General features: G+C 40.8%; 14 protein-coding genes and 1 long non-coding RNA gene across 23 annotated transcripts in view; 8 read left to right on the top strand and 7 right to left on the bottom strand.

Moving 5' to 3' along the window:
- LOC116805623 overlaps positions 1–29,277 on the bottom strand; it is a 37,054-nt gene extending 7,777 nt beyond the window's left edge. Inside the window, exons 1-2 of the long non-coding RNA XR_004365296.2 lie at positions 28,648–29,277; positions 5,633–5,654 (exon numbers count right to left, since the gene is read on the bottom strand). This is a non-coding gene — a long non-coding RNA (uncharacterized LOC116805623). The remainder of the gene's footprint in view (positions 1–5,632; positions 5,655–28,647) is intronic.
- Positions 29,278–53,413: 24,136 nt separating this feature from the next.
- LOC6565910 (homeobox protein vnd) lies at positions 53,414–76,083 on the bottom strand. The gene is given in 5 exon segments (XM_043216058.1): positions 53,414–53,981; positions 54,225–54,761; positions 60,811–60,874; positions 60,876–61,626; positions 75,241–76,083. Coding segments are annotated over 5 exon segments (2,520 nt in total). The 5' UTR covers positions 75,911–76,083; the 3' UTR covers positions 53,414–53,483.
- Positions 76,084–127,541: 51,458 nt separating this feature from the next.
- On the top strand, positions 127,542–174,000 carry LOC6565908 (myb-like protein Q). The gene is made up of 7 exons (XM_001992701.2): positions 127,542–127,826; positions 128,088–128,436; positions 136,478–136,525; positions 146,152–146,384; positions 170,970–171,144; positions 172,803–173,487; positions 173,608–174,000. Exons 1-7 carry the CDS (start codon positions 127,731–127,733, stop codon positions 173,888–173,890), a joined length of 1,869 nt encoding a protein of 622 aa, XP_001992737.2. The 5' UTR covers positions 127,542–127,730; the 3' UTR covers positions 173,891–174,000.
- A 1,243-nt stretch (positions 174,001–175,243) lies between these two features.
- LOC6565924 (N-chimaerin) lies at positions 175,244–178,086 on the bottom strand. 3 transcript variants are annotated; one of them, XM_032738671.1, is made up of 5 exons: positions 178,051–178,086; positions 177,637–177,742; positions 176,402–177,553; positions 176,234–176,339; positions 175,244–175,412 (listed from the first exon to the last, which is right to left on the bottom strand). In XM_032738671.1, exons 1-5 carry the CDS (start codon positions 178,069–178,071, stop codon positions 175,331–175,333), a joined length of 1,467 nt encoding a protein of 488 aa, XP_032594562.1. In that variant the 5' UTR covers positions 178,072–178,086; the 3' UTR covers positions 175,244–175,330. The 3 variants fall into 3 exon arrangements, with proteins under 3 accessions (XP_032594562.1, XP_001992736.2, XP_032594561.1); XM_001992700.2 differs by lacking the exon at positions 175,244–175,412 and adding an exon at positions 175,466–175,906; XM_032738670.1 differs by lacking the exon at positions 175,244–175,412 and adding an exon at positions 175,466–175,906 and having other exon boundaries at positions 176,405–177,553.
- A 444-nt stretch (positions 178,087–178,530) lies between these two features.
- On the bottom strand, positions 178,531–181,171 carry LOC6565923 (myosin-2 essential light chain). Its single transcript, XM_001992699.3, has 3 exons — positions 181,056–181,171; positions 180,930–180,957; positions 178,531–179,378 (listed from the first exon to the last, which is right to left on the bottom strand). Exons 1-3 carry the CDS (start codon positions 181,056–181,058, stop codon positions 178,966–178,968), a joined length of 444 nt encoding a protein of 147 aa, XP_001992735.2. The 5' UTR covers positions 181,059–181,171; the 3' UTR covers positions 178,531–178,965.
- Positions 181,172–181,381: 210 nt separating this feature from the next.
- Positions 181,382–183,846, bottom strand: LOC6565922 (protein will die slowly). The gene is made up of 4 exons (XM_001992698.2): positions 183,689–183,846; positions 183,034–183,337; positions 182,343–182,968; positions 181,382–182,280 (listed from the first exon to the last, which is right to left on the bottom strand). Exons 2-4 carry the CDS (start codon positions 183,290–183,292, stop codon positions 182,092–182,094), a joined length of 1,074 nt encoding a protein of 357 aa, XP_001992734.1. The 5' UTR covers positions 183,293–183,337; positions 183,689–183,846; the 3' UTR covers positions 181,382–182,091.
- A 3,540-nt stretch (positions 183,847–187,386) lies between these two features.
- Positions 187,387–190,349, top strand: LOC6565921 (alpha-tocopherol transfer protein-like). The gene is made up of 5 exons (XM_001992697.3): positions 187,387–187,633; positions 188,726–188,885; positions 189,434–189,515; positions 189,612–190,039; positions 190,110–190,349. Exons 1-5 carry the CDS (start codon positions 187,537–187,539, stop codon positions 190,228–190,230), a joined length of 888 nt encoding a protein of 295 aa, XP_001992733.1. The 5' UTR covers positions 187,387–187,536; the 3' UTR covers positions 190,231–190,349.
- A 4,049-nt stretch (positions 190,350–194,398) lies between these two features.
- Positions 194,399–220,063, top strand: LOC6565919 (mucin-5AC). Of its 2 annotated transcripts, XM_032738969.1 has the most exons (8): positions 194,399–194,527; positions 202,401–202,692; positions 208,565–209,077; positions 210,393–210,569; positions 214,575–217,185; positions 217,604–219,029; positions 219,090–219,153; positions 219,682–220,063. In XM_032738969.1, the coding sequence occupies exons 2-8, from the start codon at positions 202,516–202,518 to the stop codon at positions 219,748–219,750; spliced, it is 5,037 nt and encodes a 1,678-aa protein (XP_032594860.1). In that variant the 5' UTR covers positions 194,399–194,527; positions 202,401–202,515; the 3' UTR covers positions 219,751–220,063. The 2 variants fall into 2 exon arrangements, with proteins under 2 accessions (XP_032594860.1, XP_032594861.1); XM_032738970.1 differs by lacking the exons at positions 194,399–194,527; positions 202,401–202,692 and adding an exon at positions 204,324–204,479 and having other exon boundaries at positions 219,682–220,062.
- A 3,687-nt stretch (positions 220,064–223,750) lies between these two features.
- LOC6565918 lies at positions 223,751–224,633 on the top strand. The gene has a single exon (XM_032738833.2). It carries the CDS (start codon positions 224,059–224,061, stop codon positions 224,629–224,631), a length of 573 nt encoding a protein of 190 aa, XP_032594724.1. The 5' UTR covers positions 223,751–224,058; the 3' UTR covers positions 224,632–224,633.
- A 2,822-nt stretch (positions 224,634–227,455) lies between these two features.
- On the top strand, positions 227,456–236,645 carry LOC6565916 (retinol dehydrogenase 12). Of its 3 annotated transcripts, none has more exons than XM_032738825.1 (2): positions 227,456–227,514; positions 235,252–236,645. In XM_032738825.1, exon 2 carries the CDS (start codon positions 235,396–235,398, stop codon positions 236,554–236,556), a length of 1,161 nt encoding a protein of 386 aa, XP_032594716.1. In that variant the 5' UTR covers positions 227,456–227,514; positions 235,252–235,395; the 3' UTR covers positions 236,557–236,645. The 3 variants fall into 3 exon arrangements, with proteins under 3 accessions (XP_032594716.1, XP_001992728.1, XP_032594715.1); XM_001992692.2 differs by lacking the exon at positions 227,456–227,514 and adding an exon at positions 234,366–234,421; XM_032738824.1 differs by lacking the exon at positions 227,456–227,514 and adding an exon at positions 234,704–234,784.
- Positions 236,646–240,803: 4,158 nt separating this feature from the next.
- On the top strand, positions 240,804–242,618 carry LOC6565966 (zinc finger protein with KRAB and SCAN domains 7). The gene has a single exon (XM_001992691.2). It carries the CDS (start codon positions 241,223–241,225, stop codon positions 242,387–242,389), a length of 1,167 nt encoding a protein of 388 aa, XP_001992727.1. The 5' UTR covers positions 240,804–241,222; the 3' UTR covers positions 242,390–242,618.
- Positions 242,619–243,413: 795 nt separating this feature from the next.
- Positions 243,414–244,398, bottom strand: LOC6565965 (NADH dehydrogenase [ubiquinone] 1 alpha subcomplex subunit 13). The gene is made up of 4 exons (XM_001992690.3): positions 244,307–244,398; positions 244,125–244,238; positions 243,823–244,043; positions 243,414–243,761 (listed from the first exon to the last, which is right to left on the bottom strand). The coding sequence occupies exons 2-4, from the start codon at positions 244,228–244,230 to the stop codon at positions 243,624–243,626; spliced, it is 465 nt and encodes a 154-aa protein (XP_001992726.1). The 5' UTR covers positions 244,231–244,238; positions 244,307–244,398; the 3' UTR covers positions 243,414–243,623.
- An 870-nt stretch (positions 244,399–245,268) lies between these two features.
- LOC6565964 (probable citrate synthase, mitochondrial) lies at positions 245,269–255,199 on the top strand. Its single transcript, XM_001992689.2, has 3 exons — positions 245,269–245,526; positions 252,856–253,833; positions 253,907–255,199. The coding sequence occupies exons 1-3, from the start codon at positions 245,482–245,484 to the stop codon at positions 254,276–254,278; spliced, it is 1,395 nt and encodes a 464-aa protein (XP_001992725.1). The 5' UTR covers positions 245,269–245,481; the 3' UTR covers positions 254,279–255,199.
- A 340-nt stretch (positions 255,200–255,539) lies between these two features.
- LOC6565963 (transmembrane GTPase Marf) lies at positions 255,540–260,496 on the top strand. Of its 4 annotated transcripts, none has more exons than XM_032738710.1 (9): positions 255,550–255,816; positions 256,132–256,796; positions 256,878–257,167; positions 257,318–257,656; positions 257,815–257,826; positions 258,202–259,128; positions 259,211–259,381; positions 259,478–259,674; positions 259,758–260,496. In XM_032738710.1, exons 2-9 carry the CDS (start codon positions 256,505–256,507, stop codon positions 259,957–259,959), a joined length of 2,430 nt encoding a protein of 809 aa, XP_032594601.1. In that variant the 5' UTR covers positions 255,550–255,816; positions 256,132–256,504; the 3' UTR covers positions 259,960–260,496. The 4 variants fall into 4 exon arrangements, with proteins under 4 accessions (XP_032594603.1, XP_032594601.1, XP_001992724.1 ...); XM_032738711.2 differs by having other exon boundaries at positions 255,600–255,816; positions 256,084–256,796; XM_032738712.1 differs by lacking the exon at positions 257,815–257,826 and having other exon boundaries at positions 255,540–255,816; positions 256,084–256,796.
- Positions 260,191–263,156, bottom strand: LOC6565962 (serine/threonine-protein phosphatase 6 catalytic subunit). The gene is made up of 4 exons (XM_001992687.3): positions 262,897–263,156; positions 262,480–262,767; positions 262,228–262,382; positions 260,191–262,166 (listed from the first exon to the last, which is right to left on the bottom strand). The coding sequence occupies exons 1-4, from the start codon at positions 263,059–263,061 to the stop codon at positions 261,863–261,865; spliced, it is 912 nt and encodes a 303-aa protein (XP_001992723.1). The 5' UTR covers positions 263,062–263,156; the 3' UTR covers positions 260,191–261,862.
- Positions 263,157–288,358: the final 25,202 nt, after the last annotated feature.

Here is a 288,358-nt window from a genome sequence, read left to right as displayed (position 1 = left end):
TGCTGTCATGTCAAAAACCAAAAAAAAAAAAACAAAAAAAAAAACAAAAATATAAAAATAAATGAATAAAAAAAGAAAAGGCATACAAAATTCTTATCTTCAGCAAAAAAAATGTAGTTATTCTCATTAATGTTTTTGTGGTTTTTGCCAGCTGAGAAAATCTAATTAATTTCGAGTCTTAATACATGTGTGACATCAAAGCGATTTATGTTGATTATAGCCGCCGTCACTGACATTATCAGTGTGCGGAGCCTATTAGCTTGGCCTGCACTGTTCGCCTTTTAATTTATTGATATTTATGAGTGTGCTGTTTGTGTGTATGTTGCTTTAACTATTTTGGAGGAATTTTATCAAGCAATTGCTTGAGCTCTTTTTTACTATGTGGCCTTTTGGGATTTTGTGTAAAGACATTTAATACACTTTTCACACCTCGTTTTGTTATTTGGAATTTGAACGTTTTAGATACATTTGTATCTATGTATCTGTGGCTCTCGTTTGGGGGCTGTCATTGCCATGCGACAGCTGTCAGCAGCAGCATCATCAACAGCAACAGCATCATCATTATGAACTATATCATAATGAGCATCCGTTGCTGCTGCTAATGTTGCTGCTGATTTTGCTGCTGATGTTGATGATGAACGGAGGCCGTCGACATGATTTTTATGAAGGAATTCGCATTAAAATTGTTTATTGTGTTTATTTATTGCAAACGAGCATCAAGAAACGGCCAAAATGGAAAGAGCAACACACACACACACACACACACACACACACACACACACACACATCTAAATATATATATATATATATATACATAATTAATCTTATGGAAATGCTGTCCGACTGCGACGCTTTGTAAGCGCCTCCAGCTCGGTGGTTTTCTGTGGGTCCAGCAGCAACAGAGTTGGCTGTTCAGCTGCCACTTGCCCATTGCCAGCTGCCAGTTGTAAAATACAATATTGGAAATGTTCTAGGAAATGTTATGTTCAACTCTGGCATTCAACATGCACAAGCGAATCGTGCATCTCGTGGCAAAGCGGCCTTTGCTAAATAAACAGCACATTGGCCAAATAATGTTGTTTACACAGCGCACGCGTTCGCAGCCCAGAAAAGAGAGAGAGAGAGAAAGATGAAAGAGTCAGAGAGAGATGGAGAGAGAGAGAGAGAGGGAAAAAGAGATTATCCAGTGGCATTCTATAGAATTGCGCTGCGAAGATAAAGCGACTACATAATATTTGAATTTTGTATAGCAGGAAAACTCATTCATTAATATCAAATACAAATTCCAAGTAGTTGAGATTTTCTTGATCATGGCAAGAGGAAGCTTTGGCTATACTTGGAATACCCACATACCTACATACCTACATACATCTGCACCAATACAGTTTACTTGCAACAGAGCATTGAGTTCAATGAGGAGGTGACAGCAACTGAGTTGCCATGCTAGGAAAGTAAATTCAACTAAAGATTCTTATTATAATCTTGATCATGTGTACGATTGGTTAACCTATTTTCACATTTGACCAACAACCAGGCAGACCAGGCTCATCGTCATTCTAATCCACTCGAAGTGGCAAGCTGGCAACTGGGAGTGTTCACACATCAACCAACCGTCGTCTCTTGAGAGTAGAAACAAAATTTTGAAAATTTATGCGAATGGGCGCGCCAAAAAAGAAAAGCTGAAAAGCAGAAAGCAAAAAGATAAAGAATGAAGAATAATGGGGATGGAAAGCAGAACTGTGAAAATATCAATTAGTGTGTGTGCCCCAAATGTGTCCCGAATGTCGCTAGGCGGCAAGCTGAGAGCAGGAGCAGAAGGTGTGCGAGTGTGACAGCTGTGTGTGTGTGTGTGTGTTAACTGCAGTTAGGCACGCCTACACTTTACAGTGTGTGTTATAGCCTCCACACACACACACACACACACACACACACACACACACACACACACACACACACACACGCATGCGTGCACAGTCATATATAGCGAAATGTGAACCGACTTGTCGCTCTGTTACCGCATGTCCTTGACACATATCCCAGTCAGTTTGCTTGGCACGCATAACACAACAGCTCATCTATGTGTGTGTGTGTGTGTGTGTGTGTATGTGTTAGCCAACGCCTTGTCAGGCTTCCGCTTGCAGCTTGGCCCTAATCCATTTGAACTTTTTACGCTTGTGCTCTGTATGTGTGTCCTCGCTGCCAACTCTCTGCCAAGGATAATAAAAGAAAATTCTCCTTGTTTATGGGACAGCGCAACTTTTGTGGCTTCCCATTTAACATTGTGCTTGTGTATGTGTGTGTGTGTGTGTGTGTGTGTGTGTGTGACTGGTAATATAATCCTAATGGAATTTACACTGGAAATGTTACAATGTTATGCCAACAATAGTGAGGAAGCATGTAACGTGGCCTTTTGTCATGCGAGGCTATTTTCTAGAAAAATTTGTAGTCATTGAATCAAATGTTGCAAATTTATATTGCTTAAAGTTTTTTGTTAAAAAAACAAAACAAAAAATAAAGAAAACAAAAACGAAGACATGCAACTTGAGCTGCAATATGAATTGTTGAAATGATGGCTCAAAGAACATTGTATTGAATGAGTAATTTGACTAAAATAAATACACAATGTCGACCTGAAAACGAATATTAATGGAAATTGATGTTGAGGGTGCAAGTTAAACAAAGGCTAGCTTCAATATTGTATAAATATTCAAATGCTAAAAATGTATTCAATTCTAGTTTTGATAGTGTGTGACACAGTTTGTCGGGAAAATGAAATACATATACAAATATATATTAATTAACAAGAGAGTTGACTTGCAAATAAGGTAGTAAATGGAAATTGAAATTCATAATGTGATTTGTTTAAATACACGCTGAGATAATTAATTAAAATGATTATTGCAATTTAGAGAATTTGTTTGCCCGGAAGCCTGCTGTTGCTGTTGCTGTTGCTGTTGCTGATTCGCTTGGACTGCGATGGATGCAAAAGTCAGCAATGGAATATGTCTCTCCATATGAATATAGAACTTAAGAGAACAAACGCAAACGCAGAAGCAGAAACAGAAGCAGAAACAGATTTTATATGATTTTTGTTGCTGTTGCTGTTCGTTTTTGGCTGAAGGTCAAGTGCATTAAGGCGAAACGGAAATCAAAATGTTAAATAGATATAAAAATAGTCGAAAAACGAAACGAAACGAAACGAAACGAAAAACCCAAAAACCAAAATGAAAATGAAAATGAAAATGAATACGAGCGCCACAGCGACGACGCCAGCGTTGAACATTTCAATATATTTCAACAAATTTGCTGGCAAGAGTTGGCGATGTCAGGGATTGGATAAGGCGTAAGGGGTTGGAGTGGAGATATGTATATATATGTATATATATGTATACATATATATATATATATATATATAAAACATGAAGCGTGCGAGAGCGTAGTAAATTTTATTTTATTTGATTTGATTTTGAAAAAGAAAAGCTGCAGTCGTCGCCTGAAGCGCGTTTATCCGTGTATCGTTATCCTTGAGTCGAACAAAAAGTGTGTGAGAGAGACAGAGAGACAGAGAGTGAGTGAGAGAGTGAGGGAGAGAGAGGCAGAGTGAGGACAAGTGAGAGTGAGAGTGAGAGCGAGCACTTAATTGTGCGTGTCAGGCAGCCACAACATGGACATGGACTTAGACATGGATAGCACCCACACACGAACCCAAACGACGACAAACGCTGGATACGCTGGGTACGCTGGGTGTGTGCTTCAGCCAGAGATGTATAGGCGTTGCTTGGGGATGTCTGTGTGTGTGTGTGTGTGGCAGAGGCAGGGGCAGTGGGGGTTGGCAGTGGGGCTGAGCCAAAGAAGTAGACGACGTAGCGTCGTTAATAAAAGCGGAAATGCTGGCGCCGACATTATCATCTCAGCCCCAAGTTTGCCTGTCTCTATGTATGTGTGTGTGTGTGTGTCTGTGTGTGTGTGTGTGTGCGTGTGTACTCGTGTGTGTGGGCGCAATTATGATAATTGAGCTAGCGAGCGATAGAGAGAACTGCAAATTGGCAGACAGGTTAAATTGCGCGTAACTCGCAAGCGCAGCCAGCAAGCAAAATTTGTGCGCTGAGCGCGTTTTTTGATTGATTTGACGCCATTTGGGGCAAATGCCACACACACACACACACACACACAGAGAGGCACAAACAGCAGCTGACACAGCAGCTGGCAGCAGCAGGAGTCGCCCGTACAAGGATACTCAACTGGCGCCTCAGTGTCTGCTGGACCCCTCCCAGTTTGTTTGCATTGCAGTCACAACATTTTGTTTCCGATGCGTGCGTGCCTGCCACACCTTGGGGCTGACGTGCATTGTGGCAGCTGCCCCATATTGATTGCGTGCAGCACCAAATTAGCTGCCTTTGATTGATTTCGAGGCACAACGCTTCAATGTATACGCGATTTTATTTTGCGGGTTTCTCCAGGAAGCTGTGACTTAGCTGCAATTGGCAGGATGGAGGGAGGGGGGATGGGGTGTGGTGTGGTGAATCACTAAATTTAGCAAAAATCATTTGGCAGCATGTTTACATTGAACAGATAGATAGATATATGCATGGATAAAATGGACAACCGGGCAAAACGGGCAATGGCCTAACATGTAAACAGCGGGCAGCGTCATCAATAAATAATATTAGACATGCAATTGAAATGGAAATTAATGCATTGAACTCAAATTCAAATTCACACTTGTTAAATGCATTTGATTTGGCTAATTGAATACAAAATGGCTAATTGAATTCAATTGTGCAGCAACTAAATGCCAAACATTTTATATTATTTGTCAAATCGGTATTCGAATCGGAATAGGAACCCCATGTTTACACATTGATCGCAATTCGAAACTAATTCACTTCTTTTTCAAACTCACAAATCCTAACTGATATTATCCCTTAAAGGCAACAATTATATATGAATATGTTTCAGTTTACGTGAAATTATATTCCAAATTCGATTGGCTAAACAGACGCACATATCTAGGTCGACTCGGATGTTGACCCTGATAAAAAAAAACCCTTTTTTTACCCATTTTTATTGGGATTAGTGTATAACATGAAGGAATTGCCGTTTCGGTTAGGTCGAAGATAACATACCCTTGCAGACATCACACCTCAAATTTCATTATAAATTGAAAGAAACGACTGAGAATATTTCGCAGTCAGTTGCACTTATTTTGTATCAAAATCTAGTTACCAATAAATAAACGAATACCATAGAAAAGTTGGATAAAATATCGAAATTTGTGTACTTCACGTACCAGAATCGGCACCTAAATTTGTTTCGATTTGACACCCTGTTTATATGTATTACATTATGTGTGATCATCTTTTTATAAGACATCATTACACAGTTTTCAGTTCAATATTACTTGAAGTTATGTTTTTAATCAAATTTATCTTTTATATATTTCTATTTTTATTTCTTACAAACAAAAAACAGATCTCTGCCAACACCTCAAACAGTTAACATCAATCAAATTATACACACTTAGCTCCATAATTAATGGGTGTCTGATGAGTCGCTTTTTATCACGCATACACCTGATAAAATTTCATATTCTGTTTTTTGTTTTAAGATCTTTGCTGGAACTCTTACTTACCATAAAAGGCACAAGCGATTGGCTGCAATGAGAAGAGGCAACAAGTGGAAACGGTTAGTGCTGATTGTGATAGTGTAACAACAAGTTAATAGCTAAACAGGCATGGTACACGGTACATGGTACATGGTACATGGTACATGGTACATGGTACATGGTACACTCACATTCGAGTGTTGAGTGTATTCACAAAATGTGCTCAACCAACTAACAGCATTTGTTGTAATCAAATAAAGCGAGGCTGTGTGCTTACGCCCATCAATAATTGCAGCTTATGGTCATCCATTATGTGGCAACCCCCCCCCCCCCCTCCCACCGATACCATTTTTTGAATAGCAACTACAACTACACACACACACACACACACACATACACACACCACATAGCTTATTCCCCACGCTTCCATTGAATATTTTGGTTATTTGCTGTGTGTAAGACGATTGATGATTATTGATTAAGCGCCTGTCCTCACGCTCCGCTCACTCCCCCCTCCGAGCCGACCACTCAGACATCGTTCCATAGCGCGCTATTAGCTTAAATTGGCGGACGACCGGCGAATGAATCATCGCGAAAACAGAAGACAAAAAAGTAAGAAAACCAAAATGAAGACAAACATAAAAAATAGCCGAAGACAAGACGTGAAAAATATACAAACAAAAAAAAAACACAAAGACGCTAAAAACAAACGCGCGTAGGTAGCGCCAATTTTTTAGGCAAACTCACAACAAATTTTTTTGTTTTTTTTTGGGGGAAGCGTGAAAGAGTGACAAGAGGCTGGGGGTGGCGAGGGAAGGGGTGCCATTGCTAGTCCGCCGACTGCTCCCCCTCTCTTTAGCCTGTCCATTAATTTGGCTTTAATCTTGAAAGCAAACGACGACAAAGACCAAAACGAAAGACGTTTTGTTTATTTGGTTTTTCGTGTGTGTATTTTGCAGCCGCTGACTGTATTTCAGTGCTCAGTGCTCAGTGTTCAGAATTCGATATTTGCTATTCGTAACCTCACAGAGAGTTGTTTAACTAAATAATTGAAAGAGCTACCTAATTTGCAACATTTGTGAGGAGGATTACGGCCTTTCAAATTGCATTGCTGTTTGCCATCTTTAATGGCATTAATTTGTTTGAAATGCCAAAAACCGTTGAGCGTAAAGCCAGCAGCAGTTAACTACAAAAAAAAACACAAAAATTACTCACAAAAAAACACAAAAAATACAGCAAAGGAAAAAACATAAATAAATAATGCGCAAACAAATGTTGGACGTTTGGTTATTTTGTGCGAATTTTCACAAAATTTTGCATTGAAATGTGCAAAAGCTCAATTAGCTGCAATTAACAGCAAATTTAGTGTGCCTATTTAGAGAGCTACTAAAAAGAGGAGCTCGTAAAGCTCGTAAAGCCAAGCAGCTGACTTGAAATGCAAGTTAAAACCTGAACAGAGACTTGCATTTGGCGCACATCGAAATGGTAAAACAAGTAAAAATGCTGTATTCACAATCCCCAAACTGAGCAGAGGAACTGGAAAAAATCGTATTTTTAGTCCTTAGTTAAGACTGTAGAAATAACAATGTAGCTTTTATAGAAAAGTCGTTCTATGGTGGGTCTTGATATCAAACAAAAGTATCAACTAATAATACATTGGCACAAAGTTGCAATAAGCTTTGTTTAAAGATTAAAATGCTTAAGCCGTAAAAAATAAATATTTGATTTTGAATAGGAATGTATAGTTTCTAATCGAATTGAAATCGTTTTCCAAGCTCATTAAAAAAGCTGATGTGTTGCACACAATTCCAGCTGAAGTTTAAAAATTGATTTGGGATTTAATGAGAATCGGAATTGAAGTCGAATTACATTGAATAAAAGTTGTTGTGTAATTAATGAAATGCAAAATGCTTTACAGCTCATCGTCATCGCCATCGCTTAAAACTCATGGATTTTTTATACAGCCAGCTTTTGCCAATAAAAAAATAAGCATTTGTACAACGTGTTGCTAATAACTTTTTTACTATATGTATATTCATATGATACGAATGCACAGAAAGACATCAAATGAAGTCTAGAATGAATGTGACTGTGTTTAACGAGTCTCATTAGCAGTCATAAGATTTATAATACTGTCATCGTAAGTGCCGCGTGTCTGTGTACGCTTCTTTTGTTAGATCGCTTGTTTGTCTGTCTGTTTGTCTGTGTGTTTGTCTGTGTGTTTGTTTGTTTGTTTGTTTGTTTGTTAACCCATTGACATAAGATAGCAATTTGTATTTTCAGCCTCAGCCTTGGCACGTAACATGAACAAATATGTTGATCTATGGCAGGGCTTGCTAGCTCTTGATCGGTCGAGTGATAGACGGCAATATAAGCAATTAAATATCTGGTGTTAGGGCTGCTTTACTCTTCGATCACTTGATCGATTCGTTGTACATGTTGATTGACATCTAAACAGCTTCCTTGTGGGATCAGTGCAATCAATTATTAAGCTTGTATTGGGACAATTGGGCATTGTCCTGCTATTCAATTGATCATTGATCAGTAATCGTTTTGTATTAACTGATATCAAACAATCTTTGATGCTCTCACTCCCTTGTCACATATACTTGTGATCAGTTAATTTGTAAGGTCGTTTGTGAGCCCATATATCACCGTTCTTTGGCAAGATTGATAGCACGGTTTTTTTTGGCGATTCACACACCAAAAATGTTGTTGACGCTTCTCAATTTATTCGTTTTGCAATTCAAGTGAGCGAGTAGCAAAACTCCAATTGAGGCAAAGATCAGTCGATCAGTTGATCAGCTGTGTGGTTTGCTGATCAATTAGCGCATATCGCATGGCCTTCATCTCGAGCAAGAGTCGAGTGAGTCTACAGTTCCAGAATGCGAATTGCCATGCCACTTGGCATGGAGAACGGCAACACACAGAAGCCCGACTAAGAGATGTGAAACGAGAATAGATGCCAATTTGAATAATGAAGATGAAGCAAGCTCTAAACGGCCATTCTTTGCAATTAACGAACGACAGCTGCTTCAGCTGCAGCTAGCAGCCGTAAAAAGCAAAAAAATAAAAACAAAACGAAAACGAAAAATTCGAACAAAAAATACCTAAGAACCAACAACAACAAGAACAACAAGAACAACAACAACAACAAGGGCAACAAAGGCAACAATTAAACGCACAATGAAACACATTAAAAATTATTTAATTAAGTGATTTTAATTTTCGTTCTACTATTTCTTTTTTATTCGACTCTTGCTGTTGATTGTCTAATTTCATTAACCGACGCATCGAGCAGGCCGAGCGGGGGGGTTGTGGAAGTTGCACATATGTATATGGGGAGGCTAAGAGGTTGACCAATCAAGAGCTTGACATAAATTGATTGGCACTGCGCGCCAGGGGAAATGGGTCCAATGTGAAACATTTGGATCGTAATATCGTTAGATAGTAAGTTCGTCAGGGGCAGCGCGGTGTTTTTTTCTTCTCTTTTTTTTCTTCAATTTTTTCAATTAGAATAGATAATTTGACAATTCAGTTCGACTGCATAGTGAAAAACCCGAAGGCAAAGCCGAAAGACGAGCTCGGGGCCCGAACACGAAACGAAGGCGCCAACGATTACGATCAAGATTCGTGTGTGATCGTGGATCATTGCGTGGGCGTTGCACAAACAGACACACATAAATCACACTTAGAGGGCAAAGTTGTTTGGCATGGTATGAGTGGAATGAGTGGAATGAATGAAAAGCCCGTAATTGAATAATAATCGTTTAATTAGAGCATAAAGCGGGCCAAAGACTAATTGGCAGCGAGTCTGCGCGCCGCTCTACCTTTGAACAGAACAGAACAGCAACAGCAACAGCAACAAAAAAAACCGACGAAAGTGCCACAAGCAGCAGAAGAAACACAAACTCAAAAATTGGCAGCAGCTGTGTGCCAGATCATACATCCCCGTCCACATCCACATTCACATTCACATCCACGCAGCTGAAACCTTATAAAGCGAGTTAGTTGGTGGGGGCCAGTCAATGGGTTATTTAATGGACGCTTTTCGGAACATTTCCATACGAAATGAGACGTCCAAAAGCAAAAGGCGAAATGCTAATGCCCAAATACAAAAATCCAAAAAAAAAATAAATATAATAATGCGACTTGCGAGAACTACGCATCTGCTCTTTTTTTTAATTTATGGCCAGCAATAATTTCTGTTCGTTTCTGACGTATAATTTTAAAACAATAAACATAACAAAAGCCGGGGCGTGACAACTGGAATGGAAACTCAAAAATCTAAACAGATACCAGAAAATTGTAGATACGAGCACGAGAGAATTAGACAAGCCCGTACAACTGGCTGGCCCTCAGTTACAACTTGGCCAACTCGGTCATCTAATGCTTCCGGTTTAATTAGGCTTAGCCCGCTTTCGGTTCGCTTTGCTGTGGTCCACGCACTCCTCAGTTGAAGGTCTGGCCACGTCTCGTAAGATCATTGTATATTATTATATTTCATATCTATATATATATATATATATATATATTTTATTAGCGTATATACAATTGTATGTGTCGGCGTGTATTGATTGCCTGGCCAAAGTACAGCGCCCATTAAAAAGCCATTACAAAAAACATAAAAAAAAAACAAAAAACAAGTTAAGTACATGGCAACTTGTAGTTGGGTAAACGCCGATCAAAACTAAAAAAAAAAAAAAAAAAAAGCTAATAAGAATGGTCTAGCCAAGAATGCTTAACTGGAAGATACCCTATCAAAAAGCTGCACTGTAATTATCGCAAGCTGCTCAAAGTTGATAAATAACTTTTGTATTTACTCTGAGAGCAATGTGAAAATTTCAGAATATTGAAAATTTGAGCTTACTGAATTTGATAAGATATCTTTATTTGAAAGGGAGCGGCCATATTACAGGGTATACAGGGTATAGAAGCGAAAGCACTCGTCTGGCAGCGAACGGGAAGTTCATGCCCAAAAAGTTGTTAAGCTAAGTTTGTTGCTGTCCCGTTTTGGATTTCCGCTGCATGTCGACGACATGTGCCACACACAAGTGCCCGCTTCATTCCCCTCCCCTCTACCCACATTAACCACGTTTCAACGCCAACCGCGAGCTGATCACTTAAAGGGTTTTGGGATTGAGCTGTATTTGCCCATTGATAATGAACACCAATTATCGTATTGGACCTTTGCTGGTGCTGGTGCTTGTGCTTGGCATGCAAACGGCGCCCCAATGCCTAGCCAGACATACAGTTGGACGCACTCACACACACACACACACACACACACACACATACACAGAGCGAGAGGCAAGGAGAGACCCAAATGCGAAGCTTGTGACCAAAAGCCAAGTGGAGACTATTTGACCGTGACTCAGTTTTGTGAGTAATTGTTAAATATTTGTTGATCCGATGCATTTATTTGGTCTTGTCTTGGCCAAGTTTGCGTTTCCCTGTACAGCTTTGACTAATGCAGTGAAATGAATGTCTTCCAAAAACACCCAGTGAGTAATCGACTTATCGATGTGAAACTCACAGCGAAACTCTAGCAATGAGATGAGTGAGCAGCTACTACTACTACTACTACAAGAACTACTACTACTTCGATCAATTTATCGAGTAAATTGTAAATAAAACACCTAAACTCTGGACTTGAATGGATTTGTACTTGTAAATCAGTCGCTTATCAGTGGACAATTTAGTCTAACCAACTAACTAGTCTAATGGCAAGCAAATACGTAGGAAGAAATGTTTGCCTCAGTGAAATATGTGTGCCATAAATTGGGAAGCAACACAAATTATATTCGCCATATTATATATATTGTGCCACCTGCCAGCAGGAACTGCTCATTAAGTGAGCAGTGAGAGAACCAAAAATCGAGTCCAATCAAATGCTATGCGAAATATGTAAATGCATAACAATAAATTTGGTTAAGTGCGTGTTTTACATTTTCCAACCCCCTCCAACAACAAAGAAACAAAAAAAAACTTAGAAATAAAAAAATAATCAAATCAAATCAAATAGAAATATAAAAGCGAGAAATGAAGATGAATACGAGGCGGGATTCAAGATCTTCTGGCACACTTTGCGCATAAATTTTGGACTCGTTGGGTGTTCGTATATCTAAATGTATATTTTGAGGTACGTTCAGGTTAAAATGTGTGGGCGTGTTTGACCAACAACAATGGCAAGGCCAACCGAAGGCGGAGGGGGGGGGTTGCTTTATTTTGGGGGTAGGTGCGGGTACAATGGGTGTTCTCAGTTTTTTTGTGGGGGTGTTCTATTTTGTCGGCATTCGCTTTGTTGCACAAAATCACACAAATCAGCTCGTCATTATTACTGTAATTGATTGATTGATTAACTCGCACCGCTGTAATTGAAAATTGACCGACGGGCACATGCCCAGCAATCGATACACAGTGTAAACTGTGAATGCGAATATGCCGGTGGACTGGGGGGTGGCGGGGGGGACAAGAGGGCGTATCGCTCGCCATGCACTATGATCACTGAGCGTTGTCGTTGCTCAATGTCGACGCTTTTCAGTTGCAAATGAATGCTGACAATGCAACAACACCCACAGACAAACACAGACACACACAGACACACACATACCTCCATAACGACGAGATCTATAGCGATCTATTTGTAATACTAATAATACCCGCCTGTGGGGGGGGGGGGGGGTAAACAGCTGAAGAGGGGTGGTGGACACTAACAAATGCAAGTAATCAAATAAAAAAAAAAAACGACAAACAAAAGACAATAATTTGCAAATGCAAAGCAAACATTTAACAAATAAATTCCCAGTAAGAGTGGGGGGTGGGGAGCCGCAACGGGGTAAAAACCGAAATAAAACAATGTGTGCCTTGTCGTAAAAGTACAACAACAACAACAACAACAAATATAATAAAAATGTGGTAAAAAGCAAATGAAAAGCACTTGACACTGCGAACAATAACAAATAGCAATCATAAAGCAACAAGAACAACAATAACAATAACAATAACAATAACAATAACAACAACAACTTAGAGCAACAAAATATGGAATACGATTGTCAAATGGTTTTGGTATTGCATACATGTTCGTATATTTGTGCAGTAGTATGGAATATGGCAAGAATGTATGTGTGTGTGTGTGTGTGTGTGTGTGTGTGTGTGTGTGTAGGAGCTCTCATATAATCATATAACGTGAGTGGAAGCACAAGTAAAACGAACCATCCCTTGTAGGCACATGAACTGCATAATCAAATTCTCAAAGATCAAATGATATGCTGTGAATTGAATCGTTTCAATTAAGCTTAACTTTAACAAATTCCAAATGAGTCAAACTCGAATTTGGTAAGCTTGAAGCTTGTATATACATATATATATATATATATAGAAGTTGCAAATAAATTAAGTTAAATTTAATGAAATATATATTGGATAGTCGACATACTCAGACTCCACTTTACATGTATCGTATTAGTATAGCAAAGAACAGTCGATGGCATATTTGGCAACAGTACAAAATGTGATTCTACAATATCCAAAAACCTTCGGAATAGCTCGACGAGAGTTTGGCGCCCCTCTTTCAAAATTGGTATGCATATGGCAGACTGGCCATATTGATGCCAACAAATGTGTGTATTATGATATTTTAATTAATTTCGAGTTTATTTTCAATAAATTGCTTATTGTTTTAAATGAGTTTAGTCTTTTAATTAGCATGCAGAAATATATGAATTTATTGTTTAAATTAAGAAAAAAATTTCAAAATTTATGAGATACGGAAAAGCAAACGAAGTAAAAAACAAAAAACCAACAAAATTCTAAACAGCAAAGAAAGAAAAGACAAAAATATATATTTTTATGTTTAGCTGAGGAGAAACTAGTTTTAAACTAATGAATGGCCAACTGGCACGACAGTGTGCGTGAATGGGAAGTTGCAGATACAAAAAGTATCTAAACATAAACGCACAAACACACACACACACACACACACACACACACACACACAGATATATATGTATATGTTTTAGAATATGGCAAATGAAATGCCAATGAACCACGGAGGCCAAAACGCTCAGCGCTGGATTTTTTATTTGTTTTGAATAATTTATGAATGTTTGCCAAATGGCCAAGAGAACAAGCGGGCCCAAACAGCTTTGACCACAGCCACAGCAACAGCCACAGCAACAGCAACAGCAACAGTCACAGCCAGAGAAATGAGTCGACTGTGCGCCAATCAATGGGCCATTTGAAAGTCAACCAAAAAGCTAACAAATCTGCAAATGGGCATGGCCGCCATGAAGAACCACAGCCAAATGCACTCCCACTCTACAAGCCAAACAAACCACCAAACCACTAAACCATCAAACCACCCCCCCCCCAAACCCTTGGCTAGCACACCTTTATGCCAATTCGGTCAATGGGCCAGGCGACAAAGACGTCAGAGACGTTTTGGCTCGACAGTTGCGTCGTAAATGTGACAAATAGCTGAAGTTTTAGCGCATTATTCTTAGTCAGGCACACAGCAAGTAAGATATTAGCTCCCACACACACACACACACACACGCACACAGAAGCACACACGCACACAGATACATACAAGCGCCCACTGACAACAACAACAACAACAACAACAAGAACGTAAAAGTAACAAAGTGTAACGAAGTTATAAATCCAAAAGTTTGACGCCCACGTCAAGGCCACAGCTAATTTGCATATCTCAACTCAAACTCTGAAACATTCAAACTCTGCACTCAAATTCGTGTATTCGTTTACAACAAAAGGGCTAGGGTTGCCAACAACCCAAAATGTTGATGTGATTTACGTGCGTATGTTTTAATACATATTGATTCACCAAATTGAAGATATTCGGAATGCTTTTGAGGCCGAATCAGAGAAACAGAATTCTATCAAAAAATACTCGTATATCAAAAAATATATCTGTAGACTTCCATGAATAATCCTCTTGCTGCTACAGATATTTGATTCAGTTAAATCAGTCGCTTTACTCTCGACTTTTAGTGCTAGATTTTGAAGTACATATTTTAGCGAACTTTAGCTAATTTGGTAATTTTCGAGAGTTCTTTATAACACCCAGTTGATGATTACGTTTTTCAATTATGGATAATAGAAACGTTAGCAAAGGTTTAATAACGAACAAGATCAGCTTTAATTGGTTAACTTTATAGCCACACTTTATCTAATTGCGAAAGCAATTATTTTGATATGCGCTAACGAGAACTGGTTCCCGAGAACAATCCTTCAATAACAAGTGTTATGACCCAGTGTGAACCAAGCATACAGCATAAGTCATGTACCTTTTTTTTTAGCTTCATACATAAAATATATTCATACGAAAATATTTCTCAGAATTGCTCACTTAGCAACTGGAACTGGTTCAGCATAGCACTTAGTGGTTCATTTGGCTTAAGTATTTTTTTTTTGGTTCTGTTTTTTTTTTGTTCTGTTTTTTTTTTGTGCTGTTCTTTTTTTTTTGTGATAGTGCCAGGGTTCAGGTGCGAAGTACAAGTCTGCTGGATACAGTACATGAAGCTTGCACATACATACCATGAATAGATACATACAATTTATATATATATATATATATGCAGGCATACATAGATGTATGTATATGTAGTATATAACGATGTGCGTGTGTAACTAAATACAATGCAAATTTCATTCGTGGCCACGTTTGTTGTTGTTGTTGTTGTTATTTAGTCGAAAATAAAAGACAGCAACAACGAGAAGCATATATTGAAATATATTATCCCACACACGCACACACACACACACACACACACACATACAGATACAGATACATATATATATATATATATATCTGTATGTGTACGCATGCAAATAATACACCCCCGTGACACTGCTGCAGCGGCATAATTAATTAGTTGCCATCGGTGCGGTGCGGTTGTGGAATCACCCGGTATTCTCGTCTTCCCCTCCCTCCGCCCCCCCCTCCCTACGCACCCCACCCGCCCCTGCCCACACTCCTCTCTCAGTTTGGGGAGCTGCGTCGCTTGTGCTAATGAGCCCATATTGTGCGAAATAAAAAATAAACTGAAACTAAAAACAAACACAACAGAGTTCAAAACACAACAAAAAAAAAACATTATAAAAACAAAAAAAATGCTGTTAACAGCACTGGTCAAAACCAGAAAGACAAAGTGAGGTGGGAAGCGGGACGTGGGGTGGAGGGGGCTGACTGACTGGCGGGAGCAGCAGAGGAAGCAGCAAACGTTGAACACTATTAAAATGGATTCCCGCCGGACTTCCTGGGCATATTATATTACCAGCTGTTGGGCTGTTGATGGACATGACCCAAAAAACCAGCGACAGCAACAGCAGCAGCAACAGCAGCAGCAGCTGAAATATAAGCAGAGCGGGAGAGAGAGCGGGCCAGAGAATGAGGGAGGGAGAAAAGTGACCCATAAAAGACAATGTGCAGCGACAGCGGCGAAAGTAATGGCACAGGAGACAGGCGAAAGACAGCGAAAGCAAACGAAGCAAAACCGCTGCGAGCTGCTCTGCCTCCTCTTGCTCTGTGTGGAAGCCAAACCTTGGGCCGCGCCCTTACAAGCTACACACACGCACTGGGGCACACACACACACACACACACACACACACACACACACACACACACGCACACACACACACACAGAGACACCTACACAGTGGGAGAGTGGTGCATTAATATGATTAGCAGCCAGGACGCAGGAAGCGAGCGAGTGCGAGTGCGAGAGCGAAAGCTAATGCCATTTCCTGGACACGGACTGCGACGTCGACTGTGACGGCGACTGCGACTGCGACGCGGACACGGGAAGGTCATTGGGCGCTGGCCGATCGCCTGCAAGCAGGCCATATGGCACCACCAGCACCGCCAGCACCACCAGCAATGCTACAATGCTGCAGCCCACGTGCATGTGCAGGCAGCGACCGAAATACAAGATACAATATACAATATACCAGATACCAGATACCATATACCATATACCAGATACCAGATACCAGATACAAGATACTTAACTAACCAAGTGGCATGTGAATTTTGTGCAGCCGCGTTGGCGTCGCTGCGGAAGTGCAGCTAAAGTAGACGCCAACGCGCAACGGCCAAAATAAAAATAAAAACCACATTTAAAAAAACGAAATGAGGAAAGCTTGAATCACTGATTTCAACATTGATGGCAAGAGTAATTATGCAAATATGGTGAGTCTTTAACAAGCTAACGTTTTAGTTGCAACAATTTTTTGGTAATTAAAGTGACATTAAATAATCGAATTGCTTACTTTGGCTGCCCCTCAAATATGAATCGCATGTGGCATGTGGCAACACTCTAGTAAAACCCATAGATAAAAATTGATTGTTTGCCAGATTTTTGGTAGATCTAATCAATCCAAATGCTGCACTAATCAAGCCCATGTTGAAGTTAAATTATTGTGGCATAGTCTCTCTGACAGCCCAATCAATTTGGCAATCAATCTAGTTAAGTGAATTCCTTACAGCCGTTATTCAATTGCGTTAAGACACAAGTCGGAGCGGAGCACCTGTTATGCTGGTTGCAGCCAAAAGTATTTTTGGGCTTGTCTTGAAAACCTGAACCGTATGCGCTCTCAGGAGGCAACATTTCTGAATAGATCTGAATAGATATGTTACTATATCGTTTATGCTATATAGCTGCAGACACAGCTACATGTGGTGTGCCTAAGCATTTACACAACATTCAATTTCCCTATGCAAATCACCCGAGCACAAAATAACAACAAATCTTTTTTCTTATTTTATTTTTTGTATTTTATTTTTTTTTTTGGCTGGCATTTGCTGCCGTTGCTCTTAGACCTTGAACAAGGTGAAGTTGATTGTTGAGTTGTTGTTGATATTGTTGTTGCTTTTATATTTTTTTGAAGTTCAAAGTTAATTTGCGCCAAAGCAACCAAGGAAACCAAACGAAACGAACAACAACAAAAAAAACGGAGGGGGGTGTGGGGGGGGGGGGTGTGGGGGGGGGGGGCAAGAAAAACGAAACGAAATCGTCGACGCCGCATAAACAATGCAAAGATAAAGATACAAAATCCAATTGCTGAAAAATTCACACCTCCGAGCAACTAGCGACGAAGAAGAAGCACAACAATACCAGCAACAACAATAACAACAACAACAGCTGAATAACAAGAGACTCATGACTTGCGCACAACGTGGCGTATGCTTAATGAAAATCAGTTTTGAGCATTCTTTTGCAACGGAGCGTAGCGCGTGGAGCATGGAGCGTGGAGCGTGGAGCGTGGAGCGTCGAGGGGCAGCAGGACGGTTTGGAGCGATCAATCACAGAGGGCATCACATGAGAACAACACAAAGAACAAACTTATTTGGAAGTCTTGAGTTTGAATCGGAGTTCGATTTCGAGTGCCAGCATTGCCGGTTTTCACACCCCACAGCTACAGATACAGATACAGATACAAAGATACACACACATAGGCAAATATGTTTGTACAAAAAAAAAAAAAAACACTTCCGCACAGTGGGCCACGCAGCAGCACAAACAGAAATATTTGAATGCCAACAAATTTAAATTTTCATTTGTTATTTGATGGAATGTGTGAAAAGTGTGCAACAGGAGCAGAACTGCTGTTTGCCACTCGGCTCAAATGCAATTCTTAACACAAACAGAATTTGTCAAGCGGTTGCCACGTGTAACTTTAGTTCTGTTCCCCGTTTCGGTGGCGCCCCCTTGTTGCATGCAAACAATTTAGCAGCAAACCCCGCCCAATCGTTGGTCGAAAGTGCGCTGCAATGCAGTGTGGCACGAGTTGAGCCCCTGCCCCTGGCACGCGCTTAACTTGCGGTCAGACGGACAGGCGGACGCCAGAATAAAGTTGGTAAAACAGGCGACGAAAACGTTTACAGGGAAAGAGTATTATTAGCAATAAATGTTAACAAAATTGCGATTATTTATCCGCTCACATTTGGATAAGTAGCTTCTAAAGAGCATTTGTATATTAAGAATCCATAAACATAGATTCATCTACACAACCTATTAAATATTTAAGAGGAACTCAAAAGTCGATTGCTCTCTCTCTCTCTCTGTCTCTCTCTGCCTCTCTCTCTCTCTCTTATGGCTAATTGATCAGCTCCACTTAATATTTAGCCTGTCTCGCCTATCCACTTATCCAGTCGGATTCGATTTGATTTTGCATTGCACACTGCACACTCCTCCGCCCAATCTTTAACGTTGCTACAGACGATCAGACGATAATGGACAGTTGGAAGAGATTCTGCCAGCTGCGTGTTGCCTGACCACCCTTGACTTATTTCAAACATTTTACGTATTGCGCAATGAGTGTATCTGAATGTGATTGTGACTGTGACGCGACGCAGATACATTTTGTATGTTTTTGTTTTGGTTTTGCTTCTTTTTTTTTTTTTGCTGCTGCTGTTTTTTTGTGTGTACTCGCACTGTGCCAGAGTTGACAAATTGCCGCTGATGTTAACAACAGCAACAACAGCAACAGCAACAAGGCAATCATTTGACCTTGTCGCTGCATTCTCTCCATGCTAACCGAATGCCCGTAACGATCATCATTTTCCAGCGTACAATTTATTGTTGCGGATTTTTTTTTCTGTTTTTTTGACAAATTTTCTTTGTTTTTAATAAATGACATATAATGAGACCTTACTATTTATTGTTGGTTTAATTTAGCCCCCGTACTAACAACAAAATAGAAACCATAAGGAAAAATACTAAAACAAAAATCACAGTTTTCCCATATTTAAAGCAACCTTCAGTTTGTGTTATTTTTTTCCGATTTAGGAAGCCCTGTGTGCTGTCGTTTTTTTTTGTGTCCCTCTCTGTTCCCCTCTCTAGTTCTGTCTTTCCATTGTTTAATTGTTATATAATTAAGATGCGCGCTATTATTATACATACTTAACTATTTTGGAGCGAACGAGAGCTGTTGTTATTTTTATACTGTTTTTTTGTTTTTGATTCTTTTTTCATTTACTGTCTGATTTTATGGCGCAAAAAGCGTAACACCGACAAACACAAACCTAAATCTGAAATCCGACAAAATACAAATATATAAAACCAAAGCTGCCGACGGGAGTCGGGCCCTGCCCACCGCAGCGGAAAGTCATTTTTTACTCACACAAAGAAAAAACAAAAAAACAACAACAACAAAAACAAAACAAAAATTAACGACAGCAACACGCACAACAAAAATTTTGGATATCATTACGTTTGGGCATTTGTTATTCGGGTTTTCTAATTGCCGGGCACAGCTGTGTGCTGTAAATTGTGAACTGTGGAGAGCTCCAAGCGCCGAGCTCCAAGCTCCAAGCTCCGAGTTCCGAACTCTGCGAATATTCGTCTCTACCTGGTAGCTGACGCTTTTGGCTTAGGCTTCGGCATCGGCGCGACGAGTGCTCGTCTCTTGCTGGAGAACTTGACTTTATTTTTACAGTCCCGGACGAGGCTCGTTAAATCACAACACTTGCGTGCGTGTGTGTGTGTGTGTGTGTGTGTGTGTGTGTGTGTGTGTGTGTGTGTTTGAGTATGCGTATGTTTGTGTGTGTGTGTGTGAAAAAAAAGCGACTGAGTTGTGGGTAGTTGAAGATGTCTACGCTGATAGCGCAGCTGTCAAATGACTGGCTTAAACTGACATTTCTCTGACTGGGCTGCAATCCAAGCAAACCAAATCAAAGTTCGAGAACAATATGAAAGAGCTCTTTGGTAACCCGAATCGCCAAGCAACACACTTTACTTTCCTCAAGCTCGTCCAGCAGTGAAAGACTCTCGGCTTGCAACAGTCCTCTTCAGATTCTTCAGGTTTTAATACTCAGTACCCGCAAGTAGTGTGACAGAGCATATTGGTTGAGTTCGTTTCGTTCGTATTATAATATTGTAAGCATATGTAAATGATAATCATTAAACTTAATGCATATGCTTGACATTTGCAGGTAAATTACATACACGATCTGACAGAATTCGTATTACTTCGTGTAAATCAAATATGTTGCTTGATTCCACAGTAAACATTTCTTACATTCTCGAATGCCCAAAAGGACAACAAAAATCGCAAATTATTATTATTCGATTTGAATATATATTTCTTATTCTTATTTATAAATATATATAGTGTTTTTTTAATGGAATCGCAACATGCAAATAATATTGGCAACAGTGGTATCTGGTTAATAGAAAAGATCACTCGAAAATTGAGTATTTGGCTCTCGGATAGAAAAATCGTACTTTGCAAATATAGCTATGTAAATATGTATTCGGGAAAGTTTGTATTTATTTATCTTTCGAGATAGCTGTTCTCTTTCGTTATGGCTGTGCCTTATTTTTGGGCGTCCAGCAGTGCCACGCCCACACTATATTATAAAAGCGCAGGCAACATGCGGCTTTTAATGACCCACGTTTTTTTTTGTTTTCTGTGTTTTTTTTTTGTCGGGTTTCGGGTTTTTTCGGTTTTCAGTTTTCGTTGCTGGTCAAATTCGAAGAAGGCGTGAGAAGCGACTAAGCCTCGACAACAAATTCAAGTTCAATTTCAATGGTTGCTTTTGTTGTTGTCGTTGCTGTTGTTGTTGTCGTTGCTGTTGTTGTTGTCGTTGTTGTTGTTGTTGGTACGTGCAATGAAAGCAAAAGTTGCGTTTGGGCAATCAAAGCGCAGCGGCGCGTGACGCTAGCGCCAACGTCGACGTCGCCTGCAATTCAAATGACCAAACAATGAGGGTTGAAGGGGTTTTTGGGGGGTGGTTGGCATTGCGACATGTCAAAAGAGCGTAATTTATTGAACGGCAGAAAAAAAAATAAAACTACGCATAAATAAATAAATAAAACGACAGACAGACAACAGCAGCAACAACTTTTGCGAGCTTCCTTTACGTTTTTATTATTTGCCCGCCTCATTATTATATTCTTCTTATTTCTCTTTTATATTCATACATATATATATATATATATATATATATATATATATATATATTTTTTTTTTTTTTTTGGCAAAATAAATTAGAATTATAGACAGCAACAGCGAAGAAATGCGTAGATACAGATACAGATAGTACTGTGGATAGAGACACAGATAGAGATACATTCACAACGCCAACACATTTCCAGTTTAGCGCCAAGAAAAGCGCAATAGAAAAAAAGGGACAGACACATAGAGAGAAAAAGAGAAAGACAGACAGAGAGAGAGAGGGAGAGAGGGCGACAAACGACACACATATGGCTGCAATTAAGCAATTTTTGGAGGCAACAACAACAACTAAAACAACAAAAGATGATATATGCGACTCGCTAGACTCACAAATTGGAATCAAGACACGACGTCAAGAACCAAAAAAAATAAAAAATAAAAAAACCAAATGAAATGAAAAATCAACGAAAATTCGGCAATTATAAAAATGAAATACAAGTAAGAATACATTAATCTAGCCAATGAGATGCCCTATATGCATCCATCAGTCACACATGGACTATATCAGCCTTAACTGAGCATCATACATATAGCATACTTAAAAAGAGTTGTAAATCGATTCGAGTCATGTTTGATTTACACTTGCTTATGATTTTCCTCTTTACTCGTCTTTATGTTACAGGGTATAAGAGTCTAAAAAATAAAAAAAAATAATAGAAAACACACCAACGAAAATTCGACAATTAAAAAATAAAAGCCGACCCCAAATGAATGATTTTTTTGTTTTTGTTAATGCATATAGACCAATGTACATACATATGTACATATAGATGTACATATAGATGTCCCCTCGTAGATACTACATTTATATGTATGTATTACACAGATACATATTTAGAATCTGTCTTCTTTTGGCTGCTGCTGTTGTTGCTATTATTATTATTATTATTATTATTATTGTTGTTGTTGCTGTGTTTATTTTCCAACAGCAAACACCAAAAACAACAAGAACAACAACAGCACAACAAATTTAATGTGCTTCAAGGTTAGACGCAACGTTTGAGGCAAAGCAACAAGAACAACAACAAAGTTAATATAAAATAAAAATTTACAACAAGAACATACAACTAAATTAAAATCGTGATGAATTTTAAACAATAAAAAAATAAGGTAAACAACAAACACTTAAAAAATAGAGGAATGAGAGCGAAAGAGACAGAGCGTGTGACACGCAGCAACAATAAAAGGAAATACGAGTTAAGAAGAAAGAAACACAATAAAAAAAGGCCAAAATACAAAAAAAAAAAAATACTACAACAATACAAGCCAAAAATCAATACGAACCTTTTCATTTCATTTTTGGCAATACCCTGTACCGATTCCAAATTTATGAGTATAATATAATGTTTGTGCAACAAACAGAAATAGATAATTACTAGCATATTATGCATTATTCGTCTATTTTTATAATCCCATCGATCGCAGAGTCCATTAAGACTGAAACAAGACAACTTTACAAGAAATTTAACTAACATTAATTAAAAACTAGTTTCAATCAGATGAGATTTTGTTACAGTTTTTTTTTTTTTTACATATGTACAGGGTATATGTATAGCCTTGTCGACACGCTGGGATGCATCTCAAAATCTTACTTATTCATTTCGAAGATTGCGTTGGACAAATAAGAGAAATAATCTTAGCAGTTTTTCTAATTGTATTCATTTCAGATGCATATGCATCATATTATTTAAATATTTATACAATTTATAAAAAAAAAAAAACAAAAACCGAATAACCGAATTACTGTCATATGGCTAGAGTATTAGAAGTTCGTATAGACTGCCTTGAATAAAGATAGGTGTAGGCAAGGGGGTAACTTTTATTGTTATTTTATGGGGCTTTTTGGCTTGCTGGAGCTGACTTGCTTTGCTTTGCTCCGCTTGGCTTTGACAAACGGCGAACCGGTTTTTGGCTTTTGGCCCAGCTCCGTTTCTGTTTCTGTTTCTGTTTCTGTTTCAGCTTCAAATTCTGTTTCTTTTGCTGTTGCTGTTGCCCGGTTTTTAGCATTTTTGGCAAATACTTTTAATGGCTTAAGTAAATCAACTGCACACACACACACACACACACACACAGAGGAAGAGGGCGAGAAAGAGAATTTTATTTGAGCATTCGATTTGCAGGTTTTTGGTGCCATCCGCTTCTGGGCCAAAGAAAGCGCAAGTGGGTCCAACACAGAACCCAAAAGAATAGGACAATTGATAATAAATAGGGTTGGGATTCACGTTCACGTTCGATTTTTAGTTTTAGTTTCAGTTTCAGTTGTTGTGTGTGTATTATAAATAATATGTATGCATGTGTGTGTGTGTGTGTGTGTGTGTATGAGAAATGTGTCTGGTTGGGTTAATTGCCTAATGAATGGAGCTACAATCGATTGTTTGTCTTGATTATGCGGGCTTTTCAATAAGGGAAGGGAGCAAAAGAGGGTTAAAGGCAAGCAATGTGACAGCAATCACATGAAAAAAAAATACAACACAAAAATACCGGCTTTAATTCGTAGGCGATTTCAGCCTTATGAGCTCAAAAAATTATAAATAGCGATAATTACGATCAGCCTCTTTTTAATTTGTATGTTGATAAATTGTACTTAAAAACTAACTGCAAAACAGTTTCAATCTTTAATTTGTTTGCCAAATTATATTCCATATTTTTCATGCAATAATTTCCGACTAATAATGAGTTAAATAAATATGTGTGTCATAAATTGTTTGTGTTTCTCGCTTGTCCGATCAAAATAATATTTAAGAAAAATCATAAATGAAGATTATTTTAAGGAATTCTATCATATTTGCAGAGTAAAACTATTCCCTATGTGAGTAAAAATCAAAGGCAAAAACAATAAGTAGCCATAGCTGCACGATCTTGCATAATAATATTATTTAATATTGCGAAGACTGTACAGTGTACACACAAATTAATCACTCAGCCCAATAATTATTCGTATATTCTTGTCGTAAAAAAGAACCAAAAGATATTATTAAAAAAAAATTAAACTAAAAATTATCAAAATAAATAATTTAATATAAAATGTTGGCATAGGAAAATTATTAATTTAAACCAAAAATATTTCAAAACTTTTTCAAAATACGAAAGAAAAAAAAAAGGTGAAAATGGTTCTTAATATCGATTGATCTATATAATAGCTATATTAATAATGGCTTGCAAACTTTGACACAAAGTGATGACCAAGTTACTGATGGTATTAGCAGTAATATTAGCCTATTCAGCTAACAAGGCAATTTTTATCGATTAATTTGCATGCATATTGTGACAAATTAACTGCAAAAATCCCATATAACAGCTGCTAAAGTATAAGATGCTGAGTACGAATACTTATTAGACGGACTGTACATGCATCAACAGATGTTCGTATTTCATATAGATAAAGTAGCTGTTGGTTTTGCCAGTCTCGTTGTTAGTTTTTGTTTTTCTCTTTACATTTAGCATCTGCATTGCTCATCTACACGTAGTGACATATCCATTTATTCATTTATTAGTTTATTTACTTGGCAGCTCGGTGACAATTTCATTGCGCTACAAATATTTCAAGCCAAAAAAAAAACAACAACAATAACAAACAAAATAAGAAGAAACACAACAAGAGAAGCGTCGAAAAGATATTCCAAAATGTGCCTTCATAAAGTTTGACAGTTTTGTGTCGTACGAAATGTTTGACAGGCCCCAGAACAAAAATATGGATGAATGCTGAAATGGATGTGAATATGTGTGAATCAGTATGTATATTTGAAAGCGAATGGATAACTTGAATTGAGCTGGAATACGTGGCAAACGTCTGTAGCCGAAATGTTCTTTAGATGCCTTCCAGAGCACTTAACTTCACGCGTAATTTATTGTGAATGGAATAGAAAGGACTCATTAACACGCAGTAAACACTCACTCACACACACACACACACACATACATACATACGTGTACATATATTTGAAGACCATCTTTTTAGCATATTTATATTTGCGTAATTCGATCTACACGCCTAAAATTGAGATGCTTGCTTCAAGTTCGCGATTAATCGTAATATATTCAATTCTTAATGTTCTATGCAAAAAAAGTTGAAGATGTTTTGATTTAAATACGCTTTCATATGCTAAAAGTTGTTGTTCCCAAATGACCATATATTCATATGTATATATATATATATATATATATATATATACATGTATCTACGATGTATGTGTGTGACTGTGTTTGATATAAAAAATAAAATGTACTCGAATAGAAATAAAACACATGTCGTTCACATTCAAAGTTGGAGAAACTTTAAAGATATTGGAAATCATACTGAAAATGAGCATGGAAAAGGGAAGGGAATAGGGGCATGGGGAATGTTATTGCGACTGGAGCAAATTGGGAAAGGGCTGGCAGGTCGCCGATTCTGGTTCGGGTTCGAGCTCGAGCTGGGTGTCTGGGCTCTGCAATGTGTGGCCTCAGTTTTCGGAACATATATATATGTGTATATATATATATATATATATATATATATATATATATATATATATATATATATATATATATATATATATATATATATATATATATATATAAATTTATATATATATATATACATGTACACACGCACACACAAGCAATGAGTGTGTTTGGTAGTAACAGTAACTACTGCGTCTTGGGCTTGACTCCAACTGCCAACAATGGAAATCATTCATGGCACACACATACACAACACACACACACACACACACACACACACATAGAGGGCATAATTTTATGAAAAGAGTTTTGTGGCTCGCCCCTTTACATGTATGTGTGTGTGTGTGTGTGTGTGTGTGTGTGTGTGTGTGTGAATATGAGTACGAGTAACGGGTAGTGGATATGAGTACATATAAGCACTTTAGTACTCTATACATGTGTGTGTGTGTGTGTGTGTGTGTGTGTGTTGTTACCCCTGACACCCTGCGTCCCTGTCACGCATGTTGACAACAATAACAATAACAACAACAATAACAACAAGAACACCAACGGCAGCAGCAAGAAAAAGAAGAAGCAGACGAAGAAGGAAACAACAATAAACATGGCGGGGTTGAGTTTAGTTTTAGGGTTTTTTTGAGTAGTGGGAAGGGGGGTGTGTGGGGCATAGTGGATGGGGTCATTTTCTATGGCATTTTCCGCATTCGCTCGCATAAATCTTAAGCTATAAAATGCGCAGCACTGAGCACTGAGCACTGAGCTCTTTTCTTTTTTCCTTTTTGAAAACTGCAAGTTAAGTATGTATATAGATTTGTATGTAATGGGAATAGTAATAGTAACAGTAATAGTAAAAGGAATAGTAAAAGTGAGAGACAGGCTGCAGCTTATCATCTACTTGCTGCAGAGGGTGGCTAGCAACCCCACAAAAGCAGGGGGTGGTTGCTTACTTTGACAATGCCACGAAATTTGCGCATTGTTGAAAATGCTCAATAAATTAATGAATTTCAGCAAGAAGGAAAATACACAAAATGAAGGAGGAGCAGCAGCAAGGGGGAGTCCGCAACTTGAAATAAGGGAAGGGAAGAAGAGTGCGCGGGTGGGGGGGGGGGGGGGTGTATACTAGGACTAGGCGTTGAAAAGCAGCCAAAGCAAAAGCAAGAAGTGCGCACAGAGGCAAAACACCTGTTAACCTGTGTATATCTGTATGTGTATCTGTATCTGTATCTGTATCTGTATCTGTATCTGTATCTGTATCTGTATCTGTATCTGTATCTGTATCTGTATCTGTATCTGTATCTGTATCTGTATCTGTATCTGTATCTGTATCTGTATCTGTATCTGTATCTGTATCTGTATCTGTGTGTGTGATGATGAGCTGGCAAGCAGCGAATCCGTCTAGCTGCATGTGTGTGTGTGTGTGTCTATGTGTGTGTGAGTGCCCCTTAGCAATGGCACGAGCCGCAGACAGTTGCCCGCTAGTAATTGCCACAGGCGCCCCCTTTCCATGCTCCTCGTGCGCCCCTCTTGCTGCATCCAAGAAGATGGAGCACAAGAAATTGGCAAAAAGAAACAACAACAACAAAACAAAACACAAGAGAAAAAGTACCGCGTGGCCCATATGCAAAAGGAAAGGAATTTGAAGAATGGATTTTTTCTATATTTGTGCATTGTATATGGAGCATAGCAGCTAAATGGGAATAGGGGGGTATAAGGGAGTTGTCTGACGTTGGGTTGAGGAAAAAGAGGCAGCAGAAGCAGTCGACAAGATAAACCAGTTATCCCAATTATCGAACATAATTCCAAGACAATTGCGGACTTGCAGAAAGATAAAGATGTGAAAGAAATGTGTGTGAAAAACATAAAAGGAATGATGACTAAGGCAAGCCTCAAATAACATTGACCAGCCGATCGAGAACTAATCAATTCGAATATATATGATACTAGAGTCAGTAAGTGTTCTAATATTGAATTTAAAGATACAGCCAAATACGGAATATCCTATTTCTGATAATGATGCAGATTCAGGTATCCAAAGTGAGGCTTAGATTGTGCCGATTCTGGATGGAATTTAGCTCAAGACTGGAGTTGAGAAAATGAGAATCAAAATCAAGGAGATCTAATAGGGTTCTGAATGGAATGGAATCACAAAAAATGATGATGGATAGACGATGATGATTAATATATAGACTGATAGATTGGAATTATTCGTCAAATCAAGATTCCGCTGAGTCCATGCATATATACAGATGTAAAAGAGGCAAATTATTAAAGAGCTAGTAGAATCGATTTTCTATTGGGGCTGTCTTAGCTGAATGCCCCGCACTGTAAACGCGGTGCTAATGAAATCAACCATTGCCACTCAATAGGGTCCGTTTTGCAAGTGTATGCAATTTGCATGTTGCACCGTACTCGAACCAATACATATAGTCGGGGCTTTCCTCAACCACATAGCTTTAGATATCACATAAGCGTTCCATAATCAGCGGATGAGAGGGTGGGGAGCCTAGGGGTCGCTATTTAACCCAGAGGTTGGGGACAGCAATGCGATAAATGCGACAGCATGTGTGTAGAGTCACGTAGTCGTAGGAGCGGGGCCCTATGCGGTACGGCTGCTCACCTGTTGTGCGATGACGATCCGGAAGAGGCACTTGTAGAAGAAGAAGATGATGACTTGTAGGCAGGGAGATAGAGAGAGAGAGAGAGAGAGCAATTGAATGCGTGTGTTGGTTAAACTGTTGACTGTCTGTTGAGACTGAGTTGGGCTGTTAACCAACACTGCTCGAGGGTCCCAGGGGACTCGTTTGATTTGTGGTAAGTAGCACTTGTGGACACTAAAGCGTGACGCTGTTATAAGGCATTTTGGTAGCACTTGAGGGAGTATGTAACACTTCAAAAAAAATAGTACGATCTTTGCGATCCAGGCAGATTTATAGGTATATCTGTATATGTATAATGATACAGTTGCTATATCGCTATATCTGTTGGAAGCTGCGCCGCGCGCGTACCACAATAAATGTATATTTATGTATTTATATATATATATGTTGGAATATATTGAAACACAAACGGAACATACGATATATGTACGACGAGGGTTACTATAACAAATATGATTACGATTACGGTTACGGTTACGGATACGGATACGAGTAGGTGTTGGTATTGTTGTCTGGGTGTTAACGGGCGTAGAAAAACTCAATTCAGCATTTTTCGGGGGCGCTTTTTGTAAGTGTTTTATTTATTTATTTTGTATTTTTTATTTATTTTTTTCTTATTTTCAGTTTCAGAGTTGCTCACGCGACGAAACCAACACGTTGAATAAAAGTTCGGGCGAATTTCAAATTCGCTTAAAGCCAATAAGTCAGTCGACGTCGACCGAACAGCGGTGGCGACGCCAGCAGCGGCAGCGCGTTCTAACGCGAGAGCCAAAAGAACAAAACGAAACGGAACGACAGACGAGAGACGACAGACGACGACGACGACGGCGACGACGAAACGAGCTAAAGCCAAATGTAAAGGCGCGGCCCGCCCGTTTGTTGTTGTTATTGTTATTGTTATAGTTGGTGCTGCTGCTGTTTGCTGCTGGCGTTCTAAGCTCGGGGCAACAACAATAACCGCCACTATAAAAAATCTAATAAGAACCTCGTCGGCTGTCGACCGCTCGCGCTCGCTCGCTCTCACTCACTTAGTTGCTCGCACGTTAGCATGTTCGTTCGTTCGTTCGTTCGTTCGTTCGTTCGTCGTTCGTCGTTCCTCGCTCGGGTTTCTTGTGCTTGGCTTTGGTGGTGGGCGACGCACTGAGAAGGCAGCGGGCGGCGTTGCGTTCAAGTCTGGTACAGGCAAAGCACTAAAATTCGACGAGGCGACAGACCGACCGACTGGCCGACTGCTGAAGCGGAACGCTGAAAAACGGAACAGCCACCGCACGGCAAACAAATAAACAAACGCAGCCGCAAACATCGACCCAGTGACGGCGACCACGGCCAGCAATAGTCACGAGGGCTCCTCTGTCCCCACAGCGACCCACAGCGAAAGCAGCGTCGACGCCACTGGACAAACATCAAAAGTAAGCAGAGGAATGCCACGGAATTGAAATGTATCAAGAAAAAAAAAAAACCAACTAGAAATAAAACAATAAAAAGCTTAAAATGTTGCCGTTTGTTTGGTTTGCATTGGATCAAAAGCTAGCGGACTTTGCATATGTACAAATATACATTTGACATACAAACATATCCAAGCACACACATACATACATAACGAAATACATAAGTTCAAGTTCATATGTGAAGAGATAAGGCATTAATTATTAATGCATACTAAAATTAATTCCCCAAAACACATCCTTCAATACCTTCAATAGTAATTCAATTATTTCTTCATTTATTTCAAATTCCAACGAATGAATATTTTAGAGTATTCACATTCAATTAATCTAAATTTTAGATTCTCAAACTTTTTTAATGCACAACAAAAAAAAAACATATTTCACTTAATAGCATTTAAGTCTATATAATAAAATACAAACGACATTCAATAATTAATTTTTAATATTATGGGAAAGCTATAGTTGCCGAAAATGTACTCGGAAGCGAGTCTTTCTCAAACTGCTCTTCACAAAACAAAAAAGAAACACAAAAATGGAAATGAGTTGCGTGTCAGTGTAAATTTGAGGGTGAAACGATTTGGCAGTGAAACAAGCATTTCAAATGCAGCGACAGTGGCGCCATGACCTTAAAGCTGACTTTAATTTGTAATCATCAAACGGGGCAGGCAAACAATTATTGCAGAACCAAATAAGTGTTGCTAAACTAAATGTTGCACATTCACATACATACAAACATATGTACATACTTAATAACATACGGATACATGCTTGCAATTGCAAAAACGATAAGGCAATTGAAACATACTGAATTATTGCATAAACAGCAACAGCAGCAACAACAACAACAACAAAAGGTAGCACCAGCAGCACCAGCACCAGCAGCAGCAGCAAAAACAGGGGAAGGAAGGCAACAAGCGATTTGAATTTGTCGCCAACCTCTGATAAGAGGTAAACACGCTTATCAGCGTGACAGCAAAACAAGGCAGACGAAGGGACGGCGGTGTCGTTAACGGGCCCATGGGCGACGTGCCAATGCTGAAAAGAGTGAGCAAATACACACTCGCATACATACACACACACAGATACACACACACACAGGCACACACGCACACATGCGTATTTTAAATGTTGTGGGCAGTCGACAATCAATCAAATGCTCTGATTTATTTCTCAAAGCGCAGCAAAGAACTAAATTTGTGAGTTAATAACAAATAAAAAACACACACGCACATAAGCATGCACATGTATGTGTGTGTGTGTATGCATGTATGTATGCTAAGTGGATGTGGACTTTCAGGGGAGGCAGCCGGCGAAGAGCCGGCAACGGCAACAAACACAAAACAGAAGAACAGCATAACAACAACAAAACTGGTGAAAAAAAAAACAAATTAAATAATAACAAAGAGCGCTGCTCGTGACTGGAGAGCAAAAGCAAAAGCAAGAGCAGCAACAACAGCAACAGCAGCAACAACAACAACACCTAATGACAACCGGCTGTGTTTCGGTTTCGGTTTCGCTGAAATTTCAGTTCCACTGTTCCTACGCTTGTTTGTCCCACTCACGCGACGACGGGCAGTCGTCATGCGGCCCATTTGAGAGTATCCTAAATTTAGTCACAACGTTTGTAACACCAAGCAGCAGCAGGCTGCTAGCCAACTGCATTTTAAATTCCCAACAGTGCAATATAACTCCACAGAGATCTAATTACCACTGTAGATCTACATATTTATTATTTACTCCATTTTCATTTTTAACTATGCAATAGTTTTTTTTTATTTGCAGCGCATGCTGTATTCGGTGTGCGTAAAGTGCAAAAACTACATTAACATCGCTGTTGCAGTAGCTGCGTCGGCCTCCTCTGTGAATGGATATTAGCAAATTGTGATTAACAGTTTGTTTATTAGAAGTATCTCTTAGTGACACTTTTAATTATTGTACACATATAAAAATAAATAAAATTTTCTTCTATATTCATTATTCATTAGCTTGAAAACTTTAATCACATTCTTACTACATGCACTGCTGTTAATATTCAGATAACATAAGCAAAAAAAAAGAAGAGAATCAAAAAATATATCAAATCAAAACGCTATTGATAATTATGTTTTCGTTTTCATTGATGCTGCTGCTGCTGCTACTGCGCTTTTACTCTGCCTCAGTTGCACACGTTAAGTGGGAAAGAAATATAGAGAAATTGACGCTGCAGCGAACAGACACCGGCGGCAGAGCAACACATTTTGTTTCGCTCACATTTCGTTTCCAGTGTTCCAAGGCCGTCGTTTGACGCGACGACGGGTTCGGCTATCGGTTCGGGTTCGCCAAGTGAATGTTCAGAATCTATTTTTAGGCAACACATCACGTCATGCCGTTTTGCCATACGCTGGCGATGTCGTGATCGCACCGCTGATTGGCCAGACGCAACGGACGGGCAATAGCAACAATCGGCTAGCGACGACAACAACAAGGCAGCGAAAAGCACAAAGCACACACAACAAAAACATAACACAAAAAAGTTCTATGTCGCCGGCGTCGTTGTCGCTTTCGGCTGCTAATAGCGAATTTATAAAGGAATAAAATGAACATTATAAAAGGCAGCGACAGCGGCAGTGGCAGCGAGAACAGCAGTAATAACAACTGAATAGTAAAAGCAGAAATATGGAAATTGTGCAGCGACGTCAACGTCAACGCCAACTTCGACGCCGACGCACAAAGCGTGCCAAAACGTAAACAGCTCACAAATTGCAAAGGAGGACGCGACGACCAACAGCGGCTGCTGTTCGCCTGCTAATGCGTTCCCAGTACAAATCATACACGCACACAAACAGGTGGCAATTTTGTAGCTAGTCAGTCAGCCAGCAAGTCAGTCTTTTGTTTGTTTGTTTGTTTGTTTGCTTGTTTGTTGTTGGCGTCGCAATCCCTGCCCAAAACGCATTCATAACTGAAAATGTTTCTGTTAATGAAATGCAAAAACGTGTTATGTAAAGAATAACAACAGCAACAAACGACAAGTAATTTTAATAGCAATTGCTTTGCACTTATGCATATCTATGAATATGCATTCATATGTATGAATGTATGTGCATATGTATGTGTGTGTACGTGTGCGTGTGTGTGTGTGTATAATATGCACATGCAAATAAAAATTTATCGTTGTGAACTAACAAAAACCATAAAAAAATATGAACAACATGCAAGGGATTTGTATCTATTAAACGAATCATAAATACGCTTAAAAAATACTTTTTTGGAACGTTTAATAATATTTTTATTTATATATATTTTAAATACTCGTATATATATTTTACTACTATGTATTTTACTACTCATAAACAAAGTGAAATATTAAGCATTTCACTCAAGTTGATATCTTCCTGAATTTAAATATTGCAATTCATCAACCATTTCTATATTAAAATTAAAGATAAACTTGAGTTATGTGAAAAAGCAATTCTTCATCTTGACCAAAGAATTACTTTATTCGGTTCTCCTGACTCCGTTCTTATTGCAATGGTTAACTTATTATTATTATTTATATATTTTTTATTATTTTTTTTTATTTTTTTGACACATCAACCTAGCTTTGAACTAACTTGGACTAGCACCTATTACTACTACACTTTGTTATTTTTTTTATACATTTTTTATTTGTTTTTGTTCTATTGAAAGAAATGACAAAACGTATCTTGAAATCGTTAAATCAACATCACATATGATTGGTAAATTGACTAAAGTCATCGCATTAGTTTGTTTTTCGCAAATGCTTAATGCATCGGGCAGTGGACATTCCTCACTGGGAGGGTATTAAAGCGTTTGTGGGTCGCCTTTGATGCGCCTAACAGTAGGCAGCACTGACAGCTGCCCCTCGCAGCTTGCACCCCGTGCAGTCCCATCGAATTGTCGCTAAATAGGCGACTATAAATTTTAATGGCTTTTGTTTGTTACTCATAAGCCCGGCACCCTGCATGTCCCCCCACCACCTCCCCCAACCACTCGACTCGTCTCTTGCTCGATCAGTTTGGTTCGGAACGATTCGTTTCGCGTCGTTTCGTTTCAGTTGCACGGCATTGCAATAAATTGTCAGCTATATGCATCTATCTGTACATGTACTTATATAATATTACTATATATATATATATATATGTATACATATATATATATGTGTATATATGTATACATATATATATATGTGTATATATGTATTGGGCATGCGTAGTAAAATGACTTTGTGGACAATAATTAGTTATAAATTGAAATAGTATCACATAAAATGCAAGCTGAAATTCAAATAATAATAATAATAATAAATTAGCAATTATTTTAGATAAGTGCCACATTTGCATATATTGATCTGTTCGATCCCATCCGCGGATCAAGTTGTGTTCAGATGAAAATGGCTCATCTACACACAGTTTGCCATATTGTTAGATGATTGCAACCGGATTCCGGATTCCGGAAATACCAAATAAACCTATTTAATGCATTGTGAATTCCTCTTGGGGATCTCTCCACAATTAATGCACAAAATCGACTAAAACATTATATGAAGGAACCATGAAATTTCAAGAGTAAGATCTGGCTTAGATCATTGGCTTGGATCTAAATAAATATTTGTGTCTTAAGATGCCAGGCAGGGATATGAATTTGTATATATACTTAGATCATTTTATTAATTTTAGCCTGCCCAAACAAGCATAAATCGATATATATATATATAGATATATATATGTATCTATTGGAATGCTAGAATTGTCTAGCCAACTGACAATGGCTGTGACCCAGCCCAGTCCAGTTCCAAGTCGAATCTAACAACAGTGGAGCCCAGCTGGAGAGAACACACACGATGTCGACGTGTTGACAAACAATTTTGTGATGTCAGCTTGGTGGGGGTGTTGGGACGGAGGACGGAGGACGGTGGACGGAGGACGGAGTGCGGAAGACGGAGGGATCAGGTAAGCGCAGTGTGGACAGTGTCAAGCTGCCGAAATTTTTGACAGATCACCGTGTCAACGGTTGTCGTTGTTGTTGCTGTTGCTGCTGTTGTTGTTTGTTATTGTGTGTGTGTGTTTGTTGTTGCCATTTGTCATTTGTTGTTGTCGTTTGTCGTTGAACTGAGCTTGTTGTTTACATTGGAAGCGAATTTGTTGCTTGTTGTTGCTCATGGAACAAAGACAAACAGCGATCAGAGTGATCTGCGCTATCAGAGCTACCAAATTGCGCCGTCCTTTAGCCAAAACAAAACTGTCCAGTTACAGGTTGTTGTTGTTGTTGTTGTTGTTGAAGTTTAAGTTTAAGTTTGGGGCATGCCAAAAGCGATCATAAATAATCCGAGATTCTTTTCATACTTGTTGGTGAATTTCAACTAACGCTAAAGTGATATTTTCACGGCTGTCTGCTTCGGGCCGTTGACCACCTGCTTTAGGGTCTGCCTTCTTTTTTTTTTTTTTTGGATACCCTATACCCATTCCAAATGGCAAATTAACTGATTGATTCATCTAGGTTACAATAAGATCTGGAGGGAGGCTGGCCGACGCTAAATATTGGTAGCCGATCGAATCTCGGATTTATGTGACTTAACTTCAGATGGGTTTTCGATAAACCTTCGTAAACTTCCAATTAATTATTAAAAAACACGGGTAAACCCTTGAGAGCTGGAATAAGCAAAGTTTTTATCTTAAGTTTTCCATTGTCACATTTATTTAGCCTAGTCAATGGCAAATAATGCAAAACGCTGCCTATTGCAGTTAGTCAGATTCAATTTAATATGTAAATTCTTGAGATGAAATTCATGTAGTTTATCGATAACAAGAAAACTACGGGTACAGGGTATTTTTTAGTTGAGCTCTTGCCACTGTTCTTACTTAATTTCGTTAAGTGGGTTTTCGTTTTCCGCATGCCAATCGCTAACAGGTAGCTGAAAGAGGGGCGGAGGGGCAGAAGAGGGGGAGGGGGGGGGTGGTTTGTGGGTATCACGGAGTCAGGGGCAGCATAAGCGATAGAAATTGAAAAGCAATGTTCCACAGATTAACACATTGTCGAGCGATAAGGCGACAATTGGACAAAACGACAAATCGACAAAGCGACAAAGCGGCAAAGCGACAAAGCGACAAACGAGCCATGGCTTTGGGCCATTGTTTGTCAATAGAGTCGCTGCGGGTTGACTCGGGTTAAATGACACAACCGATGGCCAACCTGTCCAAGCCAAGTATTATATTATTGATTATTATATTAGATCTCGATGAATGTGAATGCCGATGCGAGAATAGTTAAATCGAAATCTAAGGTGGGAAACGCATTAATCACAGCGATTAGCTTGTCAGCAAACGAATCTAGTCGCATCCAATTCAAAGTTGGAATTTGTTATGCTAATGTGATCTTATATTAAGTATATGCGAGACTAGTTTACAGCACTGATCGGCTTACAAATCAAACGCCAAATGAAGACATCGAGCCATCAAACCATCAAACCATCGTGCGACTCGTCAAGGGTTCATGATTGGATGATGATGTACCATGTTAAAATTGGCACAATGTGCCACATTGTATGCCACAACGTGTATATGGATTCGTTCCTCTTTTCCCCGACACCGTGTTCCCCTTCCCCTACCCCTACCCCTTCCACTTCCCCTTCACCTCATCTCCATCTCCATGGAAAGATGCACGCGACGTTTTTATGGCACATGCAAAGCCATAAAATGCGAATTGAGTGAAAGAGGGTGAAAGCTATGCGATGACTACGCCAAACTATGTATAGAATATCTATTACGAATAGCCAGGAAATTACATAGACCACTCAACAACATTGTTGGATTATAGTGCTTAAAGCGCCACCTGCCGCCGCTTGCATGCAGCTGTCAACTGCAGTTTGGCCGTTCAGCTTATACAAATCGCCTGACTTTCTACTCAGATAGTGCATACGAAATGCTGACCTATACACAACTATTTTTATTGCTTAGCTTGCCTATTCCGCGAACTTTCAGATACATGTGTACACACACACACATATATATATGCAAGAACGGCATGATGCACATTTCCATTATAATTGTGACTAAGTTGGACGCAGTTCAACTCTTAACGGTTTTCCTTATACGCTATTTCAACTACACACAAAAATCATAGATATATATAGCTATTCTAAATGTACCTATTCGATCCACAAGCCAATTATATTTCACAAAGTCTTTCATATCACTAATCTTTATAATTATTAGCTTCGTTTAATATAGATTTCTGTGATTGTAAACTGCTTAAATAGTCAATTTACTCTCAGATTTAACTTAATTCTCCTCACTCGTTACTTGTACTCGGTTATTTATTTATCAACGCTCTCAGGAAGTAGAATCGGAACCGCATCTTCATCGATTATAATTCAGAATCGAATTGAAGTCTCTTATAGTCTCTGAGATCAGTTCATTCATATACTCAGTTGTTGATGATCAAGGATATATATGCCTTATCGAATCGTAGGTGCTTCCATCTGCCTGTTATATACTTTTCCACAAATTCATTGTACCCCTGTTTTTACCAATATTTTGGCTATTTTCGGCACTACGAGCATAATAGGCAAATGCAGACCTAAGTCCATCTGCTGATACTTGAATTTAAGAAACTCAGAAGGATATATTTCACGCATATCTAGTTTTTAATAAATTTGTTTGGATCAGATGTTATCAGAGTATTCCGAAGTCAGTTATGCTCGAGTGAAACTTGCTCAATCATAAAAAAGATGGGAAAAATATAGGAATCTTTACGCACTAGGATCGGAATCAGGACCTGTGAAATCCTTCCGGTTTCACATCCTGTTCCTGAGACAAATGAATGAATGACAAATCATGGATGCCTATGCTGAAGAGCTAGACTTGTTTTTGGGTTCTACTAGATATAGACACTTTCACTGTCACACGATAACATTGTGTATCGGATACATAATTACCTCAGCCTCTTGTTCGTTTACCTTCTCGCCACGTGTTACTCAAATGCACTCGTTACTTCTTCTTGTTAGTCGCTTGTATTTTTCGGAGGGGGGTCGCTCGCTGATCTTCACTCCCCTCCACTCGCTTTGCCGGACTTGTCTGCCATTAAAAACTCATTTGGGGGCATGCAACCTTCCCACTTAATAATGGCTAACTTGCTGTTGTTCTGTTTTCTGTTTTTCTACAAACTAGCGTCCCACACACAACCACTGCGATAAGAGCCACTTGCGCCGTTTCATGTGGTTGATGGTTGGTGGTTGGTGGTGGAGCGTGCGGGGCTGAGGGTGGCCAGGTGCTTATAGTATCAGCGCCGCAAATTAAATCACTGAACATTCCCATTCATAATGCCATCCGTTGAGTTTCCATATCGCAATTCAGTGTTGCGCTGCGTTGCCCCTTGTTGTGGTTTTTATGATTATGATTACGCGGAAATTTCTAGGAAAAGCGGACACGGAAAGCTCAATCCAACTGACCAAGTGCAATAAATGCGACAACAGCAATAACAACTCATCTCAATAGCAATGCAAACATTATTGTCTGTGGGCAGCAGCAGCAGCAGCAACACTCCACTAAAACGCATCCGCCTTGCCCCCAGCTCAAGCTGCATGCCCCACTCGAAAAGAAACAACGGCAGGGCTGCTCTTGGATTACAGTACGTTTTTATACCGCTGTTTGGTTTTCATGGAAAAAAAATGGCGCTGCTTCAACTGGATCGATAACACGAGAAACAAACGCCAGCTCCTCATCGAGGGAGCCGCCAGAGGAGCCGCCAAGGGCGCATGTCAGACAGTCAGACAGTCTGAGAGTCAGTCAGCCAGTTAGTCACTCAGTCAATCAGTCACTCAGTCAGTTAGTCGCCAGTTTCGTCGCCCTTTATAAACTTCAATTACAGCTTTAGCGCCACGAAAGCCAACAGACAGGCAACAGCAACAGCAACAACAACTTCAACTAGAACAAACAACAACACAACGATTTGGGCAAACAGCGCGAACAACTGCAACTGGTGACCCAGTTCCCTTCGTTTTCCTAGATATATATATATATATATATATATATATATATATTTTCTTTTTTTTTGGCAAAGTTTTTCTCCAATTTTTTTGGTAACAAACTAGATGCGAAGCACTTAAGTGATGGCTTGGATATGAACTTAGCCAAAGATTAACCCCATCTCAAGCCATAGACAAACTATAATAATACAGTTCATTGCCCAAGCAGCAAGCGAGTGAAGCTGACTGCTCCTCAAAGAAATCAACAGGCTTCAAAATAACATTCGCATGACGAGATAGATCGGCTTTCTACGAGTCTTGGTACTGACTCTATCGACTCGGCTAGTAACACTGATCTGGGTAGATCTGTGTATGCGATGGGTGTCATCTCTTTCGCTCTCCTGCTGCGTACCATCTGCTATTTGTTGGCTAGAAAAACCTCATCAAATTGTATCTTTAGTTTGTATATTGTATAATTTGTTCATCCCTTACGACTGTTTTGTATAATATTTTATATACTTAATGAATCTTAACGCCTTGAGTCGTTCAATCTGCCGCTAACTAATGTGTGACCAGCTTTTGCTTGCCACAACTGTCTGTCTTACTCTAGGGAGTTTAGACGGGGCGAGGGTGGTGAAGGGGGGGGGGGGGGAATTACTAGTACTACCCCCAAAAGCGTCGAGGTCGGTTTGCAAAGAGCAGACGACTGCGGTTCTACGGTTCTACGGTTCTGCACGCAACACGAAAACTTTCTTCAACATTTTTCGTCGCCCGCTTTTACGATACGAAATTACGATTGTATAATAAAGCGGAAGGCGGGCAAACAGGCGGGCAGGCAACCCGGAGGGGATGTGCGGGGTGTGGGGGTGGTCGGGTGGATGAAGCAGGAGCTGTCGCTATATCCCCAAGCAAAGTGGGCCGCCATTTTGTGTGCAGACTGCTGGCGCCAGTTTTATGTACTCGAAAAGCAACACGCGTTTCAACTCCGAGGACGACGACGACGACGACGACGACGACGAGGACTGTCGACTGCGGATGTGCCGGCGACGCCAGCGCTGGACTAGGACATAAACTCATTTATTGTGTGGGGCGTAGGTAGTTGGACTGGACAGAGGCGTACGACTGCGCTGGCTATGGTGTGGACGAGTGGAGGAGTGGCGGAGTGGGGAGGCGGGGTGCCGTTGGTCGCCAGCCGGGCGTGTGCTACGCAATTAATTCAAACACTCGAAGGACCGACTCAGGGCATTTCCATTTCCATTTCCATTACTATTCGCTGCCCTCCGGGGGTCGCCTTTTCATTAAAGGTAGCAGCAACAGCTACAACAACAGCAGCAACAGCAAACAGCAACAAAAAACAAACGAAAATAAACCAAATTTTTTTTTGCTTTTCCATTTTATTGTTTGCCGATTTGCGAGACGTCCAACACCCACCATCACAAACAATTTGCCCCATCGCCTCAGCCATCCCCTCCCCAGCAACACTGGTGCCGCGGAGGGTGGGAGATTTGTGGCGCATATTTGCGTATGTGATTTGGACCTCCTCGGCATGTGGCTAATGGCGTCAAGAAATGCGTGGGATGCCACTTAAAAGCCAAGCAGTCCTAGTCCCAACCCCACCCCGCTGCTCGCCTCCCCCCATCCCCTAGCCCCTAGCCCCTGGCCCCTTCACCCAATTTCCCCTCTCGCGGACCGGCCGCGTACAAAACGGGGTCTCAAGTCCAAGCAGATCGGCCCGTTTGATATTCGCCGAGACACAGACAACGCATAAGACACACATCTCAACAAATGTATGTTCATATATATATATATATATATATATATATTTTATTTTTTTATATACATATATTTATGTACATTCGTGTGAGCATGTTTGCCATATAGAGAGAAGCTCTCAACATTTTATACGTACGCGTTCAAATGTAGCTGGGAATTGTACTTGCTGCTTGAAGCAGCTGATAAGGTTGAAATACTTTACGGTCTGCTTACAGTGGTGTAGCAAAGAGGGAGGAGGGGAGGCGGGGAGGGTTTGTGCCACAGTTAAGGACCTGCCCACAAATCTGGGTGCTCTCGGTAACTAGTAGTCGACTAGTAGTCGCATTACTTCGACAAGTTTCAGTCGAGTTGCAAGCCCCCTTTTTGGGGGCGACCATGTTCGCATGCGTTGTTTTTGTAACAAGTCTGGAATGTTCTCAATTAAAATGAATCATATCCTCAACCTATAACTGAACTTTAAATTAAATAAAGATTACATTTGTGCACAGGCAGCAACAGCTGGGTCGACAACGACAACAGCGATGGTGACTTAAGATGACTGGATTGTAATTAAACTAAGACAAAGTCTGACATATATTAGCCGAGTGTCAATTGTAAGCCAACCACAAAAAGAAGATAATATTTCGTTTTAGGATTTGTGCATTTTGAGGTAAATTTCATTTACTTACTGCATACCTGATACTAAAAGATACATGGGATAACACTGAAGTGCTGAAGATTTTGCTGAGAATAGATTCATCTAATAGATGTTTCTCTTACTGCAAAATATACTCAAGTGAACAAGGTAACTGAAAGTATCTTTGGTCAACGGAAAAGTTGTGCAAAATTACGTTAAAGATACTTGTGTCCCTAGCTGAAAGATAATAGTGCCTAGATAGACGAAAATTGTTTAACTGGAAGATACTTGAGATAACCGAAAGAATGAAAGATGCTAGGGTTGAATGAGAGATACTAAACTATCTTGAAGTAACTTAGCTGACTGGCAGATACTTATCAGCTTAGGTATGGATAATTTTCTTAAATTACCAGCAAATCTGTCCAGAATGCCTTTCAGCAGCTTCTGCCACAACTAGTTGCGACTTAACTGTGCCCAGTCAGCTCTTTGAGCAACCCATTTCCACATTCCACTATTGACTAAGACACTATGTAAATGACGGCTGACTGAGAAAAACCTTACAACTCTGACAGGTTGCTAGAAGCGGAAGTGATAAGTCAGAGGTTGGCCACAGCAAACACAGTCAAGGCGAAACCCATATAAATTACACAAGATTAACTACGAGATTGGAAACATGGATTGCATGCTGAGCGATAATAGATCCGTGAGTCAGTTCTGTGCCAATCTAGTCGAAAGCGAAAAGCGACAAATCTATGCGATGACTTTGAAAAGAAATGACCTATATAAGAACGATCTGGCTAATCATTTATTTGGTATGCAACAAATTACACACGATCCCGACAGACTTTGTTCAAATGTATGCATCTGTGAACGATGTTATTATATCTCTGGACAGTTGGAATTGGAATCAGTGGTCTCTGAAGGGAGTGACTGTGACTCAGATATCCATCAGAGGATCATTCTTGAAAATAAGACTGTGAAAATAAACTAATTAAGTGTAAACAAGAAGCCATCAATTTATGCATGAGTCAGTAATCTCAAAACTATACTACATCTGCGCCAATATATATATATATATATATATATACATGATATATGCATAGGACCTAATAATACAATATAGTTGGAATAGAGTTATGATAGACTGACTCACCGGCCAGTTGGCTCCACCCATCGCAAAACGTATTGGCCAATGGGATTGACAGCGATCTCTCACGCGTCGCGATCAGCCGACGATGACCGACTATTGACGAGCGTCTGTCGTCCGTCGTCTGTCGTCTGTCGATTGTCGTGTGTCGCTCGGCTAACGATGTGAAGTCATTTGTTGAAAATAGCAATAATTACTTAATTCAATTAACTAATAAATTCAAGATACTTGCTCGCGATCACCGCAACAACAATAACTACTTGCAGCAATAAATTATAAGCGTCCCATTTAGATAGCATAACCAAAACAAATGCTCAGTTGTAATTGCTAATTATAACTGAGCATTGGGCCCACAAGTGAGTCGTGACCATAGATCCCACAATTACCTCCCCATCCCCTCCCATGGCCCTTGTAGCCGTCGGATCTATGGATTCCAGTATTGGTTGTGATACGGATTGGAGCACACGACACTTATCGCTGACCAATGGCAGCGACGTTGATATTTGCGATTCACTCGCCAACTGTCCCCCCCCCCCCCCCCCCCCAAACTGTCTGGAAGGGGCTGCCTGGGGCAGCGGGGTGATCGCTTTGATTGTTCGGGGCAACCTGAGGCTACATACAAAGTCCATGTCGATTAGATTGCTGGGTATTAAATCATAATTGTATTTTCTAATAGTTGACTTCGGCATTTTCCATGCTGTGTCATTCTACCGAAATGCCATTCTCGTCAGACACGCCGTATACTTAATTTTGAGCACACTCAACATGTAGAATCATAATAATAATAATTAGCAGAAGAAGAAGAAGCAGACGTAGCCTAACCATAACTTAACTTTTTTCATTTTATCCGAATTGTTTTAAAACCAAAAAAATATATGTTCAGAACTTTGAACGGGATTTCCGAACAATCAGCTTACAGCTAAGCCTACATTTTAGGATTAGGAATTATGGTGTTCCTTTGGAAGTACAGGTTCCCTTCTAAACAATGCATTGTAAATTGAACTTGAACAAAAACCTGCAACAAGTAATTCAGATGCGCAAACAATCTACAGAAAAACCATTAACCAAAATTCACAGCGATGGTCGAGCCGAGTTCGAGTTCAAGGATTGAATGACATTGTGCATCGCAGATCCCATTGAGTATTACTATTCTTTATCAGCATCATTTGTTGAGTCATCCGAGTGTCTGCTTTTATGCAGCAAGTAATAGTTTTAGATCTGTCTTGATAAGACTTGGAATATATTCGTAATATTTGCTCAGGCAGTATATGTGTCGAAGCTGAACAGATCGAATCACAATACTATAATATCACTATATATATAACATCATTATATATAATATCACTATATATATCAGCCACGAGAAAGATAAGTTCTTGCCCTATGTGGGATGTGGTGAAAACTTTCCATAATTTTGTCAAAACTGAACCGATTCTTGACCTCTACATGAATACAGAACTTTATATCAAAGTCATGATCAATTTTAGCTTGTCTAAAACTGAATGAGGATTTATTTTGTGTGCAGATAGTTTGCGGCCTGCGAGTGTATTTAATCGTCGTCGAGTGCCTAACACAGCTTTCTTGTGCAAATTGGTATGGTTTGGCACTCGTTGCCAAAAGTAGTTCGGTATATATTAGTAGACTAAAGCAAAATCTAGAAACTTTCTCGACAGCTAATGGGTTTCATGTATGTGCTCGGTGCAAACACGTTTTGGTTTTGGTAAGCGAAATTTACGTATTGTATAAATTTGTTGCGATATTTCGAGCTTCTAAAACGCCCACGCAACAAGATCTGCCTTTAAGGCGATGCAAATGAGTTTTGAGCTTTGTTTTAACGATTTCAAATCGCAAATATGAGGAGAAACAACAATCAACAATTTTGGAGGTGTTTAAAAAAATCAATTTAACAAAAATACATTAAAAAAAAAAGATCTAAGCTGATTATTTGTTGTTCGTTTTTTTTTTTTTTTTTTGTAATTTTTCGGGCTTTTATCTTTGCTGTGCACATAGAAATTGTTGAGAAGGGAAAAAAATCAGCAAGAAAAGACAAATGATAATTTATATGCAAATTCAAATATTTTGTGATTAAACTGTTTTGATTTTTTCATTAGCACCACGCCCCCCTCTCCACACCGAATGAGTCTTTGGCCGTTGTCAACGGCATCAACGGCAACAGTGCCCAGCGGCTGGCATGGTCTTGGCCAAAAGCCGTTCAACAGTTGGCAGCTCTGTTTTTAATTAAGCTCATTTGCATGTGAATGGTCCCTGCTTGGAGGCAGCCCCGATCCCCCGAGCCCCGTTCCCTCACTCCCCCCCTCTTGCCACACAGCGCAGTACAGTCTCAGTCTCAGGCAATACGGACGCTGGTTTTATGTTACTCTAAGCTAAAAGGGGAGCAGTGGCAAAGGACGGTGAGGGGTCTGAGGGGTGGGATGGTGGGGGACTAAGGTGTGCCGTAGGGGTTGCGGTGAGTCGAAGCAGGGGGAGGCAGCAGGCACAGGGGGGGTGTTGTGTTGTGTGCGTTAAAAAACGAACAGCTTTGAATTGCTAATAAGCCAAGTTATTTGCGCATGAGTCAACGGAGCGTCGTCAATAATATCCATGACACCCGCTTAGTTTGACAAATATTTATAGAAGCATTCGCATATCTGTGCTAGCCAGTGTGTGTGTGTGTGTGTGTGTGTGTGTGTGTACACTTGTTTGATCTTTCAGTTAGTGCGATAGCCAATTGCCAATTCAATTACAATTAAAAAACAAAACAAAAAAAAACAAACAAACAAACAAATTCGCTCGGCTACAAGTGTATGCATCAAATATATATCTATCGTGTGGTTATCGATGTCTCAACACTCCCTTGGGGCCGACAATCAGCAACTAGCACCTGCCCCTGCCACTGCCCCTGGCACTGCCACTGCCCCACCATCGTACAGCAGCTCTATTCATTTACTCATCAGTCTAGGCTGGCAGCTATTAATAGCTGCGACAACTGACAACTTTCCAGCCAATCAGTCTGCGCTGCCAGCAGCCTCGTCGCTAGCTTGGTTCGAGCCACTCTGTTGACTCTTTAACTACTGACTGATGCTGACGCATGCAGCGCAGTGACTGCGCAGTCACAGCAAGATACAACAACATTGCTCACAATATGCTAAGAATCTCTGCTCAGTCGAAGGTTATCACAGCGAGTGCCTAACCTATCTGACTTTATTAGATGTGGGCGGCTCTGTAATAAGATTTAACTTAACTAACAGGTGTCTCTTGATCACCTACTTCTACCGACTTCTACCGACTGCAACACAATCTAATTGATCATAAGTTGTGTAAGGCTCATTAGAGTCTTACCTCTGTCCCATGCAGCGATGTTGCATGCTTGTTGACGTCCATATGCTGATCTCTGAAGCAGCAAGCTGTCTCTCCTGTTTGATGACCTTGTATGTGCTTTAATCGATTTGCAATTTTCGATTATTATCGATTTCCTTGCCTCCTAGTGAAAGTATCACAATTGAATTTGTCGTAAATCTCTAGCTTTTGACTTGCATGGGAGAAAACCAATATACTCTAATACCTTCAGCATTAGAGTATACAAATTTAATGCGAATTTCGTAAAAAATACCAAAATAAAACAACAACAAAATAAGCGAAATGCCATAGAATACTTTTTGCAAATTATGCACTATTCTTTAGCCGCCACACACTCTTCATCTATTTATCTAGCTATCTTTCTCTCTCTCTCTCTCTCTACTTGCCTTCCTCTCTCTGTCTCTCTCTCTCTCTCTCTGTCTGTATCTCTTGCTGTCCATTTTTGGCACATTTGCGGCTCCAGCGAGTCGCGCATTGTGCAGGAATTAGTCAGGAAATTAATTAATCAAAACTTTAGCGAAAGCAACAACAAAACAACAACAACAACAACAATAACAATGAGTGCCAGCATCGCTGGCAACAATAATAAAAAACATGTTGAAGCACACAAATATATTTGGGGCATGATCGACTTGCAAGTACCCTATCTATCTAGGAAGCTATAATTTTGTGGAATGCAATAATGTCAAGAATATAAGGTTGAATATTCTAAGCCAAAGCGTACAATTAAATGAAAAGAAAAACAATGTAAAACATTATTAAAGCTCACAGTATAATAGCATCATAAGCGAAAGAAAATCATTTTACTATCAAAAATATAATAAATTCTTGCGGCAAGCACAAAACTTGTCTACAGGGTATGAAGAGAGCAGCATCGAGTGCAAAAATAAATGACGATGCTCTACAATTTGTTGCCTGTCATTTGTTTGTTTTGTATGTGTGCCGCACTCCGCAGCTCTCCTCCCATCCCACCCCTCCCATCGAAGTGTAGACCATGCCCTGACCCAGGCAGCTTTTTATTATTGTTTAATTTGTTGCGCTTGTTCTTGTTGTTGTCGGAATAGTTCTGGCCTTAGACAAACATACGAACATATATTGTATGTAGCGTATTTGTGTGTCCGCATAGCGGAGAGAACCCTCCCTCTCCCTCCCCTTAGGCGCCTCAAGCGCACGCCCAGCGTATTAATGCCAGCCCCCTTTTGGCCCCGGGGCTTGACTCGTCAACCTTGAGAGGCGCTTAAAATGTTTTGATTATTATATTAATATTGTTTTTATTTATTTATTTTTGGCAAAATGCGAAGAGGCAGACAGATGGAAACAGCGAGAGAGCGAGAGAGAGAGAGAGAGAGAGAGGGAGAGGGAGATGGGGATAGGGCATAAATACATTAAACCTCTAATTATAGCGAAACTAGCATGAAATGCGCATAAAATTTAGGAAGAACACAAAAAGACTTTGTCTAAAACCAAATGTCCCGCCAAAAAAGATGAAGAAGAAGAGGATTGACAAGCTTGGCTTATTGAGAGCTGAACTTGCGAACAAATTGGGTACAGTTGCATTAGCGGTTTGAGTGGCAGGTCCATCATTTAAGGACGCAGCGTTGCCACTCGATGCGAATTGGCAGCTGTCAGATGCGCCATATGGAATTTCTTGGCAATGCTGCCAACTTGATAATCGAGCCCATTTAAATGCATTAAACGACTCCTTTGTTGCACTCTCTTGTTGTTGTTGTGCGTCTACACATGCGTGTGTGTATGTGTGTGTGTGTGTGGGTGTGTGGGTGTGTGGGTGTGTGTGTGCGTGTGTGTTCAGTGGAGCGGCAAAGTCGAAGAAATTGCCAAGGCAAACACAAAGGCACCTACAACCCACAAAGGGGAGAGTGGTAGAAGAAAAGCATTTCACTTTTGACTCACTTGCCGAACTGGAGGAACTGCTGCTTAAGCAGGCGGCCAAGTAGTAGTAGGGGAGTGGAGGAGCCGAGTGGGGTGGGGTAATGGGGCACTGTTTGTGATTTTGCATTGGACATATGGCAACAGCAGGCAGCAAATTTCTTGTACAAACACAAATTGCAATTTGTAAGAAAACGAAATCGAAAACGAAAATGAAAACGAATTCTTCCCAAAAAACCAGAGAGAAAAAATCATATTTTGTTTGACGAATCTTGCATACCCTATACGATATAAGTACTATATAAAATGTACTATATCTCCGACTACTCCGATCTTATACCAAGAATATAAATATAAAAACTCTTTTTGATCCAACTATGTTCCATTGATTGTCAGACGCATAGACATCTGTGTAGAAATACCTCTTCTTCTTCTGAGACCTCAAAATGTATCTTAAGCCATGAATATATTCGTCGTTTTGTTCTAAAATGACAAACCTTGAATCAATTGTATTTATTAATTTGAGTTTTAAGAAAGCATTTGGTTTATCTACCCAAATTATTTTCCCAGTAAGTAAAGAACGAAAAGAGTGTACAAATGTTGGCATGTTTACAGGTACAAAGACGCAGAAGTACAGTAAGTATATATATATATATATATATATATATGCATATTTATATTCTTTTGTGTGTGTGTTTCTGTGGCCAATTTATCGTTGCATTTGCCAACTGGCGGTGAAATTTGTAGCTCGCTTTGATCTTGACGCATTTTTGACACTTTGCGGGGCATTTTGTCGATTTTGCTCGGTTTTGGTTTTTTCGGTTTTTGGTTTTTTGATTTATAATTTTTAGTTTTTATTTTATGGGTGAGTTTCGTGTTGTGCTGTGCTGTGAATAAGCGGCATATGCCGAGCATTTTTCATTTGTTTGTTTTCTTTTTACTTGAAGAAAAGCGTTTTTCCTTACGTTTCGACGCATTAGTCAGCATGCAACAGCCGCAGCCGCAACCGCAACCGCAGCCGCAGCCGCATCCACACGCTGCAAGTGTCGGGCGTTGATGGCTCAAAATCGCATTTTATTTTTAGGCAACAGGCATTTGAATAGCGAACAGCAATTCTGTTGAACATATGTTCGACACTCGCGTCTTTTCACACCCTGACATCAATCGCTTAGTCGCTCAAATAGAGAGAGAGACAAGTTGTATCACATTTCATTTAATTTCCATGCAAAACTTGTTCGTTAAGCCCCTGAAACTTTAAGCGTCTTAGCATTTTTAAGTGGTTGCGGATCCCATTTGACTTAAAGTGTAGATCATTTAAATTAGTTGCTTGTTAGTTTAGTTTAGTTAGTTAATCACATCAGTGTCTCACATATATATATTATTGACAGTTTTTACTCCACATCAAATCGTTTATTACACACATCGACATATCTCTGAAAGTCGCTAATGTTTTATATGCACAAGCCTCGTCTCGTTTGCTAAGCTTAAAGCTTCTCTCAATTTACGCTGAAGTTTGAACTTGAAAGCTTCCAGCTTTGACGGTTCGTAACTTGGCTAAGTGATACAAACAATTTACTTAATATTCAGATGGTGTTTTAAGAAGTTACAATTTTAAATGTTTCTATTTCTTTGGGGCTAAATATGTAATTTATGTATGAAATCAAGTCTATATATATATTCTAGCGTTATTATTATTATTATTATTATTATTATTGTACATGTGTTGTGCCCTTGAATCAAAGTTTTCAGTTTGCGCTAAGAGCACATTTGAATTATGGCACGCAACCAGATCGGTTCAATTTATAATGCTACAGATTAGCGACACACGGCCGCATCCGACATGCGACTCCCCCCAACCCCCAACACATCTCTTCTGTCCAACCCAGCCGTACACCCTGGCAGCTGGCCAAAGAGGTCCAGGCCCACGCAATTGGCTTGGCGCACGCACACATCTGTGTCACAGGAGAGCCAAAGAGGCATGTGCATATGTCTGTATATATATACATATATATATAAATATATATATGTATTTATTTGAGTTAATATAGTGCGTCACCAGCGCGGAAGTCTTCAATGTCCCTTGGGAGGAGGGGGTGGGGGTGGTTGCTATCGCGGCATCGCATTGTTTTGATTTATGCGCTATTTTGCCAAAGTCAACAAATGAAAATGACACTCAGCATTTGAAGTCTTAATTTGTTATTTACTTATTTTGATTTTTTCTCTTGTGTTTTTTTTTTTTTGTTCTCGGTTAGTGTTTTCAAGGCTGCCAAAAATTAAAAATCATGACAAACGCATAGTAAAATTAGCCAAAAAGATATATAAATAAGTGAGAATGTCTCAGTCGGGCGTAACCGACCGCGGAATACTTTGACAGCTGGTTGCAAATAGCCTTCTTGCGGCGCTGCGGGCTTGGCGGCAGTTTCTTTTCATGTCTCAACAATAATTATTAATGACTCTATTCAATATGGTAACTCTAGTTCAAAAACTGCAGTGCATAGCGGTGTGGGCTGAACGTCCTTCCAAGACAATATTAGAAGGACATTCGCAGAGATACCATTCAGTAATATATCCTTTATATTTGGTGATAGTTAAAATGTGTGAAATATCTCATTTTAGCAATTAACGGCGTATATATAAAAGTAAATCGGCCTAGATTTTTTTTTGTTTTTGCAATCAATCTTTAGTTACAATCTGTGGAAGATATAGGCATTATTTTAGGTGAGCTGATTTGTAATTATTGATTAAATCGATTTCCTAGCACCCCAAATGCATCAAGTATTAAAAAAATAAACAAATCTTAGCAACAAACCAAAAAGTAAAATTTGTTTCTCGTTTCATTTGGCACCGAGAGTCTAGAATTTGAAATTCAACGACTTTTCTCGGCTTCCTGCGGAGAATTTTATTTTAATATCCCCTAGGCAATGTATATTTTCATACACTGGCACGCTCATTTTGCAATATTATGAACAAACGGCGCGTGGCGATAGGGGTTTGTTTTTCCGATGATGGTTAGATGTGTGTGTGTGGGCGAGGTGTAGTAGGAGAGAGGCATTTGTGGGTACGGTGTGGTGGTGGGGTAGGGTAAAAACATCAACACAACTGTTGTGTTGTCTAGGAGGCGCATACATATAGAAGAGGAATAAATTCTCACATGTAATTATTAACTTAAACTTCATTTCAAATTGCCATGTTGCTCTGTCAACCGAAACTCAATGAACGTATTTGAACCCGTGTCTGTACTTTTGCTTAGACACCACACCACTTAACGCTCTACGCCAACGGGTCCCCAATTACTCTCATAAGAACACTCTAGCACATTTAGACAGGCCGCACAGCTTTGCAGAACGCGGTTCAATCCCGGTAAATGCGATCGCCTTTTAATTTTAATTTTTTTATTTTTCTATTATTACATTTTCTATAGATTTTTTAATAAATAGTTCTGCAAAACAAATAATGGATCTTAAACAAATTTTTTTATTTAGCACATAAATAATTGACGCTAACGCCACCTATGTATTATTTTGGGCAAACAGCAAATACGCATTGCATTGTCAGCGCCATCTACTGTACTAGCACTGTAAAGTATAGCCTGTGATGCCAGAGTTTTGAAATAATAATGACCCAAAGAGGGCGCAGTTCAACTGTTATACAAATACAAACGGTTAAATTCAAAGTCAATATTTAAATTTTTTTGCTCATTCGTAAAAATCGAAATGTTTAAAGCAAATTATAAAATGCACAGACGATTCGGATGTTCTTGACCAGTTGGTAGCCGCCTAAAAAAAAAATCATCAGGACAAGAGATTTGTTTGGTCCAAGACAAAGATCCGCTCGATTTTTCATTTTTCTTAATTTTTCGTGCAATTCTTGGAAATGTTTCAATGCAAATCGTTGGAACTTTTTATGTGGTCCCCAAAATATAAGTCCTTCAATTCGCAAGGAGCAACTCTATGAAACAGCCCCAGTCACCCAAATCAGAGACAATAATATTTGTAATTAAGTTGTATTTATATCGTATTTTTGCGATTTTATTTTATCTAACTTTCATATATATTTATGTTTATTTGTGTTTTGTATATTTGCATTTTGTTCATGTGGTTGCTGTTTATTACTTGCTATTACACAATTTGTGTGTTTTGTATTGTTTTTCTTTAATGTTTCCCCAATTTGATTCGAGTCATAGTTTCGAATAAGCTTACAAAGAAGTCATGAGAGAAATAAATGTGTGTGTGTGTGTGTGTGTGTGTGTGTGTGTGTGTATCTGTGTGTGCATCATATATAAAGTCTACAATTGATTTCTCTTTGTTTTTGAATCAGATACAGATGTTGTCTTTCATTTTGTATTGCATTACTTGCGTGTGTGTGTGTGTGTGTGTGTGAGTTTGCCCTTGCAGAGGATATTTATAGATTGAACATGACTAGCGTCTTAGCATCTGAACTTTTGTGCATTTGATATCTGTTTGAAAATAATTGAATCGTTGCTCGCAAAAGTATTTTTTTGTACAAATAAATTAATGTTTAGACACAATTTTCAAATGATTAAACGCAATTTGTAAATTCGATTTTATGGGAATCGTCAGAAATGATTCAAAATGAGAGAAAAAATTATTTAAATTATTTATTGTGAAACTAAACGAGAAACTGGATACGGCGGCTTAGTGCTAGCAACTTAACTAGTAGGAATCACTGGGCTAGATAGATCAGATCATATGAGATAATCGCAATGGGTGTCTGCAAGGGTATTTTAAGTTCGGCATGGCCGAAGCTGCACTACTTTTTGCTTAAGAATTGTGTTTGGAATTGAAATTGCGCTGCGAAAAGAGTGCAGTATATATATATATATATATATATATATATATATATATATGTGTATATTTATATACATGATCTATACAGAACTGTGGATGACAATGCATAAGATCAAAAATCGATAATTGCTAATTATGTGAATTATGAGTACATTTTGGGTACAACAGTAAAATTAAAAAAAAAAAGATTTTAAAAATACACAAAAAAATTGTTATCTTAAAACAATAAAAAGCCTTTTGTTTTACTTCCTTTTTGTTTTGTTCTGGTGCTTTTGCAATAGAATTAAAAACTAAATTAAATCACATATAGCATATTTTGTGTTTTTTCTTCTTATTTTTTTTTCTCCTTTAGCAGCTTACAATTAAAGTTTGATCTTTTGTTTAATAATTTAATATATACATTATACCAAAAAAAAAAAAAAAAAAAATTTAATTATTGTGTATATTGAATGCGTGTTGTGTTTGTGTGTGTGTGTGTTTTTTTTATTATATTTGTTTTAGTTGTTTTTTGTGTTTTTTTTTGGGTGCCTTAAGTATATGAAAAAAATTGTTGTCGAGTTAAATATTTAATTAATTTATTAGAATTATGCTTAGAAATGTATCATTGCCGAGTTGTGGACAGCCCACTCGCCCCCCTTCCCCCACCCCTCCCCCTCGTTGCCTGCGACCATGCTCAATATCTATATATATATATATATATCTATATATATATAGTTTTCTGTGTGTGAGTGTGTGTGTGTGTGCGTGTGTATCTCCGCATCCCAGACTCGTTTAGAACAACACATCGATGTACATGTTTCATCTGGTGGTGGTGGTGGTGCTGCTGCTGCCATCAGCAGCGCCTGCGTTCGCCTGCTCCTGCTTCACCTTGAGCAAGAGCTGCTGGTGCGTCAGGGCCTGCGCCTGCGCTGCCTCCTCCTCGTCGTCGTCGTCGCAAATATCTATTTCGCCATCCCCGTCGGCATCGGCATCGTCGTCTGCGGTGTCTGCTTCGACATCTGCATGGATGAGATCGGCATCCGGATCGGCATCGACGTCACCATCGACATCCGCATCGCAATCCTTGTCCATGTCCTCGTCCTCGTCATTCTCCTCGTCCGGCTCGGAATCGATTACGGCGACGGCAGCAACAGCGGCCGCTGCGGCAGCATTGCGTGCGTTCGCAGCGGCTGCAACAGCTGCGGCGGCAGCGGCAGCGGCTACAGCTGCCTCGGCATAGCCAGCGGTGGTGCCATGGTGGTGCAAGTGCATCGCATGCTGCACCGCCGCCGCCTGCTGCTGCTGCTGCTGCTGACGTCGCTCGGCTGCTGCCTGCTGCTCAGCCAACTGTTGCTGCTGCTGTTGTTGCTGTTGCTGTTGCTGCTGTTGTTGTTGCTGCTGCTGCTGCTGCTGCTGTAGCTGCTGCAGGTGATGCAGATGCTGCTGCTGGTTGTACGGGTGGTGCTGGTGGTGGTGTGCCTGCTGCTGCTGCTGTCCGCCTGTCGCCGCTCCCCCCTGCTGATGATGATGGTGATGGTGATGATGATGCTGCATGCCCGCATGCATTGCCGCAGCAGCGGCAGCGGCTGCCGCGGCATCCCCATGATGATGATGCGCTGCAGCAGCGGCAGCGGCTGCTGCGTTCGCCGCTGCAATGTGCGCATGGGCATGGGCTTGGGCGTGGGCATGGGCGTGGGCATGGGCGGCAGCGTGGGCAGCGTGCTTGCTCTGCTTGCCGCTGCCAGCTGACGGCGGCGGAGGGGCATCGAAGAGGAGACGCGAGATCGAGAAGCTCGAGATGGGCGAGTTGTGTGTGCTGCCCGCCGAGTAGGAGGTGTTTGTGTCATCCGAGGTGGGCGTCTCTCTGTCGCTCTCGTCGCTCTTCAGCAGCTCGGCGGCCTCCAGCGACTTCTTGTGCATGCCAAGCAGCCATGGCGCCACAGACTCATCCTCCTTGGCCGACTTGATGATTGTCTCCGGCAACGGCAGCGAGTGCCGCACCATTGCCCCATATAATCCGTACTCGGCCATCTTCGTGCTGTGGCCCCAGCACTTTTCCGTCTTGCGCCACTTGGCCCGGCGATTCTGGTACCACACCTGGAATGGATCACAGTGCAAATGCCACGATTAATACTCTGACAATATTATTATTTTATAGTATTGTACAGCTGTTCTCAATTATTACTTCACATTTACTATTTAAATGAAATATCTTATCCCATCTAGCCTTGGAGTGCTTTGCATATTTGACTGCTGTTCGCATTATGTCATCTTTTTATGTTTATTTACGCCGATCTCTCTAAGCAAACATCTTGTTACGATCTTATTATTATATCGCATCATTTAATGCATTCGGTTATTTGAGTTCATCATTGTTCCAAGAGCATAGTTAACTATGCCATGGTAAAGTAGAGTAAACACAGAAATATAGGTTGAGAGCCAGTATCGAGGATATGGTAAAGAAGCCGTTGGACACACACCATCGTCAGGCTGTCTCAAGAAGTGGCAAGTGTGGCAAGCGTGGCAAGCACCCAGCGCATTACACGCTAAACAAACAGCAACAATTTCATTAGTGCAAATGCGATAATTACGCATAAATAGCATGAAAAGAAGAAAAAAAAATGGGCTAAAGCGAAATTGGCAGATAAGGATAAGGGTCCAAGGATATGTGTGTGGGCGTATGGAGCACAGCAAAGCGGACAAAACTAATTAAATTAAATGCCACAAACAACAAGAACAACAACAACAACAACAACAACAGAAGCGTAGCAGGAGAAGGAGTCGTTTGCTTTTGGGAACTGCTCTCGTTGCCGTCTGAGCTGATTTAGCCGATTTAGCCGATTTAGCTGGAACGGCACTTGTCACGCGACCCGCGCAGACAGTCGCTGTTTGAGCAATGCCAAGCCCCGCCTCTACCCCCTCCCTCCCATCTTCCCCTGGCTTTCTAAGTCCACACAAGTTATCAGGTTGTGAGTGGCGAGTGCCACGCGCTGATTTTCGAGTACTTATTAGTGGCACAAAATGTTGCAAGCAGCTTTTCTTTCTTGTCGTACATTAAACGGTCAATTTTCAATTTCACAGACAACTTGCAAAGTGGGTGCGCTTCCCCCGAGGGGTGGGGCGGGGTCCTGTCCCAGGAGACAACTTAATCTGCTGTTGTGAAAAGTTCAGGCTTTCCCAGGGTTGTTGATGCTTCGCACTGAGATTCGGTGGCTCTTGGCTTGCGGAGCATGCAGCATGTGCCGCAATTCTCTGCGGACCATAAAAATACAAGTCGGCGGCGGTCGCATTAAATTCTTGCTTGCCACGCGGCCAGCAGAGGGTGTGGGGTGTGGGGTGTTGTTGGTTGTTGCTTGTTGGTGTGATGTCAACATTTGCATTTACAGTTGTTTAGCTGTGTTGTTGTTTGCCATGTTGCACTTGAGATCGCAAAAATAGAGGCAAACACAGAGCGAGACAGAAGACGGAAAGAGGGTGCGGGGGGTGGCGCGGGGTGCGGGGTGCGGAGTGCGGGGACCAGCAGCAGAAAACATGGCAAATTAAATCTACTTGAGTTGACAACACTTAACATCAGACAAACACCCCCCACCCCAGGTACAAGCAGCAGCAAGGCGACGAGGCAACGAGGCAACGAGGCAACAAGGCGACGAGGCAACAAGGCGACGTGTGGGCGGGGTTGAACTCAATCAGTGTTGCTAATGCGTTGATAAATGACTTTTTAAAGTGCGCCTAGTTCTCAGTGGTGCTCAGTGTTGTTAGGCATGTTTTGCCTGGTAGTTTGTTGTTGTTGTTGTTGTTGTTGTTGTCGTTGTTGTTGCATGTTGGCTCATGGGCGATGGTGGGGGGTCAACGCTTGAATGCGGCATGGTTTCACAAATGCTAGCAAGTGCGGCACGCGCAACATTTTTATTCATCATTTGCCAACCAGTTTCATGCCTGATACCCTATCAAAAGAGAAAAAAGACTGAACAAAAAACATTTATTCTTCAATCTTCAATCAATCCCATAAAGAAACAATTCGAATCGAATCAGAATTGCTTTTGGGTGTCGCATCTTGGGTCTGGCCATCGATATGGCAATCTACCTATTGTTCATTATAGCAAGTGCAGAGTATCTGCTGGTCGTATACTGCTTTTGTTGAGAGCACTTCTAGTTATTATTTCACTTGTTTTTTTTTTGTTTTTGTTGTATGTGTGTGTGTTTCTCAATGATGTGCAAAGCGCACTAAATATGCAAATAGCAATTTGTGTAATGCTTTTGTTTCATAGCCATAACCTCTTTTGTTTAAATGTTAATTACATAATTATGCATTATCATTTTTAACAGTATTATATATATGTATGTGTGTGTGTGTGTGTGTGTGTGAGTGAGTGTGTATTAACAGCTCATTAAAAACGCAGCAACTGCTTCGCGAAAAGCAGAAATAAGGGAATTGTTGCTGCTGCTGTTGCTGCTGCTGTTGCTGCTGCTGTTGCTGCTGTTGTTGCTGTTGGGGAGGGGTGTGCAGTGTAAAGTGTATAATTAATGTGCAAGCGCCGCTGAGCAGTAACAATTATGCAAAAAAAAAAAACAAAAATGGAGAGAAAAAAGCGAAGAATAATGCAAAGCATTTGTTACACTTTTGCCAGTTGGATGGGAAGGGAATGGAGCGTAAATATTTGCAGAGCGGTTCATATTCATATCGAGCCTTTTTTCAGTTTCAGTTTCAGTGAATTGTTATCGATTATCAGGTGCAAGAGACCGACCAAATATTCAGTATATATAATACATATATATATAGATGATGATATTTGAAAGACCTGCATGTTGCCGCGTCTTTTGCTGTAGATCCTCGATTCATCAACGAAAAGTTGCTTGCGTCCTTTGACGTCACTAAACATTTAATAGAATATTCAAATGACTAATTTGCTTAAGCTTTCAGTCTTGGCTTAGAAATGCATTCTAATTGATTATAAAAAGCCATTTGTTTTTTTTGTTGTTCGTTTCTTTCTTTTTTTTGGCTCTTGGCAATTGACGGCTTTTGAAAAAGTATTAAAGTATTGGTGCTTGAGCCGAAATAATGCGATTTCCTTTGAGAATTTCCTATTGTAACTCGATGGGGCAATTGGGCAATTGCAACAGGCGGTGGAGTGCATAACGAAATGCGTTTTTAATGCATTTTTTCCATTCTTTTGTATTTCAAAGTATTTTTTTGTTGTTTTTTTTTTTTTTTCTTGAATGTTGTGCTTTTTGTGTAGTGTACTCAAAAATGTGGACAAGAGCATGTTTAAATTAGCAGACAAGCAACAATGAGGCACCGCCGGAGCAGAACTAAGTCAAAGCCTGAGAGCCAATTCCTGTGTGAGCCAAACAATGCCTGCTGTCCAGCTGTCTGGCTGTGTGACTGGCTGGGTGTCCTGCATCTGTCATCCTTGTTACGCAAGCAAACACACAAAATGTTGCACAGGCGACAAACAAGGTGCAGCTCAGCTCATTAGCAAGCGTTAGCCAAAGCGATGTCGACGCTTTTGTCGCCTATCAAATTCGTTGACTTTTGACAGCAGCTAAAAATTGGTCGATTCGGAGCAATTTTTGGCTGATTGTTCTGAAACACTCTGCCGGCCATTGCAAGGCGAGCGCTAGACAGGGAGCGCAAGAGAGTGAGACAGGGAGAGAGAGAGAGAGAATAAACTGTCAGTATGCATACGTGTGAGTACGAGAGAGAGAGGGAGCGAGAGAGAGAGAGAGCAGAAAACATGTTTCGGCCCGGCCATATTTCTTTGTTCTTTGTAGCTACGTGCAAAAACGAGCTGACAGCATCGCAGAAAAACAACGAAAACAACAAGGGCAACAGGGGCGAGAATGCACACACACACGCACACACACACACGCACACACACACTGGCACAGGCACAACACACACAAAATGGAATGCAATTAAAAACGGCAGGCAAAAAAACAAAAAACAACAACAAAAACAAAAACAATCAACGAGAGCGAACGCAGAGAGCGAAGCAAACTTTTAATGGTGGCTTCGATTTGCTGGTGTTGTTGTTGTTATTGTTGTTGTTGTTGCCACTGCTGGTGCTGCACCAGTTGTCTGCATGTATTTGCATGGCTGCCATTGTCGTTGTTATTGCTGCTGCTGCTGTTGTTGCTGCTGCTGCTGCCCCCTTGTGCGTCTGCCCCTTCAAATTGCACTCATCGTCAGTCGCATTTCGCATTCGCATTCGCATCCTTGCTCTTGCCGTTGTTGTCGTGCTGTTGCTAATGATTGCCTCAGCCTTACCCACCTCCCCTACCCGCCCCGCCCCACCCCACCCCCTGCTCGTGCCCCTAGCAGCAGCAGCAGCAGCAGCAGCAGTCACTCAACAACAACTCCCATTGCCATTGCCGAACGGCTTTTTCAAGCTGTGCGCAGACTGCGCCATATTTGCACTTAATTGAAATGCGTGTGTGTATGTCAGTGTGTGTGTGTGAGTGTGTGCAACTGTGTATATGTGTGTGTGTGTGTGTGTGTGTGACATTCTCTCATGCTCGTGTTACTTGAGCGTATTACGTTTTTTTTAAGCCAATTGTGCTTGTTAATTTGATTTGCGCACAAACACACTTACATATTCACACACACACACGCACACACACTCACACACACACTCACAGTTACGCACACACTCATTCTCATGCATTCACTTGCACTCATATATTCCTCACGCTCTGGCTAAAAAAGTGAACGTCAGCCATTTGGCCACTGACTTGTTGTGCTTTCATTTGATGCTGTCTGAGTTTGTTCCCTTTCCCTTTCTCCTCCCCCTCCCCCTCCCACTCCAACTCGCCCGTCCCCCTTCCCACATACCCCCCTCATCACTTCATTGCAGTAACACTCTGAAATTCCTTTTATCATTGCCCTGCTCTATGGCCAACCCAGCAGCCCCTTAAGTGGGCGTCACAAGTCGCAGCAAAAGCTAAATTCATTACCCCCACACCCTACCCCCCTAATACCCCTCCTTCCTCATCCACTTACCCCACACAACCCTCCACGCTGCTTGGCAAATGTTGTGGGCGCCATCTTGCCACTTCTCAAGTAGCCAAAATGAATATGACGAGTTGCAAAGAATTGGCTTTGATATTATCCAATTCGAATGGATTCATTGCCATTGATAAGATTGATGATATTGCAAAACTATTATTGTTGTCTTCTAAACGGATTGTGGCTTTAATTTTGCGATTTCTACTTTTAAATTGCTGATCAGTTCTATGAGCTACTTAATAAATACTGAAATCTACCAGAATTATTTCCTTTTTGTTTTTATCATTATTTTAATTTTCAAACAACTTTAATTGTCTTCCAAATCGATGTTTGTCAAACGAAAAATGAGTTTAACTAACTAGCGATCTTATATATGTATATATATATATATATATATATGTATGTTGCATGTGTATGTTGTATGTGCTGTGCCCCCATTTCTTTGACAGAACACATACATGTATATGCAACATTTTGCCAGTTGTTGTTATGGGCGCATGGGGGGATAAAGGATAAACCCTTATGGGTTTTTTTTGTGAATATGCCAGTTGAGGTTTTGTTTTGAAAAGGGGCGGCAAACCCTTTGAAAAGCTGGCATTGACCCAGCTGCAGCTGATTGCATGTGCTGCAAGTGTTGCAAGTCAATGGCTGCCCTGGGCCAAGGATAGAAATTTGGATTGGGATTGGTATTGACATTGAGATGATACAATCCCTGACGTGCCGATCGTTGTTGCCGCTGTTGCAATTTGCGAATTTTTTGGAGTGTCGGCGAGTGCCGCTTGCCACGTTTTCTAACTTCATTTGGAGTTGAGTTGTTGTTGGCCGTGTTGTCGCCCAGAGTGTGTGGCACTCGTAATTATGTAATCAGTGTGCCACCTCATTGTGTGTGTGTGGTGTGTGTGTGTGTGTGTGTGCTCGTCGTGTGTGGCAACACTTGCCGAGTGAAGCAACTCAACCAGCAGCAAGCAATCAGAAACATCGAAATCGAAGCTGCCACCGCTTTTGATTTCCCTTTGGCGTCGCCCCATAAAAAACGGTCGCCAACTTAACGAGCGCCCATAAAAAATGGACACGTGCGCATTGGCTGCAGTGCGACGTGTTGAAAGTGTTGGCGTGTTGAAAGTGCCGCAAATCTCTCACCTGAATGCGATCCTCGGCTAGACCCGTTTTCATCGACAACAGTTCGCGGGCGCTGACATCCGGAGTGGGCCTCCTTGAAGGCCTTCTCCAGCTCCTCCAGCTGGCTGCTGGTGAATATGGTGCGTCCATGTCTGCGCTTGTTCTTCTTCTTGCCACCGGGACCAGTGCCACCGGGACCGACTAAAACATCACCGCCATGGCCGGTTAGCAGGCCATTCGGATTGGCTGCGGCGCCAGCGCCGGCGCCAAGAAATGCCGCCTCATGCGCATGATGCACATGTCCGTGGACATGGGCGTGCGCATGGTGCGCCGCGTGGGCGTGGTGTGCATGATGAACAGCTGCGGCGGCAGCGGCATGATGATGTGCCGCCGCAGCCGCTGCCGCCGCATGCTGATGGGCGGCGAGTGCGGCATGATGATGAGCCGTCGGCTGACCAACGCTCTGCTGCTGCTGCTGCTGCTGTGCTGTGTGCTGCACGTGAGCCAGGGCTGCGGCAGATGCAGAGGACGAGCTGGCCGTTGGGGAGCACCGACTAGCTGCTGTACCTCCACCAGCACCTGCACCTACACCAGCACCCGCACCGCTACCGGAACCAGAGCCAGCGCTATTGTTATTGTTGCTGTGATTGTTGTTGCTGCCGCCATTGCTGGCGGCATTCGTTGCAGCAGCCGCCTGTCCGTTGCTGCCAGCTGTTGGCGAGCTGAGCAGTGCGCCGGCGTCTGCAGCAGCGCCTGCTCCCTTGCTGGGCGACTGCTCATCACCACTGGCATTGGCCAAACTGCTCGCATAGTCCTGACCACGTGCGGCCGCTTGCTCTGAAAGCGAGAGAGAGAGACAGAGAGAGAGAGAGAGAGAAGGGTTTGTTTTGATTAGATCGATAAAAGTATATTCAACTTAAGTGTGGTGCAGAAACTGAGCGATCAGAGCTAAGGAAATTCCCTTATACGTCTGAATATCAACTTTGCTTTAGTCATTCCGATTTTCCGTCGAGTCGCGTTGAGAGTTAGCAGAAGAGCCTAGCATCAATCATTAAGACTATTGCCGAAAAATATGAGTAACAAATGTAGAACATTTTTGTATTTTTTTTTCTTCTTATTGGTTGTGAAGTGCGGTGCTTAGTTACACGCATGTTGCATGCCTCTTGAGGCATTTGTTTAACACGCTTGTTTAACACATGTTCTAAGCGCTCGCACATGAAAGAAATCGACACATCTCGAAGCGATTCGACCCGATCCCAATCACACTCACACTCACAATCCAAATCCAAATCCAAATCGCATTTCCCTTAAATGGCTGACAATAGAGCACGTCAGACAGACGAGCTCATCCTGGCTCGCTTCAAAGGAAACTCTGAGCTGTATGCTTGGCGAAAACCTGGCGCCCCTCACTCCACCATCAGGGTACCCCTGCTACCCCTGTGCACCTAGATTTTTCGCACACGATTACCGACAGCTGAGCATTTTTCCATGCTCGCCTGCCTTTCATTCAACAGCGCGCAGATTTTGACAAGTTGCCAGGACTTATTCAAATGTCAGCGAAGGGTTAAGCGCACGTTATTCTTCTTCGTCCTTTTGCCGGTGCCGTTCTAGTTCCAGTTCCACTTTGGGCATGTCTTGCCTTCTCAGAAAATTGCCACAAAATATTTTCTTTAGCCACTTTTGTTTGGCTTTTCTTCAGAGACCCGAGCTCGCCAAGGAATTCGCGGCGAACTGCAACCGGGTCTAGGAAATCAGCAAGATGATTTTGCTTTTCGTGAGTCTGTGTGTGTTTGTATATATATATATATATATAGTGTGTGTTATGTTTCGTGTGCGCTTTGTTTTGACAATTAGGGTGTTAGGGTGTTAAGTGGTTTAGCCCTTTTTTTGGTTCTTTCGTTCTCTTTCGGTTTAGGTCTCAAATTAAACGGGAATCGGCTTAGGCGTGTCGCACGGGGCGTTCTATTGTGATTATATAGTACAAATATATACATATATATATATATATATAGGTGTGTGTGTGAGTGTGCACAAGCTGATGATGATAACAATGATGGTCTCACTTTTCACCATAAGTGAAATTAGTTTCCGGGCCACTCAGTCAATCAGCTGCGGACTGTGACTTGTCCACATTGTGGCTTTGTGAGGGGGTTAATGTTACCAAAGCTATATTGAATTCTAGGAGCTCTCGCTATGAGGTTGTAAGAAAAGAATAAACTTCAATAGAGCTTAGATAAATTTAGACTAACGATAAACTGAGCTACTCATCACACTCAGTTTAGGTTCAGAGTCTGGGGAGAGTGGAGTGGCAACTTGATAACAAGGCAAAGAAGAATAGAATCGGTATGTTCATATCTAATAGCTCCAGTTGTCATAACCAACTTCAATTTAATCAAAGTGTTGCTTTTAAAGTAAACAGATTAAATGGCAAAAGCACAGCTTGAAGACTGAAGTCGAAAGAGGGGAGGAGCAAATAAACTATTTGTGTAAAAAATCAACTTTCTATCGTTTAATATGTACGCTCAACGAGCAGAGCACAGCACAGCATCTCAAGATCTTCCCCAATGTGTAGAAAGTTACATTAAAAATCGATTGATCGGAACCAGACACTGAGTACAAATCGATAAGCAAACAGCAAAGCTACAAAATGAAAAACTAGTATTCAAATCAAAAATAGATAAACTAAACTGTGCACTTGTTGCCACAAAATATATATATATATATATAAAAAACCATAATAACCCTCAACTGGGCCTCGGGGCCAGTCACGATGCGAGAACTTTGCTCAGTTTACGCTGCTGCTGATTCTGTTTGTTGTTGTTGCTGGCGTTGTTGCTGTTGCTCTTGTCATGTGGCTGTGATTGTTTTTATTGCCTGGCTACTTTGGCGGGCATAATTAGACACACATCAATTAACAATTAGCTAACGACAGCTGTCCAATGTCCAGCTTGCCTCGCACACTTATAAATAGAAATAATAGCAATACCTCCGCCCACTTGTTGAGGCGGGGAGGGGAAGGTGAGGGGCAGCCAGCACGCACGGTTAGCCACTTTGGTCGAGCTATCGATGTCGATGTTGATTTTAACGTCGGCTGCTGGTGTCTCCCTCTCCCTCCCTCTCTCTCTCTCACTCTCTCTCTCTCTTTCTAACTCTCGTTGTTGGTCTTGCTTTTTGTCCGGTCTGCTCTGGTCTGGACCTTGTTTCTCTGTCTCTCTCTTCCTCGCTCTCTCTCTCTCTCTCTCTGTCTGTGTCTGTCTCTGTCTCGCTTGCAGCTCCGACAGTCGTTTTGGCTACTAATTTCATTTGCTGTGCTCGGACGGAGTTGAACCGGGTCGAGCTGGTTGCCGCCTGGTCAATGAGTCGGGGCCATGAGTTGCTTGATTTTCTGTCATGCGATATTTTGTGGTTTGCCTATGGAACGCCACTTCCACTTCCACCTCCACTGCCACTGCCACTTCCACTGTCGCCGACGATGCCCCACCGTCTCGCTGCCCCTTCTGGCCTTTACTTTGCCCTTGTGCATTGATTTCATTTCGTTTTATGTCCAGCTTCAATTCACTCATTTCCCGTTTTTTCCAGGTTCATTTTCCGCCTAAATGAATTTGATATTGGAGTCGGCATCTTTTCTGCTTTTACGACTGTAATCTATACCCTGCTGCAATCGCACTCCCTCCTCGTCCTTGGTCCTTGGCCCATGGCCCATGGCCCTTGGTGCTGCTGACCACTTCAGTGGCTCTTTTGTGCGTTTATTAATTGTTCAATTAAGCAATTTTCCTGCCGTAACTGGCTTTGTCTGATTCGGTTATCGATATCTTTGTGCTGCCTAATGAGTTTACATTAAATGGCTAAAAGTGATGGGTGGTGGGGGTGGGGGGAGTGAAAACAAAGGCGGAGAGGGCCTTGTGGATTGGCAGTCTCTAATGGGATAATTTGCCAATTTGTTGGGCGACAGTTGGAGATGCTAGATAAATGCAATTGGTAGCTGCTTCGATAAGTGTATCGATAGTTTTCCTCTTTTTTTTTTATCAAATGTCCGATTAGTGCAATAAAAAAGTTGCTCCAATGCTAAATACCGTCACAACTTTTCAGTAATTTCAACAATTGCATTAAATTATGTTCGAAATCATCGCAATCGAGAAGTCTTTGGTGTCGATTCAATCGATAACAATTCCGTACAGCACTTGTTGTACAAGTTTATCGCCTTAATTCGCTATTACATTTAAGAGTAGCATTACTGATGCCTTGCATGATGCCTAACTTGCATTTGTTAGTCTGAAGTGCTGCAATAAATGCCAGCCAGCCGTGGCAACAAATAGCTCCCGTTACTTGCTAACCAACCTCCCCAACCTGCCCATCCTTCAGTCCCCAATCCCTGGGCATCCGTCTCTAGCTCCAGCTTTTCCCGTTTTCCCTTCCAAGAATGCGACAAAGCTGCGCCTAGTTGCGAGACATTTGAAGAGACGAAATTTAAAATTACCAATAAAGTCAAATTGAAATTGCCAGACATATTAATATAAGACACGGCCCGGAAGGGAAACAGGGCGACCAGAAGGCGGGGGGTGTGGAAAACTTCTCGCTTGTAGCAATGCGTAGGCAAGACGATTTAGCGAATGAGTCGCGTGGGTGCCACCAACGCAAAATAGAGCAATATAGAGGAAGAGATAGAGAGAGAGGGAGAGAGTGTGTGTGAGAGAGAGAGAGCGAGCAAACGTAAAGAAAGAATGGGTAAAAAGTAAAATAAAAGGCGCCATAAAAAAAAGCGGTCGCCTTGTGCCAGAGTTTCTCTTCGCAATTCTCTGTGGCATGCTCTCAGCGATAATTTTGCTTTTAATTTTATTTCACTGAATACCGTTGAGGAGTAGCTGGGCTCGGCAGGTGGCGGTGGTGGTGGTGGTGGAGGTGCACATGGAGGCTGCGCGAGCAGCGGGGCAAAGTGGTAACGATGGAAATTTCTGTTGACAGGAAATACACTCGAAATTGGCAATTTTGCATTTACGTTAATAATACTCGAGCGTATTGACTACTTACACTTACACACCGAACGCAACGGACGGCAGTAGAGGAGGGTGGTGCGAATTGTGGAGCTGGCTGTGGAGGTGACTGTGGATGTGGCTGTGGCTGTGGGATAGGGGCGTTGCCAACCATCTGTCTAGGCAAAATGGGGCCACATTTGGAGCTGTTTCAGTTTCCGCATCATCTTCTGCTGCTGCTGCTGCGTATTTATTTGCGCCAACGCAACTTGGCTATCAAGAAGGGGCGCGGAGGTGGTGGAGGGTTACGGACTTTTTTGGGGGTGGCAACCGGGTGCTAAGTGTAGCTGAGCCAATATGACGCGCAATTATTTGTAATGGAGACGTAAATAAGTTGAAGAAGCTAAGTGGCAAAAGCGAAAAGTGGGCAAACGCAAATGTTTTTCAGGGGGTGGTGCCTCTACCTATTTCCAATAGGTGTGGCGGTGTGGGGGCAGCAAGGGGTGTTGGGCACGCCAGCATTGCGTCTGGCGGGTGGTTAAGTTGTTAGTTGTTACACAATCCAAAATCTTCTTTTCAGACTGCCTTTTTTTTTGGGGGTTGCTTTCCCTGGGCATGTGTTTTTCGGTTGGTGGTTGCTGCCTTCCTAACTGCCTGCCTGCCTGTCTGCCTTATTGGGGATGGCTGCTGCTGTTGCTGCTGCGGGAGACAATTTTTCGGGCTTAGACTGCTGCCGCTGTCCGCACGCGTCCCCCCCAGCTCCTCCTCCCCCCCGCTGTTAGCTCGTTAACTCGATTTGCGCTCAGTGTTTCTTTTTGCCTGTTGTAATAAATACGAAAAAGCGGCAGACAGACGAGGGAGTGAGGAGGCAAGGAGGCGGGCAGCATTCCCCTTATTCAAGATGGCGGCCAAATGTCGTAAGACACAGCGTGTGCAAGATGGAGAAGCCGAGAGTTGGGCGAAATTAAATTTGCTTTTAGCCAACTCCTTGGGTGCCCTCATCTAGGCTGCTAGCAAGCTGTTGCTGTTGCTGTTGCCATGCTTAAGGGCTACTTTTTGTGAATTGCGAACTATTTGTGGCAGCTCAGCATATTCCGGATCGACGAGTTTGTACCAGAATAGATGATAACTAAGCTGCTGCTGATCGCTGTTGGATGGACAACTTGTTGTCCTTTCGTTTCGAGCGATATCACAGCTTAAATTATCCAGGATTGTTGTGCTCGACATTTATTTAAGAAAATTTAATGAATTCTCCATCTGTGATAAGAGCTTTTTATTGCTGGTTTGGAATGTAGTTCAAGATATATATATATATATATATAGATAAAGCAGACCTGGCTCAGGTGCTACTTAATTTGCATTATTTCCAATTTCCCATTTCTGTTTGCTGTCTGCAGTCTGCTGTGTGGCAGGCTCATATTAGATTACCTTCTAGCTACCATGAACAGCAAGATGTACAAAATAGCTTCTTCATTGCAGTTTATATTTGCCATTGTAGCTGCCACTCAGATAACAGCAATAGCAGTAACAACAACAATTTAAATGGCAGCAATCAAACAACTGTTTGCTGCTACTGGCGGGGGTGGTGGGAGGGGTCGTTGGGGCGTTTTGACGGAGGGGGGGATTGCGACGTTATGGGGCCGCGAGCTACACTTTTCCCGGGGTTTTGTGTTACGCTTATTTTCCAATTTCACTTCTTGCCATTGTCGTTGTTATTGTTATTGTTGTTGCTTGTTGTTGTTGCTTGTTGTTGTTGCTTGTTGTTGTTGCTTGTTGCCTGTACAAAGATTTTTCGCTTGCCATTGATTTTCTGCTGTGCTTAAATTTGCTTACAGTTAACATACAAGCCTCTCCCCGCGCCACGCACCCCGCACCCCGCACCCCACTCCTCGTGTCCCATCCCACTTGACCAAACTTGGCTTATTGTTGTTGCTGTTGTAGATCTCATTGTTGTTGTTGTTGTTGTTTTGTGTGTGCGTTTTCGTCTTGCTCGCGTTTCTTTAACCATTTTGCGATTTGCTTTGAGCGCTGACTACGACTGCGACTGCGACGCTGACGCCGACTGCGTTGCCAGCTGCGCTGAAGCAGTGAAGCTTGAATGAAATAATTGGGTAGTTAGTGAGCTTTTTTCTTTTTTCCTTTCTTTTTTCATTTTTTTTCTCTATTTTTTGTTGTCCCTTTTCCCTTTTGTCGCTTGAAATTTTTCTTCATCTTTGCATTCTTTGGCTATTCAATTATTTATATGCCCGCGCTCTTGAGCCTTAGAGAACAGAGAGCGATTGAGGTGGAGATGGAGGTGGATGTGGAGGTGGAGAGGCAGAGGGAGAGGAAGAAGGACGCTTGCAGCCGCTGGCAGCATTACATTATGCAGGGCGAGTCTGGCCTGACAGGTGCTTCTGCAGCCTCAAAAACAATTTTCTCATTTTCCAATTTCGTCTTTTATAATTAGACGTTATTTTGCGTTCAATTGTGCTCTTGTTGTTCTTGTTGTTGTTTGCTGGGCTGAGTGGTAATCGGCATTGGCAGTTGTAATAAGCGGGCGTTGGGACTGAGAGAGACTCTGACTTCTCGAAGCCGGCTTGCCGTCGTACACATGAACAATCGATAAATATTTCGATCTTATCGATTTCTTGACTTGCTGGAAATGGATTCAAACTGCAGCTAAATGAAAAGCAACTACATTTTCTGGCAGGACGACTGATTTGTATCTTTTTTCTTTTTTTTTTGGTTTCAAATTTGCATAATCGATAACACTATCAGTTTACCTCAAGTATATAATATATATATATATATATATATATATTTAAACATTTATTGACCATTTTCAAGCTGAATACGTACGTGCTCCCCATCTGCAGTTTCGTCTATAGCTTAACAGTTAAAGTGGACACGTTGAGCCCGCAACGAATCACAAACCAGGCCAAATTGTGTATTTACCTTGTGTAAAATTCATTTGGCTATAAAATTGCTTGCACACGTCCCCCTTTCACGTCCCTGCCTCTGGTCCAGTTCGTGTGTCACACTCGTTGTGTGGTAGCAAACGTGCCATTCAAATGGGCAACTAACTTGCAACAAGCAACAACCCTTTTTTGTGGTCTTGTCCATTTCGGGGGCACAACGTTTTACAACACTACCAAATGGTGGTACGGAAATAGCGGTAAATATAAAAATGTACACACACAAACACACAAACACACACTCACTATTCACATGGGTGTTTAATGTGTCAGTTGTGTGTTTGTGTGTGTTCAAATATTTATTAACCCATCAACACATGCGGAAGTTTTTCGGCCATTTCGTTACACATAACATTTAGACCCAGAGACCAGTCCCAGTCCCAGTCCCAGTCCCTAACACAGACACAGACACAGTCCCAGGGCCCTGCCCCCGGTTGTGTGTATCTGTGTGTGTGTGTGTGTGTTTTTGGTGGTAACAAATTCGTGTAGCGTTGCAAATTGCTGTCAACAGGGAAATTAATAAAAAGTCAAACGCTTTTTAAAGGCCTCATACCCGTTCCAGGGTACTCGGGTATTCGGTAACTGGTAACTGGTAACTGGTACTGGTACTGGTTAGTCGGTTAACTGTGCTCAAGATCGCAATATAAATTTCGCTTGCCAAATAAAATAAAGTTTTTAGATCTGTGCACGGTGGGGGAAGACGATGAGGGAAGGCAAGGCAAGGCAAGGGAAGCAATGGCTGCTGTGCGTGGCCATAAAATAGATTAACACGTTTAATATTCAATTTGCGCACGCAACATGCTGTAAAAATGTCAATGTGTGCTCAGTGTGAGTCCCTGCTTCCCTTCCGAGGCACACCATCATCGTCAGCCCGGGGTAGCTACTCGGAACTGTTGCCGCCTGTGCTCCACGCATTTTCACGCATTACCCGCCATTTGATGCGATTAACGGCATTCGAAGTGTCAAGTTAGCCGGGGGTAATTGCGAAAATAAGAACTTGTGGTGGACCTCGAGTGGATGGAACAAACCCACAACTGATCTATGCGAATTTGAATGCATTCATTTTGATTGAAAGTTCTTACGTTATTCACATTCATAAGTATTCACTCAGCAGCAAACTCAGCTGCTTTCATATGATCAATTTCGTATTCAAAATTTCACTCATTTAATGCGCCTTTTTCTTTTTTTTTTTTGGTAAGATTTCCAAGCATTCAAGAGTGGCGCTCATTTTGGTGGTAATGATAAAAAGCGCATCTTGGCGTCAAGTTAAGGCCGTGTGTCCATTTGTCCATTTGTCCATTTGTTTGGGCACTTTCCCAAAAAAAAAAAAATAAAAAACAGGCACTTGGCCAAAGGCTTTTAAATGCAAATCATGCAGAAATCGTTTTATGGCTTTCAGCGTCTTTTGCGCACATCGCCGATTGCAGATCGAGTCTCTTCTGGCAAAGGCTGGGAACAAAGCCACTTAAAAGGTAACCCTGACTAGCCTTGTACCTATGGTTAGATGATGATTCGAGTAGGCAGGGGGGGCAGAGAGAGGGAGACAGATCGGGTGAGTGAGTGAGCGAGAAAGAAAAGGGAAATCTTAGGCAGTTGTTTACACGCTGCTGCGGCCTCGCTCTCGAGTGCTTCCTAGAAAATGATGACGACGAATCTGCAGTTGGCTGCCGTCTGAAGTGGCTGGCTTTGGCTGATCATGCAGCAGGCAAGACCTGGATGCGGGTTGCGGATTGCGGGGTGCGGGGCTGTAGACAATTGTTGGGAACAGCGCCAGCGATAAACGCAGTCAGTCTATAGCTCTTGTGGCTCCTTTCCACGCTTGCCACTTGTTGTCATCAAATTTGGCTTTGGCTCTTTCACTCTTGCCACGAATGCTCCTCCGCCGATACCCAATCCCAATCCCAGTGCCCGATTCCCAATCCCAGTGCCCAATTGTGACTGCTGTTTATGCAGCAGTTGAGGTCGAGCCACTTGCGAGCTCTGTGCTCGGTTTCGGGGAAAATTCTCTTCTCATTTGTTTACGTTTCGGTTGTTTGCTTTGGTTCGGTTCGGTTCAGTTCGGTTCGGTTTTTCGTGAAAACTGAACTTGTAGTTTTCTAATTAAAAAATGATTATGAAAATAATAGTGCTAAGTGCTGCTATCCCTCCGCTCCCTCCCTCCCCTGCTCCCTAATTCTTACCCTCCAAATTTTCGAGCCGTTTTCATTTCGTTTTCTCATTTCTCGTGCTTCTCATTTTCGGTCGACTCATTGTCACATAATTAACACTTGATATAGCAATTTTCTACACCAATTTCCACATTAGTCTACCAAAATGTGCGAAAAACTATCGAATTACCTTTGTCCGAGAGCTGGCAGGAAATGCGCACTCACTCTCCCTCTCTTTCTCTCGCTCTCACTCTACGCATGTATATATTTATATCTCTCTCTTGCTTTTCTTCGGCCTTTATTTGATCGGTTCGGAAGTGCGTCTGGGCGATAATGCGAGCTCTACTATCACAAATATCTAAAGCCTACCTCCTCCTTCTTCTGCCTGATGCCAATCGCCAATTTTGATTCAGAATTTGAGGATATTTTTTGTTGTGTTTTATTTCTTTTATTTCTTTCTTGTTGGCAAAATTGGAGCGATTGATTTTCATGCGGTTCTTTTCTCTATTTTTTTATGTGAACACGCGTGGCAGATGTAAGACCACAAAAAAAAAAAAAAAAAATGAAGGCAATTGAGGGAATTGATTTAATAACTGGGATAAAGCAAACATTTCGATGGCCAAATCTATTGAGGATATTAAAGATTGTATTCAAACGGCCCAACATGTATAATAAGTAATGTAATGATATTACTATTAACACTGTCGATTATCATAGAATATATATTTATGTATAAGCTATACATAGTTAAAAATAACTTGAATTGGAATAGAATAAGATAGGGTTAGGGAGTAAATACAAACATACATAAATGTGATTTAGAAAAACAAAGTAAGACAGATCGGGAAGGAAGAGTGCTTGAAAAACTGAACTGAACTATCTTGGACTTGGGATTTGTGGCTATGTAAAACATGCATTTAGCAAATCATGTTGAACACTTAAAACACATGGTATATTTTAAACGCAACCCAATTAAAAAACCAATTAGTGCGCAATTATTTGCTATTAAGACAAATACACTGTACACTTTAGCTGACAAAATGACCAATGACTAAGGCCAAACAATGAGCAGAAGTAGCAACAATAATAGTAACAACAACAACAACAACAACAACAACAACAACAACAACAACAACAGCGACGACGACAAAGGCAATGAAATGGGCAACAACAAGTCAGACTCAGGCTGTTGGCCATTTACAACTGCCACATTGCCACATTGCCCTTTTTGCCCCGCAAATGTGTGAAAAATAGTTGCGGCCATTACATAAACAACAACAACAACAACACCAACAACAGCAGCAGCAGCAGCAGCAGCGAGCGTGGGACAAGTGCTGCCAGCTGACAGCGATCCTCAGTTGAAGAGCCGAAACCCAAACACAAGTCTCTTGGCCTGACTTTGAGAAGCAACAACAAAAAATAAAAAGAAAAAAAAGAAAGAAAAAAAAACGGGAAGAAGAACTAACAACAACATTGACGCAGCACAGAGGACACACAGGTCGCACACAGGACTCGCACTTGCATGCCATGACTTTCAAGTAAATATTTATTAAAATAAGAAACCGAAAGAAGAGGAGAAAGTATGCTATGTGGTACGGTTGGGAGCAGTGGCAGCAGCACCAGCACCAGCAGTAGCAGTAGCAACTCCTTATTGTGCCCGCCAGCATTGAGTCGAACTGTTCCTGCCCGAGTTGTGTCCTGCCAGTTCAGCTGCTCAATGGCCACTCAAATTAAGGATAACAACGTGGCAGCCACCAGCCACCAGCAAAGTAGCAATTTTACAGTAAAAGGATATGCTACTGCAGCCCCAGCTCCTCCTTGCTATCTGTGCTCCCTTTGCTCCTTGTGATGCTGCTGCTGCTGCTGTTGCGGTTAACCACTCGAGTCGATTTATTTTGTACACAACTAGCGGCGCTGCTGCTGCTTCTGCTGCTGCTGCTATGGCCATTGTGCAGTTCATAGAAAAGGACAAGACGTTGCCTTTTTTACAGCTCAACTTGGCCCGCAGCAATAGCAACAACAACAACAACAACAAGAACAACACAAACAAGAGAGTAAAAACTGTGTTGTGCAAACAGACAAAATGTGGCCCTAGAGCAAATAGCAGCTAAAGCAGGCTAAGGCTTAAAGGGGCAGCAAAGCAGCAGCAGGCGGTGCAGGAGACTGCGGAAAGGTCAACAGTGAAGGCAGCAACAACCACAACTACAACTACAACTACAACTACAACTACAACTACAACTACAATGGCTATAAAGGAGGCAAAAGAACCAGCCACAACAACAGCTGTAAAGTGTGAAAATTTAACAAATTAAGAGTGTGTATTAGTGTGAGTGTGTGTGGTGTGCGTCAGAATAGGCAGCAACACAAACATTTGCGGAGGCAAGCAAAAGAGATGGCAGCAGAAAGAACGAGCGAGTGAGTTTTGTGTAATAGGCAATAAGTGTGTGTGTGTGTGTGTGTGTGTGTGGGCGTGACCACCAAGGCAAATAAGCTAACAAATGCTGTGAGCCAAGAAGTCGACAATAAAGAATAAAGGTAAAATTCATAAAATTGAACAACATATTAAACAGAAGCAGAATGCAGCTGAGAGCTACTCAAGTTAAAGCTAAAGAGAAACAGAGAGACAGAGACAGAGAGAGAGAGAGAGAGAGATTTGCCATGTTATTGTGCTAATTTCTTAAATATACAAATTGTAATTCAAATATGCTTTGGTATTTAATTTTTGTAATAATATTTAATTTTAGACATCCGGGCAGTAGACAAAGTAGACTTTCCAAACAAAAGTTGTGAAAAGAAAACAAAATTGAAGTCACACAAAGTTAAGAATGACAATTTCTAATTCTAATTCTAATAATTTCAATTTTTGAATGTTCTTCTTTTAGAGTGATCACAGCAATTTGATATCAGTTCAATCAGCGCCAACAAGTCATGAATATCTCAAGACTTTTTTTTACAATTGTTTTTCCTTCGAAATATAATAAGAACGTTCAATGATCTAAAGTCCAACAGTACTTAAAAGAAACAAAAATTCGTCTTATAACAAGAGAATCTGTTCTGCTAGAAAAAAACAAAACTATTTCTCTTCCTTGCCATGGCAACTATAGCAAATGTTGCAACTAGCTGCTGCATCAAGACTTATATCAAGTGGCTAACTGGGTGAGAATTTCGAATTGCCTTCAAATTGGAATTGGAATTGGAATTGCAGTTTCGATTGCATAATTATATGAGCTGTGAACAGTTATTTGCTTAATTAGCGTTACACACACACATCGAATTCATCGATTGAAGTGTGTGTGAAATTTCACACTTCTCCTGATGAGCCACTTAACGTTCCTCTCGCTCTCTCTCTCTCTCTCTCTCTCTCTCAGTGTGTGTGAGTGTGTATGTGTTATTAATAAGCTGCTGCTGTTGACGTTGATGTTGATGTTCGTACCCTAGCTAACCACAGCCTCCCTCCCCACGGCCCTAACCTAAACAACAACCACCTCCACGACTTGTGTTTAATTTGTCGTTTTATTGTTTTAATTTTGCCTGCCCAGCGAGGCGAACAAACAAAACACAGCCTGCGTTGCCAACGTGTCTGCCCCTGGCAACCCCTTTTCGAGTGAGGAGCTTCAGCTTCGGCTTCGGCTTTAGCTTCAGCTCTGGCTTATTAGTTGCGCTTGTGGCCTTCTGGCCCTCTGGCTGCAAGTTGCCAGTTGCCAGTTGCCAGTTGGTTGCATTCGCTGTGTGTGTGCTGTGCTGTGCTTCTGCCTGCTGCAGTCGTGTTGCCATCATTTCAATTCATTCAAAGCGATTTCTAGCGATTCTATATTTAACACTAACGAAAGCCTTGCTTAACCGAAAAAAAATAAAATTAATAAATAAATAAAGTAAGATGTTGTCAACACCCCAGCAGCGAACTACTGAATGATGCCTCATCAATACCGAATGCATTCTGTATGCACACAATGTAATTCATTACCTGGTTTTCTTGTTTCTAAATAAAATGTATTTTATATATGTTATAAATTCAAGAATAAGTCGTAAAAGTGCATAATTATAAACCTCTCTATTTTTATATACAACTACATTACAAACTATATCGTCGCATCGTATTCCGTATACGATCCCTCGCTCAAGGTAGACGAGCCTGAAATGCTTTTGGAGACGCATGTTTTGTGCATTACAAAGTAATGCAGTTTGTCATGTGATTACTTTACTTATGGAATATTAATATGCCTACAAAGTATACCTAATGGATTATTCGCTTGCTCGCTCACTCGATCACTCTTTCCCTCTCTCTCTCTCTCTTTAGGTCTTCCTAATATTTTAATATTTTGCTTAATTAGCCAGAGGCAAGTGCAACTTGGACTTAACTGAGAGACTTGAACTCACCTGCAAACTGTGCGCCGAAATGCTGCTGGAAATGGCCGCGAAACTCGTGCGGCGTACTGAAGCCGGGAGGCAGAAAGCCCCGCAGATAGGCGGCCGCTGCCAGCGTCGTCATGTGATGATGATGGGCGGCGGCAGCGTTCGCTGGATCGGCGGCAGCCGCATAGCCGGCGGCGGCATAGAAATTTGCCGGATTGAAAACGGGCAGCTGGCAGTGGGCGGCGGCGGCAGCGGCAGCGGCAGCGGCGGCAGCAGCGGCCGACAAACGTGTGACATCCGGTGAAATTGAGCGCGAATCGCGAATCGATGATGACGACGACGGTTGCTGCTGTTGCTGCTGCTGTTGATGATGCTCCTGCAGTTGCAGTTGCAGCTGCAACTGTTGGGCGCTGCTCACCGCCGACTGTTGCGGCGTGTTCGCATTGCGCGGGGGCGGCGTCGCTGCCGGCGAGAGGGGCGCCTCTGTGCTGCTGGGCGTGGCAGCTGAAGCAGCCTGTGATGATTGCTGCTGCTGTTGTTGTTGTTGTTGCTGCTGTTGTTGTTGTTGTTGTTGCTGCTGTTGTTGTTGTTGTTGCTGCTGTTGTTGCTGTTGATAGGCACCGACTCCGACGCCGACTCCGAGGCCGAGGATCTCCTGTATGGCAAACGGTGTTCGCATTTTGGTCGCCTGCATTTTGCCGTCGGGAACGTTTGCTGAAGCTTTCGCAGAAAGTTCGATCAGTTTAACGATGTTTATTGCACTTTTTCAAAGCTAACGGTTCTCATAGCTCACACGATAAAAAAATAAAATGAAGAAGAAGGAGAGCAGCACACAGACACACACACACAGTGACACTGATTTAGTCACTCGCACATGGACAACAATAAGCAATAAGCAATAAACAGTAAGCAGTAAGAAACTGAGCGTAGTCCCAACTCGATTCGAATTCGAAATGTGTGTGATGAACTGTCTTCCTTTAAAGCACAACACGAGGAGCGTCAGCAGAGCTTAAGCTCAGTGTACACATGTATATATATGTATTTATATATATATATATATATGTATTTTCGCGCGAGTGTGTGTGTGTGTGTTCGTCTGTGTGTCTAATTCTTGATGTATTGTGTGTGTGGGTGCTGACCGCTTGCGTTCGGCGTGGACAACGTACGAAAACGAACTGAAACTAAAGCGCGCGCTGCACGCGAGCAAAAGCGTCACGTTAACGTCAACGTCAACGTCGCTGCCGGCGTTAGCTGCGTCGCTAACGCCAACGCCAACGCACACGTTTCACGTTTGCTGGTCTATTTCGTGCACGCCTTGCGTTCTGCTTGCTTTCTGCCGTCACCGGGGTAGCTTTAGCTGCTTCGCACGCCAACTGTCGACTGATGCTGTCGCTGGCTGCGGCGACTGCGACAAGCCGTCTCTGCTGCTGCTGCTGCTGCTCTGTCGTTTGCTACGCCATCTTTGCGTGCCAGCGAGATGGCGCTATGTCAAAGCGTATGCGATCTCGCTCTTACATACGCACAGCTACATTGCCCTTCCAATTGCAGGGGTAATGTGAGCAGTTCACTGCCTGCTATCCTGCACACACTCACGCCCAACGTATCTTGCTGTTGCGCTCTACACTGGAAGGCTCACCGACACTGTGTATAGCGTACGTGTGAGCTGCGTGACTGTGTGAGTGTTAATTATGCGGACGATTGCGGCCTTTGCTGAGCGCACTGCGTGCTCAGTTTCAGTTTATTCTGCGCCGCCAATTTGGCGGGCCGCACAGCGACGGCCTCCATGTACATGTGTGTTTGAGTGTGTGTGTGTGCATGTGTGTATGTGTGTCTGTGTGTATATGCCTGCGATTTACGTGATTCCATCAACATTTTTTTTGCATTTTTGTTTTTGTTTATAATATTAAGCGACATGCAATTATTGCTGATCGATAATTCGATAACTGCCATCTATCGAATTGCAAGCTTTTGTTGTTGCCTTTTCCTATTTTTTTTGTAACTGCGAAACATGCCACATGCAATTTGTGTGTGTGGCACAAACCTGATCAAATGTCCAACAATTAACCGTCATCAGTATTGTGAGGCAAGCTTTGGGATATAAAATACAATATAATGCTTTAAACACCCTCAAAAAGTATTAAAAAAGGTTATTAAACAGATTCATAGACTTGGGATATTTTTACAAATTTAGCTTATTTTTTGTTAACTGAATTTGGGAATGATTAACCATTTTGTAAGCGAAATGTGTTATGAGTTGAGTAGCCAATGCCGTAAATCATCATAATTGAGAGCATTTAAATTAAATTTGAAAATGTGTAATTTTTTAATTCTATTTTTACATGCATGCATGTTGTACATAGATATTTGATATGTTGCATGCCGCACTCTCTTCACAACTTCTCTCTGTGTATTTCAGTGAGGCATTTGGCTCATTGATTCATCGACTTGGCTGTTAAATTGCCGTTGCCCTGTTGCACGCATTGTTGCTGCAAGTTGTGTCAAGTCAGTTAAACACCTGCCCCTCCCCTCATTGAAATCGATCAGCAGCTGCCTGTCTTCATCTCCATCTCTGTTTCAGGCTGTGCTGCAGCAGTTGTGAATAATTAGTCGCATTGCATAACAATTGCATAATCAATAAGCCACATTTCAATTAACTGCTTGGCTTGCAATTAGGCTTCTGTTGCTCACACACACACACACTCGCACACACACACACACACACACATAGACGCCTGCAGTTGTCGCTTGGCGTTTTTGGAGCCCAAAGCAGCGTATAATTAGCACACTTTGACACGTCTCTCCGTTTCCCTCTTCCCCACTTGCCTCTCTCGTCTTCCGTCTGCCATTCCGTCTCACTCTAACTCCCGCTCTCATTGGCAGCGCCAGCCTCCATTTGTGGGAAAGTTAAACGCTTGCATTTCCAATCGTGTTAATTGCATTTATCACACTCAACAACGTTGCACAAATGCAATTTTATTTCATATTTTTACTTGTTTTTGTTCTTTTTTCTCTCCTTTTTTTTTCCAATGCGGTTACATTAATTACATGTTTTTTGCACATGTTTGCATTGCTGCCATTCAATTTTGTAATTGAGCATGCAATATTTATATAGATACATATACATAAACATATACATACAAGTATATACATATACATACAAGTATATACATATACATATATATGCACATATATACGGCTGACTAGCAACGAAGAGGCTTTCATCTTTTTCCATCCATCAGTTCCATTAGGAAGATAGAACTTCAAGCGGCTTCTTTGGCCAAGTGCATTTATGCATTGTGATTTGCAGCTTGCGAATAAATTGAAGTGTTAAGTGCAACAGTCAGCTTGCAACATGTTTGCTACAAAAGAGTTTCGTTTGTTTTTGTACAGCATTTTAATATTAGGAGATATATATATCATTATGCAATGTGAGAGTTGTATCATTATTAGTTGATACTATATACTCTTCTTGCAAACTTGGTCTTTTATTAGTAATTAATTAGATGTTGTTATTTTGATAATTGCAAACAACAATTTTAAGATTTTTCTATTCGAATTATTTTTGTTTAAAAAATGAAATGCGTAAAAGTTCGAGTGAATTCCGAACTCTTTAATCCCTACTGACTATATCCCTATCGAATTGCCAACTATTTTGCAAATTTGACTCATTTTCTCCGTCTTACTTCATCTAGCTTTCATATTGATTTCCTAATTCGATTGTATTTTTTTCGTATTCTTTAAGTTTTGAGTTTATTGTTCGAAGTTTCTTTGCTGTTAGTTGCCCAATTAGGGCATTAAACTGCAGCTCACACACACACACACACACACACACACACACAGACTACACACAGACTACACACACACTACACATACATAGCCGATTCCTCTCGCCTTTCTCTCTCCTAATCTCTTTCTCTAGCCACCCTGGCAGCATTGTGATCACGAATTTCAATTTCCGTTCCACAGGTCCTCAAGGACCTGTGCGCCGACTCGTATTATTTCATATTTATAATGTAATCTGCACTTCAGCCTCAAAGAGACGTCGCATAAATCACAAAGGCCACTTGCTCGCCTCGCCTCGCCTCCCCCTCCCTCCTCGTCTGCCAGTGTGTGACTATTATTATAATACACACAACCATACATACTCACATGCCACACATACATTTGTGCATGCAGATTGAGAAAACAGCGCCCACTTCATAGGTACGCCAAAGGACTGTGGTCTAAAAGCCTTTTGACTCGTCCTTTTCGCTACTCGCTGCCTTTTTCGTTGTTGCTATTGCTGTTGCTGTTGCTGTTGCTGCTGCTGCTGCTGCTGCTGCTGCTGCTCTTGTTCTGTTGCTGTTGCTGTTGTGTTGTTTGATGTTTGGCATCCACTCGAAATGCATTTAAAAAGTTTAATCGCATTCGGGACACTTGAGGCGGATTTCATTGCTGCCGACATTCGCAAGCGAATGCAAACTCGAATTAAATTTATTTTCAATATGTTCATTTTTGATTGATCCTTTGATCCGCCGATGGGCGTTGCACTCGCACTCTTTGCTCTTTGCTCTTTGCTCGCCAGTCGTTGTTAATTGACTCTGCTCATTCTGCTCATTCTCGCTTCATTCGTCACTCGTTGCTTGTGCTCTCGTCACACGTTACTCGCTACTCGCCACTCGCTACTTGCCACTTGTCGCCAATTTCGCTGCATTTGTTTGGTCGTTGCCATTAGTGACTGTCATTAGACTAAAAGCATATTTGCATTTGTTGGCCAACTAATTAGGATGTCATCGCGCCGACATCTGCCAGTTTTGGGCCTTTTCACAATTGTTTTTGCTCACTTTGTGCCCAGTTCCCAGGGGACTGCAACTGGATTTCAATTGCAGTTCGATGGTTCGGTTGGGTTTGCTGTGGTTTGCACCACTCGCATATTAGCCAAGCACATGCCTGTCTTTTCAACTTGGCCGCATTTCGATTACTTTTATTATCCACAACGAGCTCGCTGCTTTTGTTGTTGCTTAGCCATAAGGAGTTCAACGGATTCACGCCTTTGTTTTCACGCTTTTTTGCTGTCTTATTGTTTTGGTTTTGCAACAGGCCTACAACATACTGGGCTAATGGGCACAATCTTCTCCCACTGCATTGTCATTCACCTAATGGCTAAAGATGACGTTCAACTCCCCAATGGCAGTGGCATTGGTATATTATACAAACTCAATATGTGTGTATAGATAGATTAGCACAATTAGGCAATTGAGGACTTTGTTAGCCTCTTGTTGAGCCCATATTTCCATTTTGGGATTAGTTATTATGTTTGTGTAGAATCTAACATAAGTTGGATACTTCTAGTCGATCAAATGTTGTCGTCAATTAATATTAAGTAATCATCATCAGCGATATCAGCGGATATTTGCATATAATACTTAAATGCGTATTTCATTCCATTCGCAAATTGAAACCACACTCAAATGTAAGCTCAAGTTTCATATCCGATCTTGATCAATAATATGCCAAGGTATATCGTACATAAATGTAAAATTAAGGTATTTAGTGGTATTTATTCGCGATGAAGTCAAATAAAATAGATCTGGGATATATATAGAGATCTGTTATATACTTCTGCACACAATCATTATACCGCTTTTGTTCTCTTTTGGTGGGTTCAGAGTATTACATTACAAAGTTACAACTTATATCTATTAAAGAAGTTTAAGTTTTAAGTTACGAAAATATTACTATTGATTATCTATTTCTATATATATTCTATCTATTCTTTCTATTCTATTTATTAGGCATAAGACTATTAATGTTATCTATTTGCAATTTATTTTTTTCTATTCCTTTCAAACATTTCTAATCCTTACCTTACTTACTTTTCTGCACATAGAAAGATCCAATAAGATACATATGTGCTCTTGATCGGCATTACTAGCCGAGTCGATATAGCCAAGTGTGTTTGTCCTCATTTTTAGCATAACTTACCCAGTTTTAAGGTTACCTTGTTGAACCTTGACATAAATCCTATACATATCGATCGATATACAAGTTGTTGCCTCAATCTATCTGATACAATATAAAAAATTGAGTTGGCAGCGAATAAAATTTACTTCAAACGTAATTGAAATTGTCCAATAATGAATTGAAAAGTCAGCAGCTTGACTCCGATCTAGAAGGGTATGTAATCTTTTATTTTATTTGCAGTTTTAATACTTACTTCAACTCAGGCCATTATCAGCTGCAACTTCTGCTTCTGATTCAGACGCTTGAACCTTGTCCACATATGAACCCGGAACGCTGCGTGCAAATTTGAAATGAACGCAAAACTGCAGACTGAGTTCAAGCAGGGGTGGGGTGGGGGAAGGTGGTTAGTTAAATAAATGGTAACAAAGGAGTTTTGAGTGGCACAAGAAGCTGGACTGGAATGCCACACACTGTGCGGGGTTTGCTTGCTCCGTTCTGCTTCACACTCTGCCAGTGCTGGTCTTCCACTGCTTTGCCACCCCACCGTCGCCCCCTTCCCCTAATAAACTTCCACTATATGCCCCACTCTATGCCCCAAGTGCCCTCCGCTGGCCAAAATGTCAGGCTGCATTTGGTTCGCAATGGGCGATGGCTGCGTTGCTTTGAGCCACTTGGAAATCGTTAATTTCATAATTACATGTTTCATGCACAAATTCCGAGTATATGGCCCAAAATGGGCGACACCAGAGCGGGCTCGTTGTGAATGTGTGTGTGTGTGTGTGCGTGTGTGTGTGTGTGTGAGTGTGTATGACTCTGTGTGTGAGTGTAAGTGGCACATAAGTGGCAGCCAGCCAGAAAGCCAACACCATTTTGGCCATAATTTAGTTTTGCTCGTCCATTAGCAAGCACAGGCCACCACAGCAACAGCAACAGCAATAACAATAACAACAACAAAAAGAACAAGAGGAAAAACAGCAACAGCAACAGCAACAACAGCAACAGCAACAACAACGTTGAAGACGACTGCCTTTGTTGCAATGCCACTCAGCGAGAAATCAGCACCAGCCACAGCAACGACAAAGACCCAAGTGGCCTCGACTGTGGTGGGGCAAAGCAGGACGAGAGAGACAGAGAGAGAGAGAGAGAGAGCGAGTGACGGGGAGGGACTGGAGTGTGTGTGTGTGTGTGTGTGTGCGACAAGAGGAGCTGAACAGCGACTGGGGCAGAATAAGGACGAGTGGATAATTATTAATAATTATCGCATTGACGTGTTTTCGTTTTCGTTTTCAGTTTTATTTATTTTGTGGCCTTTGTGTGTGTGTGTGTGTGTGAATGATGAGTGTGCATGTGTGTGCATATATATATATATATATATATGTGTGTGTGTGTGTGTGTGTGATGGTGGTGGTGTGCTGTTGCTCCGCTTGACTTGCCCGCTGCGTTGTAGCCTAAGTGGTTTATATAATTGGTCAACTTCTGCTGTTGCTCCTGCTCCCGCTCCTTTGCCTTCTTCTCACTTCTCACTTCTCATCACATGGGCTGTTGTGAGTCCTTACACCGCCCCACCCCTCATCCTCTGCTCCTCAGCTGCTTGTAATTGTGTATTTCTGTGATTTCTTTGCTTAAGGGTTGCATTTCTCAATTCGGTGCTGCTCATGTTAAATATGTGTTTCGTGACTCTTGAATATTGAGAAGATTCTTATCAAATTATAATTACACAATTATTAAAATTCCAAAATTATATATTCAATATACAAATATATAAATTCCTAATGCTCAAATTCATATGTTTCAAATGCAGCAAGGCTTGGCAGGATTGATGACAACAAATTGAACTCAAATCTGATCAAATTTTTGTTTTTAAATGCCAATTTTCGTAAATGGCAAGTAAATATTTATTTCGTCGTGCAATCGAAATCTGTTTGAAATCTGTTTGCTGTCATATTACCTTTATCGCCCTAATCCTAATCATATAATTTCCCGACTTTCACCCATGGCCATTTAGCACAAACTCCTAACTCAAAGAGTCGTCCTGTCCCGTGTCCCTGTCTCTCACACTCTCCTCTCTCTTATATATTCACAAATATGAAATATGATAAAAGCATATTCTGCAGTCTTAGATGCTTCCCTACCTCCCCCCCCCTCACTTATCCGCTGAGCTCATTAAGCATTAGTCGTATTAAGCGCATTTTTTCAATTACATCCATGTCCCGCATTGAAATCTGCGGCGCATTGAAAAACATTTAAATGGAATTCAAAACGCGCTTAATTCAAAATTAATCTCAAAAACCAAATGAATTGCTACATGAAAAGCGCTTTTAGTGTATGTGCTTGGGGATGGGGGAGGGGTATGGGGTTATGGGGTATGGGATTGTTGCCTGTTGGTTGCTGTATATAATTATGGGGTTGTCTTCTTTGTTGCCGGGCAGCCATTGCGCCTAAATGAGCAGCCAGAGCACTTCAAAAGCTTCAAGCAATGGCTTGATGGCTGGGGCGGGGCTCCTTCCCCCGATGCTAGGGGAGAAAGCATCTTTCTGTCTATTCACTTTCTGTTTACGTGGCTTTTTATTGACCAAGCCAAGTTGGCGGGTTTGCTCCTCACAGGAGTTGGGGGTAGGTGTACAGATGCAAAAGTCAAAGAAAATTTATTTATAATTCCTTCATTTTTTTGTTTGCTTTGAATTCATGTCTCGGATTAAATTTCTTAATTGTGCAGCTTGGAACGATGTGGGCACAGCGACCGCCAGATGGCGCTGCCTCAATTATGCCATTTCAGAATTTTTCAATTAAAATACACCCATACACACAGGCACTGACACACACACACAGGCCGCACTCGCACACATGAACAACAAATGCAATGGTCAAAGCTGTCAATGTTTTTCTTTCTTTATATATATAAATATATATATTTTTTTAATTTTTTCCCTTCTTCTCTTTCAAGGCTTAGAGGACAGCAGCTGAGCGGTATCACGATATTGTCACAACTTTGCACATGTGCCACAAAATAATACATCAAATAAGTCAGGGCGTGGAACACACGCAAAACAAAAAGAAGAAAATTACAATAAATGAAATGAAATAAAGTTCGCGACAATTTTTATTATCTTGCAAGCCATTTGTGAAAGGACTCTGTGCACAGTTTTTATGGCAGCTGTTTATGGCAAACGCCAAGCGCGTTTCGCTAGATGGCGCCACTGTAGCATATACAGTAGCCACTACGCGACGGCAGCCGAAAGCTGAAAGCTTTTCGTTTGAGCTTTCAAGGAGCTGCCATAAGGGAATAGCCTGAAAAGCTTTTCGGGTGTGCAAGAGTTTTGGCTGATATTATTATTATTATTATTATTATTATGCATTGAAGAAGACGTCCTTAACCTTACAAACTACATACATATATTTGTCTGCAAAGTAGTAGTACTTCTAAAGCTGCAGACAGTATACATATATATATATATATATATCGGAACCGGACGGATCGAATTGGATTAATACCTTATATGGCTGGTATAGAAACTATTGGTCAGAAGCAGTGTGTCAAACTGGAACCGAAACCGGAATCGAAATCGGAACCGCGTGTTTACCAACTTAAGTTTAGAATCGGAATCAGATCCTAAACTCAGTCGTAGATGCTTCCTTCTGCCTGTAAAGTACTGTTGAGAAACTTCTTTTAACCCGTTTGTAATTCAAGATTGAACAGACAATTGCAGTCCACCTACTGACACCTTAATCTCATTATAAGTGTAAAATACCGACCGAACTATATGATATATATGCCCGATATGATACTGGGAAAATAGGTTCTTTCCATGTATGGCTTGGCCTTCAAACTATTACTGCATTTCAATTTAATAACACGATTAACTCTTTGATCGTGGTTTATTCTAGATAGAAAACAAAGGAAATCATCATTCTAGAACTCATCTCTGATTCCAAGAAATTGCTACAAATACAACTTTGCACCAAAAGCATATAAGTAAGTAAATTTGGGTATATTTTGGTAATAAATAAAATAATTGTTACCAATGAAGAAGAGAAATCACAAATATTGATTGATTGCAAGTATATAGATTATTTTCAAATATATTTTAAGAGGCTATAGTTGAAACGCTCCAAGTTATCCAACATTTTCAGCTTCTCTTTGTATACAAACTAAATTTATTCAAGGAAAGCGTTTGGATGGCATCAAGAGTGACGAGCAATAAAATGGCCAGAAATTCATTGTGGGTGGTTGACTGATGGCTGATGATGCCATCATTGGATGTATGCGTGACAGATGGCACCACTACAACTGTTGCACACACACACACACACACACACACACACACACACACACACACACACACACACACACACACACACACACACACACACACACAAGTGAGTGTATCCTTTGGCGCCGCATTGCAAATGAATGGCACAGAAACTGATTGAATCAACTTTATTTCAAAATGATGCCACTTAAGCGATGTGTGTCTGTGGATCTGTGTGTGTGTGTGTGTGGCAACAGTTTTGCATGTGGCAGCACTGAGTGTGCGTGTGTGTGTGTGTGTGTGCTGCACAGAGACACGTAACTGAATTTTGTAGCATACTTTTTGACATGTGCCAACCAAATAAACTTGATAACAAGCAATTTCGCACGTCTCTCTGGGGCGTGAAGCGTGCCATCAAGCAACAACCGTTAGTTTGCCCGAGTTGCAAGCTTGTCAGCGATGAGATATTGGATGGGGATCATGATGGGCCATGAGCTTGATAATGATGAGCTGCTGCATGCTGCCTACGTAAATGGCATGCCACACAATTTTGTCAGTCAAAATCGCACAAATCAATAGGATGCCACAACTCCAGCTTCATCTCGAGCCCCCTCCCCGCTCCTATAACGAGTGCTGTTTTGACTTATCATTAGTTTAATTGGTGGCATGATGCCAGTCGTGCTGCTGTAGCAAACTTGCCGCTTTTCACATCCCGCATCTACTCAAATTGTATGCCATTTAATTGGATGTTGCTCAATGCCAGCGGCACAGCAGGTTGCACCTTACTGGTGGTGAGGGGGCGGCGGATGGTTCACTTTAGTTGGGTTGTTTATTTTGACATTTGACACAATTTGTTAGCAGAAACAAAAAACACACACACACACACCTACACACATATATATATATATATATATATATATATATACACACCCCTTGGAATAGCAGCAGCAACCCTCGAGGCGCTTCGGCTACAGCTTTGACTTTTAATTTGTCACTTATTTGTTCATGTCTCATCAAATTTCAGCGCCATCCCTCCCCCTTCTGCAGATGCTGCTGTTGTTGTATTTGTTGTATTTGTTGTTGTGCTCATTAACGCCTTTTAAGCCGCGCAGACAAGAAATTATTCCAATTTGTTGACGTCGCTTGACCAACTTAATGAAAGTGTCAACTTCAACGAGCCTCAAATTGTTTTTATTTTTACTTACTAATAATAATAACATTATTAACAACAACAACAACAACAACAGCAACAACATCGTGATGATTTCCTGCCCAGGCAAACATCAACTCTATTGATTGCTTCATCAGCAGCGCTCCTCCAGCGGCTGCCTCGCCCCACCCCACCCCACCCCACCCCACGAAACAAAGCATTTTGTTGTGCGGCTTTGCTGATTTGATTGATTGGAAAAATGATTCAATCTTGCGGCACATTTTGCCATTATTTCGTTTATCTCGATTATTTGGTATTATTACATTTACTTTGGCATTATTTCGACATGGTCACCAAATAATGGATATTAAGTGGGGACATTTGACACACAATTTGCCACATAAAATGGACGGCCATAGATAGCACAGGTAGCGAGCGGTGGCATGTGGCATGCGGCAAGTGTGGCAAGAGGCATTCTGACAGCAGAGCTGTGATTGTGCAATAAGTAAGTTTTGATTGACAAGTTAGGCACTTTATGGTTATTGATGATTGGTATTGAGACATGTAACAACAACCGTGCGCAAACCGACAGAAGAGCATCTATTATTTAATAGAAAACATTAAATTTAAACCAATGTTATCAATATTATCGATATAAAATCAGTGGCATATAGCCATAAAATGTCTCCCACATTTGTACTTTGATCACGCTATTAATTCTTACTATCGAAATACGCATCCTTAAATTATTCACGTTATCAATCCTTACCATCAATATGAATGAATGCCACAGAGGCAATCGAATTCAAACAGAAGTGAATGTCATACTTAAGTTATTTTTAACATTTTGCAAGATAACATAAAATAAGATTGGATAATTCATTTGTCGATTGTCAGGAGAAGTTTACTTAAATTAAGCTGCTGCTTTTCAAGGTTGTTTGTGTGCGAAAAAAGGATTGCAGGACTTGATTCACAGAAGAGCACATTCAGCAAAAAGATAAGCGAGAACCTATTTAGACAATTGCTGTCAAAACATTTGGTAATTGATACGAGCACGAAGTCGGAGTGGGATAAAGAGTTGTTTAGTTGAGGGGGGGGATAAAAGGAAACGCGTCAAGTTGATTAAATTGCGTGCAGAGCAACAAGGCCGAGCGGCCCGGCAGGATAATGACAATGGGGGAGTCAAAGGGATGACTGCGGATTGCCCGTGTCATGAATGCTGATCGGGATATCAATTACAAAAGGAAGTGCGACTGGAGCCAGCCTCCAACTCCGGCGAATCTAGCAAAACCCAACCGACAGCTCCGATTCCAATTTTCAAAACCAATTCAATTGCCGCTTCCTGACGCAAATGTCATTCGTCCATAGCAAGGACAAAGCCCTTGCTGCTGCTGCTGCTGCTGTTGTTGTTGTTGTTGTTGTTGTTATTGTTGTTGGTTTTAATTACGTCAAGTGACTCGCTGCCTGCCAGCCACAATAATCAAAATGGATATCAAATGCGCCATCTTGAAATTGCAGCAGCCGCGCTGCCAACAAAGGGGTACTCATACCCCTTGCCCTCGTTTCCCCTACCTAGCCCCTGCCCCATTCAATTCACAGCTCTAATTTCAAGTGACATTTTGCGTGTTTTGACAGCTCGTTTGATGTGCAACGCGCAATTAGAGAGCGCAACCAGCCAGTCAACCCAGCAGACCTGTTACCCAACAGTTCCTCAGTTCCTCAGAGTCCATCGAAACTGAGGCTGAGGCATTCAGAGCAATTCCCTAGCCAAAATGGCGGGCTCGTTAAATTTCGATTAAGTGTGTGTGTTTCTTTTTATTTATAATGTTTTTGGAGCCACCTCGATCCATTAATTCGCTTGCAATAAGCAAACCGCCATCAGCACCTCAATCAGAACAAAGAAAAGGGAACCAAACCCGGACCTCAATTCAAATTTAAATCCGAACTCGTTTTCCACTCCAATCGGCTCGGATAATATCCCCCCGCAACCTCCCACATCACCCCACCCTTTGTGAGCGCATTATGCAATCATTATATTTTTATGCCTATTAACGTTAAATACACCAATGAATATTTGCATAAATTTGCGCAGGTGATTTGAGCACCGAAGCGTGCCACAAAAACGGAATCCAAAAAGATTCGTCTGATTTATTCCATTGCTCAGTCGCCCATACGCAATGATGAGTTTGTAATGATTCACAAGTATTATTCAATACATAATTCAAATCGGAGCAAGATTTATGCAAAGTAGTTTCCAACAAGTCGAAATGTTCAAATTGCTTGGCTAAAGCACAGCTGTACTTGTCTCTCAGATTGTTGCTTATTATTCAAGATTATCAAGACTCATCACGAGGACAGAATTATGGTATTTCTTAACTTTATAATCGAGGCGCATGTGAGCTTCAAAATATAATGACAGATCTGGAATATGATTTCACATAGCAGATAAACAAACAAGAAGCGGTCAATGAAATCTAACAAAAAATCTGGGGCTTAGTTTATACAATTAAATAAACAATCTTATATTTAGACAACTTCTTATATTATTAGTTGAAGCTGGTAAATTGATTCGGGAATTGTGGCAACTCTTTGTCTTATTCTGGCACTTGTTCTCTAGCTCTCTCATAACACTTTAAGCACCATTTGCGATTCAGTTGTTATCAATAATCTGATCTGATCTACTCATAAAACCGATTATCTCTTAAGATATGACCCGAACTAGTTCGAGCTATAGAAAGACACTTAAAGTTACATACAATTTAGTTGGCTAACACCCTTAATATGGACACTCGTTTCCATTGAGTTGAGTTGAGTTGAGTTGAGTTGCGTTGAGTAAATGATGTAATCGGGACCTTGTGTCTTTGGGCTCAACTGACTGCACAGCAGCTGCATCTTTTTGGATTCTCTGTGGGATATTCGGGTTGGCTGCTGTCCTATTCCACACTCACTTCACATCACATCCTGCCCAATTTGCAGCTCAATTTGCGCCTTCGCTCGTAATTTGCTCATTTATTCTTGTACACTCCATTTGGCACTCCATTTTCACATTTATCCGACACTTGGCGCAAATTGAATTCCGAGCCGAAGACAAACCGATGGACGAGGTGGAATTCAATTGCAGTCCATATGAGCATGTACTTGGAATTGAATTGCTTTCAAATGAATCCGATGGCATACGATAAAGTAGAGATAAAAACACAAATAAAAGGAGGAAAGGTGGAGAGAAAAACGGATATCATTATGATTATCATTATGATAGTCAATGTATTTAATCTTAATTTTGTCGGCTTGAGCGCTAATTGCGTTAATTGCTTCGCGCTCTTTGGTGTCGGGCGAAAAGTCAGCCATGAAATTTTAATGACTGGTAAATTGATATGCCTTTTGAGTGAGGACAACTCGAGCAAAGTGTGAAGAAGGCAGAAGGCTGAAGGCAGAAGGGCGGGAGTGTGACATGCAAATGATGGCGAACTTAATGCCTTGTCAACCCACTAAAGGCAAACAACACAGATTTCTTATTAAGTATCAAAGGAGAACTAAGCAACTGAACAACTGAGCAGCGCGTGGGCGCTGAGATAAAAAAGAAAAGAAGAAAAAAAGAAAAAACGGAAAAAGAGAACGGAGGAAAAAACACAAAAGAAATAGGGGTAGGGAAATGGTGAGGGGGTAGCGCACGTCAAAAGATTATGACAATTTTCCCACCACAAATGAGCGCTAAATCTGACAGGCGACAGGGCGACGAGGCGAAAGGAGCAGCCGCAGGACCCAGAGCCCATTGTTAGCTATGGAGTGTGTGTTGACAAGGATTAAGGACATCAGCGCGACAGAACGGCGGCACAAGAAAATTCCATGGAAAACTGCCGAGCAACAACAGCTCGAGAAAATGAACAAAATTTGTAAAAAGCCAACAGAAGCAAAAAAAAAAATAGAAAAAAAAAAATAGAAGGAATAAATAGAGGAAACAGACAACAGACAACAACAGAGTGGAGAGCAGAAAGTAGAGAATAAATGTAATCAATGTAACGAGAAAATAGCGAAAATTATGATTGATGTCGATTGTTTGATTGGGTCGCCAGACGCGCGCGACTCAATGGGCTAGAGAAACGGGAGGGCGGTAGGACGAAAGGGCGGAAGGGAGGTAGCGAAAAGGTCAAAATGGCGTCGCTTAAGTACAGGAAGTGGCAATCAGGCTGGGTAACAGCATAGGGAGTTATTGATTGATCCAAGTGAATAGCGCGAATCTAGCTCAATGAACAGCAGCCATTGCTAGTTCCAACTATAACAATCGGATGTGGCGAAAATATATTAATAATTTCATTAAATAATGTTGTCTTATCTTACCGTTGAGGGCGTCAGTTAACTTAAAATTGTTTCACGTTTGCCTAAATTTAATAGATCTAAATTCCAAGAAAAATTCATTCTTTTATATACCAGAAATGTTACACAATACTCACTATAAATATTTTGTCCACTTGAATGCCTTTTTTCTCTTTACCAGAAATATCTATTATTACTTAATAGTAATATTACTTTGGTAATGGTTTGAAAAGTGTGAGTAAATGTAAATTGATGAAACTGGTCACATTTTAAGAAACTTGTAAACTGTAATTGTGCATCGCACTTAATTTGCATTAGCTGAGATATGAGAAGTTGCTTGGATAGGCACTTCAGTTGCAGGGATGCCACCTGGGGCGTTGCCACTCTAGCGGATCTAGGAGCAGAAGGGTCGTCTCGGCAAGCAACCCTTTAGACCCCATTAGAAATCATTTAGGCAACAATTCTTATAATTTCAACAAGGTCCTCAATATCCAGCAAGCTCAGATTTCGCATTTTGCATTTTGCATTTCGCCGGTCTCGTTAAGGGTTAAAACTCACAGCGACGGGGGGCGTGCCAAGCGCCATTCATGCTGGCTGCAGCAGCCACAGGGGATGTGGAGGAGAGGGGGAAGCGCGAGTGTCGAGTGGAGGGCAACGCATGCAGCCATCACGGCCGGCAGCACCTTTTGATCGAATTAAGACACAGCATGGCGTCCAAATATGGCCAACTTGCTCCGGACGCCCCACAACCCTCTCCCCGTTTGGTGCTGCTGCACTTGCCGCACCACCTAGCCAGGCCCCCGCCCTTTGACAGCCCCTCGACCCGTGCTCGAGTGCAGTTTATTGTTTGATTTGACTGTAAAGAAGTCAAAAATGAAAAAAAAGGGCGTCAGCGAGTTTTGTGCACTTCTTGGCCGGGTCGAAGAGGCGCCATTGTTGCTGCTCTTGTGGGCGGTCGTCAAGGGCCCCTTTGAAATGCAAATGCAAACTCTCAATTCCAAACGCAAGTCCAAAATTCAAATTCAAATTCAAATTAAAAGAAAAAGAAAATCGTCCGCCATCATGGCAACTGTTTGTTCAACGCCACTCAAGCGCCGCTTAATTTATTCTTGCCTGCACTTCTTTCTTTTATCTTATACCCTATAGCTGAATGCATGGCCAACGGGTGTCATTAACTTGCTGATAAATGTACAAGAAGACAGCATCAAGCTATATACCATTGCATAGTATTAACTTTAAAATTGATCCAGTTATATGTGGTACCATTTCAAGACTACTACTCACCAAACTCAGAGTCTTTAAAAGCTATTTAAGAAAATTCTGGTTGCATTTTCACTTCTCAGCTAAATCAATAAATAAATATTGAAGTAAATGCTTCTATTTTAGCAGACCATAACAAACAAATGTTTTTTTTTTTACTTCAGGTCTGTCAGCGATCGATCATTCCCATTTAAAACTTATATATTTGAACTATTCTGCGCTTGCTGTTGGCATTATAATCTTTTTATGAAGACATCTCCTCAACACGTCTTTTTTTTTGGAACCGGACAAATCCGATCACTATTTCATATAGATGCCGTAGGATTGATGGATCGGCTTTTTATATTCAGTTGTCAAGTTGACTCCGGCATACCCGAAAGAGTATGCAATATGCGGCGTGCTTACGTTGGCCTTCCTTTCTTGTTTTCTTTTCGCAATGGACGCCGCCCAATTCCAAGTGATGTCGCATTCACATTCGCATCCGCATCCGCATCAGCATTCACATAATTTGTAGACTTCAAAAGAGATTGGTTCATGGCTGATGGCTCATGCATATGAAATGCTTAAGCGATGCGTCTTTTGCCACTCGCCTTTGTAATTGTGCAACTTTCTTCAGTCTGCATCGCCTCAAATAAATATATATATCTTAAAAAAAAAAAAACAGAAACCAGCCAACCGACAAAATTCAAAGATATGAGTGACGAGTGAAAAGTATTTCGCTTCACCGCCAAGCTTAAATGAAAAGTTGACTCAATGCAAACGAGCAGACCATTAAGATGCCCATTCCCGCCCCCAAAAGCCCAAAGTGCACATGAGCCTCCAACCCAGCCACACCTCCAGCAGCCAGAACGATCGGTCAACTTGCAACGAGCTAGAGGAGCCTTATGGCAACTGATCTGCAAGTGAAGCAGAGAAACTTAAGACTATCCATATTTATTTAATCAATTAAGCAATATCTATAATAAAGGCTGTGAAGTCTGATTGCCCACTTCAAGACTCATTTATTATACCCTAATACCGATGGAATCATAGTATATTGTCTGTCTGTTCGTCTGTATAAACGCAACCTGTTACGATACACTTAGAGAAAGAGACTGGAAATCGATAATCGTAAATCGATAAAGCAATATATGTATCTCCCACAATTTTAAGGCTACAGTCACCAAATTTGTTTGGTAGGTTATTGTTGGCGATGTCCTTCAAAGATCGGTCGATTGATGCCACGCCCTAAGAGATGGATAACAAATTGGATGGCAACACCCACTCCGCTTACCCAAGCCGATACATCAGTTAATGTTAATCAATAAAAACATGTGTCTCACACAATTTGAAAGCTAGAGCTACCAAATTCGACAGGTATATTGCCAGTAACACACTTCAAAAACCCAAAAATACAAGTTAAGACCACTCCCAATCCCGCCCCAAACACGATAAAAGCCATTACTTAGTTAGACAATTAGAGAACGTGATCAAATATTCATTACCAACTCAGGGAATTCAGCTAAAGTAAAACTAGCGAAGAGTTGTTTACATGCTACAGTGAAACACCGATAAGGCTCATTATGATTCAGATGTTCAGATCATCAAATTTGAAATGAAAGGGTTTTTTTTTTGTAATAGCCCCTGGTTTTTACAAATGAAAAATGAATTGGTAAACTGTGCAATGGGATGCAGAAGGGACTGGGCACGTGTGGGTCCTGAGAGGCAGCCTCAAGTTGGGGATGTGTCAAAAGAATGTAGTCTCAAAGTAAAATGCAAAATAATTGTTTATGGTGTTTTAGCAATTTGATTTGAATATGGTGGATAAGGCGAATGTCTGTGAAATGCAAACATATAACAATTATAGCAAGCCAAGTTGAAAGGCATCCAAATGCAGCAAGACTCTGGAGCGGGAGGAAGCACCGTGCAAACGTCGGTTGCACATTATGCAAAGCAGCCAAGGATATCCGCATGGGTATGGGGCACGGGGCAGCATGAGAGTCTGGTGGGGCGTCTCATTATAGAGCCACCCGAGTGATATTCATATACACATACGACGGTCGTTATCCTTAATTTATAAAAGTGTGCGCCGCAGCTGCAGTGCGTTTGAGTTCTTCTGCTCCTAGAGTCCTCATCGTCGTTGTTGTCATCTTGTGAATATGCATGAAACTGGAAGGAATTAAATTTCCGCTATACACTCATACGTCGTCCTCCCATCCACCCACTTCTCTCACTTCTGCCCCCTCTGCGGCAGTCATAATGAAATGTAACCGAATAACGAACCAACCAAGCGCAACCGCCAGCCCACCATGCTCTCCCCGTACCCCAGCTTAGTGAGAATCGTCTCTATGGTTCCATTTTCTTTTCTCTCGGCTGTCATCCTTTGTGGCAGGCAACGTCAGCGACTGCTTTATAATTTGCATTTGCATTAATATGCTCCAAGGATCCGTATGAATAACACAAATCACTGCTCCGACTTTCTTTACCTTTGTGGACACCCTCAAGTCCGTTTCCTACAGCTCGTAGGCAAACTTTCACTCCCCTCTTCCCGAATAGTGTCGTGTATTTACCAGACCTGACAGCTTTACACACACTTCAAAGATTTAAAGGGAATTCAGACATGTGATAAAATATTTAAACCTATTTTCCATTAATATCGTTCTGGCAAAACTTTTGACTTTGAAATAACCAAAATAATGGATTTTGGAAATACTCTTTCCAAATCTACAATCGATCTTGGTGGACGGACATAGCTATTCCGACGGGGCGGTTGATGCTAATTAAGTAAATATATAATTAATGGGGTTAGACAGTGGCGTACTCAGCTTTTCACAAGAGGGATTTTCAGTTCTTGTTCCATTTATACATTTACTGAGAAAGTATTCAATTTATCGTTAATCAAGAAATCAGACAATAAATCAGACTGCTGATCTTGCAGCTACTACTCGAAGGACAAGTTCTTATCAAAATGTTATAATGAAGTTAGCAAAAGCATGTGAAAGGCAGATGGAAGTGTTTTCGATCTCATTTCTTGATAAGCATCAAAAGCCGTGCCGATTTATATAAGTTCTTGTATACTATCTGCAGATGGAGTATAATGTATTTTTTGCATCACTTTCACAGTAAGTCGATTATCGATTTAATTCATTCTGTAAGCACTTCCCAAATCTCCATATTACAGAGACACATTAAATTGTATTAAAATGTATGAGGCGTGCTTTAGATTCAAATATATGAAAAATTACTAATAAAAAAATGTACAGACTTGGATTTAGGGTATTTCTTAGTCTAACTCTCTCGACAAGAGCATTCTCACTTAATGATTATGGTTTGCCCTCTAGATTAACACTGCATTTTAATTTGGATTCGGAAATTTTTCTCAATCAATTCTTTCAACACAGCCTTAGGAAACATTTATTTCGATGATGATTATCTTTACCCAATAAAATTGACAATACAGAATTCTATTTGCTTAATGGCTTAATGAAGATTATTGTTTTAAATGCTAAAGTTTAATGTGAAAGTAATTTTTTTTAGCCGTAAAATAATATTAAGATAAATAATTTTAATAAGGTTTTCTTTTGTGACTAGGTTTTCTTTTGTGACTTGAGAAATGTGGCAAGTTTTTAGTTTGTTGCAATTGGTTGATAAGACATTAGCTGAGAGTGGCACATTAGGAATGGTGTGGGCTAGTTGAAGTGTGCTATTGGTTGTCTGCGATTAGACTGGGCCTTGTGTGTGAGCTGGGCAAAGTCCTTGAGAACAGACGACATGCCAAGTAGATGCCCTTGCCCAGGAACTATCAGCAGGAGCTTGCGAGGACCTGTGAATGGGCCATGAATTAGTTCTTTTGCTGCCAATATAATGCTGGCAGTGGCCGAAACTTCGGCGCAGGAGAGATGCAACCACCGGCAAGGACAAACGTTAACAAAAACAGTCTTCGCCTCCCCTTTCGCAAGGGTGTGCAAATCGAGTAATCACCGTTTTAATAAATGCTCAGCCCTGAGCAAGAGGAAAATTTTATAATGGCTTCCTCCTCTTGCCAAGCCATGGTGAATGGACAGGAAGGACATAAAGAACGAGGCGCGAACGAGACAGCAAGCATTTGCCGTTCGACGCGAGTGCGAGCGAGAGAGCGCGAGGGCTGAGCGCAAATGCAATTCATAAAATGAAAATGAATGAATGAATGCTGAGAAAAAAGACGCAAGAGAGCGAGCGAGCGAGCGAGCGAGAGACAACATCAAATAGAGCAAGAGCGAGAGAGAGAGAGAGAGAGAGCAAGAGGGAGCAAGAGAGAGCAAGAGAGCAAGTTCTTAGATTAGGCTGACAGGCAGCGTGAGCGAGAGCAAACAAATTAACTGGGAGGGGCATGCGACACACACACACACAAATACACACACACACACACTCACACACATTCGCATACATTCGCATACACTCGCATAGCCGTGAAAGGAAAAAGTCCTATCAAGGATGATTGCAAAAATCAGCAGAGACTATGAACAAAGCGGTCTGAAAAAATGAATATATAGGTAGCTGAGTGAAGTGGGGTTGGGGACGTAGTTGGCGTACGGCAGCTGGGGTTGCTGCCTGTTTAGCCGCAAGGCCACTCACTGCTGCAGAAACAACCACCAGACGCCATACGTGGGTGCAAAAGTGACAGCCACAGCGCCATCTCAACAGCTCCCGCTGTCCCCCGCTCGAAATACAACTAGCCCCTCCTAACCACCCCTCCGCTGCAGGTCCTGGTCTCTCTGGCAGTGCTGACCCTGATTGGGTTTTGGTTGGTTGGCTGGCTGGCTGCCTCGACTGCTGTTGCTGTTGACTGCTTTGACTGGACTGGGCGCCATCGAAACGGATATTAGATTGGAAATATTGACGGCATATAATGATGCTTCTGCTTGGGATTTCGCTAGGGATTGGGGCTAGGATTCAGGTAGTCTTCCTCTCCATAACTCTGGTAAACAGTAATCGCGGCTTGAACTCAATTCAATTTCAATTGCAGTCAAATCGAATCAAATCACATCCCATCGAATCAACAATTATCCATGCATGTGTGTGTGTGTGTGTGATCGTATGGGTTGATTTTATGCACTCTTAATGAGGCATATCACAATCAGTTTTAATGAGGCATCTCTGCGGTCTGCATGCAATTAGCATAAGCTAAGGACCCGGCCAACAGAGCGAAAGGGAGGAAGACTGGAGTTCTTTGGCGCTTGCTCTGTTGGCGCCGACTTCGATGGATAATATTGGAATTTATCAAAAGTAATAGTTTAATATGGAGTTAGTTTAAATTATAAAGCCAACAATAAACAAATAAGAATTCTTTAGGCGAGAGAGCATAGCTCTAAAATATATTAAATTGATTAAAACTCACGTTCCAGTTAAGTTGCCCAATTTCTTTTTAAAAACCCCACTGAAATCACCGGCTTGTGACAAGTTGTAATGAGAATAATATGATAATACTGCTTTGACTATATCTTGGTTGTTTTTTATTCGATCGCAATGAAGTTGATAAATTATATGCCAATGTTTTGGAAAGGTCAATACATTGGAAAGGTCTGCCTTTGAAATTGTGGTTTTCGTTGCTATAGGAAATCGATATGTAATGATATTAGTGAAACGTGGACAGTTATCAATAATATTAATTAACCTTAATCTGCACGCGGTATACGAGAACTTATATTGCAAATTTAAAGTGTCTTGGTGCCACAGAACAGGGTGCAGCCAAGAAATACCGATCATTGAAGTAGGTTCCGAGGTAGGTAATCAATCATCCAAGTTTACCTTTAAAATTGCGGTAAATATCGAAAAATATTATAGGGGAGGTTCATGGTAATCTTTCTTCCAAGTTTGGTAAGTGTACCTCTTAAATTGCGGCAGATATAAGCTTTTGCCGTTTTTGGAGATGAAATTGGACGTGGTCCGGATAGTTGAAGTGTTATATCCTAGCAATGTACCTTCCAAATTTGGTAGCTCTAGCCATCAAATTGGGGTCTTATCGTTTAACATTAACAGGTGTATCGGTTTGGGGAGGTGGAGTTGGCGTTGCCATCCAATTTTTTATAGATCTTTTAGGGCAGCTACGAGTAACACACTTTCAAAATTTGTTGAGTCTAGCTAGGACATTGCCACAAATTTAGTGACTGTCGTCTTAATATTGTGTGAGATATGTGGCTTTATCGATTTTATCGATTTCCTAGACTCCCAATGGACGTATCACTCCAGTCTCTATCTCTAAGAGTATCGCACTAAGTTGAGTTAATACAGGCCAACAGATGGACAGACAGCAGAAAACAACTACGACTGCCAATAATCAAACTTTGGATAACCAACCAATAACAATCGACTAACCTACAACAACTATTTACTATAAAAGCGCAAATTATTTTAAAATGATTGAAGATTTATGTGTTGAGGGAACCATCCGGATATGAGTTGATAATTGTGGCATAAGCCTTGGGCTACTTGGATAAACTGAGCAGGCAAAAATAAACCAAAATAAACGCCAACTATTGACCGACACAGAAATGAACTCTCAATAAAAAAGAATCCAGTAATCTCTAGTGACAGTTAACGAGTAGAAAATTCTTCTAAGCAACGAAATTCAAACACAAATCGCATCGCCAAACTGTGTATTCCCCATTCCACTAATTTCTGTGGCATTGAGTTGCCGCTTCATTTGCTTTGCTGATTTCGAGGTTTTTTTTTATATTTTTATGGCATTTTCATTTTAATTTTGTAGAAAATTTGCGACATTTTTTTTGCCATGCCCCATCTTGAGCGCAAGAGTCAGTTGATTATGGCGTTGTGGGAATTGAGTTTGGGAATTATGATGCGTGAAATACGTATGCATGTTTATATGTATCTATGTATGTATGTGTGGATGTATACATACATACGTACATAAATAAGTATGAGTATGTGGAGGAGGCAAAGAGGAAGCTGTGACTCGCATCCATATGCAAATCTCGTTAGGTGTTGGATTCGTCGTTAGCGTCTCTCGAATGCAACCGAACGGGAGAAAAAGGTACAAATTGAATTTTGCAACTTGGTGGCAAATACTTTTGCACAATGACATATTAATTTCAAATGTATAAAGTGCTCCAGCTAAGGTTTGATCAACACTCACCCACCATTCGCCCATTCGCACCCATTCGAAGTGCACTTGAGCCGCGACTATGGCAGCAACTACGGTTTCTGTCTATGAGTACGGTCTTTAGTTACGGCTAACGAGTTGCAGGCTAAGTCCGAAACAGTGAGGAGCTTGGGGTGGTTTACTCATTCATTATACGACGATTCGCAGTATTATGGCCTCGTTTGGAGTGCCACGGATTGCTAGGCAAGGGGACTCTTTTGATTTTCACCCGCGGCTACATTGAGCACTCATCAAATTCTTCATTTTTTTTTTTTCCTTCGAAAATTTGCATTAAGTGAAGTAGTCATCAGTTATCAGCATCAGCATCAGCATCAGCATCAACATCATCATCATTCACATCCACATCTTCCGTACACCCTTTACACTGCATCAGTCCCATCCACAATCATATTCAGGCAACGCAGCAAATTTGAAATTTGAATTCAATGGGCGGTCGCTCGGGTTCGGTGCTCAACTAACAAGCAACCAACCAACCAGCGCGACGTATATCACAAGTTAAGCCAAGGGGCAAGGGGAAAGCCAGGGGAGAGAAGGCTGAGATTGGAGATGGGGGATTGGGGATTGGGGGTACTGCTGACAACAGTTGCGGCATTGTTTGCGCGATAAAACTCAAAAATCAACCTCATTTAGACTCGAAATATGCCAACCGTTCGTCGTGCTCGGCTCTTGACATAATGGAGATAACAACAGCGGCAAGGGGAGAAGAGCCGAATGCAGCAAGGAGTCTCTAAGCAGGCTAGGCAAGGCAAGGCTAGGCAAGGCAAGGCAAGGCGAGGCGAGGCGAGGCAAGGGGCTAGGCATGTTCGCAACGCTTCAGTTGCTGTTAGTTTGAACGCAAAATCAGCGACATTATAATCGTCCTCATTAACGCTACGCCGGCCTCGTCCTCATCGTCCTTCTTGTCACTGAGCTGCGTTAATATCCTGGCAAAACCTAACCTACCTCGTCAACTCATCAACGTCATTAGCGAAAAGCAATGTAAAGGAAAAAAATCACAAAAATATTCAATAGGTCTGGCAAACAAGACTTGGGTGATACCCTCAACCGAAAAGTGTAACTAAAACGAGCACGAAAGTTTCTCTTTAGCGAAAATAAGTTGAATATCAAAATTCTCTCTTAAAATGTATATGAAAAGAGAGGTGCAGAGAGAAAGAGAGAGAGATCAGCAGAGAGAGAGTGAGGGAGAGAGAGAAAGAAGGGGGAACAATATTTAAATCAATGATAAAGGAAGTTAAAGGTTTCGAATATCAGATTATTACAAAATCAAGCAGATTTTCTTTTAAGCTGAAGTATAAAATTAGAAAGGAACAAATAATGAGTCCATATTATAAACCAATACGAAAACTATATTTTTATGTGAACACAACAAAATAAAACGATTTAAAAAATGTAATCGAAAGACGCATATGGAATGTAATCTTAGTATTTAAGTGAGGGGAACGCGCAAAGCTTAAGGGTCCCGAGAAATGAGAGGATAAACAATTGAAAATGTCTTAGTCATTATTGCAATATGAAAAAATATATTGATCGATTTTGGGGAAATCGATAGAGTTAGAGATTAATCGAAACAAACTTGAGAACATATATTCAAAATGTTCTGTAATTCAGCACATTTATCGGCATGGCATTAATATTAGAACATTTTAACAAAAAAAATTTAAAAATATATATTACATTATATATTTGAATAGTCTTGAACGATATTGTGACTTAGTAGTAGTTGATTTTCAAGGTATATCGCGCTAGATTGCTGCAAAACTACAAGCTTTTGAGGGTCTGTGTAGAGTACCAGCGATCAGTCGAAGCAGAGCACGTTGAGTTTGCAATTGATAACACACTTCACTGGGTAGCTACCTGGAAAACCCAATACCCAACCGAATCAACCCCACGCCCACCAGATAAGCGACCATATAATCCAGCAATAACCGAAGCTGTATCCAAGCAATGCCCATTCAACCATGCAGACAATTGCACAAACTCTGTCATCCACTCAGGCAGTCAGTCTGTCAGTGAGTCAGTTAGTCAGTTAGTCTGTTAGTGAGTTAGTCAGTCTGTTCAGAAACGCAATTTTCTATTGGCAGGCGAATCGGTGGGCTACTGTAGGGTTGGATATGGTGGCGCAGGATGCGAGAACGGATGGCAGTTGCAGAGCGCTTCAAAACGAAGCGAAATATTTTCTTATATTATAATTTTCTATTTTTTTTTTCCCTCTTTTTTTTTTGTTCTTTGTATAGCTCTTAAGTGCATTTTGCAAGGGGTTGTGTAAATTATGCAGTTTAATTCATTATTCGCTCGTGGCACCTACCCCTTCAGGCACAGCCCAAAAGCCAAAAGCCACCCACTCTGGCTGCAACCATGCGCTCACTGTTTTGATTCGCTTTGGGTGCCCCCTTTTGTTGCTGCTTCTGTTGGTGTTGTTGTTGCTGCTACTGCTACTGGTGCTCAAATTTCGCTAATGGCTGCCTGCCAGGACGGCCGCAGCCTCCTTTTGACAACCTTCTCCCAGCTCTTGTTGTTGTCGTCGTTGTGGGTTGCTTGTGCCCGGGTGAGGGGCTGGGCCCAGGAAGTCATTATGGTGCGCAACTGCAATGATGAATTACAGTCACTTTTTTCCTACGCCTCTTGTTGTTGTTGTTGTTGTTTGCCTTGCTTTTCTTGTCAATAATTTAATTATTTACAAATTTTCTAATTTTCGAATATTAAACTCATTAAATCGTCTATAGAAACCGTTCAGTTATTCTGTAATTTTTAAATCTTCTGTTGGTCATTGTTGGCATTTAAACATATTGCATATTTTAATAAACTTATTAATTAATTATAAACTAATTCTGAATAAACTAATTAAAAGTTAATTAAAATTTCTGAACTCCAAAAAATCACTTTAGGAATATGATTGGATTTCGAGGCTTTGGCTTCTCAATGTTTTTTTATTCTGGCTGAATTCACAATAAAAAAAAGAACCATGGAAAGAACTTAAACCCATTTTCCATTTTCAGCATTTATAACATTCTCGAATATCTACAGAATGTAAAGTTGTTGCCTGTACATTTTCCCATAAGGAACAAATTCGGAGCATTCAACATTCATAAAGTTTCAAAATGTTTAAGAAATCAAATTTTGTATCGATGTCGTGAAAAGCATTGCAATATTGGTATTTCAAGAAAGGTAAGCGCTTCTTTTAAAGTTCAATTCGAATGTTATTTATATTTTGTAATTTACTATAGTTTACTAGTGAAAGCGATAAAGAAATTATGTCCTACACCATTTTACAATTGGTTTCTTATTCGGAAAGACGTATAAATAATTAGCTGTTTTATTTAAACCAAGCAGTAGTTATGGAATTATTGTGGAGTCGCGAGATGTGTGATATGTGAACATCGGAAATGTTGGGCATTGTGAAGCCCGACATGTTCCACAAGTTAATGCTCTAAATTAAAAAAGTTAAGTTTATAATTATCGCAGATATCTGTCTATAACGACTCAGTCGTTGATGAGATCAAAAGTTTGTATGCTTTATGGGATCGGAGATGCTTCTTTCTGGCTGCCACATACATATGCACCGTTTTCTGGGAACCATCTTACCATTTTACCACGGTGCAAAAAGAAACAGAATTCCAATTCCAAGAGCAATATCAACAGGCAAATAGTCAACATCGCAAATAGAAATTCGTTTAGTTGCAACTTGCAACACATTGGGGCAACTTTCAAGGATGCTGTCAGCAGCAGCAGCAGCAGCAGCAGCAGCAGCCGTCTGTCCACAAAAGAGTATATTGTTATTATGATTTCACAATAAATATGGCGCAAGCATCGAACTTGCACCTGAGCCAGCAGGAAACGGAGAGGTGTGCAAGGGGCGGGTGAGTTGGTTGTGACTAGGTGGCAAGTGCGTAAATCGCAAATCGTTGCCAGACATCAGACGTCAGTTAAAAGTTGATTCGATTTAATAACTTCTGTCAAACACACACGACTAACGGCAAATCGCAAGACGCGTCGTTATACCCTGTAGCGCCAAATGGGTGCATTGGGCATTTTGTCTGACGCAAGAAAAGCAAGTTGAATGATTTAAAGAACGATTTCCACTAGTTGATTTTTAGTTGAATTAAGTAACTATTTAATTTGACTTGAGCTTGTAATATAAAGATGTGGATTTCTGCATCTATTTTTTATTCTGCGAACAGCTTAAAATTTAGACTTACAAAATACGGAGTATTTGTTGGACGCATACTCGCCGCATTTCAACCGTTTGCTGGCACTTGCGAGCTGCATTTAACTTGACTTCAGCACTTCGAGTGCTGCCAATATTTGCCATGTTTAGTTGCTGTGGCAACAACTTATTTATGATGAGGAGTGCAACACAGGGGGCACCCAGAGGGGACCACAGTGGCACAAGAGGTCGCTGGGCTGTGTTGCCATTGTCGAGCAAATAGCTTTAGCTGTAAACTTGTCAAATGCAACAGAAATACATTCGAGCGATATTATGAGGCGGCAATCGAAAATTTCAAATCCATTGCTTAGCTGTTAAGTCGCCTGTGTTTACTAACCAACAAAGGGGCACAGAGGCGGGTGAGCGGCTGAGCGGGTGAGCGGGTGCAACTTGCCTAACAACCTGTTGCTTGGCAAATTTCTAGTGATTTACTTTTATTTACTTATGCTCTCTATTTACTTTGATAAGTTGATAAACAAAATGTACAAAACAAAATCGAATATTGATTCAAAATATATATATTCCGATGATAGACAGACAATTAAACTTTCGCTATTATATCATATTACTGCCAGAGGAACTTGCTGTCGAAAGAGGTGTTAATCAATGAAAAAGATATTGCAGCTGATCTTAAATGACACTATATATATATATATGTTTAAGTTTCTTTTATTCATCTATAGCCATGTGAATAACCATGTGCAACATACATAGAACTACAGCTGAAACTGAAGGGAAGGGAACATACCTTTAAGGTGGAATGTGCAGAATAAGCACACTCGGCCAGGGATGGGATGATTTGAATGATGATAAACCAATAATAGCCCCGCAGCCCTTGTATTCGTATAAGCCCGCTTGATCAACACACACTTCATAAATAATTATAATTATCACTGTTACACAGATGATAATCACCCTCATTGCCATTGGCTTTGCTCAGCCGTCGTGTTATGCCACTTCAGGGGCAACCTGTCAAAAATTTCGAATTGGTTGACATGTTTGCCATAGTTATTCTTCCCCTTTTTTTCTGCTTCATGCTTCTTGCTTCATGCTTCATGCTGTCAGTAGTCTGTTTGCCTGCGTGTTGATGCGCAATGTTTGCACTTCATCCTTTTGTCAGTCGCCTGTCGTCGATGGCGATAAAAGGCCATTGTATCATTGAGATACGCACAGGAAAATGTGTATGTGTGTGTGTGTGTGTGTGTGTCTGCGTGTGAAATACGCACAGGACAATGTGTCCGTGAAATACGTAGAGGCGCTACTCTATTTGGCGACAGATGTTGCATTTATTATTCCACTCGCATTTCTAACCATATTTCTCAGCATAACTAAGTTTTTTAGGCAAATTCGGGGAATAGCCAGAAAATAAGAAGAAAAAACACTCGATCCTTCTCCTCGTGGCCCTTCTTGTTTTATCCTCGGTGCGTATCTGTGGAAAATGACATACTGCTCAGCCAGGTGCACGATACGAAGCTATCGCTGGTTAGAGGGAAGGAGTATGCGGACCACTTTTTTGCGGCATAAGCTAAAATTTTCCATTTCCCATTTGCCATTTGCATGGCTAAGGAGAGTGATAAGACTGTGCAAGGTAACTCGCCCCACACAGCCCCCAAACCCATCAAACGCTCCCTTTTAAATCGGCTTGAGACTTGTTGCAATTCAGCATCGTTTGTGCCTCTTTGTGTGGTCCGATATTAATTCATTTACAGATTTTCTGTATTTTGTATAAATTGCAGTTAAGCAATTTTCATTCGAATGCTCACAAATATTTAGCCAAACGTCTTTTGGCTTAAACCAGGCTGTCTTGTCAGCTCTGCTTGGTCTTCATTACTTTCGTAAATATGTTTTGAATGCATACAAAGTGAAGATTTCATTCAACTGAGAGGAATAACATATTTTAATTGAAAGATTATTGAAAATAGATTTATCGATAAGCCTATCGAGATACTTAGCAATGCCGAGTTGAGTCTAATTGAATCTTGTTCTTTATTTAAAAAAAAAAAACCATGTTTAGAATACCGCAAAATTGATTGACATTTGCCGATTTGCCCGGATCTTAATGCAGCTTATGCTGGGCTTATTAGAAATGTTTTATTGTTAATATAAAATAATAAACTAAATAACATTTATGACAAATGGTTAATGTTATCGATGAACTATTAGATTTAATCATTAATTGTTCTCGTTTATTTATTTAAGTGGTTCATTAGATAAACTCGATTCACTTACTATTAACTCACAATAATATTATTTTGCGTCAGTTACAAAACCACTCCCCACTTATCCCCTCGTTGGCCCCCCTTGTGCTTGTTCAGCGTACGCTTGACTGCAAATAAATCTTGAGTCCAGCCTTGGGCCATGCAAGATGTCGCCCCTTTTGGGCAAATGGGAAAAGGGGGGCCTTTGTAGACGACGGATTAGAAGCTGGCCGAAATGTCAACACACAAACAGGACGCAGCAGCCTGTTTACAATGGACAGACAACTATAACAAGAACAACAACAGCGACAACAAAAGCATCACGACAACAGAAATAACAAGATGAAGAAGGGTGAGAAGAACAAGAACAACAACAACAACAACAACCACAACAACAACAACAACTTGGCAGATTGTCAAGTGGAGTCCAAAGCTTTTAGCTTAAATACACTTTGGGCCAACCACTTAAACAAACTAACTGAAGCTGGCAGAGCGTTGCGAAGGCGGCACGAGGGCGGGGCTCAGTCGTCGACTGGCCACTGTCCGTGACACATCTGCAATTGTTGTTACTGTTGTTGTTGTTGTTGTTTTTGTTGTTGCTATTGTTAGTACCGTGCCCTCTGGTCAAAATGTAATTGAATTTATCGCTTTGCTTGTGCAATGTGTATCGAGAAAATTGCTAAATGCAACCCAACAACACAAAAAATCATGCGAAATTAAGCAGCGGCTCGGGCCACGCCCACCGCACTGATAAATTATTTAAATTGAATCATTTACCAGATTAAAAAAGGCGTTTAAGCGCCCCACAGTCTTAAAGTCGCCCATGACGCATACGCAGCGTTCACATTCAAATTGCCAGGCAGGCGCAATGGCAACACACACACACACACACATACACATGCATAAGCATGTGAGTACCCACTGTGTGTGTGTGTGTGTGTGTGAGTTTCATCAACCCTTTTTGGGTATGCTGAAAAGCTCTGTTGACACTTGAAAGCTGTCCTTGCTTGCAAACTTTTATCAGCGAAGCGAGCTCGGAGCTTAGCCAGGACTTGAACCCGCTGCAACGAAATTTCGTAAAGTTCCCGCTGCATCTAAGCGAACCTGAGATCGGCTCGCATATATGTACATCCGTAGCAATATATTGAAAGTGTTGTACTGGAAGCTTATCGACTGAAATTTACAATATTCTTTTTGACACCAATATTACGAAATATTGCACCATAACAATTTATTGACAGAATTCGAAATTAAGACTTTTAGTTAATACAACACTTATTAGATTAAATAAAATATTTTAGGTTAATTAACGGTGTTAATTAACATATTTTCTACTAAATGAACATAATTTTGCATAAGCTTTGTTTCCTTCATTTTTTGAAGGTTCTTTAAGAATTTGATAAACTATTTATTTAAAAAAAACTTCCACCAAATAATATTCAAATTAATTATATATACCGAATTTGTAAACATTTTTATAACTGATGCAAACAGAGATTGGTTTATTGAAATACACTTAATTTAATAATAGATAAATTATATTAACTGATACACAAACTTAAATACTTCTTATGAATCAAAATTGAACAACAAGTCGTAATTCTGGTGATCATGCACAGTATTTTATGATTATTTGATGGACTCTGAAGACCAAATGAATTCGTTTAAATATGATATTTCTATACCTAGCTATTAGATTTGATTTAGTAATTTCTAACCAATTAGTCGTCTATAAATTATATTTAAGCTTAGCCATTGTGTATGAGATATGAGTGTGGGGCATTGCACAGATGCTGAAAGATGCATTGAAGTGCTGCAGCCACTTCAAAGTGCAAATGTGAGTCATTCAGCCATTAAAATCGGGCGTTAAATGCACTTCAAAGTGGGTTCCAAATGTCGAACTCTGGAGCTTAACAATTTAAGAGCCGCTTGATTACTTATTTAGCATTTTTCCAATTTCCCCCCATGACCCAACAATTGTAATTGTCTATTGTAAATGCAGACGGCACACGGCGCTCGGCACTTGCCACTTGCCATTTTGGCTTCTAATTGCAATCCGCAAATTGTGGAACGCCAGGACAGTCAGGAGAGTCAGGACAGTCAGTAGATGCAGCACAGGAGCTAAAGTCAAACGGTTGCATGGGATCAACATTGGCTATGTGAACGTCCTATTATGCAATCAGCGAACGCGCCTCCTCATTTAAATCAGTAGATGGATGAATGAATGAATGAATGATGAATGTGAATGATGAATATTCCTTTCTTTATTTTTGTTGATTTCACGCCACTTGCGCATTATTTAAATTTTGCAATTTTGAATGAAAGAAAGAAAAAACACCAAGGAAAAAAAGTGTATAAAACAAAAGGCGAGGGCTCTCTATTCAAAATTGTTATATGGAAATGGAAATGGGCATGGAAATGGAAATGGGATTGGAATTGGAATGGAACAGTCGTCGTCGACGCTGCCCGCAAATCCTTTTATGATAATTTCTCAAGAGTGTCGTCCTTTGATCAGGCAAGTGCCCTGCGTGCAGAAAAAACTCATTCAAGCATGAATGTGAATATGATTTTCAACCACACACACACACACACACACACACACATAAACACCCAACACGTATTCACGCTGCACACTCACTGCTCATAAGGATTTAATAATTCGTTAAGCGAAATTAAAATTGCCATAAGCCAGTTGTGGTCCACAATGGGCAGAAAACCGTTAATTGCGCTTCAAAATATTTATAAAGCTATTCTGTGTACAATTGGCGATTTTGGTCAACAATCGGCTACTTGTTGGCTACAATATAATCATAAAATCTTAATAAGTTCTTGGATGGTCGCTCTTTAGATGTTGAGTGTTCCTCGAAGAAGAAACTGTGCCTAGATTGGCATATTCAGTAAATTGACAGTAATCAAAATTTTATTAATAAAACATGAAGAATAATAATATATGTGTTGTAGCTAAATTTTCTACTACAAAATTAAATAGAAAATATGTCTTCCTGTTCCTGTTCTTCCTATATTAATAATCAGTCACTTTCTCTTTCACTTACTAACTGATAAAATGTATATATTCCTGATTCCTCACACAATGTAGAGTTGCTGGTTGTAAAACGTTCGGCTCAGTGTCCACTGTAGTTGACACCTGCATTGTGCATTATATTGTGGAATCAGTGCAGCAGCTCCAACAGATCTGTGAGACTTACTCCTATTACCGACGCCTACCAACGCCTTACCAACGCCCACCAACAACGCCAACAAGCCCCTCACCCCCTTAGCACAGAGTTGCTGGTAACTGCAACTCGTTTGTTCGTTTTTAGCTCAATTTTCGCTAGCACTGGGGCTCGGTAGCGTTTCCAGGGGAAATCATTGCAATTAAAGCGTAATTGTTTTTACGCATTTGTCCAGTGCCAGCCCGCCCTTTTTCTCATGCCCCTCGCGGCCACGTTGCTTAGCTTGGCTCGTGTCTTTTCAAGTAGAGGCGGGTGTCAAACGGCAGAAAGAAGGAGAGAAAAAAAAAAAAGCAAAACAGCCCGCCAGAATTTAATTTACAACATTCATAATGTCTGCACCTCCGCTGCTTCCTTTGCTGCTGCTGCTGCTGCTGCTGCCTCTTCTTCTTCCTGTACATGCGCTTAATTTCCGCATTTGGTGGGTGTGGCGCTGAAGGACAACAAGCTAACCGCCCGCCTGCGAGGCATGTCCTGGCGAGCAGCGAATACGAATCCGCGAATTCATTTGCATAATTTTTAATACTCCATTTCGGTGCAGGTGCGTCGGCGTCGTCGCTAACGAGATGCGTGTGTTGGTTTGTCTACAAGTCTATATATGTGTGTGTGTGTGTGTGTGTGTGTGTATGGCCTCATTATTATATTTCGCCGACTCGACGAGCACACACTCGCAGTTGCTGCCTCCTACCTCTTGGCCACTGCCACCTGCCTCCTGCCCCATGCACTTTATCCGTTTACATTTTTCAACTTTTTCTAATTTTTTTTTTTTGCATCTTTTCTTTTTTCTGCATATTAATGCGGGCAACTTTTAACTCGTTTGCCCCGTTCTGCCGCGCCGTGCTTTGCCTTGTCGTCGCATCCAAATTAATGTTAAAATATGTTGATTTCCTTTGAGAGGCGCGAGAGCGCAGTTTGCAACCCATTTGGAAAATATTTCTAATGAATGCCCCACATGCCACATGCCCCATGCCCCATTCAAAATTTGTTGCCTACCAATTACGCTGCATTTTATGACCAAATTGTCAAGTCGAGCAAGAAGAAACTAAAGAACTGCCCCCATAAGCTTACCATAAGCTGTACATCCTTCACAATCTTTTCATATCTTCAGTCCTGGGGCGTATTTGAGAACTATCCAAGCTGCATTTAAATCCCATTGAAACCGGCAGAAAAATTCGTTTTTTATTCTGTGCAAGAAATTGATTAAAATGTTCAAATGTTTTAGATGAAAGCCAAGCAAAAAAATATATTTTACTAATGCTGTCACAATTCGAAGTGTATCGCAAAAAAGAAAACAGCTTTTTAACTCAGAAAACTGATGTTTATATATATTTGACAAATAACTAAATATATTGTTATTATATACGTAAATATGTCTAAACTGAGTTGGCTGCATTTGCGTGATGAGCGAGAAGTGTTCGAAGGAGATTTGGAACTTTTTATTGGCTTTATAATTAATATAAACTGCAATTGATTTGACTTGGCAATATTGATATCTATAGAGAAATGTTCTGACTGCATTTAACTTAAGACAAGATAAGATAATGGTATCAACGATTCCCATAATCACCTGCATTATGCATAAATTATAGACTGGTTTTGTTTTCTTGTTTTCCAAACTTGAAATAGAAGTAAAAGCAGCTCGCTCGTTGCTCGGTCAATCAGACTGAGCGAATTGCTGCCCAATTTGTAGATGCCACAATGGATTTTCATGTGTTTCTCGGTTTGCGGTTCAGGTGGGCGTGGCTGAGTGCCCAAGAGTCGCGGCTCGATGACCACAAAAAAATTTTTAATTTGAAGCCACTTGAAAACAATTTTTGCGGCTCGTTTTGACTTGTTCAAAAAAGAATAGAAACCAAAAAAAAAAAAGAAAGAATAATAATAAAATGGAGAAAAGAAAGGTGAAAAACTGTTGTAATTGTTTTTACAGCGGCAGCGCCAAGTGTGTGTGAAAGTGTGTATGCTGCTGCTGCTGCTGCTGCTGCTGCTGCTGGCTCATAATTGGTTCTGTCTGCTAAATGAACCATTTACCAATTAAACGCGATTGCCAGGAAGCTGCTGTTGTTGTTGCTGCCACATGTGCCTGTGAAAATGTGGAAATGTGGAATTGTAGAGCTGTCGGCCTGACTCTACAGCAGCTCGTTAACGGCTTGTTAGGCGAAACGCTTTAGTCACGCTTAAGAACAAACCGAACCAGAAACCCGCACCTCCTCCACACCTCCTGAACCACTTGTCTCTTTGGCAAATGTTGGATTGTTGGGTTCGCCATGAAAAAACAACGCCAACTTCTTCTATAAACTGTCTGTGTGATTGTGTGCTGGAAACAACAAAATAAAGCATAAAAACCTGCGGAGCCATGGATCTGGCTCAGGCTCTGGCTCTGGTTCTGGCTCTGGCTCTGGCTCTGGCTCTGGCTCTGGCACCTGTATAGTGCCTCGTCTCAGGCAATGTCAAGTTGCGCCTGGTGGCTCCTGCTGCTCTTTTTGTAAACGTGAAAATGTTCAAGTGCCTTATCGACAGGCGTCGCTCTTCACGCCTGCTGCCTTAATGGATGGAGTATCTAGTACTCGTATCTTATATCTTGTATCTTGTATCTTGTATCTTGCATCGCTCAGCCGGCTGTAGATTGACGTTAATCATGCAATTAATTGGGCTATGAGAGTGACTGTCGATAAGTGCCAAAGAAACACCAGATGAATGGCACCAAGGCAATAGACAAAGAAAGCTAGGCAAACAGAGAGAGAGAGAGAGAGAGAGAGGGAATGAGAGAGAGAGATAGATGAGACTGCTTTGGCTTATTACTATTAATAATAGGGCGTACAATACCTGGAAACAAATTAAAGTGCTACTTTTATCATATTATTGAAGGCAGCTGAAAGAAGCTGAAAAAGTTCTGTATTCGAGTACATTAAAATCGTAATAAAACATCCACTTTCTATTTTGAATTTGTTTTCAGCTTCTTCTCGAAATTGATTAACTTATTTCTAAAATAAAACAACATACAACACTTGAATCTCCTATAAACTGTGTGAAAATAAATTGAAGACATCTGGCATTAAAATAGGTTTTCATTAAAACTTTATCGCTTTAAGCTACGCATTGTTTGCGATTCTATTCATGGATGGAATCCTCATCGATATGGAGATGCTTACTTAATTTAATTGAAATGTTGTTTGTGTCTATCCACAACGGAGAGTCCAAAAGAATCTGTTAAACTATTATTCTCAAACCAGATATTCTTGTAGCACATCAACAGCTTAACTAATTAGACATAAAAGGATTATATTGCATCCAAATTTCATTTCCCAGGCTTGCAATAGTTCCAGCTGCAGAGTGCAGCCCCTTAGAGATGTCAATTGCCCACTTCAGGTACATCTTCAGCTTCAGTTTCAGTTTCCTATCCTCATTCGAATCCTCATCCACCGCCTCATTCTTGTGCTTATCATTGTTTGTGCTAGCCTTGCAACTGTTGTTCTTGTTGTGGCCGGTGTTGTTTTTGTGGCTGCCACTTAACGCTGACCATTTGGTAGCTGTTAACCAGATTCAGTTCAGTGTTCACACCACTGCTAATCTCGTCCTGGCCAATGTCCCAACGATCTATTTATTTACATTGCCACTTCTCGGCAGAGGCGGTCTGGGGGATTAGGCTGGAAAAGGCAAGGGCGCAAATCCTGTGTGTTGGCTATGTTGGCTGTGTTGGGCGTGGCATGGCAAAAATCATTAGAACACCTTGAGTTCAGTGTTTGCTCTGCAAATAATATAATTACAAGTAATTGACGGCCCCTGAAGATGAAAATGATGATGTTGATTATGATGATGAAGATGATCCCATTTGGAGAGAGCCCTGCTCATAATGAACAGACTGGAATGTCCTGTGTCCCTGTGCGCTTGTTCACCTTCGTCTGCCTGTTGTTCTTGTTCGCACATCCAGCTGACAACTGTTGTGTAAATATTTTGACAGAAGAATGCCAAAAATCTTCCTTGTTCTCTTCGGCTGCTTCTTTTCTTTACCTTTTTGTTGTTGGTTTAGTTTTTTTTTTTTTTTTTGCAAAACAAACGAGTGCGCAGGAAGAGCAAATCCAATGGATAAACAGCAGCAGCAGCAGCAGCAGCCACATCCCAACTATCCCGAATGACTCACTCATACAGGAAGTCAAAGCAGATCGGCCAACGAATCATTATCTTCGAGCAGTTGATGATCACTGTGAGAAAACATTTAGTTTTGATGCCTGCCAATGTCGCATTTAATGTAATAATAATTGAAACATTCAAGAATATCAATATCAAAAGTTTTTAGTAATAGCAGAAAGTGCTCGCTTTAAAAATTATAAATTATCTTATTTTATAAATATTAAATGAATAGATTATTCCCATTTAAGACAATTTACATGTATTTTAATAATTTTGCCTAATTATTTTAATGTTGAAGAAAATAAGTCAGATCATTATTTTCTTACTTCCGAATGATTTATAATCGTTGAACCCAAATTCAGAGAGATAGATATATTCTAATAATGGTTGTAATACTGTATTTTAAATATATATATTTACCACATTATATTATTTATCTGCCAGATAATATTGAACTATGTCAACTCTTAAGGAATTTCTTCTCAGATTATCTTAACTTGTACGTAAGCGAATCTCCGGCTCCGGGTCCGGGTCCGGCTTTTGTTGCACTCTTTCACTTAGCGACAATTGGAGCATTGCACACATACATTTGCATTTATGAAGGGCCGACAGATACACAGATACACACAGATACACACGGACACACACTTAGGCAGCATTTGCATGAAAAGACAACTAAAATAGAAATTAAGAGAAATGCAAGAGAATACAAAACAAAGTGCAGCCTCACACGAGAGACGGAAATGAAAAGAAATTATATAGCATAGAGGCAAATATGGTATATACATACATACATACATATATACATATATATAAGTGCATAGATGAGTGTCTCTGTGTGGGTGTGGGTGTGGGTGAGGGTGTTTAGACAAGTAATATACATATAATGAAAAAGTACTTCATTAAAAATCAACAGCAACAGCGACAACAACAACAACAACAACTTCAAGTGTGTGTTGATTTCCATATAAAGCAACTGAGCAAAAAACTGAGGAAATGCTAAGTACACGTAATGTAAAGGGATATGAAGAGTGGGAAAAGGGGATGCGGGATGGGGGATAGGGGATAGGGCTGTGTTGGGCTTGGACCATGGCTTGTATAATGCGTCAGAGCAGCGCCATTGTTGTAGAAAATGAGGTAAAAGGGGTGGGCGGGGGAAATGAGTGGAGGCATGGAGGTAGCTGGGAAAACTGTTGATGGAATTGGTTGGTGGTAGCCTTAGGGGACTAGGAGGATTGGCGGCGGACTTAGGGTTTGGGGGGTGCTACGAATCAGAGCATTGTATGCCGCTTTGACTCAGAATTAAAATTAAAAATGTGTAAATGAAAAAATGAATAAATATGTAGAAGGCAGCTTGTGGCAGTTGCTGTTGCTGTTGTTGTTGTTGTTGTTGAAATGCTATGCAAAAACACATAATTGCTACATTTCGTATTAAGCAGTTTATGCCACTCCCCCCATACCATATACCCCATGCCCCATACCCCATATCGCATACCCAATGGCCCCCATACCACAACCCACCCACATCTCCATCCCTTCGCCCGTAGATTACTTTGGCGCTCGGCGCCGCCGGCAAATGGCAACAATTGAAATACGTCTTTGATCTTTCATTTGGAAATTCATTTGCAGCACTTCGTTTTGGTCGTTGTCAACTTATTTGTTTGTTGTGATTTGTTGTTCATATTTGGGGAAAACGAGGCGAACAATTCCTGGGGGTGCTAACAAAAAAGTGCCAGTCATTAAAAGAAGTGTAGAACAAACCATTTGTGTTATTCTCATTGGCTAGATTTCAACGTGAAATCCATTTGACCAGCGACAATATTCACTAGATAGTATTGACAGTATTTCCTATATAAATTAATGTATTTCTCTATAATTTCTGTAAATAAAACTAACAAATAAAACAAACCTTAAATCATTTAACCATACGATTCACAATAAGGCTTTCGAATAAGGATGCGTTATCCTTTCATTGTCCTTTTTTAATTGCGTCTAGTAAATATACGCAATCTTATGCTCTCTGAGGTATTCTTCTAGATCTATTCAACACTATTCAATACTATTCGAATCAAACTAATAAATGTGATTATTCATAAATTATTCACATTATTCAAACGACATGATTTGATCTGTGCGAAGCATTAAGAGATATAAGTCTTCAGGAATTACGGGAATTGTTCAACTGTGCAAATAAATTTGCATAAAATGCTTCTTTTAATTTTTTGGTGTGGCAGGTCTGCCTAACTGTAAAACTGACTGCAACTGTATAATCAGACCATTGCATAATTTTTGGCGCACACACACTGCAATTATGATTTATGGCTGGCAGAGCCTGCAGTCGCAATCGCAATCGCAATCGCAATTGCAGCTTATAATTATGCAAAGTCTGCGACAACAGCAACCACTTCTCTCGCTCACCGACCCCGCCCAGCCCCCAGTCCCCCGTTCCCCGCCTCCTCCTGCCCAATGCAAGCACACCCTTCGCTTAGACACCGCCTCGCTCTAGCTTACACCATAAAAAAATTACAAGAAATAATTGAAAATTGCACAATTCACACAAGTGGGAAACAGGACGCGGCCGCCACCCATCAGCACACCCCCCCCCCCCACTCCCCACTTCCCACCTCCTACTCTGTCCCCTAGTCCTGTGTTGACTCCCACTAGTTTGTTTTTTCCCCTTCTTTTTTTTATTTTGGGCTTGCCAGCAGTCCAACAACCACCGCAATTAACCAGACATATAACAGAAGCCACACAACCACAAACTGCCACGCCTTTTCACATACGAATCACACATCCTTTCCGTCACTCGCATTTAGTCCTGTACCCTGTAAATTCAGCAACACGTTGCCAGTTGCCAGTTGGCAGACAGTTGTCAATTTAAGCATTTCTTAAAAATTGTAAGAATTTACAGAATATAAATGCAACGAACCCCGTTTGGATATATCGTAATATTACGTAAAATTACCAGGATATCGAACTGGGGTTCCGATTCCGATTCTGGTACGCAAAATATGAGAATTGCAGTGAAGATTTGAAGAATAATAATGAAAATAAGTGAGGGCCTCACAGTCAAGCGAAATACTCTGATAATGATGAAAACAATTGTCAACATCGGACAAATATCTCCAAAGGCGGATATATTCTCGATCAGCAGTCGAATCGATATACGAAAACGAGCATTTCTCTTCTCTTTTTTCGATAAATATGAAATAATATTAGTTCTGATTCTGATATATATATATATATACCACGATATCTTAATGCTGCTGTGCAGGATATCTTGTAGTTGGGCTGCTGCACTGTTTCCATATACATATATATATATATATATATGCACATAAATATATATATATTTTTTTTAATTCTGCCGCATTTTGCAAACAATTCTTTTTTTCTTAGGCTTTCTCCTTTTTTTGCGAAACGCCAACGCCCTGGCCCCAGGGGCAGAAAATACACACATCAGTGTATGTGTGTGTGTGTGTGTGTGTGTGTGTGTGTGGTGTGTGTGTGTGTATGCCTATGTTCATGTTGTTGCTGGTCTGAGTGCGATTATTATGATCATGATTATTATGCACAAATTGCAAAATTCCGCGGCATGCAGCCAGCTCACATGTGTGTGTGTGTGTGTGTGTGTGTGTGTGTGTGGTGTGTGTGTGTGCTTGCGAGTATTCTTGTTGTTGCAGACAACGCGCTGCAGCCACAAATTGCTGCGGTTTTCAGCCTGCATTTTCCCATTGTCTCACAAAATGGCGTGAGGCAACATTCCACTCCACTCCACTCCACTCTCCCCGGCCATCCACTTGTGCGCCTTGCAGCAGGTTGTGGGCAAAAAGGTAGCGCAAGGGGGTTGGCTATGGGGAATTAGGATGGATGGGCCCGCTGAGCTGGCCTGGTAGGCGTGTCGCTTTGTTCTACTCACTTGTCGTATTTGCATAATTGAAATGAAAATTCACACCCAACAGCAGCAACAGCAGCAGCAGCAGCAACAGCAGCAGCAGCAACATCCACAACAGCAACAACCTCTGCGAGTGTGCGCTGTGTGTTGGGGCTAAATCAGCCTCATCATTATCATTATCATTATCAGTGCAGAGAGGGAGCATTCAGGTAGGGAGGGGCACGGCAGTTGTGGCAAAGGCAGCTTCATTTACACCACAAATTCCGCACAAGGTCCGCAGTGAAGTGGAAATGCAGCAGGTGTCGGAAAAGGGAAGGGGGGTTGGGGGGCAGCTGTATAGTTTACGAATTGCGGAGGAGCACAGCATGCAGGACGAAGGCAACCGGCGACAGTTGACAACTCTGCGCATTGCGAGTAGTTTTCTCCCCTTGAGCCCGCAAATGGGTTTCAATTCGACAGTTTCTCATTTGCTCATATCACAACACAGCACAAACCCATCCACATCCACACAAATTCAAATCCACATCCACACAAATTCAAAGAACTTTTCTTTTGTAATTTCAGATCAATTATAAATAAAATTAAACAGAATACAGCATTTGTTTATTTAACAAAATGCATTTTAAAACACAGTTCTACATTACTATTATATATATATGTATAAATATATATATATATAATAACTAATTAAATCGACTTTATATTTTATTGTTGTTTAAGCTCATATTTGATAATTTCTTATTGGTTATTGGCAAAATAATTTCTTATCATTATCATTAAATATACAATCAGAATTCACATGAAAATAAGTCAAAGAAAATTGTTCGGAGCCTGCAAGGATATATTTTGCTGGATATATCGCATTTGAGAGCTAATTAAACGCTGTTCATTTAAATTCTCAACTCAACTCAAATTGTTATTTACAATATCAATTTTATTATTGGTTTTAAAGTGTTTGCTGCACATTTGCAGACAGCTATTTGTGTGCTTAATTTGTTGTTGCAACCTAATTTGTTTGTTGTTAGTTGTTGCAAGTATTTAATACTTTAAAATGCTTCTAATGTAAAATATATGAATTGTATTCTGCTGGCCCGAAAGAGACGCCAATATTTTGTATATTCATATTAATAATAATAATAATAATAGTAATAATAAAGTTAGAAAAGAAAATCGATTAACTAAATTTTAATTGCGTCTTAAAACAATCATTTGTCTTTCTTGCAACATCAACTGTTTGTGATCGATACGAAAAAATTTGAGAAATACTTACAAAAATAAGCTAAAAATATGCAGAAATAAAAGGAGAGCTTAAACTGAGCTTTGCAATTAGCTGCAGTTTCTGTTATGACCCTTGACCTTTGTTGCACATCTGTCAAACACCTGCTGAGCGAAAAGAAAAAACAATAAACAAAATGCAGGCAATTATTATGAACTTCAACTGAAAAAACAATAAACAGAAAAAACCAGTGCAGCCGAAGGAGAAAGATTTGGATGAGAGAGAACGGAACCTGGAAGGCGAGATTGGATTGGAAAACCACCCACAAGGGGGCGTGATTTGGCAAGCCTACCGAAAAGCAGTTGGGCCCGAACCTGTCCGTCGTCGGCCTTTTCTCTCACATTTTTTCAATTTCTCATTTTGTTGTGCATTTCTGATTAAATTCTGTGTGTTCTGTGTGTTCTGTGTGCCCCGCAATCAAGGACTAAGGACCTGGCAGCAGGAGGAGTTCCTGTCAAACCTTTGCCCTTCTGCATATGCAGATTGTTTTGTTTGTTCTGATTTTTGTGAACTGCAGCTTAATTTATTTTTTCTTCTTTTTTCTTTTTTGTCACAGCGAAAAGCAATCAATTTGCATATTTTACACCACTCGGAAATTTCAAAGTGACAAAGAGCGGGACAAAGTTGAGGGAAACACAGTTTAAGTGCAGTGGTTTTATACTCCAAGCAAGGGTTAATGTAAATGTAACGTAATCAACTCATGAGACTATTGTATTCAGTTTAATACTCAGTTACTATCACTGATAGATGTAGTCACTTTCTCTTCAGTTTTGAGAAATTTATAAAACTTGCATGAAAAGTCTGCAACTTTCCGAACATCAATCAATGAGAAAAACAATCTGCAAATCCTGTGTGTAACTAGCATCTTCTTCTTTAGCTGTACCCAAACAAATTTGGAAAATTACCATACTTTTGGCGGCACTTTACTATTCAGAGAGTGTATTGATATATCCTACATTTCATCTAGCTCTAGAACAGATTGTCAGTTTGTGAGTAGAGTATTTAGCTAACAGGTTTAAACTTACATTCTTTGTTTTTTAAAACATCAACAAAGATTTCACCAGTTAAGGATTGGTGGAACTGACTTCAAATCGAAACTCTCTGATGAATTCTATTATAATTACTTGTCGCTTGTCGTCATAAATGAAAATATTCATTCATTTATCGCATCTTAAGTACACAAATATCCTAGTTTTGTGTATAGGTTTACTGAATTTTTTATTTGAATTTGTCGCTGCTAAATTTCAATTGTATTGAAAACTTGATCACATTCTTCGATTTCCACATATATGTATATTGTTTGGCTGTAATGTTAAATATTTGACTTTAGTTTGGGGATCTTTCTTAGTGTTAAACTGCTTCATCTTTTCCATTTAAGATTATTCCCATAATTGGTAACTATTCTCATTATGTATTTTATTGTTATGTTTGCATTTCCAAATCAATTCGGTTTGCACAATGTATGCAAATCTTTGCACATTATGTCCGTCAATGGCCCATTAGCAAAAAAATGAAAATAAAAATACAAAAAAAAAAACGCTCAGCGAACTTTGCACAAAAGCTGGGCCAACCCTCAAGCTCAAGCTGCAAGTACCTGGTCAACCCCTCCTCGCCTCTTCCTTTCCTCCACTCCGCCCCTTAGCCACTCGTTGGCCAGTTGCTATTCACAGCTTGAAAGCGCTATAATCAAATTTGCGTCATGTCGCATACTTCAAAAATGTTGATTTGTAAATTAACAAATAAAATGCCACAAAAAAATATATTTCAATGAGCAACAAAAGATACACAGAGCGAACGAGAGCGAAAGGGAAAGGGAGAGAGAGAGAGGGAGAGGGAGAGAGACGGAAGTAGAGCGAGAGATGCGAGCTGAATAAAACTCAAGTAATGATGGCAGCCGGAAACGCCTGCAATTTGCCACAATTGAAAGTGGCTGCCGCTGGCGGGCGCCTCCTCATCCTCCTCCTACTGCCTCAACCTTGTGCAACCTCAAGTTGCTGCTGCTGCTGCTGCTGCTGACTGACTGACTGATGCCTCTGCCCTACCGCCCCCTGGTCCAGCAATTGCTGTGGCAATTGTTCCACTCTGCCTGCCATGTTTTTTATGGCTGCCTTTTGAGCTGCGCCCCTTTTTGGTTGGCCATTGCTGCTGCTGCTGCAACCGCCACCGACTACCCTGCCTCTGTCTCTGCCTCTGCCTCTGCCTCTACATCAGCCACTCCCCCCGCTGACAGCTGCGCCTCATCTAATTGAAGTTGCTGCTGCTGCTGCTGCTGCTTTGCATAACTCGCCGCTTGCAGCGCGCTCCCTGGGCGGGCACATTATTTGATTAACCCACGGCGCGAAACTTCCATCATCATCAGCGAACCATAGCAACCTCCTCCCGCCACTCCCTCCCTCCCCCCCCACACTCTCACTTATCCCCTTCTACCCCCTACTCCCCACCCCTCTTCAATTGCACTGCCCGCTGTCGCGCACTTCTCCTGTTACACTTCAATTGTAATTCAAGAGCGTCAAAGCGGCCATTTTCCCTGTGCGTGTGTGTGTGTGTGTGTGTGTGTGTGTGGATGTGTTAGTGCGTTAGTGTATTAGTGTTTTTGTCTGCTGCTCAACTAATTTTTCACACCCCTGCGCCCAATCGCGCAACGTCTCACCCCCACCCCGTGGCTGCCACTTTTGTTTGCTACTCTTCTTTGTTGTTGCCTATTTTCTAATTTGCCACCTCGCCCCAACCCCAACCCCTCCCCCTCCCCATCCCTTCACCCCTTAACTACATCTCTGTTTGCAATTGGTTTGCACTCAAGTGTCTCCGCTCTGAACAGAACTAAACTGAACTGGCCGCCGGTTTGAACTGTCCCTTCAAATTGGTTCCTCGTCATTGTATTAAGCACACACACTTCAGCCACTTCGGTAGCATACGCACACACACACACACACACACACACACACACTTAGATAGGGGCAAAGAGAACCCTTGTCAGCTCTACATCACACTCAAGTGTTATCAGATGATAAATCATTTTTAGCCCCCCCGAAACAATTTGATTATGGTCCAAAAAATTAGTGCAGATAATCCTATTAACATAATATTGAACGGCCTTTATAATGCTGAGCAAAGAAATACCAGTTATAATCGAGTAGCCGAATATGAAATACCCTTGCATATCTACAATATAATTATTTATATTCTATGCAAATTAAAGTCCAAGCACTTCAAAGAGAAGAGAAGAGTTTTGCATCAAATAATTCAATTTACAGAGAAATTGTCTCAATCACTGAGCAACTCATCTGATCGGGAATTGTATATCTCTCTGGGATAATTTCATACAAATATGAATTTCGAATACTTACACTTAATATTTGATCTCTTGGAATATGTTTGTTCAGTTTCAGAAAGCAGAAAGCTTAAATCTGCTAATTGGCTGTTAATTGAAAACTATGCAAAGTTTTAATTAACTTTGGCACAGGCAACCGTTAGTCGAGACACAAACCAACCGCAAAATTAGCTATAAACGACTCAGTGGCGCCATCTGTGCGCCCATATACAAAATAAAGGACCAACCTTTCCAGTTCAATTTCTAAATTAATAAAACTTGTTTGTATTAAAATATTATAACGAAAAATACAAGTAAGAACTGCTCGAATATGAGATAGGTTTTTTAGGCAGACAGCGCCTTAGGATAATCGGCAACGCTGCCGTTAGATATAAGGTATCTTTAACTAACCAACAACTCCTTATCAACCAAAAACATGTAAAAACAAGCAATCAAATTGCATTAATACATTATAAAAAGAAAATAACAATATTAAGTTAGTTGAGATCTGCCGTCTCAAATCATAAGAATTGAGTAGCAACAAGCTTAATTCAAGATTCTTCTGTCTCTACTTGTGACACATTTTAGGCACGTATCAAGAATAAATTCTTGTTTTTAAATTGTTTTCAATTTTGAAATTAGTGATTCGATTAGTTTAAGCTCTCTCGCCGAACAAGCTTGCTCTTGATTCTATCGCATAGGTCGTTAAAAAATAACCCATAATACGTTGAACTCCAATTCAATCACCTTTGCGAATGGCAAAATTAATTTTCTCACGTTCAATTAAATGATTGGAAAATCAAGTCTCGATTTAATTGCCGAGCATCAATTAACGGCTAATACAAAATGTCCTCTACGCTCATATTTGTACACTAACCGAAATGTGTATACCCTTCAACGTTGGAGCGTATCAACCACTTGTTGCAACATGCCTTTAAGCAACTATTTTCGAATTACCATTTGAATTATTCCCATATATATATGTATAACAGTAAACCACTTTTTTGAACTGGTGCACTGACTAAATTTAATAAAAAACGAATTTTATATATATTTTGTGTTTAGTAATTTAAGTTCTAATTCCGATTGTGGTACGAAAAGTATAAAAATTCGAGTAGAAAATGCGGCATTTTTTTCAAACTTTTTTACAGTATCCATTGGCATTAGGTAATCCTAAAATACAAATGATTCAAAAAATAAATGAAAGCTAATACCAGCTGATAGCCGATTGCCTTTGAGCAAAAATATGATCAACAACGGATATATATATATAAAGTATATATATATATATATATATATATATAGCTCGGTGGGTATTTTACATTTATTATGAAACTGAGATCTATTATATTTAATGATTTATCTGTTAAACAATAATAATAATATGATATGTATATTCGTGATCATCATGAACAACAAGCCGAGTTGATCTGGCCTTGTCAATCTGTCTCTCTATCTGCATTAACACACGGAACTCAGAGACTGTAAGAGCTAGGGACTTTCAATTGGGAATATAGATTTCTTATATATATATGCAACTGAATAACGGGATCGAGCATTACGATGTTCCGCTACGATGTTTGTTTGGTAGAAATTCCGGTAATTGGGTTTCAAAAAATTGTAAGTGTAGAAAGCCACATAGAAATATACAGAGTATAGTGTATAGTGTATAAGGTATTTAGAAACTTTGATGCTGCCTAGTTGTGAACATTATTTGATTGATTATTCAATTATTAATGTTTTCGCCCATTACCGCTTAACATGCTTATGTATTGTGTATTATTATATAGTTATGATTATTATTATTAAGCTGCCATTGTGCGGCAATTAAAGTTTCAACTAATCATTAGACAACAACAATAACAGTAATAACAACAATTGTGTGACAATAATATCGTTTTGTTGTTGCTATTATTATTATTGCTATTGCTATTGTTATTGTTATTGTTATTATTGCTGTCGTGTTTTTTTGGTGATGGCTAACACTAAAATGGCCGGCAGCTGGGCTTGAAGATCCAAGAGATGCGTTCATTATATGCTCATATGTCCGACAGCGAAACAACTTAATTACACAACAATAGAAACAACAACAACAACAGCAACAACAAACAAACAACATTTGAACAATGGCATTTTGGCAAGTTTTACAACGGCTCTTCAGTTTTTTTTTTGTTTTTTTTTTGTGTGTTTGACAGCTCTTCTTTTTTGGGCCTTTGGTACTTTTGAAGCTATTGCCCAAAAATAAAAAAAGCAACAAAAAAAAAAACAATAAAGAAATAAATCTAACTGAACTTTAATTGTTCATAATTAAGTTTGTCGAATTGGAATTGAAAATGGAATTGTGTGCGTACTGTGTGTGTGTACTCCTTATAGTTAAGTAAATAAATCTCGACACATAATTGACAGTCGCAACACTTTTTTGGGTAATCCGAAACTCGAAACTCGCAACTCAAAACTCAAAACTCAAACTCAAAGTCCAACTCCTTCTGCGAGGTATTTATTTGTTTGTCTTTTGTCTTTTGGGCAACTTTCGCACTCGACGCGAGCCACTTGAGAGTTAAAGCGATAATTAAATCATTTGTCGGCTTGTCAACTACCAGAAATCGAACAAATTGAGACACCCTGTTTCTCTGTACGATCAAAAATAAATAAGAACAGATGAACTGATGAATCAAAAATCTCAGCAGCTTTCTCAGGTATGTGCATGTTGTGTGCTGTGAGAATCACACGTCAAAATATTTGCAAAACAAAGCTGCAAGTTGAAGGACAAACAGCTAAAGGACATATCTGCAGGTATGTCCCTATGTACATACATACAAAAATATGTATATACATTTATTTATGTATGTGCTGCTTGTGTCCAAGACTGTAGCCAAATGATCGCCAGCTGAAAGATCCGTATGCCAAATACTGAACTCAACTGACTGAACTATGCAAGCATATTAAATTACCAGGTATCATCATGATGCCCATAATGATCATTACTATACTCGCCACGCTCATTATGCTCATTACTAAGCGCTTAGACGAAATACAATATGTATTTTGACAGGACAAGATTTAGATTAAATGTTTTTGTTTTCTTATTTATTTTTTATTATTATTATTATTGGCATTGTCTTGCAGGTCGCAGTAATTGCAAGTTAATTAACAATAAAAATCAATGAAATGGGAAAATTCGCATTAAAAATGCTCACAGCATGAATCATGCCCCCAGTTCTCCATTCCATTTCCATTTCCATTCCAAACCTGCGCAGGAGTAAAAATATCAAATTACACCAATCCGCATTCTTTTGCTACGCAATTGCGATGCGATCACTCACTCTAACCTTCTGCGCCTGCTTCAGGCACAATAAATGCATCCAACTGAGCACAAGCCATCTCTCTCTCTCTCGCACTCTCTCTCTCGGACTCTCTCTCTCGCTCCCTCTCCGTCCCTCGCTCTTTCTCTGTCACACTCGCACTCACACACTAAAAACTCAAAACGTCTCCAGACTGCGTGGCAACTGCGAACGCAGACAAAGAGACGACGACGACGACGACGGCGGCTGCGAAGTAGTCGTGAGAGCGCGTAAATACACACTATTTAACTACCCAGCAGCGAACTAGTGAATGACTAGCGAATGACTTTATCATTACCGAACTCATTCTGCATAATTAATTACCGGTTAACACTCTTGTCGTCAAGTGTTATGCCAATTTGTTATACTGGAATAAGTCATAAGATTGCATATATTATATTATGTTATCTTATAAATATATATAACTACATATCAATTTTAGCGTACCGATCCGAGCCCGTAGAACGCATACAAAAAAAAAGTATTATGAATTCAAAGCGCCTAAAAAGTTTAGATTACGAATTGAATTCGTAATGGTGGCTTTTCGCTGCTGGGTACTCAACAACTGATTGTTGTTGGTATTTTTAGGCTTTGGCATTTCAATTGTTTTACGGACTTGCGGCAGACAAACTTTCGCGTGGGCTGCGGTTTCATCAGTTGCTCTTGCGGCCTCCTCTTGCATGCCACGCGTGGGCGTGAGAAAAACCATTGCAGGTGAGTGGAGTGCGATCAAAGAGCACAGAGCAGAGCACAAGAGCACAGTTATTTGGCAAGTGCTCTCTAGTTCTCGTCGCTTTCCAGTCTTTCTTTAGGCAAATTGATAGCTCACCTATAAAATAATTTTCGGAAATTTGTTTTTTGATAAGATTTTGAAAATTGTAATTTCCATTAAATATTAAACATAACTTTTGTACAGTTAAAAAATGTATTATGCATAAAATTGACTATATATCCATTATTAGAAATGTTTTTGACTTCGGTTGGCGCACAACTTTTCTGCTTTTCTAACTGTTCTTTTGCAGCGCGCCGTGTAAATTGTAAATGCCAATTTTGGGCATTTTTAATGCGACATTTTAATTAGACTGCTTTTTTAGTGGCACGGCTGCTGTCTCATTGTTTGCCTTTCGCGCCCAAAACAAATCTCGCAGCAACAACAACTACAACAACACATAAACAAACAGATAAAAAAGACACAAAAAAACAACAACTGCAGAGCATAGTTTTTACAACTCCAAGTGAGTCTCGGCTTGTTTTTAAGGCTATAAATTGGCGTCCTTCATTCAACGAGTGCAACGCAAAGCAACGCAGAAACAAATCCCCCCCTCCTCCCCTTTCCAGCAACACAGCCTTACAGAAAGCAGCAGGCAGCAGGCAGCAAGCAGCGAGTGTCTCAAACAATACAAAATGGGCACTACACGCACACACACAAGCAAAGACCCACCACTACACGTGCAGTTCGCGGCACGCATACTAACAAAACGATATAGAACGACTGGAAGGCTTCCAGCGTACTGGAAGTGTTGCGTGTGTTAGAGCCGTTCAGCTAGCCACTCACCGGTGCACATCAGCTGTGCCGCTCTCGCACGCACACATTATGTGTTCTGCACATGCGCCATATTGGGATCTCACGTTGCGCTGTGAAGGGGAAATTTGCTGCTGGCAAGCGTTCGCTCTGTGTATGCTCAGCGCGCTTGTGTGTGCGTGTGTGTGCGAGCAGTGCAGCTAGCGTAACGGCAGCGGCCGACTGACGCCGCCCCTCAATGTTGGCGTCGATATACCGTTGCGTGGCAGCGACGCCGACAGCGCAGCAGCGTCGCTGCGACAGAGACGACGACGACGCAGCCAGCGAGGACAAAGTCAGGCAACAAAATCCCGTTGCCGTTTGCCGTTGCCATTGCCGTTGCCCGTGCAAATTGCCGTTGCCGTTGCCGTTTGCTGTTACCGTTGGATGAGAGACTTTCTGGCCAAGTCACAACCACCAAAGCTGGGGCAGGCATCGACGTAGACGACGGCGACGACGACGACGACAACGACGACGACGACGATGGCTATGGCGATGGCGATGGCGATGACGATGATGACGACGACAAAACTCCAGCTGCACATTAAGTCAGGCAACAGTTTAACGTGGAAATTATTGCGAATTTGTTGTCTGCTTTTGCGACAGGCGACAGGCGCGACAAAAAACGCGTGGCAAAAGCACGCGACCGTATTTTTCACCAAGTTGCAGCAGCGCAAGCAAAAATAACGCAAATATCGCCAACAACAACAACAATCATTTTTTTAGTGTTCTGTATTCTGTTAAGTGCAGTTATTCTCGCCGGCCAACAACCAAACACACGACACACACACACGCACACACACACACACACACGCACATCGATAATTGCGTGTAAACAAGCAGCCGGCACATTAGCCAAGCAGCGAGAACGGAATAGCATGCCATGAGAGCAAGAGCGAGAGCGAGCGAGAGAGAGAAGAGAGGGAATCAAAAATCGGTGAATTTAAAGCAAAAAACACACGCAAATAATAAGAATAATAACAAACAACAAAAATAGCTAACCTTTTACTCAAATGATTCCGCGAAAAACGCTTGGGGAAACAGTTCGAAAAAACAAAAAATACGCTTTAAACGCTTACGCTTCGAACTCGAAGTCGAACTCGAACTCGAATGCGTTCTAATTTTTAATAACTGATTAAGAGAGTCGCTCTCTCTCTTCTCCCGAGAGAGTGAAGATAACAATAGCGTTGGCAGCAGCAATAATTAGGCATTTTCGAACTAAACTTCAGTTCACTTTCAATAAGCAATTAAGTGCGAGAGAGCGAGCGAGAGAGAGAGAGAGAGAGAGAGAGAGAGAGAGGTAGCGAGATAGCGCGATGCCGCAGCGTTCGCCGTTTGCTATACAAGAGCTGCTCGGCTTGGCCGTTGTGGCAGCAACATCAGCAGCAGCAACTACAACAACAGCGACAACTACTGCTGCTACTGCTGCTGCAATAACAACAACAGCGACAACAACATCAGCTGGTTCAGAGGCGCCAACCGATTTAACAACAGCAACACAAGCAACACAGGCAACAATAACAACAACAACAACAAATGTGGCAGCAGCAAGCACAACGCACTACAACAACAACAGCAGCAGCAGCACAGATGCAACAACAGCAGCAGCAACGGCAGCAGTCAGCTTGGCGGCGATTGAGCCACAACAGCAACAGCAACAACAATTTAGAGATCACCGGCAACAACAACAACAACAACAAGAGCAACAACAACAACAACTAACAATGGCTGCTGCCTCGAGAATGGCGTACTTTAATGCACATGCAGCGGTTGCCGCTGCCTTTATGCCCCATCAGCTGGCTGCTGCAGTGCATCATCATCATCATCATCCGCATCCACATTCACATCCACATCCGCATTCGCATTCGCATCACCCTCATCCGCACCACCATCAACATCCGCATTCGCATCCGCATCCGCATTCGCATCATACGCAACAACAGCAACAACAACAACAGCAGCCACCGCCGCCGTCAGCCATGCAAATGCCACCGCATCACCCGCTGCTGCATGCAGCACAAGGTAAGCCAATCCCCCCACCTCCCACTACCCACCAGCCACCATATACAATTGTCGCTACAGTTACAGTTACGTTTACAGTTAGCTTAAGAGTTGAGTGCAACGCAATTAGCAATCGGCAACTGTGTTTTTGTCACCTCGTTCAATGAGTGCGAACAGAGCGACAAACATAGACACGAACGGGAACAGAGACAAAGCGTATCGAAACGAAAAGAAGCGAAAAGAAACGAAACGAGAGCCGCTTAGTTTGCATAAAAAATAAATTAATCAACGAGCCATCGACAAGCCCAGCAAGCACACACACAGCCACACACACACACACACACGGCAACAGTGAGTAGGGCTCAAGCAACAGCTTCGGCTTCGGCTTCGACATCGGCTTCGGCTTTTGAGGCACTTCACTCCACCTCCACTCAAGTTGAGCTGCTAATTGCAATGGCAATTGCTAAACTCAAATGCATGTGTAAGTGTATATACATATATACATATATATGTGTGTGCAAGAGCATTGACAACAGTGGAGCAGAAAATTGAACATTTGTTTTCTTACAACTTGTTTTGGCTTTTCTTTCCATCTATTCCAAATTCAACATTCCATTTTAGATTTTAATAGGCGATTTGCATCTTTTGAAATAAAAACAAATTGTTTGCTTGAAAAAATTAAATAAATATGCTTGAAAAAAAGGTTTTCACCCACCTCGATAAAACAACAAAAAGATTATATTTATAAATTTGGCTCATTTTGCCTCACTGTAAAAAACGATTTTGTCTGCGGATCAGCGACAGAAAAAATCATTTGCGTGAAGCGAGCAGCAAGAGAGAGAGAGAGAGAGAGAGAGAGAGTGCGCGAGCTTGAGTCGAGCAAGTGGCAAGTGGCAATATCACCGCAGCGAGACGGGCAACAACAACCAAAACAACAAACAGCAGCAAACAGCGACTGAAGCTCGCACAACAATTGACTCACACACACACACACACACATCCACAAATACATAAGCCGACAGATAATCTGGCTGCTTGAAGTGCCATCTGTTATTGTTATTATTGTTATTATTATTTTAATTAGCGTTAAAATGTCATCGTCATCACTCGCATTGTTGTTCACTGTGCCAAATTGTTGCCAGCCTAAATTGAAGCTTCGCTTTACTCCCTCCCACTCACACTCTCTCTCTGCCACTCTCTCTACCATTCTCTCACTCACTCTCTCTCTCGCAAAAGTTCAATTTGGAGTTTTGTTTGTAAAGAACTTCCGGGCGATATTTCTTTTGCACTGCTTGCTTTCTCTTTTCTTTCTGCATTGTTGTTGTTATTATTTGGTTTGGTTCATTTATTAATTGTACACATACATGTGTATTTACATATGTATTTACATATTTATAAATATATACACACATATACACACACACGTCTGTGTATTTATTTATCGCATATTTTGTCTACTCTGCGCCTCTGTTCGTGTAATTTGTTTAATAAATGTGAGAAAGAACTTTTGGCACAGCTTTTGCCGTTGGTTACTGGTTACTGGTTACTGTTATTGTTGGCGCTTTTTACTCGCGTCATCTTATTTAATTTTGCATATTGTTGTTGCCGCCGTTGCCGCCGTTGCTGCTACGTTCTACGTTTGCCTTCTTTTTTTTTTGTTTGTCTCTCGCTGATTCTGTACAATTTTTTGTTGATTTTTCCCATTTGCCCCTTTCGTCAATTAAAGTCGCGTCAAGTTTGGGGCCAAAAGCCCAAGCGGATTTCCTGCTGCAGAGCCACCCAGTCAACACCAGTGGCGCCTCCCCGCACCCGACTCCCCCTCGTCCCATCGTCCCATCGCACCCGCCTCCCCCCACTCACCCAAAAAACGGTCACACTCAGCCAGGCCATTAAGTGCCTTTGATCTTTTACATAGAGACAGATCGACAGACAGACGAGGAGAAAGAAAAACCCAAATCGGAAAATTGAAAAATTTGAAAATTACATACATAAATATGTACATGTGCTTATGCAAATACATGGATTTATTTGTGCACCTAAATAGTGTTTTTTGTTTGTTTTTTATTTAATTGACAATTTTCACTTTGACTATATTCGCTATTTGCTGTGACATTTGTTTTGATGTGTATAAAACCACAACACACACACATTTATAGCGGTCTTTTAACTTTGAAGGCGCCACCTGGTGGCATTGACAGGGACACTGCACACACACACACATATATTGTATATTTCAGTATATGTCCAACGTAAATTAACCATTTAGAAATATTTGAGATGCTTGTGAAATTTGACAAAAATGTTGACGGCTTCCGCAAATTATTTTTAACAATCTCGTAAATAAACATGGTTGAAATTCAATCGAGATAAATACATAAATCATAAAAAAATAATAATTATAATAATAATAATCAGAATTATAAATGATACAAGAAAATTAGATAAATTAAAATGCCAAAAAAAATTAGATTTTCAATTAGCCATGAAAATTGGTTAATTCGATCAATTAAAATTTAAAATTTTGAGTTGTTCTCTAATCAGTTTACAAAAATTAGTGAAAACTTATTGCAAAAGACTCTGATAGCATTTGAGCAAAATAATTACAAACATCAGACAAATATATCAAAATATACATCATGAAATTGAGGTGGCAGCAGCCTAAAAATGGGTCGAAAGGGTATAACGAAGTTGCGCAAATGTATGTAAAGGGCAGAAGGACGCATCTGCGACCCCATAAGGTAGATGGTATATTGTGAATCAATAGTCGAGTCGATCAAATTGGGAATATATGTTTCCGTAGACCAGCTTGAACACAGATTACCCTAAGTCATAGGAACGACTTAAATGATGTCCCGCTGGATTCTGGCTCTGAATTTAAATCTGATTCCAACTCCGGTTTGACACTCTGATTTAATATAATTTTCGTGCATGTTTAGGTAGATAATAGACATAGCCTTGCAGTGTTGCAATACATAATTATCGGGAGACTGCTGCTAATTGCTGCGTGTCAGTGGTGTCAGAGTGAGGCAAACGCCTTTTCCGTCCATCAGGCGGCAAGTTGCTGCGACTGCCTTTTGATATTTGAGACAGTTTGCTAATAGCCTCTGCTTCTGCCTGCCCCCACCCACTGGCCACTGCACTCCACGCCTCCGCTGTAAGATTGTTGTTTGTTGGCTGATAGAAATAGTCTTAATTGTGTGCGTGCTCAATGTGTGCGGTCTGGTGTCTCTATATAGGCTACAGCTATATAGACACCAGACCCTGAGACGACATATTTGCTTTGACTTTGCTTTGATTTTGCGTTGACGTAAATTCAGAAAAAAAAAATCAAAGATCGACAAGGAAAAAAACAACAACACACAACAAAATACACAAACAACATACAAAAATTTCATCGTTTTCGCGCCCTCCACTGAGGCGTGTGAGCGAACTGCCTAGCCGCCCCTCCCCCTCCCCCTCCTACGCCCGGTGCCGGGTCCGGGTCCAGTCAAGTGCCCCAAACGCGTTGCCCGCCCGCCCGCTGGCGCTTGCCTCGACTCGCCTCGCCTCGCCTTGCCTTGCCTTGCCGCATGCCACTTGTGTGCATTGTCTGAGGTGTGAACATTTTTATGACGACGTTGCCAACACGAGTGCAATTGTTGTTATTGCTGCTGTTGCTGCTGGTGCTGCTGCTGCTGCTGCTGATGCACTTTAGTCGCCGACCTCGAACGGTCCTACCCACTCTCCGCCCCCTCCCAACGTACTCAGGCGGTCACAGTTTGTCGCTTTGATTTTTGTGAATTTCTTTTTGCAGCAAATTTAAAAGTCAATTAAAGCAACTTGACAAACGAATCTGAGTGCCACTTAATGGGTTAATTTGCTGTGTGTGAGTGCTTGTGTGTGTGTGTGTGTGTGCGAGTGTGTGTGCGAGTGTGTGTGTGATTGTGTGAGTATCTGCAGCCCTAAAAGTTGAGTCACATTTGACATTAAACAGAATTAGCCGCAATTCAATTTAATAAATGTACAAAATTCACAAATAATTACAAATCTCCCTAATAATAATAAATTTAATAATAACAGATAATTATGCATGTATATACAGAGATACTTATACATATTCAGATACATACATGTATATATGCTTATACACTCGGAAAAAGAATTGCCCTGAATTTTAGCAAATCGCCCTGAAAACTAGAACATTTTTAAATAAACGAGCAAAAAAGGTAAAATGATTAGAACGTTTTTTTTTTTTAAATTTTTCAGAACTATTTTCTATAATTAAAAAATGCAAACTGAGTTTCTGAGAAAAAATTCTTCGGAATTCTTCTGAATGAAAATAGTAAGAGTTTTGCTGCTGTCTGAATTGGAGACCAAATAGCTCAGTTGGAGGGCAACCAACTAAGGAGAAATAAATTATATGCATTTTATAGGCTATTTGAGGTCTTAAAATACTTATGTTTAATAATATGAGTAACAAGCAAGCTACTATTAAATTAGAAACATTTTTGTCCCTGGAATTCTGTAAATACAAAAAGACAGAATCATCCGGATTGGAAATATACTTTCCGAATAATAAGGCGCCACAAGTAATTTTTTTCTAAGTGTAATAATAGCAGTTAATTGTGCATATGTGTATATGGGCTATATGTGTATGTACATATATATATAGCAGATAATCATATGCTAGATTATATGCTGCGTCACATGGTAATCAGCGGGGCAATCGTGCCCAAAAGCACAGCTAACAGATACGGCGCACAGATACAGCTACAGATACAGATACAGCTACAGATACAGATAGAGGCACATGGCTATTGAGATACAGATACATTTCTGTAGCTTTAGGTAGACAGCTTGAGCTTGACGCTGCGCTAATTTTATAGCGCAAATAAACACGATTTGGCACTTGAGCCTCTTTGTGCATCTCTTCGGTTGCTTCGCTTCTTCAGCGGTTTTGAACTCACTTTGAATGTACTCACTTTTTTCGATTTTTTTTCTATTTTTTTGTGCTGTCTTCAATTTGTTTTGATTTATTTGGTGGCTATTTTTATCGGCTTTCACTGTTTGCCGTCGATGACTGCTAATTATGCAGCGCATTTTCATTCATATTCATGCGAGTATTCATTTGAAGTGACCACTCAGCGATTTGAGCAAGATACAGCAAATACATGGTGTATATATATATATATATATATATATATATGTATAGTTACAGAGCTGTTCGGTACAAAGCGTAAGTGAGTGTATTCACTTGATACATCAGGTACTCGGAGTCAATCATTTGTAAATCATTTAATATTTTAGTTACTTCCGCATCTCGTGGACTTGAAAAACTTGTTGCCGTACACGCTTTCACCGAAGTGAATACACTCAATTGCATAATTGAATATATACTTCGTCAAATTCATTTACAGGACAAAAACACTTATTCATTGATTTGAATCGCAATCAAAGGAAAACTATAAGTGAATCATTTGGTTATCACACAAAAAAAGACTTGGATACATATTTAACGTACTATTCATTTAATCCACAAGGTTTGCCTATTTCTATTATTTACTTATTACTTTCAATACACTTCTTTAGAAGGTGATAAGGAACACAGATGGGTATATTTTATGGTTTATGAGTATATATCAAACATAAATACTTATGATGGAAACTGCGTTTGTGCTTAAAAAATCTCACATTAAATTCACACTTATCAATTGAACCACACATATTAACTTGAAATTGATTCACTCCACTGATAGCATAGAGTTATGTGAATGTATTCACAGTATATATATTCAAAAAGGGCAAAAGCAGATTCACAGCAAATAATAATGACTCATTGAGACTGTAGACTAGTTGATGCGATGAATGAATTCAAGACGAGTACTCGAAACTAAATGGGTTATTATTGATATGTTTTTATTATTATTATTATTGTAATATATTAAAAATTCCATGAAATGCCAGAATTTAATGATATCAAATTCACATCATTATCAATTGACTCCGAAATATTAATTTCGAATTTATTCACTCCACTAATAACATAAACTTAAATTAATGTATTTGTTTTTTTTTTATATTTTTTTTATTTATTTTTTTTTTGCATATTTAGCAAACAGATTCGCAGCAAATAGTCATGACTCATTGCGATTGCAGACTAGTGGATGGGATGAATGCATTCAAGTCGAGTACTCAAAACACGTACCTACCGCTAGCTGCCATTCACTTGTGCCGCACCGCGCAAACACTTGAAGAATTTGCTGCTTGTTGTTGTTGTTATTTTGTAGACACTGAAGCGGCTACTTTGCCTGCCCCCGGCCATCCACTACCTGTATCAGAGAGAGAGAGAGAGGGAGAGAGAGAGATAGCGATAGATCACGACGCGACTTTTTCGGGGCCGCTTGGGGCACACTTTGTGTGGTCGTGCGATTAGAAAAATGTGTTGCAAGTTTTCTCTACAAATCAACAAAAGCTCAAAAGCCTAGCGCAGAAAGTAAGGGCAGCTACTGCGAGTCTGCAGAGTGTGCGGAGTGTGTAGAGTGTGCGTAGTGTGGTGGGGCACAGAAGAGGGGCAAGTCGGTTTGTGTCGACCCATATCAGCTATTGTTTAGCGTTAATCAGTTTATAAATACTTCGTCACTTGCATTTCTATAGAGCTCTGCGTTTCCACGTACACACACACACACACACACACACACACACGCACAGACATGTGTGTATATGTATGTTTCTGCATATACTCACAATTCTTTACACAAATTTCGCGCAGTATCGAATTTCTCAATTTATAGAATTCTTGTTAAATCAGCAACGGCAACAGGGGCTGCTGCTGCTGCTGCTGCTGCTGCTTCTGCTACTGATTGCCGTTGACATGCCACAAAGGAGTTCAGTCGGTGGGGGGAGGGGACGGTTGCGATGTTAGGGGCTTGGTAACGAGGCGAAAGCTAATAAATGTAGTTTTCAGTTTGATGTATGCTGATTGTTGACGGCCTCCGCTCATTCACATCATGTAGCGCGAGCCGGGTAGGAGCACTGAGCTTGCATACAAACACACACACACACACACTCACACACACATACACATTCACTTAGACATACACACACACGCACACACACTCGCTCGAGTTGTGCGCATATTGTGCTTGCCGCATTTTTCGAAATGCGTCAGCATCATCAACATTGCCGCACAACAATTGAAAGGCAACCCCCTCTTAAGTCCCCCCCCCCCCCCCCCACTCCCCCTCCGTTCCCCTACCCCACCTCTGGCATGCCCTCGACAAGCCCAGCCACGCTGTCCGCTAAAGCGACCGCAAACGAACGCCTTGAAACAATGAAACATCGAGCAGAAATTAGCGGGGTTGTCTGTCAAATTTGATTTTGCTTTGATATGTCACTTGGAGGCTCCGAGACTGAGCTGAGCTGAGCTGTGCTGAGCTGAGCCACTCAATTTGCATTTCTGGCGCTGGTCTTGAATTCATTTGCGGCCTGCAATATGCAGAGTGTGGACCAGGGGTAGGGGTAGTGCTACGGCAAAGAAGAATTAAGGCGCGGTCAGGGTCAGGTCGTACCGGTCGACTGTATTTATAACGCTAATAAATGCAACGACTGATGTGCAAAACTACATACATACATACATACATACATACATACATATGTGTCAGTGCTGTGGAGCCAATTCTTGTGCCTATCGTGTATTCGTCTGGAGAACAGCGAAGGTTCAATTGAGTGTACCGATTAGGCAAACATACATCAACATTCGTAACATTCACTTCAGGTTGAATGGAATTAGTATTAATGCTAAACAAAAATGAAATCGATAAGCAGTTTATTAATCATTTCGCCTTTAGATATTTTGATGAGTGAATTATCGATATACTTATCGATAAGTACACTAATGATCGGATAAGTAATCAATATGCATATGCATATATCTGTGCATCGTTATATATGCTAACAGCCACTCAACGTAATTGTGGCTGTTGTCTAATAATCTAAAACACTCATTACTTAATGCATTACAATATTATTGATATTATCTCTCTCTATTTCTATATCTATCTCTCTCTCTGTCTGTTCCCCGCAGGATTTCCACAGCTGAAGAACTTTGCTGGCACTGGAACATGTTTACCTGGTAAGCTAAAGCACTCGCTGGTCCTTCCAAATTTGTACACGAATTAAAGTGGTCGCCCAAAGGTAGGCAATAATCAGGCTCAGATGCAATCCTTGCAAACTTAACCACAGCCAAAGACTTTGTGCTTTGCCCAACAGAGGGCAGCACTCGCTCTCTGCTCTCTCTCTCTCTCTCTATATATATATTTATAAATATATATATATATATCTGTGTGCACGCTAATTAATGGGCATTCCAGCGCTTCATTTCGAATCGGTTACTCGATGCTCGGCGGGCTGTAAAAGGTCCTGGCAAACACATAAATTTCTCAAATTGCTAATAAAATAAACAATTTAGCTTAAAACAAGCAGCAGAAATGTAAAAAAAAAAACACAACACACAACATGTGTGTGTGTGTGTTGAATGTGTGTTGTTTGAATGTGAATGCCGGCAGAAGTCAACTAATGAAATTTTCATTTCATTTTGTTGCATTCGCAACGGGTAATAAATATTTTCAACATACGCTTTTATACGCAATTTACACGCGCATACATCTCCTCGTCACACATCCTCTCACTACATGGACTCAAGGACATGTGTGTGTGTGTGTGTGTGTGTGTGTGTATATGTGCGTTACTTAACCCTTTTGGCACACACATGCCCAAATAAAAAAGAAGCCAAAGAAATGAGAGGCGCACATAAACTTGTCTAATAAGAGGCACAAAAACCAATTGAAAGCGTGCTGCGCCCGCATAGCAAGTATCATTCGTTAGGGTGAGGGGTAAGGTTGGGCTGTGCGAGAGAGAGGTGTAGTAGTGTTCAGTGCAAATTGAATTGTTTGCCCTAGCATTAACCAAGAACTGGTACATTTTCTCCATAGAAAAACAAGTCACGGAATAGTGACAATTCGCGTCTGATCCAATCGATAGTGTCAGAAACAGTAAGCCTTACTTTTCAACTAAAATTATGGTTTGCTAAAGGCTTTCAACTATTATTAAAAAAAAGTTACAATTACAATCACACTTACATCTTACAATTACAATTATATCTCAGAGCCAGCAATTGTTGTTTATATTTATCATTTAATGTTCATTTATTGTTTGCTGGTTTTTTTTTTTATAATTTAAATATGTTTTTCGCTAGTTTTTTTATATATATATTTTAATATAAAAATGGAATATACAATATACTAAATAAAAACTAAAAACAAATATTAATAATTGTATATTAATCGATGATGTTCAAGTTTGTATTAGAAATAAATTATGATTATGGTAATTTTGTATTGTGCTGTTCTACAAATTAAGACAAATCTGCGATATTAATAATGTCTAAGTTAGTGGAAACCTTTTGCCAATAATGAGCAGAATATTATGTAATTGTTTTACTTCTCAAATATTTTTTTACTGGCTGCCGGTCAAGTGATATTTTATTTTGATTCGAATATATTTCGAATCCCGTCGGGATTCGTCTTCAGGGAGATATTCACATTCTTGCAGTCAGCTGTGGAGTCTAAAGTGTTTCCGTTAAATCCAATTAATACAACTTGAAACTGCAAACTTAAAACAATACACAGAAAAAGCATAACGTGAGAATTATTCTTTCTATGGTTAATTTAACCAACGGAAATGTTTTCTGTGTATATTATTCCCATCGTTTAGTTCAAGCATCTTTTTTCCATAAATAAGTAAGTAAGTTTTTTATAATTCTCCATGCTTATCTCTAAAGTAATCATCTGCATCTATTTAATATAAACTTAAGTTATTTATTTATTGTGAACTAAAAACAGTCTACAGTTTTTAAAAAGGTTTTCATAAATAAATATTTTAAGTTAAAATTCCGATTTAAATTGCATTTAATTAATAATTAATAAAAAGAAAAAATAAAATAAATTATGGAAGAAACAAAGAAAGTTTTAAAATGAAAATAGCCTAAAGTTTATTGCAAGGTTTGGGAAAACCCAGAAAAAGTTGTTAAGCGCTATTAGCTTAGTAACAAGAGAAGTAAAAACACTGACAAGTGTCCTACGATTAACCAGTAACGGAAGATTAATATGAATCTGCCTGCAGGACTACGATTTGCCCAGAAAATTCCTTTTTCGAATCGTTATTTTCAATCAAGTTATAAGTTTCAGTTGACGTTGCTCTGAGTGGAAACATTTACAATAATCAACAATATTTTGCTTTGGCCAGTTGAAGTTTCAGTTACTGCTGCTGTTGCCGCTGTCTTAGCCTAGTTAATTGCCTTTTTGTTGAGCTCACACTTGGGTCTAATCTCTAATCTCTGGGCAACACGAACTTGGCCACTTGGCAGCGCATTCTTGGCTATTCTGTTTTTATGAAGGCCTCAAGTGCGCTGCTGAAGTATTTTAGTAGCAGCCACTCGACGCTTGCATTCTCCACTTGCAGCAGCAGCAACAGCAGCAGCAGCAGCAGCAGCAATAAGAAGAACAACAGAAACAACAACAACAACAACAGCAACAATAATAAAGAAAAGCAGCCACTTTTGCTCCATTTGCGAGCGGATAGCACGATGAGCTCCACAAGTGGGGCAATTTCCCTTGACTCGACTCGAGTTGCGCAATCCACCAACCGGCCCAAGCAGAACCCAGATCCGAGAACCCAAGAATCCAGTGCCCAGAATTCCCAGTTGCGACCCCCACTTGCAGTGCTCTCTCTCCCCCTCCCCCTCCCCCTCCTTTTTTTTTGTGTTGCAGCCTCTTGTTGCTTTGTCTTGTCTGCCTGATGGTGCACTTGTCCCGGCTAAGATTTTAATTGGCATTTTTTCTTATTTTGCTGCGCAGCTACGCTGCGGGCGGAGGGGCAGTGAATGGGATTCCAGCCCTTAACCCTTGCTGTCTGCTCACAGCTCGCCATTGCCATGGAGCGTGTCTAAGTTTTATTTGCTGGCCATGGCGAATGCATCTGCCTGCCCCCGCAAGGCTGCTTAATTGAAACAAACACACAACCCACACACACACACACACACACACACACACACACACACACACACATCCACGCACATAGAGCACATGTGTGGAACCAATCGCATTTGGCTTCGCACCAGTTGAGTGAATCTTTGAATTGCCTCTGAGCTGAGCGGGGGAACAACGGATGCCAGAAAGAGGCATTCGTGTTGCCAACCTGTAGAACCTGTAGAACAGCTGTACTGTAATAATGCTCTTATGTTTTCATTTATATTCAATTATTCAAAATCTTTATTGACATTACTATATTATTTGAGGACGATTTGCCAAAGTAGAAACACTCTCACTCTCCTCGCAACTGTGCTTTGTGTGGCATGCATCCATTCCACAACTAACCGCATTTTTGCTTTGAATGCGTTACGTAATTTAATTAAGAGTCTGAATGGAAAACTGAATTGGTTGGCTCAGTAGCCAATGCGTCGAAGCCCAACAGTGTTTCAGTTAACAACGTTTACCAATCCGAAAGCGTCCCCTGCCACCTCCTCCCTTTTGAAACTCCGCCCCTCATCCGGTGATCGGTCCGAGTGTCCGAATGTTCACCGCATTCGTGCTATTTGCAGCACAAGTTACCGTTGCAAGATTTCACTAAACCCCAAAACATGAGCCACACTGCAACACACCCACACTGCAACACGCCCAACAGAAGCAACGCAAATATAACACACTCATTTGGCGACTGCTAAAAAATGAAAGAGCAAAAAGTTTAGTGCAAAAATTGCGCTCCCCGTTGTTGTTTTAGTTGATGTTCCTGTTGTTGTTGTTGTTATTGTTGCAAAATGGTTTGCACTTAAAGTTCGTTGTGTTCGCTGAGTCGGTGAAGCGGAAAGGTGGTTTCAAGCAATTGGTAGTTGAGAGGGGGCCACCGACATGGGTTTACCCCTGGCGGGAAGAGGGAATCGAAAAGAGGATAGAGGAAAGAGGGGAGAGGGTAGCGGGTAGCGGGTAGATGGAGCCAACAGCAATCACGTTAACCAACTTTGACACAAAGCTCAGGCTAAAACGCTCCAGCCGAGGGGCATGCTCCAGTGGTGGTCCGGGCGACTGAGGTGAGGTGTAGAACAGAACAGGTCATGGGGCAGGGTGCTGAAGTGTAGGGGTGCATAACAATGGCCGACGACGACGTGGTGAAGAAGACAAAGTCACACGGCAAGCAAGGAATCTAATTAACAATTTTCCATTGAGTGCGCAAATTACGGACGACGAACACCCAAACGACGGCAACGGCAACACCAGACAGCTTCGAAGTGGATACAGTCGGGATCGGGGCTGGGGCAACTGAAGGGTGCCGCTTCTAAAACTGGGTAGCTGTGTGCAGTAGCAATTAGGGAACAGGCGCTCAGAATGACGTCAGATAACCAATTTAATATATATATATATATATATTAAAATTTGAATTTATTTTTTTGGCGCGCATCTCGGAACATCTACGGAAATTTACAGTAAAGCAGTAAAGAAATTTCGATTTTGTACATAAGTTCATAAGTTCATATCACATCGGGATTATCATCAGTGTATATATAAAGGATGAATGTTGTGCGTATAACATCTCACACATAAATATTTGCTTACAAAATCGCTCGATTTAGGTTTTATAGTTTCTAAAGCAGGTTATCAAACAGAAACCAGAATCGGAACCACAGAACAGGTATTCAAAATTCTTTTAAATCCCATAAATCGGAACTGATATTATTTGTCTAAAAACGTTGAACTATGTTCGGGATACAACATAAAACAAATATAATAAAATAGTCCACCTGCTTTATGTCATAATAAATGTAAGAAACCCACAAAGCTATATCAAACATTCTCACCTAATTTTTCAAAAAATTAGGATCGCTTTATGTAACCGAATACGGTACAAAAGCTAGGCAAAAACACAGGAATCTCTACCTCTCTATTGGAACGAAGAAACGCATCAATCGAGTTTGGATTACATCGGTTCTAATAAAGATGATGAGGCTACAAAATTAACACCGATACATGTTAAAGGAGTTTTTTGGATTTGATTAAATGTTATATTTAAGTTTTGAAACAATAATACAAAATCAAAATATATGGTTAGAGTTTTTCGAGAACATAACTTGTGTAAAAGCTTCATATTTCGTTGCATACGGTTTCAGTTAACACGATGTTTACCAGGGACCTGGGCCCGGCGTTAGTCGAGGGCTACCTGCACAAGCGTTTCGTTTAGCAGTGCCTTTCATCGTACTTCTTTTAGCCAACCCTCCTCCGTTTTGTTACTTCTGTGGGTTTTTTTTTTATTTGGTGTTTTCGTTTTTTGATTTCTCAAGCAAATAATTCAATTTAATTTCTAATTAGGACAAAAAGAAAGCTAGCAAAACGTCAACAAATGCAAATGCGAACACAGACTGAGAGAGTGAGATGGACACACAAACACACACACACACACTCACGCACACACATATTCACACACTCACACACATACACTTATTCACACACTCTCACACACACACACTTGCACAAAAACGCAGCCACTTTGACGCTAATGCAAATTGCGACTCCCCCCGAAACGGGTCTGAATATGTTGACGACTGCTCTGCCGCTTTCGCAGTCGCAGTCGCAGTCGCAGTCGTCGTTGCTGCTGATGCTGATGCTGATGCTGGCAACGCAACCAACAACTCAGCCACTTTATTAGCGTATTTTGCCATGCAACTGTTTATGCGGCACACACACACACACACACACACACACACACAGTCGCACTCACACACATTGGATGTAGACTCACACATGAGCCACGAATTAGTCATTTTGTTGGTTACTTGATGCATGTCTCTTCTACGCCTCCGCCCTCCTCATGCAGCCAGCACTGACAATAAACGCACACACACACACACACACACACACACACGAAGACTTTGTGATGCCGGAACAAAAATGGCGCTCGAGCAGGGACACCGCATCAGCATCCAAAGGCGCCCGAGCTGGATGCGAGCAGTCAACGTTGGGCGACATTTTTTATGCGCTTTTGAGCAAATTAGATTTCCTAATTAAATTTTCTAGTGAAATGCGCATAAATTTCATAAAATTCACTTCGTCCTCCGCCCTAACGTCCAATCCCCCGCCCCCCGCCCCCCGCCGCCCCACTCTCTGCTCCCCGCTCGGCTCTCATTTTCTCTCCTATCCGCAACTCACACATTTTCAGTGTTGTCGCCTTTCATTTGCTGCGACATTTTTCGCTCTGGAATTTTCGTATCGTCGTCTGCTTAAAGTAATTAACTAAGAAAATTTTAATTGCTAATATGTTGTGATGCATGTGCGTGTGTGTGTGTGTGTGTGTGTGTGTGTGTCTCTGTGTATGTTAGTATGCATGTTGGCATGTACTCTGTTTGTGTGTGTGGCATTGGCCACCCTCGACTTTTATGTTGGCAAAACTTTCAATAATAAAGCTGTGTGTGCTTTGTGGGTGTGTGTGTGTGTGTGTGTGTGTGTGTGTGTGTGTGCGTGTGTGTGTGCGCGTGTGTGTGCGTGTTTCACGTGTGTCCACGTATGCGTGAGCTCATTAAAAGTGCGCTGGCGCAAGTGGCAACCTACAAACACAAAATTAATGTTGCCTACTTTTGTGCGCACAGAATTAACTAATTTCGCACATTTGCTCATCATCATAATTGTATAATTAGATTTATACAACACATAAACACAGTGTTGATTAGCGTCACGCTATCATATAATATTCCTTCCGCCAGCTCAACCTCAATTCAATTGAATTCAAATTGAACTCAACATTTAGCCGAATATGGAACTTAATTAGAAAACAGATCGTTGCCAATAAATTGATGTTGGATATGAATGATGGAATGTTTACCGGTTGGTTATGCAAGATTAAAAGGTTCAAGTAATTTGAGCATTTATTATACTTACTTAACGAGCACTCAAATATGAAAACTAAGTGGCCTAAAAAGTTGAAAATTTAATTGAACCTTCTGCGTATATGCATAATTGAACGTATACAATACACACCTTTAATACTGTTATTGTCTTTGGGTATTTGGTAAATTGCCTTTGCCGCGTTTCGATTGTAATTCAAGACGGCCAAAATCGCATTCATTACACGATTCCACAAACAAAATGCGACTCGTTTTTTACGCATATTTAGTGGAAAATATGCGTCGACTTGCTCTCGCCTCCCCCAAACTGAATAAATTCAAACGAAGCAAGTAAGAATGCTGCGTTCGAGTGAGTTCGACTACAGTATACCCTACGGTATATATATATTAAAGATATTCTAGTTTTATTTCCAAATTCACATGTAAAAATTCTAGCTTTATTTATGCATATGCTGATAGTACTGATAGTAATGAGAATTTGCTTGTTCGGTTATGACATCGGTTTTACTCATCCGATCATTAATGAAATGATCAATAGTATATATCAATGTATATTATAATTATATTAATTAGCAGCCTAAATATGATGTGATATGAATCGATCCAATAAAGCAAAGTTGATCCAAACTTGAAGTCATCATCTCTTATAGTCTCTGAGATCCGCCAGACCAAGACCAAGAATATATATGTATATATGTACTTTGCGGGGTCGGAGATGCTTCCTTCTGGCTGTTACATACTTTTGCACAAAGCCATTATACACTACTTATGAAAGTAAAGATAAGTGTAAGAAGAGCAACAACAACAATAGATGAGAAGGATACACGTCAGCGCTTCACTTGAACAACTCGACAGAGACAGCGACAGCGACAACAACAGCGAAAATAATATATATATATATATGTATATATATATGCTTCTACTTAATTTTCATATCGAATTTCAATGCGAATTGGTTTGGTAGACTGGCACATGAGTATGCGGCATGTCTGCTGCTGCTGCTGCTGCTGCTGCTGCTGCTGCTTCTTCTTTATGTTGTTGTTCCTCTTGTTTTTGTACTTTCCCAAAAACTGTGAATGCCGCTGACAAAACGATGCTGTTGTTGCCCCCCTCTCTCTCTCTATCTATCTCTCTCTGTCTCTCTCGTTTGCTATGGACACTCCTGGGATCCGTGGATTTCGCTGTATTCGCTTTGCTGTTCGAAAATTGGTTTTCCGGGTGCATCAGTCTTCGATTTGCCTATTGAAAGGCAGCTTCATTTTGCTTTGCCGGCTTCAGCCAAGTGGCGTGTTTTTTTTTTTTCCAGCGCTGATCAGCGACGAGAGAGACGAGATTCGATCCTCCTCCTTGTGCCTGTGAGCACTTGGCGCTGGCAAGCAACTAAAAAAAACAACATTAACAGCCACCTCCATGTGGGTCTGTCAACGCTCATCATTATTGCCGCCGTCATCGGCGTCCCATCCTCATCGGAATCCTCAAACACTCGGCAGCCGCTTTCACTTTCCCCCATTTGAGCGGGTCATGACAATGTCAAGTGGAGTTTTCCTTGAAAGAGCAGCGAGAGAGAGAGAAGAAAAAAAAAGGAAGTGAGAAACTAGATACAATTATTAAATATTTAAAATAACAGACAACCCCAGCTGATTGCCAGACCAGTCAGTGGAAAGAACAACAAAAGAGCAACATGCACAACAACCAACAACAAACTAAATATAACACAGAACCACTTAAAGTCGCGCTTCAGCGCCGACTACAACTTGACATGTGCTTGATTCGGTTCAGCATTGGGGCTAGGTGGCTAGGGGCTCTACGGTAGGGGGGGTGGAGGTAGTGGTGTGGTAAGGTTTTCATTGTGTAGGTCATGGGAGCACCGTTGAAAATGCTGCGAACCAATTTTGATAAGGAAGTGGCGACACACAGAAAGTGAGAGAAACGAAAACTGCTCGTTGCCAGTCGGTTAAAATTGAAATTGAAATTGGCGAGGCTGAAGTTGAACAGCAGAAAAACTCGAATCGAAAATGATTTTATACATTGTACTAGTCACACACCGTATTCGAGTTTTTATCGGAGTAGTACATAGTTCAAGTTGCAACATTGACTTTAAATTGATTGTAAAAATGATGTGGCCAAAAGTGAAATTGAAAACGGCTGCAGTTAATATTCAATTGGCAATGTGTTGGCTAAATGAAAAGCATCATTAGCCTATGCGTATTCAGATACATTGATGTATTATGACACTGACAGTTTTACAAATAAAATTCATTTTAACACGGCACAATTTGCGTTGATTGAATTAATCAGTCCTCACAGTAAATGTTGTTAAATGTATTTTGATGTTGCATTTTTCGGTGTATTATTTTATATGTGTTCATAGTTGCTTTCTAAAAATTATTATTCACATTGAAACTTATTTGTATGGTATCGGCTGTAATAGAACAGTAATAGGCAGAAGAAAGCATCTCCGACACCATAAGTTATATGCACATATTCTTGATCAGAATCAACAGCCGATTCGAGAGAGAGAAGTGCGTCTGTATAAATTCGGAGATCTCAGAGACTATATGAGACAGGGACTTCAAATTGGGAATTAAAGTTCTCAAATGCCCCGCGCATATCAAGAATATTTCATTATCGCGAATATCGATTCATATCGATTTCCGATAGCTATAAAATTCTTTTTAAATCTAAAATCTGCTTTAGCAGTTTTTCCATCTATACTAATTTATTATTATTATTTATTATTTATTGAATTTATTTTTACTTATCATATTTTCAGAAATACAGATTCAAGATACATTCTATTTATTTATTTGCAGGCTCACTGGCTGCCAAGGACTTTGGCATGGATGGCTTGAACGGTTTTGGTGTTGGCGCTGGTGTTAGCCCAAATAGCAAGAAGAAGAAAAAGAAGCGTCGCCACAGCCGCACAATCTTTACCAGCTACCAGCTGGAGAAGCTGGAGGAAGCCTTCAAAGAGGCGCATTATCCCGATGTCTATGCTCGCGAGATGCTGTCACTGAAAACGGAACTGCCCGAGGATCGCATACAGGTGAGTCACACACTGAATGAATGTGTGTGCACAAATGAATGTTGAATGAGGCATGAGGCATGAGGCATCAGTATGGGGTAATCGGATATTATGCCTATTGTTCTCGTCAGTGCCAGCAAACGGACTGCTCTGCGGATCTATCCTTAATGAATTAACAAACTAATTACATCCGCCTTTCTGTTTCTTCGGAAGGTGTTACCTGTTGGCAAAACAGAACAACAACGTCAGCAACAAACACATACGAAACCAGACGACGACAATGATTTTGCTAAGCTTGGCCGGGAAAGGGGGGTAGTTTGGGACGGTGGTGTGGTGGGGGGGGGGGGGGGAAGGTAGGCATACAGAATTTGCATTTCCTTTCTGTCTCATTGTCATTGTTTGGATTTCTGTGCGCTGATTTTTCACACCTTCATTGTGTATGCAGGCACATCATCATCATTGTTATTATCAGTCCTGGTCCTGCTTAATCTTTGCGTCTCAGTTGCTGCATTCCCAATAAGCAATTCAACTCAGGAGCTGCTCAAGTGCAGCTCCAACAGCCGCTCAAAATAGCTGCATGCATTGAGTCCTGTCCCTGCCAGAGTTCCTTGTGCAAAACTCAATGGGCCAAGCATTGGTCCACAGCCGCGTCAACGTGCTGCCTTTTGGGAAAAAGGGGAAGAACGGAGGAGGATTGCGGTGGGGCTACAGAAGAAAAAAATCAGCCACGTTTGCGAATTTATAATTAAGCATTTTAATGGCCGTTATTGTTCTAGCCAAATGTCAGCAGCAGCAGCAGTGCGAGCGAAACAGAGCACAGAGCACCGCCTGAGAGCAAAAGGGAGAGTCTAATTGCAAATGTGTGTGTGTGTGTGTGCGTGTGTGTGTGTGTGTGTGTGTGTGTGCTTTTATCGAGTGAACTTGAACGCCACCAAATTACCACCCTTAAAAAGCTCACAAATTTCATGCGCTCTCTCTTTCTCTCACTTTCGCATTGTGTTTGATTAGCAGAAGAAATTATCAAAAAAACAAAAAAAAAAATAAAAAAAAACTGTGTGATTATGACGCGGTTACTGCAGCCCCTTGCCCCTCCCACTCCGGCGGCCACAGTGCGCCTGTATGCCCAAACAAAATTGCCCTTTTACCCGCATTGAATGCGCCTATCTCTCTCTCTCTCTCTCTCTCTCTCTCTCTCTCTCTCTCTCTCTCTCTCTCTCTCTCTCTCGCACCCTCTCACTCTCTCAGTCGACCATAGGCCACAGGAGGAGTAGTGGGGGGAACGCGAGGTGAACTGAAAGTGGGACGGGCTACAGATGGTACGTCCTCGTTCTCATTGTCCTCTCAACTCATGCTAATGGCTGGGAGGTGACTCAAGTGCCCAGGCACTTAGCTCAAGCTAAGCTGGCGACTTGACTTGGGGCACAGAAACTGGAGACTGCGTCTGGCTGAGATTACGGCATCGAAAGACATTGCCTTGCGTGTGCTGGAATTAAAAAAGAAAAAAAAAATGAAAAAAAAAGAAGCCAACTAATCGATAACTGGCAAATTAAATCACTTTTTATGGCTACCTATTTAGATTATTATTCATCTTATTTTGTATTGTATCTGAAACATAATACATAAATACTATCGTACTTAATTGCTGCCAACGTTTAACAAGATCTACAGCTGAATGCAAGCAATTATAGCCACATATATCCATCGATAGCACAGTTGCAGTTGCAGGTGTGCCCAGCTAATGCTGCCAAGTGCTAACTCGCCTGGCAGGTTATTCAATCTGCATTGATTGGTTACTCTATTGAAAATGCATAATCATAAGTATCGATTTACAATTCCTATTTAGTTGCATACTGTCAACATTATTAACTTACTAACCAGCACCAAATCCTTTGCGGCAACACCACTCAGCATTGCGATCACCCCTTTGCTTGTTCTTATTGTCACCAGTTCATAAGGCACCTATCACCTACCACCCTCAGCCAGCCCCCCCCCCCCCCCCCCCCAGTTCACTCCGCTTTACCCCGCTAACAGTCCTTTGCTAATACTCACTTACTTAGCCCATAGTTTCAACGATGGCATCTACAACACCCTCAACTTCTGGTTGGAAATTGAATTTCGAGTGTGTAAAATTTTCCAATTATAGACTTTGGAGCAGCATACACGCACACACACGCATACATCCACTCATACTAACGCATGTATGTATGAGTGGGCACTTTGAAGGAGTTTTGCTGTTGGCTTGCTTGGGGACACATGAAGCGTTGCTAAAAGCGAGTCCAATTAGTGGCATTACAACTAACACTTCAATTCTGGCCCAGAGTCGAGTCGAATGCCTTGTTCTCTCCCTCTCTTTCTCGCTTTCTCTCTCTCTCTCTCTCTCTCGCTCTCTGTCTGTCTTCCTTTCTCTCTCTCTCTCAGTCGGTCTTACGCACTTGCCTGCTCTCTCACTTACTTGGCAATAACGGCAATAGTCATCAGCAGCAACAACAACAACAACAAATGAGGCAATGGCGCCAAAGTACGGCCATTTTGTGTGTAACTGTTGTTAGGATATGACAGAGGCGAGGCGGTGTTGTTGGGGGTTGACATGGTGGGGCTAAGGGTGGGCAGGGATGGGACTGAAGCTGATGGTTATGGGCAATGCTGCTTGGCGTAAATTTGCATTTAACGTTGTTCGCGGTGCCCGCAAATAGTCAACGACTGTCTTTCAATATATAGTCGTGTGTGTGTATATGTACGTGTCTCTGTGTGTGTGTGTGTGTCTGTAAAGCTAGTGTTGCTTACAGGCATGTGGGTGTTGTGTCTACACATCCACACTAACGCTTAGAAAGCCGCAAAATACTCTAAAGACCAAACGACCGCAACGCAGCAGAGGAGTAAACTACGACCCCAAACACACACACACAGACACACAAACACACACACAGACACACACACAAATACACGCACAGCAAACTGCCTGCAAATGTCATGCAAAATAACGGCACTATTTGTATGCGTGTGTGTCTGTATGTGTGTGTGCATATATGTTTGTGTGTGAATTTTCGCAAAAAAGCTTTTGAAATTGACTTGATGGCAATGAAGGAGCCCGAAAAACTAACAACAACAGCCACACACAGACACACAGACACACAGACACACAGCCAGCTCAGCAGGCACAGGCAGAAACATACACACACACACACACACACAAACACACACACACACACACAGATAGAAAAGCTTGCTTGCCTGTCGCATGTGGTGCATATTTTCAGGCACTTAAGCTATTTGCCTGAAATGTGCACAACAACAAACAGGCACACACACTTGCACATGGACAGACAGACAGACAGACACACACACACACTGAATTATCATGTACAGATGCAGCTTACACGCCTCCATCGCCCACACAAACAACAAAAACTGAATACGCCCAACAGCCACCCACATTTGCAGTTCAACCCAAAAAAAGCACTCGGTATTGATTTTAATTGAAAAATTGTTAATTTTCCATGCCAGTGGCAGCAGCAGTAGAAGCAGCAGCAGAAGGCGACAGCAGCCACGCCCCTACCTAGCACACACACACACATACATATATATATATATATATATATATATATATATATATATATATGGCGGTAACACAGCTCTTCAACCTTTTGCCAAGTGAACTTTTTGTATACTGCCAATTTTACAACTGCGAGCGCGTGTGTGTGTGTGTGTATGTGTATGTATATTTGTATATGTGTGTGTTAGTTCGTATGCTGTTGTTGTTGCTGTTGTTGCTGCTGCTGCTGTGTTCTGTGGCTGGGTAATTACACAATTGTGTGTGAATAATTTCCAACCCCGCAGCGTGGACCAAAACTCCTGGCGAAATATTCATTTGCCTCGGATTTTGGTCTTTTGAGACTGAGTTTGAACATTAAATTTTCGTCGAGTGGAAATTCTACACACGTTAATTTTTATAGTTTAAACTATATATACACTTATATTAATATTATATATCAGACCCTGAGTAGTAAATTAAAAGTGCTTAAGCTAAATTCGAGGGCTTTTAAATATATTTGATAAATACTTAAAATTTAAAAAGTGTTGTTTATTTATTATTTATTTAAAATAGCAAACGTGACCAATACATTTGCATATGTTTCTATGTGAATGTCCATTCCATTATATATATATATTCTTTCTGTTGCTAACAAATGCTTACTAAAGATTTCAACAAAGAGCTGATGAGCAAAGCATTTCTACACTCAAACAAAATTGTTGAAAATCGCGGTAAAATTTAATCGCACCAACAACAAGAACAATATTCTTATTATATATAAGCAATTTGCCAATTTTGAAAAGAAAGGCTTTCTTTCGCTTTCGTAAATTTATTTCTTAATAATAGGAAAATTATTTTTTAATATTGCGAATTTTTATCGAATTGCGAAAGAAGAATCTCGGATCTCTGAAATGAGAAAAGAGAAACCCTGGTTATTAGAAATATGTCTTCTGGATAATACCAAAAGTTTTGTGAATTTCTAAAATTCAGAACCATTTTTGTTGAGTGTAAAATTGCTCAGCTATGCTGTGTCTGAGACAGCAGCAGATTTAGCACATTGCAATTGGCAGACTGATCTTCAAATTGGCATCGGAGGGGGGGACAAACAATTTGAATACCTTTTCGAGTAGGCATTCTCAGGCATATCCAGTCAGTCAGTCGGTCAGTCAGTCGGTCAGGTGGAGCGTCAGTCGTGTTCCGCTGAAAGTCTGTGGCCTTTCAACTAATTTCAATGCGCTACTAAAGCCAGCCTACAAGTTCTACGAAACTAATTTACTCAAGTGCCGACGCGTCGTGGGGCAGACCAATCGGCAACAACAACAACAACAAGAAGAACGATGCACTCGACAATGGCTGCATGGAGGCTGAATGAAGCTTTAGTTGGTCTCTCGTTCGAAAAACAGAAAACCAGATACAGAAATAAAAAATGAAATGTGCAATCGTCATTGGAGTTTTGGAGTAGCTGCGACCCGATTGGCAGCTTCGAAACGCGCTGGCCATGGGAACCAATCCTTAACTGCATCCAAGCGTTCGTTCGGTGCAACCAACTGGGTTGGGCACCAGCCACCAGACTTGTGGCAGACATGTCGACTCGCCGATGCTGCCACTTGACGCAATGCCGTCTGCTGCGATCGGCCGCCGGCGATCATGTTACTCTCCTGCCTCCCTGCCTCACTTTACCTCGCTCTCTCTCTCTCTCGACTCGTCTCGTCTCGTCTCGTCTCTCTCTCTCAGTCAATCAGCTTGTCAACGCTTTTGGGCATTTTCTCATGCATTCGCCCCATGGATCTTTGATTCTGATAATCATGATCATGATGATCGTCGGACTTCTTCATTTTGTTGCTTGTGGCTCGGCGACTCGAGTACCAATTCGTTTAAAATGGTATCAGTTCTAAGAAAAATATTATTTTTTTATAATTTCTCGAGTGCGTTAATCTGTTGAAGAGTTGCTTGAGTGAGTGGCTCGACCCGGGGCCCTTGCAGTCGATCGTTTCAACTCGCCTTCGCCTTCGCCTCGTCTTCGTCTTCGTCGTCGTCTTGTCTTCGGTTTCGGTTGTGCATAATCACGACACCGACGCGGACCTCACACTCCTTTTTTCTTTTTTTTTCTTTTTTTTTCTTTTTTTTTTCTTTTTTTTTTTTGTTCATAGCTTTGAGTGAAAACAGACGGGAGAGCCTCGCTGCCGTTGCAGAGGTGTAGAAGTAGAAGAATACATACCCCTTTCCCCCTCTTCCCCCTTACTCCTTACCAGCAACAACTACCCACACTACCAGCTCCCCTCGCTCATTGTGGCTGGTGTTGTTGGTGTTGACGTGCCCCGCCGAACCAAAATGAAACGTCAATTTCAAGCGTTTTTCCTGGTAATAATTAGTAGCTGAGGTGGGCATTTAAATACTTGGCGGTTGCCATCATCGTCATCCATTTTTATTTTTATTTTCATTTTTATTTTTTTCGTTTCTTCCAGTTCGTTTTTTCTTATATATATTCTGCGTATTTTTGTATAAAAATAAGCGCACAACAGCCAAATAATGCATATAATTGCATTTTTAAGTAGTTGCTGCTGCTGCTGCTGCTGCCTGTCGTATTGTGTTACCTACGCATCCCCTTCCCCTTCCTCTTTCTCTCTACCCCAGCACCTCTCCCTTTCCCTCTCCCTCTCTCTCTCTCTCTCTCTCTCTCTCTTTCTCTAGCTCTGTCTTTCTTTCTCGGTGGATGTCAACCCTGCATGTTAATAGACCTCGCATGGAGCTGAGGCAAGCTGTAGGTATAAGTGGTTTTTAATTTTCTATACTTAAAATTCTGGGAAAAAATGCAACGGAAATGCGACAGCAAGTGGGTGGCTCCGAGTCCAATTGAATTGCAACTCGTACTGGAACTGGAAATGGAACTGGAAATATGACCGAAGGTTGTAGATTGGACATTAGTTTGCTAACGTGCACCAGCCAATCAATATATCGGTTTTATTGACACCAAATAGGTGCAAGTCTTTTGATACGATTTCATTTCTATACCAATCGAACTACACCAGCGAAAACCCTTCTTTTACCCTTGCCTAACCATGTCTTCAAGCATTGTTTCAACTCATTCGATTTGCATACTTGTACAATAGTTACCTGAGGCATGGACGTTCTAGTGCTTTACACAAGTCTGATCAGCTATATTACATAGTTATCCTAACTGTATAACTATCGAATGTCCTCTTAATGAGAGGCAGAAATCATTTGGATCAGCTATCAATATTTGCATATAGAAGCTGGTGCATCAGCTCGTTAAGCCTCGTAATATCCTATAATAATCAACAACAACAACAACAGCAACAAAAACAATAACAGCAACAGCAACAGCAACAACAAAGAAGACCAGTGGGTTGGGTGTTGTTCTGGTCTGGGCACACATGTAAAAGTCAATGGCAACAATGTGTGGCACTGTGGTTTGACTAAGCAGCAGGGTTGAGTTCGATTTCGGGTTCAGGGATGGGTTTTGGGTTTATGTTTGTGTTTGGATGGGCTTTCAAGCGTTTTGGGTATCAGAGCTAAGGGTTGCAATTTGCTTGGGGAAGTGTGTAACAAGTTACTGCCATTCCCTGATGAGTCTGCTAATGCTCATAATGATGTTGTGAATGATGATCATAATGATGACGATGACACGTGTAAGTGCAGCAACATTGTCGCAATTATCCGACTGTTAGCGGCGACAACAACGCTCCGCGTAGAATTGAACGACGGCTACAGAATGGAGTACAGAGCAGGGTAGTAGAGATAGATTGGGTTGGGTTGGGCTGGGTTGGGTTCGGCTGTTGTCCGGCTGTTTGTTGCTGGTTATTATTAATTTGCTGCGTTTTGTTTGTTGTTTATTTCAAGAAGGGAAGTGCCAGTCGCACTTGCCACCCACAGCGCGAAAACGTGACCTTAGCCTCGTTTAGATGCCAGCGCTTACCAGCCTCAAAGATAATGATTTTTGCGCAGCAACAAAACTGAAAATCATGTAAAAGGAAAGTAACCAACGATTCCAGACAATCCAAAGCCGAGAAACCCATAAGCAGCCCGTAGAACCCACGCTTGAGGCGCTCGACACGCACGAAATTTATCCATTCCCCTCAATTCAGTGTTCGATGTTGTTGTTGTTGTTGTTGTTGCTGTTGCTGTTGTTGTTGCCTTTTCAGGTTGTTCATTGTTGTTGTTGTTGTTGTTGTTTATGTTGCGGTTGCTGTTGCTGTTGTAGACTTATTAGCGCAAAATGAGCACAGCGCGCAGACTCATTTAGATCTCATCAGCCAAATTTATCATCTCCAAATATTTCGGCCGCTTTGGTTTTGCTTGATTTTTTTTATATTAATTTTTTTCTTTTCTTGTGAGTTGTTGCTACTTTTTTGGTGCTTTGAAGTGGGAAAGTAGCTTGTTAAACACTTAACGCTTCAGCTGATGGCACAAATGGATTTCGTACGAGCTGAGCAGTTTGACGGAGCGGAGCGGGGCGGGGCGGAGCGGAGCGGGGCGGAGCGGAGCGGGGGTGTCGGCGTCATTGGCCATTGGAGTGTACTTAGCCGACGCATATGCATTCATGTGGAACTTGCTAGCGGAATTGTTATCAATTACAATTGGGGCAGCAATCGAACGATAATTAGGCACGTAAGACGAATAGTCGAATGACGATGTAAAGTATTTTAACACAGAAAAATGCAACAAATGAAAAGAAAATTAAATCAAATTAAACATAAAATTCAATATTTAAATGTATGTACATTAAAATGCTTAGGAATTCTGCGGGTATTTTAATTAGACCAATATTAAAAAATTGTTAGTAGTAATTAGTGAAGATACCCATCTTAAAATTTCAAATTTAACATCATTCGATAAAATTCCAACACCGTAATAAATTCATATTTTAGACAGCATATAGACGAAAAATGATCACTAATCTTACTTTAAATATTCGAAATATTTTTCCAACGAAGAGTTCGATAGTAATTCAAAATAAATGTTAAAATATATTTTTTTTTTCTCCAGGTCAAATATAAATCACGTTGTTCAGCAAAAGCGTACTTTTATTAATAAAATAGGTGACCAAATAAAAGATATTAAATATACATAAACAAATAGCTTGTTAAATACAGCCACAGGGTATATATATATTGTAATTTTCACCGATCGCTCGAAGAGTCAGTTTAGCTATAAATACTTTTTCCAACGAAGTCCATAGTTAAAGGTTAAAACTCATCAAACAATTAGAGCAGTCGCTAACAAGCTGCTCTCTAAGCATGTGCAAAGTGCTGTCATCATCATCATCGTTCACATCATCATTATCATCACCATCATCATCATTCACATCATTGTCATAATCAGCTCTTGTCCGATCGATCGAATCATTCGAAGCCAGCCGGCAAAGAGAAAGAGGGCAATCAATTGGGCCGCCTGTCTGAATGAGGCCTATTATCGAATTTTGAAAAGCGTAATTATCGCATGACAAATCAAACGGTAGATGTGTATTCAGTTTATTTACTCTATAAATATTATCGTTAAATCGCCGACTGATCTTCGAGATGCTTGGGAAACTCAAGCAACTCCAAGTCCAACCAAAAGCCAAAACCAATTTTCAACACCCACAACAACACTTCCACACATACGCACACAAATTGTTGTTATTATTACACATTTGATTGGGGCAACGCGAGTGTGAGAAGATGCTGGCAAAGTGTTTAGACACCGAAAATTAGTCATTCGAAATTTTGAAAGCCACCTAGCTGAATAGATTTCCTGTGCCGCAATCCAATTAACCAATTGAAATGTGGTCGAGCTCAATCAATGCATCTCTCTTCACATCGTGGAGAGGTATCTCAATTTATGAGACTTACAATTAGGCAAAGAGCCAGCTAAAGAGGCGGAACTCTGATTAAAAACTTAATTTGCATATGCCTTAACCTATGTACATATATATTTATTGAATGCCAAAAGATTTTAGTTCAAGTTTAAGTTCGGCTCGTGAACTCCTGTTAGCAAATAGGACTCAAAAAATGTATCTCAAGTCTGATAACATAAATATAACAAAGTCAGATTTTGCTATTGGGCTTATAGATTTTGTTCGTAAATCCAAGTTGTAATACAGGTAAGATTATGGATGCATATTTTTGAGCTGCCGCCAGGCTTACATCGACTATCTGCTGCTAGAGTTATAAGTTTGGGCTACTCCTGCATCTGAAATGTATACTTTGTATAGCACCAAAACAAACAACAATATTCGTTTAAAGGTTTCCATCTCTTTTTCTCCAAGAAAAGGAGCTTTTACTCATTTCCTTTCTTCTCGTATTAATTGTTGCTTATTGTCTGTCCTTGCGTTTCTTTATCGGGCACATAGCTCCAAGGCTCGCAGCTGAGAGGATCAGCGCTACTTCGAACTCTTAACTATTTAAATGCCAAGTATGTACCTGGTACATATGTACATATGTGTGTACAAGATCATGTGTGTGTGTGTATATATAGTGTGGTGTGTATGTACCTGACACTTGGACCCTCAGGTACGATGAGTTTGTTGTCGGCTCTCAAGTGGCTGCTGTTTCGATTGTCGCCTTGCCAGTTTTGCTCCCACAGCACCCCATCCGCCTGTTAGCGATTTGCTTTGAAAATTAAATATAACTCATTATCGCAATCAAGAAATCCTTTTTTTTCCTTCATCTCTGTCTCTCATTGTCTCGGGCTCTCTTCTGCTTCTTCATTGTGAGACACTTGACAACAGCAACAACATCATGCAACATTTTGTTTGCCTTGCACTGCGTCGGGATTTTCGCTGCTGCTGTTGTTGTTGTTGTTGTTCTTGTACTTGTTGCCTGTGTTGCCTGTGTTGCACACCAATTTTCTACTCAAAACTTATGACAGCCAATTCGAGAGAACGAACGAAAATTATACAGACACTCGCCGGCTGCTCATCGCCTGGGCGGAGGGGTTCACAGGGGGATGTGCTACACACATAGCTGCTGTTAGCTGCAATGCCATGGGTGGGGGAGGGAACGGGGGGTAGGCAGTTGGTTGCATGACTTAACAGTTTTTTTTTTCTCTCAATGTGAATGCATTTTGCTGTTGTTGTTGTTGCTGCTGTTGTTGTTGTTGTTGTTCCGTCTACAAGTCCAACTCCAACTTCAGTTCCAGTTCCATATATTTTCAGTTGCCCCTCGGCTCTCGGCCGCCCGGGTGCCGCTTGTTGAAATCAACATCAAACCTTTAATTTGATGATTCTGCAAATAATTCGTCGGATTCAGAGTCGTTGACGTTTTGGGCCGCTACCCGCCCCCCTTTAGCACGCCCCCTGCCGGCCTAGAGACGAGGCACGCTGAATCTTTGACTTTATATAGAGTACGAGTACGACTAGTATATGTATATTTATATACGTACTTATATATATATATATATATATGTATATATATATATGTATGGGTATGTATATATGCACATATATGTGGATGAGTCGCAGCTTGTTGATTTTTCCCCAGTTGCCGTCGCTGCAGTCGAGGCGTGAAAATATAATAACACCTTTTTAATTGTATTTTGAAAACCCCTTCACTTAGCCCCCGTAGCCCCAATTTCCGCCCCGCAGCCTCCACGCCTTGGCTCACCACCTGTCGTAGGCCCTGTCAGCTATTGCGAATACAAAAAAAAAAAGTGAAAGGCTGGTGCAAATTAACCAGCATTTGAAATAGTCGCTTAATTAGACTTATCATCGGGGCAATTCACGATCGCATTCACAATTGTTAGTACTGCTCGCTCGTCATATTGTGACTCAGAGAGTCAGAGAGTCGGAGAGTCAGTGAACCACCCGCAAGCGGCAAATCGATTGTTGCCTTTTCTTTTCCACAATTCATTCATTTGTTTTAGGTGAATCAGTTCGGGGTCGGAGGATGGTGGATAGGGAGTTACTCATGATTACTTTGATTTGCTGTCTCTTTGTCATTCGATCGAGTTGCCACCAAGTTGAATGCACTGTTGAGTCCACCTTATATGGTGATCGATTCTGTAGCCATTTATAGCGACCGTCTTCATTAGATACATACATATGTATATTTATAGCTCTTCTATCTGTGGTTAATTGGAATAAGTTTGCGAATTATGCGAGTAGAATATCGCAGTCATATTATAAAGTTTTTAAGTTTATCCACAACACGAGTTTTGTATAAATCTAATGTTTTTTTTAAAGCGCCAGCATTTCTGAAAAAGTATTTTTCTTTAGAGTTAGAGTTACATTTCGTCCGTTTTACTTATAAATAAATACATAATTATTAAAATTTAATTTAAATTATATTATTGTAATAATATGATTTAATTGAACCCAATAATTCCAAATGAAAATTATAATAATGATATTGAGAACAAAATCGATGCTTCAAAATTAGAAAAATAGAAATCAGAGCATTTGAACAAATACTAAGAGAAGTAAGAGAAAATTAAAACTTTAAGCCAAATTAGTAAATACAATAAATAAATATATTATATAAATGTATATATACATAAATATACATTAATATTATAATTAATATAATTAAGATGATCCACAAAATACATACACACGTATATGTTAAAATAAAAGTGATTAAAAGTGATTAGAATAAAGAAAACGCGAATTGTGAAAACTTAATAAGTTCATCAAATATCTACATTTAAAGCATTAAATCCAACTGACTGCTGCAGCCATCACAAGTCCCCGTACTTAGCAACAAAAATCATCGTCATCATTATCATCATCATCATCATCATCATCATCGTCGTCGTTATTGTTCTTATTAACATCATTAGCAAACTGAACATTCAGCAGTTTTCAGCTACTTCTTAAGCCATTTCTGTGCAGTTGGGGCGACAGCTAACGAATTTCCTTCCTTTCGGCCTGGTCCAGTAAAAACGGTTGTCCATTTGTTAGAAAAACAATAACACAGCAAAAGAGAACAATAACAACAAAATGTGTTTTATGCTGTTCTCACTAAAGGGTTGCTACCTGGGTAAGGGCTAGTAGTGGGTACTGGATGGTGGATAGTAGGTAGGGCGCAGTGGGTACTGGGTAGTGGATAGTGGATAGCGGTGATACTATGGCTGAAAATTAGGCGCGGCAAAATGTTATCCAATTAGAGCAAATAGTTTTGCAGCTAGACGACTGTCCTGTGATTGATGGTCCAATAACAAGTTTAAAGAGGGATGGAGAGTGGTGGGAGAGGGTGTGGGGGGGTTGGTGTTGGTTAACTGCTGCAGCGCATTGATTGATGAGGACGAAACTGAGGCTGAAACTGAGGCTGAGACTGAGCCTGGGAGCCAACCAGTCTTTAAACTCACGCAATTTTGCACGTTGTTAGACTAATCCACACTTTCATCTCTCTGCCTATTTATACATATATACATACATCTGTGTGTGTGTGTGTGTGAGTGTATTTGTATTTGTGGATTTGTGTGTTAAGCATATTTTTCAATTATGGCCAAGCTGCGGTAAGTCCATGGCCGCATTTCATGCAGCTCCATACAATTGACATTATAAATCGCATTTCACGCTAATTTGCAACAACAAGCAGCAGCTCAAAGCCAAAGACGCATTGTGGCAGGGCAGTGGGAGGTGTAGGGGGAGGGGCACTTTTGAAACTGCTGATTAGTGAAAGCGAATGCGATGGAAAATCAGCCAACCAACAAAACAGACTGAAAACCCCAACCCAAACTCAAAAGCAGAGCGAAAATATATTTTACAATTCTTGAGCGCATCCCCAGGGAGCTGTTGCCGCTACCCCCGCACTGGTTGTGGGCGGAGGGTAGCACTTTAAGGCGCCAGGGGTTGGGCGGAAGACCAAACAAAACACTCGACAAGATTTTGACAAAATTAATTTTATAGATTAGAAAACATTCATTTCAAGTGCTCGCCGTTGGGGGAGTTGCTCCGAGTGTGGGGCGCAATGAGCCTTGTCTACCTGCGCCCTTAATTGAAGAATTGTCAACAAATTATGGTTTCATAATGGCCACACAGCATGCAGCAGCAGCAGCAGCAGCAGCAGTCCCAAACCGACCCGAAACCCACTTGCGAGTAACGCGCCAAGTTGTGCACTTCATCAACTGTTGCAACTGTTTTGGGGGGGGGGGGTGGGAGGCGTGGCGCCACGCGGCGTCGTCTCTGGCTGCGTCTGACACTTCAATTGGTTTAGTCGCGCCAAAGAAAACATTTCACGACCCAGTCAGCGACAAAATACCAAACACAAAATAAATAATCTGAACAAGCACTGACAGCACATCCTTTAAATGCATCGAAGTTTCAATACACTGCAGGACTCGATATTAAAACACTTGATATCGTAACTCAACTGGAACAAAGTATTAGTTTAGTTGCAGCACTTGAATGATCTTGCAGCAACCGTAAATGGTGTCGTAATCCTATTGAAAGCGACGGCATTCATTGTGTTATCCCAGTAAACAAATTAGTCATTCAGTCTAGTTATCAACAATTTGAATCAACCAAAACGATCATCCAAAGGAAATACGCTTATAAGTTGCTTCTTGTGGCAGACATCACAATCTTGGAATGCATGTTGCAAATACCCAAGTAGACGAAATTTGGCAAAGTGCAAATCAGTTGAAGGACATTTTGTAAGCTGACAATTGAAGGTAGCTGCTGCGATGCGGCAAGCATGGGCTGATGCTAATAGGCGTGGCATGGCGTCTGGCATACACACACACTCACACACACACTCACACACATGCAGGCAGGCAGGCAGTACACACATTTACAGACAATCACACACGCAAATCAGACAATTTGTATCCAGCGGTGAATGTAATTGAAAAATGATTGGTTTACCATCAATGAAAATGATGATGACAACGCACTGACAACACTCATGTTGTTGTTACGCTGCTGCTGTTGCTGTTGCTGTTGCCGTTTCTGTGGCTGTTGCTGTTGTTATTGTTGTTGCTTTTGTTGCTGTGAATCGCTGTCAGTGACACGCACCTGCAGCTGTGACTTCAATTGTTGGGTCAATCGGCCATTCAACACTGATGAGTTGTTGATAAAAAACACTTAATATTATCGGACACGGGATTGATGAGCATTAAGTATTTACATATGCACACACACACACACACATATATATATATATATATATATATATGTAAGAATAGGTGTACAAATATAATTGCATTTAAATCAATTGTTGACCGATTTTTCGTAAATTGTTATAGTTGCAACTTGTAAGCGCTGTGCAGAGTGAGAAGAGAAAGCGTTCACAAATCTAAATATAGCTGTCATAGGAAGATTAGGACGAAAGATACGATTTGTTAAGTACTTCAAATTGGGAATATATATTCTCTTCTTTGTCTATATACACCTAAGTAATAGGATCGACTAAAATGATTGGTTTCGATGCGGTCTTTTCGGGACGCATAATATCAATTCCGGTATTTGTGTGTTATGTAATTACACATTATTAAAAGCTACATATGTATATATATGTATATACATATTTTTCTAGCTAAGCTTTCAACTATGGATGAGCACACTGCCAGTAATCACCCTCATAGCACAAGTACGAGCATTTTTGCTAAACTCATACAACAGTTAGCTTTGTTGGCCACATGCTTTCACAGCTGGAGACACGTTGCCAATTGTCATTACGCATTTCAGCTTATACTTATAAGAAAAGAGATAGAAAGCGAGAAAGAGACAGAGATAGAGAGAGAGGGAGAGAGAGAGAGCATTGTCTGTGGCAGGCAGGTCTGTCAGACGAATAGTCGTTCTGGTTTTTCACTTGAGTAGTTATCAACAAATTGGCAAGTGCAGAGCCGTCGGCTGGTCGCGTGTGCACACAGCAGGTTGCAAGTGCAGCACATACAGATTCGAACCGTTAGCGAGCCAAAATCTATCCCCTTCCCCCCCTTGACATTTGTGAGAACTATTGCAATTTGTTGATTTTGCTGTTGTTTCTGTTTCTGTTTCGGTTTCGGTTTTTTTGTTTCTTTTTTGCTACTTCTTGTGAATCATGCATCGCGCAAAGGGTTGCTCATCAGCTCAGCAGCTCATCCACCGAAGGATTACAAGAGGACTACCCATCCCTGTGTAGTGTAGTGGGTCTTTAGTTTGTTTATGATTAACGTGCGCTAATTTCATTCATTTCGCACTCGTTTCGTCCTGAGCTTCAGTCGAATCCCTCGGGATCGCGCACACTTATGCTTATTGGATTTACGAGTTTTTCTAAGGGGTCGGGGGGTTGGGGGTTGATTTGAGGGTTTGTTTTGCTATCTATTTATTTGAATTTCACACGAGCCTCGACCACAAATACCCCGGACACACACACACACACACACACTGAAACAAACACACAACCAGCGTCGCTGATTGGAGTTGACTTCGAGGTGTCAAAATACAAACAAGCAAGGAACGACCGACGTTCGACCTTCGGTCGAAATTATTCGATTATTGCTTCTAAGTAATACCCTAACAAGGAGCTGCTTTTGGTCGTGTGACTTGGCTGGCATTTTTGGGCATTTCGCTGGCGACGCCGGCAACTAATAATCTTATTAGAATTAATGAAGGAATTTCCAATTTCAACAGACAGGCGCCAAGCGGACCCACCCCTAAAACTACGCAAGAGTGCTGGCAGTGAAAGCGATTTAATGTTAATAAGTTCTAAATGCCAATAATGCCAAGTGCCCCACAGAAGCAGAAGCCCAAGCAGAAGCTGAAGCAGCTGCCCTGCGGTCCTAGGCAAAATAGAAATTCCTGAACGGACGTGCGGCAATTCCAAAAGCGAATCGAGAGTTGCCCAGCAGCTGACACAGATTGTGATAGGGCTGCTGCGGCTGACGGGGCCACGCCCCGAATGAGTTAGGGTCTAACTAACACAATGTGTTCGTTCGCCTAAGAGAAGATTTAGCACAATCCACAATTATGTCAGTTAAAGACCTCGAAAGTGGCAAACGCACTTTAAAAAACAGTCGAACAAAAGAGTTGCAAACATAAACAGGGATTACACGGTTGTTGGCCAATAAAGCCAACTCACTTAGGCCAGAATTGGCCACCGTATTCAGATATTTATATATATTATATACACATATATTAGAAGGGGGATAAGTTAATAAACATTGCAATTATTGTTGTTGTTTGGTGAACTGGTGAAGAGGGAAGCAGAAGAACTGTTGTGGAGATACTTCGTTTTCCTCCACTTTTCAGCTTGTGTCTACACAATAATATAAGCAAAATGCATTTATTAACATAATAATATTGCTATTAATATGCTGCTTGTAATCATTTTTAGTCTGAATGTAATTTGAATCTGATTTAATTTAATGTTGAATTCAGTTGAAATTGATACATTTATAATAAATATTTAAAAAAAAAAAAACAAATAAATAAATAAAAACTTCTGAATATCGATTATAATATTAATAATCTGTAAGCAATAACTACATCGCAATTTTTATTTAATTAATTGTGTCTTTCATATATGCATGCATATTCCAAACCAGAAATTTAATATACATGGATCCCATTCATATATATGTATGTATGTATATCTGTTTATATATTTGACGTGCTATGGAAATATATCGTTTTTCTAAAGTCAGTCAAGTGGATTTTCGTAGCTGAATCAAAGTCTGTGGCAAGTGGCAATATCCATTATGTCAAGGTCCAATGATCCAATATGTGTGTGTTAGAACCTTAAATGTGTTGTTTTGTTCTATCGTAATTGTTAATTGTTAATGCACTTTGTAAATTAAATTACTTAACGAACTGAAGGCTCATTTGCGCTGGCACAGCCCCTTCAATTTGAATGATATTTAGTAACCCTCCGCTCGACAGCTCACCCGTCCCCGCAACCCCCACCCACCCCGTCATTAAGTCGGATAATTAGAAAATCGCAACCATCCATTAATCATGAGGCATTTAAAATATCATTTCAATTGTAATTAATAGCCAACGGCAATGGCAATTGCATCGCAGCTCAATGTCAACTAAAGGTCATTAATATTGCGTTTCGTCGATTTATTCAGTTAGTATTTATGTCTGATCATATTCAATATGTAAAACTCATTGCGCTTTCGAGTGCCTCGACACCAAATTCAAGCCTTTTGTTCCGTTTCGCGTAAATTAATACTCGAAAAGAACAACAAACCAATATTCAAAAATGCTGTACTTGAGAGTGTTCGAGTCCCAGATACCCTCTAATCAGGTTAATCAAATGGTGTACTTACAAACTGATTGCATATATTTTTCTTGATATAGTATTTATTTCACTCTTTTTTTTAAGGAAATTGGAAATTAGTTATTCTAGCTCATATATTTGTTGAGCTCCAACTCGACTCTGCTGCTGATTGCTGAAACAGGTGTATCTATATAAATCTTATAGAGTTGAGGACTTTATTCTTCTGCCTGAAGGACACAGTTTGTACACAATTTTATTATACCCATTTTGATTGTATTTTTGTTTTTTTTTTGTGTTTTGTTACTTTTTCACGGTATTAAAAACGCTTTGCAATAAATGGGGCCAGACAATTTTTACATTCACATTTTGTAATCGCAAGACTGAAAAAGAGTTGTGAAAAACAAATGGAAAAACAAACAAAAAAAAAAATTCGCGACCATTCAACTCATATGAAAGTTAATATGGAAGTTCCCACTATAGTGTGTGTGTGTGTGTGTGTGTGTGTGTATGGAGACCGATGGGTTGGGAAGTATATGGAAAAATGCCGCGAAATGCCTTTGCTGAATGTCAATTGAATATTGCATGTAAAGCGGAACAGGCTGCGTAGGGCCAGGATAGGAGCTAGGGGCTGCTCGTAGTCGTTATGAAATTTCCACACGCCTCAAATGGTTGACTGACTGGCGGACTGAAGGACAGATGGGCAGACTGACTCACTGGCTGCCTGTCAAGTTGATGAAGTAAACTAATAAAAGCCGCATGCCATACAAACTGAAAGCCAGGCCAAATCCTCTCTCGCACATAAAACGGGCAAACAGAGAGGGAAAGAGAGAGAGAGAGAGAGATGCAATGAGGAGGGGGTAGATAGATAGAGAGAGGTATGCACATATATGGTGAGGCGGGCTGGGCAGAGATACTGGTTGTCGTATGCAATCGAATGCATTGCGCTGACATGTCACCTGAAAAGTACACACTGAACTCGAACTGCTTCCCACTCTGCCTGCCTGCCTGACTGCCTGCCTGCCTGCCTGCTACCTGTTATTGTGCCACACATCCTGCTCGCTGCATGCAATTTGCGCAATTTTGCAGCACGAGTGCACAAATATTTGTACTTAAACCCAGCACCATCCTTGGTGGCAGGGGGAGCAGGCCCTAAGGGTGCGCTTTTACCAGAGAACATCTTTGATTGGTTACCAATATTTTAATTATGGCTAACAGTTTGAGCCACAACGGTCGGCTGTAAAAGCTGATCTTTGTCAAAGTGCAGCCGCCCGAACAAATCTGCAAAATTGCTTTCACATTTGTCCAGGGCAAGCATGGAGAATGGTGAGTGGAGGGGGATGGTGACGGTAAGCTGGTCCAAATGCTTGAAGCACCTTTGAACTTGAGACCACAAAGCAACCAAATGGAATCCACTGAGCAGCCGTTCCCTGTTCAATATCCCTAATGAAAACCGTCAAATACTTGTTCGTATATTTCAGCAAAACAGTTAATGAGACTAGCTGCAAGTGGCATCTCAACATGGAGTTAAGCTGCCAGAAGCATAAAAAATATATCAGGTTCAAGTGGGAGCCCAAAATCACACACATTTCTCGATGCCTTTAATAACATTCATCTTATAAAACAGCCGATCAACTTATAGTTATTTGTCTTTGCAAAATTAATAATAACAAAAAAAAAACAATTAATGAAAATCGAAGACAAACGATAACCACCACGTTCTGGAGAAAAAAAACCCCAATAAATAAGAAACAAATTCAAAAATGCATTTATATCTTGCTATCAAAATTCAATTTTATTAATTTGAAACAAAATGTTGTTCAATTTATAATAATTGTTTTCAAAATAATTGCATACACTTCTTGGAATATCAGGTAATATTGCCATACTTTTCAGAACATCGATCGAAAATAAACACGGAATACTTGTGGCGAATCTCCAAGTTTCCCAAGCTGCCCCTTAAGTCTCTTACATTCTGTAGGCATTCAAGAATGTCAGAAATGTTGTCAGAGGAATCAGGCTATGGTTGATATGAATCTAATTTACTTAAGACTGTAAAAAGATCCAGAAGCCATTTCACCAGATTCCACAAAACAAATCAACAATATCAAACTGATTACAGGCTAGCTTCCAAGTAATTCCTAATTAAGGCTATTCAAGATTTTGTTGTGTAGTTGTGACTTTATCAGTGCAATAATTTTAGACTGAGATCGAGCATTGGGCTGCTTCTGATTTGTCCGACGATATAAAGATTTCTAAGATGCTTATCAGTTGCAGCTTCAGCTTCTGGTTTGGATTTCCGATTAACAAACAGTTGACTGAAAGTTTAGTGAAAAACTTACACCTATTTAAGGGAATACCTATGTAGTTGCTTTCTGGCAAGTCGAGCGCTGAACTAATCCATTTCCTAATGCCAACAACAGCAGCTATTAACTATTTAGTGTGAAGAGCAGTCCCATTATCATAAAAAGCGTGCATTATGTTTCAATTGCTGTCGAGCAGCTTCATAGTTCAATAAATCAAGTGCATTTTGCTTGGGGAGGGCTCTAGACAAGTGGGCGTGGTCGTGTGCTGCCAGTGAAGCGCATCCTCGATGTCTGGCAACCACTTGAGCCATTCGACCACCGAGCTGACTGTAAGCCCAGTGGCCAGTGGCCAGTGGCTAAGAAGGGGCGCGTCTTGCAACGTCTCGAAATGTTGCGGCCCATAAAAACGAGGGCTCACAACCCAAGCTCAATAATAATAAATTTTCAATCAGCAAATTGACATCGTGATTCTCAACGTATTGTCAACGGACAGTTGAGGGAGGGGAGTACGGTCAAGTAATCATTTACAGACAGATTGCCAATGCTGTTATCTATATTAAAGTGGTCTAGCTCGAATCCAACAACCACAATTGCTTACCGCTTGATTTCACTTCTCATTAAAAACACTGATTATTGCAATCAATAACCAATATTCATATTTGAATTTAAATGTACAAATTCACCTTGTTTCGTAACTATAATCGTTTATCTGAATATATGGCAAATCTATTCTTCTTGGAGCCTCCAAGTCAAAGGGCAACCAAGAACAGTCTCAGTTCTCAGGGTTATCACAGTTATTCAGGGGGTAGCTAAAATTGGATTGATTACACTGAAGAAGTGCAACGACTGGCATAACGCAACAAGCCTAGAACAGCACCTGACTACAACTACACACACACACCACCACACACAACAAGCACACACATACAGAGCGGGTCAGAGGGGCACATCTAGGCATAGGTTGGAGTTGGGTTTCCGTTTTGGGGCAAATTCATGGCACTTCCTATTTTGATTTCCGCACTTAAATTAAACGCTCGATGAAGCGACAGTTTGTTGGATGCTATCATAATGAGAATTGAGTTTCCATGGAAATTAACGCAGGGGAAGTGGCGTGAGGGATAGCTGTAGCAGGATAGCTGTAGGTAGCAGCATACAGTGGGCATTTGGCTTGCTGCAGTGGCAGCGTCGCCAAATTGCAAAATGATATAATTCAATGAGAGTTGATTAAATTATCAGGGCTCGAGGCGGGTCTGCGCGCTACTAGGCGTGGCGTGGTGGTGCGAGGCTGTGTAGGGTGAAGCGGAGCAGGCGCTGTGCGACCCTACTTGCAACAGAAAATTTTGTGTTCCTAATGTTGTTGTTGTTGCTGTTCTTGTTGTGTTGTTGTTGTTGTTGCCTTGTGTGCCTTGTTAATGAAATTTTCCGCTCCTTTGGCAGACGTTTGTTTACATGTGTGTGTGTCTATGTGTGTGTCTGTGTTGCTATTTATTATTGCAAATTGTTGTTGTTGGTGGTGTGGTGGTGCTGCTGCTGTTGCTGCTGTTGCATCGCCTTTTGTCTGTTGTTGCAACTGATGATGATGACGTTGACGTTGCATGATGAAATAACAAACCGGATTAATTTGATTTCGTTTGCTCCGGAATGGGCCCAGCTCAAGGCAAGACGAGAAGACATGGCAAGGCTTTGTGAGCTGCCCTGCTGCCACGCCCAAAAAGCTCTTAAGTGCAACTCGTGTTGCCCTCAGTATTAGAGGCTGCGTGTGTGTGTGTGTGTGTGAGTATAAATTAATTTAGCAGCCGTTGGCAGCTCCGCTCCAGACCAATTGGAAGCCACCTGAGCAACGGTCACAGCCACAATCACAGCCACAACCACAGCAACAACCACAACTGCAACTACAACGACTACAACAATCACAGCTACAACCACAATTACAACCAACATTAAATGCAAGTGGTAATCGCATCCTACAGTTGCCTCGATCATCATCGATCCAATTCCAATAAATGTACTTCACGCTAACCAAGCACTGGAGCCATTTCACAACTGAGCTCCATGTGGAGCACAACAATTCCAGACGGCACGGCAATTTTCATTTAATTATTGAATTATAGACTTCTTAAGAGTAGAAGCAATAAAGACAGCGCCATCGGCTCTAATTGCTTTACGAAATCGATATCTATCGATATTCATGAAACTGCAGCAGTTATCGATCAAATGAAGTAAACTTGATCTGCTCGGATATACGAGATGGGCTATGTGGACTCGGCTGTTGATCCTGATCAAGAATATATACACTTTATGTGTCTGTCTTTCACAGGACTATTTTAGCCTTTTTGGAATGGGTTCAGGGTATAAACACATTTACAGCATAAAATGCAGATCTTAAAAACCTTCCGATTGTTCCTATGGCATATATATATATATATATATAAGAGTTCATAAGAATATTGTGTGCATAATAACAGTCGCTGTGGCACACAGAACCAGTTGTTAGCTTGACATTAATTGGTGCACTCCATCGAGTGCCCACTGTAAGGCATGCATTTTTTGCTGCTATTGGCAGCACTTAAGTTGCACACTGTTCCACACTGATCGATTGCATTCTGTTCCATTGTCATTCAGCGTGGCACTTGGCCAAACTGCAGCGTAGCCACTAAATTTACTGGGCTGCAACGAAGCGCACTGAGTGGCTGCCAGCCATTTTGGGCGCTGCCAATTTCTCAGATGTCTAGATTTATGAGCCAAGTTGTCAGTTGGCCATGCATAGAGCATTACACAGTATACATATATATATATATATATATATATATAGATGGTTATGACGCCAAATGCGTAGGCACCTAGCCGCCAAACTTCCAATCCCAAATGCCCAAACACTTTGTCTTCGTTTACAGAGGCTGAAGCCACCCTGATACACCCACAACCAACCAATCCCCAATGCGATTTGTTGCGATTTGTTCAATCTCTCAGTATTTTTGTTGGCCACGTCTTTGGGCCGTGCCAAAAAGAATTTCAGCAAAAATGTCGCCACATTGCTGTGCAGACTTTACCAACACTCCACTATCTTTAGACCTCACCTCCTGTCTGCCCGGCCCCTTTACACTTTTTGCATGCCAACCTATTTTGCATATTTTGCTTTTTATTATAAATTTTCATTTTTGCTTTGCACTGGTCGTCGTCGTCGTTGTCGTCGTTGTAGCCACTTCTGCCTCGTCGCCAGCCCCGATTTCACTTTAGTGGGCAATCTTTATACCCAACCCAGTCTACCCTTTCCATCTGTCGCTGTTTGCTGGCTGTGTCTCGCACATGACTAATAGCAGAACTAAACGATTTGATGGACCAGAAAAATGATGACTTCTTTTTCGGTCTTCGCCAGTCTTTCAAAACCAGAGGGTTGGACGTACTCAGGTCCTGCGTCCTGCGTCCTGCGGCCTGCGTCCTACGTCCTGCGTGCTCTGAGCTCTGTGCTGTGTGTGAGGGTTGCTAAGTCAAAGTTAAATCCTTTGGCTTGACTCTGCCCCGCGCTATGCATATAGAGTGGTTCTTTCACCAACTCGACGTCCTTGCTCATCCTTTTCTTTATTTATTTTATTTTTTGCTTGTGGCAAATCCTTTTATTGTGACAGTTGTTGTTGCTGCTGCTGCCGGTCGCTTTTGTGATCAACATTTAATGTTTTCTTATTATTGTTGGGCTCTGCTACTCACTGCTGTTGTTGTTGTTGTTGCTGTTGCTGTTGCATGAAAATCGGTTTAATGTTTTGGAAGATAATCTAATTTGGTCACTTATATGCGAATATGTATATTATTTGCTATTATGTGTGAACACAGTTGCCATACGGGAGTCCACTCTAACCCCCCACCCCACCCCTAACGGTTACTATCTGTCTCCCCCAGTCTCCCTCCCACTCTCCCCCACTCTCTCACTGTCTATCTCTCTCGCTCTATCTTGTCCCGTTGCCATCGTCTTTCATGTGGGTGCTAAAAGCCTTCACGGTCCGAATGTATTAGCATTTCGAATACATTCCATTTACATTTTTTCAATTTCAATGAGCTTTTTATTTAATAATTCGCAATTTGCATGACATTTAAGCAGAAGAAGAACAACGACAACAGCAGCTGCAGCATTTGGAGGCAACTACGAACGGCCAATGACCAATGACCAAATGGTCTATGTTCCTAATGGGTAGCCCTTACCATATGGTGCAATTATCAAGTTATTCGGGGCATAACATTTAATACACATTCGAACAGCTTAAAGCGAGATTTTGAAGGCTACCTGAAATCGTTAAAGCTTTGCAAAAATGTCAAATTAATTTCCTAAAATTCCCAAAGAATCCTGTATTCCTATATTAAATAAAGTGTGCGAGATATGGCATTTTCCTTTATATCTCGAACATTTCCCTGTTTTCAGCAAATCTCTAAAAATTTAGAATTAGAATCCTTCTAAATAATAGACAGTTGCAGTTCGTTTCAGATCTGCCAAAACCTAATAGTTTTGAAATCTAGGCGACTACAATTTGAAATTCTGCATAAAAAATATATTTTTTTCCGAATTTGTATAAAGTGTGAAGACTTTGTCGTTATTATAATCTTTAATTACGTTTGCGTTTTCTTGCTTTTCCAGGTGTGGTTCCAGAATCGCCGGGCCAAATGGCGCAAGACTGAAAAAGTCTGGGGCGGCAGCACCATAATGGCCGAATACGGTCTGTATGGGGCGATGGTGAGGCACTCGTTGCCCCTACCGGAGACCATACTCAAATCGGCAAAGGACAACGATGCGGTGGCGCCCTGGCTACTAGGTATGGAACAGAAATGTAAATGCAACAATCTATCAAACTATCAACTTTGCCAACATATCCATGAATCCAATATCGAAATCCAAATCCAAAAACCGTAAACCGAAAACCCAACCAAGCGAACTAAAATCTCTCCTTCTCCCCTACCCGTATCCGTATCCATATACATATCCCCTACCCCGCTCACTGCCTATAAATCGCATTGCATTGAGGCAACTTTAATTGAATTTTGAGCAAGACAAAGGGCAGCAGCTCGGGGATTATAAAATGATATACGTAGCTCTGAACTTCAGATGTCCTTCAGATGGCCTGTCGAAAATTGTGAGCATATTTGGCGTGCATGTCGCCCGGGCCAGGATGCATCTTTCGGCGCGTCCTTTTTGTCATCATATGTTGCGCACATTTTATTTGGCTCTGGCTTCTGCCTCAAATGACTTTGCGGATTAGCGAGCTACAGCTCAATGCTCAATGCTCAATGCAGGATTGGGAGGAGGGCACCGGCCGGGGCTGGGGTATGCGTTGGAGTAGGGGTACCGCAGCATTTAACAAGTGCTTGTGTCGGGGTCACGGGGGTTGGTTTTGACTTCAGTTTTGGCCTTTATTTGTTAATAATCGCTTAATAAATGCAAAATGCACACGCGACGCCACAGCGAAGGGGGTTGATTCTCGTAGGGCAGGGGGAGGGGGTGGTTGGGTGGGTGGGTGTATTGTGTACTGTGTACTGCTTTAATTTGACATTTATCGTTTATCTATTTCAATTGTGTGAAAATGTTTGAAGGGAAGCCAATGGTACTGCAGGTCTTATTGGCACTTGTCTTCCCCAGCCACATCCCTGCGTTGCAGCTCTCATAATGCTTTGGGTGTTTCGCAAATTAATTCCCAAGTAGCCGCCGCTTTGCGCCTTAAGTGGCTTAAAGGCTCAGCTTTGAGGTTAGATGCGAACAAATTTTAATTAAGTACGTGTATCTCCAATTAGTTGGCAATCGATGAGTGGGACAGAGAGAGAGAGAGAGAGAGAGAGGGATGCATACGAAGTTAATATGCTCAAAATGCTAACAGCAAAGCGATCCCTAATGACTTTTATTAGATGCTTTTCTATGGGGATAATGTTAGATATGACAAATTTAATATCCATATATATGTGCATAGGCCAAGTGCAATTAACATTTAACAATTTTGTATTTAGTTTAAGCCATCTGTTCTGCTTGCTGCAGCAGGTCCAGGATTAGCTATAAGTGTTTTGATAAGATTATTCAGATTGAGCAGCTCTATAAGTTACGTAAGACTATTTTATTTGCTTGAAATAAATTTCTCATAGTTTAGAGTTGGAGTTCTAGTTGAGCTCTAAGTGAGAACGTGTCCCAAAAAGTCTACTCCAATCAGAGCTAATAGAGACAATAGGTTTATAAACACTCTTTTCCATTCTAACCTAATTCATTCATTCCACTTTCCACATGCCCAGCTCTCTCTCTCTCTCTCTCTCTCTCACCTCTCTGACCAGTACCCATTAATGTGGCCACAGAAATAATGAAACACTATCTCTCCCTCTCTCTCTCTCTCTCTCTCTCTCTCTCTCTCTCTCTCTCTCTCTCTCTCTCTCTCTCTCTCTCTCTTTCTTTCTCTCTCTATCTCGCTGTGTACATTTCTCTTTCTTGGGACAGGCATGCATCGCAAGTCAATTGAAGCTCAGTCAACGCTGAAGGACGACTCTGGCGTCAGCGATCACGAGGATTCAGCCGGCTCCAAGTCGGTGCACTCGGATGAGCTGCGCTCGCATTCGCGCGCCTTAAGCTCCTCTACGGAATCACTTAATGTGGTCAGTCCGGCGCCGAGTAGCTGTCCGACAAGCGCCTCGACAGCGCCACCAACTTCGACGACGCCGCATGGCAGCAGCGGCTATGCGGCTGCCTCATCGGCGGCAACGACGCCTACCGGTGCCACCACCAACAGCTCCAACTCGCCCCACATTGAGCTTAGCTCGCCATCGCCCCAGCAGCAGACGCAGTTGCTCCAGCACCAGCAGCAGCAGCAGCACCAGCAGCAACACCAACAGCAACACCAGCAGCAGCAGCAGCAGCCACCAGTTCAGCTTTATGCAACTGCCACACCCAGCTATCATCCGCTGTTGGATGCGGCGAATGCGGCGGGTGCTGGGGCTGCCGCCTCCAGCAAGGACTTTCATCTGATTATGAATACAGCGGTAGCTGCTGCCGCAGCGGCCGCTCAGCAGCAACAGCAGCAACAATTATCGCCCGCAGCCCTGCCGCATTCGGCGCTGCATGCTCATCATTTATCTGCCGCTGCGGCAGCAGCAGCGCTAATGGAACACGATCCAGATGCGTTTAGGTAATTAAGTCAAAAACAACATCAAATTACAGATATATGCAAATTCAAATTCAAATGAAGTGTAACCAAAAAATAACTTTTTGTTTTTGTGAATTCATTTATTTATTTCGTTATTTGCAGAAACAACTCGATTGCCTGCCTGCGGGCCAAAGCGCAGGAGCATCAGGCGCGTCTTCTGAATAACGGCGGACTCTTTCTGCAGGTGCGCAGCTTTGCGGCTCAGGCTCAGGCGCAGGCGCAGGCTCAGGCTCAGGCTCAGGCCGATATGCTCAAGAGCGAGGAGCGGAACAATAACCAAATGATGCACGTGCAGCAACAACAAAAAACCGTGGCAGCTGGGCTGCCCATCAAAATGGAGTTAACCTCCAGTGGCGGCAGTCACGCCTCCAGCGATGACGTGTGACGTCATACGTTGGCGCTGCCAGACAGTTTCCACGCAGGTTTCCGCTAAGGATCTGCACGAAGACGTATTTTAGCTGTAGAGAAACACACATAAAAAAGTAAATAAAAAAACACTCAAAAAAGAAATCGATTTTTTTTAATAGATTTAATATATTTATTGTCATACATTAACCAAATTGAAAACCAATTGACTTCATATGGGGACGCGAATAGTCTCGAAATCCATATGATATGATATTTTAATTTAATGTTTCGATTAGCTCTTAAGATCCAAGAATGTAATATTTTTAATAAATGCATAATCAACATATCAACATTTGTTCTAATTATTGCTTGATCGTTTTCATCACTAGAATGGTAATATAAGTGATCGTCTTCAAAATGAGATTCATGAATTATTTGCCAATTATTATTGCACGTAAAAAACGAATAAAGTTGTTGAAATTTCAGTTATTTGCTGAATTAACCGTTACGAGCAAGCTGCCAGACTTTAAAAAGTAAATTTCACTTAGCTTAACTGTTATACGCTCGCCAAATCGACACATAGATGGCGTTGTACGCCGCACCCGTCGTAGTGTGTGCCACTGCTAACACCCAATTCGGCTTCACTAACAATCAATTTAGCTGCGATAAAAAATTCAAGCGAAACCAGTTTTTCTATCGACTTCAAATAAAATTGCTATCTTCTGACAAATTATTTCTTTAGATGAAAATCTATTTCGGCTTATCGAAATAACGGTGGGGATAACTATCGATTGGCTTAACAAGATTTTAAGATTTCCAACAACAGCATGAAAAACTTATACAAAAGAAGAAAATTTGACAACTCAGGCCTAAGTTGGCCATTTCAAGTACAACCTGGATGTCCTTCAGAGCAATAAAACAATTAAATGAACGAAAGTCTTTCAAACAGCTGAAATAATTTGAAAAAAAAAAAGATATCTAAAAAGTTTTAGTATATTCTGAGAATATACGGAAAATGTGATTTCAAGGCAATTTCGTTCGCTGTGGAAAGTAAATGGTTGCGAGATGATCCTTGAATGCAGATCGATGGATTCTAACTAGAATTATTCTAGAGGTTCTTGGAGGTTTTTCATTTTCGCAAACACTGCTTCAATATTGATTTATTTAGCCTAAAATAATGTTATCATTGGTTCAGAAACTTTGATTAATCATGTTTGGATAGTTTGAAATGCACATTAGCCGCATAATTAATAATAAATAAAAAAAAAACACTCAGTTTATTTTTAATTTGATCAATTATGCTGATTCCCTTTATATAGCTATATATATATATAGTCATACTTACACTTAACATTCGTCACACCGATTATATTCATAGCTGTATAGGTTATTGATTTTAATAAATACATTTATTTATGATATCGTATTATGCTTAACACATTCCAAAACACATTCCAAAAAGGGGTAAATTCGTACGTTAGTCCTTACAACATTCAATGCTAATTCGTAAGAGGCGATCCAAAAGAAGTACATCAGTAATTAGTATAGTTTGGTATGCTCTATAAATGGTATGTGGAAGGCTCGATAATATTAATAATAACTCTAATGGTAATACATAATAATAATATTTATAAATACAAAAATTTCATTGTAATACGCTTAGAGTCTAAATTTTTGGTGAACGCAACAAATATGCGGCAAAATGTTGTTAATAAATAAATAAAGGCTTTGCTAACTTGTAAACTAATTAAGGATTACGAAAATCCGCACATGGATAACGAATTGAAACGAGACAGAGAATGATAAAGAAAGAGAGAGAAAGCGAGATGTACATGCTATCTCACTCGCTGGGCAATGTCGATTTTGTTCTGGCGAATTGGGGGCTTCTCAGGAGCTAGCAAAGATCGTCTCGCAGTGCATGATCAGAGAGGAGAGCATGAATATCTCCTCCGTGAGATTCGTCATGTGCTGGGGCGTGGCAATCAGTGTGGGCGCAAACACAGTGGCCAAATTGTGCTCGTTCATCTTGTTAACGGCATAATGCGAGGCAACGCTGTGAATGTAAAATGTACATGAAATTTCCAATTAGAAACAGATGTAGGATATATAAATATAGCGAATATTTAAATTATATGCACATGAAGCTATTGCTGCAAGCTGCAGAATGAATGCATTTATGGCGTTCAAAAGTTCAGCGTTTTGGTTTCCATCACGATATTCACCATATTCACAATAACGAAAGGGAAAGAGATCGAAGAGAATGGAGTATTCCGTGTGTGATTGAGTTGTCAAATTTTAATGGCAAATTAATGATTATTGATTATGGGTTGAGGCATGGCCACGTCCTGCTTTGTGGTATTATTATCATGCGCTAACTCACCGCTTGAGATGCTCCAGCATGTATTGCAGGCAACTATAGTGGGCAGGCGGTAGTCGACGCACTGCCTCCGCCATGAGCTGCAGCTGTTCCGCTTGCTTGGCGTTGCCTGTAATGGTGGGAGCAACATTTAACAACACATTCGTGTGATTAATAGATGGGGCTACTCACGACCTGCGGCCATAAAGTTGGGATACGCCTGGAACGTGATGAGCGGCACGGGCAGCAGACGCAGATATAGCTTCAATGTGCCCGCAATGACGTTGACATTGCCATAGGCCACCTCGGACATATCAGTCTTGTCGCCATCGCGATCGAGGGCCAGCTTGAGGGCATCGATTTCATCGGCAAAGCCGGAGACGCGATAGATGCCCTCCTGGAGCATGCCGCGCGCCTCCACCTCCTCGACACAGCGACGGACGACAAATGGTATGTTGCATTGGTGCAGCTGCACCATGGTGGTCAGATCGGTGCCAAATACACCGCGTATGCACTTCAGATCTGGGACACACTTGGGCGGCACCAGCTCCGAGCACTTGTTGTGCGCCATAAACCCACAGGCATCGCACTTGACGCCCTGCGCGGTGAAGCCCCATAGAAAATTGGCGCAAAACTCACACCAGTTGAGCCCCTTGAAGGTGTGCACCTTGAAATGGTGCGGCTTTTCATATACCAACGGCATGGGATCGACGGCAATCTGTTGTTGTGGCTGCTGTTGCTGCTGCTGTGGCGTCTCCTGGCTGATCTGGCCTGACACTGCCACATCCGCATCCGACTGGACAGCAACTGTATCACAACAATCATCAGCTGCGACGCTGGCCTTGCCCAGCTCATTGGAAAGTGCGCGCAGCTTGCGACGATTAAGTGTCATGTAGGGACTCTGCTGATAGCAATTTTTGGTTTGCTGATTTATCTGCTGTATGATGGGGCTGGCGTGCAGCTGCATGTGAAAGTTAATTAGCCCATCGGCGACCATTTCGTGCACCGTCTCATAGTGTTTATCCTGCTCCCGCAAATAGTGGCCCTGGCCCGGCTTGTAGAAGACCTTGTAGTGTTTCGTGCGCTTGTTGAAGCGAACGCTCAGCGTATAGTAGCCATCCGCTTTGGGGCTGCGCCGCACCAGATAGCTGCCATCGCTGGAGTTCGCCAGCAGCTGCTCGGCTTCCAGGTGACCCATCACGCCATGGTATTTGCTGCCATATAAGCGCACTGCCTGATTGTTATCCTCAACGGCGTCGGCGGTGCTGTTCGCCGGTGGCAAAAGCAGAGTCCGCTGACAGCGCACGGGATGCGGGGCCGGTGCGTCCAATTGTATTTTATACACTGACACACACACGCATACATACAAACATACATACATATATTTAATTAAGATATGGTGGTTGCCGTTATTTTCAGTTACTTACATTCGGGCTTCCAGACCTTTTGCACTGGGGAACTCGGCTCACCGCCGCCTGGCAATGTGGCGACTACGCCCGCAGCTTTCGACATGACAAGAGCAAAAGGGCGCAACTAAAAATAAGCAACGCTAAGCGCTAATTAAGGAATGCAGTTTAGCACTGTTTGAAATGCTTGAAGCTTAAACTAAAAGGAGCATTTTTGCTTTTGTTTATTTCTATTCTCAGGCCTTAGTGCGACCAGTGTGGCCGCTACATGGGGAGAGAGAAAATACCAATAAAGTTGTATTATAATAATACTAGTTTGCTCAAATGGGGAGTGCCACACCTTGCAACAGTTTCGACTGAATTAATGTTATTGAGCAACAGCTTTCTTAATTAATCGAATAAAATTACTCTACAATTAGCCCAAACTACTCTTACATTATCCCAAATTGATATCATTTTGCCTCTTGTGACTGACGCTTTCAGCACTGACCATCGCGTCTATCGATAACTGTGTGCATTCAATTAAGCTGATTGATACGGTACTGGAAATTTAAAAATTTGGAAGCACCTTGCATTTTTTTGTCGCTAGCATTTAGTATAAGTTTTTTTTGACTAGAAAAGAAAACACACAATTTTAGTTTTCATATGTTTTAATAACTTTAAGTACGTTTCTTTTGTAAAAAGATCCACTTTCATTTCTTTCATTTATTAAATACAATTATTAAATTATTTAAAAAAAAAACATGTAAAACGTCGAAATGCGCATTACAGTTACATTATACGCTTCATTAATGTAGAAATACTTGTTATGATACTCGCTGAAGACTTGAGTCCCATTATAGTTATGTATGTAAAAATCGGGCATAATTTCTTTTCTTGATAATAAACTCGTTAGATTTAGAATAATACGCAAAATTTAACGATGCGACCATTTAAATAGGTTTTTTTTTGTGTCGATGTGAATTACCCTGCATTGAACAACGGTTAAGTGTTGTGTGTGTGTGTTTGTGGGTGTATGTGTGTGTGTGTGTGTGTGGTATACTTAAGTTTGATGTTAGTCGCGCTAAAGGTTCGTCCGTTTGTCTTTAGATGGAATCGATTATATTTGCATCCGAAATGCAAGAATATATAAAAAAAATATATAAAAAAGTATACAAATTTGTGGCTAAGAGAAAACTATTGGACAGACGCTTCTGCTCCTAGTGCTGCTGCTGCTACTTAAACAAAGTGGAATCTTGGAATTGGAGTTTGGCGGAATGAACGGCTAGCTAGCATGGCAGGTGAGTGTTATTATTGTTGCTGTTCTTATTGTTGTTGTTGGTGGTTGTTGGTGTTTAAGGTGCTGGTTCTCTATCCGCTCATGACCATGCGCACGAACTCCTCGTAGTTGATGTTGCCCTGCTGATCCTCCATGTTGGCCAACAGCTGTTCGACCTCCTCATCGGTGAGCTTCTCGCCGAGGGTGGTCAACAGATGGCGCAGCTCAGCAGATGATATATAACCGCTGGCATCCTTATCGAAATGGCGCAAGCCCTCAATAAAATCATCGGCCGTATCGCCAGAGCGCGCCTTCGAAATCGCCTGGTAGATGGGCAGAAAGACCTCGAACGAGATGCGCTCATCGGGCTTCAGCTGATGTGTGCACTTCTTCACATCCGACTCGGTGGGATTCTGTCCCAAAGCGCGCAGACACTCTCCCACCTGGCCCAGCTGTATCTTGCCATCGCCGCGATTGTCGAACAGATTGAAGGCCTCCTGGAACTCTGTAACAATAAAAGAGCAACCAAACAAAATGTGTATTATATATATATATGCCGTATATTGTATATTTTTTTGCTGCAGACGGAGACAACCTTCCAGCGTGGTAAATGTGGGTTTCACGTGTGCCGTGTAATAATACATTATGATTCAATCCACGAATCTGAACCGTTTGCCTGGCTGCACTGCCTGCTACTGAGTTAGTCCGTTGCTCAGCGCACAACAATCTGTTGCAGCAGCAGCAACAGCAGCAGCAACAATTGTTGCCGTCGTTGTAGTTTTATACCCTTGCCGAGGGTACTATCATATATTTAGTGAAATAAATATTTTAGAAGCGATCGTTCTTGTGCGATTTCTCGACCAAACCAACTTTTAACTCGTAAAATCTTTTGAAGATTTTTTAATTTAACATTGGACAACGAAATCATTTGGTGACCTTTGGAAATATCTTACAAAAATCGGGTGTGTGGATAAAATGAAAAGGCAAGGGTATCACATCTTCGGCATTTCAAGTATTAACGCATAATATTTTGTTGCAACAATGCCAAAAATGGCATTAAAAGCAACAACAGAATTTTGTCCATTTTAGGCAATGAATGAACAGAGTCAGAATCCACATTCGCGTTCTCCTCGTTCGTCGTCTGTTCAGGTAAATCAATACGCGCAATGCGGTCAGCTGACGTCAATGCAACAACAACGGCAACAACAAGAACTCAATGTCTGTGACTTAAAATTATCGCCAAGCGACAAGCAATAGAATCGTTTTTGATTAAGTTATCAAAACAGCAACGAATTCCAGCAAGCAGCAAGTTGCGTAAACATATTCGCCATGTTTCTCGCAGCCACACGAGGGCGATGACAGGGGGCGGGGGGAAAGGGGTATTGCCCAGGGCCATGTGGCAAGTTGACCCACAATAAAGCGACCTTAAATGGCAGCTCAGCTGGCTCAGCTGCTGTCCAACATGGATATTGCCAAAAGTGTTTGACGCTGCTGGCTGCTGTTGTTGCAGCAGTTGCTATTGCAGCAGTCGCCGCTGAGACTGAGCTGCCAACAGTTCGCGACGGTGTCCTGGACAGGGCGGCGGCAGCAGCAATCAGTCAGTCAGTCAGAGAACAATCATCCTTCTTCAAGCTAATCGATTTTTTATGCTTCCATTTAACCGTTAATCGCTTGCTTTGCGCGTTCGTTCGTTGAGTGTTGTGTGAGTCATTGACGCGATCGTATGGCTGCTTTCGTCGGCTTTTTTATGTGAGCATATATGTGTGTTTGGGTGTATATGTGTGTGTGTGTTTATTTTATCAATGATTCATGCGCCGCAAAAGAAGATATTTAACACACACACACACACATGCACTCGCACAAAGAGACATGCAAAATGGTGACAACGTATGCACAAATACTTGAGCTGTTTTTTTTTTGTTCGTTGCGTTTCTCTTGTTGTTTTCACTTTGAGTTGGCACTTTGAACTTATGCGCCCATTTCTAAACCAACACCCACTTACGAACACTCACACACACTCAAAGGCACACACAAAACACTCATGACACACACTCACCAGCCAACTGATCCTCGGTGTAAGCTGCCTGTAAAAACAAAAACAACAAAATTATTACACTCATTAATGTGTATATAGTGCACACAATGCTGCAGATAGCTGCAAAAATAGATTTATACAACTTACCATGTTGATTTAATGTAAGGAAAACAACACAAAACACGGGGTAAATCGAATGCCAAATGCACTTAATCCAAATTATTAGTTGGCGATGGTAGTGCCAGTGCTGCAGAGAGCAATCGATAACGTTATCGGAAAGTATCGCACTTGCAATATACAGCACTAGCTGCAACACCTTAGCAACACTGGCTGCCACTAACACTCGTTTAAATCAGAAAGAACAAAACAATTCGTTTTATTATTTTAATCGTACATCAGTTTCTGAATGGATTCAAGCAATCAATTATTACATATTTTTACAAACTACTTAATCCAAACATGTTGACGTTGATATATAAGAATATGATTTTTTTTATTATTAAATCTAATCTAATAATTAAACATATATGCATATATATAATAATGTGGTTATTTTGTTTGATGTCGCTGGTGGTGTGTTTGTCATTTGAACCTTAAATTTAGGTTTAAATTGTGGTGAAATGTGTGAAAAATTGTGGGTTTTTGGGGCTTGTTTACTGACCAATACATTAGCTAATATATATTTATATGCATAAATATATATTTATATACGGACGCAATTTTTTATATGCGTCCGCTGCACTATTTAAATGTTTTAAAAGTGCATTTGTTTTACATTTTTTTTCGTTGAAAAAAAAAAAAAATTAAAAGTAATTGAATTTAAAATAAAATTATTCACGAAATGTGTGTGTGATTTTCTGTGTGTGTTATTTTCAGTGATTGCTACTATGAACTTGCACAGAGCAATAGCAGAGCCAAAAACCACAAAACTAAATTGAAAGAACGCTCATCCGCCTTGCTCTGTGATTTGCAGTAGCAACAACAATAGCAATAGCAATAACAATATTGCTATCGCTCATAATTTTTGCTCTTGCTTTGAGCAAGCGAATGAGCAATCTTTCAGTTTTGTGCTCTGTTATTGCTCTGTACAAATTCATAGTGGTAGCAATAGCAGAGCAATGTTTCTATTGTTCTTGGTGCTACGGAGTAGTAAATTCAATCACTGGATATTTAGCAGGAAACTCTAAGTGTCCGACTTCCACAGTTTTATGGTCTTGTCGTTTTCCAGCGCAGCAGAGGCGATGATGTTTTCAGTGGGATGGCAGGCAGTGCAGAGGACGGTGTCCGTGTGTCCCTGTAACTTTTGTACTACCTCTTTACTTTGTAGATTCCATATGTAGACCATATTGTCTTCGCTGCCGCTGACGATCCACTGCAATGTGCATACAATCCAAGTAAGTAAATAAACTGAATTTGTTTGGTTTAGCTACTCACCTTGCCGCCGGTGACGGAGAAATTTGCAAATATGCAATACTTCTCGTTCTTGTGGCCGGTGTAGGTTTTCAGGCATTTGCCCTTAGAGTAGTCCCAGAGTTTCAGGGTGTTGTCAAGTGTGGCTGCCAGTATGTATTTACCGTTGGGCGAGAATTTGACAAAGCTAACGGGCGGATTGTCATCATCGATCAGCGTCTTCAGGCACTGTCCGCTGGCCGTATCCCAAATACGGCACAGACCATCATAGCTGGAGCTAACAATCAGTGAACCATCGCGATTGAAATGCACCGCCGAAACGGGATCCGAGTGGGCGGGTAGCGTCTTCAGGCATTTGCCCGTGCGCACATCCCAAATGCGTACGCTCTCATCAAAGCTGCCCGACACAATCAAATTGGATTGCGGATTGAAATTACAGCAGAAGACATAGTTGCTGTGGCCCTTGAGCGTTTTTAGACTCTTCCCACTGCTCAGTTCCCACACTTTGAGCGTCTTATCATCGCTGCCGCTGACCAGCAAACGAGAATCGGACGACCAGGCGACATCACTAATGCCCAGCTTGTGCCCGGATATGGTCTTCTCGAATTTACCATCGTACGCACCCCAGATCTTTATGAGTTTATCCGCAGCTAAAAAACAAAGCAAAGATAAATAATATATTCAATAGAGATATTGGAGCATCTATCTAACTCACATGAGCTGGCAAGCCATTCGCCATTGGGGCTGAATTTGACCGCGGAGACGGCCTTGGTGTGGCCGGCAAGCGTGAATTTCAGCGTATAATTTGGCTTCACCGACATGGAGCTCTTGTTCGATGTTGTGTTCGACGATGTCGATGATGCAGAGCCCGGCTGCAGCGTATTTGGGCCACTGGGCGTCGTGGGCATCGGTTGCTGCGGCTGCTGATGCACAACGCCAGGATGGCCACTGTGCACGGCTCCAATGGGCACCATGGCGAGCGTGTTCCTTATGCTTCAATTTAACTTAATAGCTTAACTCTGCAATAAATAATATACAAACACACACGCTTACTTAGTACGAACGAATTACAATGATCCAAAACAACAACAATAGCAGCATCAGCGGCTGCAGCTGAAACAAAAATCTAACCACGCGGTTTTCTTTTTTTTTTTTTTGGGTTATTGACAACCACTTGGCGACCGGTGTGGGAATTGCTCTTGTTTTATGCTCTACGTTTAGAGAGTCTGCGCTGCTGTTGCGGCAGCAGCGACTGCTTGCAATTTTTCCACCCTCCGCTCGTGTTATTGTAGCGCGGCGTGCTCTTCTTCTTCTTCGTTGTGGGCCCGGACGGTTTCGTATTGTTATTATTTGTGTAGATTATAAATTACCTAGAGCAGACGTTAGCGCCGGTGGCGTTTGGTAATGTTTTTTTACTATTGGCGCAGTGGGCAGATAATGGTTATGTTTGTTGCAGCAAATGCAATTTGTTTGCTTTCTGCTTACTCTACTTTTTTTAGCACGTGCTTCTTCTTTCTACTGCAATGCGTGCGTGAGCAAAAACATGGCGCGTACTTGACAGTTGTGATGACAGTTTGCGGCTGTTCATTCACAGTGCTGAGTAGCACCACTTTTAAACACACCGATGATTACTGCTCACCGCTTACGCACCAAAGCTGTTTGCTATAGCACGCGCTCTTTCAAATTATAGCGCCCCTCAAAAATATTCAACTATTTATTATTTAATCAATATGGTTTACTTATTTATATAAGGAATTGATTGTTATATCCGATGCTTATACAGTGGTACTATACTTAACAATATTATGAATAATATTTAAACAGTATGCCGCATCTCTTTTATTTCGATTCCATCAGTGTGACCAAGTTTGGGAAGACTTCTTACGAATTTTTACAGCTTAGTTGGGAAGCTGTGACGAAAAGTGCATTATGTCGATTTTAGTAGTCATTTATGAAGTGATTGCTGCAAGCATGCAACTCTCATTACATTTTGCTGACTATTTGCCAGTTGCAGCATCTGCAAACAAACATTGCACAATTACAACGTATTTGTAGTTGTGGAGGAAAAAATATTACCAAAACAATATTCTGCCTTTGCTATTGGATAACCCAATACACACACAGCTTTTGTGTATGAAAATGAAAAATTGCATCCCAGCCATTACGTTCGAAAAGGTTATCCGCATTATTTTGGCTTTTCAAAAAATAATTTTCTCAAAACTATGAAAATAAGCCGGTAACAAAAATAGAACTGTAATTAAAACAATAAGAAAAATGTATGGGTTTTTATGAAAAGTAACGCGGCACAATGGTAAATATTGTGTTGATTGACCTATGTTGGTAATATTGGCAGCACATCACATCGCCAATTGACAAATAGGCCCATCGCACAAAGCGGCATCAAGCGGAACACATGGTCTTATTTTAATGATGTAAAACGCTGTTCGCACAGGCAACATCAGTATCAATCACAGCTGTTAGTTGACTATAAAATTGTTGGACAATAATTAAATATTCAGGAGGAAGTCGGTGTTGTTGTTGCTGTTTTTTATGATTGTCAATTTGAAAATTAAGATAGAAAAGAAATATGAGATATTTGCAGAGCAATGAACCATTGCCAAAGCCAGACAAGTTGTGGAAAATGCATTTGACTATTTCTCAATTGAATGTACATACATATATAAAATATATATACCAATATCTGTCTGTATATCACACAGCAACTGCAGCAACATTGTTTGAAAATATTTATAGTTATTTTAATTAAATATAATAAACTTGAAAATAATATACATATACATAAGGAAACACTTGCACTAATGTGCGACATCTTGACCTGTAAATGACAACTTAGACTCCCACATAGCTCAAATATATTGACACTTTTTCTCAAATTAAAAAACAAAAAACCAATTTTCAATTCCAAACTAAACTTAAGATACGACTACACAAAATATACTTTTTAAGTAATATTATTTGTCAACATTGAAATAACGCAGTCTTTTAGCTCAAATTTACACATGCCAGCCAACATTTAAATAATCATTCTGAATACATTTAAATTCAAATATTAAAATAGCATTCGAATTTTAAAATTGTTTGCCACTGGTTCTTAACAAAAACTCAATGTGTTTGGTTTGGCATTAAAAATTATAGCCTTTTTCATTTTTGGTGAACTTTTTGGGGAATTGCAAAACTTAATTTTCTCAAGTTTCAAATTGTGTCTGTTGGTATTTGTGTTGTCCAAGGTCAAACAGTTTTCAATAAAAGCCACAGTAATAACATTTTATTTGCTGTCATGTGCGGGGTCTTTTCTACATTTTTTTGACTGGTTGTCTTTGTTGTAGGTTTGTGCGTTTCTTTTATGACTGCATTAAATATACGAGTACGCTAAAAATTATGGAAACGTCCCAAAACTAAAACTACAGCTCTCAGGGCTCAAAGACCACAATTTTACACATATACCCTCACATTTATAATGTGTTGATCACCTACCTAACTGAACTTGACTCTTCGCCGTATAAATGGAACTTTGTAGTGGAATCTCATATGCCGAAAGCGTGCTGATCTGTATTTTGTAGCTGTCGTAGAATTGGTCGTCAAAATAGAATATAGTTATCATTATTTAATTTCTAACTACAATATAATGTTAAAAAAAAGCGTTGTAAGCATACCAAATAAATATTTCATTGTTTACAAGGCAACTGGCATATTGTTGTAAAAATGTTGTTTTCTGTTTTTATTCGGCATTCTGAAAAAGTGTTGATTTTGACTGTTGGTTATCATTGTTGCTGTTGTATTTGTCTTTCTGTTTCGCTGTCTGTTTCTATTTCGGTTTCTGGGCTGTACTTGACCGCTTGTCGCTACTTTTTCTTCTTCTTCTTCTTCGCCTTAATTTCGACTGTTTTGTTTTAATTCAAGTTGTTGTGTCGCATAGTTAAACTTCCGAATCACGTAAAACCAACGAACAGTAGGGGCCAGTAGGGGGCAGTTGGGGGCAGCAGGGGTACAACAACGTCGGGCATAGCAAGTGGAGCGCATACGAAAATTGTTTGCCAATGTCGCGATAAAACGCCGAAAACTACAGAAACAAAGAAATACAAAGTCTAAGAATGTTTGACTAACAGATACCCTGTACTCGTTAATGCAAACAGTGTTCAAGAAATGATACGTATTGGAAAATTAGCCTCGTTTCTGAAATGGCATATTTAAATATTGCTGAACACAACAAAAGTCTGCGAATGTTTTGTCAAGTGCAATAAGCGAAATTTTCCACTAAGCCCTTTCAGCTTCCAAGTTCAATGAAGTATATGAATTTATAGATATATATATGTATGTATGTATATATATAGGAGAATTGTGCACTTGTCGTTTGTTGATGGTGTTTGACGACCCTGCTTTGACAGCTTATGCTTAGTGGGTATAGCAAAACGTGCAGAGTTGAAATGCAGACAGAAACGTGGCAAAGAGAAGTTGAATTGGGCCGCTGGACACAAACACGAATACGGGCCTGGCCACGTGTACGCTTCATAGAACATACACACGCACACACACACACGCACACACACACACGCACACACACATACACACACATTCGACCTTCCGGCACATAAAACAATTGCAAATAGGTTATGTAAATAGCACAACGGACCAAAAACAAAAAAAAATACAAAAAATTTCGACAAGCGCTGCATGAAAAGCCAAGCCGTTGTACACAATAGCGCTGCGTCAGTTCATTTAAGTCACACACACACACCCACTGCATACGTGCATACGTGTGCAAAGAGGAGGGGGAGGGGGGGGGGAGAGTAGAGATCTCAAGTCGCATTGGCGAGTGCAATGCCTTAACGCAAACTTACGAGCAGCACAATAGCAGCCCTTCCACTCCCCACCCCACCCCACCATCGCGCCCTCTTTCCACTCCCTCTACTTCTCTCTCATTACACCTCAATTTTCGTAGACAAACTTTGTTGCTGTTATTGTTGTATTTTTTTAATTTATTTTTTTTTAAATTTTTGCGAACGCTGGCAACGCTAAGAAACGTAAGAAACTTCACACACAACAAATCAGTTGCAGTTGCGAATTAGCATCGCACAGACGCGCTTTTTATTGTCTCTCGCTCGCAAGCAGTAATTGAAGATTTCATTAACTTATTGTTCTTGTTGTTAAATTTGTTAATTTTGTTGTTTTTGTTGTTGTTATTGTCGTTTGACAAAGAATGGTGCACAAAAAGGATGATGAACAGCTGATGGCACAGCGTGTGGATGAGTTGCGACAGTTGCTCAAGTCGCAGCCGCAACTACCCCACAATATCCGTATGTCAACCTAGTTGGATAGATAATACGAAATATTCCAATTATGAAGTGTATATCAAATTTAGCTTTATAACGAGTTAAGAGCCAGCTTGGTCGAAATTGCGCGTATTCCTTGTACGCTATGATAAAAATAAGAAAGTGTTATTTGGGATTATTATTTAGAATATGTAGAACATCATTTTGAAATAGTACAAGAACCCGTTGAAAAGTGCACCAAAGCTTGGATTAGAGTAGGTTTTCAGCAACGAACTTAAATGTGAATAAGAGAGTCAAATCTTCTCAAGAAAAGAAAAGTTGAAGTTCAAACAAAGCTTCTGGCTTAAATTACAGTTTACACATATTACTTAGTATAATTTCAAATAAGCTTACATCAATAAGGGAAGTGACGTTTCAATCTAAGCGCTAATTTGGCAAGCTTTTCAGAATTCTGTAAAGAATAGCATTAAAACACGTAATTAAATTGTTTACTTGAGTTTGTACTGTGCAAGGTTAGAGGTTTACACAAATATTTTAGCTTTAATTAGCGGAACCAGTTGAAAATGGAATTTTAATTAAAATGTTGTAAAATTAAGTATTAAGCTTAAATAGATAAAATACAAAGATATAACAAAGATCGGGCTTAGAGTCTACAATTGAGAAAAACTTAAAACATAATTGTTGGTCAATTAGAATGCCAGAGATTGGTACTGCTTTGCCACAAACTAAAACCACTGACTGTAGAAATCTAACCACATATCTAACTATCCGTAACTCATAATCAAGGGATAATTGCAATGTACAAATGTATGTGAATGTAATTGCCAAAGTTACGCAAGCTTTGTCCAATCGGCACTTGGCATTAAGTTGTTTAGATTCGTAAGCTAAGAGCCAAGAGCAAAGAGAGCTTGTGCAGGCTTGGCTGGGGCAGCGTGGCCACTTTTGTGGGTCAACTAACTTGAATGTTGAATGTTGCAGCTGTTGCATAACCGTTGCATCGACCACATTAACAACAACTAAATTGCACACTGTTTTTCCTCCATGCCGCAACTGCAACTGCGACTGCCGCAACTGCAATTTGGACTGGAACCGCATCTCGTCTGCCACATTGATTAGCGGCCACTTTGTTACGACGTTTCCTACACACGACGAGGGGTGATGTTGCTGCCGCACAGCGTCTGCTGCAGCTCAACTATGCCATGCGCAACAAGCACCCGCAAATCTTCATCGATCGCGATCCATTCGATGCCAGCTCCCAGCAACTGCTGCAAGTCGCGTGAGTGCACCACACAAGCCACAAGCTAGAGATGGGCGCGTGACAAAACCCTGACACGAGACAACACTTCGCGACACCAAACACTGATCCACGTTGATCAAAAATTAGAATCGGAAAAATACTTTTATGTTTGGCTCGGAACCGAAATTCGTTTCGACGTGACACACCCAAAACTAAAGCATTTGTTCATTTGCTATTTTTACATGTTATATATAATTATATGTTCTCCGGCACTTTCCATAAGTATAAATTTGAATGATGCTGTTAATGAATTTTTTTTAATTATTATATTTATATTTGGTATAATATCAATATTCTTCTTGCCGGTTTGAGTTGTGTCAGGTCGTGTTGTTCCATTTTAAACAAGTCTTCGTGTCGTGCTGTTGTTGTCTTGTCCAAAACAAATGTTTGAAACCCGAACGAGCAAAGTAAACACGAGTCTACTCATCTCTGATGCCGGTCACCACTCAACCGGTTTTCTTTTCTTGAGTTGAGTTTTGAGTTTTGTGGCAACATCTAATTAAAGCTATTTGTTGCTGTTGTTGCAGTGATCTGGTGCCGCTGCCCGGCCTGACGCCGGAGAACAACAAACTGCTCTTTTACCGCCTGATTGATTACGATGCGGACAAGGTAAGCGCGTAAGCAACTCAAGCTGAAGGCAGTCTAATTCTGTTTGTCAATTTGTCAATTTGTCAACTTGCTAAATGCAATTTGCCAATTTGCCAGTTTAACTTTACCGCCGGCATCAAGGTCTTCTTTATGGTCGCCGACTGTCGCTTTGCCACTGAATCGGGTGGCCGTCTATCGGATGGCGAGATACCCATCTTCGATATGGCCGGATATACGCTGCGCCATCTGACGAAGACGGTGCTCAGCTCGCTGCGCGTTTACATGAAGTTCGTGCAGGAGGCGCATCCTGTGCGTCTCAAGGAGATCCATGTGCTCAATTGCCCATCGTATCTGGACAAGGTGCTGACGGTCGTCAAGCCGTTCATTAAGAGCGAGGTCTTCAAGCTAATTCATTTCCATCTACCCGATGCGGATACACCCTACAAGCACTTTCCACGCGCCATGCTGCCCGAGGAGTACGGCGGGGAGGCGGGCAAAATGTCCCAGTTGAAAGACCATTGGATGCAGCTGCTCCAGCAGCAACGGTAACTTAAAGATAATCTAATAGTGTTTGTAAAACTTTTTACTGATTTTACATCCGTTGATTTCTACCAGCGAATACCTGAGCGATGCCACCAACTGGCAGTTGAACAAGTGCAAGAAGAGCGGAAGCAGCAGCAGCAGCAGCTCCTCCGATTCGGTGACGCAGAGCCTTAAGACACTGGAAATCGATTAATTGTATTTATACCAACTTTCCTGTATATATCTACATACATATTTGTACATATTTCCCCAACTGGGTTTGGCTTTAGTAAATATTTGCTTTGATATTGTAAAACAAACAAAATTCTGCTAACTTAGGCGAAACGAATGAAAAGATTTAATGAAAGATGGAGAGCTATAATTACCCTATAGCATTTATAAAATACAATAGCTCAAATACTGTTCAAAGCAAGAATGTTTCTTGATTTGCTATTGCGATCCAATTGGAGCAACATCGATATCTAAACTATATAAAAGAGTTGTGCCTAATTCTGTCTGAGCGGAATGAGAAGCATTCGCAGAATTTTCATTCCCAATGCTGCAACATAATCTTAATCAATAGCATCCACATCATGAACATCATCATCATCATCGTCGTCGTCGTTGTTGGGAGCTTGATGCAATTAAGTGGCCAACTAGGAACAGTAAAGCTTATAAAAGCCAGTGGATTTAAGCGAGAAGTCCCAGCACAGATAAGCACCGTTCATTCAAAAGCTTTCATGCACTGCAAGAAAGAAAAACCATTTATTTGATTCAACGTGCAAATTCTTCATAAATAACAAGAGTCTACTTTAAATTGTCCGTTTTTTCGAATGAAAGCAACTTTTGAGAAACTTAAGAGACTTGAACCGTGAGATATTAATTGGTTTGTACCCGGGTCATGCAAAGTATTAAAATTGGGGTGTTACGTCGCCTAGGAGACTAAGAAATCGATGAAATCACAAATTGATACAAGCAACACTGAAAGATAGATTACGACCAACATCCTTGTAAGATTGGTACGACAATTGGGAAAGTCTATTTGTGCCATAGAGTTATCAAATTTTCTACGAAATTTCTTTGGTATCTATTATCAGTTACCAGCGTATTTGACAGTCGGTGATACCCGAACAAATATTCTCAGCTGTTCACTTTTAATTTGATTATGCTTTAACTTTTTATCTAATATTGTGCTTTAGACAAATGTTTTTTGTTTTTTTTTATATATATATTTTTCAGTTCAGATTGAAAAGAATCGAGCTTCAGTGAGCCGTAACAATGGATTATAATCACAAGAACAATATGTAAAAGATCAGGTGAAGACTGCTTTCAAAGTTCACTCGGTTTTCTGCCAGTGCATTCGCATTCCATCTGCTGTGAGCACATTCCATATTAAATGTGTCTGTATTAAACATAAATACGAGTATATAGAAATAGCATACGTGCATATGCATGTATTGTATTGTATTGTGGGTTGCATATGGACAGACAGACAGACAGACAGACAGACATACAGATAGACAGGCATACATATATAAGTGGAGCAGTAGCATAGCATTGGTAGAGCACTTGAAAGCATAATGCGCATATTGACATGTCCATTGGTTGGTTTTTCCAGCCACCCTGTGGCACCCTGTGTGCGGACCGAGCACTTCAACTGGCGTCAATAGCACATTCATCCACAAAATATAGAGTGAGATCTGACACATTGCAGCTGTGCTCTCGTATTATTTTATGCTTGTCTGTGTTTGTGTGTGTCTGTGTGTGTCTGTGTGTGTGTGTGTGGATGACACATTAAAGTGCAGCTTTAACAAGTAAGAGTGCTGCAGTCGAGTGAGCTCGACTTCGATATGCCCTGAACACAGCTGTTTGATGTATTCTAGTTTTATTGGCTAATTTCCCTTTTTTCATTTTTCATTTTTATTCTTTTTTCACATATTATGGCAGATCCATGTACTGAAGAGTGAAAAAAGCCCGATTACATACATCATTTTGCTTATATCAAATGTATCGATATCCGAGGCATTTATCGACCTGGCTGTTGATCCTGGTCAACAATATATGTATACACTTTATGGCATCAGAGATGCTTCCGTCTGTCTGTTACATACTTTTGCGCAAAACCATTATACCCTTTTAAGCCATTTTCAATGGGTTCAGGGTACAAAAATGTCATGTGCTCAGCAAACCATCATCCAAAGGCATAACCCAATAAGCGATTCTCTCCTGTCCCGTCTGTAACAGTGAAGCGTGCAAATAAACATATATGTACATATATACATATATATATATATATATATGTATATATATATCTATGTGTATATATACAATGTATATAGGAAAAGCAACGCTTAACATCGTTTAACGTCATCCATCAGTTCTGAGTTTTGCGTGTGGCACTCCCAGTCCAGAGACAGAGACAGACACAGACAGAGAGACAGACACAGAGACATAGACAGAGAGAGAGAGAGAGAGAGAGAGAGAGAGAGAGACTGTCGCAAACTGCACCCTCGCACAACCGGCTTATTCGTTTATCCAAACGGAACGTGCACTGCATGCAATTGCATGCCAATCGAATTATATGGCAACTCTGCTTTACCATTTTCTCATTTTATTATTTGTTTGTTTTTTTGTTGATGTTTTTGTTTTTTTGTCTTATTTTTTTGGTAATCAACAACATAAACGTGGCACGTCCAGCCATGCAACGGCGCATGGGCAGCTCGGACGACTGTCCTAAAGGGCATATCAGTCCTGCCTACGTCCCTCTTGGCTTATCCAAGGAGTGCAGCATAGCACAGGGGGTAAATGGTTAGTAAGGGTAGTCATTTTTGAATACAGTGTGTCACTGCTTCTTCCAAGGCAATCTTATCGACTTACTATGTGTGCAGGAAATCAGTAAAATCTAAATGAAATTATGACAAACATACAAAAAAAAAAAAAAAAAAAAACTGCATAAAATTTGCGAACGCAAGAATTACACTCAAAGATGTTCAGATTTTGAAAGTCATCTGCCAAATGTTGTCATGTGTTTAAATACAACAGGTGTCAAGTGTGGCAATCCATATCGCAAGGGAGTAAATCAAAGTCCATAAACAACTTTATATCTAATTGGAATTCAACAACAAAATCAAGCAAAAAAACAAAAATCAAATCAAATGAAATGTGGAAAGCATTAGTCAGATGTACGTAGCGCATAACAATGTTATTGGTGTCTCTTGCCACACGCAAACGGGCACATGCAGCATTACGACAGCAGCAGGCAGGCAGGCAAATGTGTAACACAATTAAGGCGTACCAAACGATGCGATGCGCTGCGCTGCGCTGCGATGGGGCAAAGCGTGCAACGTGCAACGTGCAACGATTGTCGCCGTCAGCGTCATGGCAACCATCAAATAAATGGGTTGGGCAACCGGGCTGTACTGCATTTACTTTGGCTTGGGTGTTGAGCTGTTGGGCGGCATTAATTATGCTTATGCCAATGTAAAACGTAATCGCCAACTGTCCATGCCACACTGCACGCCCCCGAATCGATGTGCAAGACACAAAGCCCAAAAATTGTTCAATTTTTGCATTTAGCATAACAATCGAATGCGCTGCGCGCTGCGGTCGACCCCATTTGCATTTGCATGCAGTTGAGCAAGTTTTGGACAGCACTTTGACTTCGACTTTGCCAGGTACAAACTAACATCCGCTGCAGCAGCAGCAACAGCAGCAGAAGGAGCAACAGCAGCAGCAGCAGCAGGAGCAGCAGCAACAGCAGCAGCAGCAACAGCAGCAGCAGGAGCAGGAGCAGCAGCAGCAGGAGCAGCAGCAGCAGCAGCAACAGCAGCAGCAGGAGCAGCAGCAGCAGCAGCAACAGCAGCAGCAGGAGCAGCAGCAGCAGCAGCAACAGCAGCAGCAGGAGTAGCAGCAGCAGCAGCAGCAGGAGCAACAGCAGCAACATGGACAACAACAAGAAGCAGACAACAACGAGCAAAATGTGCAGTTGTCAACAATGGCCACACACACACAGACACACAGACACACACACACAGACGTACAGACAGCCGACAGCTTTGGTGTGTACGCACGCACACAGCGACAGAGAATTGTAGTTGTTGTTGTTGTTGTTTGAGAGAAGCTTTGACGGCGTCCGCATTCGCTGCTCGCTGCTCGCTGCTCGGCTAAGTGAGTGGTAAGTTGTTCAGTTGGCGTTTGGCAGGCGCCGTGAACGGTTACCGCGTCCTTATTGTATTCGCTGTGCGTTCGCTTCGAGTGCTCGAGTGTGGCTCCGATCTGGTTGAGAATCGCTGGTGTTTTTTTTTTTATATTGTTTTCTGTTGCTGTGTTGCTGTTTTTGTTGTTGTTGTTTGTTTGTGTATGTGTGAGAAAGTCTCTTTTATTTTAGTTTGCTAAGAGCGCGCGCGACAATTCAAACATATTTGAATCATTTACATCTTGGATTGGGTTGCTGTTGTTGGGTTGCCGCTCTCCCTGAAAGCGAGCATGCAACACAGCCCTCAGCTGTTGGGGTATGTGTTTGTTCGTGTTTGTCTGCTGTAGTATTTAAGTAGCTCCCAAAAAAGGTATGTTGGCTTTTAGGTCTAACTGATTTATGATGAAAATCTAGTCAAAAACACACATTTATGTGTATTGTTATTGTTGCTGTTTGTTGTTCGTTGCCTTAGTTTTTAGTGAGTGCTTGCCATTATGTAAGTCAAATAGTCCCAGGCCCTGTTACCAAGCACTCATTCCATTAGTGACATCAATAGTGAGCGTGTTTCGCTTTTTACGGTCTTTACATTCTTTATGTTCCCAATTTCGATTAACTACTAACAATTTCCAATCAAAAACAACAAAAAAAACAAAAAACAAAAACACTTGCATAAAATGCCGCGATAGAATAGCTGATATTACGACCACATATATAAAATGTAATTTTCAATTCAAATCTATTTACTCGCAACCATTCAAGGCTTGTGTCTAGATCAGCCACAACTTCTTAAAGCACACTTATTGGCTTATTTGCAGTTTATTTGTAGCTGTTCAGACAACAATTGTTATCATTGTTCAACTTTCATAGTATAACCTAAATATGTATTACAATTTTCAAAAGTCAACACAAAATTGTGTAAGCGAGATTTCAGTATTTTCGAATAGATGTGACAATAATAGTTCTTGGGAACATCTTTCAAGATGCTATGCATAATCAACAAATAGAAGATGCAAATTTTTAACAAAACTAAACCTTTGAAAGTTTAGCTAAAAGCAATTCACAATATTTCATATATCTGAGAGAGCATTGAAATAGAAAACTTAAAAATCGAACAACTTGCGGACTCCAATGACATCATTGAAGTCTGAAGCTTATCAGAAAGTTCCGTGCTTGTTTTTGTTTTTTTTTGTTTTTTTTTTTTTAACAGCTTCAGATGTTGTCATTGTCAGTAGTTGCTCCTAACCATCCAACATGTTCCTCGTTCCTCGTTCCTCGCTCCTCGCTCCTCGCTGCTAGTTGCTCGTTGCTGTTTCCTTTTAGCAAATGAGGCGCAAGCAACATCAACTGCAGTGAATAACCCCAATGTATGTGTGTGTGTGTGTGTGTGTCTGTGTGTGTGTGTTCCATTACTTAACACCTACAAGCTGCCATTTGTCTGCACGCTATTACACGATTACAGCAACAACAACTGACGGCTTGAACTACCCCCAAAAGACGTTGACCAGGTCAACGGTGCGAACATTTGGGTTTGAGTCGCCGGTTTGAGTATTAGTCATGGCTCACTGTTTGCCTTTTGTTATTGCATGCTAATTTCATTCAATTCCTATTAGCTGTCCACTCCCCCCCATCCCCACTCGCTCTCTCTCGCTCTTTCTCTAGCTTGCTGCCTGAAAGTATGCAGTAAAATGTGTAATCGCATTTAACATTACTATCAAGCCCAGGCCCGAGAAAGCGAATAAAACGAATGTTTAGGCAAAGAGTGTAGAGCAATGAGAATGGCCAGTGTTACAGTTAGCAGCCTCATGTACAGTTACAGTTAGCATCGTACCATGTGCCACTTGGCTGGCACAGACAAAGGCCAACAACGACAACCATCATCAACAACAACCAACAACCAACAACAAAGAAGAACTAGCTAAACACTAACAGTGCGCCAAATGAGAGTGTGCTCGACTTTCAGATACCCTGCACCCAGCTAGAATATATACAAAAATACCACTTATCTTTCTCTCTGCTGCCTGATCGTCGAGCTGGGTATGAATTGTTTAATATATATTGTTTGAGTTGAGTTGTAATTTCGAAGTGACTTTATCTCTAAAAATCCTAGCTTTATATGGCTAACAATGTTCACTTATATTCTACCTGCTGCACAGACCAAGCAGGGGATCATTATAACCCATGCAAGAGTGTGTTTTTTTTACAAGATGTATATTTTTACTTATGTTTAGCATGTTTTCAAGTGGTCGCTGCTGCAGTTGCAGTACCTGCCTTGAACACATATCGACATCAATGAATCAACGGTACAGGGTATAAGAAACGAGCAGCAAGCAGCAAAAGTAGCAAAAGCAGCAAGGCAAAAACTGAGCACCTGCACCCGCAAGTTGGCCTAAATTGGCAGGCCACCGACTCTGTTGCAAAGTACAATACATAATGAAAACAGCACACATACACACACACACACACACACAGAGATGTATATGTAAACTGATTTAGTGGGCTGCAAGCAGTGCTCGCCTTATCAAAAGCTGGCGATCAAAAGCAACGCCAACAGTTTTTTGTTCCATTCTGCTTTCTCTTTGCCTTCCATCTTTTCTGACTCGCCACATAGCGTGCAGCACACACTCCCACCACACTGCCACCACCCACCACCCACCACCCACCACCCACCATCCAGCACCCAGCACCCAGTTGCCATCACCACTTACCCACCAGGCTTCTGTGATTTCGACAATGAACACAAAATGTTGCTCTTGATATGTACACATTTACATTATTTGTTGCGAACATGGAACTGTCGTCGGCTGCTGCGGATTGAATCCGTTTATCTTTGAAAAAGTTACATTGATGTCACAACTTTTAATCACTTTTTTGTTTTTGACAAAGAATTGAGTAGGATTTGATCATATTTTCTATATTCTAGCTGATTTGTATAAGCCGTTAATTCAATATGAACTAAGTTATGACTGTGTTTTGTGGCAGTTTCAATTCCAGCAATAAACTCCTCAAATTTTGTTTGCTGATACAGTCTACTACAGCATACAACAAATAATATTTATCTGAACTATGAATTATGCCAGTTTTGATCGAAAATTGTTCCATAGTGCCGCAGAGGTTCCAACTTCGTTTTGGGTTAGCTAACAAACAAATAATCACAACATTATTACTATAATGCATTTTTGCATATGCGCTTCCGTTTCCGCTTCCGCTGGGCCATTTAACAAACTGATATTGAAGGGAAGGAAGGTCAGCCCTCAGTCAGTTTTGCCTTCGCCTTGGACTTTCGCCGTCTGCCCTCTGCCCTCTACCCTCTGCCCTCCGCCTCTGCTCATTCCCTTCTCCTGCTGACCAACACAGCTAGTAGCTTGTAGCTTGTAGCTTCCACGCGTCGTCCCGAGCAACTATTAATATTCTGCCGTTTGTTTCATATTGTTTTTCTTTTGTTTTGTTTTTATATATATTTTTTTTTTTTGGTTTTTGGGAGCTAGAGGTGATGGGGGTTTTGTGAATGCCAATTTGGCGATGGGAGCTCGTTTTCAGAGGGTCAAGGGGAGCTTTAGGGGATCGAGTTTTTTTTTTTTTTTTATTTTTTTTTTTTTGTGTTTTTGGGCCAGAGCACAATTTATGAGGTCAATGAAATTGTTGCCTGTCGCGCAACTCTCACCACTTGCTTCAAAAGTAAAAGCAATTGGGCACAGCGACGACAGCGGCGACGTCGCATAATAAACCGCGCTACCCTCCCTCCTCCCCGCCTCCCACCCCCGTTCAAAGGCGACAGGCCCTTCCACCCCCGATGCCTTGCCGCTCTGCACGTATTGCCAATGTCATTGGGGCCAATGTTGTAAAAGGTTTCTTTTTGTGTGTGTGTGCGCTTTTTTTTTTGGCGGATAGTTTCAGCGCACTAGAAAGTTATGTGCGGGAGGGGTGTGGGGGGGGGTGGTTAGCAAGGGGAAGCCCACTCTAAGCTGCTTTGCGCTGATGATGACTGAGCAGTCGCAATCCTTAGCAGAACCCCCCGAATTGTTGCCCTGCTTACTGCCTGTCAGCTTGCTATCGATTTTCAATGAATGTCGCCAAAGTTGTGGCTTGCGGCCAACTAGGAGCACACACTGGACAGGCTGGAGGCTGGCTGTGCTCGTCCAGCATATTTAAAAGCTGTTAGATGGCTAAGTGATTTGGGTGGTTTAAATCATCTGTCATCGCGTTAAGCAACTTCTCCAATAAGCTGATGCCGCCGCATCGAAACTATATATGAAAACTATAGCGAAAAGTTTGAACGATTTTGCAGGCATTCATTATTTCATTATATTTAGCTGTATTAAATTGACTTTGATGTGGGTACATGATATGGGCTTGGCAGCTAAGCCACTCACAAGTGCATGGACTTAAATGTGGTATACCCATGAGTACACTCGCAGCACTCATCAGCAAATGCCTCATGTTTTTCCATTAGTCGTTTCATATAAGTTGACAACTTGTTGCACTTATTCATTCATTCATTATGCATACATAAGAATAATCATTAATGTGGTCATCACTACCTATAGTCCAAACATAATTTCTGGCTAAGAATGAATCAAAGGAATGCAACTATGGATTACCATATAGTTTAGCTACCAATTGATAGATTTTCCAAATGAATAATTCCATTTAGATGTGAGCAGGTCGAATTTGATCTGTAACAATATTTGATCTCTTATAGATCAAAATTAAAAGTTTCTTAAGCTTAATGGAAAGATCAGCTTATATACTCATGAGTGCATCCATGATGATGATATGAGACGAGCTTGCCAAAGAACCTTAAAAATCCCATGGACCCACTCATGAGTGTATTCATGCACATTATTATATTTCAAGAAACGCCCGTGCGGCGGCAGCTCTATGTAAATTTAGACTGTCACTTGGAGGCACGAAACACACACATGCACACACACACACACACACATATATATATATATATATATATATATATATATATAGATATAAACTAAATCTGCGTGTGGCAACTGTTGCAAAGCTAAGCAGTTTATTACTGAACTACATCAATATTGGCGTGTATGTGTGTGTGTGCTTGTGTGTGTGTGCGTGTGTTTGTGTGTGTATGTGTGTGTGTGTGTATGTGTGAGTGTGTGATTATTCCCTCTGTTAGGCTAAATGGCAGAGCCAGCTGCTGTTACGCACTACAGTTACGGAGCTTAACTAAATTGCCAACAAAACAATGCCAAACACCTCTATAAATATAATTCCAGTAACATACACACGCATTATATATATACATATATATATATATATGTATAAAGTCAAGGTTAGCTCTGCGATATTTTTTCTCTCCACTCATTATTGGAAATCAAAGCCATTTAACCAAATGTCAATCAATGCACGGTAATTGGCAGGGGGCATGTGCACATATCTAATTTGTGATATTTTCAGATAGGCAAACAAGCCAACAACAACAACGATTCCTCAGCGGATGGATTGTTATACGCATGGATCACATTAATATTAACATATGTACACTCATAAGCTTTTGACACACACGAAATGAATATTGAATACATAAATATTGACACGCATATCCTACATATATATATATATATATATACAATATGCACAATGTGCATGTGAATCTGAACCATTGGACATATTGCCCCAAAAAGTAGGCAATCAATTCGATGCAGGCGAGCTCCCATAAATTGCCAGGGGGGAAAAGCTTTTACTCATATAGAAGTAGTCCACCATCCATAAACTGCAAACTGTAATTTTGTGAGAAAAAAAGTTTTGTTTCACTCGATTCCCAATGCCAAAATGGGGTATATTTGTTTCGTATTAAGTATTGAAATTGTTTGTCTAAGCAGTTGTTGCTTCAAAACAGAGATCACCCAGAAATTCGAATTGTTATTTTGAATGCATTGTGATTCCTAAATTCTTAACTAGAAATCAATTATTCGTATATGACAATCCCTCAGAAAACGAAGTTTTCTTGAGTTTGTTGCATAAATAATGTTCTACTTGGCAGATCAAATGCGACATCTTTTTTGTACCTCAAATTCAGCAGTTTTACAGAAATAGTTCAAAATGTATCAGAATTGCAATCAATAAGTCTTTTAAATAGAAACAGTGTATTCTGCAGTCGACAGCTGACGAGAGCAAAGATTTCACTGGTTTTTCCTGCTTTATTGCACTCAACTAAAATTATGATATATATATAAATTAATATATACATATATATATGTGTGTGTGTGAATGTGTTTGTGCTTTTATAGATTTTTTACTAACCGCAGCTTTCTCTGCAAAGCAAAAATGTCAACTTTGACAAAACAACGTCAGTTTTTGGCACAGTTTTCCCTTTAATATAGACGCATGGAGGCATGGAGTCGATGAAGTCATGTTCTAAAGCTGCAATAAGCCAATACCGTCCGTCTACTTAGTCCAAGTCAATTCAAACGAACATTCACTTACAGTTCGACATTGTAATTAAATAAATACGGCTTTGGCCGCGTAACTTGCACAAAATGTCACTCAATCAGAAAGTTGCGAGAATTAAAATATGCAAATTTTAATTACATTAGCCGAAAGCCACTTAACAAAGTGAAATAATAATTAAAAAAAAAAAAAAAAAAAAACAAATGGAAAATGGAAAATGTTCAGCACAAAAACAAACAAGAGAACCTCAAAATAGCCACGCCTTTTTAAATATTCATATACAGATGAAATTTGTTGGTATCTGGAGCAACATTGACTCCAAATCAAATTTGATTGCTTCCAATTATTGAGCTGATTATTAACTGTTTTCAAATACTAAAGTATTTATATATATATGATTGAATAAATGGTTTTTAATATCAATGTGCCACACACCATTTGTTTACTTTGTCCTACTGCAAATTCAATTGAAAAATTGTCGTCAAGCAAGCAATTTCTTAGAATTGACAGAAACTCATACTGGGCAACAGCAATGTGTACATATATATATACATATAAATTTATATATATATATATATATATATATATATATATGTATATACATATATTTATAAGGATATATACTTTGTAGTCGTTATAAATGTAATTGTCGTTGTTATTACTTCATTGGAGCCAGTTCAACGAACTGTGGACACGAAATGGCTGGCAATTTGTTGGCTACGGTTATTACACCAACAATTTGTTGCCATTATAGAATTTTTTGGAAACTTATTCCCTGGTGATTGATAGTATGTGTGCAAGTTATTGCCGTTTTACTCCGTTCTGACAAAATTAGTTACAAATATACATCCACAGATGGTGCATTTGGTATTAGCCGATTGATTGAAGCTTAACAATTTGTATGTACCATTTTCTACACTCAGAAAAAAAATCACCATAAATGTTTGAAATTCGCCAGACTTTTGGCTCGCGAAGTGCAACTCAACTTATTATTCAGAATTATATATTTACAAACTTGGGCATTCTTTTCTCAATTTTAAGGTACATTTTTGTACAATTTAGAAGAAAATATGTCAAATTTTTTCAGAGTGTATTGTCATACGTGTATTGTTTGTGCACCAAACATATTCTATTTGTTTACAATAAACCCACATAAATATTTAATTTGAATAAACTTCCTACAGCCAAACTCGAATATTTTCCTTTGAATTTCATTACTCATTTCGGAATTTTCGAAAGGATTTTATCTTTTCGACTTTTTAGAAAGAACATATTTTGATAATGGAACCTACTTCTCATAATAATAAAAATAAAACAGACAAATTTGTAGAATTGGCACTCCTAACTCCTACATTTTGGAGTTATTTCTAAAATAAAGAATGACTCTTGTTTTCAGGTCGATTTTCTAGAATGCAGATCGTTTTTTTCTGAGTGTACCTGCATATAAAACATTTAAATTGACAAATGGATTGTTATAAACATATGTAGCTGCAATTTTCAAACAAAAAATGTAAATTATTTGATATGTGTGTAAAATAATTATGAATATGATTTTGAGGTGGCATCAGTTCATTGTACAGGGTATATCGTAGTCGAGCATTCTATCGGATAGCAATCAATTGTTGTTGTTATAGTTATTGTTGCCTGCGGCAATTATGGGCAGGCTAGAAAAGGAAGTGTGCCAATAGCCGTCTAATGTGCTTCCTAAACTCTTGTCTCCCTCTCTCTCTCTTTCACACTCTCGCTGTCTCACTCTGTCTCTTCCCCAGTTGAAGGCTACGCCTGCAGGACGACGTGAAACTTACTGTCTACATATGTGTATGCATGTGTGCGTGTGTGTGTGTGTGTAAGTGTGAGCCCTAGTTGTGCACGCTGAGAACCGGGATGGATGCGCGACGACAGAAGCGACTTGGCCCAGCGCCAATTGCATCGTTCGAAAAGTCATTTGAGGACAATACCACAGTGGCAACAACAGCAACAACAACAACAACAACAAATGCGACTGCAACCCTGCAACAACAGTCGCAGCACCAGCAGCAGCATCAGCAGCCCCGACTAGTGGTAAGTCTTATATATATCTATATATATATATGCCAAATTTGAACACACACATACATATATAAACTTGCATTTGTATGTACGCATATACATAATTTCAGTGTATGTAAATCAATATGTATATCAATTATTTATGATTGGGGATTGGGGAAATTAATGAACAACAACATGTAATCAATTTGAGCATCGAATGCTGTACGCAAGCAAAATGAGCTTTACAGCTGATTGTGGCCAATTGTGGACCGTTGAGGGGGTGCAGGGCTGCAGGGCTGCAGTGCTGGCGGTTAGGCGGATAGGCGCAGCGAGCCGGGTGAATGCTCTGGGCTCTGGATGAATGCCAAAAACATGCAAATGACCACTTAGAAGGCAGGCGAGTAAAACGCTTTTGGCCAATAAACAAAGACGAAGCCTAAGCGATGCCCACAAATATTATAAAAATCATAACAATAGCAGTATAAGCAGCGGCGCAACGAAAACAGCAACAATAACAAGGAATCTCAAACTGTATGCGGGCAGTGGGCGGGGCACAGTTGAGTAGGCACACTTTCAAAAATATTTTGACACGCGTCAAATCAAATGTAAAGTGGAAGTGCTCCAAATAATGTCATTTAACAATGGGCAAAGATTGACGTATATACATATATATGTATATATGTGTGTGTGTGTGTTTGTGTGTATTTATGTGTGTGTGTGTGAGAGGCGAGAAAATACTGCCAAAATTTGAAAGTTCCAAAAGCATCGAGAGATGAGAAGTAAGTGAGCACGAGAGACAGAGAGAGCGAGAGAGAGAGTGAGAGTAAAGCGAGCTTGACACAGTGCTCATCAAACACTTAGAAACGGCATAATATGTGTTGTAAATGTTAAAATATTAATATATAAACAAATGCATGAGACAAGCTTTAAACTCTGACTGCTTCTGTTTTGATAGTTGCATCACATCAGTTCTAGTTGCCTTTATAAAATGCGGTCAAAATTATAAAGTGCAAGAATATCAATTGAAAATAAGTCCAATTTTGAAAAGCACAGTTCGCCGTGGAATTATTAATGTGTGTAGCGCTGTGGCGAAAGCTTAGCCAGTTGAGCGTGCAGCGACATTTAGTGGAGCTTTTGTGTTAAGCGCCTGCTGTTAAGCTTTTAGCAGCAAAATCAGCAGCACAAACGGCAGCTTTCTTCGAATCCGGTCACCCTCTGCTGCGAAGGACGGCAGCAGACGCCAGCAGCCGCACATAGCAAACTTTTCGGCAGTCGACGCAGCCAGTACGACGCTGACGCTGTGTGCGTGCAGTCTATCGGTAACGTAACGTAACGTAACGTAACAAATGAAACAAATGCCGATAGAGTGAGAGAGAGAGAGAGGCTGGCCGAGCGAGAGCGCGCGTTTGGAGTTTGGAGTGTGGAGCGTGAAGCGTGAAGCGCGCTGAGCGGGCGACCTGCGAAAGAAGCAAACCAAAAGCCAAGGGAAGCAAACCCAACAAGCAAACGAGCAAACGCACGCGGCTGCCAACGGCCAAAAGTGAACCAACCAAAATTTGTAGTTGACTTTGCGCTTCCCTAGCGCCTCCTCGCAGCGTAGCTTTTTTTTTTTTGGTTTTTTTTGTTGTTGTTGTTGTTTGATTGCTTGTGTTTTTTTTTTCGGTGGAACGCTAAGTAAAGAAAAATTAATGAAAAATTAATAAGGACAAGTTGGGGCAGCGAGCAGGCAGCAGCGATAAAAATACAAAAATATACAAACAAACCAAATACATTTACAGACTGGGCCAGAGAGCAATAGCATCAAGTTTTGGCACACGGTGAGTAGATGCCATGTGTATGTGTTGGTGTCTGCATGTGTTTGTGTGTGTGTGTGTGTGCGTGTGTCTCTCTGTGTGTGTGTGTGTGTGTGTTAGGGACACAACATTAACAATAAACAGAAACAGCAGCACGCTGCGAGTGCCTCTCAGCACACTATATATATACACTATATATATATATATATATATATATACATATACATGTAAAGCTGTATATATCTATATAATATTTAAATATTTATATATGTGTGAGGCTGTTGCTGCTGCTGCTTTCTTTATTACAGAATTTGCATAATAATTAATATCATGAGGCATTTGACAATGCGCAGCTTCCAACAGCAAAAAGTATGCATGAAAAATAAAACAATTCGTTGCCCTTTCGACTGGCCCCATTTTGTGTGCCTCCTTGCCTCTTGGCTGCGCCTCTGCGTCTCTGCGTTTTGTTTTTTTGTTTTTTTTTTTATCGTTTTTATACTTTTTTTATTTTGCTCCTTTTCTGTACACCACAAAATATTATAAAAATAAAGGCGAACCACAACAATTCGAAGAATTCCGTTACCAAGCCGGCTCTTGTTTATCCAAATTAATTACAATTTTTATGTATGCGCCACGGCGTGCGGCGGCATTTAATAAGAGAGCAAGCTAGACACTAGCAGACATAGAAAGAGAGATAGCGAGAGAGCGAGAGAGAGAGAGAGAGAGAGAGAGAGAGAGAGAGAGAGAGAGAGAGGGAGAACGAATGTGCGAGTGTGTGTGTGTGTGTGTGTGAATGAGAGCGAGCTGTAGCACGTGAAAAACATAGCATAGTTTTCAGCATCAGCTTTAAATGAATTCTGTTTGCATGTATATACTTATATATACATATATATAGGTATATACATATATAGTGAAAATATAGCATAGTTTTCAGCATCAGCTTTCAATTAAGTGTGTATATATATGTGCCAAGGCTTGCCCCTCCTACAATACCATATCACTTAAAATACAGAAGCGTGCCACATTTGTTGCCATTCTTTTTTATTTTTCTTAAAATCATAATTATAATCGGGGCTGCTCCAATTTTGCGAAAGCGCAAAAATTCCACACACATTTTCCTCCTCCATTTGTGGCATTAAGCTTGCTTTGCTACGCCTTTTAAGGTTCATGCAGAATGCGTTTATTTTGCAACACAAATGAAAATCATTTGATTTCACAACAATTAATAAATAATGAAATATAAATTAAAGTGCAAATTTCAATTCATTTGATGTAAAAATACAATCGAATAAGAAGCAGTTTAAATACCCTTGTAGAAATTATATTCATTCTGCTGGCAGCTAAATTTTAGTTCCGACTTTGAAGTACGTTTTAAACAATTTTCTATATCTACTTGAATAAGAATTTCTTCTTTTTTTTTTTTTTGGTTCGGTTTATTTCGTTTTATTAAACAAATGTTCGTCTTAAACACATTAAGCATCCAAAAAATGAAAATCAAAGATTTTCGTGTTGCTTAAATTGAAGTACATCAAAATTAAGCTTTCCCTTTTCAATCTCTTTAATCTCTTAATCCTTCGCTTAATACTTAATAATTGCTACTTGTATAATTCTCCAAATTATTCAACAGACAGTTGCACAACTGTTTTCATGCCAGTTTTGACTGGTTTATTCAATTTTATTTCCCCCCTCCTTTTTTATATAAAAATCATAAAAATAATTTATTTTTTATTAAGCTATAAATTCGAAGTTTTGGCCCATTTAATTGTCAAAGTTCTGCCGTTTTGTCTGGTGTGCTTAAGAAAAAGCACGAGCTGCTATCTCGTGTCACGATTGTATATTTGACACGCGCTGAACTTAGTCTTACCACCACAGACAATGAACTCGGACTGTTCGCGTGAACATCCCTCTCAGACCTCAACTGCAGCTCCAAGTTCTGAAACGCCATGTGTCAATCAGCTTGTGTGTGTTGGTGTGTGTGTGTGTGTTGGTGTGTGTGTGTTGGTGAGTGTGTGTTGGTGAGTGTGTGTTGGTGTGCGTAAGAACTTCTCCTTGAACACATTTGATGCGCTTGCAGTGCATTTCAGAATTTTAGCATTTTGGGGTGGGTGGAACGTGGAACGTGCCTCTGTCTGTTGCTCCACTAAACTATTACGTGAATGCGCAGCTCAGCTATTCAGACCGACAGCAGGAGAGGGGGGCGTGGTGGGGATGGGTTTGAGGTTATTCTGGTACGCTTGTCTTAAGTTTAAATTGGATAATTGCATTGGCATTGCGTTTAGCAGTTTGAGGGCTGGGTGAGACGATACTTGAAGCTTGCTAATGGATAGCCACCCAAACTTTTGGACTTGGCGACAAGGTCACGTTGTGGCGCTGTGGCACTGCTCCTTCAATTATAAAAGCTTACGTTCCGCATATAATTAGAGTGGTTATATAACTTATATATAAGGTGCACGGTACGCAAATGAATTAAGCACACAGATTAGAGGCTCTTAAATTAAATGGCCAAATGGCTGGTTAGTTTGCAAATAAAGTGCATTTTTATTAATTGAAGGTTAGCTAAGAGAGCAAAAAACCACACAATTCGAATTGAATTTAAGCCTGAAAGTTAAGCAAGACAAAGGGAAAGATAAAGACATAGAGGGTGGGAGAGAGATGGACAGAGAGAGAGAGAGGCGCAGATGTCAGCAGTCAACTAAAACTTTTGTTTTAGCCCAGACTCGACTCGATTTGCAGATTGCATGCTGTTCTTTTACCACTCTTCTCCTTCTGTGCTCTCTTTCGACATTGTTTTTATTATTTACTCTGATACTGAATATGGAAGAGTATATTGGTCCTCTGTCTTGAACTTGTGAAACTTGAAACTTGTAAAATATACTCGACAAAGTGTTTACAGTTTTGTGCTACGTCCACAGATCAAATCGATAATTGCACATCGATAAATCCGCGAATATCTCTCGCAAATAGCCTTTCTACAGTCACCAAATTTGAAGTGCATATTAGCGATAATTCCGATAACTAAATTGAATATCTAATTCACACAATTGGGAAGCCAGAGTCACCAAAATTTCCATTACGTATATATTACTAGTAACACCCCTCAAAAAGTGAGTCAAAAACTGCAGAATTTAGGAGTTAAACTACGAAAAGACTGGTTCTTTGCCACCTGTTAGCAGCTGGCATTGCATTGATATCAATGTATCAAAGTGCTTCACAGTCAACTGTTGTTTGTTATTCTTGTTATATTTCTATTGTTTCGGATAGCGAACCCAAAGTTGGTCTTAGTTATGGTTTGATCTTAATTCGAAGTCAGTTTCCTTAACATTTGATGACTGCTCGATTGGCATAGAAGAAGCAGCCACAGGACACAGATCACAAAGTGTATCTCGCAGTCGGCGACACTCGTCACTCCCATACTCTGTTCGATGGAAATTGTCGCAATCCACTCACAGTCCCAAAGCTAATAAAGGAAATTTAATTAAAAGCCAGTGCCATTTGAGCGCCAGGTAGTCCAGTCTGCATGCTAACTATGTCTCCACGATAAAAACAGTGAGCACATAATGTGGGTGAAGCAATGAAAAACTGGGGGCATATAAAACGAACTGTGCAACTGAGGAACTGTGGAAGTGAGGAACTGTGGAAGTGAGTAACTGTGGAAGTGAGGAACTGTGGAAGTGAGGAACTGTGGAACTGAGGAACTAGTGCAAGCGAATGATATTCATTAAAATCTCATGCTATGAATGCCATAAAGGAATTAACGTTCATTGTGATTGAGCTCCGTATTTTGGGGGGACAGCAGCATACAGGGGGTTGGCATAAGACCGCTGCTCTCATTACAATACAGGCAAAGACACACACAAACACACACACACACACACACTTGTGTCGCACAAATGGTGCCAGGACATTTGATTTCAATTTGCAAATTGTAAGTGAAAAGCGCAGATTTGCATGTCTGTGTGTGTGTGTGTGTGTGTGTGTGTGTGTGTGTGTGCGTGTGTGTGTGTGTGTGTGTGTGTGTGTGTGTGTGTGTGTGTGTGCGTGTGAGTGTGTGCGTTTATTATGATTTAAGTGAATGTTTGTGAATCAAGTTGCCATTGATCCCATTACAGATGATGGAACAAACGCTGCGTAAACAGACAACGACGCCTCGCAATCCCAATCCGAATACCAATACCAATACCAATACCAATCCCAATGCCAGCGAAGCGCCAAGCATATCGGGTGCAATGCCCAACAATTCCAATTCCAATAACGGAACTGGCACTGGCACTGGTAACAGGAACACGAGCAGCACCTCATCCTCATCCTCCACATCTACCGCCTCGTCAGCCACCTGCTCCGCGAATGCATCCAGCATCGTTGCCAAGCAACGTCCGCCTCCGCTTAAAACGGCAACGACAACCGTAACAACGACACTGGTCAGCAGCAATGAGGGTGGCCAGCCATTGCCGAATGCATCAGTCACCGGTGGTGTTGCCGGCGGTGCTGGCGGTGGCAACTATCGCGGTGCTGCCACATTAACGACACCATCAACGCCACGCATCGAGCTGAGCCGCGCATCCAGCTCATCGCACCACGAGGAGGACAGTCGCGAGAGCAGTCCGGAGAACGTTTTCGAGCAGGTAAGGCGACTTAGTTGCTCCTTCTAATCGATGTCCGGCTTAGTGGCTAGTAGCTTGGTTTTTAGAGCAGCGACACTGCCTTTCAAACACCCAGCCACAACAACAACAGCAACCACAGCCACAACAGCCACAACAACAACAGCAACTACCAGAACAATGACAAAAGCAACAAAAATATTACATTTAACTTTGGCCTGCCAATGCTTTTTATGCCCTTGCAGCCAATTACTAATCAAAGCCAGGCTAGAATTGCATTTACCATGTGAATAATCAGCTCAGCTAAAGGAATATTCCATCGATATTTGATATTTGATATTGTAGTCTGATGAAGATCAAATTTATATACCTGTCTGATCCGAATCAAAATTGAGTACACAACAGATTTCGTCATATTACCTATAATATGATATTCTGATAAAGTTATTGTTATTAATCTATTGAATGTCAACTAAAGTCAATCGACACAAAATCTATAAAAATCAGAATATTATAAAAAAAATAAATTTAAAAAGAAATTCAAAATTAAATTGAAATTGAAAAAAAATGTCTAAGAAATATTCCAAAGATTTTCTGATGTTCCTGGTAAACTGCAAGGGTATAAAGAAGAAGAAGAAGAAGAACTAGTCCAACCACAACAGCAAAATCTCGAACACCGCACGACGTTGACGTTGACGTCGCCGTCGACGTTGACGTTGACGTCACAATCGCCGTCGCAGTTGCAGTCGACGTCGCATTTAATGAATCATTTTGTGCTAATTATTTGTACTTTGCTCTTGTTTTTTTCATTTCTTTCTAACTCTCTTTTTCTGCGTAACTCTCTCCCTCTCTCACACTCTCTCTCTCTCTCTCTCTCTGTCTCTCTCTCTGTCTGTCTATTTCCTGTATGTGTCGCTTCTGCCAATGCACATGCACACCGAACTTTACAACACACGCACACACACATTCACACACACACCTCAATCACCACCGATCCTAATCCCAATCCCAACCCCAAATCCAATCCCAATCCCAATCCCGATACCAATCCAACCAATCCAACCAATCCTCCCATGCAATGCACAATAATTGGCTGTTGATTTGTTGATTTCCTTTTTCATTTGTGTTTATCTTCCTGTGCTCTGTGCTCTGCGCCTACACCAACACATCCATTGCTTCTCCGGCAAACCGCATGCTTCCCCCACCCCCCGCCTTAAACTTAACTTGCTAAAAATGTCTATGGAATTCTATGTGTGTGTGTGTGTGTGTGTGTGTGTGTGTGTGTGTGTGTGTGGTGGTGTGTATTGGGTGGTCAATGTGTTTAACTAATGCTATGAAGGTCGGCACTGGCACCCTACAGGAAACCATTGGTCTCGGTTTTCGAGAGGAGGGCGCCTTGGAGTTGCGCAGCTCAACAGAAGAGCTCTACTTTATGGATCCAGAGCAGAAGAAAGAGGAGCAGGAGCGCCAGCAGCAGCAGCAGCAACAACAGCAGCAGCAACAACAACAACAACAGGTGAGTGTGGTTGGGGATGGACCGCAGTGCCAAAAGGGCTGGCTCCCCGAAAGAATGGATTATTATGCCAGCTAACTGCTAGTTAATTGAAGGCCATAAGACTAGAAACATATTATTTTGTTATCGATAATGCTTAAACTCGGCTTAAAACCACTTCTGGCTTAGCAAACTCAACTATTTAGTCACCTAGTCACCAGCTGGTTGCACTAAAGCAATGTAAGTTTTTAGGGATTGTTGACATTTTTATACTGATATTAAATACTGTTCTGATATTAGCTCAGGACGTGCTTTAGTTGATGCCAGTCAAAGAGTTATTTAATTTGCTGTGTTTAAATTACAATTTGAATATTGTTAGAATACATCGAATAAAATCACTGCACTAGTTGTTTGTGAACAGGGTTTCTGCCCAATGGCCGTGATGCCATAATTAAATTGTTGCCCCATCCCATCCACTTACTTAAATTCCTATTGCATAAAACCCGGCAAGTTGTGGTTGTGCCACAGACAACAGCAAGAATAATAAAAATAGTTTCTGCAGTTGCCAAGGACACAATCAGCTAAAAACAGAAGAGCGAAAAAGGGGGGCGAATTTGAAAATTGACAGAACGGAAATTAAAATACTTAACATGGCATTGAGGTGCCCAAAGAGAACTCAACAGCAGCAGCAACAGCAGCAGCAACAGTGGCAGCCACAGCGGCAGCAAAATGAATTAAAATCAACAACAAAGTTAAATTAAAAATGATGCACGGTGCACTTAAAAATGCAGTTCCACTTCCACTGGCTGTAGCAGTTGCCAGTGACAGCGTCAAGCGGATGTCGCAAAGTCAAAAAACGCCACTCCCGCTGCTGCCGGCCGCCGAGTGGGTGGCAACTGACTGGCGACTTTTGGTTTGTTTAGCGTTTACCTGGAAAAACAACTGGCGACTGCAGCTGACGCAAGTGCTGTGCAAACAAACAAGCATACTTTGCAGCCATCAGCTGACAAATGCAGCAAGGATATTTACAAATAGCAGCAGCAGAAATAGCAGCATTAGCAGTAATAGCAGCAATATTATTAGTCAAATGAGCATGCACGACTAACAAATGCCCTATTTCATTTACAAGCGCTGTAATAATAAGGCACAAGTACAACTGAAAGGGCGGCTTCCGAATTGCTCATTGCCTCGGCCTTCGAAATTATCTTATAGCTATCTACAATTATCGTTATCCTACTTAGGACATTATCTAGACTGGTGCCGCGTACGTGTCTGTTCACGTCTTTATATATCTTCTCGATAAGAATCATCCTTGATTATCCTTACCATTCGAAGATTGAACATGCCTCTTAACCATAAATGACTCAACTCAAGCATGCATTGCTAAATTAATTATCTGATTTGAAACTGATCAAGTAAGTTAACAGACCCTTAACAAGTTCGCCCAATTTAGTTTATCTACTTGTGTCATTCAAATATTTTGAATGCATTTTTGAAAAATTAGAATAAAATATAAAAAATATATAAAACTATATACAAATATATATATTTATGCTCAGCACTGCAATATGTATTCCAAAAAGAAATCTGCTCGTCTTGCTTCAATATGTTTGCAATCGCAGATTAAGTTAAAATTACTGGATTCAAAATTCAATGGAGTCAAGAATAAACGAACTTGATTTAAAAAAAAAAACACTTTCTTGTCTGCCGACTTCTGATAACCTTTTTACTCTATATATTTTTCGCTTTGTTGTCCCGGAGTAAAACGATTTCGAATAGAGTTGATTAAGTTTCCAGCTGTCTTTTCCCTTTCAATTGATTCTCTGCAACAACAGGGTGAACGAAAGGGCTTGCAACTTGTTGCATACAGATCCAGAAGCAATTTCTATTTATTTCCGTGTTCCGCTTGGGAGCAGAAGGAGAAGAGAGATAGCTGGCAAGGGAAAAGGACAAAGCGTGATTGGAATAAACGGAGAACGGAACGGAAAGCGACCAATTGCCAGCGAGCCTATTAATTGAAATATCAGCAAAGTGGCAACGCTGTCAATAGCAGAGCATCCGCATATTGTTGTTGCTCGTTGCTCGTTGCTTTTTGGTGTTGGTTGTTGTTTTTTCGTGTGGAAATAATCAACAACAAAAAATGTTTTACCAACTGCGACAGCAGTCGTTGCAGGAAACTTTACTTAATTAATTAAAGCTGCCAACAAAAGTTGTCCTGCGCCCATCGAGTCCTCTTTGTGCCATGGACAGGCTATACTATCCAATACTATCCAACTGCAATTTAAAAGTTTCATTTAACGCAGCAGCTCAACTTTGTCCAAGTACATAAAACTTGTGCTAAAATCTAATGAATAACTACGATAATTATTTAGTGGAACTTTTATCAATTGGAAGCCCAACAAGGCTTTAAGAAAATGTGTTTTAAAGAATTCAAGAATTCAACAAGAATTGTTGATTAAATTGGTAAAATATCTTTATTATGTATCTTAACTTAAAACTCCTCCAAACCGATTCGAAGTGTTGTAATATGTTTCTATAATTGAAATCATATCTCTTTTTCAATTTGCAACCAATATCTAAGTACCCAAAAGAGATATTTGTCTATAAGTTCAATATATCGTTTATATACATTAGCATTTTATTTTATTTAGGTCGAGACCTTTTGGGTGTAAATCCTATAATTCGATTTGTAAATGACTAGATAAATTAATAAGTATCTCGTCAATTGTCGACTTGCAACTTGTCGCGAGGAATTTTCGATTTCATGTGGATTTTAGATGTCAGCATGGTAATTGTCATTGTCATCATTCTGATCAATAAACCTTGAAATTTGTAAATGGCTATTATACACATAATATATGCAAATCGAGCGTCCTACGTCGCTTTAATTTTAATTAAATATTGAAGACAAAGCAGCACTTGTAATTCTTCCATTTAAGGCCCATTACACTGCACAACGAACATTCAAATTGATTTATTGGTGTCTATTATTACGTGCACTCACATTTTGCACACGCCCTGCAGCAGAGGTGCACGTATCCATACGCCCCATTTAAAAATCCATTAAGCTCGATAAACCTGTAATCAAATGAATTATACCATATGTTTTATTCGACACCACTATGCCTACCTCTCTCTCACTGCCACCTTGTCTCTTGATATGTCTGTTGCCCCATGGAACCTCTGAACCAACCGACCAACCAACTCCATGGAATAAATGAAAGTGTTTGAACGCCTCGGGGCTGCAAGGTTCGGGTCGGGGTCTGGGTCTGGATCTGGGTCTGGGTCTGGGTCTGGGTCTGGCTCTGACTGACTGCAATTGACATGCAGAGTGAAAGACAAAGAATGTGCTTCATATTGACGCGTGATGTAGTTTTTTGTGTCGCCAGCTTTTTCTGCTACTTCCCATTCACTTTTTATACCCTTTACCCATTCAAAATGCATGACGGGAATAAATTGTAGCTGCGCAAATGTATTTGACAGACACAAGGCGATAGGTACACAGACACAGTTCACACACAGAATATTTAAACTCCTTAAGAATTAAACTAAAAATAAAAACAGAAAATATTTCAAGTATTTCGCATACCAATTGATATCATAATATTTTCATTGCGGATTCTCAAAGACCCCCCCAAAAAAGGTCTTCTATGAAAGTCACAAGAATATCTGTGACTCTTTCAAATACTCATTTATTTTTATTTTACTTTATATATTTTATTTTAAGTAGAAAAATTCTTTAGGCACAGGGTATCTTTTAGGCGGGCACTTTCTCTTTTGGGGCACGGTCAAGGACTGTTCGCTTCAGCGAGGCCTCAAGTGACATTCGTCATTGTCGAACTATCTTCCGCTTAGTTAAGCATTGAATGATGTCCTCTCTCTTTCTCTCTCTCTCTCTCTCTCTGTCTATCTCTCTGTCTATCTCCCTCTCTCTCTCTCTCTCTGTCAATATTGATGTTACCCATTTTGATACAAATTTGTTGTCTTTTACATTTGTGCTCGTCCACTCACTGCTACTTGATGCCGCAGGCGAAGCGGACGTCGCCACACATCTTCAAATTTGATGACCACCAGAGCTATCTGCAGCAGCATCAGCGCAAGGATTCGGCCAGCTCTGAGGTGGCCGCCCTGCTCTGCATCTCTGGCCGGACCAGTCGCATCTCGAGCGTTGGCAGCCAAGGATCGGCGGTGAGTCGCCTCTCGGCTGTGTCGTGCGTGTCGCGGTCACCTTCGCCGCACCGGATGCTACTCGAGACATCGTTCTGCGGCCCCAAGCCAGTGGAGTGCACGGATGGGGCAATGAGTGGCGCCAGCAATGCCTCGACAGCGCCCAGTTCCGCTCAAAGCCTGGCCGAGGCAACGCTGGCCGTGGAGCAGCTGCTGTTGGCGCGGACCAAACACGATCCCACCCAAGCGGTGCTCGCCGAGGGCATACAAATGATGCAGTCACCCAGCGGCACAGCGGCCGCCCAACGTCGATCCAAGCCCAACACGCTGGCCAATGGTGATGGCAAGACACGCACCATTAGCAGCACCAGCACCAGCAGCACCAGCACCTCCATCAAACCCAGCTCGGGCGTTACGAGTGGGCAGCGGCGCAGCAACAAGAGTCCCGGCCAGATGGTTATTGGCAAGACGGCCAGCGGCACCGAATATATACGGATCAATCTGCGGCCGGATCACATGTACAGCGACAAGGGCATTGCGGCCAATGAGCGAGTTGTCGAGGCGCCCAATCAACTGACTCCCGTCTATTCAAAGTCGCAAACGCAATCGAAGCCAGCATCGCTCAGCTTGCAGGCGGGTGGATTGGATGAGCATCGTCTGACACCGACGGCGAGTCCGAAGCCGTCGCGTCATGGCCATGGACGGCATGGCAGTCGATCACCGTCGCCCGCTGCACCGGCGACAGCAACGGCGGTCGCCTCTGTCTCCCGCAAGAGTTCGTTCAGTTCGCTGTTTCGCCTGGGCAAGGATTCGCCGGATTCGCCAAGGGAGACGAGTCGATCGCGCAGCAAGAGCAAAGAGCGACCCTCAACGGCAATGGCAACGCTGAGCGGTGGCGGCGGCGGTGGCGGCGGTACCGCTGGAGGCGCCACCAGCTCACAGAATGTGACGCCCAGCAAACAGAAATCGGTGTTGGCCATTTTTAAGCCGGGCAAACGTGGCAGCAGCGCCGGCACCGATGGCACCAAAAGCTCCAAGAGCTCCTCGCCCATCGATGGCGGCGAGGGGCCACCACCGCCACCGCCCGTGCCCGGTTCCGGTTCCGGTGGTGGACGGAGTCGTACGCCGGCTGGCTCGCGACCCAATAGCCGGCTGAGGTACTACGATGAGCCCGTCGAGGGTTATATACATATACCCCTCCACACGCCGCCGGAGGAGCGCGAGGCACGCACTCTGCTCCAGGGCATACAGCAGCTGTCGGCGCCATCGCCACCGCCCATCGAGCAGCGTCCGAGCAGCTCCAGCACTTGCCGTGCCCCACTGACTGCAACCCAGCCGGCGCCAATCACTGCCAGCCAGCTGGCGGCGGCAGCGGCCGCCCTGCGTCCGGTGGGCCAGCAGCGGGTGAAGGTGGCGCAGCCCAATCTGGATGCCATACAAACGATTGAGGAGCGCACCTGGAGCCTGGAGGTGCAGCGCAACAGCAGCACGCTGGCATCGCAAGAGACGCTCGAATCAGTTAGCTCCGTGGTAAGTGCACGTGCCGCCAATCTAGCTCAGGTGGTGACCAGCGAGCACGTGGCGATGGCGATGCCAGTGGCGATGCCACCGATGGCGATGGCAGTGGCAGATGTGGAGCATGGTCGGGAAAATGGTCTGGCCGAAATGCAGCGACTGCCGTCGGTGGACAGCAATCAAAGCGCCTGTGAGCCGCGCCTGGTCCAAACGGTGGCCACCGTCAATGCGCCCATCGAGGATCCCGTGGCCAAGGAGCGTCGCCGTCTGCTTTTCGCCACACGCCTCGGCTCCGGCAGTCAGGAGCAGATCTTCTCCACACAGTTCAGCATCTCGAAGACGGAGAGCCAGTCCAGCCAGCTGTCCGAGCAGGTGCAGCTGCCCGACTCCGGTTCCACTGCCTCCGATTGCACCACAGATGGACTGCAGCGTCAGAGTACGGTGATTAGGCGTCCAGATACAGCAGCAGCATCCGCTGCAGCTGCAGCTGCAGCACCAGCACCAGCACCGCCTACCCCACCAGTACCACCTGCACCACCAGCAGCAACACCGACACAAGCACCAGCACAAGCAGCAGCACCCTCCAGCTCTGAGGAGGAGCAAGCGGCCATTTTTATTAGCACCGCTGTTGTGATGCGCTCAAAGCACAAGTCCTGCTCCAATTCCGAGGAAGAAGGTGCAACAGCCACGCGTGCAACGCCACCAACTGCCCCAACCGCAGCAGCAGCTGCAGTAGCAGTGGCAGCAGCACAGGCCGCCGATGTGCGTCATTCGCGCTACCTCGAGAACTTCGATGTGCGCAAAAAGTATCACGAGAACGTGACCGTGACCGGCAGCGTGACTGGCAGCGTGACTGGAGGGAACGTGACTGGGAGCGTGACCGAGAGAGCGATGACTGGCAGCGCGACAGGCAGTGTGCCACGCAAGCCGAAGCGCCAGAGCGTGCTGGATGCGAAGCGTAAGTAGTTGTCATCAACTCCAATCCAATCCACTCCGCACCACCACAACCAATCGAGTGCCACAATTGCCACATCGTTAAATTGCGTAAGATCAAAATCGAGTTGCGAAAGGATCGAAAGATCGAAATCCATATCCATTATCCATTATGAAAGTGAGTCTCAAAACAAAAACAAAAACAGAAACAGAAAAGTACAAAAATTAAAAAGTAAAAAGTAAAAAGTTGGTTAGATCAAAACTTGATTGATTCCATTCTGATTGGAGTCCAGTTTCTGCAGTGTCTGAAAGAACAGTGTTGAGTAACGTGAACAGGTAAACTTTAGCTACATATTACGATTACAGCACTGATTGAGATGAATATATTATTGAAATGCTGTCTGGGATTAATGGATTAAATCTTTTCACGTCACTTTTCGCAGCAGCCGGCAGCGCATTGGCCGAGAGGGAAATGCAAGCGGAACAACAACTGGAATTGGAACAGGAACCGGATAAGTTCGAGGAGCTGGATGCATTGACGCCACCGCCGCACGGTGAGCGCTCGGAGCGCCATTCGACAGATGATCACGAGCCGATTGAGTCGTCGGAGAGCGAACGGGACTCGGATATGGCGGGCAGCTCATCGATGGCGACAGCGGTGCCGATGGGTGTGCCGGAGGCAAAGCGTCATCATTTCCCTCGCAACGTATGCCTGATCGAGGAGCACGAGAGCACCGGCCTCGTCTCACAGGAGTCCTTCGACGATGAGCTGCCCTACATACCGACAACGCTGCCCGAGGAGCGTGCCCAGGGTGTGCCTTTGATCCCAATGAAGGAGCGCGCCAATATGGAGCTGAAGACATGTCCCGTCGACCGGCCACGCTCCACAACGCCGCTAAATCCCTCCCACCTGGAGGAGTACTGTACGGGCATTATGACGCCACAGGAGTCGCCGCATGCTGGCCAAGATGTGGACCCGGCTGTCGCAAGCGCTGGTCTTGTGCGCGGCGAGAAATTGCGCATCAGTTTGCCGCGCAAGGAGTCAGCGATCAAGGATAAGACGCAGGCCACCAAATCGCCGAGACGCATCTCGAATGCCAGCGGCAAATCCTGGTTCGAGTTCGCCGAGGAGGGACTACGTGCCAACAATCTGGAGCGCAAGGACTCCAACAAACAGCTGCTGCCGCCCGCTGCGACCACAGCAACCAGTGCAACCACAGCAACGACAGCGACCACCTCAGTTACGGCAAGTGCACCACTTGCTGTGGCCAGCGCACCACCAGCTGGCGGCCAGCCGCATAGCATGCCAGCCAGTTTGGAGGAGCCCAAAGCCAAATCTTCCACACAGCGCAAACTCTCCGGCCACTGGATCGACTTTGAAAACATTCCAGAGAAACGGAAGCCTGCCAAGCGGATAACCACGCTGCCCAAGGAGACAATAAGCACCACAACCACAGCGGCAATTTCGAGTGCAGCCTCCTCGGGCTCTGGCTGTGGCAGTGCACATCGTACCTCGTCCAGTCACTCGCATGCCCATCACAGCCATCATCATCATCATCATCATCATCAGCAGCAGCAACAGCAACAGCAGCGCCAGGATGGCGGCGCCATGTCAGCAACATCTGGCGACAAGCTGCACTACAACTATGTGAAGCCCGAGGATTGCCAGTGCGAGTGCCACGAGGCGGAACGTGGTGAATCCTCAGCTGCCACCACAATCACCGTGGACAAGGATAAGGATACCAGCACTGGCACTGGCACCGGCACTGGCACTGAAACCGGCAGCGATTCACTCGCTTCGGTTGAGCTGCTGCAGCAGGGCGAGGATATGCTGCCGCTGCTCGAACCCGAAACGCATGCGGACAACAGGTAACAGTCAAGCACCCAATTATCGATTATTACTGATCCTCTCCTTGCAATTCCTTGCAGGGTCTACACAGATGAGCCACCATCGCCTCCGGTGCGACACAGCAACAAGAGCGCTGCACAAAGAGTAAGTTGCGTCGACAACCAAGCAGAGATAGAGAGGGAAAGGCAGAGAGAGAGAGAGGGAGAGACAGAGAGAGAGAGAGAGAGAGAGAGAGAGAGAGAGAGAGAGAGAGAGAGAGTGAGAGAGAGAGAGATAGATTCATTCGTCTAGCACACCCAGTAGGGGTATCTCTCCTAAGAATCATTTAGTTTCTACACCCTTGTAGTTAGTTGGAGTAGTTCCATTCCAGAGATAATACGTGGTCTAATTTCTAAAAATATTGATTACAATTGAGGAGCTGAAGCGTTTACAAAAGGCATATGCAAGTGAACAAAATATAGCCCAAAAAAAAGTAATGAAAGCTTCAAATGTTTCCAAATCCAAATTCCAACTCCTTCCTAAATGAGCAATCGGATCAAGTAAATTTATATACACTCTCTCTCTCTCTCTCTCTCTCTCTCTCTATCTCTTTATCTCTCTCTTCAGCTGTTTAAATCATGTTCAATCATAACACTCAAATGATGTTTCTCTTTCTTTTGCATGTCCACTCAGTCGGAGGAGTTTCCACGTCGCGACGCTTCCTCCAGTTCCAGAAATCGCAAGTTTCCCGATAGAAAGTAAAATGTTTTTTTTTTTGTTATTTTTGTTGTGATTTCTAGTTTTTTTTTTGTTGACCTACATAACTATTGCATCTTCAGGGTAGCTAAGAAACAAAAAAATTGTCTCTATAAGTCGAGCAAAAGGCTACGAAAAGTCCTTGGGTTTATATCCTTAATGTATGTACCTCAAGCAGTGCGGTTGTTAAAATATATGAAAAAAAATAAAACAAAAAAAAAAAAAGAAGAAAATTTGACAAGCGCCTCATCGATATTCAGATGAAACGAGTATTTCCTTTCGATTCGATTTCGATTAGCTAAATATACTTATTATCGATAACATGAATTAAATAATATACTTATATATATATATATATATGTAACTAGGATAACTTTTTGATAGCAACAATTAACTCATATTTAGCATATACCTAGTGGATTATGTATGTATACACTATATAAGCCCCACCCCCTGCCCCTGCCCCCTGCCCCATCATTCCACTCGCTCGCTCACCCCTCCCATTTAGCCAAGTGCAACTGCTTTTCGGAGGCTGATTCGCTGACAAATTCGATGTGATCTTGAAAATGTTATGATTTATAGTACCTACTATATGTATGTGAATTATGATAAACTGATAGCTGATAGCTGATAACTGATAACTGATAACTGATAACTGATAAAAGCAATCTGTTGTATCTGTGTATCTGTATCTGTGTATCTGTATCTGTATCTATAAACTGTAACTGTAACTGCAACTTGTCAGATCCTAACACATAAGTCGCTTAGTATATATATATACAAATACATATGAATTGTGTAGTTCTTATCTACTACCTAAAGTAGCTCAGACAATTAACTTAATTCTGTTAAAGCTCAACAAACAAAGAAACAAAGAAACAGTTGCATCATTAGTCAGCGGTGGGTGCGAAACAAACTCGATAAGCAAATACGTCAAGCAACAAATATCATATATATATATACATATATATATATATATATGATAAATGGATATAACCTAATAACATGTCTGAAGACTGACAAACTGACAAACTGGTAACCTTTTTAGCATCTATCTGTGTACTTTATAACCGCCCACCAAATAAGAAGAAGATGAAGTTATCGCCTGTTGCCTGTTGCATGTTGCCTGCTGCATGTTGCCCGCTGCCTGCTGTCTGCTGCATTCTGCATTCTGCATTTGTGTGGCAAGCCTGGTCAGCATTGTTGTAGCCACCATTATTATATAATGTATGTAATGCTTCGGAATTCAGAATTCAGAATTCGGAATTATGTAATCGTAATCGTAAATAGCCAGCAAACTGCCAGCATTTTTAGTTTGCTTCGTTTTTCTTGTTTTTTGTTCTAGCAAATTGAAACTAGTTTCCCACACACACACACAACACACACACACACACAATCCAAGCGGCAGGTAGAAGAAACATGTTTAAGCGAACGAATATCGAGTACAGCCCAAATGTCATTAAAAACATATATATAAATTAAAGAAAATGAATAAAGAAAATGAATGAAAAATATAAAGATAAAGATAAAGATAAAGATGAAAAATCACACTTTAGCTAGGGTTTAAATACCAAACTGATTGATATTAGCGCAACGGACATTCATTTAATTGAAGAAAAATAATGAAAAAAAAAAAGGAATAATAATTCATAGGTAAATTATACAACAACTAAATACACATACACAAAAATCCAAACGAAAAAAAAAAAACAAACAAACAAAATAACAATATAATAAATGAAAAAACCTAAGAAAAGAAGAAGATTACGACATTAAAAATGTGCTAAAAATGATTATGAAACGCAATAAAAGTGAGTTTGAGTAGTTTTTAGGCACTAAAAATTCCCATTTACAATATTTGTATAATTCTTATGACAACATGAAGAGAGACAGAGAGAAAGAGAGATATAGAAAAGATAGAGAGAGAGAGAGAGAGAGTGTGTTTGTTTCTATACTTTCTCTTTTAGTAGATCCTGAACTTAAAAGACCTAAAGACAAATAAGCACAAAACTTGCACTTCAACTAATAATAAAAATAATAATACTATTAAATAAATTCTTCAGATTATATAAGAAATTATGCAAAATGTTACAAATTTGTACAATAATTTCAACACTATATTATATTGTATTGTATTGTACAACTATAAAAAAAAAAAACAACAAAAAAAAAACGAAAAAAAAAAAACAGAAACCATTTATATAGATTCCTTTCAATTTTCGACACTTCTTTTTCGGGATACCGTTATTAATGCTTCACACGTTTATATACATATGTATGTACTTATATAAAACTGATATTAATTTTTTTTTGTGAGCTTTTTTATTGTAAAATCTAATCAGAAAACCTAAGAACACTGGTAAAAGAAATCCAATACGAATACAAAGAGCAAAACTGTTGTTGAAAAAAATGCATTTAAGTAAAGAAAAAGTTAAAGTTTAATAAACAAAAACCAAAAAAAAAAAAAGATCTTCAATTGTTACAACAAAAAAAAAACAAATAAAATAAAAATAAAATAAAACTTTAAACATTCATATACATATACATATATACAAAAAACAAAATAAACAAAAACAAAACAAAAGAATTCAATGAACAAAGTACGATTGACGAGTTTATGCACTTTCATTATTTAACAACAATTCATACAAAACAAAAAAAAAACAACAAACAAAGAGAAAACCAAAAGAAACAAACATTGATTGAAAATTATTCATTAAAGTGGAAAAAGAAAAAATAAAAAAATAAAAAAAAAATAAAAACAAAACAAAGCATATTTAAACAAATGCGTATGTGGACTTTTTTTTATTATTAATTTGAACTTGGAACGGGAACTGAGCCAAGTCGAAGACTAAATCCATTTATATTTACATTTGCATTAGGATCCGGGGCAAGGGAGGCAAGGCGGCAGGTAAGGCATGTTCAGTGCAACTGATAAGCTGATTGGCATTCGTATCTAGAGACCCGCATTAATTGCCAGCGATTACAATTAGAATGTTTGTAAATGAATTTGGCAATCGCATTCACGTTGCCAATTTGTCATGATTACGCCGAAGTTGGTCGCGCATTAAGTGAACTAAGTCACAGTTTGCCAGTTTGGCAAATCAGTGCAGTTATGCAACCAGCAATCAACAGAAGTGAGAGCATGCAACACGTTGCCAAAACAACATCGTGACAACATCCCATTTGCAGCACAAGGAACACTGGCAACGGCATCGTGTAAACATTCAAGTAGCCACAACTGACCCGCACAACAGCGCAAGCGCGCTCTCTTCTCGCCTCCACGCGCTCGCTCGCTCTTGCGCTCTCTGGCATTAAAGTGCCATCTGGCGTTATGTGTGTGCACTATGCACTATGTGTATCGTAAATGCATTTGGTAATAAGTAAAACATTCACTTTTTCGACACACCAATGAAACAGAGAGAGAGAGAGAGCTGCAGGTGTGCGACTCATTTTGAGCGTTTCCACTGTGCACGTATACAAAATGATCACGTGATGTATCGCGAACATATGATATTAGTATTATGATAAGTGAAGTTAGTTCACTTGATAAACACATATTAAATGCCTCGCCAAGGCTAGCAGGAAATGTATAAATTTGCTAAAATTTTCTCATGTTGTGCATTTGTATATGAAATTATGTTATAGTTATTTTCATACGGAAGCATTCATGAAACGATATTGATAATCAATATCGTATACTTCAAAGTATAAACATCCCCAATTGCATGTGACCCCACCCTCCACAAACAAACCGTTGAAAACAGAAAAACCGAAGAAAAAAAGACGCGCACTCCCTCCCTCTCTCTCTCTCCCTCTCTCTCTCGCTCTCTCTCTCTCACACACAGATGCAGAGACAAAAACTGATGGGCGCACACACAAATGTGCGCTGGTGACGTCACATGAGAGCGAAAGCCGCTCTCTCTCTCTTTTTTATTGCTTGACACGCTCTGTGGCAGCAGACCTCGTGAAATCTGCAACGTTCATTATAACTACAATTCATTTACAAATCAGCAGTGGCACTGCAGAGACGTACACCGCTCGCCTCAAAAGTTGTTAACAAGCAATACAAAAAATTAATAAAGTGACCGAAATTCGAGTCGAATTGAGTTGCATTGTGAAATGCAGAAACGAAGATAAAGTGGTAAACAGAACAATTAGAAACTTCTGGAATAACGAGAAAGAGAAGTCAAAAGGAACTGTGTTGATTGGAAAACCGAATAGTTTTTTTTTTGTATCGAATTTTTTTTGATTGTGCTTGCCGTGTGCATTAAAAACAATAACAACAAGAAGAAGAAGCAAAACAGCAACAAAATGGCTTTCATGATGCCAGTGATGAAGAACAACTACGATATCTACAAGGATACGCGTGGACGCTCGCGCAAAACATCCGAGTGCTCCAATGCGAGTAGCAGCAACAACGGAACCACAACGCTGGCCACCGCTTTGGGTACACCTGCTGGTGGTGCTGGTCAGTCGTCGTCGTCGTCGCATCAGCAGCGGCGTCGCAAGGTGTCCGAATGCAAATCGGAGAGTTTTGCAGTGTCGCCGTCGCATGGACAGTTGGGGGGCGGTCATAGGATGCAGATGCAGCGTTGCCACAGTTCGCGAGGGTTTACGCGGAACGCGTCACGCAGCTCGCATAACGGTTCCATGCTGCAAATGCAAATGGTGTCGCCAACGCGTTCCAGTCCGCCCAGCCGGACACAGACCGCCTCTGCGCTGGAACGTCAGGCCGCTGCGCATGTTGCAGCGCAGTCGGCAGCGGCGCAACAGCAGCAGCAGCAACGATCGGAGCAGAGCAGCAACGATTATACCAAATTTCATTTGCGTCTGGTTGACAAATTGCGCAAGTCCTTTCGCAAGGACAGCGGCAAGCGGTCATGAGAACACGTCACACACCCAAGCAAAAACAACAGCAGCAGCAGCAACAACAATAACAACAACAACATTAATGGCTGGATGGAGTGCAGCGAAGCTGACAGCACACGCCTACAGCTGCAGCAACGCTCCGACGTCGGCGTCGTCCGCCGCTTAGGTCGCCGCTTCAAGCGCTGCTGCCAGGCTTTCGGCGCAGCCGCAATCGCAGCTGGCGCCGACGCTGCTGCATCGGCAACGGCATCTGAGCTGGACTTCAACGCTGGCAGCGGCGACAGCTCGGAACAGCTTACCGCCGTCAGTCCTTATGCCATGCGTCGCTGTCGGCGTCGCTGCAGTAGCAGTGGCAGTGGCGGCGGCGGCGGCGCCAGCAGCAGCAGCATCAACCGACTGAAGCTGCGACTGCGCCGCACAACGTCGTCGCCGGGCTAAGTGCGCAGCGCAGGCTTGCGCTGTGCAGCGTTGCATGGAATATGACCAAAATCGAATTGGAAAATTCAAGCGGAATTTCGAATATATGCGAAATGCTTGGAATGCGAATGCAAATGCGAATGCGAATGCAGCTGTAAAGGCAGACGATGAAGAAGAAGAGCGTTGCCAGATGTTGTGTCGATGTTAAACTGGGTCGATGCAGCTAAAGCAAAAAAGAGACCAACGGCGGCTAAGCGAGGGCAGAAGCAGCGGACAGTGGAAGAAGTGCTCATGCGGATGTGGTGGGGAGTGGGGGAGCGTGTTGAATAAGTTGGCAGCTGTTTGCAATATATTTTTGGGCTTTATTTTTAATTTGTAATTTTAACAAGTTTTCCTTTTAATTTATACATGCATCAAATATAAAATATTAGTCAACCATTTCTCTTCTTTACACACAAACATACATATATATACATATATATATATATATTTACATATATTTACATTTTCATAGGTATGTATGTATGTGCTTAACGTTCGTGAAACAGTGAAAAAAGGCTTCCACACAAGCACACACACACAGATAGTATATAGTATAGACTCAGACTCATGAGAAACCATAAAAGAAACAACCAACAAAGCTTAGTGTATTAAGCATAACGGTTTCGCCACAAACGGGAAACAAAAACAAAACAAACGAGACAAAATTGCAACTGCCAATTGCATTGTACAATAACAAGAACATAACACAATAAAACACAAAAAAAGAAAAAAATTACTAGCAAAAGACACTAAAAATAAACACAAGAATTTGCTAAAAAGAAACGAAACGTTGCAAAAGAAACACAAAGTTTAAATTTAAGCGCAATTAAATGACAATATATGTATATGTATATTTATTTATATAACATTATTTATATATATATATATATGTATTTACTTACAATTGTGAGCGAAAACAAAACAAACCTGAGCTGATATAAAAAAAAACAGACTTGACAAAATATATTATATAATGTTAAACATAATATTTGGTACGTTATAAATGCCATACAAGTGTACCTATACATACGTGTTATCACGTGTTATATATTTTTATTATTATCATTAGTATTATTATTTTTGTATTTTATTTTATTTTTTTTGCCTTTAATATACAATGGATTTATGCAAGTGCTTTGATTTTCTTAGTAATTAGTTTTTAATTTTGTTTAACATTAAACACAAAGAAAAAAGAACCAAATAAAGGAAATCGTTAAAAAACAAATGAATATATAAAATACAAATTTAGTTACTTCTTTGGATATGGGGCAAGAGTAGAGCGAGATAGAGAGAGAGAGAGAGCGAGACGAGAAAAGATTGAGTGATTCTATGCCAAATGCGCAGAAAAATGCATTGGGCGCCAGCCGGTCACAACTACGTATATACATAGTATACATATATATGTATATATAAACACTTATATATATATATATATATATATATATATATGCTTGAACCACCTTTTTGGGTGTGTTCAACTTGGACGCGCATTAGTCGCTTTTTAATGCGAAAGAAATTGCATGCGGAAGAGGAAGGGCTGCCAGGAAATCAATAGGAATGATGATGATGACAATAGAAATACAAATACAAATAAGAGTGGTAATCTGTTATCTACACACACACACACACATATGTGTGTGAACGTGTGTATATGCAATATCCTGTATGGCTGAGTAATATTTGTATACCCTGTACTTAATGCGTGCAGAGTAAAACGGGTATGCTGAAAAAGTATTTCATGGAAAGAGGGAAGCAACTGCGAATTAATTAAATTATATATTCACGATCAGCATCAACTAGACAAATTCAAACAAGATCGGATGAGAAACAGGCGAGTTATAGTCAAAAATATATTCTCTTAAAGTGATCTCTTTACTATCAGCGTAAATATGTTTTTGCGTGTGTGTGTATTATGCAGTTATTCTTCATTATCTGCGATTGCCTGTACGTGTGTGTGTGTGTGTCTATCTATGTACGATTTTTTGTCGAGAGCCGGCGATTTCAATTCGGACTTGTGAATAAATAAATACGCTTCATTTCTATAAGAAATAAGAGCGCTTTCAGGCATGCTTACATTTGGGTCTGCAAAGCGTTTGAAGGGAAATTTGTGAATAAAATAAATGGAAAATACTTATCACTTAACTTGGAAATAATGTTCCGTTTTCCTTATGTCCTGCTGTGGATGATTGTTGCCTAAACATATACTGCACTTTAGGGTATCTTTTTAAAGCATGTAGTTAATATACATACATACAGATGTATAAACATATATATGTTGATTGTCTTGGCATTGACCTATGAAGCTGCGGAGCAGAAGTCTGATCTTGATAACAAACAATCATAAATACTTTTAAGCCTACATATTTTTATTAAATTTTTTAGTCAAGCAGCAGAGCTGCAGTTTGTTTGTGTCTTTTGTCCGGCATGGGAGAAACAAAGGTAAATATTTAGAATTTTAAAATATGGAATGATGCTAATGAATCGATTGATCATTATAATATTCAATTCAATACTTTGAAAATCCGAACCGAAGAGAAGAGCTTCGACAATATGCTCTTTAAGTTGTGTTCCCCAAAAGTGTTCCCAGCAGAGCCTTTGACTAAATGTGAATCTCTTAACATTTGCACTTCGGGCATTTGGAAAGAGTAGTTATATATATTATATAACAAGTAAACTGTGTGGTAAATCAATTATTAGTTTCTTAAGCAAATATTAACATTAAGCAGACGTAACAATTGTCATCAAATGAAATGAGTCGAAGCGTAATTCATACAAATTCCGAGAGATAAATTGATCTGAGTGTTGGACTTTGAGCAGGAATACGCTCACAATTTCCCATTAAGATACAGATGTACGAAAGAAACCCAACTAGTGGCGTAATTTTATGATTGTTATTGTTATTGCTATTGATATTTTGCTGTTGTCATTCAATTAGTCATGTGAAGAAGCTAAAATTGAATTCTTTATTTTTTAATACAGTTGCAAGTGCAATGCAGATATGGAAATAAAGCCCAATATATATATATATATACATGTATATGTATATATATTTGGACATGTGTAATTTGATTTGAAGTGCTTAGAGTATCTATTTTGCAGGTGCTTATCAGGGGACTCTCACTGGAATGGGTCAGTTCGAGGGCTTGCCATATTTCCACTTCACATGTTAATAAACATTGCTGGCTATCGCTGAAATTAGTTGGATATATGCGATGTTATGGACTCATAAGTGTCAACTCTTGATTTATAGGCGGGTTTTTTCTTTCTTATTGGTTCAATAAATTAAATTGAATGATTGATGGTAAGGATGGAAAGCACTACGCAGCGAAGTGACGCATTATAATTGTCAGATACTTTATATTATAAGGAAAGTGTGGCGTTTAAAGAGCTCTCTCTCCCTCTCTCTCTCTCTCTCTCTCTCCCTCTCTCTACAAACCACGAGTTTTATATTTATTATTATGATTATTATTATTATCGCCAGACAGTTCCTACGGTAGACGTATGATGCTTTGATAAAGTCGATTTTCACCAATTTATATTATATATTATATGTTTATGTACGCATTTATAGGGACGATGTGAATGTACCTCATATATCATCATATATGTTCACGACAGACCAATTTAACAATCAGTGAGAATCTTAAGAGAACGCCAATTGATCGACGTGTGCATCAATATAAAAGTGCGACTGGTTGCTTTTTGTCATGCTTCATCAAATCGAAGTGCCAAATCGAATGCGTCTGACGCAGTCCAGCAAATCCATTCGATGCAATAACATCTTATATGTTGTGTCATACACTGCACTGTGTAAATGTTGCTATAACTATAACTGTAACTGGAACTGTAACTGTTGCTCGTTCTGCTCGTTCGCAACATGCCCGACCCCATCCCACTATTCTTCCAATGACGTTTTCATATTTGCGCTTCTTCTTGTGTAATTTCGTTTTTCCTATCTCTCACCATCTCCAATTTTTTCTATCTTTCACTCACTGTCTCTCTCCCTCTCTCTCTCTCTCTCTCTCTCTCTCTCTCTCTCTCTGTCATTCTTTCTGTCTGACGCATGTCAAGCCAAGTAACAATTGGGCTGGCCTTGATACGCGCTAAGAATTGTAGCCTTTGTTTTTGTTATTGTTACATTTCAGTTGTTTCAATTCTATTTGCTAATTTACGACTCGGTCGAGGCCGTTTTCTCTTGCTCGCCACATTTTTGTGCTATTTGTATGTACATGCATGTATCCATGTACGTATGTGTGTGTAAGTGTGTATGTGTATGCATGTATGCATGTATACCCTGCGCCCATGAATTGATTAAACTAAGGTATTCTCAAGCAGTGCAAAAGTAACGTTCTAATGTAATTGAGTTCAATCGCTTCGGAATTGCATCTTCCACAAATTAGAATCTTTTATAAGGATTATCAAATGTTTAGATATGAATTATAATAATGGGAAAGCGGTGCTTTAATATTTTGTTTTGATTGCAGGGTATTCGCCAGCGAGTAAGTTAAGCTAGAGAGATTCTTATATGATTTTTCGATGCTTAGGCGAGGCAGCAATAAATGGCAACAGGTTTTCATTGAAACAGACAACAGACAACAACAACAACAACAACACTAACAATTTAAACCACCTCGCTCCTCCTCCCGCCACCCAACCCCAGCCCACTTCCTCCCCCTTACACCGTTGAGCAATCAATGTTACCCGCATGAATGAGTCGCGCGTGTTCCGTTCAATTCTCCAATTATGATTTGACAAACAATTTCTTGTTTTATCCCCTTCGATTTGGCCAGCATGAATAGCAATGTGACGTTAAAGGAAATTTGCCTTTGATACAGTTGACACAGAGGTTAAAGATACATTCCCCCTAGCACACACACACAGCTATTTACCTAGAGGTAAGCGACATTAGCGTTTATGCAAATGAGGTTTCTGCAGCTAGGACCCCGCGCTCCAATATTGAGACTTGGCTTGGTTGAGTTGAGTTGCGTTGAGTTGTTCGATTATCGTTAAGTTTAAATGCGCTCACCCCCTTCCCTCTCTCTCTCGCATTGTCACCCATTCGTAGTGCATGTGTATAATTAGTGTTGGCAAGCGCTTTTAATAAATGTCATTTCATTTCTTGCTCATGTGCATGTGCTTGCATGTGCATGCATGTGCATGCGTGTGTGTGTGTGTGTGTGTGCGTTAATCTAATTGCAGGCTGCAATTAAACGCAAATTGTTTATTATTTGTCTTTGCTGTCTGTTTTTGTGCTGTTGCAACAGCATGCAACACAAAGAAAACTGACTTGGAGCAGGCAGGCAAATTGCAATGGGTATATGTATGTACAATGTACTTAAGTGCATAGTACAGTTGGCCTGCATTGGACTGGTTTATTTTCGTCTCTTGCGTTTTGGCATCTTTATCGCATTGTTTACAGATCCGCTGAAGATCAAGGTGAACCGGTAGAGGAGGATAAGCGAGACTGTTGCCAAAACCAAATAAGAAAACAGCCACGAGTATCTCCCTGTCTCTTTCACTCTCTCTCTGTCTCTCTCTCTCTCTGTAAGTGTTTTGCATACAAATATTTTATTTTTAAGTTGCCACAAAATTTGCATTGACGTCACAGTTGTACAGCGCGTGGAGGGGGCAATGAGCGCAATGAGCAATGTTGCAAAACGCTAAAGGATGTCGATGTCGATGTGGATGTGGGTGTGGAGAAGTTGTGTTGACAAGCGTGTAATGGAGCCTTAGGCGTGGGCTCGGATGCTGCTCAAGGAATGAGCAAATTAACAAGCATCAACAACTAACTCAATAAGCGCACTTAAGTCTTAAGCCTGCCAAGACAGCATGGATTTAAAGAGGATGTGTTGGGAAACGTGCTCATTAAGCAGACCACTGAAAGCTTTTCATTTATTCACATACACATAACATGTCAATTTTGTAAAGATAATCTCAATAAATAGAATTATAAGTTTATTTATAAGTTTAATTTGATATATGTATATTGGGATTCATTTCAAGATAATACCTATACAGATACACGATGTACACGATGCAGCACATAGCAATTTTAAATAGTAACTATCTGATTAACCAATCGATGAATGAAAACTTGCATAAGTTGGTTGTAATCAATGTAATAAAAAAAAAAGAGCAGACATCTAAACTAAAGTTAATATTCCACATTTGAGTTGGTATTTTGTGTGTCTACGCCTATTGTTTGATTGTTCCTATATGACAGCTATATGATCCGGAGATTAGACAGAACGAAAAAGCTTTATTGAGATATGTTAAAATAGATTAGAGTCTGATCGATAACTACGCACAAATCATGATGTTAATGCTTGAGTTGGTCCCATTGCATTCTCACATCTTCTTGCTATGGAAAATTCCCAAAAACTTGTCGTGCAGCCCAAAATAAGGGTAAGGGCTCATTGAGAGCTCCATGGAAGTGTGGACGAAATAGTTCAGGCCTACGAGAGGGTTGCTTCATGAAATGCTCATCGATTTAACAACGCCTGCTTATCCTGACCTAGTCCAAGAATCACCACATGCGCAACTCTCGCTCGCTCTCTCTTTCTCTCTCTCTCTCTCGAGCTCTCCCTCTCTTGTTGCTCTCTCTCTCTCTCTGAGTCGTTGGGCAGGAGTTGGTACTGACGTAAACATGCGTAAACTCACGTCAGCCACAGCGACAACAATGTTGACAATGTTTGTCTGAACCATCAAAGATGACAAGTTGTCCTCGGCCTCTCTGTTGTTGGCCATGTTCATGCCCATGCCCATGTCCATGCCCATGTCCATGTCCATGTCGACCTTCTCGCCCCGTCCCCCTCACCCTTGACTCCGTCAAGAGCATTCAACTTTGGTTTCGCACGTTTTACGACTGTGCCGCTTATTGATTTTGTATATCAACGGATTTCCCTGTTATTCTTGACTTTCCTAAACATTTCTTCCAGCCATTCACCATGTCCCAAGCATTGTGTTAACAATTTATGTGTATTAATGATTTTGGCTACTCAATTTTGTGGCTATTGAGTGTGTGGCATTTACACAAGTCGAATATGCTAAGAACCTATAAAAACTAAATCAAATAAAGTTGAGTAAACATTTTTGCTTCAAATCGGATTGGATTTGTATTTCTGATACTCTGTAAATATGCAAATCAATAATAGGGGCATACTCAAGTGCTCAAATGTTCGAGACATCAATAAATTGTGAATAAATTCATATTCCCCGACTTAAATGTAATTAAAAGCTGAACGCTTAAGTAAATATTTTCAAATGACGCACAAGAATCAAGTATGCAGTTACTCGGTCCAAATATGTACATATGTATGTATATCATAATTTTCATATGAAAACAAGTAGCAATTACTAAACAATTCTAAGTTTTAAGGTAATTATAAATTACAAGTCAGCAGGGAGAATTTATTTACTTAATATCAACTAAAGTCAGTCGAAACACAAAAAGAAAAAAAAACAGAAAAATACAAAAAGTATAAATTTGATTTAATTAAAATAAAAATAAATAAATAATTTTAAGATTTATAAGATTAAGTTTATTTAGAAGCAAAAAGGGTCTATAAATTGTTGCATGGCTCGCGGAAAATCCAGAAGAAAACAAAAAAGCAATAAAAAATAACTCTTTAAGATCAAAGATGCTTCATTTTGCATAAACTTTTACCCACTTTCAATAGATTATTATATATGATACTCACATAACACTAAATCGGAATCTGTTTTTGAAATATAATTGTAAAAATGTTCACATTTAATACAAATACCTCAAATCGCATGCAATCAATATTTGTATTCGTTTGTAATTGAGATTAATTATTTGATTTTTGTTGCTGCTCTAACTTACATTAAGTGAAATGTTAAATTTGTTGTTTTTTTTTCTACTCGGGCATCGAATAAAGAGAGGAGTATATTGGCCAAGTCAATTTGAAATGCTGCAAGCCCTGCTCACCGACTGAGAAGTTGGTGTTAGATGAGGCGAAAGTGCGGAGTGGTTGGAGTCCAATTGAGAGAGCGTCGCCAGCGATGAAAACAAAACAAACAAGGCGTTGATGAAGAAGAACATCCGAATACGGAATGCAAGTAAAATTGCTTAACGGCAGCGTCGACGCTGCCACCGAAGCGAACAATAAACCACAACTAAAAGTACTGTAGTCGACTACGATTTACCCTGAACCCAGCTGTTAACTATTTTCAGTTTTATTGGAAAATTTCCATTTAAAAGCATTGCACCAAAATGTAAGCAGGTCTGCAAGCACGCTCTGCCGACAAACACGTGAATATTCATACATACATACATACATATATACGTACACGCAATCGTAACGGGGTAACGGGCTCCGCAGCATACACACAAAAACATATTGACGCTCGCGTCGTTTATCGTGCCATCTCTTTCTACCACATGCGCTCGCATATTTATGCATACAGAAAATGCTTGCGGCTGCTGATGGAAATGAGATCAATATGTTAATCTATTTTCGACTATAACTTGGGTGTTTCTTAACCGATCTTGATGAAATTTAGGCAGTTGATCAATAATATGCATATGTATATTCTGTATAAATTAAAAGATGCTGCCTTTGAAATTGTAGCATTTATTGCAATCGGAAATTTAAATGTATCGATAATCGAGCAACGAAGGCAATTGTTGATAAAAATAAAGCAAACTAGAACTACGCCTCGTATACGAGAACCTGTATGCCAAATTTGAAGTCTCTAGCTCTAATAGTCTCTGAGATCTGCGTGTTCATACCGACGGACAGACGGACATGACTATATCGACTCGCCTGTTGACGCTGATCAAGAATATATATACTTTATGGGGTCGGAAATGCTCCCTTCTGCCTGTTACATACATTTGCACGAAACCATTATACCCTTTTTACCCATTTGTAATGTGTTCAGGGTATAAAAAGTGCTCTAAAGTGAAAGTTGAAAACTAAAACAAAATTCAAGAGAAGAAAAAGAAATTAAAGCCAACAATCAACAGCTGAAATGGGAATGACGGGCAGCGGCCGTTGCGGCTTCTATAGTTATGTTCGCTTTGCCGACGTTGACTGCGACTGCGACTGCGACGGTGACTGCGACTGCGACTCTGACGCCTGCATATGCACTAAGTTATGTTAATAACAGACGCTAGCTGCGATGCCGACGACGACGGCGTCGACGACGCCACTCAATATTATATTCAGGTTATTTTGACGCATTAGCGGCAGCTCAGGTGTAGTAGACCAGCCATTGGGAGCCACAGCCAGAGCCACAGCCAGTGCCACAGCCAGAGTCAGAGTCAGTGTCATTGTCGGCCTCAGTTGGTTAAGACCGCGCGAGACGCTTGGACGCAACGGTAACAAGAGCAATCATACAGAAAGACATCAACATCAACATCGACATCCCTTCCCATTCCATTCCTCAAGCAGCTCAACAAGAGCAACAGCAACGGCAACAACAAATAGCACAGATCGAGAGATAGCCAGCCGGCAACATTCAAGTCAAGTGCTCAACTTAACGAAAGCCATATTTTGTAACTCTCTCATTCAGCTTGTTGTTGTTGTTGTTGTTATTGTTGTTGTTGTTTTCTGTTGCCGCACAAATGTGTGAAATTGGCGCGTGAGGAAGTGTGGCCCACAACACCAAAACCAAAAAACCAAAGAAGAAAAAAAAAAAGAAAAAAAGAAAAGTTGGCTCATCGTCGTATCGTATTTGACAAGTAAGCGCACAGTTCGTCAGCCAAGTCAAGTCAAGTCAAGTCAACTCAAGTGTTGAAACTGTTTGGAAAGTGTACTTTAAGTGAGATTTAAAGAATGTAATCGATAAGATTGCTTCCAAATGACCGATTAACGTGAAAACCCTTTCAAATTTGAGTGTTGACTTTTGAGTGTTCCACTAATTACATCGATTAAGAAATCTACTTGTCAGTTAATCAGAGCTCTTCAGTAATCTTTTCGTTTAGTGACATATATCGACTATCGATAAATTATTGCTAACTAATCATCTTTAAGAGTAATCAGAGCTCTTTAATCATCTTATCTACGAGTGATATATCGATTATCGATAAATTATTGCTAACTGATAATCATTAAAATTAATAAGATCTCCTTAATAATTTTATCGACTAGTCATGTATCGATAATCGATCAATTCTTGCAAACTAATAATCGCTGCTTCTATTTACAGGCACAACAAACTATTTGAAGTGATCCACACCCACACCCACACCCACAACCCCACCCCCTCCCCTCCGCCCACCCAGTCCAGCCACCAATTAACGTTCACACACACAGATAAGAGAGACAAATAGGCAGAGGCATAAGTGAAACTATGTCGGAGGCTGTTACGCCCCCAAGGACGACAACGCCCCCAGTTATCGAGGAGGAGAAGGCGCTGTGCTTTCGCGGGATCTGGGCGTGGCTGGTGCTGGTGTTGCTGATTGTGTTGTGCGTTGTGTGCATCATGTGGCTGCTGAGGAAGTGCATCCAGGGACCGGCGTATCGCAAGGCGAATCGCATCGATGGCAAAGTGGTCATCGTCACCGGCTGCAACACAGGCATTGGCAAGGAAACGGTCCTCGAGCTGGCACGGCGTGGCGCCAAGATCTATATGGCGTGCCGCGATCCGAGCCGGTGCGAGGCGACCCGCATCGAGATCATAGATCGCACACAGAATCAGCAGCTTTACAATCGCAGCTTGGATCTCGGCTCGCTGGAGTCGGTGCGCAACTTTGTGGCACGCTTCAAAACCGAGGAGACACGGCTCGATCTGCTGATCAACAATGCGGGCATCATGGCCTGCCCCCGCTCCCTCACCTCCGACGGCTATGAGCAGCAGCTGGGCGTCAATCATCTGGGTCACTTTCTGCTCACCAATCTGCTGCTGGATCGCCTCAAGCAGGCGACGCCCAGTCGCATTGTCGTCGTCAGCTCGGCGGCATATCTCTTTGGGCGCATCAATCGCTCGGATCTGATGAGTGAGCGCAACTACAGCAAATTCTTTGGCGCCTACGCCCAATCCAAGCTGGCCAACATACTGTTCACGCGCAAGCTATCCAATCTGCTCCACGGCACGGGGGTAACGGTCAACTGTTGTCATCCGGGCGTGGTGCGCACCGAGCTGAATCGCCACTTTGCCGGTCCCAATTGGACAAAGAACACGCTGAAGGTCGGCTCGCTGTATTTCTTCAAAACGCCACGTGCCGGCGCACAGACATCACTGCGCCTGGCCCTCGATCCCAAGCTGGAGTGCTCCTCGGGCGGTTACTATTCCGATTGCATGCGTTTCCCACTGATGCCCTGGGCGAGGAACATGGACACCGCCGACTGGCTGTGGCGTGAGAGCGAGAAACTTGTCGGACTGCCGCCCATTGAGCCATCGCCACCCGGACAGAATGCCCAGAATGCTCCCAATGGGAATGGAACACCTGCTGCCCCCGATAAGCACGACGATGACGTGGAGACCGTTGTCGTCGATCGTCCGTCCAGTTGAAGGGCTCCAGTCGGAAACCAGTTTCTAACCTGTTCTCAACTGTTTGCAAATCAGAGATACAAATACATATCTATATACAAATCAGTAAATATATATATATATATATATACATATATCTGGAGAGCAAAACACGTGTGAAGACAATAACTTGGTGGCATGCAACATGCATGGCTGAATTTTTAGTTTATGGAATTTTTTGCATTTTAATCGATTAGCGTTGCTCTTAGCAACGTTGCCAAACACTTTTATCTGATATATACCCTCTGATTCTATACCCACTGATCCGTTGCAGTTCTAATGAACCAATTTGAAGTTTTTCCCCTATCTTCAAAGTATGTTTTTCTATGTTTTTCTATGCAATTGTTCATGTTTTCCCTAATATATCTTCCATCCTCAGCCCAGTGGTGGAGTCCTTGGCACATTTAATATTATTTGTTAGCGCAGTTAAGTCGTAATTCTAATGAATATATTCAATATGCACATTCATCGAAGAAATGAGATTTCATTAATAAAAAATACATAATGTCGCCATACTTACAAATTAATACATAGAGTTTCCCAAATGATATTTAAAAAATGCACAATTTATTGTCTTCACACCTATTTTACTTTCCAGGTGTGTGAATGTATATGTGATTAACTTTTTTTTTTGTTTCGGGTCAGCGCTCGGATTCGGATTTCAATATTTAATTGAACTTTTTTTTTTTGTGTAATTTTAAGTTGAGTACTCGAAATGGAGAAATGCAAAAATAAAACAGAACCAAAACAAACAAATAAAGTCAAAAACTCAACGAACGACAACAACAGCAAGAACAAAGCAAAACAAAAGCAAAATCAAAAGCAAATTGTTGAAATGGCCGCAGTTGCAGCAGCTGCTGCTTCTTCTTCTTCGTCATTCAGTCACTCTGTCCGCATTGCCTGTCGTTCGCGTTCGTTCACATGCCATTAGCGCAAGCAAAAACACAACAGAAATGAAACAAAAAAGAACAAATCATAAGCAACAGCATCGAGAGTGCAATTAAACCGACGCAGGCCACTGGGGGTCGTTTTGCGCCACAAGCTTTGGATTGGGATAATCGTATTACATGTGGCATTATGTATGCATGAATGTGGCAGCCACTAACTGCTGCTGCTGCTCTTGGTCACTGGTCGGCAATTAGACACGCCTAATGGAGGCTTTACCAAGTTGTGCTTGTTATCAGAGCGCAACAAATAACGCGCAAAATGGGAGTTGGCTGCAGATAATAAACACTCATTAAATTTAATTTATGCACATATCTTTAATAAACCAAATCCGAATTGAGCAAATTCCATGGTATGGAAATCACAAACTATCTCTGTAAGAGGTATGAGAGTGTCCACATAAGGGTTAAACAATAAATAAAGCAAGAATCAACTAGCTTCCAGCAATTAACCGAAAAATTGCATGGAAAATTCCATTCGCTTTGAGTGGCTTTGCATTGTGATCACCCTTTTATTCAAAGCATACACACACAACACACACACACATACACTCACAGAGGCAAGCAGAAAAGACCAAACTGAAAGATGCCCTGGCCAAACAAACCCAGATACAATCATTAATTTCTTTTATGAAAAAATTTAAAGCTTATGCGAAACATTAGGCACGTTTATACATACATACGTACATATATTTATATATATACATATGTATGTAAATATGTAGGTAAAATTATTGGAATTTTGAGCATTGGCAGAATTGGTTCACGAAATGCATATGCAAATCTTAACAAAAGTCAGCTGTCTGGCAAAGGCCTAAAACATAAATACATACATACATGCAGACATATGTACATACATACATACATTCATTACAAAATGCGATGAAAAAAAAGAAGCAAACCAAAAACTTTCCACAGAGAGAATCGCATTTTTTCAATGCGAAAAATTACGCTTGAGCACGTACTGAGACCGAAGAACCGCACAACGAGAGAGAGAGAGAGAGAGAGGGATATGAAGAAACGTATGTATGTATGTACATGGATATGCATATTGTGTATGTATGTAAATACATGTAGTAAATAAACACGTGAAAACATTGATGTTAATTGGAATTATCGAATAAACTAAAAACTGCATTGCATTGGCAACTTGATGATGGGTTGAGATTGCAGCAAAACAGTGCAAGTATGTACATACATACACACATATATATATATATATATATATATATATATAAATATAAATGTATATGTATATCTGCAGTAAGCTGTTTGCTTAGTGATATCATTGAATCGTGAATGCAGCTGATGATGCAATCGAGAATTACAAGATAGGAAAGTCGGTCAGTAAACTGTGGGCATATCAAAAGGCAGCTAAAGCAACAAGTGCTTATTGATAGACTATGCACATAAAGGTACATATATATAGAAGAAGATACAGTTACACTTTTAACAGAACTCTTAAAATTATTAATCAGTACAGACAAGATACGAATTGAATAATCTTAGGATCATTTTGAACTAAGACCGGTTACAGGTGAGCTTGTAATTGAGGGTATTAAGATGGTATGCCATATAAGCGAGCATTTACAGGGTATGCATGTGTATATTGTGTGTGTCATTTTACTGCCCATTTGCATTGCAATGCCCAATGACAATTATAATTACAAACGTGACTGGGCATGGGCAGCGCTGAGTCTGAGTCCAAATCAGAGTCCGAGTTCAAATCACATTTAAAATCATTACTGCTATCATTGGCCCGCTGCCCTCTGCCCCCTGGCGCCCTGCAATTTTAATTGCAACTCTATAAAAATAAAAGCAACTTGAATTTATAATAATAAGCATGTCTGCCGTAGTTCAATTAACTTAATGCTAATGTTTCAGCTAGCCCAGTTATAAGCAGAGACATATGTATGTATATACACATATGCATACATACATCTATATACACATACATAGATATGTATGTATGTGGCATACATACAAATGTGGCAAGCAGCTAAGTGTACTTGGGAGTAGAGTGCAGAATGGGCTAACTCGCATTCAGCTGTGGAAAATGGCAAACCCAAATGCCAATGTTTCTCTAATGATGTAAAAACAAAAACAGATGATGTTAAAAGAAAAACAAAACATTTGAACGATCGCAAAAAGCAACAAAAAATGGCTATTAACAAAGCAATTTGAATTGATGGATTCGTTGACTTGCATAACTATAACTAATTTTTTTGTTGTTCATGCATTTTTGCATTTTTGCATTTTTGAGTGCAAAACCAACAAGATAAGTAGAAACTTGAACATTTCCAATTTGGATTTTTGGAAAACATAGCAAGCTCAAGGATTGTCCATTTTTTGTTACCAAAGTTGAAATCATTATTAATATAAAATTTGTTCGAACAACATCTAACATTTTTCGAGAGTTTTTGCTTTCAGTTTGGCATAAAGTTGTGAAATTAGTTGGAACAAATTAGTTGGAACCATATCAAGAATGTTTCGAAGGACCAGTGGCGTAAGTAGTTTGACTGCATTACATATAAATAAATATATATAATATATATATAATATGTATATATATATATATTGTTAAATATTTGTTTGAGGAATTAATACATTTCACAAGAGCACACGAATTTGCTTAAATGCAGATAATACATTTTCCGCCTAAATTATTTTGGCAACAAGACAAAAATCGACCATTTAGACCATAAATAAATAGATATATATGTTTTTATAGTAGACAAATAATTGTGTTTGGCATTTTGTTCCGTGGCGCCACGCAAATTGAATAAAACTGAATTGAATTTAGCCAGTGGGCCCCATCTATCGTGTAAATGCAAATAGCGCCATCTTTGTGTCAATCACTTGGATGTGTATTGCAGTTAATTTGTTTCAAATTTGCCGCCAAAAATTACGCTGAACTCACCGCGGCGCTCACTGCAGCGCTGCCACCTTTTCAAGTAACTGAACTTTAAATATGCACGCATTGATTTAAATACATATTTAAGTATGCAATACAAATGTACTTTATTTTTTTTTGGTTTGGAATTGTTATCAAATACGTATTTAATGTCAATTCGATTTGGCATATAGCATTTCAATGTGCGACGAAACGCCAAATTACTTACGTTTCACCATATGTGGACGTAAGCACCGAGTACGTGACGTATGTGGTAAATTTTAACTGCAGCCAACTTAACGTTGAAGCGAATAATACTAAAGACTACGTAGCATTTTGCCCAGTGTGACCATCATTAGACGATGTTGCCACAATCTACGAAAATTATGATATTGAAGTGGAAGAATTAAACTTGGTGGCAAGAAAGTCGCGAAAGAGTGTTGACTATTGTAAGAAAAAGGTATAATTTGAACGCGCCAAAAGGAATTTACCATCTTTACGCATTGCTTAAAGACAATTTCGCTGCGCCTCCGCTAACAACTGCGCCTGGAATAAATATATAGAAAACGTAACTAACACAAACTCACACACGCACGCAGCAAAAAAAAAAAGAAACTAAAAACTGTGCTGGAGGAGAGCCGCTGACGCTACGCCACGCCGTGTAAAACGGCTCAAAAAAGCACCCAATTTGTTGTGCACCCAACAAAAAGCAGCGAACTAACAAACATAAATATATATATATATATATAACTATATATATATATATAGATATAAGTTAGTTGTATCAATAAGAGGAAAGCGACGCAGCAAAATGAATTCGAAGCGCGTCAAATACACAACGCTGTCAACACAAACAGATGCACCATCGACGAAGAAAATCGTTCCCGTTATTCTCCATCACGACGATGAAGTGGAATCGACACAATATACGTATGCGTATACGACCAATGAGGATGACGACACCGAGACGGCCGTGGTGACCCTTACCGATCGCGAACACGAGGCTCTGGCCAATGCCCAGGAGGTGATTATCGATGAGAATGGGCATGCTGTGACGCTGCAGCAGTTGGTCGAGAACAGCACCGTTGAGGAGGTCGAAACGATTGACCAGGGTGACGGCACACACACCATACTCCGCATTGTGCCCAACATGGCCGACGATGACGATGAGGGCGACGAGGGTGACGAGGACGATGAGGATGACGACGACGATGATGGCGATGGCGATGGTGATGGCGATGGCGAGGCCATCGATGAATATGATGACGACATTGTGGGCGCCGAGCATGACGAGGCCGAATTGGAGGAGGAGAATGAAATGGGCTCGATTGTGTTCGAGGGCACCATCGATAACAGTCCCGAATCCGATTCGCAGTTGCACAACAAAGCCTTCTACTGTCCAAATTGTGGCAATTGCTACAGTGCCGCCGGATCGCTAAAGCTGCACATGCGCGCCTGTTTGCGTCAGCGCAACGAGGTCTCCGCGGAGGATCGCAAGTGCAAGGTGTGCACCAAGGTCTTCAATTCGGTGGCGTATCTCAAGGAGCATATGATGCGTCACACTGGCGAACAGCCGTATCGCTGCATCCGCTGCTATCGCAAATTTGTCGACGAGTCCAAATATGATAGGCACATGGATTCGCACAAGCATCAGGATAAACTGGAGGCCGAGGCCGAGGCACTGGCCGCCCAGCATGGCGGCAAAAAGGTGATCGTCAAGGAGTTCACCTGCTCATTCTGCACAGTTAGTTTCACCGTCGTCTTCGACGTCGGTCAGGTGAAGCGTCGCTACGCCTGCGATGCCTGCCGCGACAAATACTCGAACGCGGAGGCGTTACGCCAGCACAAACAGCAGCTCGAGAAGAAGCGCGAGTATAGCTGCGAGCGATGCGGACGCAAGTTCGTCTTCGAGGGATTCCTGCAACGCCATCTGCCCACATGCGATGGAAGCATTAAGCGCCGTCGTGACATGAAGTAGAGGTGGCAGCAACGTGATGGCAATTGGAGGAGGCGGCGCAAAAGATCTGACCACCACGAAGATGACGAGCACATCGACGAGGAGCAGATGCACCATGGCGTCGTGCCAGATCAAGCGCACATGTCACCGCCAATGCGTTACGTTGTTATTAAACCGGAGCAGCTCGAGGAGCTAGAACCGGAGGAGGAGCAGGAGGAGGAGCACCAGCAGCCCTAGAGGCTGGCCAAAAAAAAAAACAATTAAAAAAAAAAAAAGTTTTATTTTCATTCTTATAAACAAACAAACAACAAACAAACACACACACACACAATCTATAGTTAATCATAGCTTTTAGAGAGTCTAGTATGTATATATGTGATCCCATAGATCATAAAGAGATACTGACAGGAACATGATCAGTAGAAAAGGATGTTTTTTTTTTAAACATATAATAAGAGTTATAAGAATTTGTTATGAAAGTTTCGCGGAGTTTTTAGTTTATTCATTATCTTCAGGGCTTCTTTTCCATGAATTCGTTGTTCGAAGTCAACGTGAGGTGTTCGTACTTTTAATTTGATATTTGCCTATTCATTTACATACCGATCTTAAGTGGTATTAGTGTGTAGATTGTGTGTAATCAATCCCCTAAGCAACATGCATTCATTGACGTTGAATTCAATAAAAAAAAAAACAAAAAAAAAACGAAAAGCAAAATAAACTTAAACATGCGTTATATAATCACCATATTATCAATGATATTGATTAAATTCTATAACATCATTTTGGTTCCAAGAAAAGTGATCATCTCTGACAAGTCCGCACCTGGCTTAGTTTTTAATCCATTTGAGGTTCCTCCACTCTTTGATCAGCACACATAGCTGTCATCAAATCGAACTCTTTCCAAGTTGAAGTTTTGGGCAAAAAATAGAATTCTTTTGAACAGCAGAGAGTATATGCTATATACACAGCGGCCAAGAAATTCAACCAGTTCTATATATATATATATATATATGTATAATTCTGACGAACATAAAACAACATTTGATGCTTTCTGGTCTTTTTTTTTCTCTGTTATATTAACCAATGCAGGACGCAATTGGCATGTTATTCAATTTAATAGGTGATAAGGCGCAGCTAGAAACAAAAAAAAAGTTGCACAAGTGCATTAACTAATTAGTTAAAAGGGGGTTTGAGAGGGAGCAACAGCAGCTGATGCAGTGACTCTTCCCCAGACTCCATCCCCTCCTTTCGTCATTTACGACCAGAGTTTCAGATTGGCGCGCTTAGCGTATGATTTCCAGTCCGTGTGAGCGTAGAACTCCTTGAAAATGGGTGTTACTAGTGTATCCTCGGGCAGAGTCTTGTAAATGGGCTCGCCGTACCAGGTGCCCACCTATAATAATAATTCATATTCAATTTTTGGGTTTGGTTTTTTGGAGTTGCGCAAAATTTACCTCCCAGCCGGGCACGTTCTTCATTAGCTCCGCCTCCTCGTCGCGATTGCGGCGCAGCTGGCGCAAGAATTCGCGATCGCGTTCCGCAATCAGTATTGGGAAAATGACATTCTGGGCGGAACGCATCTCAATTTCGTCGCGCCTCACTTTTTTGGCCGTCAAATAGTAGATGCCCAGGCCGACCGTGGTCACCGCCACATAGGCGCCAATCATTGTGAAGCCTGCGTATATAGTTATATATATATATATATATATATATATGCTTATATTCGTATATTGAAAGTGCATTATTATTAACGCACCTGTGAAATAGCTCTTAGGCGGCACACGGGCAAATGGGATCTTCTTGTATCCACCGGGTGGTGGCAGGTCCTGTTTAGGGGGCACTTGCGACACAGCCGTCGCCATGTTGCCGGCTGCAATGTACAGAATTTAATAGTGCTAAGGTGCACAGACCCATAGCGGCATTTATATTTTAGCTTACGCTTTGAGAATCTGGTGGAAAATAGGATATTTGACTGTCAAAATTTCACGACGCCTTTTGCATAACATACAGCACAATGTGACCGCAGGCAAAAAACACGAAAATACCAAAATAATGTAATCCGCAGAAAAATTAATTTAATATTTGGATGGATTTGTTGATATTTGCAAATGATTTAAACTTAATATTTGTAATTTAATTTCAAGTATATTGCGGCGTAAATCATGACGGTAGCCGTCAAATGTAAATGTCAATATTTTTAGTACTAAAACAGTATTTAAGCTGTAGGCCATGAATCAATATATTTTCTGGCAGCCTTGACAACTACGTAAAATCAAAACTGTGCGAGAGAAATATTCTTCATATGTCTGCTGATCTTATTATAATTGTGTGCTCAGAAAAAACAACTTTCAGTTTAATTTAGAATTGCGCTTTTGCATAAATTGTGCTTATGTTCAATAAATCAATACCATCAATGAATCAATACATCAAGAAGTCAACTATCCCAAATATTGCTCTTCTGAACTTAAAGAAACTGTCGCATGCGCAGCTAAATTCGCAGGTAAAAAATAAAGAAATCATGGAGCAGGTGATCCATCAGGCAGCAATAATGCATATTCAAATATTGCGCGTACACCGCCTTCATCAGCTGTGTGTTGCGTGGGTGGTGCAGTATTTCGTTGGTATTTTCATCAGGTTCGATATTAGGAATATCATGCATGCTCATCGAAATATACAAATATTGGCTTAAGCGTATTCTTTAAATAATCCGAATAATAATAATGGTTTCTCTGCTGATCTTCTTCGATATCCGCCAATACATTTATTGCTATATCGCTATATTTTGCGCTTGATATGTCCAATAAAAATGTATCGATAAAGGCAACAACCACAAAATAATCGACGGTAAGCAACTGAAAGCCAACCAAACCATTCGAATTCGAATAATATTTTAACATTCAGTTGCCGCGCAGCTGCCGTATAGGAAGGGAGAGTAGGAAACTTTTTTCGCTCGCCAAACAAAACGCCACAAGAAAAAGAACATTTCCAAAATTCTTCACTGGGGGAAAAGCAATTTTTTTCTGTGTGTGTGCGTGTTAGTGTCCAACAATTTTGAGACAGTGTTTTCGAGTTTTCTACGCAACAACAGCCCAACAGCCAAATTAGCATAAATCATGTCGCTCTATCGCATTTCTGCACGTAAACTTGTCGACGCACAGGTGAGTTATCCATCTATTAATCCCCCCCTACCCCTCTCCCGCAACAATCAATCATCTATCAGATTTTATAATTACTGTTCAAATGCCAACCGCCACTCGATTCGGTTCGCACGCATTATTTTTGGTGTTGTTTTCAAAGCAAAAGGATCTTGGATACTACTAATCAAGCGTGGCTTGCCAACGCACACATACTCCACACACACCAGCTAGCTGATTGTATGGGCTTGTGTATGTGTGTGTGTGTACGTTTTTGTTGGCAAGGGCAACGTCAAGCCACCAAAAAAAAAGCCCCAGCCATGTGCTTGCGATTAAAAAAGACTGCTAAACGAAAACAATTTATTGCTGTTCTCCGCTCCCGCCCCGCAATGTTAGCAGTTGTAAATAGTCATTTTTAGACATGCTTTAATCGGCTATGTGCTAATTTTCCGGGCACAGTGGGTGATTACATAATCGCACAGAATTTTCACCACTTGGCTAAAATAGCAAAGCGCGAATCTTCTTTATAAATAAAACTCTCACCAGACGCAGTCGCAGTCACCGTCGCAGCGCGGGTAGCGCGACCAGCGCAGTTTGAGTTTAATGAACTTCTTCATCTTTAGTCCCCTTTACCACCAAAGCGCAGCTGCATCTTTTGTGACTGTTATTTATTAAGTTATTTTTGTTGTTTAATTTCCATAAACGTGTCGCCTCTGCTCGGCTTAATTTTGGCTAAAACCTTATTCTTGAACTGCTGTTACAGCAGCAGCAGCAACCAGCCACAACAACAACAATATGACGCTCCCATCCAAAAAGAGCGGCTCTCCGCAGCAGCAGCAGCAACTGTGCAGGTAGCAGCACAGCAGAGAATGATACTGTCAATCTCTCTCACTCTCTCTCTCTCTCTCTCTCGCATTCGCTCTATTTTACTCTCTTGAGTAAGAAAGTTATGCGACACGTGTTGTTGTTGTTTGAGTTCTGCTCTGCTTTGCATATGAGATGCGCTGCGCTGCTGTGCTTCTGTTGCCAAAAGTTATTCTACACAGCGCCAAAAAGATTGTCCGCCGAATGACCTTTAAGCAGAGAGCACATCCACCGCCCACTAGACGCAGTCTGCAAAAAAACAAAAATGCCACGTACATATTTATGCATATATATGTACATGTATATATGTACATGTATATATACAAATATATATATATATATACATATACATTTGTATTTATACATATGTTTGTGTTGATTATGCAATGCCGAAAAATCAGTGGACAAGTTGCGGAAAAACTTTCAATTGAAAAATCAATAGACGCAGGCAGCGGCGCAGGCAGCACTCTCATCACACGGTTTACAGGACGAGCCTCCTTTTAAGCGCATTGTTCTTGCACATCGTTTTTGGGGTTGTTGTTCTTGTTGTTGCTGTTTTTGGAGTGTATGTGCCTGTGTGCGTGTGTGTAAATAAAATAGAGTGAGCGAAAAATAGAGGGGGAGTGAGAGCGACAGAAGGCGATAATGAGCGAGTTAATGTGTGACGCAAACATTTTATGGTGCGTAATATAAAAAGTTAAGTAATCTATTTTGCATTTTCGAAAATGTTATGCATGCGAACCGTTCGCTTATTCCGTTCGTTCGTTAGTTTGTTCGTTCATTGGTTCGTTTGTTCTATGGCCACAAATTTTCTACTCGTCTTTTTTTTCTTCTTTCTGCTGCTGTTATTGGCGTTGTGCCAAAAAACGTGCAGCAACACACACACACACAGACACAGGCACAGGCAAACGTCCTTCACGCTGTTGTGGTTGTTGCTTGGCTATAAATACGAAAATAGGTAAATGAAGAAAAGGGCTCGATATGTACAGTGTACTCGGTTCCGGGACCATTATTGTTCTGTGTGTAACACTTTCAGTTTGCAAAATGCACAACTAAAAATACATACATACACAAATATGCATGCAATACACATACACAATACACACATACACACACAGAAGAACAAGAGGAAGAAGTAGAACAACGACACGCAAGGCCTTTAAGCAGCGGCAACATTTGACGTACGTCCGTCCGTGCGTCCGACTTAATAACAAACACGCGAAATTATTTAACGCCCCGACGCTAATACGTCACGATATCTGATCAATGCTTACGTAAAATGTTGACGTTTAACGTAGCGCAGCGAACAGCGAATCTGCCCTTTTGGCAGCAACTTCGCGCATGTCTGCATATATATGTGTGTGTGTGTGTATGTGTTGTGTTTTGCTCTCTTAGCCGCTGGCAGGTGACAGCTGACAGCTGATCAGACACTTACATAATACAAATACAATGTCACTTAATAAACCGTATTTACTTTGCATCCTCATCGAATAATCAAATATCGAAGAAGAAAATAAACATTTGACATTTATCCAACTGTATTCAAACTCTGTTTAAGGCATTGATCATATATGATATGGAACACATATTCGTCTCAAAAAATATGGGGTTCGCTTGAGAAGTAAAGCAATTGAGCTGTTATTAATAAGTTAATAAAGTGTTATTTATGGCAGCAGCGGTTGCGACATTCCAAGTCGCCTTATCACTGAAAACATGTGCTGCCAATCTCAAGTGGCATTGTTGAAGAGGGGCCCACCTGCAATTTGGGTTTCATATTTCTCTTCTTCGTCTTTTGCACCATGTGTTGAAAATTCCTCTGATATTTAAAGTTATATGCTTGCTGCTTGAGCAGATAACAATGGCTTGGCTGTACGGATGGCGTCATGGAAACTTTGCATGGTAATGAAATTGTCGTCAATGCTTAAGTGTGCTTAGTCTGTGATAAGCAGAATCGCTGTTAATAGCCGATCCGTGATCATGTGATGTAATCGGGTTGACAAACGACACTCATAGCGTGTTGCTCCTCTGCATTGTATGTATATATATATGCATATATACAACATATATATATATATAAATATATATATAGTATATAATATATAGTATTTACATTGTGCAATCGGCAGACGCCCAACCAACATGGCTTAACTGATAAGCATGACAAATTTGTGTGGGGGCACATGATCGAGATCAAAATCGGAACACACGCAGCCAACAAACGTTCGACGTGTGTTGCTGATAACAGCAGACACGACAAGACGACGAAAATAAAAAGAAAAAATGAAAGCTATCAAATATCAAGACAGTGGCCCACGCATTCTGTTAAGAGGTGTTCATTTAATTAGAGGACTATTTGTTTAACACAAAACACTAAACAGAGAAATACTGCATAATATTTACACAGCGAAATAAGATCCCCAATTATTTGCATAGCTTTCGTGGCATGCTAATGAAAGGATCACACATTGATTGAATACAATGAAACAGTTGAAAATAAAACCCGAGAACCCAGTGAAGAAGAAGAAGAAGAGAAGGAAAGGAAGCTAATTAGTTTGTGTGACATTGAAATCTTGACAAGAGCTTGGATATACCCGTTGCATGATTGATGACCCAAAGTAGCCAAAGTAAAGACCTTGCTTTGATTGATGGGCAATATGCCTGATCTTATATTGCTGTTGCATTCATTCAATTCCGCTAATGAACTCAAGTTAACAACAACAACAACGGCTGTTAACAGTGGCAAAACACATTGTGTTTACCTTACTTAACAATAAAGGCAAGAGCAAATATCAACTGGCGGCATAAGGTTGTTGCAAACAAATACACTCCCTCCACCCAATCGTCTATTGTCAACATTTCGATGCAAGCAAATGTTGAACTCAACTTAATATCTTGAATTGAAATGTATATAAAATGGAGCGGGAGTGAAACAGCTTGCCAAACAATTACATTCATTTTCTGGCTAATAAAATAGTAATACCCGTCGACAGCAATTCAGAATAACAACGACACGCAACTGAGGAACGAGGGCAACAAGCAATGTGCAGGGAGGTGTGCCAAATGATTCGTCTTGGGACGGCAATTAAAATTAAAAAACAGAAAAACAGAAAAAATAATGTGTAGAGCGGAAAACAAGTTCGCGATAAACGATAAAACTGTTCCACTAATTCTCTAAGATCGTAGAAAAGATGCCAAGTCACTGCTATCGTAAAGTACACAACAAAATGCATTTAGCTAACTTTAAGCATCATCGATTTCAAGTGCATTCTCCCGTTCACCTTGATGCCAAAACTTGCAATCAGTCGAGGTTCCGTTAATGCGGCGAGAGCTGCTGCAATCGAATTATGAAGGTTGCGTCACGTATTGTTTATGGATCTATAGTTTGTATCTAATTTATCTGTCATGCCACTCGTCTCGTAATTGCCGTTCACGTGAAAATACTCGGGAATTACAATAGACTAAAACAACAACTAGAAATTTCTAGTCGAAAGAGCTACTCGACTACGAGATACCCTGAACCCCGATGTATACTACGGTTATTCAACAGATATTCAACGAAATCCAAGTCATATCAAAGTATATTCCTTTCGTATAACAAAGTTATAGCTTGAAAAATTTAGAGTTCCTTTTTTTTTGCATCGATATTCTTGAAACTATCGGGGAAGAAGTTATCGATCAAATCAAATATACTTGATGAGAACTTATGTATTCCATTTGAATCCTGATACTCTCTCAAACAGCGACATTCATACAGAAAGACAGACAAACAGGCGGATATGGCTAGATCGACTCGATATATATATGGAGTCGTTGTGCCATTTATAACGTGTACTTAGGGCATACAAGGTAAAAGTAAAAGTGCAAGCTTACACACAACACATTGTTGAAGCTCACACTGATCAATAGTGCGCTCCACGATGTGAACCGTGAAGCTAATGCCGTCCCAGACCTTAACACGCGACTGCGATTTCCTTGGTATTATTTATATATATATATATATATATATATATATATATATATATATATATATATATATAGTATATACTGCATACATATTAAATATATGTTATATAGGCGATAAGTTGGAAGCGCGTGAGACCGTTGCGGGGACCTTCAATTTTCAATGGGCCAAGCGCTTATCAGCGACGGGGCGCTGTTTGGAACGGGGCCATTCCTCCCTCTTATCTCTCTCGCACTCTCTCTGGCTCTTTCTGTGCAAGAAGGCAGACGACACACGCCCGTGAAACTAATCTGATTATGTTCATGACTTTCACATGTATTATGCAAACAAATGTATTTTGCGCAAAAAAAAAGATATATTTATATATATATAAATATATATATATATGCATATATGTGTGGATACACAAATAATCAAGTATCTATAGGAAAGAATAAGTATCTTGGCGAGCGATAAGATAATGATGGGCCCCCATTTACAATGCAAACAAAAATGAAAAAAATTACGCAAAATAATGCGCTTTGTGTGCGTAAAATTGAGTGCGAGACTTAAACGTGCGTGGTGCGTGTGCAAACTGTGCGTTGAGAGATGAGAGAGTGTTTGTGTGACGCATGTCTCTTCATTATTCGCACTGTTACGCAAGTTTAGCTAAACAGTTGATGTCATCTCTAATCTCTCACTCTCTTTCACCCACTCTCTCTCTCTCTCTCTATTTGCTCGTATTCGTTATTATTCCTTTTTGTTAGCGCATGATTAGCCGAGCAAAGAAAATACATACACACACACAAGCAAACTTTGACATCTTAATTACCATTGGCATTTACATGTGTGTGTGTATGTGTATGAGTCTGTAGCTGCGTTGAGAGCGCTAACGTTGATGCTGACGTCTCCGCTGCGGTTGCGGTTTATGCACCTGACAAAACGACGTTTTGTTTTTTCCCCGTTTTATTTGTACAACAAAAACAGCTCCGATTGCATTTTGTTGATTTTTTCGGTCACTCTGCATTTATCGTAATAATCGTGAATATCGTGATTTAATGGATGGGCGTTGCAGCATTTGCGATGGTGCGATTGCGATATTTTCAATAGTTTCATATTAATCAACACTTTTTTGTAATGTGTAGAAAATGGAAGGCGTGAATTAATCATTCTATATAAATTATTGTGTGTAATTGATAATGATTAGTAATTATTTAATCATTATTATATCAAGCTATGTCATAAATTATACGCTGTGCAATTTAAAATGATTTGCATTTGCTGATAGGAGGCCATCATCCATCCCACTCATAATATCGGTAAACGATGACGAGCAGCACATAGTATGCGTAAATTATATAATTTTATCAATGAAATCGGGCTTTTGGGACACCGGCCAGTGAAAACCGGTTAGTGTGTTTATGTTTACACACACACACACACACACACACACAAATCAATATCGATATGCACATACGCAAAACAAACTAAACAATAAACTTAAGGCGTGGAATTCAATTTGAAAACGAGTCCGTCGCTTGGCGGCGCCACAAGTTCACATGGTTAATTGAATTTGCTGACCCACTAGCCGCAAAAAAAAGAAAAAAAACAACGAGACAAGAGAGAGAGAGAGGAGACGAACAGCCGCCAAAGTCAATTGCACTTTGCGCTTGAGCTTGGATTCCGTTTTCATTACCACGTCGATTCATCTGAGTAGACGCCGCGCGTGGCAACAGCAACTGAACGTTATGTGGCTTTGGAATTTTCTCTGTCGCTTTAAGCTTCAGTCTCGATGGCCTGATCGTAAAAGTAACAAAAAAAACTAGTTGTAACCGGATTTGCGTGACTGCTTCTTCTTCCTGCTTGCGGTCAAACTTGCGTTGATCTTTTGCGTACGGCGTGCTTTTGTCGACGCCGCAGTCGCGCTGCCGTCTTCGTCAACGTTTTTTATTTGCGTTTCTGTTTTTGCGTGTGTGCTTTCGCAGTGAATTATGCAACAACAACAACGAGAGCATGAAGAATAAAAAAATAAAAATAACATTAAAAAAGCTACTGCCACTGGGGCAATGTCTGATCAACGAACGGTTGAGTCATGGAGATGTAGCACTGAGGCTGCTGCATTTGCTGCTCTGCTTCGCTCAGTCTGCTCTTATCAAAAAATATATACGTATACTCCACATATTGATGTGTATGTGTGTGGGGATTGGCGTTGCTTATCAATAGAACTTGACTTGAACGTAATTTCACGCGTAGTCGCGCCTTGAAGTGCGGCTCAATGACAGCCAATTGGATTGGCACAACGCAGCTGATTGTTATCGATAAACGAAACATTTACGCCTAACAGCAACAACAACATAAGCCTGCTAAGGAGGTAGCCAGCCAAAATGAGCATAATTTTAGCATAATCATTTCAGTGCTGCCAACTTTCTAGTTTTTCGGTTCAAATAATTCAATGAGGCATTGAGAAAAATTCAAAAAGCAAAGATAATTAAAAAGAAATTGAATTGCAAATGTTTCATCCTGCTCATTTTTGTTGTATTTCGTTACAGAAAGCTCCTATTGTTGGCGCTTATGTGCGTCAAATTGCTTCTGATGGCGCCAGCCTGCGTGAAGTGCTTGCCGCCAAGATCCCCCAAGAGCAGGAGCGGGTTAAGGCATTCAGGAAACAGCATGGTTCAACAAAGATGGGCGAGACGACCATTGATATGATGTACGGTGGCATGCGCGGCATCAGGGCTCTGGTTACAGAGACCTCTGTGCTGGATCCCGATGAGGGTATTCGCTTCCGTGGCCTATCCATTCCCGAATGCCAGAAGGTGCTGCCTGCCGCACCGGGTGGATCCGAGCCACTGCCAGAAGGCCTCTTCTGGCTGCTGATGACCGGCGAGGTGCCGACCCAGAGTCAGGTGCAGCAGCTATCTTGCGAATGGGCCGATCGTGCTGCCCTGCCCCAGCATGTGGTTACCATGCTGAACAACATGCCCACCACACTGCATCCGATGTCGCAGTTTGCTGCCGCCGTTACGGCCCTCAATCATGACAGCAAATTCGCCAAGGCGTACTCTGCGGGCGTGCACAAATCGAAGTACTGGGAAGCGACCTATGAGGATAGCATGGATTTAATTGCCAAACTGCCGGTGGTTGCTGCCACCATCTATTGCAATACGTATCGCGGCGGCAAGGGATCCCGTGCGATTGATTCCAATCTGGATTGGTCTGCCAATTTCGTGAAAATGCTCGGCTATGACACTGCCCCGTTCACCGAGCTGATGCGTCTCTATCTAACCATTCACAGTGATCACGAGGGTGGCAATGTGTCCGCTCACACCACGCATTTGGTTGGTTCCGCACTCAGTGATCCGTATCTATCGTTTGCCGCCGGCTTGAACGGTTTGGCTGGTCCACTGCACGGTCTGGCCAACCAGGAGGTGCTCCTCTGGCTGCGCAAGTTGCAGAAGGAGGCTGGCAACAATCCCTCTGAGGAGCAGCTTAAGGAATACATCTGGAAGACGCTCAAGTCCGGACAGGTGCGTTCATTTACCATAGTACCAATAGCTCCAAGACTATATCTAATCTGTCTGTTAATTGTTTTTTTTTTAGGTTGTGCCCGGCTATGGTCACGCTGTGCTGCGCAAGACCGATCCTCGTTATACCTGCCAACGCGAGTTCGCCCTCAAGCATCTGCCCGATGATGATACCTTCCAGCTGGTATCGAATATCTACAAGGTGGTGCCACCAATTCTAACTGAACTTGGCAAGGTGAAGAACCCCTGGCCCAATGTGGATGCTCACTCCGGTGTTCTGCTGCAATACTATGGCATGAAGGAGATGAACTATTACACCGTACTGTTCGGCGTCTCCCGAGCCCTCGGCGTACTCGCCTCCCTTGTCTGGGACCGTGCCCTAGGCCTGCCCATCGAGCGTCCCAAGTCCTTCTCCACCGATGCGCTCATGAAGCTGGTGAAGAAGTAAGCACAGCAAATTCGTTAAATGCAAAAGAAACGAAAAAAAACAATGCTGCGTTATCCAATGCAGTAGTGTCCTGTGGCTGGGGGAAGGGGGGAGTTCAGTAAATGTACAACAACAACAACAACAAAAACAACAACAATAATAATATTTATATTAACACCAACCAACAATTCGAAACGTGAAGCAAAAATATTAGCAGTTGGCAAGTAATGGACGAGAGAGAATCCACGCAGATGGAGACGATGGAGTATTGACGATAAATCATAAAAGTATGATGGAAATCACAACAACAAGGTGTTGATATTGGGATAGCGAGAGAGAGAGAGAGAGAGAGAGGGAGAGAGCGATAGAGAGAGAAGTGAGAAGAGAGGATAGTTAAGGAAGTTGAACAAATCTAGTAAAGGAAAATCAAGAATAATAACCAAATGCGAAATCTGCAACAGCAAAACAATAAGTTGGAAATAAGGCAACCTTTATATTTAGTAATGTAGCTAAATTATAAATGAATCATATAAAAAAAAAAAAAAAAAAAAAAAACACATAGAATGAAGAGAGAAATGTTAAAATGCAAATGCAAATGCAAAAATAAAATCACTTAAACATATGTTTAAGCGCTATTTATACCATATTAAGATCAATCTATAATGGGAAACAACAACTGTTTGCACACATCCCATTTTTCACTTTTTATTTACCAACTTTATGTTGAGCATTTTTTCCAACTTCAACAAACGCTTTGCTTTTCGTATGTCCTTCCTGAACTGCTTAATTAGTTTGTTACTTAATTAAACTTTAAGCCGATATTATGTTTGCGGTCTCTTATGCATTGACTAAACTTACCGGAGGAAAACCCGAACCACTCAAAGCCCCGCTTAATTTCTAAAAACTAACTTGATAAAACTTTACTTTTAATTTACCCTTTAACTATATAGTTTTTTTCTTTTACGTTTATTTTAAACAATGGAAACATATTGTTATTTTATGTAATTTATTGCAAACCAGTAAATATAATAACGAAAATTAAAATACAGACAAACAAGTGGAATGAAAAACCCTCAAAAAACCTAATAAAAAACAAAATAATATAAAAACAAACGCATTCAGAGCTTTTTATTCATTCAAATTTTGGCGGCAGATAACAGCGGATCAGTGTGCTCTGTTATTAAGCATTAATGGTCACACCGCAACAACGGCAACTTATCGACCGACCGACACAAATGTTGAGCCGATAGTGGTTCATCGATAAAATATCGTTATATATATTGCAGCACTGTTAGCCGATTTGCGCACCGTGTTACATCATTTATAGACAAATTATAGGCAAATTCAACGGTATTTGTGCAGTGCAAAGCGAGAAGACAAACAAATAGTTATAGCTAGTAGAAATGTGCATGCAGTTGGAAAATTGGAGCGCGATTTCATAACGAACTAAGCCCAAGCCAAAGCCCGAAGACAACACCAACGTGAACTTGCGGGCTGCGTGTTTTGGGTCGCGTTCGCCGGAATATAAACATACGATGAGCGAATTAAACACCAATCAGGTTAGTTGCTGGCCAGGTTTAACAGTTCAGTCCCAAATACGCAACACCAGCCAATCAGCGAAAAATTATCTGTATATCAGTATATGTATATAAATATATATATTTTCTTTGATTACGATTACAAACACACACAGACATAAATAAACTGCGCCGTTGCAGCATCTTTGAATGTGTGCGGCGTGTTTGTTTCTGTGTGTGTGAGAACAAATATTTAATTTTCACTTTTGACTTATTTAATTCATTTTTTGTTAATTTTTTTTTGTTTAGTTTCGCCTTTGATGTCATATTTTGTTACACTTGCCTTTGTCTTTTCAGTTTTGTGCCATTGATTTTTGAGTATTTCAGCCTAAAAAGTACGAGGAATAAAAAACAAACAAAAAAAAACAAAAAAAGTAAAAACCAGCAGCAGCAATTAGAGCAAGTAAATCCGATCCCAATACCGATACCTATATCCATCCCATCCCCGAAACACCAAACAAAACCAAAATCAACGTGCACTTTTCGTTATAATTTGATTGTTTACTTCTTGGTTTGGGTTTTGTTGATTTGGACCGGGACAGGGATAAGAGATAAGTGATAAGGGATAAGGGGCAAGGGTATCTGCATAGGCTGCATACCTTTTGTTTTGTATCAAAATTCTCTCTCGTTTAACAAATCGCAACGCAATTCACGCAAATTCACCAAACCAATGGCGGCCTATTTGAATCGCACCATCTCGCTGGTGACTGGCCAAACGGGCCCCTCCGGCAACGACCAAAACTCGACGGGCACCGACTCCGTGGACGATTCACGTCACAATCTATCGCTGCAATCGTCCGCCTCATCGACGTCGGCCAACTACAACGCCATCACTGATAATCGCATGTATCAATCGAATGACAAATCGCCGCTGCAGATATTCGTGCGCGCCAAGAAGAAGATCAACGATATCTATGGTGAAATCGAGGAGTATGTGCTCGAGACAACAACATTCATTAATGGTAAGCAGTTCCTGATAGCTTCAAAAGTAATTACGTAACTCATTCATCTACTCCCTTGCCTTGGCTTGTCTTGCCTTGCAGCTCTTCATGCGGACGCGGAAATTGTGGACAAGGCGGAGCGTGAGCTATTTGAGAGCTATGTGCATAAGGTGGCTGCGATACGTGAGGTACTGCAGCGGGATCACATGAAGGTCGCCTTCTTCGGGCGCACCTCCAATGGCAAGAGCTCCGTCATTAATGCCATGCTGCGCGAAAAGATTCTGCCCAGCGGCATTGGGCATACAACAAACTGTTTCTGCCAGGTGGAGGGCAGCGATGGCGGCGAGGCCTATCTCATGAAGGAGGGCTCCGATGAGAAGCTCAATGTGGTGGTATGTGCGATAGCCAATGTCAATTAATCGTCAAAACAGTTCAAATATGTATATATCTTAAGGTCTAGGCTATATCTCCAAAAACATATATATAATGCTGATTTAAGCGATATTTAGTTGTGCCGATATTGATTTGATGATTTTTTCTAGAACATAAAACAACTGGCGAACGCACTGTGCCAGGAAAAGCTGAGCGAGAGCAGTCTGGTGCGCATCTTTTGGCCACGGGAACGCTGTAGCTTATTGCGCGATGATGTCGTCTTTGTGGACTCGCCGGGCGTTGATGTGTCCGCCAATTTGGACGATTGGATTGACAATCATTGCCTGAATGCGGACGTATTTGTGCTAGTCCTGAATGCGGAGTCAACAATGACACGGGCGGAAAAGCAATTCTTTCACACCGTCTCCCAGAAGCTTTCCAAGCCCAATATCTTTATACTGAACAATCGATGGGATGCCTCGGCCAATGAGCCCGAGTTCCAGGAATCGGTAAGATCATTTTTGTTCTCTGCCTTTCCCTCTTTCTCTTTCTCTCTGTCTCTATCTTTGGATGGATATTGTTAGCGTATTTGTAAATGTTGTATATTTCATTATCTTGTTTACTATACTACCCAACCAAATTCGACATGTAATGTTAACAACGCCAGGAACTGGCTAAGGTAATGTCATCCCAGACCCAGGCCCCGACGAGCTCTTGCTAACTAAATGCGCTTTGTTGGCTGTGTTTTGTTTTGATTTGCCTGCTCACAGCCTGCCACAGCTTCGATTCAACATGAATATGTCTATCGTTCATTAATTAAACATAGAATCACAAATCTGGTTGTACAAATGTAAAAAGCTTACTTTCATCTCTCTCAATGCTAATAATTAATAACAATGATCAATGAATGATCAGTTTTGCATGAGCCTCGAGCAGAGATCGATTAAAACGATTTACAAGACATATTCATGTGATAAGCTGATATTTGTGCACTTTATAAATGGGATGCTTAATAATTAATTATTTATTGGCTGCTGCTGTTTGCCATCTGCAGGTTAAATCACAGCACACGGAGCGCTGCATCGACTTCCTCACCAAGGAGCTGAAGGTGAGCAATGAGAAGGAGGCCCAGGAGCGAGTGTTCTTTGTGTCCGCCCGTGAAACGCTGCAGGCACGCATCGAGGAGGCCAAGGGCAATCCGCCGCATTTGGGCGCCATTGCCGAGGGCTTTCAAATACGTTACTTCGAGTTCCAGGACTTTGAGCGCAAGTTTGAGGAGTGCATCTCGCAGAGCGCGGTCAAAACCAAATTCCAGCAGCACAGCTCGCGCGGCAAGAGCGTCTCTGGCGATATGCGCTCCATGCTGGACAACATCTACGAGCGCATCACAATCTTTCGCAATCTAAAGCAGGATCAGAAGAATATGCTAACTGAACGCATTCAGGGCACCGAAACGCAAATGATGCAAGTGACGCGCGAAATGAAAATGAAAATCCATAATTTGGTCGAAGAGGTCGAGGAGAAGGTCTCCAAAGCACTGAACGAGGAAATCTGGCGACTGGGCGTTCTCATCGATGAGTTCAATATGCCCTTCCATCCGGAGCGTCTGGTGCTCAACATTTACAAGAAGGAGCTGAACGCTCATGTCGAAAGCGGCCTCGGCAGCAATTTGCGCGCCCGCCTCTCCATGGCGCTGGCCATGAATGTGGAGTCAGCCCAAACGGAAATGACGGATCGCATGCACGCCCTGGTGCCCAACGAGCAGCTGAGCACGCACAGCGCCAAATTGGCGGTGCGCACGCAACCGTTCGAAATGCTATACTCGTTGAACTGCCAGAATCTGTGCGCCGACTTCCAGGAGGATCTCGAGTTCAAGTTCAGTTGGGGCATTACGGCCATGATACAGCGATTCACGGGCAAAGTGCGCGAGCGGAGCAAAAAGCATACACCAGCCTTGGTCAATCGCCAGAGCAGTATTGGGGTAAGTTCAATCCATAGCTCAAAACGTAAAACGTAATTCATTTCTTCTGTGGTGGATTCATAAATCTTCTCTCCGTTCGCAGCACACTGTCGTTACGCCCGTGAGCACTCCGGTGGAGACGACGCCCGTTTGCCTGCTACCGACACCGGGCGTTGCTGGCATTACGCCCGAGCAGCTGTCGGTTATATCTCGATTTGCCTTGTCCTCAATTGGATCGCAGGGCACCGTTGGCGGTCTCGTTGTCGCTGGCATCGTAAGTGTTGAGTAGTAAGGCGGCAAAAATTATATTTTACCAGCTGCCTGGCAGGTGCTATTGTATCGCTATGTCCTGAATACCAAACACTTACAGATGCTGAAGACGATCGGTTGGCGTGTGCTCGTTGGTATTGGTGCCCTCTATGGTTGCATCTATCTGTACGAGCGCCTCTCCTGGACCAATTCAACCAAGGAGCGCACATTTAAGGGTCAGTATGTGCGACATGCCACCAAGAAGCTCAAAATGATTGTGGATCTAACATCGGCGAACTGCAGCCACCAGGTGCAGCAGTAAGTATTTGTATTAGAAAGCCACTTTTCTTTAGCGTTCTAATTCTATTTCTAAATTCATTACACATTCCACATTCCAATAGGGAGCTGTCGAGCACATTTGCGCGCTTGTGCCGCACTGTGGACACCGCCACCACCGATATGAACGAGGAGCTGAAAACGCTCGAGGCGCAGCTGAATGTGCTCGAGGCCAATCAGAAGCAACTGAAGCTGTTGCGAAACAAGGCCAACTACATACAGAACGAGCTGGACATCTTTGAGCACAACTACATTGCGCCGCAGTAGATGCAACTGCATCAGCTGCCCCATAGCGCCCCATTGGGCTCAACGCGTCTAGAATTAAGAGTTCAAGCTTTAAGCATCCAGCTCCCAATACGAAAATTATGACGACTACAACAAACAGAACAACAACGACGACAACTCCCCAGTCCAACAGATAAATTGCAATTTCAATCATTTTGTTTATATTTCTTGATTATTTTTTTTCTTAAATTTTAAACGCATGTTATATTATTGTAACATTTTTTTTTTGGCTTTCCATTTTATTTTTTTTGTATCAAATCTGCAGCTAGTCGAAAAAGGCTATTGTTGTTGTTGATTTTAGACAAACTATTACTATTAATTTATTTTGTTTAGCCAGTTTTTATTTTATATAAAGATATATTGTAATTGTTGTTGTTACACTCTGCATACACTGTGACATGGCCGGGAGCCATGAAAACTAAAACAAAAATTAATAATTATATTATACCTTATACATTATATGAAATAGTCATTGTTTATTATTGCATACAATTAAAGCTACTTCATTTTTCAATGGTATAGTATCTTTTTATGATTTCAACTCTGATATGCAATAAATTCAAATTATTAAAACTTCAAATTCTGTTTATACTTTATTGTTCATCGGGTGCGAGTGGGGCAAACGGCACTGACTTGCTGTTGTGCGAGCGAGAGCGAATGAGCTGAACGCACACAATTCTGATTCATTGCTGATAATTGTTGATTTGATTTCACAACGTTCGAGGCATTATATCTAAGCGTGTTTATTCTTTATATTATAGAGCACAGACTTGAATTTCACATTCTTAACTTTACTTTACAAAATGAAACCTTCGGAGAAGGACGAATGATGAGGGAATATACGAGGTCTTCACACAGAATATGCATTGGTCATTGACACGGAAGATCTTATCCTGATATAATAGCTATTTGATCAGCAATTAGTTAGATCGCTGTATATGCCCCAAGTTCAAGAGCATATTTGGTATCTGGTATTTGGCTTCAAAATAAATCAACAGAGATTGGTTTAAGAATCCGTCGTCAAATGGTGTTCCGAAAAGAAATTCCGATAATCAGTCGATCGACTTTCTTGTATTTAAGCTGATCCGTATACATAGTGATGGGTATATATGTAGTTGCCGATAGATTACCATCAGAGTCAAGCTGTGTCAGTGTAGGTGTAGGCGATAATAATAATATGCGGTGAATTAAATCGTTTGCAATCTATATTTTACTAAGCATTTAAGATATTGTATATGAAGGGAATTTTCCAATCAATTCATTTGGAAAATATCCTTAAGTATTTTTAGATATCTAAATACGAGTACAGGCACATTATATGTAAGTATATACAATTGAAACGTTTCTCACGGAGTTGCACTTAATTGAGGATGATGAAAAATGAAATGCATTTACAAATTTGTCTTTTGCTCTTATGAGTTTCCTTTGATCGGGTTTCATTTGTCGCGCTTTGAGCCACACAATCGGCTTTAAATACAAGTAGCACAAAGGTAAACAAATATATATTATTGATCTACAAATAGATAAGAAATATATATAAAAATAACGGCTGACTAACCGGGAACAAAAAAATAAAATTGAACAAATCTTTTGAGCATGACTACTTTTGACATGAATACGTTTTTTCTGTTTTGCTTTTTTTTCTTCTCTCATTACGCGCCAACTAATTTATTAACAAGTTTATGCGCGTGTGTGTGTATGTGTGTGCGTGTGTGTGCATGTGTGTATAGATGGAGTTTTGGCTTATCTGCTGGCGGCTGCCGATTTCATCGGTAGGTAATTCAATTCAATTTGGTCGCTGGCAGTGCGAACGGGCGGAGCATCGTTTTGGTCGCTTGATTGTTTCCGTATCTTGTTGTTGGCTTCTGCAATCTCGTTTGGAGTTCTACAAGAAGTAAGGCGTCGTATTCTGTTTGGGTATGACACGATCTGAATCGGGAACGGCTAGGAAGATTTTCGTTTCGAGCTGTTGCGCCGTTTCAAAGCTGAGTATGGCCGCCACATTGCCGCAGCGATAGCAATAATTGGGCGCAGACCAAACTGTAACCAGCTTGCCCTCGAACATATATTTGATGCCCTCGTTGACCAGCTGGTGTGCTCGACATATCAAATCCAGATTGTTGATGGTCATAAAGTCTTTGGTCACATTATGACCAAACAGCCAGCCAGCACCACGCGGACTCTGGCCCCTAGAAACGAACAAAAAATAGTAAAATAAAAAACAAACATTCCAAATATATCGACATTTACCAATACTCCATGTCCTCCGGGTCGGACCAGACCAGATCACAGAAGGCTCCCTTATAGGGTATCTCACCATTGCGCTCAATGGTCCGTATTTGATCTAGCGTTATAATCTCAGGACTCAGGCCGCCGTGCACGCACAGCACAGTCTCGTCAATGATCTAAAATAGTTTTGATTTGATATATATATATAGATTTGCCAATTTATTAAATATATACATATATATGTATAAAGTGTTTTGTATAGATTTGACTTACCGCAGCGATAGTGAGCAGATCGAACACCTTGCAACAGTATTTCCAGCCGTTCGCATTGCCATACTTGCTGAAGCACTCGTCGAAGAAGCCGTAGACTTTTGTTATCTGCCGCGTTTCGTGGTTGCCCCGCAATAGCGTAATCCGGCTGGGATAGCGGGCCTTGAGCGTCAGCAGTCGGGTGAATGTCTCCAGGCTGTAATAGCCCCGATCGACAAAGTCACCCATGAATATGTAATTCGTGTCGGGCACTTGGCCGCCGGTTCGAAACAGTTGCTCCAGATCATAGAACTGTTTGGACGCAAGATAAACAAGCAAAGTATGTATGAAATATGTGTTGATGTGATTAGGGAAAGCCAAATGCCGAAACAGAGAGAGAGAGAGATGGAAAGAGAGAGCGAGAGAGAGGAGAGTATTCACCTGGCCGTGGATGTCGCCACAGACTGTGACGGGCGTGCTCACTGGCTGTATGTTTGTCTCCTCCAACAGTATGTCGCAGACCATATCACAGAGTTTCTTCAGTTCATTTTCGGGCAAATACTTGCATTCCTTCACAATCTCAATCCATTTGTCCAGATCACCCATTATTATTATCGCTTCTGTGTTTTGCGCAACGCACCCGAAGCCACTCGATAAAGTTAATTAGACAAAACGCAACAAAATCACCGAATAACCATGAAATACCAAAAAAAAAACACGAAAATACCAATAAAAACAAATGAAGAAAACAAACTATCGATAACACAAAAAACAGACCGTATTTTCAAATGTGTCAAAACAATGTGTTAAAAATACCAACGTATGTTAAAGGAACGTAACATGGACTTAACTGTTAACAGATGCACTGTTAAAAGTTTCAAAAATCGCAGTTCCGGAAAATAGCAGGTAAAAATGACTACAAATGAAATGCCTTAAAAATGGGAATGAGAATATTGATAAAGATTTGTCAACAGATAACTAAAATATAATTTGTATTTTCACCACTCTCGCCCGTTTTCTTAATTTTGATTTGAAAAATGAATTCGTTGAATGTTCTTTTTACAATTTTTTTTATTTTGTTTTCATTTTATGTTGTTTGTTCTTTTTTGTTTGTTTGTTTTTATTAGTGCTTTTAGCATGAAATTAGTTGTAATTAGCTTCTGCTTTAAGCAAATCATAATTAGCAGGCAACCCGAGCTCCCTCGAAACAACTATTTGCTGTTGATGCCGCTCTTTGTTTTGCAGCATATAGAAATAATCACGCTTTTAAATTTGATTACTGCCGCGCGAGTTGCTTGTTGAATTTTAGCTATGTGGCTTGTAATAGGACAGATACATGCTGGCATCTTGTTGTCTAGGGAATGGCTCTGGAACGGGTTAACCGGGTCCTGAGTCCTGTGTCTTGAGTCCTGTGTCCTGAGTCCTGTGCAGCCTGGTGCGAGTCGACAGTTGTGAGCTGTGAGTGGCGAGTATCGTGTTTTCAGCGGTTTGGCGTGGCAGGCAGCAAGCTCGGGTATTGTTTTGGAGAGTCTCATTAGAGACGCGCGCGAATTTTTGTTCGCTGGTTTTGGGACAATTCAAGTTATTCGTTTGGTTTCCTTGATGTTGTTTTTTCCGGGGTGTTTGGTGCACTTTGTACTCCATAGTCTGTAACTTGTGGCTGCCTGCCATGAAATTGGATTCAACTGGCGTGCTGGGTAACAAAGAGTTAACCTTATTTGCAGCTAACGAGTGCTGCGTAAATCAGTCAAAAATTGCTAAATTTAGTGGGGAATCTTGCAGTTGAATTTCTAAAAGGGATACCATTTATTTGCATATATATTTTATTTACTTATTGATAATTAATTTACAATTGGCAGTCGGGTGTTACCAACTGAGGAGGACCCTGATACGACAGCCTATTGCCCCGCCTACTCCAGCTCTTTTAATTCTGACAGATAAAGGCTTGGCTATCTTTTCTCTGGCAAGCAATTTTCATTCAAATCTTAGAGCGGTTGCCCAGTTCCTCAGTCTACGCAAGTTATCGCCCTAGCTTGGTAACTCTAGCCCAAAGACTGTGGATATAGACAAAGGATATTGCAATTGGTATGTGGGCGAATTATTTATTTTATTTGCACTCGGAGAAAAATCTTTGTGAATTTTCGAAACTCACCATGCTTGTGGCGACAAGGGATTACCCTGCGAAAGTATATTTCTATGACAGTAGACAGTAAAACAGACTTTCCAAAAACCAACGTTTTTCTCAATGCCAAGGATTGGATTTTGATAAATGTACATAGCATGCTTACATTAGCTTATGTAAGCTTATATTATTAATAAACATTAGTATTTAAAGATTTTAAATTTTGATATCGCTTTTCGTCGTTATCCACACATTCGAACATAGATGCAAATGTAGATGAGCATCGTGAGTAGACATAATTAAGGACGAGACAATTGATGAGAGCCAGCCAAGGACAATGTCAGCAAGAACGCTGACTTTCACAAAATATGTGTTAAGTGAACAAAGAAAAAAAAAATGGAAATGATCCATTGTCGCGGCGAACGGCGACAACTGAGTGGGATTATTGTGTTGTTGTTTCTGTTGCCGGTGAGTGCATTGTTTGTAATATTTGCCTTGATTCAATTAATTTCATTTACGCACATACTCAAAAAGATCTAATCAGAAAATTATCTTGCTTACACGCCAAAACCCATTTGAAACCGTTGAAAAGGACACCATTAAATTGTGCAAATGTTGTTCTTCTTGAATCAAGAAGACTTCATATGCTTCAATCAAAGTACTCACTTAGCACAGCTAGATTCAAGCCGTATTGGGCAGCACTGTCACCGACTCCCGTTACCTTTTAAGCTGCCAAACCGACAGTTGAGCTGCGCTTAACGGTACTCATGCTCATCCCCATTATTTTCGTGCTTTTCGTGCTATTCGACTTTCGACTTTAAGCCATGGCAGTTTAAGTTCAGCTATTTGGTGCGCTTGTACTGCCGGCTGTATACAATTTTGTTGGCCCATTGCGTGCTGCATCATTAGTACCGTTATTTTATGCTCTTCCGCTCGTACTGTTTTTCGCCACTTTCATGCGTCTCTTTTACTGTCTGCTTCGCATCCTCTTCTTCGCCTCCTTCTTAGCCTGGCACAATGTTGACAATTAAGTTAAACTTGTTTTCCTACTTCGTTTTGTTTCAGCAATTCCCCTCCCTCTCCCTCTTTCTCTCTCTCTCTCTCTCTCTCTCACACATTCGCACTTCTCCCCTTACCTTCCCTCTTCCTTTCTTACTTGCTCAACTTTGGCCACTGCGTGGTGACTTTTCTATGTCCTGACAATTTTCAGCTACTCCTCGCCACACAGCCCAGAGCTATCTTGACCGCGCTTTGCTGATTATCAATGCTTTGGTCGTCTGCGGCTGACTCGGCTTTTGACTCTGATGCTGATGTGGTTGATAATTATGTGTCCATTTCCCCCACCCCCCAACAACTTCGCTCACTTGCCACTTGGACATTTCTTAATATACCCTGTAAGTTTATACATATATGAGATCTATGATAGGTTTGCTTTACGAATATCCATACAGATATATATATATATATATATATATATATATATATGTATATATACATATTTATTTATATATATATACATATTATTGATCAGGACGATGAGCTGAGTAAATTAAGCTACGTTCGCCTGCCTAAATACTAAAAAAGGCTTTTTAACTTTGAATGTGCATTTTAAATTTCCTATTCCCCAAAATCGTTATAGACAAGTACACAGATCTAGTAACGGCTATGTTTCAAAATGTATATTTAAATATGTAAAAAATTACAATGAGCGCAAACAGCAAAAAATTATAGATCAGCATAGGGAATTTTGATGTCGAGAAGAGAGTTGTTTTATTTGGTGTTGTTTTTTTTGCATTGTCTTCGCCGTCACCGTTGGCCGAATTTCTTTTTTTTATTGTTGACGTTTTGTTAACTTGTTTTTTCCTGTGCGCCACCAACCGTTAACTGCCAACGGCCATTCAGCTCCCAATGTCGCATAGTTCTGGCGGCGGCTGCTGCTCCTTGACTCTTTGCTGTTGCTTTTATTGTTGTCGAAAATTAAATAAAATTAATTACGGCGTGTGTTTGTATACACGCACACGCACACTCACGCACACGCACATAGTGGCAGGCACGCGTCGGCGACATTAACAGAGGGCCTACTTCTCAACCTGTTATTCTACACTACGGAAGCTTTCGTTTGACAGTTGCACGCCTTGCTTGATTCACGCGCGTGTGCGTAAGCGACGAGGACGATGGCAACAAACTATTACCGCTGCCACAGAGTCTTTCAAAAGCTTATATAAACACATACATATTAGGACTTATATGTATGTACATATTTAAATTAGGATGCTGCTATGCAGCTATGCTTAGTTAAGCCATTTCCAGCCTCTTCCAGCGTAAGCTACATAAAGTTTACATTTACATTGTGTATATTTTACACTGTTACTGATCTGTTAAATGAGTTTCACTTCCTGTCAAAGTCAAAGCTTTCTGTCACTGATTTGTTACAGGCAGCCCAAGTAGCCTTTCTCTTTGACGCATTACAGTGTTACAGCGCCAATTGAGCACCAATTTAACATGTTATGCTCGATCTCTTGAACTTAGGACATGGGAAGAGCGTGCGAACGGCATCTTCACCATCATTATTAACATTCCTGGTCCGGTTTGCCAGCAATTATAAATTGTGGCCAAGGAACAGCGAGGGTGTTCCTTGGGCGCCCAAAGGCATACTGTCGCCAGTCGACGGGTGTTGCTTAAAATTAGAAGACGGCTGCTGCTCCGAACAGTTGCCGCTCCGCTCTTTTCTTTCCGTTTTGTCTTCCTTTCTCTCTCTCTCTCTCTCTTCGCCGGCACTACACTGTTCCAGCTTTCGTTTGCTGTCAGTTACATGCATATGGGCGAGTTTGATTGGTGTGTGTGTGTGTGTGGATGTCATTTGGCCACTACAACAACAAAATGAGCAACAAGAATGGGGAGCACATTAGCACCAACAAACACGCTGCTCTCTTTGTGTATCGTTTCGTGCGTTTTCGTTTGGTTTGCTTTATTTATTTATTGTGCGCTTTTAACTTTGTGCACACAGCGACCAACTTCTCCCCCACCCATTCAAAGTCAAAATTGTTCTGTTTGCTGTTAATGTTGTTGTTCTTGTCGTTTTTGTCGCTTTCGTTGTCATTACAGCTACAACTATTAGTTGTTGTTGTTGTTTCCATTGTTCTTGTGGCCTTTCGACTTTATAGTGCTCTGGCATTTGACTTTTTTCATTTCTTTGTGTTACTGTTGCTTTGTGCGAGCGAACAAGTCAAAAAGTCGAATACGAATAGCATCCGAATTGCGTAGCAGTCCGACAGAGACGAAGAGTGCGAGCAAAATGAGAGGAAGGATTACGGGAAGGGGTGGGTGAAGGAGTGACTGGCAAATTGTTCAACATAGTTTGTTACTGCGATAAAAACGAAAATAAAAGCAAAGCAGATAAAATTAAATAGTGGCCGAAGCATACAAGCGGACATTGCACATCGGACTGCGCAGCAGATATGGGAGACCGAGACACACTTACGCCATGGGCGTGTATGATGGGGCGTGGGGCGTGGCAGCACGTACAAAAACTAATCGTTCAATTAAGTTGGCGAATGTTGAGCTAGGTAACCGTTGAGTGGTGGCATGAGCGGAGGGGGCAGATGTGTTCTGTTTTGCTTAGCATAGGGTATAGCGTTTATTTAAGGCGGATCTCGCACAGTTTCCTTAACATTTCCAAAACAAGCAGCGTGCACAAAAAGTTAATGAAATAGCAAAAACACAAAGCACACACACACATATATATACATATATATATATATATATATATGAATAAAAGTTAACGACTAGACGCCTACCTGTACACGGAAAAAAGTGTGAAATCTCGAGTCGCATCAAAAAATGATAATAATTCGCAAAAAAATTTAATTATTTTCATGTAATATAATATTGAGCACATTTAATATAGTAACTATATATAGCATGATATCAATTGTCAAGAATAAAAATGTGTCTAATGCCAAATCAATGAATTACGCAAAACTTTGGGTGGCAGATTTTAGGAGACCTGAATCTGGGTTTCAGAAAAAGAACTGAATACAGTAGAGTATTGAAAAATACTTCATGGATTATCTTTCCATTACCAATTCTACTCTAGTTCCGGGGTGTGATTCATTTAAAAAGTTTACGACATAGTTTTTGAAATGTTACATATAGGATATACGAGCATTGTAGCAGTTACAGAGTATATGCATAGTCGTTGCATCAAATGATAGTAGATAAACCAACAGCTTCACACACGCGCACACACACACACAGAAGCACTCATACAATCATAGAAAGGCAATGAATGTAATGGTGCGTGGAGAGCGAAAAGTGCAGAGCTAAAGAGCAGGTGCTGAGTGAGTGTGTTGGAATGGGATGCGATGGGGTGGGGTGGGGTGTGGTGGGGGTGGGAAAAAGCGTTGCGAATGCCGTTTTTGTTGTCGTTACTGCTGCTGTTGTTTAATTTCTTTTGAGCACAAAACAATTATCAATTAATGTAGCGTTATGTGCGTGTGCGTGTGTATGTGTGTGTGTGTGTGTGTGTGTGTATGATGAGAATGTACACATATGTATGTAAGTGTGAGCATGTGTGTGTGCGTACAAATGAAATTTTACATTGTTATAAGGATGCGGCAGAATGGCGAATGGGAGACAACAGAATCCAGCAGCATATTTAGAATGGGAAGGGAAGGGATGGGAAGCGATGCGCAGCTGTTGACTGAGTGGTTGCTGCTGCTGCTGGCAAAACGAAGTGTATTTATTCGCTCTGCGCAATGTAAATATTTATAATGCTATATAGTATGTATTTATGATGTTATATATTAAATGTGAAGCGGATTGTCGCCATTTAAATAAGTCAATGATTAACACAGAGGCGAGTTGATAGACAACGAACAGTAGTGTTTGCATATGTATTTATATATGTATGTGCATATATATATATACATATATATTTATATATATATATCGGGTACTTTGTGCAATTAGCGTCGCTCTCTGTGTTCTTCGAAAATGCAAATTTTGAAGTTCAAAGTTCGCTTCATCAGCAGCATAAGCTACTAGTTAGCTTCTGCTGAGTGTACTTCAGGTCAGACAGTTGGTTAAATTTGTTGACTGCTGTTGCCACTTACTGCAAGCAAGTTGCTGCCAGCTGACGTTCCACAAGTTCCGCTGTTGACCGAACATCCGTTTGAAGCGCTGCATGCAATATGCTCTTCTTCTTGTAGCTTGCTGACTGACTGACTGGCAGCCAAGCCTCGTTAAGTCGATGGATGAACTTACTGGTTAACTCTCAACCACTTTACCACTATTCCACTCGATTTCTGTTGATCTTTCGTGGTGCCATTTTACTTATATGCATATTTGTGTATGTCCTTATATTGACTGCAAATATATCAACATTTTAGACATATTGGAAATTCATTAAAAACTTTCACAATTCGCTTTCATATAATAAACTAGAACCTTTAGTGCGGACATCCAAAGCCCAATGAGCTTTTAGATACTGTTAAAATTAATAAACAATGGTTTGTCTAAGGCACATTGACTTTTATTTGGAGTTTGAATTACTTGAATTTGAATTACTTTGGTTTCATAAATGTTTCCTTTTAAGAGCAACTTCTTATGATACTTGCTTCAGGCCTGACTGTTAATCTGATTTGTGTAAGGATATACGGGGGGAGTCATGGGTGACTTGCCACCTGCCGCAACTGAGTATAGCACTCTCCGCTTGAGGAATGGAAGCAGGTGCACCCCAAATCCAATGTAGAGCTGCATATGCCAAAGGACGTGTGGCCGGATTGTTCTCCGGTTTATATACGAAGTCTGGATATGTGCCGCAAGTTACATTTTAGAGAACTTTTAGAGCTAACAACTCCATAATCTCTCAGTCCTACAATGCTAATCGAAAAGCTAAATCTTCCCAGACAGCGCTTCATAAGGCAACTAATTGTCTTCCCATATATATAGAAGGCGCTTTTGACAACTTTCAACACCCAAAATTGCCACTGCATTTTATTAATAAGATGCTGCAACGCGGGAAGTGTTGACAACTAGCATCAGTAGGAGCATGCCGCACGGCGGACTTATCTTACCCCTTCTATGAAACGTAGCAGTCAATGAGCTGTTGGCAACCATGGAAGGAGGAATGCGTATGCAGATGACGTTACCATCGCCTTCTCGGTTCAATTCTCACAGACTAAAATGTAGACGGCCATTATTAAACCGAAACTTCTACATGGAGTATCCATCTAGTGACTTGCCCTTGTCCAAAAACTAATATCTTACCAAACTTGGAAAAACTTAACGCATGGCTGAACTGTGTACCACAGGCAGCCTGGGCACAACTGAAGACGATGCCCGAAGCCCCACAGCACTAAGTATGCGGGACGCGGAACTCTGCTCTCAAGCGGAACCGATTATGTAGTTCCTGCAGAATTTTTAATAACTTTTTTCCATGTCTCCATACCACCCAGGGAGGAATGGGTAAATTAACACCCTGGACCAACCTCTAAATATAAGCTATCACTTTAGGCTTCCTGAACGTTGTAGTGTCATCCAAGCCGAATGAAAAGAGATAAAGAAGGCACTCAAAACTTAAATAGGCACTCAAAATTACCCTTAATTTCAGACAGCAAATTGTATCTTTTGAGATAGCCAAGCTGTCATAAAATCACTTGACCTTATACACAATAATTTGAAATGCGTGATATTTTCATGAGATCACAGATCAGGTTGACATCCAGCTCCAGCTCCAGCTCCTGCTCAATCTCATCTCTCCTGCAGAAGTGAGAGGATGTGGAAATGTCCATGACCCCGTGCAGACTCCGTATAAAAGAATTGTTCGAACAGCATGCAAGCCGGAAGGAGAAAATCACTTGCAACTTGCTTAATTTCGTGTACGACCTGGCTTATGGGGTATGAGGCGTCTCCGTCTATATATATACATATGTAAACGAGCAGCAAACAATAAATATCTAAATATTTCGTTCTTGAAAATATGTAAAATGGCTTATCTTAGATAATTGACTATAGATAATTCGTTTGCTTTAAAAATATGTTAAGTAACCCCGGAAAATACCACATTTTTAACCATCTTATGCAGTTAACTTTAATTTATTTCAAATTGTGCCAACATGTTATTTGTTCTTTGATTGCTTTATATAATTTGGATTGTCTACATTTTTTTTTATTGAAAATTTTGCATGTAATCGAATGGAACTGCAAATGGCAATTTATTTTTTATTTTGTGTGCTAATTAAAAAATGTTTCTGATTAATATAGAAATGGCAATTGATTGTAAACATGTACACAAATACATACACATCTGATTGTAGCTCTATAATTGCTTAAAAGGTATTTATGTAATGCAACCTGAAAATGAGCAACACGTTACAGTTGGCTGCCTGGGTGCCTGGCTGCCCTGTCCGTCAGCTGCTCAACACCCTTCCCTTCCCCATTCCTTCCCTGGTCAATTTCCATTTGTTATAATACTAACCCACTAGTATGTAATTATTACGTACACTTTTCGCTGGCTGCCGTTTAAATTCAGTTTAATTTTACAATTTTAATTGATGTTTATTTTTTATTTTTTTTTGCTTAACTTAGTTGGTCTTCCTAGTTCCCGTTTTGAGGAACACATTCTTGATTTCAGATTGTTGATTTTAAGTTGTTCCATTAAAGAATAAAATTTCTGTTATCAAGATGCACATTTGCATTTCTTTTTTATTCGAAAGAAATAAGTTTTGGCTGCTTCCTGCAAGCATTACTTTCAGCAAGATAAGAATGAAAGATAATCCAACCGCTTTTATGGTAAGGGTATATAGGGTATATACATATATGTAAACGATATGCAAATTTAATTTTATGCACAATACTCCGTAATAATATTTGGATGTGTACCAGTTTAGTTTACTCAAAGATAGCAATGTAATTTGATTAAATATGTATTTGTACTTAACTTGTGTACAAGTTGATTGTGGTGATTTTTGCGTTTTTGGTTTAATAGTTTGTTTGGTTCAATATTTGTTTTTGTTTTTGAATTGTGCCGTTTTTTGGTATTTGTTTTATTTTGGTTTATTTTGCATAATTATTCATGAATATTAATATTTTAATATTTTCGTTGTGGTTGCTTCACGTATTGGTTAGTTAGGATGAGGAAACTTCAACTCTATGAAGGATATGCTAATGAAAATGCATGAATATTAAGTGAATACACTAAACTCCCTAAAAGCACAATCTACCACATAATTCAATGTATTGTATCATTGCGAGTGTGGCTTGAAAAGTTCATTGATTACTAAATAAACAATAAATAGATAGAGCATCAGATTAAGCAACATGTACCAATTATGGCTTGAAAATTAATAGAAGGTATTGTTCAATCTTCCAATGGTAAGATAACCAAGGAGGATTCTTATCGAGAAGATATGTAAAGACGTGAACATAATTAAACCTCCCATGATAACAGTTCTCCAGACTGATAGGATAATGAGTCTTGTCTAGTCGCATTTGCAGCAGTAAATATGTATCTAGACAATGTCCTAAGTAGGATAAGTATAATTGTAGATAGCTATAAGAAAATTTCGAAGTTTATATACATATTATTGAATTAATTAATAACAAATCCAGTTTTCAAGTCATCCAACTTTTTGGCCTTAGGTTGGGAACTCCTCAGCCATCCCTCGTAGCAAAAAATGGCAACAAATGGCGCATTTAAGTTTGTACTTTTGTATGTAGCTGCATATGGATGCCTTGTGTGGTCGCATTCCATACGAGTAGATTAGTAAAGTAAAATTGAATATAGCTCAAGTGGATACTAAACCCACAAGTTGGATATTTAGTTTTGAATGTGGGGCACTGCAAGATAATCGTACATATTCCTGTATGTATTTGTATGTCTGTGCGTGTTTTTAGTTATATATTTAACTTGGCTCCTATTGTTGGCATGCCCCATTCGAGATGAGTCTGTGTTTATTTGTTTGTTTATTTGTGCTCATACATATGTTAAGCACACTGGAAGAGTCACCACATAAATGGTCGAAAAAGCATTTTGTCTACACGCGCAATTATCTACACTTTAAAATTTGCATCGTTCTTTCTTTTATATACCTGTCTATATATATATATATATATATATATATATATATATATATATATGCACATATGTGTGTGTGTAGAGTAGAGTGTGTAAATATAGCCTTACTAAGCTTGGCCCGCATTTAGCACAATGCCTGCTTGTCAATGTCAAGCAAGCGAGAGAGAGAGACAGAGAGAGAGAGAGAGAGGGTTAGTGAGAGAGGGTACGATGTTAAGAGTGACAAAAATAGGGCGGTACATTTATTTAAAGGGGCAGAGATACGCACTGAGTCGATTAAAGGTAGAAAGAGCGAGTGACAGAGTAAGGGGGCGAGACTGAGAGAGACTGAGAGAGAGAGAGAGAGAGATAGCTCGTTCTCAGACAAACGCACACAAACTCACACACCGGGCCACTAAAACTCTAAAGTAAAACTTAGCAAAATGTTAATTAAATTCCAACAACGAATCAAGTAATTTACAACGAGTGAGTCGAAAACCCCAAAGCACCGACCGTCCCCAAACCTCAACACCAACCTTCAGCACTCCAAATCCAAGGAAAAGCCCAACGTCAACAACTCCTTACCCCAAGCCCCGTTTCATTCCATAACATTTCATGGCCTCTCTCACCTACACACACACACAGGCGCACACACACACACGCACACGCACACAGAGAGGGGCACACTCTTGGGCCGTGACAGTAAAATACGGGAAATGCTTAAAGCTAACTGTATTTTCGTGTACGGCGAATGCCTCTAATTCAGCCCCCAGTCGAGCTGAGCGGCAGTTTTATCCCCTTGGCTGCCTTTACTGATTGTCCCGGCTGTCCCCAGCAGCCAGCCGACAAAGCAAGCGTTAAAGAATATGCCACAGACCAGGCACGAGCATTCAAAGCGGGAGATCGAGATATAGAAAAAGATGTACTATGAAATTAAATTCGAAATTCGAATGGAATTTCCCAAGATCAAATACTGTTGTGCAGAAAGAAAGTAATAATAATATATTAAAATCAACAGATGAGAAATGCATTGAAACACAAAATCATTTTACCAAGAAGAAAGTGGAAAGTGATCGTGAAAATGAAAATAATATAATATAATATGTAGGACAATAGCAAGGAATATTGGGTTAAGAATGCTGGCAAAGAGTATCTGTTTTGCTTTGGTGAGTAAATTCAAAATGCCAAAGAGACAGTTTCTTACTTTATATGACAGCAAAGCTTTCAACTTTGTTGCCTGGCCAACTGTGTGACTGTGTCCTTATAGTCATATATTTATGTGCTACTGTGCGTGTGTGCGTGTGTGTGTGAGTGTGTGTGTGTCTACGTGCGAAATGAGTGCAGAAAGTTGCCTCAAGTGATGTGCGCTTGCTGCTTGCTTTTGGCGGTAAAATGCAGGCAGGCAGCGAAAGCAACTCCCTAAACCCAAACCCAATCGCAACCCCAAACTCCAATCCCAATCCCAATCCAAGCCCAGGGCCCACAGTTTAGAGTTGGTCCGTTCGTCGTTTCAGTATTAAGAGCAAACTTGAAAAACAAAAAACGATTTTGCGCCGGCGGCGGCAGCTGCCGGACAGCCTCCATTTTTTTTTTTTTGCTTTTCTGTTGTCGCTAATGACGCAGCCGCGTCGGCAGAGGAGACGGTGGCGGCAAAAAAAAATGTTGACTAGCCCTAAAGGGAAAATTGAAAAAAATGAAAGAAAAAGGCAAAAAAGAAAAACTGCGTCGACGTCAAGAAAGTCGCGGAGTGGTTTTTTTTTCATTTCCAAATGCAGAAGGCATAAGGGAAAAAAGCAGGCAAAACATTATGGCTGGTCTGTATATACGTATATGTTTGTCTCTGTGTGTGTGTGTGTGTGTGCGCGTGTGGCGAAGTTAACAACACAATTTGGCCGCAAATAAAATACAAGTTAGTTAATCCCACAACGTGTTGAATTTAATCAGTGGCCAATTTTTCACTTGCCACCCGCATGTGGCCCACATTTTTTGGCGCTGCTCAGCTGTGCCCCAGTTTTGTGTTCCTATTCTCTTTGGTCCAACGCTGCCTCCTCCTCTTTCCATGCCCACATCAACATCTACATACATACGTATATATATATGCTGTCTCTCTTTCTCTCTCTCTTTCTCTCTCTCTCTCTCTTTTTCTGTCTCTCACTCTCGCTTGTGGCTATTTGTGCTGTTGAGCCTTGCCTGACCGACCAACCAACTGACCGCCCGTCGATTTGTTCGCGTTGTTGTTTTTGGCCCTGTTTGCTTTTGTTGCTGCTGGATTTGGCGCTGCGTCGAGATTTGTAGTCAATAATTGCATTGATGATGACGAGCTTGATGGGAGCCAACCAGACAGCGCGGCAGGGGCTTAATCGTGCTTTAAACAGAGCTTAATTGGTGATTCCGAAAATGAGGGGGGAACGGGCAAATAAATGTGGATGGGCTGCTGTGCGTTGCTGCAATGAGGTCAAAAGTTGGGCTGTGTGTGTTTGTGTGTGCAGGAAGTGGGGCTAGAGGGCGGGGGAAGATTAGGCACACACAGAGGAGAGGAGCGCCAGAGAATGATTCGAGAAAAGAGACGACAAATGGAATTACATTGAAAAGAAACGTTGCTGGAATTACCCGAAAATCTAAAAAAAGTTATAGAAGCAAGTCCTCGCAGGGAATTAAGAGCATGGAAAGAAGAGAACGAAAAGTAAAAAAAAGAAAGAAACAAACAAAATGAATTTAAAAAAAGAACGGATCTCGAAAAAGTCTCGAAAAAAGAATGTAAATTAACTTTTTTTTTTATGTGTACGATTTGAATGAGATTATAATTAATAAAGCTGAAGTTAAAACAAGCAAAAATACAAGAAAATTAAAAATTGATTAAACGAAGCAGCGTGAATAAAATAAAAAATAAAAAATAGAGATGACCGCAGTATAAAATAGTTCGATATGGAGATTGTTAGAAATAAGAACGGAAATAAAGAGTTACACAAATAAAATGCGAGCTGTACAAAAAGGAAAAACTATCATTGAGAAATAGAGATAAAAACATAATTGCTGAGCAAATTAACACAAAAGGAAGAAGACAGATAAAGCCATATTAAAATACAAATAAAGCTTTAGTTTATAAAACAGAAAAGATACCTAAATGATGAATGAGTCGCAAGAAACAAATTAAATATACGATAATCTGTCAAAATAGAAAGGGCTCAATAAGTTGCTGCTCCACCGACCTAAACCGCACGACATTTCTGCTAAATCAAACACTTACTCGCACACACACACACACGCACACACACACACACACGCACACACACACACACACAAGCATACATATACAGACGAAGAGGCAGACAAACATTTTGTTCAACGTCCGCTGGCGTCGACGATTTGCTGTGGCCATAGTTCCTGCCCCACCAATTCACCCCCCACCCGTGCACACAGTATTCCCAGTTTCCCAATTTTCCCACCACATACACACACACACACACACACGCACATGCATAGTAAACATTTGCGATTTGGATTGCGGTGTTGGCGGCTTCGATTGCTCCTCTGGCTGCCTGTTTAGCCAGACCCAACCCAACTCAGGACAGCTCAGCCCAAAAAAACGGGAGCCCGTTTCATTTTGCGTCAGTTTAGCCCTGGTCATGGTGTTTACGGTTTTACAATTTTGCTGATTGCCAACGGTTCAAGCGGTGGCTTAGTCTGTTTGCAGGCGTTTCGTGGCGGCGACGTTGCACGCCGCAGGTTATGCGAGTGAAATTAGTACAGTAATCATCTGCTAAGACTGACAATTAGATAATGCGGGCAGGATTAGGCGGCTTGTCTTGTTGCTCCTCTCGTTTGACGTTGATTCCCGTTGCTCAACAGCGAATCGGCTTATTGTTGTTGGTGTTGTTGTTGGTGTTTTGACAGCGTTTATTGTCAGCGCCTAATGAGCCATGGAACTTAATAAGCAAGCACTTGTAATGACTTCTTTCTGCTCCTGCATACTGCTATCTCTCTCTCTCTCTCTCTCTCTCTTCTGTGTGTGTGTATGTGCCATGCATGAAAATCAGCAGGAAAACGGACAGACGATGGCTCACAGACACTAAGTCTGATTCGTTGTGCCTGGACTGGAATATTGTGTGTACCGTGTGTGGAGTAGTCGCTTGTCGGGGGGAGTATGGAGTATGGCAGGAGGATAGGACAGGACAGGACAGGACACGACACGTTAGGGCAGAGCAGGGCAGGGCAGGACAGGGCAGGATTCGGCCATAAAGCGCGCATAGTAAATTGAATTTTGTAGCCTTTTGCGGCAGGCGGCTGCTTCGCATTTTGATGTATGAGCAACAAGAACGAAGGTGTATTTGGCATAACCCATTCCCTTCCAGCATCGGAGCACTGGAGAGCACTCAGGAGCGAGAGCAACAGCTGCTGTGCAAGTTACGCATATTTCATTGCTTTGGTTAGCGCTGAGTAGCAAATATCTTTTACGATCTTATGTGATATTATGTTCACAGCCGATGCTATGAGTGCCAAATGTCTGGAGATGCTACAAAAAAACCGATGTGGGTCGACTTTTCTTCTTCTTCTTTTTCATTTTGTGCTCCACAGCTGCCAGGTGATTTGCTCATAAGGATATTCAGGTTAAATTGCATTGGTTTTCCCTTTCTATTAGCTGGCAGATTGGCTTGGAGTAGTGCGTGTGTGTGATGAGGAACCAAATCAATTGGACAACACTTGAAATAAATCCACACGAATTAGGAGCTAGTTTAGCTGTTCAGAATACGTTCAGTTATTTCGAGTCGGTGTTGTTAGAAATGTTGAGGTAAATTTGAGAAACGTCCACAAAAAAATGTAAACATAAAGTAATGCATAAGCTGATTATATGTATGTAGGTGTTTCCGCTTATCCATGAGTTTAGAGTAGATTTTGTGTGGAAAAAAGTCGAACCAGTTGAGCAGGACTGTTATTATTACTGTTCAGCGTTGCCCATTATGTATCCATCTGAAAATGCTGAAATATTTAGGTTATAAGCAGATAAGACACAAGTCTCTTGCTCACTCCAACTATGAACTGAATGTAAAACCTTTTTACTAAATATATTGTAGTAGGCAAAACATATATGTTATATAGATTGCATTAAACAAGTGACAAAATGCAATATAGCACACATGGTTGCATTCCGCGCTCTATGCAACTAGGAGTCGATAACAGCTGTAACTAACAGAAACTTAACATAATCAAATAATCGCGTTCAATGCAAGCAACCAGGAGTTGATAACAGCTGTAACTAACGAAGCTTAACATAATCAAATAATCGCGTTCAATGCAACTCGGGATCGATAACAACTGTAGCTAAAATTAGCCCAAAATTAACATTGCAGACCGAATTGAGCCGATGTGTGTTTAACCATATTGGCGGAATGAGTAAAGAACTGGTCTGCCTACTCCAATATTATGTTTAAAAGCAATATGCTTTGTATAACTTCACAATTGAGAGCTTTGATTGCAACTGTTTGCCTCTTGCACAGGTCATTATTGCATGCTGCCCACAATAATTAAATTGCTCAACTGTTGATTGGCGACTGGTGATAAGGCAATTGCTTGCCATGCTGCCACTTGCTGTCGCTTGTGCATCAATTTGCACCCTAGTTAATGGACGCCTTTTGCTGTTTTTTGCCTCTTTGCCACCCAATCGACGACGAGAATACGCTCGACAAATTTTAATGGTACCGAAGTTATCCAGAGTATATTGGTTTTGTGCAATATCCGTCAAAATTGGCGTGCTACGTCCACTAAGATGCTGGGAAATCGATAAAAATCGATAATTCCAAATCGATAAGGTCACATCTCCCTCACAATTTTAAAGCTACTGTTACTCAATCTGGTTGATAGGTTGTTGGCTATATCTTTCAATGATCGCCATATGTCACGCTCACCCTCGCCGCCCCCAGGCCCCCGCTCATAAAACATATTTATAGGGAACATTACCGGTAACCGTCTTTAAGTATCAATAAAAAAAATGTAGGGCCACGCCCATACCTCTGCCCATAATCGCTGAAAGGGATCTCCCATAATAACGCCCCTAGAAATCTGATATGGGCATATCTTCCACAATTCCACCCACCAGTTGTGTTGGCCTCTGTTATCGGATGGTATGACTTACTGGTATCAGAGTCTTTCGCAGTCGGTTACGCCCGCAACGGTCGCACTTTGCCCACCTGTTTGCCATTTACAAAACAGCTGCCACAATCGGCAACATTTTCTGGGTATCGCTGTCGTGGGTGCTGCTGTTGTTTTTGCTGCTGCTTTTGCATTTGCTGCTACTTGGGCTCCTCATTTATTGCGTTTTACAATTACAGCAGTAATAGAGAGCATTTTGCCAATAGCGAAAGCGCAGCTCTGCCTTTTAGACCAAGTGGCGTCGCACCCTCTCCGTCTGTCCGTTCGTCTGTCTGTTTGTCCGTCTGCATCGCAGTCTCTGTGTTATTGTTTCGCGTCCATATGTCGCCAGCCATTTGGGCGGGTGCTATAAAACTGCATTGCCATCATCGGTTCTGCATGCTGCTGCTGTCTTTTGGTCAAGTGCAAAGCCAATTGAAATGTGAATGCCAATGGAAATGGGAAATGTGTTCGGGAATGGGTATCGATATTTGTATGGGTATCGGGAATGGGAATGGGAATGTGAATGGCAATGGGACTGGGAATGTGTATGCGTCGCCACTTTGGCCATTAACCGTGCTAACGAATATTGGCCAGGATGTTGCAGAAGTAGCAGCAGCACCAGCAGCAGCAGCAGCAGCAGCAGCAGCAGCTGGAATCGAATCGAATGGTCCACAAAATTGTAGCGTGTACGAAGCATTCACTTGGGCATGTTGCATGGCCCGTGTCGCAATAAAATCAGTTGACTTTATGACTAAATGTATTCACTTGCCACAATGGCAACTGTTTGCTGCCGGCAAGACGATATCCACACGGATATTCGTTGCCCAACTATCGAAACTGTGCAGCACTTATCGCTTAAGCGCTTTGAATAACGTGTAGTTTCTGAACTTAACAACATGCAATTTTGTCTAAATCGGATTAAGAATGTGCCAGAGAAAAATGGAATATATAAATTGAATAAATTAGTTAAGCCCTTAAGAAATCGAATATAAACTGCATATAGATAAATTGAATATCTCTTTAAATACAATTTGAATATGAAATTAAGAACAATATAATTCTTATGTTATATTTTGAAATGCACTCATAAATCTCATAAATTTATCATTTTTAAAAATAATATTTTGGTGTAAAATTAAAAATAAGAAAAATGCAAAAAGAAACTGATTTATACCAGGTGATTTCATTCAAGTGCTCAAAAGATTTTGAATCGATAAGCGAGAACCAGAAGGAAAGCGTAGAAATGTGGTTGGTTTATCTTTTTGAATGTGACTCGGCTTGGAGTAAATTCAATCAATAAACAAAAAAAAAAAATAAACAAAAACACCACTCGTAAATTTAGAAGCTGAAAACGAAACTAGTTTAATGGAGTAAAACACAGTAAATAATATGACTATTGAGGGTGAGAATGATAAATGAACAAATGTATGTGCAGCAATGCGGCTCTGAACAGCGTGAGCATTTAGCGAATAATGTAGGCAGAGTGGAGAGAAGATGGATGAGAAACGAGAGTGTTTAAAACATTGATGATAAAATGACCGACCATGACCATTTGTAAGTATAATGTGATTGCAATGAAAAGAAAAATGTTGAATAAACTTCCGCACATAACGCATACATACAGAATACATAATATACATATAATATATCACAGATATTTAGATAGTTTGTGCAAAAATAGCACTCTTACTTATGCATAATGTATTCATTTAATTTTCATAATCACTTAAATGCGTTTTCTTGTGTTGCCTGATTCAGTTTCAGTGTTAAGCTGTGTCCCGGACATGTGTTTTAGTTAGCAGACGCTGCGTATACTTAACGCAATTTTGACCAACACAAACATCTTAAGCTGCATGCTGCAAGCTGCAAGCTGCAAGTCCCGTGCCATAGACAGAAGTTCGAAGATGCAATGGCAATGTCACCAAGCCAAATGGCCCATAATCCGTAATAAGAGTGGGGCCACAAGTGGTCGTGAGTAGTACTCAAAGCACTCGAAATATTTAATACACACACACACACACACAAACACACATACACATACAGACGTACTTGCTCATATGCCTGACGAGTAGTTCAATGGCAGCAATAGCGCGATTTTCATTAAACTCATAAAAAAGCGAATAAAAGCAAAGCAAAAGAATAACAACAGCAACCAAAGTGGCGCGCTCTAAAATGCCAAAAAAAATAAATAAAAGAGACGGCGACACACAGACAGACACCGACAGAGAGAGCGAGAGAGAGAGGGAGAGGGAGTTTGAGGCGGGAGGCGGCAATAATCAGCAGCAGTTTTCTTTTGAGCCCACAGACTGAGCCATTTGGCATCTTCATTTCCATCATCATCTGTGCCTCGCATCATAATCAACATGAAAATCAAATTTGAATTTATGAAGCAGCAGACGACGAATGAGGACAAAAAGCAGCGGGCGGCAGCAGGGGCAGCAGAGAGTTGAGTTCAGTTCCCATTGGGGTGGTGTGGAGGAGCACGAGTACAGGAAGTCAGCATCAACTTACTTTTGCTCATTTTCATTTTGTGTACGTCTGTGTGTGTGTGTATGTGTGTGTATATGAGTTTTTGTTGTTGTTATTGTTGCTTGTGCGTCGCTTGTGCGTCTGGCCTCGCATTGCTCAAGGTTTATCAACATTTTTGACTATGTTGCCTGCCTGCCTGCCTGCTTGCTTGCCTATTGTTTTTGTTGGTTTTCATTTATTTTTTGTTGGGATTCTGTGTGGTGTACAAGGAGCGCAACATGCGTTGCATTTAAGTCGAAAGCATACGCTGCCTTAAAAACAAAAAAAAGGGTGGGGGGGGGGGGGGCTGTGGCCACGCCCCTTCTCACCATACGCCTCTGGCTGCGTGTGTGTGCTTCACATATATTCATTTGTTGCAATTACAGTCGGTGTGTGGGGTTCATTTTACTTTTTCTTTCTCTTTTCTTACTCTCATTTCATTTTTATCTTTTTTTATTTCTGGTTTTCATTCTCGACCGTGTTGCCGAAATCATTTAGCATAGTTTCCGCGCATGCTGGCTGCCACTGAGTGTATGTGTGTGTGTGTAGCAGAGCTTTTAAGGTTTAAGATATGTACATACACACACACACATGTATGATATATGCATTTCATTAGAGTAGCAGTAAAGAAGACGAAATGGGCAATAAGTGCTCAAGTGGAATTTGTGCTTGAGCAAAAAAATTGCGTGGTATTTAAATTGATTTCAAAGGGAATCAAGAAGTAGCTCCTTGTTTTATCTAACTATGTCTTCAGCAAATTGAAACAAAAAGATGAATACACAAACATCATCACTTAATCTAATGCCCCAATTTACACACAGCTTTACTAGTACACGTCACAACAAGCAGGGATCTGAATAAAAAAATAAAAAATATATATGTAAAAAAAATATAAGATAAATAAATAAATGTATCCTTAAAGTAGATACGTATGTTTGAGGGCAACATTGCCAACATTCAGCTGCATGCAAAAATGTTCGCCATATTGTTTATGGTATATCCGTTATATTGATGACACAGTTCGTGAAGGATTCATTAACCGTCTGGACGTTGATGTGTCCAAAACTCCACCCAAGAGTAATCCTTTTAGCTTGGTTATTGCAGGCACGTTAAACAAATAATACGTATACGTTTACTTATTGCGTATACGTTAGAAGCATGTGTCTGCTTGAACCACTGTACACTGTACATGACCAAAAGGGGATTGCGATGGGCATGGGAATAGGAATCGGGATGGAGATGCGACTGGGAATGCGAATGGGAATGGGAATGAGGCTGGGGCTGTCTTAGCAACAGCCAGATAAGTATCTTCTAAGCAGTTGGAATCTTCTGTTATAGCCAAAGCAGTTTCCACAACAAGAGCTCCTCCCTCAGCTGCTGCTCCAGCTTCTGGTTTTTCATCAGCTCTCGTGTTGCTTGTATTGTCTTCTTTATTGTCTGTGCGAGCTGTTGTGTCTGTTGTGTGCGTTTGTGACCTTGTCTGTGCTTTGCTTCCCTGTCGCTTCGTTTGTTCAGTTTATCTTGAATTGCAGTTGACACAGGCCCTCTTCCCCTTGCTCACATCCCTGACGACTCAGCCATGGCACAGGACCTTTGGCTGCCATTTTACAGAGCAACTACAAGTGGCTGATCTCCCTTGGTACTCCTTTGCAGTTGCTTGCAGCTGTGTCCTTGCAGCTGCCTCGCTGCTTATTTCGAACAATTTTGTGCTGTCATTGTTGTGTGCGGCCTTTGTTATTATTTATTTGGACTTTACTGAAGGGTTTGCGCCTTGTTTGCCGCTTGCCGCTTGCCGCTTTCCGCTTCCCGCTGCCTATGGCCAACGACCTTTGGCATGAGAGCAGGCCATCCTCTAGCGTTGGCTAACCCTCGCCATTGGACAACGACGAGCGTCATCTGCTTAGCCTCAATGGCCGCGTTTATTGGCTCGTAAATTTTTTTATTATCAGTTTAAATTTAATTTATACCAGCGATCCGTCAGATGAAGCAAAGAGTGTGAAACACAACGAAGAAGAGACGGAGAGAATGTGGGTGTGGCGCTTGGGCTGGGTGGATGGAAGGCACAAATAAATAAATACATCAAAATCAACGAACGCCTGAGCAAAATCAAAATCAAAAAGAGAAAGAAAATAGAAATAAATAAATAAATAAAATGAAGAAAAAAAGTAGGAGTATGATGAGTGTAGCTGTTAAGGCGTGAAAGGATTGTGGCATGGACAGCAGATTGAGACACGCAGCGGGCGGTTAACTTGACCGACATGTCTGGTTAGTTACGGTTTGATGTTTGCCATTGTTGTTGTGCGTAGCTCGATTTTATTGTTATTAAGATTCGGTTTGACCTTCAATTTGTATTCGTGCCCTGCTCTTTTCGTGTGACCCATGTGCATGTGTGTGACCCTTTGGAGACCCATTAACAATAGGCCAAAGGTCACGCCCCACGCATACTTATTAGACTCTAATCGGTTGTGACCATCGACGGCAACTGGTGGCCCTCACACAATTATCTGATGGCATCTTCCAATAAGTAATTTCACTTTAACTTTAACCAATTGCATTTCACATTGAATTTCTTTCGTCGGTACAACGGTTCCCGTTTGTTGTGTGAAATGTTCATTCATACTTATAATTGGAATACGTCCAGCAAAGTTGTTGAAGTCAGTTGAAGTCAGTTGAAGGTTTTCCATAAAGCAGACAACGTTTTAAAGGATTTCTTGTTTAGCAATATGCGGAAATTGAGTTGGCGAATTCATGGAGATTCTGCAATACAACACATTTTCGGGTTAATGCTTGACCAGTCTTCTCACACATAACCGAAATGCTTTTATGGGTCAACTTGGTGTGGGGAGTAGTGGGTGGTTGGGTAAGATGATGGGGGGGGGGGAGTGGTGTTGAGGTGGTGTGTGGTTTTACTTGCTCTCTCAATTTTTGCATGTGTTGTGTATTGAAATTTGATATATAAAAAAAAGCCGATTCCTTTTGCGGTATTCGTTCAACGCTTATCGATGTGCCAGTTGCTATAGCCGTGACTCCAGCTATAGCTGTGGATGTGACTGTGGTCTTATCAAAAGGTTCATCTAATGGGGCACCATCCATTTGGGATTGAACATGGCCAGAACTACGCAGCCAACAGCAACAAAAACAGCAGCAACAATGTAAACGAGAATTACAATAGGGAATTGAGGGGCTGTTTTCTGGTTGGCCGTTCAACTGTACAACTGCAGCAGTTTCCGCACTTGAATTGATTTGGATGTGGCACCCAACGGTTGCCGTCGCATTCAATTCTAGCAAACAGTTGTGGCCTTTATTGTTTGCTTGCAGACTTTGGTTGCTGCTGCTGCTGCTGCTGTTGCTGTTGCTGCTGTTGCTGCCGTTGTTGTGGGCGTTGTTATGCGTTTGTTGGCATTGTGCAATTGAAAGTCAAGGCATTATTTTATTGTAGTTTTATTGTTGTTTTGCACTCATCGCCTGTCAAAGCCCTTTGCCAACTGCTTAACAAGCAAAATAATGCAAGCGACTCAGTAAAGTCAAAAGATACACAAGAGAGAGAATAGGTATAGAAAAGACGTTAGTGACTGAGATAGATAGATAGATAGATAGATAGAGAGGGAGAGGGAGAGAGAGTAAGGCGAGTTCGCGAAAGTGTCGCTGAAGGAACTAACAACGCCAACCAGCTATTATGCTGCATAACGAGAGCGCTCGACTAATAGATACCCTGTAAGCAAGTTGCAAGCGTGTAAGAATCAAAACATATCTATGAAAACTTATCAATTGTGTGTTTTCTGTGTGTTTTGATGAAAATACTACAGCTAGACTGAAGTTCAATTTGAATTTGGTTTGAGTTTCTTGTCATGTTAGTAATTAGGTTGGTGACGGCTTAATAGACGGATAAATCAGCCTGTAATCTTTGACTTTTTGATCGCTTATGACACATTCTGCTTCCTTTCATTATTCATTCAAATTATAGTTTACGATTTTTGTTATAGGGTATTGTATTTACACTCCGCTGCTCATTGCTGCTTACAAAATTGGCAAAAAATGTCCAGCAATTTTATTACGAATAAAGCAAACGAAAATAATATAATTTATAATGAGCTGTGCTAGAGAGAGAGAGAGAGAGAGAGAGAGATAGATAAAGAGAGAGAGGGGGTATAAAGTGAGAAGAAGAAGAAGATTAAACACAGTCAACGAGCTGCAACTGCAAAGATCAAGCCTCGGGTCACTTGTAGTCTCAACCTGAACTCGATGCCCATTATATCCGGCAAGACGATTCATTCTCATTGTCATCGGAAGGCGCAGCCACTTTGATAGCCAAAGCACAAAAGCAACCGGTTGTGATTGTTGCACAAAAGTGTCAACCGTGTTAAAAGGTTGCCGAAATAAGCAGCCATCTTTTGTGATTTTTTTCTTTTACACTGCACTTGCCTTAACAGAGAACCAGGCCTTTGTTATTTGGGTTTTGAAAGCGGGTTATTATTAGGTTAATGCTGGCTGCTGCTGTTGCTATTCGAATTCACTGGAAAATGGAAATGAATGACTGATAAAAAAAATGAAAACATGAAAACATGTAAACATGAAAACATGTAAACATGAAAACATTTTAACTTGAAAACGCCTACTTTCATAACCGAGAAGAGCTGATAACTGCTTGCAATTGTAAACAGTCGTATAGAAATGTTAATAGTCAATATTTCCATGTAACTGAGATAAGTTGAAGTGCTCTTGTCTAAATTAATTAAATTGTACGCCTAAGGTTATGCTTGGGTTTTTCGAATACAAAGCCGCGCTTTTGCCGATGTCCTCGATGAGATAAAGTAAAGTAACGTTAAATTTCTTCAAATTGTTTTCTTATTGCCAATTTTGACTCAGATTCTGCCTGCCGAAAGTATTGGTTTTGTAAGTCCCATCGACTTGGATTTCGGATTTTGTTTGTCGCTCTTCGTGGAGTTATCTAAAAGGAATAAAATCGATTTTAGCCAACAAAAAATTTTAAATCAATTAAATTAATTAAAAATAGTAGCCACAAACAGAAAATCTGTCTCTGTGGACATTATTTTCTTTCCAAATCTGCACCATATACACATTGAATCAGTAACAAGCGATTCCAAGCCCAGTTATCGCCGAATAGGCACAGTTGGAAAAAATATGATAATAAAATCAGTGACCAAACTTTCAACTGAAGGAGCTAACAAAGTGCACAGCAAAGCGTCACTAGACGATTCCACAAACCAAGTGGATTTTCCATCGCCTACAGCCACCGGCAGCTGGACTCAATGGTCGAGTCATCGCTATACTACAGTGGCCTGGAGGGGATTGATGCTGCGAATACTTCTACAGATCGTCTGACGATCCCTTAAGGCAACCCGGCAAAAATGAATTAAGTTTGTATTATTATAATTAAAAAATGTTTGGTGGTGTAGTAAGCCCTGTGTTTTTTAAATATTTGTAATTAAAGAAATATAAGACAAACCGAACGTTCGAGTATAAAAAATATGAAAATTATTCAAATAATTTAAAGAGAAATCAATATAAGAATAATATGAAGTCAAATTGATGCAATTGGCATAAAGTGCTAAACGAAACGCTAAGCAAATAAAATAAAACAATTTCAACACCCATAATTGGCAACATTAAAACTTTAAGTTTAATTTAACAATAATCAATTTATCTCCAAGTTAAATTAGATGCCCCACATACAAAAGATCATTTGGATGAGGAGAATACACAAGTATGTGCATCAGATCCACAATATTGTTTGAATTAATTTTTATTGTTGGTGAGCAGCAAAAATGCCTCGACTTTAAAGTGTGTTAATATGTGAAAACATGTAAAATTGCACGTGCAATGCTCTCTTGATTAAGCATGAGAGAGCCATCATGAAATAAGAAAATGGATTTAATAAATAAATAATTGGATCATTTTGTTTTGCATTAATACTCATTAATACTTACATTATATTCTACGATTGTTTTTATTGCATTTTATAATATGATTGCGAGCTCGTAGCGCTATAAGAAACTGTAAGGAACCACGACCAACTACCGATCATATAGACGGAACCAGCGCGTGCCACACTTCTTGTCGGCTAC

Source organism: Drosophila grimshawi, unplaced genomic scaffold, assembly GCF_018153295.1.
Source record: "Drosophila grimshawi isolate 15287-2541.00 unplaced genomic scaffold, ASM1815329v1 contig_848, whole genome shotgun sequence".
NCBI classification, from domain to species: Eukaryota; Metazoa; Arthropoda; class Insecta; order Diptera; family Drosophilidae; genus Drosophila; species Drosophila grimshawi.
Note: the sequence above shows the minus strand (reverse complement) of the source record. Positions and strands in the feature narration are given on the sequence as shown.

What these genes read in the sequence shown, in the direction of transcription:
- LOC6565966 (XM_001992691.2), top strand. Translation starts at nt 241,223, where the DNA reads ATGAATTCGAAGCGCGTCAAATACACAACGCTGTCAACACAAACAGAT.
- LOC6565921 (XM_001992697.3), top strand. Translation starts at nt 187,537, where the DNA reads ATGGTGCACAAAAAGGATGATGAACAGCTGATGGCACAGCGTGTGGAT. An exon ending in CAGCAACTGCTGCAAGTCGC is followed by an intron (nt 188,886 to 189,433) that starts GTGAGTGCACCA and finishes CTGTTGTTGCAG; the next exon opens with TGATCTGGTGCCGCTGCCCG. An exon ending in TTGATTACGATGCGGACAAG is followed by an intron (nt 189,516 to 189,611) that starts GTAAGCGCGTAA and finishes CCAATTTGCCAG; the next exon opens with TTTAACTTTACCGCCGGCAT.
- LOC6565918 (XM_032738833.2), top strand. Translation starts at nt 224,059, where the DNA reads ATGGCTTTCATGATGCCAGTGATGAAGAACAACTACGATATCTACAAG.
- LOC6565908 (XM_001992701.2), top strand. Translation starts at nt 127,731, where the DNA reads ATGCCGCAGCGTTCGCCGTTTGCTATACAAGAGCTGCTCGGCTTGGCC. An exon ending in GCTGCTGCATGCAGCACAAG is followed by an intron (nt 128,437 to 136,477) that starts GTAAGCCAATCC and finishes TGTTCCCCGCAG; the next exon opens with GATTTCCACAGCTGAAGAAC. An exon ending in GGTGGCGCCCTGGCTACTAG is followed by an intron (nt 171,145 to 172,802) that starts GTATGGAACAGA and finishes TTCTTGGGACAG; the next exon opens with GCATGCATCGCAAGTCAATT.
- LOC6565965 (XM_001992690.3), bottom strand. Translation starts at nt 244,230, where the DNA reads ATGGCGACGGCTGTGTCGCAAGTGCCCCCTAAACAGGACCTGCCACCA. An exon ending in GCCTAAGAGCTATTTCACAG is followed by an intron (nt 244,044 to 244,124) that starts GTGCGTTAATAA and finishes CTATATACGCAG; the next exon opens with GCTTCACAATGATTGGCGCC. An exon ending in AGAACGTGCCCGGCTGGGAG is followed by an intron (nt 243,762 to 243,822) that starts GTAAATTTTGCG and finishes TTATTATTATAG; the next exon opens with GTGGGCACCTGGTACGGCGA.
- LOC6565919 (XM_032738969.1), top strand. Translation starts at nt 202,516, where the DNA reads ATGGATGCGCGACGACAGAAGCGACTTGGCCCAGCGCCAATTGCATCG. An exon ending in ATCAGCAGCCCCGACTAGTG is followed by an intron (nt 202,693 to 208,564) that starts GTAAGTCTTATA and finishes ATCCCATTACAG; the next exon opens with ATGATGGAACAAACGCTGCG. An exon ending in AGCAACAACAACAACAACAG is followed by an intron (nt 210,570 to 214,574) that starts GTGAGTGTGGTT and finishes TTGATGCCGCAG; the next exon opens with GCGAAGCGGACGTCGCCACA.
- LOC6565924 (XM_001992700.2), bottom strand. Translation starts at nt 178,071, where the DNA reads ATGATATCAATTTGGGATAAT. An exon ending in AAAGGTCTGGAAGCCCGAAT is followed by an intron (nt 177,554 to 177,636) that starts GTAAGTAACTGA and finishes TGTGTGTGTCAG; the next exon opens with TGTATAAAATACAATTGGAC. An exon ending in ATGCTGGAGCATCTCAAGCG is followed by an intron (nt 175,907 to 176,233) that starts GTGAGTTAGCGC and finishes TTACATTCACAG; the next exon opens with CGTTGCCTCGCATTATGCCG.
- LOC6565963 (XM_032738710.1), top strand. Translation starts at nt 256,505, where the DNA reads ATGGCGGCCTATTTGAATCGCACCATCTCGCTGGTGACTGGCCAAACG. An exon ending in GTCTCGTTGTCGCTGGCATC is followed by an intron (nt 259,382 to 259,477) that starts GTAAGTGTTGAG and finishes AAACACTTACAG; the next exon opens with ATGCTGAAGACGATCGGTTG. An exon ending in TGCAGCCACCAGGTGCAGCA is followed by an intron (nt 259,675 to 259,757) that starts GTAAGTATTTGT and finishes ACATTCCAATAG; the next exon opens with GGAGCTGTCGAGCACATTTG.
- LOC6565964 (XM_001992689.2), top strand. Translation starts at nt 245,482, where the DNA reads ATGTCGCTCTATCGCATTTCTGCACGTAAACTTGTCGACGCACAG. An exon ending in GTAAACTTGTCGACGCACAG is followed by an intron (nt 245,527 to 252,855) that starts GTGAGTTATCCA and finishes ATTTCGTTACAG; the next exon opens with AAAGCTCCTATTGTTGGCGC. An exon ending in AGACGCTCAAGTCCGGACAG is followed by an intron (nt 253,834 to 253,906) that starts GTGCGTTCATTT and finishes TTTTTTTTTTAG; the next exon opens with GTTGTGCCCGGCTATGGTCA.
- LOC6565922 (XM_001992698.2), bottom strand. Translation starts at nt 183,292, where the DNA reads ATGGTGCCCATTGGAGCCGTGCACAGTGGCCATCCTGGCGTTGTGCAT. An exon ending in CGAATGGCTTGCCAGCTCAT is followed by an intron (nt 182,969 to 183,033) that starts GTGAGTTAGATA and finishes TTTGTTTTTTAG; the next exon opens with CTGCGGATAAACTCATAAAG. An exon ending in TCTCCGTCACCGGCGGCAAG is followed by an intron (nt 182,281 to 182,342) that starts GTGAGTAGCTAA and finishes TGCACATTGCAG; the next exon opens with TGGATCGTCAGCGGCAGCGA.
- LOC6565916 (XM_032738825.1), top strand. Translation starts at nt 235,396, where the DNA reads ATGTCGGAGGCTGTTACGCCCCCAAGGACGACAACGCCCCCAGTTATC.
- LOC6565962 (XM_001992687.3), bottom strand. Translation starts at nt 263,061, where the DNA reads ATGGGTGATCTGGACAAATGGATTGAGATTGTGAAGGAATGCAAGTAT. An exon ending in GTGGCGACATCCACGGCCAG is followed by an intron (nt 262,768 to 262,896) that starts GTGAATACTCTC and finishes GCGTCCAAACAG; the next exon opens with TTCTATGATCTGGAGCAACT. An exon ending in ATCTGCTCACTATCGCTGCG is followed by an intron (nt 262,383 to 262,479) that starts GTAAGTCAAATC and finishes AAACTATTTTAG; the next exon opens with ATCATTGACGAGACTGTGCT.
- LOC6565923 (XM_001992699.3), bottom strand. An exon ending in CACCGAGGATCAGTTGGCTG is followed by an intron (nt 179,379 to 180,929) that starts GTGAGTGTGTGT and finishes TTATTGTTACAG; the next exon opens with AGTTCCAGGAGGCCTTCAAT.